Source organism: Miniopterus schreibersii (genome assembly GCF_964146895.1).
Source record: "Miniopterus schreibersii genome assembly, chromosome: 5".
Taxonomy (NCBI): Eukaryota; Metazoa; Chordata; class Mammalia; order Chiroptera; family Miniopteridae; genus Miniopterus; species Miniopterus schreibersii.
Genome location: NC_138106.1, coordinates 39,965,757 through 40,224,273, shown reverse-complemented (window position 1 = coordinate 40,224,273; position 258,517 = coordinate 39,965,757). Strand labels below are relative to the sequence as shown.

General features: G+C 38.1%; 1 protein-coding gene across 7 annotated transcripts; it reads right to left on the bottom strand.

The window, feature by feature from the left end:
• Positions 1 to 49,609: 49,609 nt before the first annotated feature.
• TP63 (tumor protein p63) lies at positions 49,610 to 251,228 on the bottom strand. Of its 7 annotated transcripts, XM_081138590.1 has the most exons (15): positions 251,089 to 251,144; positions 250,791 to 250,865; positions 177,468 to 177,596; positions 176,535 to 176,667; positions 119,875 to 120,129; positions 78,024 to 78,210; positions 75,991 to 76,106; positions 74,904 to 75,013; positions 74,107 to 74,243; positions 72,175 to 72,257; positions 69,092 to 69,228; positions 56,511 to 56,668; positions 54,179 to 54,323; positions 52,751 to 52,844; positions 49,610 to 49,935 (listed from the first exon to the last, which is right to left on the bottom strand). In XM_081138590.1, the coding sequence occupies exons 1-15, from the start codon at positions 251,097 to 251,099 to the stop codon at positions 49,639 to 49,641; spliced, it is 2,067 nt and encodes a 688-aa protein (XP_080994716.1). In that variant the 5' UTR covers positions 251,100 to 251,144; the 3' UTR covers positions 49,610 to 49,638. The 7 variants fall into 7 exon arrangements, with proteins under 7 accessions (XP_080994716.1, XP_080994718.1, XP_080994717.1 ...); XM_081138592.1 differs by lacking the exons at positions 176,535 to 176,667; positions 177,468 to 177,596; positions 250,791 to 250,865; positions 251,089 to 251,144 and adding an exon at positions 138,023 to 138,150 and having other exon boundaries at positions 49,613 to 49,935; positions 74,119 to 74,243; XM_081138591.1 differs by lacking the exons at positions 176,535 to 176,667; positions 177,468 to 177,596; positions 250,791 to 250,865; positions 251,089 to 251,144 and adding an exon at positions 138,023 to 138,204 and having other exon boundaries at positions 49,614 to 49,935.
• Between the last annotated feature and the right edge of the window lie 7,289 nt (positions 251,229 to 258,517).

Sequence of the window (258,517 nt, the reverse complement as noted above, 5' to 3'; positions counted from 1 at the left end):
AAAACAAAACAATAAAAAACAAAACAGATTTTGGAAATATTTACAAATACAACCACATTTGCTTCTACTAACATCTTGAGACTTGTGAATGGGTTCATTGTATGTATATGTGATTTTAAAACTTTAAACCCAATTTTAAGGCTATAAAAGTTTCTGAGCTTTGCAAAGGTAGATTGCTGTTTGTTTGCTGTCTCTGAGAAGTATTTGCTGGCACTCAGATTTGCTGATAAGAAGATCTGGGCAAGGATCTAATTTCTGTTCTCTGGCAACAAGGCACCAACAAAGAAAACAGCCTTTGGCTCTTTGCAGTCCCACTTCCTGGGTGCTGTGAGCGTTCTGGGAGAGGCAGGGGCTTCAGCACTGATTTTGACATCCAGCCCCACAGAAAGTAGGTGAAGGCCTCCATAAATGTCCTTGTGGTAGATCCATATCTCACGCCCTTTGCTGACAGTGGAGGAATTATTCCTGTTTTGTAAGTTACCAGTATTGTTTTACACCTGGGTCATCATGTATGCAGTAAAGCACTTATATTTTTAATCTGCTCCACATCAAACCATACATAATTTCATTCAAATAGTTAGGGCGTGTCATCAGATGACTTAAAAATTGAACTCAAAAATTTTTAAGTTAGAAGAGTCCATTTGAATTTTTGTAGCTTTTAGGAGGCCATAGAAGTCACAGTTCAATTCTATCTTTCCCCCTGGGAGAAAACCAAGGCTCAAGGAGATCAGAAAGATGACTCCAGGGTTACAGAATTGGAGTGATGTGAGGGGGCTTGTGGGCACAGGAATCCTGGCACAGGGCAGCGTCCACACGAGGAAGGGCTGCCTTTCTGTATCTGGTAAAGATGGTGGTTACTCCCCAATCTATGGACCACAGAGCTGTTGTCTGTCTAGAAGGGGTACCTTTTTCTAATTCACTCAACAGTACCATATGGGCTGAGGCAGCCCAGGCTGCCCAATTTTTATGACTTCAAGTCTAGGACTCTTCATTTTTACCTCTTGGGAAACCACCATGTGTGTAAAAAGTTTTACAAAGCTTTGTTTTCACCTGCACGATTGCATTGAATGCTTACGACACACGGCTTGTTCACACACCGGTGGGAACCCCGGGAGGTGTTCTGGGCATGGATAGCGATGCCCATTTTGCAGATGAGGAGGTGGAGAGCAGTCGAGTGAGAACCTGTGATAGGTGAGCTCGGAGTGTCCTAGTCTGAAGCAGAAGACGGTCTTTAAACAGGAGAGGAGCAAAAGCACCAGGATCGTCTGCTCTCTCAGCCATGTTTCCAGACATACCCGATATTAAATAATACAGTAATGTGAAGAGCAAATGGTTGATTTTTTAAAATCTAAACTTTTTCTCTCCTTTATTTTTCTGCTGAATTATGTGTGAAGGCACATGTGCCTTCTCCTCTGAGATGTAGTGACTATGGGGCATCTAATTCAGTGAGATCAGCCCCATTTTTTTTAGCTAAGTCTGTGAGCCAGGCACTGCTGTCATGAAACTCAAAAAAGGGAAAAAGATTTGAGTCAAGCCATTTTCCTCTCCCTCTAAGCAGAAAGAACCTTGAACTTAAATTTCCTCTTGAAAAAACACTGACAGGACAGAGTGATATTCTTGGATGTGTAACATGCTGTCTTCAGAGCCCTGGACGTTAAATTGTTTGACAAGGAAATTTTAGTTGAATGCCGTCTGCGGACATAGCACTTTTTGGCACTTGCTCAGCGGACGGGAAGCCGTGGAATGAGTCAGTACCACTTAATAATACATGGCTATGAATTTTAATTGAAGTACAAATGCTGAATATTTCACATAAGAGCCGCAGCAGCCAACTCCCTCACTGACGTCAAGAGAGGAGGTAATGGGGGCCACCTCACCGGTTCCTTACACCGAAGGATTAAAATGCTATGACAATGGTATGGCCGAGAAGTGGGGGGAAAATTCAACTCTTGCCACATCCAGAACCCTGGGGAAACAGGAGCCATTTGGCAAAATCCCTCAACCGTCACTTAGACTGGGCCCATGGTTATGATCCCCCTCTAGCTTCTGCCAAGAAGCCTGTGATGTGAGGTGACCTCCCCACACAATCCCTCAGCCCACCCACAAATCCTCCAGTCCCAGGTAATTTAATGTTTCCATCGTGAGACATCAGGGCTCGTTCTGTTTTGGACCTGGGTGATTTCTTCAGACACCCTTGAGACAAGTAACCTCAACCACGGCCGGGGAGGCCTCCCGCTGGGCTGGGCTGCAGGCTTTGCTGTCGGAGCCTCCCCCATGCCTCCTCCCCCTGGTAAATCACGGTGTTTTCTGTGGCCGCTGCTGACCTCTGAGGCCAGACGACAGCACATCTGGAACAACCTGATCGTCGATCCTGGCTCGCTCTGCAATGGATGGTGACCTCAGCCGTGTGAGAAGGTGGCTCGGTGAGTCACCTCTTCCTTCAGAGATCTCGTTATAAGGACCCACATGAAAAATAACCAAACAAGACGTTTCTGCCCTCTCCTTTCCCAACACCCATTATTAAGGAGGAAATCTGAATGCCCCATTCAGTCAGCATACAGCACACCTTTTCTGGCTCCTTTATGTGATATGCTGAGGGGGAGGAGGGAGAAAAGGTGAACAGGACAAGCCTAGCCCCCCCTTTCCTTGGTAGGTCACCTCGGAGAAGGTCGAGGGTACAGTAGAGTGGGACAACTTTCCAGTCCCTGCCCTGAGTCTTCTGCTCTGGAAGGACCGATCAGCTGTCTTCATCTGAATCTCCACTTGGAAGTGAATTGGATGTCATCGATCCACCCTGGAACTCTTGCCCTCGGCCCCTCTTGTCAGACGTGATGGCATGGGTCCTGGAAATTCTGCCTACACCCTCCTTGCTCTTCCCGAGCTGATGTCTTTACCTCTGAATCACTATCTGATGGTGGGTGGGGAAAGAAATGTGAACCAGGAAAGAAACATTACCTGCTATGTCTCATCTTTTTCCACTTGTAAATCATACATCCCATTGTTTCAAAGGGCTGTAATCCTGGTTGGCATGTATAAAGCTCTTTTAGGGCCTTGAAACGCTTGGCGATCATATGTAACTGGACAATTATCTCGAGGCCCCTCAGTGTTGTCTTCATTTTGTAAGCAGAGAAATCGACAGTCACCGGGAAGGTGGTAGAGTAGAGCTCTGGTCATTCATGAATTAATTCTTCAGACAGTTTCTGAGTGGCCACTCAGTAGTGATTTTAGGGAGGTAGACAAAAATGAGTAAGACTTTTAACACTTTCTTTATGGAAACTAAAGTGGAAAAAAATAAACATAAATAAGTGAATAATATAAAATGAGGTAAGAGCTGTGATAGAAAACTTGTGACAGAAGCAGGTACACAAAAAGCCATGTTAATTCAAAGAAGGGTGTGACTGGGACAGGGAAGGCTTTACCGAAAAGGTGACCGTTAAGCTGGGTGTTGAGTGCCTGTTCTGCCACCATAAAGCAGAAATGAGCCATGTGGCCTCTCATGTCACCACAGTGTCCTCAACTGAAAAAGTGTTCAATTTGAACTGGATGATTTTTTGTTTGGGTTTTAAAACATGAAGTTTTCTGAAAATTTGGAAGAGTTCGTATTAAAATTGGTTTTTCAGAGGTGGACTGGGATCTTTACTACAGATTGCCTTGGGACAAGCACTTTAATGAATGCTGTGAAAACCCAAGTAAATACCAGTTTAAGATAGTTTTATTTTGTGGCCTTGTGAGGAGGTGTTTTTACGTGGGTGGGGTGTAGCCACCTAGGACCTGCAGATGAGCAGCAGGTGACAGAGAAAGCTGAAGTGAGCCCCTTCATCCAGACTGAAGTCAACGGAGCTCTCCCAGTCGCATTTTCTTCTGCCCATGAGTCCAAAGAGCATTGCCTGCCCTGGAACCAGTCTGCTCACTCAAATCCTTATACATTCATCCCAGAAATGGAAATAATTAAGATATTCCTGACACCTGAACATATTGAGGTGTGTTGTCTGAAAAAACCTAAAGCATTTGGTAAATTCAGTCAAGCTTTTAGTAAAACCAGAAAGCTATGTGATGCTTTAGTTAGGACATGGCTTCCAGTGTCAAATGGAGCAGGGATTCGAAGCTTTGGGAATGCTCGGGAGCCAATCATCTCCAATAGGTGCGAATGGGGTCCCTTTGCCTCATTTAAACCCAGAGAGCTGAATAGTACACCGTGCAGTAAGTGTCCAACACACTCGCTGTGTTTGCTCTCTGTACCTGGTTTTGGCTTGTTAAATTTTGCATCTGTCTTTTAAGGTCTTAGGCAATCCATACTGCTTAGATTTAGAATACATTTTAGAGTTCCCGAGGTTTAGAAGTCAACTTCAGGGCTTCTGGTCACTGGGGTCATATTCTGGGAGTTCATGATATTCTAGTGTGTAGCAGCGTTTACTGAACAGACCCCTGTATTTCTGCTGTACTTGAAGTTCAGAGTTTCAGAACAAGCTTTTCTCACAAGATAATATGAATTAGAACTATACTTCCTTGAAGTAAATTTTGATAATTAAATAAAAGCTGTTTAGTCATTTTCTCACCTCTGTATCCAAGATAAAAGTTTAACAACACTGTTTTAGCAAATTGTATTCTGAGTAGTCAATTTTCAGTTCATTCCACCTTTAGCTACTAGCCCCAAGTGAAGAGTGGGCATGAAGGCATTGACTAGAGATAATCCAGATTCTTAGAAGAATGTTCCACTTTCCTTCCCGGGCCGCCATCGTGCTCACTAAGCATTTCCCAACACCCCAGTAGACTGGCCCATCATCCACATAAAGGGAAAAAGAAGGTCAGACTAGATGAACAATTTGACTTAAGTCAAAGCCATAGTAGATGTGTTTTCTGAGTAAAAAAATAAGTGGTTGTACTCTCTAAGGATATTTTGCTGTTCTGACCATTTTTTATGAAGAGCTAGGAGGCAGGAATTTATTATAAACTTATATGACCACAAACCTCAACACTCCTCCACACCACAGTGGAAATTCAGAAGGAGGCAACTGTCTTCAGCAAGAGGGTTGGCCGCTGCGTGGAGCGTGCCAGGGATGATTACAGCTCTTGCAGCTCTGTTCAAACACGCTCTGGTCTCCTCTTGGGGAGCACTCTGAGCCTTCTCTGAACTTCCAGGCCGCAGGGCTGAGCACAGCGTACAGCTATTTCTTCCAGACGTTTGGCTTCTGAGTAATGTTTTTTGTCTCTAAGGGTAATAAAAGTACATCAGATGTTGCTCCTTGTACCATGAACTTTGCTTTGAAGCACCAGTGAGCCACTTCAAAGGCTCAGCACCACTCAGAGATGCTTGTCCCGGGGACTCTGCCCTATCAAGGTGGGCCCATCAACCTGGGACACATTGCCCACCGAGGCACTTACCAACTAAAGCCTAGATGTCATCAAATGCGACAAAGTGGCATACTGAAGATTTCACACTGCCCTGCTTTCAGAATCAGCATGGATTGTGCATCATTCTTTGGACTCTGTAAGGGGGGGAAATGCAACATTTACATGCAGAATGGTGTAAAAATTAAAGAGAAAAATATTTGAATGGCCTGCTAAGCTCAGCATAGAGTGCTTTTGGGTATTGTGGCTCTGAAGTCAACATTGAACTGTTCAGAGCTGGTTAGACTGGGAAGATCAAGCCTGAGGTGGACCCTCCCGAACAAATCATCTTCACAATAAGGCTTTGTATTTAGAGTTCAGCAATTTACTGCCTCTACGAGGAACAGACTCCAAGGTAGATGGGGCCTTAGAGAGTGTCTGGTCAGACACCGATTACTTAGAGTTGGGGAAACTGAGGCCCAGAAAGGATATTTATTTACTGGACTTTAGTACATGTTACATATAGAATCTGGACTTAAACCCAGGTAGCCTGACTCCTAGTCCAAAGCCCCACCATGAGAGGAGTCAGGGTAGAATAGAGGGAAGAGGACAGGCTTGTGCCCGCCCAGACTTAAGCCCCATTGCTGCCTCTCATTAGCTCAGTAATAATGGACTCATTTCTTACCCTCTTATTTTCACTATCTTCATCTGTAAAGGGCTAGTACTACCTATCTGATGAGTTATCATGAGATTTAGCCCTGACAATAGAACAAAAGTTCCAGACACAGCAGGCCACTATTAAAAGTCAATTGTTATTTTTACTACATATCACAACACCGAACAAGAAGAAAATGAACAGGGCTGAGATTTCTCTAGCAATCCTTTGCCAGCTCTCAGGACATTTTTAAAAAATGCGTTCTCCCATGAAGCATCTTGGAATCTTCAAAGTTAACTTTCACACAATTAGATTTCTAAATCGCCTGTGGCCATAAATCACACTTTTTGCTGGGATAAGGGCACAGGAGAAGAGAAACCTGTTATACAAAATCAAGAGGGTGTTTTAAATCCAAACTGGTTGTTAATCACCAGTCTAGAAAGGAGATGCCCAGCTCTCCAGGAGCCACCTTCTTTGGCTGGCTGACTGCTTGGTCTCCCCTGTACCGGGGTCCTTCAGCAGCTTTTCCCAGTCTCTCTATCCCAGCATGTTGAAAGAACATAGTTTTTACCTATTTCTTTTACTAAGCATCCTCTCACTTGCTTTCCTCTATACAGAAAACAGAATCATTGCTAAGCAGCAGGGGGCACTATCAGCATATTTTGCTTTAAGGGGTAAAAAGAGGTGCCCCTGTGGCCGGTGGAAGTGGGGTCCTTGCAGTGTTACGAGAAAAAGCATTTTCCGGGACCAACAAGGGAGGATGAGGTCTGGTGGTAAGATATATTTGGGTGGATTTCCAATGTTCCATCTCTGCCTGTCCCGCCATGGAAAAGCAGGGCCAGAAACAGGGCCGATGTCCAGAGATCCTGCACCATATGAAAGCTTAGTCCGGTTCAGCCTTTCTCACCATCCGGCTGGCTTAGCTTGTGTCCCGCTGCAACCTGTTGCTCTGCGGGTATCCAGGTTTCGGCCTGGAGCCTGTTTAGAGTCCCTGCGGCTGCCGGCCACAGGGCTGCTTGGGCCACAAGGTTTTGGAGAGGGAACCAGCAAGCACGGGGCGAGCGCAGGTTCCCGAGGGAGAGAGGGAGGGGGAGAGAGAGAAAACGCTTTGTTCCCTGGGATTACGTTATCTCGCACTTGGGAGGGACCAGGAGCTTTTTCAAAATACCCAGTCAACTTCCCAAGCTCTCCGGGGTTTCTGATGGGTCCACCGCGAGGCCAAAGGGACCCTTTCCCAGGTTAGACTGGCAGGCCCCTACGGCCAAGCACTGCCCCCGTGCCATTCTGGCTTCTATTGAGCATGTGCCTACTCCCCCTGCTCCTCAGACCATCGGGAGTGGAAGGGTTTGGGGGGGGTGTTGACCCTTGGCGGGGCAATGTTGTGATCCCCTGGAGTGTGTGAAGCTGTAGCTTTTTGGTGAAGCAAACAGACTCTGTGTCTGATTCGGCTCCCCAGCCCATTAGACTCAATAACGTCCGATTCCCGGTGCTTCCTTCCTTTATTAACGTCTGGCTAACCACCTCCACGACCACCTCCGTTTGTGCATTCATTCATGCATTCATTCATGCATTTGACAAGTCCTGCTTTAACATCTGTCGTATGTTCAGCATTGAGAGGGGTGCTAAACAAAGCTAAGAGGTGGCACTTACAGTCTAGGTGGGAAGACTGCGTGACATGCATGGTGCCTGTGTAAACACAAAGGAAGTATGTTTTGGAGATTTTTGAAGAGAGCAGAGTTCAGGGAAGGCTTAGCAAAGGAAGAGTTTTTGAGGAAGTTGTTCCCTAAATGATGAGTGGGACATGCAACGGCAAAGATGAAAGGAGTGAAGGAAAAACGGACAGCAAAAACAAAGAGTCTTGCATTGCAATGGACATCAGCACTAGAACTGTGACAATTATCATCCCTACCACTTAGAAACATCATCATGGCTCATGTGGGCAGACAGTTTTATTAACATCATCTCATTTGGCCCTTCCTGAAATCCTGTGGCTTCAGTCTACAGGTATATTAATCTAATTTGGCTAATGAGAATATCGAGTTTCTTAGAGGGAAAGTGACTTCTGTAAGGTCATACAAGCAGCTTCCGGTAGTGCTGGATCCAAAACTAACTTCCTCCCAGCTAATGCAGCAGGAAACCACGGCTCTTTTGGCACAGATTCTCACAGCAAACAGGGTCTGGGATACAGAGGAACAGGGTAAGTTTCAGCTGTTGGGCTGGCTTCGGGTTACTGAGGGCTTGACTGAGGGCTAGACTGTGGTATTGGGGCTTGATCTTGTAGACCTCAGAAAAGCTTCTGAGGTTTGAGGAAGCTAGGGACAGATGGTTATTCACTCCAGTCGAGCAGCAAAGTTGGCATTCGAGGGATTGGAAAAAAAGACCAGAAATCAGAAAGACCAATGAAGAAAATATAACAGGATTAGAGGCTGAGGTGGGAGTAAGGGGGAGTTGTCTGCTCCAGAGGGGAGGAGATTTTATTGCCATTGGTGTCTGGAACATAGAAATAATACAAAGCAAACTGACTTTAAGTTGATTGTTCTTAACTTTCCTACAGATAGCACACACCCTTAATGCCCCCACCCAGGGAAGTCTAATCCTCCCACCCCCGCACACAGACCCTTAGCCCACCACCACCAGGCACAAGCGAGGAGCCCCAGCAGGCTCCCAGCGATGGGATGTTCGAGTTAAGAACTAAGGAGAGGCCTTCTGAAGAAAGAATAACTAAGGACTTAGGGGCTGGTAATCGCCAAGGAAAGAATATAAAAATCATGAGCCTGAGATTTTGAGGTTAGTAAAACAATAACACCATTAATACACATAGGGAAATGAAAAAATAAACTGGTTTTCTAGGGATGTGACTTTATTGGACTTGAGGACTTCCAAGTAGCAACTGAACCCTCAGCTGGAATGCAAATTTACTTCCTACTGTTTATTGATTGCTTGCTTTTCAGTTTTCATCTGAAACTTATAAATGACTGGGTTGTTTATAGCTCTGTAGCAATAAGGGCACTGAGGGGAGGGATAAAACTGCCCGGTTATTAGTGTTACAACTCCTTGCTTAAAACTCTTTCCATGGCTTGTTTATTCTTACGGCCCACAGAGCTGTGCACACTGGGGCCCTGTCTACCTCCCCTACATGTTGCATCTCCTCCCAGGTACTCCCAACCCCCAGCCTCACCCTCTCCTGCCTCTCAGATGTTTACAATCTGTTCTCTCCACCCAGGACACCCTCATACCTCCCACCACCTCTCCAGCTTTACCAGGAAACTCTCACAGTCTAGTGGCCAACTGTCTTGGTTTCCGGGGGCTGTGTTAAAACCAGGATCATCTCCAGCAGACCTGGAGAGTTGGTGACCCTATATCTGGTGGCTGCTTTTTTCGTGCATATGTCTTCCTCTAGGGAGCTTCCCCTCCTCTATTCAGCTCCAGGCTAAGTCCCAATTCCCTGCTGAGCCGTCCTGCTCCACCCTTCATTCCCCTTCCATGACCTGTCTCATTCTCCTAATTACTGAGTTTTTATGTCCACAGTAGCTGTCTTTGTGCCACCTCCAGATCATGTCACTCCTCTGCTCAGGATCCTTCCCTAGTTTTCCATCTCACTGGCTAAGGCATTACCTAGGCCCACAAGATCTAGCCAGTTACCCCTCTGCTCTTACCTCGTGCAGACTCCTCTCAGCTCCAGTGGCCCTGGCTCCTTGCTGCTCCTACAGCACACCCGGCATGCTTCTGCCTCGGGGCCTTTCCGTTTACTGTTGTTTACGCCTGAACTATTCTTTCCTAAGGTGTCCACATGGCTCATCTATCATGTCCATCAAGTCAAGATCCAAGCTTACCTTCCTAGGGAGGTCTTCCATGACCTTGCTTCATACCTGAGCTCCTCTCTCTGCCTGTCATTCTCACTCTCCGTTTCTCTTTACTTTTTCATAGCACTTACCACCATTTACCTTCCTATTTATATTTCATCTAGTTTATTTTGTCTATTGTCTGTCCCTCTCTACTCAGAATATAGTTGCTAGGGCAGAAATTCTATTCATTGCTTTATTTCTGGAGTTTAGAATAGTACTTGGCATGGAATAGAAATTCAGCACTATTTGTTGAATGCATGTCTACGTGATTAAATGAGGGCGCGAACAAACACAGTGGAGAGGGCGTTTGACTGAGTCACAAGTTTTAGCTCAGCCACTCAGGATTGGGATGATTTTGATAAAACTACTTTCTCCCTCTAATTCTTATTTTCTCCAGCTGTAAAATGAAGGCATTGGGCTCAATCCCCTTTAAGGATCCACAAGCAGTGGTATTTTCAAAGTTCACCAATTAATGATAGGTAAGAGCTAAGTTCCAAATTTGTCATTAAACAGGGCTCAGAAGCAAGAAAACATTAACAAGGGAAAGAGAAACATTGCGCAACTTCCAACTGAGAAAAAAAATATGTTTAAGAAACATGAAATGCAAAGAAGCAGATGACTGAGCCAAGCTGACTCGACAATTCATTATATAGTTAAGATTGAACTCAACCCAAGGATCCGTTGCCCCAACAGCCTGGAAAATGACACCAAGGGCGGGCGTGTAACCCCCATCTGATTACAGAGCCGTGACTGATACAATTTGTGATTAGAACACTGCTTGGAAATCTTTCCTCGCACCCGCCTAATGGCCCCCAGAGTGGGTGGATTCTCTAATTAGTCATATGAGAACAGAAGCTTCATGGAGCAGAGATTCTAGGAAGTGCTAGGCTGTTACATTTGGAAAAGTATCTTCCCTTCGGAAGAGGAAAGGAATTCAAGATGCGCACCACTTTTTGTCCATTTCATGTTGTTTTGGGTGGGAGAAACATATGTGCAGAGGTACCTGAGAGCTGGTGGAAGGGGCTGAATTAGTCCATTTAAAGGAGACTTTTCAAGCGCTAGAGCTGCCACACCCTGAGTGCCAGGACCAGACCGGTTATTCAACTTCTCCTGTGAAGCTACTGTGTAGATACACACTTGAGCCCAGTAAGGTCAGTGAGTTACTTGCAGTAACCAAATCCCTGGTGTTGCAGTTATTATCAGGCTGATCTTCCCCTGCTGTTGTGGTTGAATGGGATTTGCTGTAGTCTTCTTGTTTGGTAGCACAGCAATAGCAAGTGTTGCAAATGTAATTGTTGCTGTTGAAATGTCCTTTTGGCAATTCCAGGGGTGTGTGTGCGTGTTCCATCCCCCTTAGTCTTTTCAGAAAGGCTCTGGGAATTTCTATTCCACCTCAAGGAAGTAACCATGGATTGGATTTAGAGCCAGGCAGTAGATGTCACACCCCTAGTTCATGGCAGACATTGCATTGAATGCTTTGTTGTGCTCTAACAACTTGGGAGCTGGTGCTATTGGTTCCATTTCACAGATAAAGACACTGAGGCTCAAAGAGTTTAAGTAACCTAGTCAGGGACCTAGTGAGAGCAAGTTGCCAAGCCAGAATTTAAGGATTTTAGGATTTGTTTCCCAATCACAGAAACATTTCTTGAATAAAACCTTAGGAAGAATACCACTGTATAAAACAGGAAACATCAGGGCTGCTTGGGTAGAAGAAGCAGGAGGCAGGACTTTCGAGCCCTGTCCACTTGGCCCTCTTCGTCTGCCTCTGTGGGCTCCCTAGAACTCTGTGGAACATTCAGAAAAGCCAGTGCCCCCCAGCTCTAAAGTGCTATAGATCTATGACTGAGAAGTTCCTACTCATATTAGATGCAGACTGTCAACTCCTCCCTCTGGGTGAGTACTGGAACTAGTCTGGCCTCAGATACAGGAATCCTAATATTTTCATACTTTACAGAATTGTCAAAGGTTAAAGGTGAAAGAGACCTGAGAAATCAAGTCCCCATACTCCATGTTCTTAACACAATGATAATAATTTTAATTTTTATTGACTGAAAGAAGCCCAGAAAAAAAAATGATTTGCTCAGGAAAGTCAGTTCATCAGTTGTCTTCCTTCTACCAGAGAGGTGATATTTACCAAATATAATCACCGGTTGATTCTATCCAATCACAACAAATAAAGCACTAGGGTGGGGTTCAGGGGAGGCCCTTCAGGAAAGCTTTACCCAATCAGTTGCCAGGCTGTGAGGACGTCCCAGGGGTCCTAGAGGAGGGATTGATGTGGCTTGAGCGGCAAGGGTTGGGATGGTCCAGGGACTGAGCTGGGGAAAATGGCTATGTATAAATAGTTTGGGATTATTTAATGGTACACAATCGCAGATTATCAGTTTTAGCCTTTAAATGTTTTATTCAGCAGAATATCCAAAGTTGCAGAGTTTTCTTGTAACTGCTAACACTTTTAAGGTAGCTGGGACTTTATCGCACTGTTAATTCTGCTTCCTTTTCATCAGGGGATAAAAGAGGCAAGAAACAGCAAAATTCCTGCCAGCCAAATGTCACATGAAAGAATTACACCCACATCCACTCAGGCGCGGATACCTGAGGGGCATTGCCGGGAAGATAGTGCTGTCTCTGGTAACTGGGTTGACATCATCCAGCAGTCGCAGAGGATTTGAATCCCTTCCGCGACTCCTGTCACCTCCTGTCTGATAGTGAAAACCTGAGGTTGGAAGCTGGGTGATTATGCAAAAGCAAGTGCAAGGACACGAAAAGTCTCTCTTAAGGGGGGCTTTCTTCTAGGTTCTGGTCCAGATCCTGAAGGAGACGAAAAGGGCCAAGGCCCCAATGCCCTTGAGTGTGTACAAAGAGAGAGCCAGGAATGGTCGGAGGGTCATATGCCCGTGAGATTAGAAGACTTCCTAACAGTCACTTGGTCCAGGCCCCTGGGGAAGGCTAGAATCTTCAAAATGAGCCATCTCCAGCCCCAGCGGGACAGGAAAGGTGCTCTGCTCCTGGATGAGCCTTGGTCTCCCTCACTTTCACATCCCTCCACATGCAGTTTTCTCAGCTTGCACCACCCTTCCCTTTCCCTGCTGCTGCCTGGGCCCATGTCCTACTTGCCTTCCAAGTCTCATTTCAGAAAATATTTAGATAAAGGGCGGCATTAGCATTTCTACAGCCAGTGGAGCTGCACACAGGCAGCATGTTTTCATCTGCTTCCCTCCCTAGGCTCCGAGCTACGTTAGTGGAGAAACTGGCTCCGCTATGCTTACCCAGCAGGCCTAATACAGAGCTTACGCAGGATCTAACCCAACGAATGCAAATGAATGAATGAACGAATTACTACATCTTGACTGCTAATAAAGTTTTTACATTCGTAGTCTCATGTTCTCATTGCGCCATGCTTATGAAGATGGTAAGATTTTTTATGCTCTTAAGAAGAAATATTTTATTTACCATTCTATGGATGAGAAACACAAGCTTGGAAAGAAAGGAAAACCAAAACAACACAGCAAAAAAACCTGACACATGCTTAAGACATATGTGGACCATTCACTGTTTTAGGTACTTTCAAACCTTTCATCATCTTTAGCCTTACAACTGACCTTTGAGAAGTTATTTTAATCCCATTTTTTAAAAAATTTAATTTTTAAATGTACACACCCTTTTCAGTGTACAGTTATAATAGTTTCGACAAATGCACAGAGAGCCCTCTGGTCACCACTGCAGTCATTCCCTCCCAACCTGCCTTTCTGAGCAATCACTGGTTTTGTTCTCCATCCCTATAGTTTATATAAATCACATTTTCAACAAAGAAAACCAAAGCTCAGAAAGTTTAAGCAACTCGCTCAAGGTAAGCAGCCAATGGGTGATTGGATTTTGCCTTTGAACCCAGACTTCTGAGTCTCCGTAAAGTTGGAAAGCAGGTGTGTGGAGCCAAAGAAAACAGCTGCTTCATTCCCTCACCTACCTCCCACCTTCCGCAGAGAGGGCCCTGGCCTCAGTCAGTGTTCTGTGAGAGGCAGGGCAAACACAGCCTCATTACGGAGGCAAAATCTGATAAAGCTGCACCTCTGATCATTCACTAGGTGCTGAGGGAAGACTGTGTTCCTTCCCAGTGGAATCATCTGAAAACCATTATGATCTGCAGGCTGCTTCGCAGACTATGGTGTAAGAGATTGGTCTTTTTCCAGTTCCTTCACTTATCTCCCAAACAAGAGGGTTCTGAGAGGAGGTCACTGCTAAACATTTAGACTCGCAATGTACCAGCTTCCCCATCGAGGCCCCCGGGGCCCTTTTCCAGACATGGGTAAGACAGCAGGTGAGCCTTGCTTGCTCAAGGTGGGTGCCGCTGCTAATTGGGTTGATGTCATTGATTGTCGCGGTTGTTCGCCTGGGAAGCCAGCCATGGTCTCAGCATGAGCGGCCTTGCTGGGCCAGCCTGCGGCAGCGAGCACAGATCTTACTGGGGCTCTGAAAGCAAACAGGTTTAGAGGCAGCTTCAAAAGTGCAGAGCTGGGCTGCCTCTGGGAGAGGGCCATTTCCCTAGGAGGTGCTGGCTTCCAGGGCCAGGAGGGACAGAGAAATCGTTTTATCTTCATCCTGCTTTTCATCAGCATGGCAGGATATTGGTGCCACATTTGTCTAAAGATAATCTCTTGTCTAAATAAAAAAAGAAGTTCTTGTTTGGAGCTGAAGGGAGATAAATGAGCTGTGATCTGCCTGGACAGATACAGGAAATAGCTATCGGTGTCCTGCATCTATCCCAGGCCCCACTGCAGCCTTCTCCCATCAGCCTGAGACCCCACCCATCTGCCTGTCTTCCCTTAGAGGGATACGTTAGGAAATAATTTGCAATACATGAGGGCTGATCCTTCCCTTCAGGTGGCAGCCTTTTCTGCACAATGCCATCCAGCTCTACCACCCAGTGAAGCTGGATCTGCCCGTGAGGGCTCTTGGGATCAATAGCACTGGCATTTTAGAAGCAGGGGTCTCCACAGAACCTAGCCTTTGCATCCTGCATTCTCTGCTCAGGGGCTGCAGCAGTGATCATGGAGATCCAAAGCTCTCGCCAAAAACTGGGGAGAGCAAGTAGTGCTAAGAAGTTCACAGGCTGTGAAAATCCCACTTTCTGGTACAGTTACTAACTAGGTGGGTGATCTTGAAAGAGTTGTTTACCGTCTACACAAATATTATCTTCTCATCTGTGCAATGAAATAAATAATACCTATCTTACAGGGTTGTCAAGACAATAACGCATGCCAAGTGGCATAGAGAACACACTCGATAGTAGTAATTAGGATCTTCCCCATCATCGTTATCACCATTACTCAACACAGTTTAGTTTAAACTATGTTTGGGTATTTTTGTAAATTATATGCCTAAAGAGTTCTTTGCCTTTTGCTGCCAATCCACAGTATGACACATGGAATGCTCCCGCTAATACCTTGTCTTTATTCCTGAATGGAACTCTGCCCTGGCAGCCCCTTGTCCTTCACCTTAAACTTGGTTATGCAACCGAGATCCTGGAGCCCAGGACTAAGCCAGAACTTCAGCTCTGACCCTTTTCTTCCACATCCCACCCTGGTCCCTCTGGTCCCAGAATCAAAGTTCCTTCCTAAATAGAAAGCAACTTCTAGCTAAAATTAAATTATGGTGAAAAAAATCTCAAGAGATTACAGACCAGCAATGCAAAAATCAAAACCCTGAATCTTTTTTCTTTTCTTACCCCAATCACTTTCACAGTCTAATGGTGTAGGTACTGAATGGGTGCCATTCCTCTGACCAAGACTGGGCATTTTATCATCTCCCCCAGGTCTTGCCAATTTCTTTGGAATACCTTTGACATGAAGTCTGGGCATCAGAGGAGAGAGTGTGAGGCCCACAGAATATGTATGTTCAAATAATAAGATGTTAGCTCATTTGAATGCAGAAAACTATCTTTCACACTATACCTTACTACTAGTGTAGGGCTGGTTGATGGCATGGTTCACTCTGAGGCTATTTCCTAAATCAAAATGGTAGCCAATCCTTCGCCTCACTGTCTTTTGAACTAATTTATTCCCTTCCTTTCTTAAACCTCGAAATTTTGGGCCAAATAAAAAAGGCTTTGGATCAGGTAAATAATTAACTCATAAGACAGTCCCTTAATTTATACAAATCCTGGCAGTGTGTCTGAAGTTAAAGGTTAATTTAGTTGGTGTGTTTACCAATTAAATGTGAATGAACTTTTCATCACACTAATACTTGGAATTTAAACATCTGCTTCATCTCAGGGCTTTGAGCTAGTATTGACATTGACTCTGAATTCCCTTACCTGTTTTGGGGGAAGAGGGGAATTATGGATCAGGAGAAATTATAAGATGTAGCCAAGATCATGTAGGAAATGATCAGATGACTGATTCTTCCCATTCCTAAACTATTCTTCCTGGCACCTTACAGTCTCAGCACCTTACAGCCATTGTCCATTAAATGAAGTTCATAATTATTCCTTTCTTAAGGTAGGAGAAACTATGTTTAAAAATATGAAGGAGAAATACCTAAAACCAACAGTAGTTATTTCTAAATGATGGGATTTTAAGTAAACTTATGTTTTTGTTTTTCCCCCCATATTTTCTAATGTTTAACAGAGAACAATTTATTAACTTTATCCTAAACAGATATTTAAATTACATATTTTATAAGGCTGTATATAGTGGAATACAAGTCTTTTAAGTAGTCAAAAAGACATAACACATGTGAGTGTTATCCCCATTCGGTTATTATGCGGTCTCTCCACCCTTCTGTAAATGCTTAGGCCTTGTGTTACACTTTACCTAACACCTCGCTCCCAAAAAGAGCCCCAGTTTCAAAGGGTGCACAATGAAGCACCCTGACCTCTTCTAGTCATTTAAAGACAAAGTCACTGAAGACTGTGCAGTTCCTGCACCAGTGCAGAATGTAGCCAGTCGCTCAGTCACAGAATCACATCACTCTATTTCATGCTCTCGAAGTACAGGCCTAGAAGAATGAAGAGAGCTGATGAGTAAAGAAACCTGGGGTGGAGGAGGGCACTGAGTCATGACATTCTCACCAGATGTTAACTGTAGGACTTCACACCACTCGATAGCCTTAGGCAAAGTCTCTTAGCTACTGTTTCCCCATCCCTGGCCCCCAATGCTGACCAATCATCCCCTCTGGCACCTTATAAGGGAAAGGTAATGAGCAAACTCACCTTGCAAGAATGCTGCAGGGACCTATCACAGGCAGTGAAACCGCAGCACCCAGGGGCACTGTGACTCAGTGGTGGAGCTGACATCCAACACCCATGGCTGATCACTCTTCAGCCAAAAAAAGGGATGACCTACATGACAAGGGCCATGCAATTTCACATGGGGAAAGCCACAAGAATTGCACATGGTAGTGGCAGGTCCTCAAAGAGCTTGAGAAAGTACTAACTGTGCCTGTAGTGTCAGGGAGGGAAGGGAAGAGGCCAACTAATTCATCTACTCGTCTGTTTATTTTACTAGTGTATACAGCCTACACCTATGTGTCAAGAGCTTTGTTATTTGCTATGGGGAAAACAAATATGAATCGGATAGTCCTAGCCCTCAGGTCTAGTTAGAGGGAGAGATAAAGCATAAAATGTTAAATGCCTTATAATTTCTGTAAGTGAAAATATATACAGAAAGCCATGAAATTACAAAGTCAGGAGTAGCTTCAGGCTGAGAGGGAAAGTGAAAGCTTCACATGGAAGTTAGATCTGAGTTGGGTCTTGAAGAATGAGTAGGAGTTTGCCACACAGTACAAAGAATGGCATTTAGAGGGGAAAATGTATATCAGTAAATAAGAACAACTAAGGCAGAGTAAATGATCCAGCTGTTGTGAAAGTTAATTTTATTTTTTAAACATTCCGAGGCCCTCCCTAGCCATGTCACTCTCTAAAATTATCACAAAAGTTTCATCTACTTAAAGCCCACAGGAAGATTGGTGTTCCCACAGTAGTCCAGCAAATCAAAAGAGGGAGGAGATAATGTAGGAGTTGATCAACTTAAGGCATCCTAAAAAAATAAAAAGCCCACGTCTTTTCACTCAAGGCTCCAGGACTCTTTAGCTTCGAGGCAGCCAGAAGCCCAGCCTAAGCTGGCTCTGGGTGATTCTTCCACTCCATCTGTCAACCTCATTATTTGGTCCTAGTTTTACACCAGGATGGCTGGGCTGGGAACCACCCAACAGCCATCTGTGTGTATACATATTTTTTTAATGTTGTTATTACTAGTGTTTTATCTCTTGTTTTGTTTTTGTTTTTCTTATTTCCCAACTTACCCTGGCTGTGGGTGTGTACGGAGGTGTACATTTTCCTGTTTGGCGTCTTTGGGAGACAGTTATGTGCCTCGTTTGTATTGCCTTCGGTCCATCGATGTCCATCATTTCTCGTTCTCTTCTGAGAATAACCATCATGAGCAGAGCTGTGACATCTTCTGCTCATTGTTTTTGCTTCCCTTTCATTATTATTATTATTACTATTTTAGGTTAAAGAAATAAGGAAATAAGGTGTAGGAATAACAGCTGAGATGAAAACAGTAGGTACTTGGGAGACCAGAATGCATTTTCTTTTCCTGTTGTCAGGTATCAGCAAAGAGGTAGAGTGTGACCCAGTGAGCATGGACCCATTGCCCCTTATTACTCAACAGATCATGGGGACATTGAAGCATATTCCTCTCAACCCTTGAGAGAGAGCTTGTGACCCCCATTTTCTCAGGTTAGAAAATAGGATTTGACAGGACTTAAATTACCAATAACAATGTTGAGAATAAACTACAGATCTTCTGACATTAATCAATGCTCTTGTACACTTGTAAGTGTCAATGTAAGAAATGCCCAAACCTGTAGAGAATTTTTAGAGTTTATATGAGCAAAAATGAATGACAATGGCCTGGAAGCAAGATCTCACTTCCTCTGGAGAATGACCGTTTTGCAGTTCCTTTTATGCATTTGAAATGAAGGAGGAAACATTAGAAAAAATTACATGAAGGTGGGAGAAAGCAAGGCAGGGCTTGGATTATAGGATATAATTATGATTATGTGCTCTCTTGAGGGTGGTTACACTTACCGTATTTCAAAGGTATGTTAACCTAGATGCACAAAAGCAATGGACAGAACTTACTTAAGGCAAAGATAAAACCTTTTACTAAAAAAGTTATATGCTTGGGGCATGAGTACCCACATGAATTTATGAACAGAACATCCTGTGAGGTTAGTTTCTGGAGAACTGCCTTTTCATCCACAATTTTCATATTTGGCCATAAATCAATGCGAAGGATGTATTGACGACCAACCTTTTGGTCAGAAAGTGTGGTCTCAAGTGCTTGGAAGTCTCAATATCAACTCCATCTTGTTGAAATGGTGGGCCAATGGGGATGGGGCTATACCATAATCATTGATATGAACTGAGGCCCTATTTTCCCAAATAGGGAAGGTCAGTAAATGGAAATCAATCAAGTCTCATGTCTCTTGGTCTTTATTGCAAAAATTCTTCTGAATCATTTATATTCTGTGAATTACTGTGATCCAAGTTTTGCCATAATTTTTTCTGTATTTTCTATCTACAATCACATTTATATAAGCTATTAAAAGAGTACTAAAAGTTATCTTATACATGTTCAATAAATAGAAGTAGTTTGATTGAAGTAGGAATAAGCCAGGTACAGAAGGTTACCAGGGTCGAGAGCCCTGGGTGCCTGGCAAAGGGCAAAACTATAAGCCTTTGCACAACCACTTCCTTAAGCATTAACCCCTGGAAGATGACATCTTGGCTTCAGCTGTGTTTCAGCCCCAGGCCCAGAGATGCAGCAAAATCAGACTGAGTGATGCAGCAATGCAGCAGGACCAGATGTGATGACTAATGACCCCCCAGGAGCTGACCAATCAGTGGAGACCACTAGGTGCTCACCTGGAAAACTGATGAATATTTTACTGAGATCCTCCCCTGAGACCCTGGATAAAAGCTCTCGGGATGGCGGACCCAGTGCTTGCTTTCTCTCTCTTTTCCGGAGCACGCCCGGGCCTCTCCTCCCTCTTTTGTCCCTCAGGGCCCTTTTCTTTCTTTCTCCCCCTTTCTCCTAAGCACCAAGGGTCCTTCTACTACCTTTGTAACTTTCTAAGTAAACTTTTCCTTATAGTTTGAGCTCTTTGGCTCTGAATTCTTTCAGGCCGAACTTAAGTACCAAGGTTGATGAACCAAGGTCTAGCCTCATTGCTAGCGCCTGGTGCAATTTTCTGTTGCTAACAGGACTGTATAGCAAACACACACACGCGCACACACACACACACACACACACACACATAGACACACAAAGTATAACTATTATTATCACTAATATCATTAGCACACAGACAGAGGCAATCAAACAATTGGTTTCTGAGTTTCACATCAATTCATAGGTATGCAGGCCTTGTTGATGTCTTGGGATAGCTGTCTACCCCTGATGTCAGTGGCCTCTCATCCCTGAGAAGACTTTGATGTCTGTTTTAGGTGCAGGTAAGTGTCACAGACAAATAGATGTGCATTCATAGTTAGGTGCCAGATAAGGTCACTTCCAACAGGGTTGGGAAATGTCTTTTATTTGATGTCTTTTCCAACAAACAAAATCTCTAGGTGGCAATCAGTGATCTTTAAAGTCTTTGTCTCTTGGGAGCTTGCTGTGAAAGAAAGCAGTTACCAATTTGGCATTTTCTTGAAGTGACTTTATCAAACCTCAGCAATAGTGCACGATGTCTTTTTACAATAATGTCAGCGCATAAATTTCTTCATCTAACCCAAGTCCAGCTTAAATGCACTATGATACATGAAAGAATGGAAAAATGGGAAAAAATGAAGTTTGCCAGGGAGCCTGAAAGAACCAAATGGCTGTCTTGGGTTTCCCATAGCCCTGGCTATTTGCTTAATTTGCCACCATTATTTAACCATGTAATATAAGCTAGACTCTTTTCACTACTTATTTCATAATGCTTCCCATACATATCAACATAAAAGACCAGTCTTTTGAGGTGTTCCACAGGCCTTTCTGGGACACCATGATATTCCTAGTTATACAGAAATATTAACCCTTAAAACTTCAATTGTCAATGAAACTTAAGAATCAAGCTATTAGCATTCTCTAACTTAAAAGATTTATGAAGACATTTTATAACCTCTATAAACATAGGCTCTTTTACTGACAAACACATTTCATAATTTGAAAGTAAGTAAATCTATGCTCAGTAATTAATGATTTTTTTTTGTAAACCCAGGTAAAATAAGGACTTGTTTTTACTTAAACCAACAAACATAAACTAGCCTATATTTACTAAGGACTAACCTTAGGTCACATGAACTTGAAAAGCCTTTGAATTGGTTTCTATATTTTTGAGAATTTTAGAATATGCAATCTTTACAAGTGCTTGCCTTTAAATTAATTTTAATATCATCCGGAGGTAGCAAATTATCTCACATTTATAACATATATGGATAGAAATACACAGAGAGACACAAACAGAGACCTTTTAAGTCAAGTGTCAAATGATCTTCCCCCTTTTAAAACAAAGACACCCTTTTTTAATACCTCAAAAAATTGGTTTGATACCTGAATGATGTTATAGATTAGTCCATTTATCTAAATCTTCTTTTTGAAGCTTCAAGAGGCCATTCATTCTGCATAATTTTATTGCTGGCCTTTTCTAATTGTTCATGCAAAAGATGCATTTAGGAGTTTCAAAGGATCCTCACATCTGCCATCTTAGTATTAACGAGAGACTGTCTTGGGGCCTGTCAACCTCAGAGGCACCATTTCCCATGTTCATTTTCGTTTTTCCTTTGAGATCTGTAGAGTCCGAGCAAACTTCTGGGGAAAACCAGCCTTTCCCAGATGCTAATGCTGTGCTTCTATTTGTAGGACCGCTTCACACCTTACAGGAGAACTTTCCTCAGGCAACCTCACAAAGATTCTTCATCATGTGAGAAAACCTGAGCAAGGGACCGCAGGAGCTTCCCAGGCGCCGCAGGACCACAGCACTTCCCAAGTGCAGGCCCCTCTCGGGGCCGACCCATTTCGGAGCCCCCTGCCCTCTCCCTGGGCTCCCGCAGGCTTCTCCGGGGTGGCCGCTTTGCCTCACTGGACACCTCCCTGCATCCACCTTCACCCCCTCCAGATTCTGGATGTGCAACAACTATTGTCGCCAGTTGGCTATTCAGGTTGGGGAAGCAAGTGTCCTCTCTCTTTTGAAGCTAAAGCGAGTTCAGTCTCTCATTTAACAAGCAAAGTTGTTGGGGTTTTATTTGTGTGTGTTTTTCTGACTCTCAGTAAGAAATCCAATTAAAAAGCTGAAATTAAGAGCAGCCATCCATTTCTCTTGTCCTCTCCCTGGATTATCTCAGCCCTTATCCACCTCAAAGATTTCTCTAAGAACTAGTCAAATTAAGTCAGAATCTGCTACTTAAACCCAGGAAATCTGGGATTCTGAGAGAAAAACACCTAAGGACACCCAATACAAGGTGAGGTGCAGTGGCTCTTGCTGGTACCTGGCATCAGGTTCAGGTTCACAGGGTGGTTTGGGGTGGGTTTTTTCGGAACCCTGCCAACTCTGTCACATAAATGCTGATGTAAAAAATGTCCAAACCTGCAGAGAAGTTTTATAAGTTTATTTGAGCTAAAACCGATGACAATTGCTGGGAAGCAAAATCTCAAATGCTCTGGAGAATGGCTGCTTTGCAGTTTCTTTTATGCTTTTAAAATTAAGGGAGAAATGTAAGAAAGATTACGTGGAGGTGAGAGAAAGCAAGGTGGACATTGGATTATAGGATAGTCAACAAGATCAAGTGCTCTCTTGAGGGTGGTTACACTAATTTCAAAGGTATATTAACCTAGATGCACAAGAGCAATGGACAGGGCTTGCTTAAGGCAAAGATAAACCTTTTACTAACAAAGTTATATGCCTGGGGTGTGACTACCCACCATGACCAGCCCAGTTAAGAATGTATGGCCAGATCACCTGCCAGGTGACTTTCCGTAGAACCTCTTTTTAGTCCACAATAGTGTATTACATCACACTACTCTCTCCTTGCTCAAAAGGGGGCTACAGAGCTCCAAAGGCATTTTGTTCCAGACCCTGACACACTGGGACCTCTAGGTTTCTGGGTAATAATAATAATAATCTTACTTGTAACAGTTCTATAATTTAGAAAGTGTCTTCTTCACTGTATTATGACTCTGAAAACTCCCAACACACCACACACACACACACACACACACACACAAAGGAAACTCCCAACACATTAGTGAATCAGAATCACTAGCTCTATTTTACAGAAAAGAAAAATGAGACTCAGAAACAATATGGAAACCACTAACAGTTATATAACTAGATTAAAGCTACTCTCATTCCTGACATAGAATTAAATGTTAAGAAATTATGAACAAGAAAGCTGCCATTTTGTGATGTTGCAATGAGAATTAATGGCAGTGGTAGTGGTGAATTGGGGTTGTTGATGAATCCAAGCTGCCAGGTAGTGAAGGGAATGAATTCTAAGATCGATGCTCTGGTGCAGGTAAATTTGAAGGAGATTGGAGCAATGTTGCAGGTCCAAATGTGTTTGAAGCTATCAAAAGGCCGAGAATGATAAATAATGTCTCTGCCAGGTCATTTTGGTTCAACATGCCCCTCAATCATACTATGATTCTTCTTAATTTCAGGATAGGGTTGGGGATTAGGTGCTGATCTCTATCAGAAACAAGCCATTGCCTCCTTTAAACCTAAATAAATATTTTATGAGGTAAGGGACCTTATCTAGACCGGAGTCTGAATAATTTAATGGTTTTCTGAACTAATTGTACCCAGAGGCACGTACGTTGAATAAATTAATCAAGATAAGCCAACCTTATCCCTGTGTTGGTAACACATAGCTTCTTTCCACCATCTTCTATTGCTGTCATCGTTCTAGAAATGTGACTCAGTCTCACCTGAAGGGAAATGGAACTGAGCAGTTGATGAGGCTGATGACATGTGGTTGGTGACTAAGCATTCCCAGAAATGAAGGGTTGATCTTTTCCCCTGTGGCAAGGTATAGGATGGCAGCTGTTTTCCTGAGACTCCCCGGACTTGGTTGCCAATTTCCTTGATCCGAGTCAGTTAGTACTTAAAGGAGGCTATGTTGAAAGACAGTAAGAAAATAGCCATTTGACAGCTCTGCTCATGCCCATCATAAAACATTGCTGATTTATGGTGAAAGTGGAGTTTATCCCAGAGCATTGAATGAATTGATTTTACAGCAGTGATTAAAAGAAATGCTCGGTAAATTCTAATGAGATTAAACCAGGTAAATTCTAATGAGATTTAAACCATTCAAGATGGTAAAAATGCAAGGATTGGTCTGCTTCACTGTTCTTGAACTTGGCTGGGCATTGAAATCACCCGGAGAGTTTTAAAAAAATTATTGATGCCTGGACAACAGAAATTTTGAAAGATTCCCCAGGTTCTAATATGAAGCAGAGTTTGACAACTAATTTAATACCCTTTTATTTTGGGAATTGGTTTTCAATGATGTCTCCCTTTTATTATCCCATTTCATTGCAGTAACCTTTGTGTGCACTGGTCCAGGTGGATTTTTCTCTTCATGTTATTGAAGGTAACAGGGTCACACAGCTAGTCTGCAGCCAATGTTGGAATTCTAATTCACAACTTTTTCTATTTAATAGTTAACGTTCTCCTTAAAGTGAATGATGGACAACTGTTAGACAGAGTTATTCATGCTTAAAAGAACACAATTGTACAAAAGTTAATCTTTGTGGAGGAATACTTGGACCCGAATCCTTTTAACTGTTTTGTCAAACAGCTTATATTAAAAAAAACATTACAAGGCTGCATACAATTGTTTCTAATGAGTATTTGCATCAAATCCACCTGAAGAATCTTGTTAAAATGCAGATTCTAAACCCAAACTCAAGAGGGCCTGTTAGGGTCAATCAGAAATACTAACCTGCATTTTAAAGCTCTCTAGGGTGGTTCTTAAGTTCCTGAAGCTGGAGAATTGTTTTTTTGCAGTGGTGTCTTCAGAGTGTTGCCCGTTGCCCAACTGTCAGGCTAGTGATTCCTTACTCTGGGATTTAGAATAAGATTTAGCAATCTGTTAAACTCTTTATCCAATTCTGCAAAACAAGAACCTAGAACACTCCTCAAAATCTGGTAGTTGAGGCATTAAAGGTATTCCTCCTAGAATTTCAGTGTGTCTGAGTATCAGACAGGCAAATCTGCTTAAAAAAACAAAACAGAACTGTAGCAACACCATAATGTTGATATACAGGTTCTGGTTAGGTAGAGTCAACAAATGTCCTATGCTTCTTGTATAAAACCATTATTGATGTTTTCTGCTGCAGAACAGTACATGGGAAATCACAAGATGTAGTAAATTCATTGACTGAATGTACTGTCAGAAGAATTGAGTTCTATTACTAGTTATCCATGTGACTTTGGGTAAGTCACTTAACTTCTCTGATCTCCATATTTCACTTTCAAAAATGGATTAATGCCTGCCATGACCCATGTAGTAAGGTTATTATACATTTCAAATGATATGCTCAGTATGAAATAACATTGTTTACTATTTAATTCCATAATTCCATATAATTATAATTTAATAAATTAAAATTTAATCAATTAAATTGTATCAATTACATATAATTATACATACCAATTAAAACTTATTAATTCTACGCAAATGTAATCATTTCAGGAAGACACAGTGGGGACTTTTTTGGTAGCCTTGGAGAATTAGAGATTTGCTTTTCAGTGGGATACTGTTTTGTCTGTTTATTTGCTTTATTTTTTGAGACAGATATGTAAATCTTAAAAGAAAAGTCCTTTGGTAATATTTATCATTATAGTACAATACAATAAATCTGGGGAAAATACTATCTATATTTTTATACTGGGACCAGCATAATATATTTTCTTAAAGTTAGTCCTAATTTGTTTACAGACACATAGTACAAACTCATGTAGTTACTTAAAATCATGTTTCAAAGAATTTTTATAGACATGTTCATGGTGATAAGTGGGGAAAACCAGCATATAAATTGCATATATAGTATTATGCCAATATTATAGCATATATAAAATACAAATTAATTCAACAAATATTTTTGAGCACCTCCTATACATAATGGAGACATTTTCTCAGAGTTTTTGGTCACAAAGGCAACTGTTGGATAAAATTATTCCATTGTATAATTATAACTACAATTTGTTTGACCAGTCTCTCCTTAATGGCAATTTTGATCGCTAGTATTTGTTGTTGTTATTGTAGGATGAAATCACAACAAAAATCCTAACTCATCAGAGGACCCTTTGAGCCTAGACCTTGTATTAAGCAATAAGAAATGCTATAAAATCGGTGTGTGTTTTGTGTTTGTGTGTTATATATATATATATATATATATATATATATATATACACACACACACACATACATATATATGTATGTATATTGGTTGGTATTATAAAATTATAGTTATTTTTAGTTAATAGACAATGCAGCTCTGTAAGCAACCTAAGTTGATGAGGGAAAAAGCCTTAGTTAAAAATGTAAGTCACTCCGTTGAGATGGTGCCTGGCATCTAAAGAGCAGGGTGAATGATTCCAAGAGCATAGAGAGAGAAAGGGACCCAAATCTTAACAGAGAAAAGTCCAACTGGTTAGCTTCTGGTTAACATGTGTCACATCAGTGCTCTACTAAACTGAACTAAAAACTTTGATCAAGTTACTCCAAGATGGGGCAGTTTCATGAAAGATTGTCCTCCTTGAAACACTTTGAGGAGAATAGTTGTTGTTTTTTTAGTCTTTTCTGTTCATCTGACTATGAGCTGTGAGCCTCTCTAGACCAGGCTTGCCACCCATGGGAGTTTCTTTCTTTGTCAGTTTAAAGACTGGGAGCAGAATGGTTGAATGGATGCCTTTTCTTTCTCTTTGTGGGAGGAGGAAAGAACTGAGTTCCTAAATAGTTTTGGAAGTAAATTGCTAGGTCTAAAAGGAAAGTTAAGGAATCTTAATTACCATAGTTTTAAAGTTCAAGTTCAATCTATGGTTCTATGAATACAAACAAATCATTCAGTGAACTTTCTTTTACATAAATATTTACCTATATCTTTGATAAGATTCTCTAGTAGATTCTAGAAAGTGAAAATTCTAGGCCAAAGGCTATGATCATTTTAAAGCTCCTTGAACATGTTGCCCCGTTGATTTCCTGAAAGATTACCCCGGTTTATATTCCCATTGATGTAAATAAAGGACTCACTTGACCTTACCTGAAGTTAATTATTGAAAATTCATAAGCAGGAATCAAAAATAAAGTTTTTTCAAACCTTTTATTACCAATGCAGTTTGTCAGCTTCTCTTTTAACATTAAATATAAAGTTACGTTCTATTTTCATTGGCTGCCCTTCATCAAGTTAAAGAAATTGTCTTCTATTCCTAATTTGAGAAGAATGTTTATCATAAATGGGTGTTGAATTTTGTGTATCTATTTAAAGGATAAGCTTTTCTCATTTATTCTGTTTATGTTATAAAAACCATTGATCAAATGTCTAATTATCAACCAATCTTGAATTTCTGGGAAAAAGCATTTTGTATGATTTGCTATCATTTTTACATATTGCTTGGTTCAAGTTGCTAATACTTTGATAAGAATTTTTGCATCTGTGCTCCTGAAGAATATTGGTCTTTTAGGTTTTTTGTAATGTTTCTTCCTTTTTTGTTGTTAGAGTTAGCCTAGTATATCATTATTTTAACCTGAGTCTTTTATTTAAAATGTTATTTAGTAGACAACATGTGTGGTCTTTGTTTTTGCTCATTCTGATATTCTACCTTTTTAAGTGTATTTAGACCATTCCCATTTAAAGTGATTACTGTATTGATATAGTTGGGCTGAAATCTAACATATTTGTAACTCTTTCCTATTGGTTGCAATTTGATTTTTGTTTCCTTTTGCCCTCTTTTTTCCCTGATTCTCTGGGTAATTTATTATTTTATGTGATTGCATTTATCTACTCTCTTAGCAAATTCATCCTACATATTTTAAATTATCTAATGGTGGTTGTCCTGGTATTTGTAATACTCATTGCAAGTTGATCAAAGCCCACCGTCCAAATAACACGATACCACGTCGCAGGCAATGCAGGTGCCTCATAGCAGAGGACTCTCAGTTCCTCCCTCCTGTTTCTGATGACACTGTTTGTCCATTTCACTTAGCCATGTGCTCTAATTACCCAGTATGTGATCATGTTAAAAACAGTTATCTTTTAGATCAATTAAGAAAAAGAAAAACAAAAGATTTTATTTTAGCTTTATTTGCTCCTTCTATGATGTTCTTCCTTTTAGTAGTGTTTGGGAAATTTTACTTTTGAAGCCATTTGTGCCCACAAAGTGTTTGGTGAGCTGTTTTAAAATGACAACCTCATTCTTTAAAAAACATATTTTTATTGATTTTAGAGAGAGAGGAAGGGAGAGGGAGAGAGAGATAGAAACATCAACAGTGAGAGAGTCATTGATCGACTGCCTCCTGCACACCCGCCTCCAGGGATTGAGGCCTGCAGCCTGGGCATGTGCTCTGACAGGGAATTGAATCCTGATCTCATAGATCATAGGTCGATGCTCAACTGCTGAGCCACGCCCAGCTGGGCTGTTGTCTTCTTTTTAATTGACCTTTCCCCCTTATCTATTAGATTATTAATTATAAATTATTTTTCTTTTTTTTTAGTGCTTACCCTAGGGACCTCAATATGAATCCTTAAATTATCAGTGCCAACTTTTAATCAGCATTTTGACCATTTCTCAGTAAATGTGAGTGCTTGAAGACACTTAAATTCCATATTCCCCTGAATTCAGCCTTTTTTGCTATTATCAGGTATTTTAACTTTATATGTATGTTAAACCCCACATTATACTACCATTATTCTTTTTTTTAATTTTTATTCCTCACCTGAGGATATTTTTTCCATTGCTTTTCAGAGAGAGTGGAAGGGAGACAGACAGAGAGAGAGAGAGAGAGAGGGAGAGACATTGATTGGTTGCCTTAGGCCTTCAACCAAGCCCCGTGCCCTTGGCTGGAATCGAACACTGGACCCTGGCTTACACTCTAACCCCTGAGCCAAACAGGCTAGGGCAGCATTATTCTTTTAAATTATCACTGTTTGTATTTGTATTTTATATATAATTGGTATTTCTACTTACCAACAAAGTTACCCTTATCAGTAATTTTTTTTCCTATTTATATTTGTCTAAAGTAATTTTCTTGCATTTCTGTTTACAATCATTTTCCTCTTCCCCAAAAGACAACCTTTAGTATATCTTTTAGAACATGCTTGCTGCTATTAAATTTTCTCACTATTTATTTAAATATTTTTTATTTTATGTTTATTTTTGAAAGATATTTTCCTTGGTACATAATTTTAGATTGTGAGTTTTATTTCTCAATATTTTTACAATGCCATTTTCTTGTCTTCTGGCTTTCCTAATTTCCTTTGAAGAGATATCTTATCAGTCTGTTACTTCTTTGGAAAAAATATGTCTGACTTTCTGGGTGCTTTTAAATTTTTTTTCCTGCCCCCTTTTTTTTTTTTGGTAGTTTTCCACTGATGTGTCCAAGGATGATTTAGTTTGTGTTTAATCTGCCTGAGATATATAGTCTTGTGAATCAGTGGATTAATTTATTTTGTCAGTTTTGGAAAACACTTTTATTTATTTTTCTGTATGCTTCACCTGTTGGGCCATTTATTTTTTTTCTTCTTCATCATTTGATCTTATTCTTGGCCTAATTAGTAATTTTAGATTGAATTATATATAAAAACTATTACATCTTTGTATTGTTTTTTTCTGGAGGATATTTTATTATTATTTTGGGGGAGTCACAGATAGATTATGGGTAGATCATCTCAATTTTAGAAGACACTGTGATAATTTGAGGCTCAGTTTCAATCCTTGTGAGTACTGGGCTCTTTCCAGTTTCCCCTTTCTCCTAACCAAGTCATGTGACTTATGTAAGCCTTTGTTTCTCTTCTTTTATTGGTTTCCTAGAATAAATGTTAACTTTCATGTTCAATAGAATAAGAAGGGAAAAACAGGGCATTCGAGAGAGGAGTGTGGTGAAGAGAGGGACAAACAGTGTGGAGGATATTGTTGGAGGAGGGAGCTGGGGATGGGTAAGGCCAATTTAGAAACTCATTTCTGAGATCCTTAAGCCAGCGATTCTGTTGCTAGAAATAAGACTAATTGTTATTCTTCAGTGATCTTAAGATTTGTGTTGGTTCTGTAATTACCTCCCAAGAGATGTGTTTACTAAGTAAAAATCAAGAAACAATTGATGCCTCCGGGGCTAAGAGTAACCAAGGAGAGAGAAACACACCTGCCTCTTTGGTCACCAATACTAATATTTTACTTTCTTAAGTTTTGAATAGTAAGCTGAAGCCTGGAGTTAGAAAGGAATGTAGGCCGCTCTAGGGTGATGATTCAGGCTGACTGTTAGACTTGCAAAACTGAATGTGGGTGGTTTTGTTGTGTAATCTTTTGCCTTAATCTTCCTGCCTTTAATGAAGTGCTTTGACTCTCTTTATGCGTATGCCTGTTAGAAGTAGGACATGCATGGAGTTTCTTAATAGAACCTCATCAAATTTAAAGTCATGATTAAAAAATTTGTTTGCCTTAGGTTAAAAAAGCCTTATTTAGTTGTAGAAGAAAATTAAAAAAAGAAAGGAAAGGAAAGAGCAATAATTGAAGCCAGGTAAAGCAGTTGGTATTATTTTATTTGGGAAAGTTAAAGTCCAGAATATAAAATAATTTGGTCAAATTTGCTTTCCATTTTAAGTGAACTTTAGATATGGAATTTAATGTATAGAGCTAGTGTTCACATGCAGTGTTAGAGAAGGAATTCGGATATAAATTGCAAAAAATATCTACTAAACAGTAATTAAATCAAAGATTGAATATTTTGTTAACCATTTTTAAAATCAAACCTTTTCCTAAGCAGAATGTCATCACCTCAACTGATCAACATTCTACAAAAAAACACCTATTGAGCATCTACTATATGCCTGGTTCTCTGCTAGCTTCCAGAGATACTAATGAGCATAAAATTTATATGTACAATTCCTGATCTTTCAGAGATTAGTGTCTAGTGAGGATCGTCAGACAATTGTTAAATAATTATACATAAGAAAAAATCATTCCAAATATTCTGAAAAAAAGTAAAATTCTATGAGAGTCAATAATAAAGGCATTGTAAATGAATACCTCTACTCTTTGAGGGCTTTAGGAGTGGTTGGCACACAGAATTGGTACTATGAGCTGCTTGGTACCGTGGACAGAACAAGAGTGCTAGATTATTGTTGCCAAGACAGTTGCATCCTGTTGTGCAAAGACAAAGATTCCTAAGAGGTTTCTGAAGTTAGGTTTGTATTTGTCCACATCGACTGGCACCTTCACTAGTCCTTTGCTTTCCTCCAATCCATGTCCAGGGTGCTGCCAGAAAGACAGTTCTGAAACTCAGTTCCTACAGTGCCTCACTCTTCCCCAATAGCTTTGGAAGTTCCTCCTTTCCTGGGTTGGGTTTCTTTGCTCCATGGCAGACAGGGACCTCCATGATCTTCCCAGGCTTCAACCAGCCTTACCAGATTTGCCTTGCATCACTCTCCTCCACACCCATGCAGCCCAAGTTCTAGGCTCAGTTAATACTTTATAGCAGAATCACTCTCTTCCCTGAAACAAGCATGTGCTATTTCCTTTTTCTGGGAAGCATTCCCCATCTTCTTTTCCTGGAAACTCCCCACTCATTCTAAAATAACAAGGTCAAATTTGACTTTCTCACCAAAGCTTTCTCTTACCCCATAAGGCAGAGTTAGTTAGTTTTTTCTTGGTGATTCCTCAACACTTTGTACTAGATACACCTCTCATCACATTGTACTGTAACTATTTAGTTTTGTTTTATTTCATAAATTAGATTATGAACTTTCTAAGGGTAGGACTAGGACTAATGGACTTCTATAATGATATTTGAGCTCTTTCCAGGTGGGTACTTAGTACCATGTTTTGCACACATTAATATATGGTTGTGGAAGGAAAATAGAGGCCTAGGGGCCTCTGATGTCTGCCTTTTTCATTTGGAACTAACTGATGATCTTTCGTATATTCCTAAAGCCTGATGGTTATTAAAAGCAAAATTTTGAGGGCCAAATTAGGGAGTTCTTTGATACTTAAGATCAAGAATGGCTGCTAACCCATATGGCAACTGCATAAATTATAAAATAGTGTCACTTCCTCAAGATCTTTACCTCTATCTCTTGGAAAATTGGCATTTATAGGCTGGTTTTGTTAGAAAAAGAACACTACCTCCCCCCCCCCCAGTTCTCTACAATTGTTGTCACAAATATACAAGTATATCATATCTACAGTAAAGGTCACAAGCTTGGATGCAGTGATCAACCTGCATTGACTACGTAAGTGAGTTTTGGAAAGATAATATATTCTCTATTATAAAGAACAACAAATTCCTGCCTTAAGAAAAAAAAAATTACAAGTTGATCTTCAAACAGATACAATGATCATTATCATCATCAACAACAAATGCCTACTAAATATGTAAGCAGTTGTGTGAGCCTTGGGGAAGACAAGAGACTATAAGGTGGAGTGGATTTCTTCTGCATCTGAATGTTTAGAACATATTATCTCTTCTTTCTTACAGTTTATTATCCTCAGCTACTTTGAATTCTTGAATTAGTTTATTCTGTTTTTTTTTTGTGTGTGTGTTTTTAGCAGAATCTTCTGGGGCTCAGTGTTACTATTGGGCCCAATTTTAGGTCAAGTGTTTATTTTTGGTGTTGGTTTCATGCACAACAAACCAATGGAGGTGGGTAAGTGGAAGAGTCTAAATTGACTCCCAAGTTGATGGATTAGTCAGAAGAGGAGAAGTTTATGCTACTTACTAAAACAATTATGATAAGATAACATTATATGCCCATGATCATTTTTTCCTGGCAATTTAGCAATATATTCACATACCTGCCTACTTAAATCAGTAGTTGTTCTAATCTTACTGCCTTAAGAGAGAGAAGTTTTCATGATAGAATTAGAAAATGATTTGCTGGTGTTTTCTTGGATTTTGGTTATAAATTTCTAAAGGTAAATTAGAGAATTTAGACAGAGACAAAAATATTTGAAAGAGAATGAGAGTTGGCTTCCTCTAGCCCAGAGAAGTTTGAAGGTTTTTTTTGGTTTGTTTTCACTTGGAAAGAAAGCCATGATTTGAAAGTGATGAGAATATATGCATTGAACACTGAAGAGAAGATCCTTTTCTAAGAACAGAATCCTCTGAAGGTAGTAAGGCTTCAACATGGACATAGTTTTGTGTGAATCTAGGTGTGCAGATCCTAAACAGTGTCAGAGAGATTTATCATGTTTCTAAGCCTGGCATGGAGAGAGCTGCAGGTCTGGGATGGGCATTCACATGAGAGAAAGAAACCTCTAAGAAAACAAATTATTGATTAAGGATCAGCTTGGATCACAGAATTCTTAGCAGATATCTAAGTGGACTGATGATAGAATAGACCTAAACCCTCCAACACAACTTAGAATAAACATCAGGAAAAGGAAGGAGAAATCCTGAATTGACTGAGATAGTTCCCATATTGACAAAAAGGAGGGCTTGAAATAGAAATGGTCAAGGTTTAATAAAAATTCAAAATAAATTTCTTGCATCTTTAAGTTTGTGGACTAAGATTCATATTATGCTACAAAAGGGAGGAAAAAGAAGTAGGTGTGCTGGGAATGGACAGAGGTGTGAACTTAGTATCATTAAACATTGATGATTTTGATGTAAAAGTCAGTGATATATGCATAGTGCCTAGAATACAAAGACATGTATAATGTGATCCTGACTCCAAGAGGTTCACAGATGCCTATATTGATAAATGTATTCTTTAAAAGATCAGTGATGATCCACAGGATCGTATGCTAAGCGTAAGAACTGCAGAAGAAGTTCAGATGAAGAAATGATCAGGTTTAGTTGTCAGGGAAGGCCCCACAGCAGAGGTGGGACTTGGAACTGGACTTTGAGGGAAATATAGCACTTAGGAAATTAAAAAATAAATAATGACTTGACAGTAAAATTGTGCACAGTGTTTGAGAGCCAGTGAAGACTAGCTGCATTATAGCAGATGATACCATTGTGATAGAACATAGGTAGGACACATTGAGGAGGTCTGCCTGGTCCAGGGAAGAGGAGTTATGGAACACTCTGCTAAGGATTGAACCTCAGTCTGTAGTCAGTGAGGAGTCATCAGAGGTGTGTGAATGGAGGAACTTTTTGTGAAATGGGATACATCCAAAAAATTATTTCCCAACAGTGTGTAATTTTGCTCCTAGCAAACTAGACAGGCTTGCTACATAAGATCATCCTAGAGCAGTTACTTTGGTGAGAGAGACTATACTCCAAAAAGTCAGAAAAACTAAAGATACAAACTGAAAACAAGCAAAGTAGAGGAACTGTAGATTAAAGATACTCTGATGGTTTATCTGCAACCTTATCTTTAAGTTAGAGGTTGCTTATGTAGACTTGCTTTGCAAATGTTAGAGATCATTGCTGCTACTGTCTGAAGAACAACAACAACATGAATGGATGAGTAACCATGTTTACTATTAACATTTAGTTTGCTCATTGAGCTTGGGGGTTGTATGAAATCCAGAGCTGTTTCTCAAAAGTTATTTGCATAGATGTTCCTGTGCCCTTTGGAGCACCTGGGAAAAAGGGTAGTCTTTTCAAAACATAATTCAGATTTGTCACTGTCTGTTCAAAACTTGCCACTGATTTCCTTTCACACTCAGATTAAATAAAAGTCACACTGCTTACCATGGGTTACTTGGCTCTCTGTGATTTGGTCTGGTCCTGGCCACTCTGACTTTATCTTCTAGTACTCAAGGCTCGCTTCACTCCATTGCAGCCCAGTGGTTTCTTCCTCTTTCTGTAACATGTCAAGTATATTCTCATCCAGGGCCTTAGCTCTTACTATGAACTCTTCCAAGAACACTACTCAGATCTTTTCATGGCTCTCCCTCATCCAAAATTCTGCTCAATTGTTCTTCCCAGAGAACACAGATCTCTTGAGTTAAAAGATAAGTTTGGGAAATGAAGCTAATAGAATGCCATTAGGTTAAGATCTAGATACTCTCAGAACAATGTATTTTAGTTAATTGTTTGCATATTAAATAATTTTTTTCTTGCCTGGCTAGGCGTGGCTCAGCAGTTGAGCATCCACCTGGGATCCAGGGGATCAGGGTTCGATTCCCGGTCAGGGCACATGCCCGGGTTGTGGGCTCGATCAATGGCTCTCTCACCATTAATGTTTCTATCTCTCTCTCTCCCTCTCCTTTCCTCTCTCTGAAATCAATAAAGATATATTAAAAAAAAAATTAAATTAAAAAAATAAATAAATAATTTTTTTCTTAAATATGTATCCCTAGCTTTGGCATATTTTACTTCTAATAGCCTGTAATTGTGACTGTGTTTGGAGGACTGCTCCTGGGTTGCAGGAACCCTATATTGGAAAACATGGATAGCTTAGAAGTGCCTGGGAGGTTATTTACTCATGGAGAGCCTTTTACCAATGACTGATAGGTACAAGAATATGAACACTCAAGCCCTTTGGCCTCAGGTTGAGACCTTTATGAGGCAGCTTGATATTTCAGAGTGCACCTTCAAGTTCAAGCTGAAGCTGCTTCCTCAAGGACTTTGTGTGACAATGTACCCTTGCTTGCTCAGCATTCTCTCCTTTTTGTTCCTATTTTACCCACTCTTTCACTGTTTTCCCTTGGAGCATTTTGTCAGTAAATCACTTGTGCCTTCTGAATTTTTGTTTCTGGGTCTGATAGTGGGGAATCTAACCTAAGACAGTGAATCGCCTAGTTCTCTGTTTGTGCAAATGGGAATACATTGGTCACACTTTACTTACCTGTTGATAGGTATCCGTGCCTTTCTTTCCACTTGCATTCTTCCTAGACTTATAAATATGTGATTCTTATTCACTGGAGCCAAGTGCCAGGGAAGACTTACTGTAAAGGAATAGCATTTTGCAGCAAGATCACCTCGGGTGTGTACAGATTCTAGTTCTTTGCTTCATGGGGCTCAACTATAGATTTAACCTAACTCATTTCCTCCTCAGAGTCTTGGCTTGTAGACAAGGACAGGGAGGAAGGAGAAGCTGAGTCACAAAGGCTTAATTCACTTGTCTGTTTCTTGGCCCCTAGAGCTTGCTTTAATTGAAGAAGCTTTCAGTGGGATTAGCTTTGCTGTAAAAAGCATGTTGGGTCTCCTTTCAAGGTAGGCTCTTGGCTGTATTGGAGCAGTATTAATACTTAAGGCCTTTAAAGAATAAAGGTATGCTTCTGGTTTTGATGGAACTGTCTCTCTAACTAGGCCGACAGATGTCACCTTCCCCTGTGTCATCTCTGTCCCTGCAATGTAAATATTTTAAGAACAGTAGTGTATGGATGCAGTGGCACAAGTTACTGCATCAGGTGACTTGAACAGGTCCTCTCCCCTGAGGCCCAGATGGGGTTCCAAACATGCAGGAGGTTTAGGGAAGCACAGACTTGTCTCTTTACCACGTATGACCAAGAGTGAAGGCAGGTTGCAGGCTTCACTTAATATTCTAGGGAGTAATTTTACTGTCAGGATCTTACTAGTGTACTATTGCTTGACTCAAGACCAACTGGGTTATGCTTTGCACAAGAAAATCAAAGAAGCACTTAGGAATATTTTTACTATGGAGTGATAGAAAGAATATTGCAGTGGATCTGAAGAAGACATCTGGAAGTCATGCCAGATTGATCACTGAATAGCTGTGTGGTTTTAGAAGACTTGATTCCAATTACCTGGGCAATAGTGTCCCTGCCTGTAGTATGGGGTGGTCCCTATGGAGTTACCACTTCCAACATTCTACGATTTAGTCATTCTCTCAGTAGTATCCAGGGTTTCTCTGATCATTGGATGTTTCCTCTATGAGCTAGTCTCAGCAAAGAAGACCAAATAACTCCTTGTATGGCTTTTACCCCAAGGCATCAGAGCTTTTCTCCTCTTCCCTCCATATCTTGCAAAGTATAGATAGAAACTGCAAGTTACTTTCAAAGGCAAAAATCCCTAAAGGAGATGTATTGGCCTCTCCTTCCTGGCCTTTAGTCATATACAAATATGATACTGTAGGTTCCCATTCATCTCCCTAGTTTAATTAAGCCACGTATTGCCTGGCTCCATTTGACATTGTCAGACAAATTATGGCTTTTCTTGTGATGTTCATCACACCAAACAGTCCAAATGCTTCTGCTTCTCTGATATTGCCTCAGCTCTCTCTAAACAAAAGCACCTTTTCTTTCTCTAGTCTTTCCCAAGTAGCACATACCACAACCTCACTCTGAAAGCTCTTTTCAATATTTGTCTGTGCTTCTGTACCTTCTACTACCTTCATATCACATCATAGAGCTTAGAGTATTCTTTGTTGACACTAAATCTTTTCTCTGCAAGAGGAAGCATGTCTTTGGTAAGATGATGGTCAATCAAAAACATAGGTAGTTTTCTTTTTTACTCCCAGAGGATAAGGAAAGTGTTGTTTATATTCTACATCACAACAATTAAAATTATTTTTTGCAGTCAGAAACAAAATTAAAATTAAAAATTTTAGCCCAGCTGGTGTGGTTCAGTGATTGAGCGTCAACCTATGAACCAAGATTCCAGTAAGGGCATGTGCCCAAGTTGGGGGCTGGATCCCCAGTAGGGGGCATGCAGGAGGCAGCTGATCAATGTTTCTCTCTCATTGATGTTTCTCTCTCTTTATCCCTCTGCTTTCCTCTCTCTCTAAAATCAATTTAAAAAATACATAAAAAAACAAAATCTGTTAATTTAGAAAATTTTTAAAAATCAAACTGAGTTGTATAGGTCATCTTGACTGTATCATGGAAACAGGAATACAATTGGGTGAAGGCACTGTATTGGCGAGAACAGCATGACAAATGCACAGAAGCATGACAATTCAAGAATTGTTTGTTCATTCCACAAGTAGTCCTTGAGTGACTACTACACTGGGATTCATCAACGAACAACGTAAAGAACCTTGCCTAGTGAACATTACATTCTAGCACAGAATGTACAGCTGAAATTGGTTGGATGACATTAGACTTAAAGAGTAACCAATGACAGGCTGTAGATGGGATTTATCCTGTTGCCAGTGGCCTTTGAAAGAATATCCCTCCAAAAAAGGGGCAGAGAGCATTGGGTATAACCTGGGGCTGACAGATTCTGGAACTGCCCAGCACAGGACTACAGGCTTCTGCTTCCTAAAAGTGTATTGTGCAGCTCCAGGGGAGTGACCCACTGAATAGTTACTTGTTAACTTGGAGATAGTAGTACCATGAAGAAGAGCTCTAAAGTAGAATGCAAAGACTTGGTGTGATCCTTGATTCTACCACTAACTAGCTTTTTTAACAGGGGCATATATGGAAACTTTCAGAGGCTCAGCTCTCTCAACTGTAAACTATAGTGGGTAATATTTGTTCTGCCTATCTTATAGGGTTGTGGAAATCAGAGAAGATAATTTACATAAAATTTCTTAGTAAACTTCAAATCAGTATATATAAAGAATAGAAAAATTTACTACTTATGTATTAAATCAATTTAAGTCATAAGTCCTTTTACCAGATTTTCTTTAGCTTTATTTTTACTGGTAGGTTATTTATTTATTTATTAAGAATAATCAGAAAAGTGCCACTTCTTTTCCTTTGTGTCGACATTGTCTCCTCTGTTTACCAAGAGATTAGACGAGGGTGCCTCAGCTGGGAAAGGTGTGGTATGAAGGGATAATGTCATGGAAAATACCTGTAGCTGTTGCACAAATCTTTGCTTTTATCCCAGGGATTTCCATTAGCACCTCCCACAGCATTCCCCTAAATGGTATTAATTCTAAGGCCTCTTAGCTTTAGCTGTGCAATGTCAGTGTGTAGTCAAGTCCTTATTGTCTTCTTCAAATGGTGGGCCACCTCATGTAGAACTGTATGTTTCCAGAATATTAATGGTGGAGGAGAACTTCTACCCTCTCAGAGATGAGAAAGACTGAGACCTATGGGTCTTGTCCAAGGATTCATATAAATTCATAGCAGAGGGAAGATTAAGGTTCAGGCTCTGGACTTTCTAGTCTGGGTTGCTGCCATGCCTTATAGTCTAGCTGCTCTCCTTTCTATCCCTGCTCTCTCCTCATTATTCTGGATTTGAATTCCCACATGCCTCTGAACATGAGATAGAGAAAGCAAGCCTAATGTCTTCCTTCCAAAGTGTGGAAGGGTCTTTCTTAGATGAAGTTCTTCTGCAAAACTTTGAGACTCAGACTTGGAGCTTTAATCTGGTAAATTCTCAGGATTCACCTATGGCAGAGACATAGAAGTATTCTCTAAATTAAAATAAAATAGACACTTTGAGACTATTGAGTATGCTCTAGGCTTTTAAAAAATGCTTCACAGGTATTAACTCATCTAGTTCTCACAACTAGAGGTACCACAACTATCCCCATTTTACACATGAGGCAAACTAGGCAAAGAGAAGTTAAGTAACTTTTCCAAGGTCACCAGTTGGTGAGTGATGAAGTCTAGGTGAGAATATAAGGGATCAGACTGCAGAGCTTAAGCTCTCGTTCACTCTTTTATTCAATCTATATTCCCTCCACCCACAAAGCAAAACACTGACTTCCTTATAGTGTGGGAGATGTGATATGAAATCATTAGGACCTGGCATTTTCTGGCTCCAGAAGATTGTCCAACTGAGAAGAACACTTGACCCAGTCCCTCTAAAGGTTATTAGGCTTAAAGCAGGAATTATGTCTTTCTTGGGTCAAGGAGCACCTAGGTTTTCCAAAAGGATTTTTCCTAGGCAATGGAAATGACTATATATACATTTTTTTCCCCCTTAAAAAAATCTGTGTAGGCAGAGATGTTGTTAATCCTTAATCCAGGTACCATAATGAACATTTTTTATTTTTATTTTTTGCATTTGAAAAAAATCAAGTGGCGGAGGCAGCAGGCGGTGATCTGTATAGCACCAAAAGCCTAAAAGCCATAATTCATTACAAAACCCCTTGTGTGGATTACAGAGACTACTTCAGGCCAAGAGTATTTGTGGCTGAAAAAAGCAAGGGAGTAAGAAAAGAGTAAAGCAAGTAGAGAGTAAGAGAAAGATCCACTTGTAAGCAGCATCCAAATGTATTTATTGCCAAGTTCCACTGAGAGAGTGACAAGAACCAGAACCAGAACAGGACCTTTGTGTGGCACAGAAAAGAAACCTCTTCTAAGCAGAGGCTTTGTTTTGTTTTACTAAAAGTGGCAAAGGAAGGTCAAGACCAACTGGTTCTTCCTTGCAGAGTTGCATGCAGCTCTGCTGTGAGATGTTGGACAGTCTTATTTCCTACCTAGACTTTACTTCCTACCCCTTTAAATGAGCTTAGACTCTTAAGTTAGTTCCTTTTGATCTAAGATCACAGTGCGGTATCTTTCTCAAACCTGACTTTCCCAGAGTGTCTTGCACAGACCAGAAAGTATCAAGGGAAGGTGAGCAACTCTTTGGATAGGAAGCACAAAGGGAACCCTTATAGCACCAAAGCCCACGTGCCACCTCTCTGTAGACCTCTGTTGAGCTCAGCCTGCCCCAGCAGATTCTCACACCTTGCCAAAGTTTACCACCTCTGGTTTCCTCATCATGAAAGCACCCATCTCATTCAACATGAGGAGGAGAGCCTGGTATTACACAAGAGCACCACAGAAATAATTGGAGTGCAGTTCATAAGAACATAGTCTGTCAGCCAAGAGGCAGGGGAGCTCTTCCTCGGGGAAGGAAAGAATGCATGACAGTCATGGGAGAGGCAGACATTGACCACTGCTGCCACCTTCACCAGGGGAGGTCAAAGTGTTACAGAGGCTGTGGTGATGCGCAGAGACTGTGGTATTGTACCCCAGGACAAGAAGTAATGAGGCTAAGGAGATGAGAGATGGAGGGGAGAGGCAGCCAACCTATGTCTCATGAATAAGGTATTATATGAGGGAAGGAGAAAGGCAATACCGGAGAAGACAGAGCTCCCATTGATTGCCAAGTGCCTATTGAACAAGAGCCAGCCATGGGACAGCACAGAGCCTCTGCTGAGCCTTGGTGAGACGGCACTCAGGCGTGACTCTTTGCTGCGCTGCGTGTGACACTGGAAGGTATCATGGGTTTGAGGTTGAGGGTCACTAAGAATGAGGAGGCAGGCGACTACCTCCAAGAAATGGCTTGAAACTCCTGGCAAAGTGCAAATAACCCTGATGCCCTAGCCACATAGAGGGAATGACCACTTGCCTAGAAACATCAAGTTTGAGTGGAGAATGGACTAGGATGTGGGTGTCTTTGGTAGAGAGGAAGAGAGGGAAACGGGCAGGGAAGTGGGAAGGTTCTAAAGAATATTATCACATAGTTTTGCTGAGAGTCTGTGCTGCTTAGGAGTAAATCAGTCAGGGTGAGACAATTGAGGGTCCCTGACAAAGATCAGGATGTTGAGATGCCCCAGCCCAAAAGTAGTAATAGAAGAAAAAATGCAAATGCGCACACACACATTTCCCAGTGGCCTGAAAATCATTTTGAACACAGGTGTTAGATGTATATCTTTTAGGTCTTCCCTTTCCCAGGGGATGTTCCATAAAGTGAATTTCCTAGAACTTTCTTTCACAATCTCTATGTTGGGTATTTAGGAATACCAGGATTTGTTCTAATATATCAAACTTGTTGGCACCTTGATGTCACTATAATTACAGATTTCTTGAGAACAAATGTTCTGAACATATCCAACATGTACTTGGCAGGAGGCCCGCTGGAATGACACAGCAGAATTTCTATTCATTTTACAGCCCGGAATCTGACAAAGGGTTGATCTTTGTGTTCTTTCTCATTTCACTCTCATTTAAAATCTTGGCTTTTCTGTATCCTAAGTACTATAAATGCTTTCAAGTGCTTTCTCTAACTTTTACTCATTAATGGAGTTGTGCAGTATTAGGAAGGTATTGGTAAGTTGAAGAAAAATTGGACACAGCTGATGCGAATTTAGCTAAAAAATGGTAGGGCAGAATGATCCACTTAGAGGAGGTAGTACCTAGAGTGTAGGAATATAAACTATTATGCCAAGTCATCATAATTTCTTTTTCAGATAAATTATGGTATTCCCAAAATTATAATGCAACTGTCAGATGAGGTAAAGTGCCATAAAATTCTTAATTTACTATCTATTGTTCCCTAAGCTAAACTCTCTTTACTAGAAACTTCTTTCCCTCCCTTGGCCCTGTGTAACTTTTACTTGAATTACAAAATGCTGTTACCTTCAAGATCCTAGGCCTAAAATTCTGATCAGAATCACAAAAGAGAAATTTACCTGCCAGTACTTGCCATCCACTTGGCACATAGATTCAGGATTAGTGTGAGGAGTTACAAATCTCATAAATTTCAAGCACACACCCAACATTGACTCTAAAAGCACCAGTTTAAACTACCAATTTGAACTACTGTTATCTGAAAAAATTATATATATATTTACATATATATATGCATATTTGAGCTTTGAGACTGTAATTTGTCTTAAAACTATAACCTCATATCTGTTTTGGCAGAGCTGTTTTATGCCATCCTTCAGGTCTCTCCTGAAAACTACTGTAATACCAACAAGTTAGGGGTTCACACCCCTCATTTTACAGATGCTAAAACTGAGGTGCAGGGGGTTAAACATCTGGCCCCAGTCATCATGCTTTGTTCAGCCCAGTGTTCTTTCCACTCTGTCTTTCTGTATTTCCATGAAAATTTATATATCTGCATATCCATTTCTGGAATGAGTCCGAAGCTCCAGGTGAAAACACCGTGTCGATCAAGTTTAAAAAAAGGATAGATACAAAGGCTTTTATGGGTGCAAAGAGGATGCTGGGGAATCTATACTCAAGGCCGAAGCATCCTTTGCTCTAGTTTACTTAGTAAGAGAACTGTAAAATATGAAAGAGAAAGAATCATTGAAGGGAGAATGCACACTGCCTCCTGCCAGTCTATGGGTGCCCTGACTCAAGATCATGTGTACCTTCCCTGGGTAAGGGGGGCTCCAATGTGTACTCGCCACTCACCCTACAGCCCTTTATTCCATTATTTTATTTTGCTAGCAGGAATGCCTTGTAAACCACTAGGCATTTGGTTACTTTCCTAAGTAATCCAGAAGGTACAGACAAAAGCAGAAATTTGATCCCCGGATCTCAAAAGTCCTATATAAATTCTAGATAATTCAGGCACATTTAATCATGTTTCGTGTTCTGTAACTGTTAATATTGGGCAAGTTATTCTAATAACTAACAGTGTAACAAGAAAGGTCATTACCCATTGTCATCTGCATCTAATTAATCCTTTAAAAAATACTGTATTAATTTTGTGGATGAAACAGAGAATAAAAAGATAGTGAAAAACAGCATCAGAAATTTTAATAAGAACTTAAGTATAGTAAACCTAAAATTCTGTTCTTTATTCCCATGATTTTAGACATATATGTACGTATATAGACAAAAATGGGAAATATCCTCAGAATTCAATTCACTCCTCATGGACTGTCATGCAATCTCAGATATAACCATCTTGTAAATGTTGATTTCAGATATGTTTCATATTATTACTTCTGAATGTTTATCTTGCATTTGCATTATCAAAATGAAATACTTGAAAAAGTCTTGGATCACTTGATGGCTCATAATTTTGTTGAAAAGATTACCATATTCTTTGCTCCAAAATTAAAAATATTTTTATTTTTACATTTATAAGCACCAATTAGAATGACCACTTCAGTGAGTTAAATTTCTACATAATCTATATACTTCCTATTTCCTTTGATATGCACCTACCTCCAGCATTTGTCCACTTGAGAAGCATATTTCAGCGCACAAGAATCACTAACAAATACTGTCACATTTCTTTTAGAAAAATAGGACGGTCAGGTTCTTGTCACAAAAATTTACATGGCAAAATTCTACTTGTTGAATAATTAACTATTCAACAGACTCACGTATCCTTTTCATTTTGAGAGCTATACTGTGAAACCATTGAGCTTTTTGTTTGAGAAAATTCATCTAGAATATCACATGATGACTCAGTCTGAGACTGAACTAAGACAATCCATTTCACCATCATCATCAGAGTCCAAAATGGCACTGACTTTTTATATTTATTTTCAGATTTAACAATTTTGAATCATTTTTATCAACTTTTATCTCTTTGCCATTATCAGAAGATGAAAAATTCTGAATTTTTATGTAACACTAAAAGCAGGCTATAAAAATAAATGTCTCATATTATTTTATTCTGTCTTATAAGATGATGAAATATTTTGGGGCCATACACTAAGAAAACTGAATAATTATGAATAGTAAATTTATTTCATCACCCTTTTGGCTTTTTATTGCATCATATTTCTAGGCCAGTTGCCCAATAGAACAATATTGAGAGCCACATATATAATTTTAAATTTTCTTCTAGGCACCTAAAATATAAAAAGAACCAAATTAATTTTAATAGATTTTATTTAATCTGTGGTATTATCATTCAACCTGTATTCAACTTAAAATTATCAAAGAGCTATTTTACATTATTTTCATTCTAAGTGTCTGATATCCAATGTGTATTTTGCACTTATAGCACATCTTAATTTGGAACAATCACATTTCAGGTGTGGAGTAGTCACAAACGGTGGCTACCATATTTGACAGAACAGTACCAAATAATTCCACCGTTCTTCCCTTCTCTAAAGCTTGTCTTATTTAGTTTGGCTCATTGGAAATGGTTGATATAAAGTAATTCCAAGACTGGTAAGAAGACAAAAAGTCTCAAGAGTTGGAAAAACAAAATCAGTCTTTCATTCTGTATTTTAGATTTGTACAAGGGTCTAACAGGTCCTATGATAATTACAAAAAATAATCTGTCCTTTTTTTTAAGTAGTTTTGGAACTCTTAAAACAGTAATAAGAGAACAGACAAGCTGATTATAACACAAAGGCCTTGACACCTTACTAAAAAAGATACACAGATTAAAAACAAGTGCATGAAAGGATACTTCACATATGTCATCAGGAAATGCAAATTATGAGATGCCACTACGCACCCATTAGAATGGCCCAAATCCGGACCACAGACATCAAGCTGGTGAGGATGTGGAGCCACAGGAACTCTCATCCATTGGTGATGGGAATACAAAATGGTACAGCCACTTTGGATGAGAGTTGGTCAATTTCTTATAAAACTAAGCATATTCTTACCATAAAATCCAGCAATCATGCTCCTGGGTATTTACCCAAAAGAAGTTGAAAAGTTATATCCACAAAAAAAAACTTGCATACAGATGTTTATAGCAACTTTATTCACAGTTGCCTACATGTGGAAGTTACCAAGATGTCCTTCAGTAGATGAACAGACAAATAAATGGTATGTGGAGAAAATGGAATATTACTTAACCACTAAAAAGAAATGAGCTATTAAGTTGTGAAAAAACTTAATATCACTAAGTGAAAGAAATCCATCTGAATATACTACATTGCTGCATGATTCTAGATATATGATGTTCTGGAAAAGGCAAAACCATGGAGACGGTAAAAGGATTTTCAGAGTAAGTGTGGTTGCCAGGAGTTTTGGGGTGGGAGGGTTGAAGAGATGGAGCACAGTGGATTTTTGGGGCATTGAAACTATTTTGTATGTTACTATAATGGTGGATACATGTCACTTTATTTTTGTCCAAACCCACAGAATGTACAAGAGTGAACTGCAATGTAAACTGCAGACTTTGGGTAATAATGATGTCAGTGTAGGTTCCTCGGTGGTAACAAATGTACCACTTCGGTGGGGATGTTGATGAGCGAGGCTAGGCATGTGTGGAGTCAGAGGCTTCAGGTGAATCTCTGTATTTTCCTCTCAGTTTTGCTATGACCCTAAAACTACTTTTTAAAAAGTCTTAAAATTTCTTAAAAAGTATTTTTGCACTTCAAAAGACCTCTAAGAGAGAATAAAAAATCACAAAGTACTAATCCATACAAATGGTTAGAACTACTCACAAAAAGAAAAAACTACAGTTGAAACTAAAGTGCCTTAAAAGTACACCAAGGATCACCCACTTTCATTGCTGCTTATTTTTCTTTTCATGGCAACATCGTATCAACCATCTCATTTTGGAAGAATCCATCACCTATACTTTAAGGAATGAGAATTGAAATATTTTGGTATCCCTAATTTAAGCTGAATCTGCCTTGCCTATATGAATGCATATATTCATAACATGATGACATTTATAAATAGGAAAGCAAATTGATATCTTTAAATCATGTATATTATATACTATGTTATTCTGTAAAGTTATTTATAAATCTAAGTTGTTAAGTTGCTTTCATGCCATCTAATGTTAGCTCCTAAAAGAATGAGCTTTTTCATTTCTTTACTAAAATAATTAAACCATTTTGAGAGTATTTTATTGACTGAAACAATGTATATAATTGAAGGTGATATTTAAAACTGAATCTATAGGAGAGCATGCCCAGAGACCACCATCTGCAATGCTGTTCCCCCACACAACCAGGGTAATCTGCACCCTAGCCCCAGAGTGCTGAGCTGGTCATCAGGTCATTGCTTAGTGCCTAGAAGGTCGCTAAATTAGACATGAGAAGTATCTGATCTTTGTTCCAAAGCACACTCATTCTGATCTCAAAGTATTAAATCTGTGAGGATATCTTTCTGGTCTTTTCTGCTTCACAGATTGGCTAAAATGAGAAAATAATGATTATATTGTTCTGAGATGAGAAGCCTCAACATTTGAACCTCTTTAATGTTTTCTCAGGATATTTCTCTTCCCCGATGATTAAAAATAAGGTCAAGGGGCAGACAGACAGACAGACACACACATACCATCCACACCATTTCTCAATGCATTTTTATTTATTTTTAAATTTTATTGCATGTCCTGGTAAACACAAGCGGCTTGTAGATTTGCCTCTGGCTCACCAAAAGCCCATAATACAAAATACCAAAAGACAAGCAACTGAAGCTTAAAAAAAAGTATCACATCTATAAGAAAGAATCTTTCAAAAACATTAATAAAGTATATAAAACATTTGACATTTACTAATTTTTGTACAATTATAAAAATAATAAAAAAACAACCCTTAACATTCAACATCCCACATATTGTATGTTGGGGGGATATCAAGAAAACAAATGTAAATGGATTTAATGAAGAAAGTTCTGTTCTCCATTTCTGTTTCCCATCACCTCCAAACAAAAACTTATCCATTTGCCACAAGGCCACCAGGCTTATCCCCTGAACTGTGGGGACATTAAGCCCACTCCCACTTGCGTGCCCTTAATATTCTTTCACCCCATTGTCCTAGCTACTCATACACTCAAAGAGCATAAGTTTCCACCAGGATGTGAGGCCAGTAGTTGCACCTAGACTTGGCTAATGCCAAACCCATGAGATACAGTACAGGAATTTCTGAGTCCCTAGTGCCATCTGAATAGTGCTGAAACAGCTCAGAAGTCCTTAAGTTTACTCAAACACTCAGGACAGTAGAGGAAGCCATTTGTCCTCCTAGCTTTGCCAAGGCACAGCTTTCATTCTTTCCCTTAACAGGTGTCAAAGCTGCCTGCTTGTTCCACAAGTTAACAGTGCTTATTACCACTGAAGCACAATGAAACTTTGAAATCAAGGACTCACTCTCTTTAACATACAAAATAAAAATAATAAAAAACAACAACTTTCCCTTCCCCCCATCTTAGTTATGTCTTTTTTTTTCTTCTTATTTGACCTTTTAGTTTTACTAACTGGTATTTCCATGAAAATATAAAAACAATAATAATAAAATGTTCCCATTGTGGTTCTGAAAAACCCGCTATCCCAAAAAGAAAAAAAAAATTGAAACACAAAATATGTAATTTCATACACAAAACATATATACACTTTTAGATGAAACACATACATTATATTTTAGAGCCACATTAGCCCTTTTTGCACTTTAAAATAAAAATGGAAGCTTATGTGCAATGATAGCCCTTTACCAGAAAGTACAAGGGGATTTTACAGCTCATTAGCATATATACAAAATATTTGTTTTATAGTTTGAAAAAAACATTTGCTACAAAGTGGGTTTCTGAAATATTTAGGGGAATATTGTCATGTTTTCCCAAACTTTGAGGACAATTCTTTGTTTATGTGGTTCTAGCAACAGCTCCCACGGTAGGCTTTTCCCCTGAACTGTGGGGACATTTTTATGTCTATGCACAGTCCAGAAGAGAGATGGGTGGGGAATTGGGTTCTCACAGTTACTTTCCAACAAAGTGAAACTTTCATTGATCAAATAAGAAAAGTGATACAGTGATATAACTGCTGCCACAGAGAAAAACAAATGTCATAATTTTATATTTTCCAAATCACTATTCCTATTTTAAACCCTGAAGAGAGAAAGATAAACAAGCCTGTACATGCAGAATTTCACAGAATAGGAGGGTCTGTAAAAGAAACATTTACCAAATAATATTATGTTTCAAAAGGTCTTCCAAGAATTTCAATTCATGACTCGCTGAGATTCAATATTTCCATATAATATCTGCTTTTCCTGGATAGTCTTAAGACACATTATGATTTCACTGTAAGAACTAGGTAGATGACATTCATTCCAATCAACTCAACCTTAATTGTATCAAGGGCAGCAAATGTGTAATTCAATTAGTCAATCTGGTAGTAAAGTTTAAGGCTTCTATAAAGGCCACACATGTTTCCCAATAAATACTAAGAGATCAGGTGTCTGGTATTAAATTTGAAGGGATTGTTGACATATTCAGATAGGTGATACCAGGTGTTTTTGGATCGGCTGCCATGGACCTTTTAAGAAGTTTAGCCATGACCCATATTCCCCATTCCCAACCAAAAGCAAGAGAGGATATTTCCTTTTTCTAGTGTGTGATAATGTGAATACGAAATTTGCCATGTAACTGGATTAAATAACCCCAAAGTGAATCACCATCACGAGTAGGGGTGTCAGTAACATAAAATACACCAAAATAGAGAATCATGTACATATGTATATAGTCTCACCCACATAATAACTAACGGTCAATACAACTGGATCTACCCAAAGGTCTGATGTGGCATCTGTCTAGCATCAAAACAACTGAAGGGACCTATGCATGACTGTCACTCACATGTATCACAAGCTCTAACTAGGTAATACCATACATGCCATCCCTTGAGAGAAGGGGTATAGATAAGCCATCCAAAACAAGTAAATCAAAAAAAAAAAAAAGTCACTAAGTGCAACTCAATTTCCTTTCCTTTAAATTACATTTTAAACAATACTCAATGCCCCCCACTCAAAAATATATACTGTATATTTATATATTTAAATATATAGTCTTAGACTATAGGAGTGAACATGCTTTATAAAAGTCGATGAGAGAGCTCTGCGGCTGCAGAAGACCCTCCCCGCCCTTTCGCTCCCTTCTACCTCTCAGGGACAGCTTGAGTCTTGCCAATAGAGCTGAGGCTTAAAGCCAGAATCAGAATCAGGAGACACCCGTGGGACCTTAGGTAAAATGTAGCCTTTTGCTTCTCCTTCCCCTCAGAGGCCAGGCGAGGAGGAAGGGGGTCGGGAAGCCGGGAGGGCCGAGTAGCAGGCCCGGTGGGGCGGCGGGCGGGGTGGCGGGGCGGGCTCACTCGCCCTCCTCCTTGATGCGCTGCTGCTTGTTGCGACGCGCGTCCATGTCGAAGTTGAAGTCGTTCCACTCGTCGCGCGGCGGGAAGGAGATGGTCTGGCGGAGGGTGAAGCGCACGGCGTCGATGACGCGCTCCCCGCGGGCCTCGCTGGAGCCCACGCTGACCGTGGAGGTGCCGCTCGGGGCCCGCAGGAGGTGCGGGGGCGAGGAGAAGTCGTGCAGCTGCCGGTGGTCCAGGAGGCCCTTCCAGATGGCGTGTCGGAATTGCTCAGGGATTTTCAGACTTGCCAGATCCTGGGAGATCGAGGGAGAGTTAGGGCACAGGCACGCACGACATTTAGTCTCGGACACTGTGTCGTTCCCCGGCGCCCTGGTTTCACTGATCTGAATTTATCGATTGATCCCTCAAGTGGGCAATAAAGCAGCTCGCCCCTAATCTTTGGCGCTGCATGGAAATAAGCGGAAAGGTACAGCCTTGAGGTGCCCTCTCTGCTTGTGGATTACACTTCCCTCATTCTTTCCTGGTCGCAGTTCCTTCATTAGTAAGACGGGGACAAGAGTTAGATCAGAGGACAAAAGTCCCCAAACGAAAACAGAAGGTAAAGTACCTTTCACCTCTCAGTTCTGCATGGTTCTAGTCACTAGAAGAAGGGTATTAATGCCACCACCACTCAAATGAGGTGAGAAGAAAAGATGACTATCAGTTATGAAAGATTTTCTAGGTGCCAGCCACTGATCCAATTACTTTATACTCATGATCTCATTTAACACTCAGATTAGTGGTAGATTTTATTACACGTATTTTTAGATAGGAAAGCTTAAGATCAAAGAGGTGGACGAGTCTAAATTTGCATAACTGAGTGAATGAATTGGGGACCCAGGACAGGCTCTGAGCCTAAAACTGCCCTAATGGCCAAAAGGTCTCTTAGTGCTTGGATAAATGAGGCACCTCTGTGTCACAATGCAGAGTATGGACCCATGTTCTATGGATGGGAGTAGAAGGCATTACAAATATATTTGATTTTAACTAATGGTGGTGGCATCTCTTACGTTTATCTACAGTAGTGATTCATTAGCTTGTTCAGTGATGGGTCATTTTTAAAAATTATTTTATTATTATTATTTTATTGTTTTTGGAGTCAGAAGACCTTGACAGAGGTTCTTCTGTCACTGACTGGCTCTGGACCTTCAACAAGCAACTTATTCTCTATTGGCCCCATTGGTAGAATGGAATACAATTCCTTTTTAGGTCATTTTGTACTCACATAAATGGGGATATGAAAATATTTTGCAAATTATAAAGCATACTATAGAAATCTTAACCATTTGTAGTATTGTTGTATTATTATTAACCCATCCATGCATCTTAGAGGGGATACTTATGAAACCTCCCAAATCTAATGACATTCCTTTTCCAGGAAGAGATGCTAACTAACTTAGACTGGTATGGAGAGACAAACTGAAAAAGAGGTGTCTATTTCCAGTAATTAGATGGAAGAAGCTAAGGTGAGGGTGCAGAAATTAGACAGCTTCCCAATCTTTCCTGATTTGGATATTTGTGGTATGGGTACTCTAATTTCCTATTCTTGTAGAAGAATACTTTATAGAGAAGGTGATTCATAAATAGATAAGTGAGCAAAATTCTTTATGTTTCTGACACTCCAATAAGTCCAAAACTCTTTATAAACTAGGCTTCATTAACCTGCATGACTCTGGATAGGTTTGAACTCATAACTGACAGGTAAGAAAGCTGTGACCCAGACATTGGCACAAGACCTAGCCAACACCAGCGGAGATGTACTTGTGTAGAACATGTGCAGATCATAATAGGCAAGGGACCACCCACAAACACAGGGCAACTCTGTTGTCTTCAATGGAGGATATCATTGTAAAGTTCTCTAAAACCTGTCAGAACTAACTCTGAAAGCTTTCTCTATACTTTTCATCATCAGGGAGCAGCAGCCAGAGCTGATTTATGGGGTGGAGAGGGGTGGGCACAGGTGCAGCACAGCATATACTGGTCACCACAGGGCTGGGGCATTCTCATGCTGCAAGGGCATCTCTGGCATCGGTGCTCAAGGAGAGGGAAAAAAGAAGTCCCAACTACAGAAGCAGAAGCAGAAGCAGCAGCAGAAGCAGAAGCAGAAGCAGAGGGAATCTTCTTCCACCAGTCCTAAGGGAACTCTGGAAGCTGACAGACAGGATAGTAAACTCCAAAAAGAGCAGCACCAAGGGCAGCCTGGGAGGAAAATCAGATTGCCTTAAGCCAGAAAAATACAAGCTCCCATATGAGCAATAGTTCAAGAAGTGGTATAGGAAGCAAGAATGTCCCCTCCCATCCAGCTTGCTCCAAAATACAAACCAAAGATTTTAAAAGCCAGAAGAGAGTGATTTTGAACCCAATTGGATTAATTGAGGCCCACAGAGGCAAAGTGATAACCATGAGTTTGCATTGCTACTAAAAAGCAGAGCTGGCACTTAAACCCATGACCAGTGATCTTTCCCAATGATCAGGGATGTCTGAGCCCTATTCTGATAGAATTGAAAATGAGTGAACATATGGTTCTCACTGAGAGGAGGAGCTGAATCCCCTCAAGGGCCTACTTTAAGAAAGGCAGAAAAGGCCAGTTAATAGAGTTAAAGACCAGAAATTTATACCTCGGGGTTCTATCCCTGATTCTGTCATCAACTCATCATGGCAAATGACTATACTGTCGTCTCTCCATGTTTTAAAGTGAGAATACCACTGCTTCCTGCTATCCTCCTTGGGATCTTATACCAATTAATGAGAACATCCAAAAAAGTTCTCTAAATTTAGGGATTGTAAATTTCTTGAAGGTGAGAATTAGATTTCTTTCCCACTCTGTATATAGTATGCATGCAATAGATAATCGATGGATCAGACAAGCTGAGGAAGATTGATTGCTAAGCTTCTCCCATGTGGTCTAGGAATCTTTCTAAAATGGTTATGGATTCCATCCAAATGGAGGATTGGAGGGTATGACAAAAACAAACTTTAAAACCAGGGGGATTGACCTACAAGGTGAATGTCACCAGAGGGAGGAAATGAAGAAATAAAACTCAAGAGAAAAGTCTAACAGTTACTTACATCCATGGAGTAATGCTCAATCTGATAGATGGTGGTCAGCCCCTGGGTCGTGAAATAGTCCAGACATGATGAACAGCCCAACCTCGCTAAGAAACTGCAGAGGGAGGAGGGAAGAGGAAGGAGGAAACAGAAAAAGAAAGTTCACCCCAACTGCATTGGCGAGATAAAGGAAAACCCAACATTTTGCCCTGGGATGCCCTACAGAAGAGACTAGGTGTAGATAAAATATACATGGTCCTTGGATTTGAGATTTGGGGTTGACTAGTGACTTGAACTTTAGGTCTATAAAAGTTAAAATCAACTGTAAGGATTCCTGCAGAGCAGCAGTTTTCAAATGGTGATTGAATTCTAAGGGTCTCTATAAAAGTGCCTTAGCAGCCATTGCAGGGGGTGAAAGGAAGGAGTCCAGCAGTCAGGTTCTCAGCCCTCTTGCCTCCTGGCTCTTCCCTTCAAAAAGAGCATCTCTACTTTCACTGTTTCATAGTTGAGGGTTCTGAGAATGGTTCTGAAGATGGAACCTGTCCTTAGGGTAGGTTCATGAGACGGAGATAAATCACAGGTCACTATACTATGAAGTCATTATTGCTTTTTTATTTATGCCCTCCCTCCTTTTTGGTGCCAGTCTCAGATTGACGATGCACTGTCTGTCACATAGCCAGACACTGAGTGGGATAAGCCATGCATTTTGCTATCCTTCTGACTGATGCTGCTAGTTTTATTGCACCAATCACATGGAGATCAACACACATGATTCCAGCGGCCCAATGAAAGAATCCTTCTGCACATGAAGCAGAGGAAGATGATGTGCCCTAGGTGTGAGATTTGGGCACCTACTCTTGCCTCTGTGGGAAACATATCTTTCATCTTCATGCACTTCTCTCTTCATGCTATCTGAACTCCTTTGCCTCGAGTCTTCCCATTTCCCATATAGCAAAGCAGCAGAGGCCATCAGGTTCTTGAAAGTCCCTGTCATTTTTGCTAACATGAAAACTCTTTTTTGGACATGCAACTTCAAAATAATCATCCCATGGTGGCTGAGAGCTATGAGGCCTAGAGAGCAGGAAAGGGAGCAAGATAGCAAGTTTACTGCCCTGTTGGGAACCCCAGCCCCAGGCACCAATTTGAAGGCCACAACTGATAGTGTAAAAATGTCAGGAAGGAGGTAGGGAGCAAGTGAAGATGGGAAAACAGGCATGAAAAATTATGTGCCCATAAACTCACATTTTCACTTTTCCCCATGTTGACTAGGGTGATCTTCTTTGATTAAACACTGTTGACCACTGCTGATCAGAGATAATAGTAGCTGAACTTCAACCATAGGGCTGCTTTCTTTCTTTCCAACTGTGCTATTAACTTTGGACAGTGTCCACCCTCCACCACCCAGAGATGTTTAGGAGAGGCCCCCAGGGGCACAAACTGTGGACTCACCTGACAAGGCTGCAATCTGTGGGGTACGGAGGTGGGGGGGTGCAGTGGGAGGTGGATGGCATGGAGAGTGGGGGAGGGAGGGCCTGGGTGGGGCTGAGTCCATTCATGTCTCCAGCCACTGGCATGTGGGTGCCCATCATAGGAACTGAACAGAAGCAGGAGGAACAGAGAGGGTTACTGCCGTCATCATGTCCCCGCATCCCAGTGGTCCTTCTTGCTTGGTGTAATGTAACTAATCTACTGGGATTCCTTTTTAGTCTTATCTCTCACTATACCCCTTTAAGCACCCTACATCCAATAGATCAGAATAATCATCAAATTAAAAACTAATTACACACCTCTTGACCTTTGTACTATGTCTTAGGACAATCTCTTCCCACTTCTTTCTCTACTTCTAATGCCCAGTCCAATGCTCATTGCTCCTGATGTTAATATTCCCCTTGTTGTGTTTGCCTTCATGAGTTATATTTCTCTCTTCCTCATTAGACTAATCTCCTCAAACATGGAGATTAGACCTTGTATCTGTCTAGATCCCCGCACGTCCTAGCACATACCTGGCACAGGGCAGATGTTCAGTAAACTTAGCTTAAGTGAACAAATTAATAAATCCGTGAATGAGAGAGTGAATATTGATTTGGGAATAGGAGGGCTATTGCAATATTTGTAGAGAACCATAACCCTAATAAGGAAGAATGCAATAAAAAATTGTAGCTCTTTCTTATTCATGATTCATTTCAGGATTGTATTTGGGGAACACCATCCACACACGGATGTTTTTTACTAAACCATAAACTATAAACATTCACTTATAAAGAAAGACTTAATATCAATAATATTTATGAAACAAACTTTGACTTCAGGTCAAAAAAAGAGCAAAAAATATATATCTGCAAAAAGATGAATGTCATTTACTTCTACTTTAGTGAGTAGTAGTGTGCCAAAGGGAAATGACCTCTGCTGCTAACTAGCCAGCTAAAGAGTACAGGACTGTCGTGTCTCATCTGTTTCCCCTCTGATCTGATGACAGCAAAGGAAAAAATGTGAAGTATAAATAAGAAAAAGTGGGCAAATTATATTACACAAGTGTGAAGGATCATTATCATTACTACTATTTTATCATCCCAAGAAAACTTTGAGGACTCTAAGATTTCATAAGAAAGAAAAAACAAAAAGGAAATGGTTATGTTTCCTTTTATTGTCAAGGGGTCAGGTTTTGAGTCTTAGGTTGCATTTATCCCCAGTGAGAGAGCAGTCTGGCTCTAACGTCTTTGATGCTACACCAGGAAAATCATACTACATATATCTCCATCTCATTAAAATCTGAACATGTGCCATCAGACCACTGAGAGTCCAAATTCTATCCACCTTTGACTTAAGAAAAGCCAATCTCTCCAAGGAAACACTGAAAATAGTTTAAAGGCTTAGGAAAAATGATGAAGGATTTCAAAAGACAATATTGAGGCACCATTTTACCAGTGGGGTTACAGGATACATATATTCAGGCTCCTGCATCCCTAAAGATATTACACATCCTTCTGCATTTTTACCATCCTTTTTTTTCTTTTTTTTTTCTTTCAAGTTTGGGTATCCACCTTGCTAGATTTGGTTCTAGTGGACAAGATAAATATATTTACAACAAAGCTATATAGCAATAATCATCCACTTGGAGGCCCAAATCTCACATTGTTTCTTACAGTTACACTTAGTTGTTATGAGGAATCTGTGTGTAAATAAGTGAAAGGGAGACTCCTTTCCCTATGTCAGTCATTAATGATCATGAATGGAATGGAGTAGACAAGTTGAGAAGGCCAAGATTGCAGGGACACAGAATCATAAAATGTTAAATGTGCAGATCAATGATTTCATGAATGGAAAGCTAAGCATTAGAGCAGAGTGGTGTCCTGTCCATAGTTATATAGCTAATATTGCAACAGAGTCCAGACTAAAAGCTATTTCTCTAGATATTAAGTCCACCACACCACACTGCTTCCCACATGTTGGCTGTACTTCCCTTTGACTATCTCAGAGGATGGAGGAGGTGAGTCTTCACTCAAGTTGACAGGAGTTGACTATTCTTTTCACAGAGATCCTTATCTCTACCAAAGGAACAGCCTTCTCATCTCTACCAGTGTACTTTGTAATGAACCACACACCTCAAAGGTGAGAAAATATTTACCATGAAAAACTCAAGCCAATCAATTTGGATGTGTTCTGTCCCACTGTGTCTCTCATTTAGCTTAAGAGCAAGCCTTTCCCGCATCCCAGAGCAGAGTCTTCCTCTAACACTAGCCCTGTGGCTCCTTCAGCTGCTGCTAAAGGGAAATGCTCTTACTGTTGGCTCCCATGCCATCAGGAATAGTGGTGGGAGTGAGGGCGTTGCGCTGCTGAGGGTTGATAAGCTGGCTCACGGAAGGCAGCTTGTTCATGCTGTTCATTTTGTTCAGAGGTGGGGAGCTGTTACCGTATGAAGACTGAGACTGCATCGAGGTCCTAGGAACACAAACATTGGAATGACGGTGAGCATGGGACACTGAAGGATGGGGACTGGTCATTTCCAACAGGTCTCAGATTAAAACATGGCCTTAAACTGTACAGTTGCAAGACTATTCCTCTAGGATCGATGACAAGAAGTTATCTGTGTTTCCATCTGAGAAGTTTTCCTGATAGGGAGGGATCACAATGCTATCATCAAATCAGATTCTTTCTGAGTGTGTAGAATACAAAGATGAATATCTTCCTAAAGCACCTCCTGTGTGGGAGGAAGAATATTACCTCCTCCATTTTTCTTTGTCATTTTCTCTATCCTATGAGAGATATGGAGATGTCAAGCTCAAGTGGCAGGGGAGGCATTTAAGTTGTAGCTTCCTAGGCCATTTGAGACATGCAGAAGATAAGTGCAAAGCTAATCAAACAGGGCCCTTGGCAGCAGACCCTGCTTTCATGCAGAGGCCTCCACATGGAAACATGTATTGTCAGTTAAGATGTTCTTGGGCCATAAAATAACCACTTGGAATGCCAATAGCCTCTGTTTCCTGGAGCCCAAAGAGCTGTTTTGTTGACTTTCCACAAGTCTTCTGGGAGACAAAGGGAAAATAAGTTTTCCATTCAGCATAACTTCATTTTGGAAGTTTACTATAATTGGTTTGTCATATTATGCATTATATTACATATGATATTCCCAATTCAACTATCATTCCTGACTTTTTCTTTGAATATAGAACTAGTGATGTCTGCTAGAATGAGGGCAGGCTATAAAGTCAGAAAATGAAAATTTAAGTCTTCCTCCAGAATATATTAGGAGGTTACAGGTCACTGTGTAGGCCACCAAACATCCCTGCCTTTGTTTTCTCACAGGAAAACTATATAAACTAAATATACTCTTACTGCAGGATTAGATGTTAGAGGTAGGAAAACTAATAAGAGGCGATTGCATCTTTGAGAAATTCATACAGTAGTGGATACACAAGAATAATAACCCAACCTACCTTGTAGGGCTGTAGTGAGAACTGAAAAAGATAAGATGAAAAACTTTATAGACCATGTGGCATTAACAGTGAGTAATTATTGTGACCATAGGATGAAGACTGGACTTTGAGCATGTTTCTAACTTTTGATGGGAAAAGCTCCCCATTTAGACGTCAACAAAATGTATTATTGTGCTCCTGTTTGTCTCCTCCCTGCTGCAGTCATACTGATATTTGAGGAGAGAGAAAACATTTTTCTTTCAGTTTTATTTGCATATATACAAGTGTATGTATGTATGTATACATATACACATGCACAACTATGTATAAAATACAAATTGTGAAAACTCTATAAATGAACCTAGTTTTCAAAAAAACATGATATAATAATATTTGAAAACATAATAAAAAGTGGTTCTAGCACTTGAGTGCTACATTAGTACACTTGGTCTTAGAAGCTGCCACACTGCTCTTCATAATTATACAAAACAGGGGTGGCCCCATTTCATAGCACCGAAGAGCCACTGCTAGGGGAATTCTAACTATATGCTATATACATATTTGCATATATGTGAATGACAATCAATGTACAATTAACAATTCAGCACCCTATTACCATCACTGCCTTTAAGGTAGGAGCACATTGATTTTTCTCTTTAGCCCTTCTCAAGAACTCACAGGTTGTATAAACAGGTGTTTATATAGTAAGTTCTCCCAGTTATAAGATACTTCAGGTTACCAAGCTCTCCTTTATCAAGTTTTGAAAGATTCTCACATCCCTGTAGAGGAGGACATGGTATGACAGAGCAGAGATGGGCAGAAATTATTATGCCTGTTATACATATGGATAAATATAAGTCTTTAAGAAAAAATGTGCCCTCGTCTCACATCTCCAAATGATGAGTAGAGAGGTCTTCTGGCTCCTAGTCCAAGAGGATTTTTTCCCCCCTATTCTTCTGGCACCTTCCCAGAAATAAGATAGTGGTGTGCAATAAGTTACAGAATCAAGAAATTGGTGAAGTCATAAGCGAAATGTGGGAAACTGAAATAGCAGAGGGACCAAGGGATGTAGTAAAAGGGAGCCCCTGGCTATCATCAAATTGACTCCATCATGTGTAAGAGTCAGCACATTTGGAGATACTTAGGAACATCTGTAAGTCCATACCTACGTGCAGGAAAGCACAGGCAAAGTAGCCAAGAGATGTTTTGCCAGGTGCTTCTTCTTCTAGCTTTGCCCACCAAAAATTACCTAAGATGCCTGTTTGCCCAGACTCCAGAAGCAGGCTGGTCTTGTGTGACCTAAAGAGACCTCTATTTATCTCTCCCAGTCCCTCAAATCAGTCAAATGTACAGCAAGAGCTGACAGAAGCATTACTTGAACATTAATGTCCACCATTAGGAAAACCAAAATATATTTAAAAGCTTTGCATTTCCCTCCGACCCTCAGTTATAGTAAATGGCTTCTTCCAAATCCTGTTACAATTCTCTTTTCCCTTTCCCTCCATGGTCTTTTACCATTTATTAACTCATTTATTATAAGCTGCTTAAACTATTTGTGATGAAGGTGGGTCAGAAATCACAGGTGAACATCACCTTCCAGATCGGACACAAATGAATTGACTTTGTTACGTCTCTTGAGCCTCATTTTCTTAATCTGTAGACCAGCCATTACACTCATTCTGGAAGAGTTGCTATGAAGATTAGATTATGTAAGAGCCCTGGACACTGTCCTATAATTTGTAGGTGCTCAAGAAACATAGCTTTCCTTGTTTCCTTTACTCTTCCCCTCGAGCTCCAGATTGTAATACTGCAGTGTTTGGTTACGGAGATAAGAGGTACACATTTAAGAATTAACAGGAGGAAGTGGCGAGGATTCTAAATTGAGCAAATCTAGAAATCAGGGTGAGTGGATGAATGGGAATTAGAGAGTCTGAAAAGGTCAGAAATTCTGAACATCTCTCTTAATGTAGAAATGAGTATTAAAGCCACAAGGTGAAAGGTCAGGGTAGCCTGTTTAATATTAAGTTTGCAGTGTCTGACATACAAAGAATATTCTGATAATCTCTATGTGCTGTGGAAAAGCAAACAAGGCTGAATAAATGTGTGGTCAATTTAAAGCCCTTAAAGCACAACCTTTGAAAAAATTGTTTTTCTTTACAAATATAATGTCTCAGTCCTTGAGTAGACAATCCTAAATGTTGATGGTGAATCTTAAGAGTTAAAAAAATGTATTGAAGGAAAACTGGGCCTGTGCCATTATGATTTTCTTACCCCCAACCCCCACCAAATAAAATTGAAACAAAACAAAACAAAACAAAATAGTAACAGCATATGAACTTGGCTCTTCTCAGAAAAATAACAAGGTGTAAGCCTCAGGCTGTTTTCTCTAAAGGCATACTAGATTTTTCTAGGAATCCAATATAACAACAATATAGGTATGTGTGTTTCATGTATTTCTAGTTTTGTGGGAAATCCTGGTAAAGTTAAGTCCCAGTTCTTAATTCTAACAATTTAGGCTTCTGTAAAATTGCTAACAATAAAATTCAGTATCTCAGGGCTATGAGTGACATTTGGATCACCCAGGATTAGAAAGCATGTTTTCTGATTCGAAGTCTAGTGACTATCTAGGTGGTAGAAAGTCAAAATTCTTGGGAAGACACAAATTCAACGTCATCGTTACCACCTTGCTGGAGATGCCTAGAATTCCAGCAAGGGTTTCTTCTTTTGCCTTAAATCTTCCATTGTCAATTAAAAAGCAGCTCTTTAGTATAATTTGGTGACACTTCAGAGTAAACCTATTTCACCAAACCATTTCTGGAGTACCAACCTGCGAGGGGGAAGGGGTATTGTGAAGTCGAGAAAAATGCCCCTGCTATGAGGAAGGTCATAAAAAGGGAACATATGCACCATCAGAAAAGAACTGTATCTCCTCCTAATTTTGCCCAGTACTGCCCTGCTTGTAACCTTTCTCTCTAGCTGGGTAATCTTGCTTCTAAATACAAAGGGCAGCATTTAATCTCTAGACAGATTAACTGTAATTGTAAAGTATTTTCCATCAGTTCAAATAAGTGCATTTACGTAAAAGTCACTATAAACACATCAAAAACATACATAAAAATATGGTAAAGGAAAAAAAAACTTCTGAAGAAAAAGCAAACGTTAAAGAATTAAACATACTCATTAACCCTTTATGGATTTCTAAATCAAAATTATTAATTAAAAACACTTTGCAAATGTAACAAAATCATCTGATTTCACTAATATACTTTTATCTCAAACATAAAGATGTGTTTTCTTAAGTATTTTTAAGCTACTAAATTAATTATTTTTATTTAGAACAATTTTTTGAAGCTTTTTATTTATTTATTTTGTTAATCCCCACCCGAGGACATTTTTCCCGTTGATTTTTAGAGAGAGTGGAAGGGAGGGGAATGCGGGGGAAGGGAGAGAGAACCCTCGATGTGAGAGAGACACATTGATTGGTTGCCTCCAGCGTGTGTGCTGAAAGGGGCCGGGGATGGAACCTGAAACCCAGGTACATGACCTTGACCAGGAATCGAACCCTGCGATCCTTTGTTGTGCGGCTGACACTCTAACCACTAAACCATATGGACCAGGGCTTTGAAAGCTTTTAAAAATGGTTATTCAAAGATGGTAATGTATTGTTGTTTCTTGGAAAAAAAAAAGGACAACAGCAGGACAACAGCTTCAACTAAAATATCTGGATGAACATTAGCTGATGCCTCTGTCACAGAAGTCAAATAATTTAATAATTTTGGATTTCATTTAAATTTCTTTTGGTAAATTTACCAACGTAAGACGTAACTCAAGACTTCAGAGATGTAAACAAATGATACTATAGTGCATAGTTCCATATGATGAAATTAAACATGCAGCCCTAAAGTACATTTTCAAGTTAGTGTGGGCATTGCAATTTATTTTTAGGATTGATGATCTTGATACAGAATATCTTAAATAAAAACACGAAATATCGACAGAGTGTAAACAGAACCAAAGTAACTCTTCTATTATTCGTTTTCTTTAGACTTACACATGGTAGGTACTTCAGCACTTAAATAAAAATATTCTAGTATTTAAGGAATTTTTTAAAAAGCAAGAGAGACAGAAAAGAAAAAAACTGCAAGATAAACCAAGATGCAAAAGTTTATTGAAAATTAAAATCACAAATCCATAAAGCAACAGCCTCAATAACAAGAAATCACTTTTGTGGTGACACAGAGTCAAGAGCTGGTGATCTGGTGTGGGGAGATGAGGAAGAGAGGAGATTCCTAAAATCTTAATACTATTATTTTAAAACATGTTTTTAAAATGGAAAGAAATAGATTCTCTAAACTCTTTGAGCCAAAAAAAAAAAAAGTAAGCCATCAACTCTTTCTATCTTTAATTTTTAGGCCAAGAGTGTTGGTTTCAAATGCGTCTGCTTGAACATCACATAAACAAAACATAAGGCTCCTGGACAACGGAATTTGAGCAGTGTCAGCGCTATGACGAGTGTTACAGTAGGACAGAGGAATGGGAATGCCAATTAAACACACTGATCATAGATTTGGTGAGAGGACTTTGAACTCCATTTTGGGCATTGATGAAAGATTTGTAACTGCCTAGAACAATATTACTGGGGTGGTTTTACCCTCCTATTAAAATCACAAAATAGGTTTACCTGCCTTGGTGTCTAAACAACAGTTTTGGGGGCTAAGTCTCCAGGGTTCCCGTGAGCAAGGAAGACCATCATAGATGCTGACATACAGTGGCACAGCCCTAATGAACTTTCTACCTACGTATGAGGGGTGGACACTAATAATGCAAGTTCTCAAAAAGAATGAAAGAACATCCCCCATACTGGCTACTTACAATAATTATCAACTCTCTGCCCAGCAGTACACTTTACACCTTAGTTTCCTATTTGCAATATTACTGCATGACCAGCATTAAAAGGGCCCGAATGAGTCTCTCAGTCACCTACAATTTACTTATGCACAGACAATAACAAGTTTTTTTTTTCCTTTTCTTAAAAAGACATCTTAAGTTTGAGACCTGCTCAAAAGCTTCTTTATGAATTTTAGAAACACAACAGAAGGTAACAGAAAAGGGCTCTAATAAACATCTTAATGCCCCTTCCCAACCTGAGCTCCTTCCTCCCTCCCAAGGAACAACACAAAAGCTCACAAACACAGGTATTCCTGACAGATAAATGCGAGATCTAAGGATACAGAATCTGCGGAAAATGTCCTTTCTTGTAAAGTTTTGAGTCCCTTCAAAGATTTTTCTCACTAGTGGCTGTGTGCCATTGAGCAGTTGTGTCTCTGAGCCAGTGTCTTCAAGTCCTGCTTACAAGGGCTGCATACACACACAAACACACAAACACACACGGAAACACAACAAACTCAAAATACACGGAAGGGGCTCTAAGGGTACACTGATCGGTTTGGGGGGTTGGAATGTCTAAAGAAGACGTCAGATTGTTTTGGAGTTTCTCTCCGGGGCTCCACAAGCTCACTCCTGAAGCAGGCTGAAAGGAGACTGCAGAGAGGAACCAGAGAAAACAAAAGATGAAAGCTTAGGACTTCATATACTCAAATCAACTGGATACAGAAACACATCCTCCTACATTCATGATCATAGCACAGCTAGAACAGAACGACCGTGAAGCTATTTTTGCTCCTTCCTCTTTATTCTCTTTTAAAATTACTCAGATAATTTCCCAAGACTTTTACGAAGAAGAAATGAGATAACATGGTGGTAATTAACCAGAAGGATCTGAAGCACCTATAAAATTAAAAAAAAAAAAATGCATTTTACTGGATCCTTTCTGAGACAGGCTGGGCCCAGGCATCTATATTTTTAACAAGCTCTACAAGTGACTCAGGTGAGAACTACTGAGGCAAGGGAGGTCAAGGTGTTTAGCACAATGCTTGGCATGTTGGACTTGATTAATTTAAGGGGAAATTCAAAGACAAGAATTAATCTTTTGAAAAGTGTCATCTGCCCACTTAGGATACCTCATTACTGTTCCCGTCTAGTCTAACTATGAAGTATGAAGAAATATGATCTTATCAGTCCGGGGGCTGCGTCATCACGCATTTGTAAAGGAATCATAATGAGCATTTGTATGTGCCCAGACTGACATGGATAAATATCTTAATCCTTCAGTCACAAACTTGGCCTATAAATGCACATATCAAATACACGAAAGCAACTTTTGCATAATTAAGAAATCAATTATGCCATAAAGATGCCAGGAACAAATCCCTTTATTTTGCTAAAAGTTATGCAATCCCATGAGCTGTTTGGAAATTGTTTCCCAACTGGCTTTTAAGTCACATTTGGTTACTCCTTGCAAAGGAACAAAGCCATTTTTACTTGGTTAGGGCTGGGATTCAGTAAACCATCTCACCAGCAAGAGCTGGAATCATCTTTAAAAATATGCCAGAACACATATTAGTAAGGAAGTAATTTACTGTCAACTAAAGACTGCTTGTTTGTATATTACATTTGGGGCTTCTCATGGAGCCAGGCCTGAATGAAACAACATGCAGAAGTCATGTTTTAGTTGTATGGGTGCATGGACCACCGGGGTTCAAACTTTGAGACCTTGAACAGAGACCATTTCTGCAGTGAGATGTGAGGGCTTAGAAAAGCAATCTAATCTATATGAATTTAATTAATCTAAGTTTTTTTCCTCATTACCAATTCAGAGCTAATGAATATCTGTCCTGACAACTTCCTAACATAGCAGCAAAGTTAAAAAAGTAACACCGTGCAAACTGTAAAAATCTTGTGCAGTTCTATGACCTGTGAGGCTGGACCACATGGAATTGCCAATATTCATCTGTTCTTTAATCTATGAAACTGCAATTTCAAACAAATATTCTGGAAATTTGTAAGATTTCTAAATCAAACTTAGAAATATGATATTCATTATATCTAGCACTAAGATTTATGTCCTCTCCTCTTCTCTACACTGATGATCCTGAAAATATTGCTTGTTTCATCATCAGATATGTGAATCTGAGAAAAAATGATAAATATTACTGAAGAAAATCATAGCCAAATGTAGCCAAATATAGCCACATGAGCCTTAAGAGAGAGGATTTTACACTGAAATCACAAGGTAAGTATACACTGACTGATACAGGGACAGAAAAATGGAAATAGATGCTTGCTTATGCCTTATTATGACTTTCTTAACTAATGAAGCAGACCAGAGCATTGCGAAGAGCTGTATCTTCCAAATAAGATTCTCATCTGAACTTCATTATGAGTTGGCCAGAAAATCACAGGCACAGTTCATTGGGCCTCAGTTGCCCGAGCTATGATATGTAGGCATTAGAACTATGGTCTTGAAGATCCTGCTCTGCTCCAATATTCTCTGACCTGTACCTAAGGAGCTGCAATCATCAAGTGATCATAAAAGAAAAGGAAACACTAAAGGCTGCTCATAGATCACATATTTGTATTAAAATTAAAATGAGTCCATCCTGTAGTAACTAAAAAATAATTTTCCACTGGAAATCAAGTAAAATTTTAACAGTGATGTTGGCCTGAGATCAGGATGGAAGCCAAGGAGAATAAACTACAGAAAAATCTGAAAAAATGGTATTGGTCTAAAGCACACAAAACAAGATTGCTAAAATGTCTCGAGTGGTTTCTGTAGAGCTATCTAGAATTAATGTCCCTTAAAAATATAAAAGTAAGGTGTCTAGTTCAAAAATGGGTCCAATTTCTCCTCCTACTAAATTGTGACCTCTATAAACATAACCCCCATGTTTATTCCAATGTGAGCAAATCAACTGAAATCCTATTTATTTATAAATGGTAAAAAACCTACTTACACCTGTAACAATTTGATTCACAAAAACTCAGTGTAAAACTTATCCTTCATAAAACCTATGATCATGAAGGTAATCAGGAAGGAATTTTTGAAAAAGGAAAACCATGCACAAATGAAAATCAAGCAAAGAGAAAACACATAGTGAGCATCTAATAGAAGTAATTAAATTGAAAATATGTTATTGCTGCATTGTAGAAAGTGTATTCCCTTCCCACTAATTTTCCCTCCACTATAGAGAAAAGCACAAAATTGATTCCTTACCAGCATAAACTTGGTACTATGTTTTTGGAAAGAAAATCACAGGCTATTGTAGGCATTTTCAAGCTGATTTATTCTTTTCAAATGATTGCCAGGGAACTAGATTTCCATTTTTCTCTGTCTAGTTATTCATGCTCTTTCTGGGAGATTTGCATGAAAATAAAAGAGCTGAAAAAACTCAGTTGAAGAATACAGCCACTGGAGAATTTATATAGATGCGTATCAATCATTGGAGAGCCATGTATATATAATGTAACAAAGGCAAAATTAGACCTAATGTGTATATTTTGCAAAGATTTCAGTTTGCAGGCTGTTAGATTTCCATGCACAAGTTATCACATCTGAAGTTAGCTCTTAGAAGACTGTGAGAGAACCACTCAAACACATGCAATGATACTTTAAATGGACACCCCAAGGAATTATGAGTCTACCCATTCCTCACTATGTATCTGTGGCCACACATGCAAAAAAGTGACAGTGGGTCTCTAAAATCTTTGGGGCTTTTAAAATAACACAATTTTAAGATGCACTTTTTTTCTTTGATGAAATAGATTGTTATATAAAACAGGAATTGGAAAATAATTTCTCTTTAAACCACTGCCAGCCAGTCAGACAATAAGCACCAGATAACTGATCGTATGGGGACAGCAGGCAATGCAGTCTCACGTATGCCGTGTAAACAAGCAAATAGCACACGTCTTCAACTGACTGACGCAGATCCTCCTGGCTTATAAAGTCTCCAAAAGTGTGACACCAAGTGATTCCCCTTATTATATGACCTAGAGAAGCTTGATAAATTTCCAGAGCTTTTTTAAAATTCAAAAGGTGTTCTGGTTATGAATTCATCATTAAATTGTAAAGCTATGGGAAGGCAGGAGCCCCATCTCACTCATGTCTATCCTTAATGCTTTCATGCAGCAGATCTTCACTGATAGTTTGTTACATGAATCAAGTCAACTATGCCAGTCTTAACTGATAATGGAGCTGCGTCATTAACCACATTTTGAGTCTGGATGGGTGTGCCTAACCTTCTGGGACAAAGTAAATCTCTGATAAAGGTTGCTGTTTTGTTAGATACTGAAATGTCACCTTAAAAGTCACTTTACAATTTCCTAAAAACTTTTAATACCTCTCTACTTTAGAACACACACATTCACTTCCAAATATTTCTGTGAAAAAATATGAGCCTCAAGAAGCAATGAAGGAAGGGTCACTCGTTTATCTAGAAAAAAGTCTGCAAAATACAGTGGATAGGACAAATCTGGCCCATAGGTACAGAATGGTATTTTACATTTTTAAAACGTGGAAAAATTCAAAGAAGTAGAGTAATTCATGATGTGAAAATTGTATGAACTTCAAGTTTCAGTGGCCCTAAAGTAAAGCTTTGCTATAACAGCCACTCTCATTTGTTTCCCTATTGGCTGTTGGGGCTTTGGTGCTACAAAGGCAGAACTGGGTAGCTGCAAGAGACCATATGGACCAGAGAGACTGCAGTATTTACTATTGGTGCATTATAGAAAAAATGGCCAACTCTGAGCTAGATGGTCAGATCTTTTAAACCACACCATTTAATCGGATTTAATCGGTTCCAATGTGGCCTTTTAACAGTACTTTTCCTGTTAATTAGAAAAAAGACCGAAAAGAGAATCACAGAACAACTAGGTCGGCATAATATGCTACTGTGTCATTCTTCAGAGGTCATTTTGGCTGAGCCAAACATTTCCAGAGTGAATTGGAGGTAATTGGGAGAGTTTCTGAATACCATGATATGTATATCTTGGGGTGGCTCTTATCACCTCTGGGTGTGTAATGATGTTACAGGTCTGTTTCTTTCATCTCTGTTGTATGACTTTATAAGAATTAAATCAGTTTTACCCATGAGTATGTTAACATATATTTCTATCTGATATACTAAAGAGTCAAAAGAATTGGCAATGGGAATTTTGTCTGCAACTTCGAGTTCTAAATTTCCTTTGGAATACTCTGTGTCCCTAAAGAACTTTGTGATTAACCTTTCCACTCAGCCTTGCTTAAAACCTTAGAATTATAATTCCCCAAACTCTCATGCTAAAAGTAAACGGTGAGATCCCTTCTAAGCAAAAGGGTTCTTAAACACCCAAAAGCCTAAAGTCCTTTGAAGAAAGAGTACACCTTTTTTATCCCTCCACTGCCCACTCCAGGCTTGCAGCCCCCAAGGCTTAGAGGATGCCTCCTAACTATGAGAGAAGCTGTCCAACATCCTCAACTTTATTTATTTTTATTAAAAAAAGAATAACAAGCCCTCTTGATTCTACTTTTCATAGCTATCTCTCTAGAGTAGCTAATAATATATCAGAAAAAACACACATGTAATGTTCATTTACATTTCTACTGCAAAAGATAATCTTTGCCTTAGGCAAGACTGTTTTGGTTTCATTTCTTTTTGCCTGAAGAGTAAAGTCAAATGTTTGAATTACTCAAATGGACCCAAAATGAATACATTTTGCATATATCTACAGAGACTCCGGCAATACTTCCCGTATCTTAATTAAGCTAACAGATTATTCTTAACTACAGAAAGCTAAGTATATGCAGAGTCCTGATTCACCAACTTCCCTTCCTTTTATAAGAGCTATTCTATTCTAGTTAGTCATAAAACAATTAACATCATCAAAGATCCAAGAGTAAGGTAAAAATTAACATATAAAAGGTTGTATGCATATATGGTTCCAAAATCTGGCCCAATTTTATGCCAAAATATATTGCTGGAAGACAGCCTGGAACAGGGATGCTAAAGCATGGCAACATGATGCTACTGTGCTCTCCTGCATGCAGACGTTTCCCCAGGGAGCATGCACTGGGTCTCAGGATCCTTCCCAGCACTGCACTCAACCGAGTCACTTATGCTATAACCTATGTGCTGTCCCTGCTATATAATGGTTTCCCCAAATGTGGGTTGTGTGCATCCCAGGAGAGGTACAAGATAACTCATTGGGATGGGGGAAGATTATGTGTTTTTAAATATATACATTATTGCTCAAATATCATGCATACTCAAAATTCCTTATTGATAGATGCATTTGGATTGGGGTAGAGAGAAAACTTACTCTGTCAGTATGAGTCTCTGTAATTCAGTTGAAATAATTTGAATTCCCTTTCAGAATATAGGTTGGACTTGTCAAAGGGAAGGTTATGACGAGCACAGAAGGCTGTTGAAACTGAAAAAGGAGCCCCGCACTAGCTCATCTGAACCTATGCGGGCCTGTTGTCTCACATCATCTTCTGCGTCGCCCCCCAATCGTGTGACTGTGACATTCGCTCTCACTAATGCCTTCTCGGATGACACGTGGGCACACTCACTGTTTCTGAAGTAAATGCTGGTGCTGCTGCTGCTGCTGCTGCCTGTATGTCTCAATCGTGTGCTGCGGGAGGTACTGCATCAGCTCCAGGGATTCTTTGATCTTCAGCAGCATTTCGTACGTCTCACGGCCCCTCACCTACGGAAACAGGCAGAAGGAGGGACGGAAAAATGAAGGCTCTAGAACTACTGGGACTGTCAGTCCTCATTTTTCAGAGAGTCTGCGTCGACGAATTCGCCTACTTGCTAACATTTATTGATAACATGAAAATCAGTACTCCGCAGCTCTTAGTGGTCATTTGCAGACGCGAGCAGAGTGACAGAACCCTTGGGTTGCCCATGCCTGTTCCAGCGAAGGATGAACAAGGCAAGGCTCTACCTTCCTGTTTCAGCGCTCACTCATGCTATGGACAAGTGTCCTTCCCAGGGTCTATTTAGTGCCACATTTTCCACAATTTTTGCTGGTGAATTTGCTGTTTAAATTGGTCCCCGAGTGTAGTACTAAAGTGCTGTCTAGTCTTTTGAGTATAAGAAGGCTGTGATGTGCCTTATAGAGAAAATACAGGTTAGATAAGCTTCGTTTGAGCATGGTTATAGTGCTATTGGCTGTGAGCTCAATGTTAATGAGTCAACAGTATACATTAAATAAGGTGTCTTTAAATAGAAACACGCATAAAACAAGGTTATGTACTGATCAGCTGCTGAAAGTGCTGTGAGCAGAGGCTCACAGAAACCTAGCTCTGTATTTCCCCTAGGAGCAATGGTTCAGTGTTCACAGTGACTTTATAAAGCATAACTATCACAAATAATGAAATTGCTTGTACCTCTGGAAGGACACAAGCTTTCAGCTGGGGTAAAATGTGTTTCTCCTTTTAAAAGAATGTCTTAAAAGCTTTACACAGTATGAGCAGGGCCAGGAGCAGGCCAGTGGGGTACATCAGCCATGGACTCTGGGCACAGCACGTCGGGCACTTAAAGTGCCCTGAGAATGAGTGAGTGAGGGCCTATTTAAATTTTGCACCCTCGGCAGTTCACTTACCTCACCCCAGTCTCCTCCCTGAATATGACAGCCAGAATCTGTCAGAATTCAGAAAGATTTTCTCTACCTTTTGTTGGATTAACTCCTACTCATCCAGCTATGGGATCATCTTCTCTGAGAAGCTTTTCCCTGTCTGAGTCTTTTAGTCCTAGTCTTCTGTCCTTCCTATGTGCGACCACAGTGCCATGCCTAGCTCCACTGAAACAATGATTCCATTACATTATACCTCTTTGTCTCCTCACTAGAAGGCAAGCTCTCTGAAGGTAAGAATTTTATCCTACTGATCCCTAAATGCTTGAGGTCTAGCATATTTGCCATGCAACAAGTACCAAATTCATGTTATATTAAGAGGGTAATTTTTCTTCACACATTTTGGTTTGACTAATTCTTTTTTTAAATTTATTTTTCAATTACAGTTGATATACAATATTATATCAGTTTCAGGTATACAACATAGTGATCAGACATTCATATACCTTATGAAGGCATCCCCCTGGTAAATCTGCTACCCATCTGACACAGTACATAGTTATTACAGTGTTTCATCTGCTGTCCCTTATATCCCTGTGACTATTCTTATAACTGGACATTTGTACTTTGTAATCCCTTTCACCTTTTTCACCCATCTTCCTAACCTCTCCCCTCAATCTGCTGACCATCAATTTGTTTTCTGTATTTATGAATCTATTTCTGTTTTGTTTATTATTTATTTATTTCTCAGATTCCACTTAATATAAGTGAAATCATATGGTTTGACTAATTCTTCATTAAACGTAAGATGTAACTGACTATAGGGTACCTCCACTAGTACATACTGAAATTTCATTTATAAAGAGCTTTCCAAGTGATCCCTATGTTAGCAGCTAAAAACAAACTACGTTTTTGGATCATAGTTGACTGTTGAACAACATGGGTTTGAACTGTGTGAGTCCACTTATAAATGCAGATTTTTTATTTTTCAATAAATATACAGTCAGCCCTCTGTATCCCTGGGTTTCACATCCATGAATTCAACCAACCTCTGATGGAAAACAGTACTTCTGACCTGTGGTTGGGAATCCCTGGATGTGAAGGGCAGACCCTATGAAATGCTCTATGCCATTTTACATAAGGGACTTGAGAATCCGTGGATTTTGGTATCCTTGGTTGAGGGGAGGGACAACTGTATTTAGTGTATCAGGATAATGTTTAGCTTAGCGTTCTCAGGCCAGATTCTATAGGTAGCCTGAGAAACATGACAATGAGAATCTTAGCTGACTCACTGTCTGATTGTTCTACCATCAGTCTATTTCCCTGATGGTCAGGGCCCAAAGAAGGTAGGGAACCGGTAAGGCACACCCAGACCTGTTGAGTTGCTTTAGTTTCAATCCCAGGGTGACAGATCCCAGCCAAACCTGGCCTTGCTTGCCTGTGTCTCATGTCAGGTTAGATGGCATCGAGGGCTATACTGGTTACTAAAACATTGCTGTCACTCTAGATGGCAAAGACCTAAGGGAATAAAATTTCAACACATTGCAACTGCAGACTAACACAGGGCACCTTAGGGATCTTGAGAGAACGAATGTTCCTCATGGAAAGGAGCAGTGATTGGACTGAGCCCTCCAGCCATTCACATACTACTGGGGAGTCTGCCTTGCTTGGCTTTCTTTATACTACTCCTTGAAAGAAATCACAGTTAACTCTCTATGAATGTTGTATGATCGACTTTTTGAACTCCTGACAAAATTTCAGTGCTAAATTGGTGTAGCCATGTTGTCTAGGATAATTTTATCAGTCTTGAATAATGAAGTATAAATTAATTTTAAATATTTGTGTAAGAAAAATTCTATTAGGGGTGTAGCTTTGACTGGGTGAGTAGTAGGGACAGGAGCCCATACTATTCATCTATTCCAAAAATATAGAGGCAAGGGGTTATTTCCTGATTAAAAAAAAAAGTATTTTCTTTGTTTTCTCATTTTCACAGGTAATCAGAATATGACCATAGAGTAAAAGCTCATTCAAGGAAGGTGAAAATGAAGCGATCATGGATACCCAAGGGAGACTCACTGGTAAGTATAAGAGTTCATCATCTGGGGATCTTCGTTTCTTGATGGATGTCATCTGGATGCCATGTGTGTTCTGACGAAAAGCTGGTGGAGAAAAAATGCAAGCTTCATTCTGGGAACATTTCTAAAGCAATAGTACGTTTACTAAACAGAAACAGCTCCAGCAACGCCTGTGAGATCAGAGTTTCTAGATCTTAGCATCCATTTAATTGGTGATGATTGCTTTTACATTAAGTGCAAACCTAACAGTAACGAGGTGGGGGGTAAGTGAAGCAGGACAAGGGAAAGGCAGAGTTTGGGAGATGCTGGAAAATGGCCCAAGGCTTAAATCCCTGTGTTACTGGCCTGTGTCTGTGAACAGCTGTTAAAGAAAGGAAGATGAATTGGTTTTATGTTTTATTTTTCAGGTCATTTATCTTCCAAGGTGGTAAATGCGTGTTGTAGAGGTTGTCTTGACAATGAATTCAGCTTGTGCGCTCATCCCTCTCATGTTAATATATGCATCAGGTAGCTTCTGACAGGCAGTCTCACTTTCCAGGACCTCAGTTTTCTTTTCAGTAAAATGAGTGAATTAAGCTCATAAATTCCTGTGGTTTCCAAAATCAGAAACTACGTTCAGGATTCAGGGTATAAAGATGATCCTCTACCAAAGTTCAGATAATCCATTCTTACTGATATTCATTAATTTGTAAGTAATTGAGGTGCTCAGGAAAGAATAGGAACTAGGCCACCAGTTAGACTCAAGAGAAAAATTAGGGTGAAAATAAATTGTTTTTATGTTATTTATATTATTACATTTAAAAATAACTTACATAATTCATATTATATGTATATGTGTGTGTGTGTGTGTGTATATATATATATATATATATATTCTTCTTTCTGAAGAATAATCAGAAAGAGCTTAACAGGACAGGCAAATCATACTGAACAGTTAGAAGTTAATAGTAACTAGTTGTCATAACTTTCTGTGACTCTCCTGTAAAATACAGTATAATTTCTATTTCTTCTGGACACTAATTAGTAATAAAATTAAAATGTTTTTCATGAAATTAGTTACAGTGTGGCATACTTTAAAATATTTGTTTTGGTGATATCAGACATATGCGAGACACTGTCTAGAATCAAACCTCACAAGTTAGAACACGTGTGGACCCGTGGTTCTCACCCCTGGTTAGCTGGAGGGCTAGGCCTCTGTGGGGTGTGGCTCGGGGTAGTGATGAGCAGACCATGGGGCCCCAGACCCCCCCTAGCTTTGACCCCTTCAACTATAGCCCCTCTGCTTTCATCTATTTTTCAATGTGAGTTTCATTTTTGAAAAAGCTTTTTCTGCTTAACAAAACAACGGAACCAAATCACTAGCCTCACTATTGATAAGGTGATTGAGGCCTCAATGTCAAGACTCAGTGAAACCCAGATCTGTATATTCTCCAGAGGGTGCTTTACAAAATGCGTCCTTAAATCTCACTGTCCTCATAGACTCATGAGGTTGGCAGATGGATTTTCAGCCCTCATGCTCAGTAACAGAAAGATAAACTGATACCAATGGACTAAGATACTGATTCTCAAACTTCTGCCAGCACTGGAGTCACCTGGAGGGCTTACTAAACACACATTGCTGGGCCTCATAACCAGCGTTTATGGGAACTAAAGATGTATACCTCTCCTGTTTCCAGATGCTGCTGATGCTACTGGTCTGGGACTAAGAAATCCTCACAGTGGCGATTTGTCTTTGTCAAGCTATAATGCATACCTCCAGCCCATTTGAACACCTCCAGCAATGTGAGAGCCATTCCCGTCGGCTCTGGGGCCTCAAGTCATCCTCGCCCCTAGAGGCCTCCGGTCCTATTATACAGCTTCTCAAATATCAGCCCCCGCCCCTGTATCTGCATTGGACTGAACCCTACTCCATCCGGCCTCTACAGCTACTTACGGCGCTTCGTACCATCACCGTTCTTTGTGCTGTCTGAGACCTGCTGCTTTCTGATGCTGTCTTCGTCGGCCTTCCTGTCTCTCCCCGGGCAAGCACAGATCCGGGCCTCGAAGCAGCGTCTGCCCAGGACTTGCCCACTACGCATTAGAGAAGAGGGGAGGAAAGAGCCAAATTAAAAGAACTATAAAAGTTCCCTGAAGTCTCCCAGGTCCACTGCTGGTCATCACCAGCCCACTGTCACCATGGCTCAGTCACGGCTGCTTTGAGGGTGCACCCCACAGCGCTCGGCAGAACACAAAAGTGCTTACATGCCACAAGCAATATTAGTAAATAACATTCCATTTGTTCTGCAAAGAACCTCCAAGCCATTAGCCGAACAGCTGTATTTAGCTACATATTTTGAAGGAAGCTTGAATTAAGCCAGTGGATGTCTCCGGATAAAACTCCCTTAGGCAGCCCAGGCTTACTCAAAGGAACTGTTAAATGCCTTGGGGGCCACATGAAAACAAACACTGTCTAATCAGAAACCTTTCCAGTTAAATGTCAAGAATTCAGGTATGAAGCGACTTGCATGCCTTCCCTCTTTTTTTCCCCCTTCTGTGTTTACCCACCCGGTTTTGTCTCCACTTTCTTAGATCTTTTATGTAAGTATTTGCGGCAAGGATTTAAAGCACAGAGGATAAAATCGAGGGCGGCTCTCTGCTGCACATGCAAAAGCAATGATAAAGCAAACACAATTTCACGTTGCCCTCTGCCCATGGTTTCTGCAGAATGACAATTCTGCACATGCCACTTACTCTCTGGTTTCCAGAGTAACAATGATTAAAATTGGACGGCGGTTCATCCCTCCAACACAACTGCTGTTACACATAAAATTGTACAAGACTGTCGTGAATTCAGTGCCAACCTGGACATGGGGAAAAACAGTCTGTGTTAACAATCATCTGATCGAATGGTCTCCCTTCTCAGTTCTTCCCTCCGTTTAAACAACTCCACTTCTGATGAGGTGATAATGCTTTTTTCTAGGAAGACAACCTAAAACCCATTGTCAGTCCTCTTTGCCTTGTCTCTTGGGAAGCTGAACGCTAATGTTTGCAACATCGGACTCTACATGAGGGGAGATAGACCTAAAAAGGAATCATCTTTGACCCGATTCATTTGCAAGCGGATACATATCACCCAATTTAAACAGGGTTCATCCCATATATAATTATTGCTGTAAAGGGAGAGCTGAAAGCATTACCAAAAATAGCAGCAGTGCTCCAGGGATAGTTTCCCTAATGTAGATAAAACAGAATCACATAGATTTGAAGATACACTTCCATAAATAACACTCTGGGGCTTAAAAGGGTCTCAGCATTAAATCATCTAGTCCAAAGTGCTCATTTATGGATGGGGCAGCTGAAGTCCGGAGAGCAGGGGTCACAGTTAAAGGTTCACACGGCAAGCAGCAACCAAGACTCTGGTCTTCCTATGCCAGGGTTCTGCTTTTCTAATTTGCCACCTGTTCACTCAACCTTCAGCTAAGCCATCCCTCTCAGGGTCTCCCAGGTGCAGTGAAGATTCCTGGCATCCAGGATTGGTGCACATTCACTACCACCTCAATTGCCAGGTAAATTCTCTGGATAAGGTCATGGATTAACCCAGTTGCAAATTCAATTATTATCAGCCTTTGAGATGGGAATGTGGGCACAGAGCCATGTTGCCAAGCTAATTTAGTACAAATTTAGGAGTTCTGAAGGAGGTAGAGAAGCAATATGTGGAGAAGAAATAAAAAAGGTTACATATTTGATAACAAGAACTAAGACAGAAATAGATGCCCAAAACACCCTTTATCACTGAAATGAGTCATCCACCAACTCAGCCCAGTCCTTATCTTTTTACCTGGGGTGGCTCGTAAGGTACCAGCACACTCTGTCTGCCTGTGATGGGGTCTTCTACATACTGGGCGTGGCTGTTCCCTTCCACTCGAATCAAATGACTAGGGGGGGCAATCTGTCCTGCAGAGCAGAGAAAGACAAAATTGTTAGTTCTTCACTTTCAAAGAAAACAAAATGAAACAGCATAGAAAGAATGCTGGCAGCCAAAGAAATGGTTTAATAGAGGAAATATGTATCCTTGATAAAAGGAAAAGATCCTGTTGCCAGATATCTAATGCATGAAGGTGTCACAACCTTTATAGCACCAGAAAGGTCTGGAACACTCATATATATTTAGGAGAACAGTCCTATTTCCAGTGCTTAAGGTTAATAACCCAACATTTGAGAGAACTCTATGAATACGTATCTGACTAGATCCATAGAGAAGATTTTGGTAGTTTATGGAAAATAGAAGAAAAAGAAACAAATTAATTAAAAACAAACAAACAAAAAAACACCTTGAGAAATAGTATTAAAAAATTGACCAGAAAAAAACAAACAAATAAAAGGCAACAGATGGCAAGGGCATCCCTTTCTGTTTGCCTATTGTCTTCTCCATCACAAAGTTTCCAACTTTAGACTTTGTTTTAGTCATAAAGATGAGAAACTTAGTGGTTTTATTGTGCTGAAAGAGCCCAAGGATGGGAAATAAGAAAGAAAGACTAGGCAAAGTTTCACAAAATTATGATATTGGACAAAGCTCCAAATGATCCAAGAACTGAGAACCATAAAGCTGCTCTTAACCTTTGACCGCATATTATCACAAAAACTGATATTGAATTACAGTGGAAAGCTAAGTGTGTCAAGATGCCCTCTGAAACAGCATCTATTATGGCAAAAACTAAAAACAGCTATTATGTAAAACACTGAGAAAAAAAATAAACAGTTATGTCATCTTGATGGATCAAGGGCAGGCATAAAAACCTATAATAAAGCTTAGCTGCAAGAAACAATCTCTGTGGCATATTGTTAAGTGAAAAGCAAGATGCGGAGGTATGGATGGACAAGGAGACCGTGTAGGAAAATACGCGAAGTTACTGCGTAAAAATTAGGTGTGTTAAGGTAGGAGGGTTTAAACTTTATTTTCTCATCTGAAATTTCTACCCACTCTTTTTCTTTCTCCAGTAATTTTTTGGTATCATCTCCTATATTCTCTATATTCACACATTCTAGCTACCAACCAATCTTTCCATTATAAATATATGTTCTACATAAAGTGTCTTAACTCCCAACAGTCCTGCACCCTCATCACTCTTTGATGAATCTGTGTACATTCTCCTATCCTTCCTTTCCACTTTTCTGTGTTCTTTACTTAGACTTTTTTCACAAAACCTTAGAATATCAAATGTCAGGGAACCCTTGGAAACAGTGAGATCTTCTGTAAAGCAATTGTGGGATTTATGCCTCAGAACATGGGCATGGACGCAGACCTTAAAGGTGGCCCTGAGATACCTATCCCCCTCCCTGGCTTATGTTGCAGATTTCTATTTACTCCTCTTGCCAATCTTTTGTCTTCTTTCATTTTTCTTCTTTTCCACTTTTCTCTCTGTTTCTTCATATTGCTCACTTTGTATTCTCCTTCCTCTTACCCTTTCAGCTCTCAGTTGGTCAGGCCTGGACAGTCACTCTGGGGAAGGCACTAAAGCCGGGTTCCCTAGCCTGGGCTAAACAGACCAAATGACCAAATGCCACATTGTTCTTCTTACACCCTCTCATTAAAAAAGAAAAAAATAAGCAGCAGGGAGTAGAGAGACAAGTTCAGATTACCCAGTAATTAATAATATTAAATTAAATAGTTCAATCATTGTGAGTCATTGTGAAAGCACAAATATATAGATCATTATTCTCAGGCACTCTATCAACCAAAAAAAAGTAGACTGAGCTACCATCAGATTGCAGAGGTTGTAACCAGGTAAATGGGCTCCAAACGAAAGTCTTCACAGGACCCCTGTTTTCAAGGAGCTTAGCTGAACAGCAACAGAATCCTCTCCTCCTTACCCTCATTGAATTCACGGCTCAGCTCGTGGTTGGGGCACCGTTTCACCACCTCAGTGACATGTTCAGCTTTCTTGTAGACAGGCATGGCACGGATGACAGCGCCCTGAGGAGGTGGGGTCATCACCTTGATCTGGATGGGGCATGTCTTGGCAATTTGGCAGTAGAGCTTCTTCAGTTCCGTGGAATACTGCTTAGAGATGGGCCAATGGTGGAGGAAGGAAAGAACCGACAGAAGATATTGTTACATCCCGAATCAGAGCAAGGAAATTCTGTTCACCTTTTATTGCCTTGATAGCTGCATATTTACCACTGACTACTACATACATGTATATACATGATAGAGTTATATTCATTAATCAAACTAATAATTTTTTTCTACTTTAAATAAAATCCACTGTTTACAAAAGGTTTTACATTTTTCAAAACACGTTTATAGCATTACATCCTGTTTTGGGGATGAAGAAACTGGGTCTCAGAGGGGTTTAAATGACTAATACCATGAGTGGCTTTATAGAGTACTAGAAAATGGAAAAACAATGCTCGTATGAATTGAGTGATTTTAAACAGATTATAATAAATCCTGTCCTTACAATACTCTAGAGAGCCTCACAGGAATTAGGGTTTGGGGATTTTATTTTTTTTTAAGATGAAATGTCTGGCAGAATGTGAGGAGATTTTACCCAAAGTTAACCTGCTATAAATCTACAAAACAAAAGCACCCCCAAACTGCCACACTTATCTCCTAATGGCCTAGAGAATGCAAAATCTGGCCATGGTCATTTGGTTCTATGCTCTTATGGAAAAAAAGGACTGGCCTAATGCAACACAGCGAATCATGACAGCAAAAGGGTCAGGGTGGGGATTTTTCTATTCACAAGTGAGTGAAACCTTTCCTGCCTACACTTCCATCTGCAGGGAGAGGAAGTTCAGTGGTCGGCTGTTAGGCTGATTTAGAATTGGCAAAATAGGATGGAAAAAGCATGAGACCTAGAACCAATTCGGGAAAAAGGGGGGTGGGGAGTCCTATCCTGTGTTGCTTTCTCTTTCTACCTCTGAACCAGTGTAGAAAGTCCCCATTCTAATCCATATACACTATTAAACCTTCGCACCCTGTGCTCTGGGTCAGTCCCCCCTCACTGCATTCCTATTTCTTCTGATGCTGGAGTGTAACCACCCAGGCACTAGAATTGTCAGTGAGGAGTGGAGCACCTAGTAACACTTACCCAAACAAGGGTAAACACACACACAGGTTGCAAGCATAAGTTGGCAGCAACATCCTTCCAGGGAAAAGACACAGGGGACCAGGAAGCAGAGTGGCAGAGAGTCATTATTGATATGTTCCAAACCAACTCTGACTAAAGGCAAATATCCTACCAAAAAGCACATTAAAAAGTAAGTGCTTTATCTCTTCCTTTAAAAATATAATATGTATTTAAATAATCTTTTTTTATATCCCAAGTATTTCAGTCTATAAAATTTTCAGTTAAAATCTTCCTAATATTAATAGTGTATTGCATAATCAGTTCTCCATGCCTGCAGGTCAAGGATTAAATGCAGCAAAAGGGTTTTAGATGGCTTGAAGAAATAGGAAGTATGCCAAAAAATCAATCATGAAAATAAAATTCTGCTTGGGAAACACTGAAATCTAGATGGCTATTTTTCCTCTAGTGTTTTTAACCAATGACTTTAAAAACAAAGACATTGTTAAGAACTCAGTTTTATTGAGAACTCCAAGAAAATAAGATGTATTTTTATTTGTAATCTAACCATGAGTTTCGTAAGATGTACCTTAGGAAAGATGACTGAAAAGTAAGTCTGTCAGCTAACACCTGGAGGCAAATAAGGCATCCATCCAAGTATGTAAAGATTGCAAAAACCAAATGGTAAGTGTTCAGAGGACAGTAAAGAGAAACATTCCATTTCAATAAATGATATACTATAACTCAAACTTGACAGACTAAATACAGAAGTAGTGAGAATAAATTTAGGTCTCAGCCGGTGTTAATCCTTACTCATCCTCAGGGGATGGGGAAGGGAATCTAATTTTTGAACTTAAATAACAATAAATAATAATAGCTTCTCCATTTTCTGAGTTCTGCTGTAAGAAATCGAAACCTCGAATAACCCTATGAGGAAGGTGTTATCGGTATATGATCTTTTATCTAAATACCCTGGGGCCAGATGTTTCAGAATCCAGAACTGTTTTGATTTTAGAAAGAGACTAAAGTTCATAAAGTATATATTATAAACAGCTCCAGCAGGGTTTAGGGCAGTGCCCCATAAGCAAACCTTAACATTTCGGTATAATTCATGAATATGTGCACCACCTGGGAAATGACTATAAAAACCTCAAATTCAGGTTGGACTTCACCACCAAATGAGTTGGGCACAAACTTATGAAATTAAAACAAAACCAACACCGGTTTTTCAGAGCTCTTTGAAATTTCAGAACTGTAGATAACAGATCTCTTACTCCCATTTTATAGATAAAAAATTAAGGCACAGAGAAGACTTTCCCGAGGTCACAGAGAAGAGCTGGTTAGCATCTAGTGTCTAAGAATCTGTTCTCATCTGGTGACAGTCCTTCATTTCTCTGTTCTCTAGGCTCGGGTACAAAGTTTTGTACTTACACATTTTTCTAATTTACAACAACGTGGCTATTTTTTAAAAACCTACTTAAAGGCATACAATCTCCTTTAATATTAAAATGGAACTAAAAAGCGGTCTACTTAACATCAAAGATTCCTCTTTTTATTTCTCAGTATAATAATGTTTGCTCAATTTAATTGCAGGGAGAGGCACCAAGTGATAGAACTGAAAAAACCTGGGAAGTCACCTTGAACCCTAGAACCAGCTGTCTGTTAGGACTTCCATTATGGCCCAGGGGAATTCACCAGTAAGATTCTGCTCTTTCTCATGGTTAATTAAGGCCTTTTGTGTTCTGGCCTCAGCTCTTTCATTTTCCCCCCTCGCCCACAGACCCTCACACTTCCCACCCCATGTTCTACCCATACAAACCTCTGAATGCCTCAAGCACACTATACATCCATCACTCCTGATTCGAGTATGCTATTCCCTATCTGGAACATTCATTCTTTCCCCTCTATTCTTCACATCATCCCAGGCTGGTCAATTAGCTATCAAACCTCAGCTAGGATTAATCTAGCACTGGAAACCATATTTTCCAATTTTAGTGACGAGGGGTTTATACTGACTGCATCTAAATAGCTGACCAGGGACAAGAATCATTCGGATTACTGCTTCTGGTTAAACTACCAGGCTGCCACTCAGTGTCCAGAGGGGCTGACACGGTCTGGCCTGGCCCATTCTTTATAAAGCCAAGCTTCTGCCACTGTACTAGCTTCACTATTTTCTAATTGGTTCTGTGATGATGTTTAATATTTTTCCAGTACTAAATTCAGCCTCCCTGGCCTATCACATATTCATAATTCCTTAGACTTGCCTGCTTCCCTATTCCCTACCAAATGGCCACTATCACCTGCACCAAATTTTCAGGCTTTTGCAAGAAGTGGGAATCTGATATATGCTATGATTTTTAAATACCCTGGTGATTCAAGTCAGCAGAGACTGCAAATTGGAACACCTCTGAATTCTTTTAATGTCTCTCTTTCTCTCTGGGACTTTGAACATTCACCTTTAAAATGCTCCCAACGTTGATCTGAGATTATTTATTTCTAATGCCTAATTTCTTCTTTTGGGTGTGTATGCTTGGTTTAGTTTTAATCAGCTTTACAGTATAACTTACTATAAAGTACATCAATGTTTAAGTATATAAGTTGAGACAATTGTACACACTTGTGTAACCACTACCACAATCAAGATATAGACTATTTCCACCCCCTCCCTTGCCTTCCTCCTCTTTTTCCAAGTTGTTTTCACTATTCTAGATCCTTTGAATTTCCATATAAAATTTACAAGCAACTTGTAAATTCCTACAAAATTGCCTGGGTAGAATTTTGGGTGAGATTGTATCAAATTATAGGTCATCTTGGGCAGAATTGATATCTCAGCAATATTGTGTCTTCTAATCCATTAACATGCTATAGATTTCCATTTAATTATCCCATGTTTAATTATATAATTTTAAGTGGTTGCAAATACAGTATTAAAAAGGAATATACCATTTAATCATGCCTTTCTTATATAGTATAAATCTTACTCCAGTTTTAAAATATTAAATAAAACCCTGCAGGTTATATTGTCACACAAAAATCTTTAGCACATCAATTAGTTTTAGCTGGGTCCCCTGAAACTAGATAGTTGAGCCAACGCACATTTTAGAGTTATAGAGGAGTCTGAAGTAAATTTGAATTTTCTTCCTTTAAATTAAGTAAACTGTTTATTTCTCCCTAGACTCCTGCAGGACTTTGTTTCCTTCATTATTTTGTTTTAAAAAAGTTGAAAATATTCCTAAGTGTATTTTTTTTTTCTTGAAGTTACTTGAAAATTGGTGAGCTCTTTCAATTTACATACTTAAACTCAACTCATTTTTTTTCTGTTATTTATCTTTTTGTTCCTTCTGCTCTTATTAATTTCCAGGAACATGTAAGTATGTCATGGGGGCCAGTGTCACTGGAGAGCAGCGAGCAAAGGCTACAGTGATAAGTAATGAGATCAGAAATCAGACAGGATTCGGGGGCCAGGCCATGTAAGGCAGCATGGGCCAGCGTTAAGGACTTCACCTTCCTTTATGTGAGACAGAAAGCCACTGGAGAGGTTTGAGAAAGTGACATGGCTTAATTGCATTTTAATAAGATTCCAGCTATTATATGAAGAACAAACTTTAAGGCTCGAAGATAGAAGCAGGTAGACCAGTAAAGAAACTACTGCAAATACTCCAAGTAAAAAATGAGAGAGACTTAAACCAGCAGTGGAGTTGGTGAGAAGCAGTTGGTTTCTGGATACCTTTTAAACAGATTTGCTGATGGATTGGTTGGAGATAAGAGAGAAAGAGAAAAGTAAATGTATTCCACTCAAGTAGAGAAGAAAGGCTTCATAGAGGCTGTGATATTTGAACCAGGAGTTAAAAGACAAGTTATTCACCAACTAGATGGTGCACTCAACAATGGGAAGGAGGGAGAGCCAAGAGGCAGAGAGCAGGTTTTCCATAAAGAGAACATCATGAGTATAAGCAAAGAGATGCTGACTATAGTTGAAATATAGATGGGCTGGGAGGAAAGGGGGAGAACAGCAGAAAGCAATGAATCTAAGCTAGGAAGGCAGTTACCGGATTCTGAGGAGCCTTAGATGTTACAAGAGACAGGTAGACACTACCAGCAGGCAAAGAAGAGTCACTGAGGACTGTACAGCGGGGGAAAGACCTAATCAGTTCTATGAATTAATTAAAACAAAGCTGGTAGGAACAAGGCTGCAGCAAAGTAGGAAAAAGAGAGACCTAATTAGGAACAAGGAATGAGGTGGGACTAACCTAGGGTAGCAGAATGAATGAAAAGATGGAGAGATGGCCTGGCCTGTGTGGCTCAGTGGTTGAGCATTGACCTAAAATCCAGGAGATGGTTGGATTCCCTGTCAGGGCACATGCTGGGTTGCAGGCTTGATCCCCAGACGGGGGCGTGCAGGAGGCAGCCAAATCAATGACTCTCATCATTGATATCTCCATCTCTCCTCTCTCTGTCTCTCTCTCTCCCCCTTCCTCTCTTTGAAATCAATAAAGATATATTTTTTAAAAAAAGAAGAAAAAAAAAGGTGGAGCGATAGAAGAAACGTTTTAGATTTACTAAAAGTCAGTCTACTAGTTTTCATCATGAAAGATAGGCAGGGAATCATCAAAACAGACCAAGCACTGTTAGTCATTAGGAGAACAGATGCTTGCACAAATATGTTATTTGCTTATCCCTTTTCTAAAATCGAAGAGGAATGAATGAAAATTAGTTTTAATACAGGACTCCCAACAGTCAATAGCAAAATGAGACCTGGATTAGTTAATGGACTCGTCAACAAACAGAAAAAGAAAGGATAATTAGTTTTAATTCCTGACAAAGAAAATAAAATAACATGAGGTAACACTGGAATTAATAGGCCAATTTTGTTGTGAAAGAGCAAAAGGTTTAGTTCTCAAAGCCAAGAGTATTGGAAAAGGATTCTTACCCAACATCAAGAGCAGTAAGCAACTTTACTGGACTGGGGGTCAAAGAACAAAATTTAAACCTTGCCTGTTCTATTTATTCCCTAGGCTTTTATGCAGTCCCTTCACCTCTGGCAATCCTAAAATAGGAAAGAATTATAATATACATCTCTCAGAATGGAGGGAAAAATGACAGCTATCAGAAGCCTTAGTCAACTGCAAAGCCACGTATTATGGATAATTACTGAAGCCTCATCTTTCTAAGATTCTCCACATAAAATGCTTAATGTATTTAAGTAGTTTGGGGAGTATTGCTAAAACATTACTTCAACTTCATCAGGAAGTGGTTGTTGCCAGATAACAATAGTCCACTGAAGTTTGAATACCAACCATTTCCAATGAATCACACAGTTCATATTGATCTGCTAATCACTAAGTTCTAAACCATGCTAAGTTATTGGATTCATTTGTTAAAAAAAAAAAAAAAAAAAAAAGAATGAATTTGGTTTATCTGCTTCCATACATTTAAAAATACACATGCATATATCTATAATACATGTACTATAATTTTATGTGTCCTTAACATTTATTTAAATTATACTGCTCAAAACTTAATCTTAGTAATCTGCTATTTCCACTTCCTGTGTTTTCAAGATTTATCTATGTTCTTACAGACAGATGTATTTCATTTATTTTAATAGAAAGAGACAAGGGATGAGATAGAATGGAAGGAGATCCTCTGCTTTATCTGTAATCTTCTATCTAAAGAAAATATTTAAAGCAATATGGAATTTTAAAAAATATTTTGGTAGATTCTAAGGAGTCTAAAATTACTATTTTTTGTGTACTTGAAATATTTCCTAATTAAAATTTTTAATGAACAAATTTAACACGAACAGCACCAATTTGTGAAATTGTTGCAGACTTAATGATTTTAGAAAATAGAAAATATAGAAATAAGATGTTAGAACCCAGAAGGAACATTATAGCATGCCTTGTCCAAACCTTCTTATCCCCTCAATTTTCAGATATAACATTTGGGCTTACAGAAGTGAAATTGGTTCATTAATTCAACAAATATTTAGTGAGCACCTTTTTCATGCCAGGCTCCGTCCTGGATCCCAGGGAACTAGCAGTATCCTTACCCTAAGTGAACTGGTTTAAAGTAAACACTGCCAGTAAATAAATCATTTCTAAAATTGTGATATATGTTCTGAAGAAAAAGGAGAGGGAGACACACCTAAATGTGGGACTCTACTTAGTTTGGAGGGTCAGTAGAGTATCTTTGCAAAAAATGATTTTAAATGTTACACAACTAAGTTTAGGCTTTGTGGGGATGAAGTCAGATTTCCTTTCATCTGGAAAGCTAATACTTTTACAACCACATCATACTCTAGTGACTGAGTTTCTACAGAAAACCCAAGTGATATTTTAAACCAAGAACTTGACTTTATGTTTCTATTACTGAGTCACCTGTTTCAAGGCATTTTTAGTTCAAGATAACATTGCTAAGCTTTTCTTAGAAAGTTAGACCAGGAAAAGTTTAGAGATCATTTAGTTCAGCCACTTCAGTTACAGAGGAGAAGTCCAAGCCCCAGAAATGAAACGAGACTTGCTCAAAAACACTCAGCAACAAGGACCATCTTGACACAGAGACCAATGTTCTTTCCCATGTACTATGTAATCTTAACACTCACAGTATTGGGACTGAAGTGGAACTGGCATATTTGCTACCAGAGTGAATTACACAAATACATAATATGATTAGAAACACAAGTATAAAGCCCAGAGGTCATCTAAAAAATAAAAATATCACCAATTTCCTACAGTAGTACAAGGATATTGCATTATGTTCTTTGACTCAGTATCACATCCTTTTTAATTTGTTAAATAACTTTGTCTAGGAATTAAGATTTTCTTTCCTAAACTGCAACTATATTCTCAGAATGGGATCTTGAACATAGGAATAACATGAAATGTCCAATTGTTTAAAGAACCAATTTTACTCCTTCAGGTCCTAGGTTGGATAAGTCAGCAGAGCACCGTACTAACCTTTTTATGTATTTAGGTAAGACAGTACATGAACTTGAGTCTCTTTAAATTAGACAAATCTTAATGTAAAATTAGAAAATGAAATACGGTGATGGGGGGGGAGCACATATGAAAGATTTACTTCCAAAGGTGGAAGCAATTGACCTCTTAAAAGAAGTCACAGATTCCTGACCCTCACTGAGGAAGCCACTCACTGAAGAATTTCAGGTCACTCACGTGATCCCCTGGAACCCTGAGTTAATCATTCAAAGGGAGAAAATAAAAATGAGGAAGCTATATTAGATAATCTATAATCTTTTTTCTATTTTGAATATTGTATGAAATGGTGCAAATTTGGTAGAGGACCCAGTTACCAGGCTCACATTGACAAAGTAGACTCTTTGAAAAGAAGGTGGAAAACAAAGTGTTGATATTCATTCTGATTTATCAGAAATACATAAAAAGTATAGGAATCAATGTAGGTACTCATGTATATGTCTGCATAGTCAATAGAGCATTTATTCCCAGGAAGTACTAGCGTATGAGCCAGAATGAAGAGACAATTTTTTGATGAGCTTTAACCAAATTTCCTCTTACACGGTCTTGAACATTCACATGAACAAAGTATTTCCACAGTAGCATGGAATAGAAATGCCTCAAACCTAACACATAAACTAAACTCTTGCTACTCAATATCCATGACAAAATGGAAAAGCAAGCTTTGCCCAAGTTTTGTTTTATTTTATTTTGTTTTAGTAGGGAGGGAAGGGGGGTGGGAGTTTGGCATATTGAGGAGTGAGATGCTCAAAGCCAAATATCATGTTCAAATAAGGAGTTCCAGGGGATTTTTGAAAACAAGAGTAAATTCGGCTCCTTTACTAATAATATGTTGCAAATAGAAGAGGGGGGCATTCCAGTAACTACAACTTCACCGTCACCACCTGCCTCAGTAGACATACTATATTACATGCTCTTGGCTGCCAGACTGGTAATTCAGTATCACAATGCAGAGAGATGCCAGCTAATATCAGCACACACCTGCATACGTTTTCAACAGCTTTCTTTCCTAAAGGTGCAACAAAGCCCCTCCCTCTCCACTCCATCAAAAAACAAAAAAAACAAAACAAAAAAACCCAAAAAACCCTCCACTCTTTTAATCTCTCCCGGAAGAATAGCCATACTTTATGCAAATCCCAAATCACAAGGCTGATTTGACCCACTGATCTCCAAGGATATGGGTGAAATAAAATTCCATGAAATCAATAAATCAATAATTATATAACTAACCTCACAGCTCAATCCATCGTCAAGGGAAGCAACTACATAGAGCAGTGTCAAAGCCATCCTGATACTGCAATGCCAACTTCCAGATAAACCTGCATCTGACATGCTATCATGCTAAAAGGAAATGTTTTAAATTGTTTTCTAATGTAATGCTATGTACATTATGAACCATTGGCCATTAGCTCACAGAATTAACCTTGGCATATAAAACCAGATGCAGCTGTGGCCCATTAACACTTAGGGGCAAATTACCTACATTGAGGGTGGTTGGGACTTAAGAAAAGAGTAAATCCTAAGCTAAAGCTTAAGTACATCAACAATATTTCTGGCCTTCTGCATGATTTTGGGTTGATTAAAAGAAAAAAAAAAAAATTGGATTTACAAATAATCTAAAAGACAGCCACCATTCATTAATAGAAAATTCTAGGTGCACTTCTAATTTATATTTCTTATTTTCAAACAGTTCAAAGAATCCAAGGGATGAAAGGTGGGGTCTGTACTACCTCAAATAACCTAAAATATTTGACCAAAAAAAAAAGTGGGAGCAAGCAAGCCCAAAAGCTGTCATGACTCAATTCATCTCAGTTTAACAATCAAGTACAAAACCTGTCTTAATTTAGACAGAGCTATCCTAAAACATTCAGTGACTTAATTTTTTTTTTTCTTTTATAAACTGTATTCTTAGGAACTGCCAAGTTAAAAAGGCCCTTTTATAAGGGCAAGAGGGTAATGACATCAGTAATTGGAATTAGTATGAAAAAAAAAAAATCATACAAAGCAGATGGATATTCAGAGAGGCCAAAATAAACTTTTGGCAACTGACTTGGTGGGAGGGAGACTAATGGGAAAAGAAATGAGATACTTGAAAGTAAAAAAATATAAGGGTCAAAATATAATTTTTGACCAAGATGCTCTAGAAAATTAACTATAAATATCCAATTCACTAAAATGCAAAAAGAGTCTTAGCTGGAAAGAACTAGACACAGCTTCAATGTGATCTGCTTGAAATATACTGAATAACCTTATCACATATAATCATATGAGCTGATGATATGCTATATTCCAGACTTGTCCTCTACAAATAAACTCACTTGGAAAACATAAATTTCACTTCTAGGAAGAGAATTAAAAAACAATAATTAAAAAGTAACCACTTCAAAAGTTTATTTAAGCAAATATACTCTAAGCAAACATCAGGTTAGTGCTTGTGACGGCTATGATGGATGGTAGACCCAAAATATCAAAAACAAAAAGGGAGAGTGGATGAGAATATATGGTTTGGGGGTCAAATGGGGGTGTTCTTTGGAGAAGTCAACTTTAGAAGGTTGAGTGGAAAACCAACCAAAACATCATTCAAAAGCTAACTAACGATCCTCCCTGGGACTAGACCACACTTTTATCACCCCCTTTCTATACTGCCTCTGTATAATGGGACCGGAAATATTGCCCAGAGAATCGTGGATGGGAAGTTGAGAGGACAGGACTCTAGTCTTCCCCCTGCCCACTGACTTCCTGCATCATCTTAGGCAAATCCTTTATCTCTTGGGCTCCAACTTCTTTATTCACAATTAAGGCATTCCACTTAGGACTGTGTCTACTTCAAAGTAAGGGGAAATCTGCAAAATGTGCTTGCAAACAAGTCCTGAGCCACCATATCCTATTGGATCTATCATAATGATGGGCAGGAAGAGATCCCCAAATTGGCCCCGTAGTCGTCTGGCAAGGCATTCACTTCTCCTCCCTGTCTCCCTTCCTGCCACAGTTGTCTAGCTGCCAGACATGTACGAATTGTGCTCTTGATAGTTTTACAAAAAATCCTTCCTCCAAGCACTTTTCCTGATGGCCCCAGCCAAAGGGCCGCCTGTTGCCACCTGTCAGTTGTGGGGATTAATTGCCTGAGATGAGGCTGGGAGCGGCACATTCTTCCCGGGCCGCGCCCACAGATGTTGACACCGAGCAGGTGGGCTGTCTGCTGCGCGCTCACCGGGAAGGCCAGGGGGAGCCCACAGGGCCTGGCAGGTGTGTGCACGGGGGACACCTAGGCTGCACCACAAAGCAGCGGAACCTTGGCAGGAAGGAATGTGCCCTGGGACCTCTCTGGGAGGCCACAGGCAGCTCTGCGGCCAGCTCTGGGCACCAGCCCGAGGCAGCTGCCGCCTCTCTGCTGGGGGGCAGCGTGTTATCGCCAACCTTGGGAAGGGTGGGGGGGGAGCGGGCCAGCCTCATTCTAGTTGCCTGAGGGTATGAATTTAGAAAGCCAAGGTAAAAATATTTGACAGACCTGATTGGTAATTTTGAAACTTTATCTCCCCAGGAGAGTAAAATGGCCTTTTACTTAGTGTCTTCTCAGTACCTGCCCAGCCAACCCTGCCTGACCAGTAATACAATTCCCAGTTACCTCCACACAGCAGACACTGGAAAGCATTTGTCAGAGTGGCTGGTATACAGCAGGTGCTCAGTAAGTGTCAGCTTCCCATTGATATTTCCTGAAGTCACAGCAATGAAAAGATTGCTGAGATGGGATGACTTTCCTGTTTTACATGTGCAAAAACTGGGCCTCAAAAGTTTAAAGTGACATTCCAATAAATGGTAGAAATGAGAATGAACGTCAGGGAGTTTGTCTTCTTCTCAGTGCTGATTGAACATCTACAAACAACTGTCCTGACATACATGTGCTCCATGTACCTCAATAAAAATCACTTGAACATTCCCCAGCAATACAGAAAGATACAATTATCCTTGGAGTAAAAATTCTTCTAGTAGGAACCCTGGTGGGCAGAGACCTCTTACCCCTCGTCCCACTAGACATATCTGGCCTAATTCCTCAACGTATAAATGGGAGAACAGACTTACAGGAAAGATCATGCCAGAGGTCAGCAATAAGACAGAATTAGAACCTGCGACTCCTCACTTCCAACCCCATGATCTTTTCAGTATAGAACACTCCTATAGCCCTTCTCTCCAAGGTGTTGTCTTGGGGCAGGTTTGGTGGACACACTGGAGAGCTTCCTGGGCACACATGCTCTAGACAGGAGACTATGCCAACCTTCTGCTTCCCTTTAACCACAGAAGTAACATATCTGAGTGACAGGGCCACCCTCCAGGATTTCAACCATCCTCTGTCCTTAAACTCACTGTTCCCAACACCCTGCAAAGCCATGGGCTTTTACACCTGTCCTTTCTCTCCCCTTGGGGCCCAAACCTGATGCCTCTCCTCTACCCACTGTTTCCTTAGCCCCTACCTTGGCATATCAAGAAGGCAGCCTTTGGACACAGAGGCACCAGTCCTGCCCACCAGGAATACGCACTCTCCAGGACATATGGGCCAGGACAGTGCCTCTCACAATGTGGCTCTCAAACTAGGAAGAGACCCCCTGGTGGCTATCCTTCAACACCCCATCCCAATGCTAGAGCTGAAGTTACTATGTATACTTTTACCCACATTCTTGTGCCCTCTCTTTTTTTTTAATCCTCACCAGGGGATATGTTTTTATTTATTTGAGAGAAAAAGAGGGAGAGAGAGAGACATCAATGTGAGAGAAACATCAATCAGTTGCCTCTTGCGTGTGCCTGGACCAGGGATCTAACTGGAAACCTTTTGGTGTACAGGACAATGCTCCAACCAACTGAGCCACCCTGCCAGGGCCTTGTGCTCTCCTTTAAAATGAATCACAGTGTACAGTTTCTAAACCTCTAGTCCCAGCTGAGGGCTGTGTCTTTTCAGTGAACAGAAACACATACAGAAAGTATTCTTTGCTGGAGACACTTACACCCTTATTGCTATATAATGTGCCACGTGTCCTTGGCAAGACAATACCAGTTGTTTTTCTTCCTTTAAATCCATTGCCTGTTTTGGAGTTTCATGTATACAACAACCCTAAAAGTGAGCTCTCTTTTCCTATCGAGGTGATCTGTTTCAATCTGTGGGATACTTCTTCTATGGGAAGGCTAGGTGGGCCAGTCTTATGACAAGAGATAGGAAACTATGTTTAGACAATAGGGAGGGTAATAGCATCTATTGATTTCCATAAATGACACCATTACTCACCCATCTGGGCAGTTCTTAACAATTTATAGAGCATTTTCATGAACATTATTCATTTCATTCTCAGCTACACAATGAGAAAATCATCTCTATCCCCTTTTTGTCAATGAAGGTTAAGAGGCCCAAGTAGGTAAACTAGTTTGTTAACAAAGTAAGGGTAGAAGATGAGGCCAAGCCTCTAAGCTAGGCTTTAACTTCAAATCCAGGGCGCTGACTGTACATGTATGCACGTCACACCGTGCATGTCAGGATGGCTCCCTGTGCATTTGTGGAGTCCTTGCTGAGCTCAAGTAACTGTATTGCATTAGGACAGACAAGTGGGGACCAAATCAGTACTCTCCAGAAACTTACCACATGGGAAAGATCAATATATACATAGTTATGATGTACAACAGAACATAAAATTAAGACACATAAAAAATGAAACATAAATACCAAAGTGCTTTCTGTCTTCAAACTCCCAGAAGGTATTGAGAGGCCTTGAAAAAATTTTATCACCTCACAAGAATGTAGGCTTATAAAATTGCAGCAAATGCCCTCCAAACACTTGTGTGTTCTTATTGTCCCTCACTTATTTCTCCCTCTCTCTCTCTCTCCCCCTCACACACACACACACAGGCTCTGTTTTAGAAAATCAAGAGTTTAACACTTTTTTCTTTTGAGAAGTAAAAGTAACTCCATTCCCGAAACAACTGTACAGCTTCTACTTTCAGGTTCTAATTAGGAGACTGAATTATGAATAAACACTGACAGTTTTGAGGACCACTGCACAACAAGGAAAAATTTAGGATCTGCACGTTTTCATAAGCCACAGCATCTGCCATGCCTAACGTATGCTCGAATATTCTCAATACCGCAGGCTTGAGTATATACTCTCAATAGCAAGTAGGATCTATGTTGGATGTATATATTTTTTAAAAAGCTAACACTTATTGAACATGATTTAGTCTAGGCACTCTGCTTAGTTCTTTATGTCTTACAATCTTCACAGTAACCTGAGAGTAGATTATCATTACTCTCATTGGCCAGATAAGTGAACTGAGACTCGGAAAGGTTCAGAGTTGCCTAGTCTTTCGCCACCAGGTCCCCCGACGGCGGTGCCCTTGCCTCACCCTGCATGGAAACAGCTCAGGGTGTGAGAGAAGAGGGCAGCCAGACCCACTGTGTGTCTTTGACTGTGTGGTGTAGCCTGCCTGAACCTCAGGACCCTCATCCCCGAGACAGAGATAGCAGCACTACCTGCCATAAACTTATTGTGAGGGCTAAATGGTGGGGAAACCACATGATGTTTGTTTATAGTCCAGTCCCTGAAGCAGATAAACACTAGATGAACAACAGATCTCATCATTGCATCACCATGTTTAGTCTCAGTAATTATTTTCACTGGGGAGCTTAATTGCCAGATCAGTGACCAGCAAAATTATTTTAGTGACACAAAGTATTTCCAATACACACTTCTAAAGATTAATCTTTGACTCAAGTACTGGCTAATATTATTGTATGGGAAGATATGTTCTGAGTTGAATCAGTAAAAACCAACAACAAAAAAAGAGAAAGAAAACAAATCTCAAGGCCAGTTTTACTATAACTGAAATCAATATAACTGGATTCTTCATTCTACTCCTGGCATTCCTCATATGAATCATGTTTTATTATGTTTCTTCTGCGTGGGAGAAGCAGTACTAGGTTCCACTTTGTGCTTCTACCTACAATATTTAAACTGTAAACCTACTGGACTGTCCTTCTGACAGGAACTAAGTCAGATTAGCAAAGAGGTTTAAATCTCTCCGAGAGAGTACCAAAAATAATTGTTGAGAATCATTGTTACTCTGATATTTTATATCCTTCATTCCTTTCACCTCAGAGAAATGGATGCCCAGGTGGAGATACAATAGGATTTAAAAATGAGGGAAATGAGTAGCAAATGGATTTCAAAACATAAACAGAGGCCGTGCATGCCGATCTCCTCTGACTTACAGTATTTTTAGGATACTTAATATACCAGGTGCTTTTCCGAGTGCTGTAATAAATTTGCAAAAAAGTTTAAGGGATGTTAAGTTTCCTTCAACTACAGCTGTCCCTAAGGTCCCAAGTGAACAATGGCAAGAAGAATTTTTTTCAAGGCTACTCCATCTTACAGGCAAATTGCTGAGTTTCTTTATTACAGCTTAGTACAGTAAGTCAACATGCTGAAATGCTGAGACTCTAGCAGTGTTAAGATTCTGCCAAGAAGGAAAGGTGTAACTTAATAAATTAGATCGGATTTGCTTTTTAATACCTTTAAGCCAAGTCTTAAACTTTTGCTCACCTCCCCCCTTCAAAGTAATTCCATAAGAACTAAAATAATTTTGAGATGTCTCTCCACGAATGGTAGTTCGAGACGGTGTGGGCCACTAATATGTGTCTGTGTTTGCTGGGGGAAAGCGCGGCAGGAGGTGGTAGGTGGGGAGGGATTTAAGCAAACCTTTCCTCTACTTGCAACACTTCTTAAAAGCTTATCATAATGGTACTTCCTATTTCTTTACAGTTCATTTGTTTAAGATGGGAACATGCTTCATCTTGCTCCTTTTTAATTCCTTCTTTATAAACTTAATATTCTAATTAGCCCCAATGGGGGAAAGAATGCAACATGCCTGTTTAGTTAGACTGTGGAGTGAGAGTATATCTATTAAAATGTTTTAGCAAAAACAAGAAAACTATTAAAAAAAACCTGTTAAGAGCAGCTGCCCTTGCCAACAAATTTGCAACATTTAGGAGAGGTAAGGAAGGAAGGAAACAGATAAGGCACTTACAAAGGAAAAAGAGAGAAGGAAGGGAGGGAGGGCGAAAAGGGGCAGGAGAGAGGGGAAGGACAGCAGGCAGAAGACAAGACACAGAGGCTGGGGAAGACAGGACTGATAGCTCTGCTTGTACTTAAACTCCTGCAGTCATTTTTGTCGCCTCACTAATGCTGAACTCAATTTGGTGAAAGGAATGAAAAATTCATTTCTGCTTAAAGGGTTGTTGTTTGAGATGGGAATAGAATGGCCAGATAAAAATCCAGCACATTTAGTTAAAATTCAATTTCAGAAAATTAAATTTGTCAAAAAATGTCTCATTTTAAGCATAGTATAGCTCAAATATTGCACAGGGGGTGTACTTATGCTAAAAATGTTTTGTTGGCTATCTGAAATTCATATTTGACTTTAGAGCTTAGATTTTTTTTTTTTCTTCTAAATCTAGCAACCTTAGCTGGGAAGGGTGCATAGAAATTTTTATTATTAAAATTTTCAAATTAATTGAATCCTACATATGGATCACCTATCTTCAACAATTAGTAACATCTTGCCCATATTATTTCAGGATAAAGGGGATTTTGACAGTCAGGAATGAGGGGAGAGAGAGAGGAATATTTTAGAGAGAGGGAATAGCAGAAGACCATGCATGGGGCTGGACAAAAGAAAACCAAAAGCATCTTTTGATGACTGTGAAACATCCCCCGTGGGCGTGGGGCAGAGTTGTATTTGGAATCACCATGAAGAACATAGAGGCAGAAAGTTCACTCCCTTATGCACTGAATTGGTGTGTAATCTCAAAAGTTACGTAACTCCTCATTTGAGAAGTGAGGGTAACACCTGCCAACTTGACAGGTTTGTTATAAGATTAAACGTGACAATATATGTGTGTGTTTTGAAAAATATAAAGCATTTTACAAACAGAAAGGGATTATTGTTATTAGTAGGAGATTGGGCCAAAAAGGAACACTTTGATCAGAGCATGACATGCTTAGAGGTCAGTACTCAGTCACCAACAGTGGTCCATTAACAACCCTTGGTCTGAGCCGTGTGTTAGAAAGATCCCTCTGTGTGACCCTGTAGATGAAGAGTTTAGATGAGCAGGGACGGAGCCAATTGCACCAGCTGAAACAGAGGCCTATGGGCTTGCTATGGAACAGGGATACTTAGAATGGGTAGGAGAGATATTGTCAAAATTGAATCAACATGCCACTGACTCTAAGTTTTGGGGGTGAGTGAGATGAGAGGTAGTAGCCTAATTTGGTTAATTGATGTCATTTCGTCTTCAGGTCACAGGGCAAAACCTTTTTGGTTTGTCCAACCCTAGAAGAGGTATACTTTCCAATTGCTCACTAGCCCCAATCTTAGAAGGTATTTTCTAAACAGTTCCATTTTCCTTAGGTGACATTACTCTGAATAAATGCTGGTGGTTCTCATACACCTTCAACACTTTAGGCATATTTAATATCATATCATATGACAACTCAAATAGGAAAACGCACTTTTTTTTTTATTGATTTGAGAAAGGAAGAAAGAGAGAGAGAAGCACCTATGTGAGAGAGAAACATTGATTGGTTGCCTCTCATACTCAACCCAACTGGGGATACAACCTGCAACCTTGGTATGTGCCCTGACAGGCAATTGAACTAGCCACCTTTTGGTGTACAGATGATGCTCCAACCAACTGAGCCACCCAGCCAGGGCAGAAAATTTACTCTTAAAAGAAGTATTCAACCAAGCTGATGTGGCTCAGTGGGTGAGTGTCAACCCAGGAACCAAGAGGTCACCGGTCAGGGCACATGCCCAGGTTGCAAGCTTGATCTCCAGTAAGGGTGTGTGCAGGGGGCAGCTGATCAATGATGTCTCTCTCTCTCATTGATGTTTCTATCTCTCCAACACTCTCCCTTTCTCTTTCTCTATAAATAAATTTAAAAACACACACATATCTTTAAAGAAGGATTCGTTGACATTCTAATTTGCACATGTAAATTTTATTTATCTCAGAGAAACCAAGTAAAAAATATTTCTTCTTTCAAAATTGCCATTTTCCTGAATGTGGGATGGCATAAAACCAAGAGTGAAATCTCCTGAAATCAGCAAATACTCATGAAAATAACCCACTATCCATTTGGCCAAAGGAATGTTCACCCTTTGCACTTGCTTCAAAGACAGACCTGCGGATAGAAATGTCTGCCTAGTAAGCCAAATCCTTCCTAAGCCATTTCTGTGGAACATTTTACAATGATTTGAACCCAGATTTGCTCTGATTGCTGACAAATGGCTGCTAACAGAACAAGGGCTAAGCAGGAGGTAAGAATGCACTGCAGTGCTTTCATTATATAAGCTCATTATAACTGAAACACCAAGAGGCTGGTACACATATACCATAGTCAATATTTCCACTTGCTTTATTTTACTGGCCACCTGATTCATTTCCAGTTAGGACTTTGACCAAAATAAATTTAAAAAATGCTCAAGGTATTTACAGTTGGAAGACTAAGAGGAGAGAGCTGGTGAAGATCTCTTGTTTCAAAGGCCTTCATGCCTACAATTTGCTCTCCTGCCTGTTAGTTTGTTAGCCTTAGGAGTTAAAGTTTATCAAATTTAACCACCCATCTGTATTTTTTCAGACTATAGAAGTCACCCTAGGTGTTACTTCATAAGCTATACAGAATCGGAGAATATAAAGCTCAAAGAAATTTAATTCTCAACCCTATAACTCTACCTGTGCTGGAGTCCAATCTGGACACAAGAATGGATCCAACCAAGGTCACAGGTGAATCAGGGACATATCAGATTAAGAACTCAGGTTTCCTCTCTCACAGGATTCCTTTCATGAGACCAGACCACCCATCTCTATTTCCAATCAAGATTAAAAGATTTAGAAATGCATGATCCAGTTCTCAGTCCTCAAAGTAGAAAATATGTGTCCTTTAACAGTTCAGGGGGAAAAAAAGGAAGAAAGAAAAATTTATGAAATCAACATCTATTGATTATATTTAAACAAAGTATCAACATAAACATAATCCTCATCCCACCCCCCAAAAAAATGATGCAGCCTAAGCAGAAATTGAGGTGCAGAGATTTGGGAATTGTGTTTCTGATGGAAAAAAGGGTGTGCTTCCTCTGCTTGGTGCACCAAACTCTCTCATCAAACCAGTTGGATTATGGTCTTAATCACCATCATAGATGAAAGCAACCTACAAATTCGGGAACCCACAGCCAAAGCACTAGGAAGAATCTGACCTGTGGGAACATCAGCAGTATAATTAGGAGACATGTGCACAAAAAGTACCAGAATAAATGGACTTGCCTTTTTGTTGGTTTTCAGTAGAAAGCCCTAATGGAAAATTTCTGATTTCGATTTTATGAGGAGGAGGAGCAGTCCCATAATTTGAATGGCACAAAGCCCACTTCCCTGACTTAACAGCAACTCAGTAAGCATAAGAGTCTATGTTTTCCAAATAGATTATTAAATTCCCCCCAAGTCTCTCCTCTCCAAAACTAAAAAAAAAAAAAAAAAATCTGTCAGACTATCAAAGCATTGTCAGTGCCAGTAAAACACATCATTAAGGTGAGTAATTTTCCTGTTTACTTCAAACACTTTTTTTCCCAAACTCAAACCTGGGCAGGTCTGATCAGGTAAGGCTTTGGAACGAGTAAAAGCGTCCCCAATTTCCACATAAACGCTGCAGGCCATGGGGCAGAGGCAAGTCTCAACTGAGCACTCCACAGTAGTCAAGCTTCCCGGCGCCTCTGGTCTTGTCTCTCTCATACCTTACAAGTATCGTCATGTCTCTCAGCCTGCAAGATCTGTTTTATCTGCAACATACATACACACATGCGCACACACATCCCGCTTGTTTCCTCCCTTTTACCTGTAATTAATATATATGTACATTCTGAACGATTCTTCTTAATAACAATTCTTCCCTGTGCTTCTTTCAAAATAAAATGTTTTCCAATATGAATTCATACATAGGTTCTTGATTTGAGTACAAATGGCAGAGTGCAAAAGAAAAATCTTTTCTAATTGTTAAAATGCTCTAGTTTTGAAAGCAGTGGAGCAGAGATCTACCTTTTTATTTATTTTTTAATTTTTTTTTAGGGAAGCAGGTACTATTGCCTTAATAAAACAAATGTTTCAAGATCTACCCTTTATGCAAATATATCTACTAAGTAGTCTGTGTTTACTCTCTTCTTTTTTTTAAAAAGAAAACTAGAGAAAATTGTTCCCTTTGACATAAGATTAATCTTTCAGTGCGGTCTGTTTCTAAGGAAACAGAAAATTAGAGTCAGTGTTTAGTCCTAAATCTATTTTGTCTATGTGGAGAGATCAGTAGATCTCCTTGAGTTGACTTCCCAGTCTATAAAATAGAGCATTAAAAAATATGAAAAAGTCCCTAGATCACAAGGGTATTGTGCTATGAGTTCTACTGTTTGCAAAGCACACTGCATTCTTCGGGTGAGAGGTGCTGGGCTTGTTATTAAGACACTGCACTTACATAATCTTAAACTTGCTCACAAATTGGGAAGGCAGTTTTCAAGCCAACAGCACAACCTTTTTTTACACTGGAGATAAACTTATTTACATACTGGTCTGAAGTACTCACTTGCTCCAATTCATTTGCCCTATTTTCTTCTCGATGGCATCACTATCATCACTACTGTCCCCTCGCCCATACTTACTTTGTCTTAGGTAGGGCTGAGAAATGCAAAGAAAATTAAGTAATGAGTGATATGGAGCTTACACTGAGTGGAAGCTCATTTACCTCTCCACCCCAGGGGCAAAGTAAAGGAACCAGCGTGAGAGAGAGCCGGTGCAAATCTGATCCTATTTACTATATGCCGATTGGGACTAAGGAAAGATCCAGCTCACCTTTGCTCTTGTTATCTTTATCTCATGAGAGGCACTTACATTTGGACAGGCAAAAACCAGAGCTATAAAATAGTAACAGATACAAAGAGCGGAGGTCAAGATACTAGTAAGAAGGGCCCTCCTTCCAAGGGTCATTCATTCCTGAACTTGGAGCACAGCTCTGCTATTTATTGCTGGATGACTTTAGGCCTAGAAACGTAAGTAACTCTGCATCTGTAAATGGTGACTATTAATCACCTCCCTTGAAGAACTGTCGTCTGAACAAGATACCATAATGTGAAGTGCCTTATGGAGTTGTTGGCCTGATTCGCAAGAAATGGTCGTTCCAGTTTTTCCTCCATTATCTAAGTTTTAGAGTTGGTCAACCGTTGCCAACTTCTGACACCTTTATGCCATACAACGGAAAATAAGCATCACGGACTGTACTGACAGAGGGAAACATTTAAGTCAAACATTATATTGTATGAGCGAATGAAGAAAAGGACAAACCGCTTTCCTTTTCACTCTTCTTTCCCATGTCATTAGTGTAACTTGCGGTTTTAGCTGCTAAGCTGACTCTAGCTCCAGCTATTTTACGTAAGTTTTATCAGCGCTACTGTACCTGGCCTTCTCAAGAAAGTTGGCCCTGAGCAACCTCCTTGGATTTGGGACTTTGCCTCTAACAGCTGTCCATCTGCCATTCCTTGGGGTTGACTCTAAGAATAATAGTCAAGACCTATGCAGAGAAGTCTCAGCTAACTTTCACGGTTTCCATTAGCCGGTCACTTAGTGAAACCCAATGAGAAGAAGAAATCTGCGCTCATCGTCTGAAGATTCCTATCTCCTAATGAGAGCATGAGAGCTTTCGTGGCACACCAAGTTCCAGGACAAAAGTGAAAATGCAAGTGCTATATGTTATAAATTAAAACTTGCTACTTATCAGCCAAATGCCCGTTTCTTTAATTATAGTGCTCCATAATAGAGAGCTAGGACTAGAGAGGGGGTGGGGCTCAAATAGTACAGACTGTGGGCAGACTTGCAAAGCTATTGTAGAATGAACCGCTGACCATAAACCAGAGTCCTCACCCCGCCATCTAGAAGCCCAGAGACTCAGCTCCTCACTGCACCCGTGAGCTCCTGCACTCTCATCCCTAATGGGAAGATGAGGGGATCAATACCGGCCTTCGAGTGCTGTGAGGCTCAAATGACAGCGTGGAGATGGAAAGAATCTGTACATTATAAGTAAAAACATTACCTAAAAATAATTTAAGCAATACCCGCAAAGGAAACTGTGAAACTTTCTGCCTACTTACATTATCCTCTTCAATAGATTTATTGTAACTCAATCTGTTGGGTGGGAAATTATTAACAAAGATTAATGAATTCAAGAGGAAATATTCCACAGGCACAGAGAGAATTCAGGAGCCAAGGAACCTCAATCAGCAGATATAAATAACCAACTTCCACATCAAAATCATAGAGATTTTTGTTGTTGTCACTGATACAAGCCTGCTCTCACCTCAGGAGACTCTGAAGCCCCTATCAGTTCCCTTCCCAGGGAGGTCACCAGCACCGGCACTGGACAGAGAACCCATGCAGACAGCAGGCAGCAGTGAGTTAGCACTTCTGGCTCATCTCATTCAGAAAAAGCAGGCACAGGAGCTTTTGCTTTTTCCCATTTCCCTAGTGCTGTAACAGGACAACTGTACGCAGTGCTTTCTACTTTACAGGATTCTACAGGATTTTTTTTTTCCCAACTGCTCCAGACCTTACAAGTGATGTTCATTCCACGTTTACACGTTCATTCCTTTATTCCCACAACAGTTACTGAACGTCCATATACTCTTTACCCCTTCAAAGCCCCAGAGAAATGTACCTTTATTTTTTCTTGTGATACATATTAATTCATCTTTCATTATAATTACAGGTCTCCATTGGTCTTCCCTGCCAAGGGACTATAAACTCCTAGATGGAGACCTTACCTTATCCATTTGTCACTCAAGTGGGAGGCATAATAAAACAAGAATAACAAAACTGCATGCTGTGCATAGGGCAATGACATATAAAACCAGTAAACGCAAAAATATATTTAAGATTAATAACTATATCACTGAGGTCTGTGATACAAACTCATTATTATGAAAAGATGCTGATGTTTTCAACTCCTGTTACTAAAGTTTTTCACGCCGATAAAATTAATGTTGATATCCAGTTTCCAGATGGTTTCAGAATTTTTTTTTTAATTTGGTGAAATGGACTGTGTCTCTAACCCTGGCCATGAAAATGGGAGTTTCAGCAAATCAGACTGAAAGGTAGATGGTTTTTCGTTTTGTTTTTCAAACCCACAGGTTATCAACCCTTTGTATCAGGAACTCTGACAGACTGTTAAAAGGGTAGCTCTTAATTCCAGTTTATAAAGGTCGAGCTTTATTCAGCACCCAGAATCTCTTCATCAGATCTCAGACCTGAACTCCAGATAGACTGAACGGCCTTTGTGTCAACAACAGTTTCGTGCTCTCTCACCAAGCCCCCTCCTGCATCGTATTCTAATCCTGGTAAACGGCCGCTTGCCTTTCTTTCCAGGACGCCAGAAAATGAAGGTTGACAGTATAGCTAATAACTTAAATCAGTATTATAACTCCCAAGTTGTGTAAAGAGATTATTGCCTATCAGATGAGATGTGTCTGTGAAATAAACACAAATTGACCCCAGAAAAATAGTTTATCTCAATTTTAAAAAGTGAAGGTTACATTTTGGGTTGCTAATTAAAGGACTAAAAGGACAAATATTTGAAAATTGTCAGAGCAGTAAAGAAATTGTTGACACTGAAATAGAGACAGCAGTGAAATGAGCTAATTTTCAAGGAAGTTGTTCCAAACATTGTCTAGTTATACCTTTAAAATAATGCAGGCACTCTTCTCTAGCTCTTCCATTCCCACCCTTACTATCTGGGTCCGATAATTAGGTGGAGGAGAGGGGGAAGCGGATTCTCTAAAACCTCACAGTCAGATTCTAACTTGTTTGCATGGATCTAGCTTTCAGAATAACCATTTAAAGCTCTTAACCATATTATATTTAGTATCAAATAGAGCAATCTCTGTAGTGTACTCCTCAGAAACAGCATGTTCCAGGCTCCAAAGCAGGAAGGAAAATATTTAATAGATTTCCTGATTCCTCTTTTCACATGAGTTTCCAGGCAGGTATTTACAAAACCTGTTCTCTTAGTCCAGTTCTATAGATAGATTTAGAAATGCGGTATCTGTCAAGAATTTTAAACCCTTCTTTGGGTACCAGTAAAAATAAAAGAAGCTCATTAACAGTAAACATCCTTTATAATAAATTCACAATGTCTAATGTTCAAAATGGAATAAAAAGCCTTTATAATTGAATTCGCTAACCATTCATTGAGGACCAACCATGGGTGAAGGCACAAATATATTTTTCTAGCTAACTGACTTTATAAAACAGCATTGCTATTGTTTTATTAGTATGTAGAAGAAAAAGTATCCTTTCTCTGACCAACTACTACAGGCATGTAGGTCCTCTCGGAGCAGCAGGAGAAATAGCTAAGACTGGTCCTAAGAGAAGAAAGTAAAGCATAGAACCCCAAGCCCCCAAACACTGGAGGAACACATCATTTGACTTGCTGGTTACTGCAGTGCTGATAAGATGTAGCTCTAAAACAACAACTGTATAGGAACTGGCACTATGTTAGGATGATACAAAACACCCCTAATTATGGGAAGTGGGTTTCTATCTCTGAAATACATCCTGCACATCGACTCCCGACCCCACACTCACCCCCATTTCCCCTCGCCCTCGTCTCTTATCTGAATTACTGCAACAGCCTCCCAATCTACCTTCTTGCCTTTAGTCTTCCCACCTCCACAATGCTTCCCCCAGTAGAGTATGATGTCATCCCCCCTACTCAGAGCCCTTCCACGTCTCCTCAACGCCTGTAAGATTAGAGCCAAACCCCTCAGGATGAGTCAGAGGCCTTCTCAGCCTAGCTCTGGGGACTTCTCTCCAGCCTCATTTCTGCTTCTCTCCCATTCTTCTAAACGTCGCAAGACCCACGTATACCAGACTATTTCCTACTCCCACTCTTACAGAACACGTTCATGTCTCCATGCCTTTACTCTTCCAGATCCTCTCCCTGGAATGCTCTTTCTCTTTTCCCCATTGCACGACCCTGATCATCTTTGGTGAGCCAGCTTCAAGTGTCAAATCCCCTGTGAAGCTAAGGTAAATCAATCTGTTTTCTGTGCTACATCACGCTTTGTTCAGACAAGGAATCTAATTTGAAACATATTAGTTAAGACCCATTCTGTGGGCAGCACTAAGATGCAGAGATGCAAAGGCAAAGCTGCTGCCTCTGATCCACAGGGTAAGGGCCAGACAGGAATGCCGTACACTGTTATTCTGAATATATTAACAAAGTGTAATGAAGGTAAGAAAAGAAACTCCTGAGCAAGTATGTGTGTGTTGGGGGTAGGGGGTGACAAGGGAAGACTTCATCTACAATTAAGGCTTCTAGTGACTTTTAAAGGGTGAGTAGGAGTCTGCCTGGCAGACGAGGAGGGTGGTAGGTAGGGGGACATTCCAGACAGATTATAGCACCTGTCACACTGAATTACAGCTAGGTTTATCAGTCTGCCCCAGTAGACTGTGAGATCTTTGAAGAAGGGCTAACTTACCTTTTAATCTGATTGCTCTACAGCGTCTAGCTCTGATAGTCACTAGCATGATTTATCAAGGGGCTGCCAAGTGGCAGGCACTGGACTACAGGCTTCACACACTGCAGGCTCAACAATTTGCAAGGGTGGCTACATCTGAAAGAGGAGGAATGTGAGTCTCAGAGGGCTCTGGTCACTGGTAGTAAACTGTGGAGTTATGTCTGTTTTCATTCAAAGTGCACCTTCAGGTGCTCAAGAAATGCACTTTGTAGCTAAAGGTGTGACTAAGTGAGTTGTAACAACTGAGCCCTTATGACATGGGTCTTTAACTTAGCTTCAACAACGGTACCTAGGGACATGTGTGCACATGCATATGATACAAAACATATGAAGCGCCAGTTGTAGAAATCCTATGAGAGCCATGATAAGTACACACTGCTTTTTATCCCAGTTTATGTGGGTAATTCTGAAGCTTCTGAGAAAATAAAATTTAAAACATGTCAATAAAAACACTTTAACAAGTCTATTTTTCATGTAATTACTGAGCTCCCCCCATAGCTGGCATTTCTTAACATTACTGATAAAGAGTCCTCTTTATCTTTTTTGGGGGGTATTTCGCTGAGATAATTACTTACGCACTTCATACTGTAGTTCATTAATTTAACTCATACTGTACTTTATTAATATTTCCTCAAATAAAAATTGCATGTATCTTGAAATGTCAAGAAAAGTTAAAAATAGAAAAATGAAAACAGTTAAAACAAAAAATATATATATTCTCACTTCCTGGAGAGACCCCCAGTTAACATTTTGGTGTCTATAAAATCATTTCTAAAATCTGTATGAACAAAAGGGAAATTAAGTTTCTGGAAGTGAACTGTGACTTTTCCAAGAAACAGATCAAATACAACCAACCCAGATTTATTGCAGTGACAAAATGCTCCTGAATTTCCAAGGCAGAAAACAAAGCCTGTTCTTACTGCATACCATACTTACAGATGCCTCAGAAAGTACAAAAAGAGTTGGTTAGTGTAATTCAAGAAAACTTGAATTACACTAACTATCCTTTTAGAAGTCCCAAAGATTCATTTTACTAAAAAGAGCCACTACATTTTAAGTTTGGAAGTTCCCTTACTATTTTTCATTCCCTATTCTTTCCTTGCTTTTCCCCCCTCTTTGCTTCATGTGGCTCATGTTCTGGACAGAACAAAAAAGCAGCAAGAAGGGGAAAGAGGAGGAGAAGACAGGAAGGCTTCTGGGAGTAGTGGGGAACATCAGTCTTTCTTGTGAACTCTGAATGTTTGTTATATATTACAGCACATTCCTAAAGGCATGTCAAGAAATAGATCTGTGCCAAAAAAATCACTACTTTTTAAAGCACATAGATTTAAGAAGGGACATAAGTAATATCTATCAAACAAACAAACAAAAATACCAGTTGGCTGCTCACTGATACATATACATATGATAAAGACAAAGAACAGAGAGGGATAGAGACAATTAAAATTCCTGTTGTTTAATCGACACTGACAGTATTCAAGCTTACCCTGCCTCCCTGACTTCTGTCTCCCCTTCTGTTACTTTCTTTTGGTCAAGTTTTGAGCAACAGTTCTGAGCACTTGAGAGCAAACATCCAGGTACTTGATATTCTTTGCACAAAATCTCTATCAGGATCATTTAAAGCTTTGGAAAGCACAATTTCCTCTTGCGTATCGCTGGATTAATAGGTAGACTCACGAACTATTCCTGACATTCCTAATATTTTGATATCCACTTTATGTTGACAAGCATTTTTTACCACTCGGGTCAGTCGGCATTGCCCACACGCCGAACACAGGAACAAAGCGTAATGAGGGAATATACAGGTTAGCCACCAGGCTATAAATACATACAGTTATTATAGGAAGAAATAACATTTTAAGGAGAATCCTCCAAAACTTTATAAATCTTTCAAAAATCAGACATGTCTGAACAGGCGCTAAAGCACAAGCAAGCCTTGGCCCTGTCTCCTGCAGCAGGGCCTGGGTGCAGATGTTCTCCTGCAAGCTCCATCTTGCCTAGCACAGAACATCAGTCTCTCAAACACAGCATTTCACCTCCTCTGCCTGAAGGAAAACAAAACACACACACAAATCACGGCGTTTGAAAAACGCTATTATTAACTCTTACAAAAAGCCTCTTACGCTCATTCTGCGTCCTCACAGAGGGCCAGAACCAACTGCCCGACTACCAAAATGCTCCTATCTGATGCTGGCCTGGGTGGCCTGCCGCCTGCGCAGGCTGATGACGTCAGGGGGCTCCAACCTGCGTCTTCATTTTTCTCGCCTGCAAAACGGATGCCCGGGCCAGCACTGACTCACGGGCCTGGAGACGTTAGCTCATGGCGGTGACGAAGGCATGAGAATCCTGACCAGGGCCTCTCCCCTCACCGCGCTGCAAGGGGAGATCAGTCCCTGGGAGAGCTGGCTTGTGACCTAGGCACCGGTGTCACTGTGTCTGTGAGTAACCACTGTCAAAAAGGTGCAGTGTTACCTGCGTGATAGCAGCCACTCCAATGATAGAATTACTGTTTCCGTCAGGAGGCACCTACAGCACACTCCAGTTAGATGAGCCCTTATCTCCCATGGTCAGCTGCTCCTATCAGTCCAGAAGAGTGCGAATTCTCTTTCAGAGACTACTTGTGCCCCTCCTGGCGGGGGGGGGGGTGGCATCAGGGTCAAGTGTGTGCGAGCTAGTAGGCTCCCAGCTTTTTTTTTCTTTTACCAGAGGTGAGAGAGAACCTGGAAGAAGTTTTGAAATAGGTTGGATGTGAATCATCTCATTTAACCAGAACCTTCGGCTTGGACCCCAGGTGGAGGAATGTGGATGTAGTTTTACAAGCTAGGAGAGTCCAAGCCTTCCCTGCTGCGTCTGTCTGGAAGCAGCAGTACAGTCGGCTTGCATTTACAGAACATTTCCCCCTCATTATCTCATTTGATCCTCACAACAACCCTGGAGGGTAGGCATCATTATCCATCCCCCTTTTAAAGATGAGAAAACTGAGGCACCAGGGAGGCAGAGTGATTGAAAAAGGTTCCAGCTAGAAGATGACTGCCTACCCTTTACTAACAGATCTACTCTAGTAAGACAGTTAATCACTCCAGCTCCCTCCCTGGCCTCCATTCCGTCTCCCTACCTTTCCATGAGGCCCCTGGACACAGGGACTTCAGCAACTGACACCTGCCCTCTCCCATTTCTGTCCTTTGCATGTTGAGTGCACTGTATAACCAAGTGAGGGTTCAGCCCCACCATCTTGTGTCAGCACTACTGTGGCATCTTCCAAACTGCTTCTCTTACTGCATTCCCTCTCCAACCTCATACACTACTGGATTAATTGACTTTATATACAGATCTGAGGATGGTAATTCCTGTGCTCAAAAAGTCTTCAGTGTCAGCATACAGCCCGTGAGATACAGTCCAGATGCCTTAACCTACATAGGCTGGCCCCATCCTACCTACCTTTGGAACCTTACTTTCTTCAGTTTGCTATACAAGACCACAGACCCAGGCAGGATAGTATAGTCGGTGTCTCAGGAGAGCACAGCAGGCTTGCCTCTATGTTTTTACTTCATCTGCTCCCACTAGCAGTCTGGAAAGTCTACTGTCGTCCCCACATAACCAACTGCCTGGCACAAAGTAGGTCAATCAGCATCCTTCTTTTTCCTTGTAACCACAAAAAATTTCTCTTCTGGATGCATTGAGTTGTTAATTCAAAGGGAACTTCAGAATTCTTTCCCGCATCTAAAACGAGTCAGGGTCTTGCCTGCCCCTATTTTCACACTCTCTGGTAGCTGACTGCTCACTACCACTAGAGGCAGTGCATCCCTAGAGAACCCTGGACGTTCTTCACTCTGAGCTGTCATCTGCCTCCCTCTTTTGTGGTAATTGTGCCCTCTGGAGCTCTCCAGACAAGATTAGAAGTTGGCTAGTTTCAAGGAAGCTGGCAATAAAGAAGGAGCTCGGCACAACTGATTAACAATATCACCGTTTCATAGCATGGGTCCTATCTTTTATGAGCTGTGGCTGTAATCAATAAATACCCACCGTGTTCTCTTCCAGAACACATTCATTTATCTAAAATCGCACTTCTTAAAAAGTTGTTTAAGGTGCCTGTACATCAGAAGTATACATGGCAGTGTGCCTGGGTATAACTCAGAGCCACAGGATAAATATTACTCATCTCCCTGGAACCTCAATTTGAAAGACATTTGTTTTAAATGAGGAGAAGAGACATTTCTATTTAAATAACATATTTACAATAAAATGCAAAATTGAGATAAATGCTACAGGAAAAAACACACACAGAAATCATGTCTTCTATCAAACACTACAGATTTTACCCTCAGGATGCCCTCTGCTCCTAACTGGGATAAAATATTTGAAGTACTAACATGTCAACTCCTCTACATAGTGCAAGGCCAGGCACCAGAAGTTAGAGTTACTCCATAAAGAGTCTACCCTATTACAGTCCCAATGAATATGTGAATGGGGGCAGGTTTAGTCTAAATTCCAATCCTTAAGTTATGACCCATCCTAATAAAAACCACGATCTACCAGGCATGGTCTGAGGAACTTTACATTCATTATATCCCATCCTACCAGTACTACTGTTGCCTAAGATGTATTATCCTATTTAGAAGCTGGCCTGGAGACAGTGTCTTGCCTAAGGCCACTCGGAGAGAGGTGGAATTCTTCCCCGGTCTATCTGACCACAAAACTTAAATTCTTTCCACTCACCACCCTGCCTCCTTAGGCACTTTGGTTTGTCCTTTAGTAACAGAGCCATAGTCCCTACTTTCAGGAATAGGAAAGGACATGCTGGAGAGCCAAGCACTAAGAGAGTCACAACATTTGCAATCTTCATTCCTGCAAGGTAACTGAAAAGATGTACTGCAAGTATCTCTCATATTTTATAGGATTTTGTGCTCTATATTACATCTCATTATAACTTAGCAGTTGAAAGAAAATTTTCATTTTAAATTAGAAATTTATATAAAAAAAGATCCTTCCCAATTCTGCTTAAATGTTTCAAAGTACTAAATTGTCTGTTTCTGAAGTCTAAATTCCAATGTCAAACAAATTAAGTAAGCAATAAATTAGGAGCTAATCTATGCCCCATAACCATATGCCCAAGTAACAACTTCAAAACACACTTCAAACAATTTTAAAAAAGAAAAATCTGTTAGCTTGGAAATGCTTATAAGCAAGTCTTAGAAGGATGTAACCTCTCTCATTGTTCATTTAACAGAGTGAGCAGCACACAGGCAAAATATATCCATTCTAATTCCTCCCCTTCTAATTTACTCTGTCCTGAAGTGTCTGTTCTCCATGTGGTGAGCATGGTTGACCCTCTATTGAGACCAGTGATAAAAGACATCCAAGTAGCTCTGACCATTTCTTTGTAGTATATGTGGAAACTCACTGTATAGGGCAAACAGTGTCAGAGTCAAACCTAAGCTCTGTGAGTTAGGCTGTGTTCTGAGTCAGTGGGAATGAAACTTGGAATCAAAAGTAATTATAATAAAAGAATACTTCTAACAGGTAGAAAAAAACATTTAAATTTTTAAAAATGCTTCCACATGAAAATACTTCTTTAATTAAATTATGGCACTAACTAAAGAGTTAATTCTCACACTTAACAAAAGAAAACTATCACTACTACACACGGATAAAGAACCTTATATTTTAATTGCTTATCTTTATTTCACTAAAATACTGCCAGATAATTACAGAGATCTTCTTTCTTGGAAATGTCAAAGCATTTTAGGAAAGTATATAAAATGATATATTTATTATATTTATTGACTAAGACCACCTAGTATTGGGTTTATTTTGAGAGGAAAACTAAAAGCACAGTTCTCAAAAAAGAACAAGACTTTCTAGACAGAAGAAAGAAGCCCCCTTTCCTCTCCTCTCCTGAAATAGCTCAGTCAATTCACCTATGAGGACAACTGAAGAAAATGAGTATGTTCTTATACTTTGAAACAGAAAACAGCCAGTATCTAAGATGATAATTGCACTTGGGTGGAGGTTGAGAGGAAACTCTTTATAAACTTAACAAAATAAACTGTTCCCAGTTTTTATACCTTTTAACACCTATGTCTGCAATGTTTTTGTGAAGAAAAGCATTATAACTGAAAACGGAGTGCTAGGCAAGAAATTGACCCTGAAATATGAATACGTTATTAAAAAAATGAATACAAATCACTATGTATTTAATTGCTTCTTGAGTAGGTAACTAGACTAGAAGTCTATATTTCCTTCCGGTTCTATTGCTGAGTAGACATTTTCTTCTCTATAGATCTCAAGTTCCCCATCACCTGACATTCTAGTTCTTACACCATAGAAGTGTACAAATGAGCAAATGTTTGTTAAATTATATGATTCCCAGACATAGTTTTTGAAGATAAATATAAAATATAACCCATTACCAGTGAGTTCTATGAAAGAACAATATAAGCCTATGAATGAATTATCCATGGTAAGTAAAGAGCGAGAGAAGGAATATTTTTCCAGACCAAATTATAATTATTGTAAATTAACTCCTTTGTTACTCAACTAGAGTAACATATTTGAATTTATATAAATATGCATATTTATCTTTGCATTTTTAAAAAAGAGAGTAAATTTTCTTCTAATGACCCAGTCAAAATGATCATAATTTCAACTTTGTCCACTGGTTTGCTAAAATGTTACCAATAAAACACTGAGATTCTGAGAAAGAAAAGTAACTGATTAACAGTTACAGGACCCAATTAAACAAGTTTTAACAAAAAATTACTTTATATTAAAATATGTATATATACACACACATATATGATAAATATATTTTTATCTCGTCTCTTGGGATTTATATATCATTATTTTTTTCACTTAATGCCTGCTTATAAATGGAAAAGCTCAGAAAACTGCCTGAATTATAAGATGGATATGCTACAGTATTCATGTAAGTAAATCTAAAAATAAAAATCCAGGTTAAGATAATAACATATTGTGTTTTTGGAGCTTCATCTCCCAGGCTTCCAAAGTACTACATGAACTTTAAGTCTCACAACTCCTGCGAGGTAAATACAGTAAGCCCTCCCTTAACATCATTAACAGGTTCTTGGAACAGCAGCAAAACAAGTTATAATGAAACCAGTTATCAATTACCATAGGCTAACTGATACAACAAGAGTTAAGTTCCTACAGCATCTCACCATAGTTAAAACAAAATGACTTTGAACGAAATAACATTATTTGAGGCCCTGCTATATGATAGCACCCATTTAACAGATGGTCAGAGCCTGAGCACTTGCCCCAGATCACACAGCTTGTTTCACCCAAAAGTTGTCCTTGTGAGTCCTGTGTTCTCCTCACGAGCCACACTCTTCCTAGCCTGTCAGATGACCTCTCAAATTCAAATTAGGATTCTTGTTAAGTAATCATTAGTCTTCCTATTTAATACAGTTGGAAAACCACTCGAAGAAAAAGAGAAGTCTTTTGAAATGGTGCCCTCATCTTATTAGTTATAAGTTTCACAAGATTTAGTGATACAGGTGAAACAGCATAAAAACTAAAGTAACAACAAAAATGAAATGAGCAACCCATGAAGGAACACCTGTTTGATGAACTTGGAAATTCAGTATTAATTCCACGCAAAACAGTTAGAAATTCTGTTCCAATTCTTCAGACCGTTATGATATAATATTATGGTGGCAAATTATAGGGTTTTTTTTCCACTAAGAAATCATGAGCCTTCATTATTAGATTCAAACTAAAATGAGAGGATCATTCTGTTTGTAAAGTGAGACTCCCTCCCTAACTTGCCTCACAGTAAATTAGATCTGGGGTCTCTGGCTACTATAAATTTTCTTTTAAATTTCAGCTGAGAGGAACCTGATGATGCGGCTGTAATCCTTATTAAAAGCCACAGGAGAGACCGCTGCTAAGATCATTACCTGTAGGCCTCTGTCTGACTAATTACAGGACCCCTTGTTCTAAAACCCACTCCAAGTTTACAGGACATCTGCAGGGCTTCAAAGAGTCTAAGAGTTTTCCTTTCTATTTTACAACAAACTCCTCTTTAATCTCAAGGAATTGGAAGCTGTTGGGCAGAGAGCTATGTTATCTCATCTCCTTCCGGTCCCAGTGACCTGAGAAGACATACTAATTGCTGTTGATAGAAAACTATGAGGATTTATTTTATATGCAGTTGCTTTTACTCAGGACATGACAGCTGACTGCTAGATACCTTTCGTGAGAAAAATACATCTGCCCCTTTTCAGCAGAAAGGGTGGGAGCCTCTGCAAAACTCTGTCACATTATGGAAGTGGATAACACTGGGGGAGGCAAACGGAAGAAAGTGCAAAGCTCATAGATGGGAATGCACCAAGAGCAGCAATCCCACAGCAAATGGCATACATCATTCAGGGCTGATTTTAAGGGATCTCTTGTGGAGCTTAATGATATATTGAGTTTTTCTTGAGTCATTAAAAAATTCTTATAACATTATTCTCTGTTTACACCTCAATTTTCAGGTGGTTTTTTTCCTGCACACTCTCAATGTACCAATTAAAAATAAGCCATCAGTTAGTAGGCTGAGAAAATTGATTTGAAGCCCTTGAAATCTCACTGCCCTTTTCCGATTACAGCTCTGGCCAATTTTAGAGTTAAGTTATAGAGACCCATAAATTCTCTAATGATAAAAACAAAAACAAACATAGAAGATCATTTATGCGAAGGATCCAATACTGCACACCATTAGTTTTTATATAAAATAAAATTTATTGTTATTATTTTTTATTCTTCACCCAAGGATATGTTTAGAGAGAGGAAGGGAGAAGAGGAGAGAGAGGGAAAGAGGGAGAGAGATCAATGTAAGAGAAAAACGTGAAGGTAGAAACATCATTTACTGCAAGAAAACAACTTGAGAAAAATCTACTTTGACAGTGTAAGCTTATGTTTTTGTAGGAAGAGATTAATCTATAAAACTTTTGAAAGGCACAGAGGATTATGATTCATGAATGGAATATATTTATCAGTAGCCTTTCTCTTACATTCTTGCTCTAGTTTCCAGTTATTTTATTTAAACTTTGAGTAGTCATTCCTTGTCACCGTTAATATATTGTAAGAATGGGATTCAACCTGCCTATTGTTTTGTTTGGTCTGTAGTGTTTTGCAACTTGAAAAAAAATTACTATCATTTGAAGGTACGGAGATAGTATGTGCAAATCCAGGTTTCTAGCTGTTCTTGAAAATTACTCTTTTAACCCCAAGCCTGCTTTCCCCCATAACAACAGGCCGGGGTTGCAAAGTAGACAGCCCTGTAGACCGGAGATGTAAGCTCATCCTGCCCCACGCCTGTTCTCACCGTCTGGCTCATGTGTGCTCCCTTCCTAACCCCGCTGATGCTTAGGTTCGCCATCCCAGTCACCAAAGCGATGTGTTAGACGAAAAGGGTCTGAGGATCGGATTCCTGTTCTTGATGGAAAGTTCCTTAGTGACTGATTTTTGTTGGGATATTCTCCATATTAATCTACCACTCTGGGAAAACAAAGCTACTGTGAAAAAAACAAGATACGGAGTGGCTGGCAATAGCTACAAAACCAAACTGGCCACTACTAATGCTAACAGTGAGGAAGAAGGAGAGGAGGAGGGGGAGGAGGGATTGGAGGGGGAGGAAGAGGAGAGGAGGAGAGAAGGCAGGCACGGGAAGAGGAGGTGCGAGGGGAAGGACACAGAAAAAGAAAGGCGTTTTGGCTGTTAGGCTTTTTGCAATAGAAAATAAAAAGCCAGCTTCATTTAAATTTGCTATTTATTTCTTTTTAATCAGTAATACATTCTCCTAATATTGGATGAAATAAATCAATATTATTTTTAAAAAAATAGAAACTCTGCAGTACATTCAACATATCGCTCAGTATAGTGTGGGAGGGCCATAAACAATAGATTAGGTGAATTTGGATTATTAGAAATGCATTGATCGACAATGAATTTAAGTAAATTAGGGCAAACATGCCGATTAAGTTATTCTTTTTTTTTTTTTTAATATATTTTTATTGATTTCAGAGAGAGGAAAGGAGAGGGAGAGAGAGAGACAGAAACATCAATGATGAGAGAGTAATTGATTGAGCCCATAGCCTGGGCATGTGCCCTGACCGGGAATCGAACCCCGATCGCCTGGATCCTAGGTTGATGTTCAACCGCTGAGCCACCCCCGGCCGGGCCCAATTAAATTATTCTGCTAGGGACTGGGGACAACGCTTCTACAGCATCTCACAATGGAAATGCATTTGTAAATCCAAAGCCTAGAGTTAAATAAGTAACATGAACCATCACTAAGAGTCTCCAAGTACTTTATTTATAACGTTCTTCCTTAATATTCTGAACTTAGAAATAGCTTAGATAGCGGGTGAATATGCTCAAAATTATTATTTTCTTCATCATGGGAGGGGCACAAAAAGGCACGTCTATATGTATGTTGGGGGATTTACAAGACAGCTCTGTCAAGAAGTGAAAATAACCTTGTTATGATTAATGAATCTATCACTGGCAGGAGCCAAGTCAACTGACTTCTCTCTTGTCCTTCACCAATGACATCTAACAGCTACTCAATTGTAAGATCAGCTCAAGCTCCAATTAAAAGCCCCAACTTTGAGGGAAGCTGATAAATCATATTCACCATGGAGAAGTCTGTCTGTACATCATGTCCTTTGATGAGCAATCCTTAAGAGTCCCGAAATTCCAGAAAGCCACGTAATGGGCTGGCTTGCATTAGGTTTCTGCAGAGCTGGCAGCCTTATTCTGGAAGTCTTACATTACAGGTAACCTGATGACAGGGAGGGTGGGTCACAGGCACGCATCTCACCCTGCCTGTGGAGCCCAGGGAGGCCAGATTGCAAGACCAATATGCTGGGATCAATGAAGCTCTCCAGGGGACTGGCTGTTCCCCTTTGAAATGCCACCTCCCTAAACTCTCCACTTGCTCACGTCAGATTCTTCAAAGATCTGAACACACATGAGGCTGAGAGGATTAGGAGAGGCAAGGGAGAAAGCTCTCTATAAATCATAGATGGAGGCACAGGGGACCAAATTCATGGACAGTTAACAAGATCGGAAATGAGGAACACTCCATGGAACTATAATTGTTTCCTTAACCCATCAGGGACAAATAAAGTTTCTTAATATTTATTAAGGGCCTATCGTATGCTGGAAATTGTGCTGGGCACTAGGTCCAGGTGCCTGCTTTCCAAGATCTTGAGTCTATGAAGGAAGAAAGACACAACAGCAAAAATTGACCATACATCCCAAGGCCAGGCCATTATCTCAACGTGAGTGCAACAGAAAAACACGAACCTAAGGATTTTCAGTGTTTGCACACAGATAATACTGTGCCTCATAGGTTGTGAAAAAAACAGCTCTCAGACTGACAAAGGTCCAATAATCAAGACAGATTGACCTATATTCCCAAATAGGCCTCTTCACTAGCGCAAAGGAAAACACTCTGTCCCCCAGAAGTGGTGTCCTTAGGGATACTTTCTATTCTCAAGTAGGTACCATGGAAAGCTTATCTTTTTCTCACTAGCAATGCAAAAGCATTGCAGATCAGCACTTGAGATTCTTTTAAATGGACATTGAATATCTTGCTATATGGAGATGCCACAATTTACTGAACTAGTTCTTCACTGGTGCGTGCTTAGGCTACCTACAGTACTTTTGACTCTTCAACAAGTATGGTTCACTGTTATCTTTTATTTAACATGGAGAATTAAAAAAAAAAAGGATCCCCATAAATTAAGTGGCAGATTAAAAACGAGAAATAAATGCGGGTCCTTATATCTGGGAAGGACTCATGCTTGAGCTGCCACCGGCTTAGGACAGGAGCACAGCCAGCCTGAAGTCTATCTATGGGAAGCCTGTGATCATCCTGTGTCATCTATTCATATATTTGGATAGTGGATATTATCACAGTCCCTGGGGACTGGAGTATGCATGTCAGTAGCCCAAAAGCACTAAGAAGACATTTTGCTTTGCATTCTTTCACATTACTACTTGTACAAATTAACCCTCAACAAAACTCTAACAAACTCATGAAACACAGGGATTCAAACTCAGACTTGATGAACACTTGTGTGCTCATGACTAACCAGGTGCTGGTAGGTGTCCTTACACGTGTCACGTAATCCTCATGATAAGCAAAGTACTAACATCTCCGTTTGTCAGTGAGGAAAGTGGGGTTTAGATAGATTGAATTCTTTGGGCGGGTCCCAATGTGCTGCTAGTGAATTTCAGGGCTGAAGTCTGCACCTAAGTTCCTTGCCATTTCCAAATTAGCATTCTGTCAACTGTCCTATGACTGATGATTCCTGGCTACAATACTAGGCCAGCACGTCATTAAACTAAATGGTAGACCTTGATAACTAGTGGCAATCACACTGTAGACATAAGAAGGAAGCCTGAAACTAAATCCTAACTTCAGTGTTGGTTTGTGTCTGTGTGTGTGTGTGTGTACGCATGCGTGTGTATGTGAAATGCAGAATATGGAACGCTATCATATTTTATTTAATTGTAAGAAGTTTAAAATAAATACCAGACTTTTATGGAACTGGAAATGTGATCACATTTGTTATTTAAAACACAGAGAAAGCAAATAAAATATGCATATATGCTTTAAATATATTAATTATGTTTTGGCAGTAATCCTAAGTAAACCAGAAAGTAAAAGAGAAAACTCAATACGGAGGGATGACAAGTGATAAAATGATACTAAAAAGATTTTTATTAAAGTATCAGCAGAAAACTATGCAATGAGTGTGGCTTCCTCCTAATGGCAGTTGCTTCTGCTGCTTCCAGGTTGTGGGCAGTTTAAAAATATAGTATTTTATTTTGAAAAATTGCTCTAAAGTGCACAGATGCCTGAGAAATAGGTGTTGTGTAATATGGCATAAAAATGTCCTCCATCAGTTGGGTTTCAGCTCCATATTCCACAGGGTCTACTTGTCCTCTCTGCCTTCTCTTAATGAAGAGGGAAGACAGTCTAGATAGGACAGTGGAGAGACTGGGACTGGGAGTGAGGGGGGCTGGGTTCCTTTCCCTCCTTGGCTGGTTATTAGCCACATAACTGTTGCTTCTTGATGTTTCCTCACTTATAGGGCTGGGGATAACAGCCATGGTTATGAGGCTCAAATAAAATAAATGTATGTAGAAATTACTTTAAAAAGAGTTAGATGCTGCTGGTGTCCAAGGTTAAGAACTTATATCTTTTTAGGTGGTTTCAGTAGCTACTTAGATAAAGGTTAAGGAGCCCTAGATTCAGAAGAAATGCAAGTGGGCCTAAAATTAACTTGATTGTGAACAAGAAATAACTTAATAAAAATATAAACACCATGTGATACATTAGTAGGAAAGAACAGACATCTAATTTAATGACCTTATTCTGTAAAATCTATAGGATAGATTATAGACAACTGAATAGAAACCCAGGGAAGACAAAACCAAGTTCACTCACTGGTGTCAGGCCAAACACCTGATTAGAACCCAAGTCTTTCTAAAAACTGTTTTTGCTGATTATTAATATTATCTCACCTTAAGGAAAGAGAGTAGATTTCACCATATCATTCTTCCTATTTTTAACGAAAAGGAATTTATGGGCCATGTAACCAAGAAGTGAGTTCCCAGCTATTCCAGGCTCACATTTTTTTCTTTCTTTTTAATTGTGGGACAATACATAGAACATTAAATTTATCATTTTAACAAATTTTAACTGCACGCTTTACAGCATAAAGCATATTCACAATACTCATTCTTTTCCTCATCAGAGGCACTGACTGAATTCTAGAAAGATGAAGTGACTTGGCTAAGGTCACTAAGATGATCAAGACAACAATGCTGGTTTTCTAGCTCCCAGCCAGTGCTCTGCTCCCATTACCACACTGCCTACCCCCTCTCTCAGGGTACTGATCTCACTGTTGCCACATGTCAGGGAAGTCTACCAGGGTGCTCTGCAAAATATTTTCTTTTTTTAGGTAGAAATCTCCAATCTTTTTTTGTGAGGCAATTTTACTTCTATGAGAGATGGGCTATGATTAAAGATGATGGAGGATTGTGCTAAATCTGATAAAAAAAAAAAAAAGAAAGTCTTAAGATTTCTGTATGAGGAGGTAGTGAGGAAGGGGAGAGGGAGGAAGACTGATATAATGTAGTACCTCTATCAAACTCCATTTTAAAAGAGAAGCAATTAATCATTTAGTAGCCCAATGTGCCCATCATCTTTTCACAACACAGAGTACTAACAGCTATACGATCACGGCCCCCATCATTTCAGATGTGCCCACTCTTATGCTAGAACGCAGCCTGAGTGTGCCAACGAGGAAACGGTTAGCCTGGAACAACAGTGACTGTAGATGTCCCATTTGGTGACCCTTCTTCTAAACATACCAGTGCTCTATTTATAAAATGGTTATTCACTTGGTTCTTCAGCAAAAGCTCACTTAGATTGATCAACCAATATTTATTTAAGGCCTATGGACTCTAAGTTTACTCACCTTTAGTGCCCATCACCAGGATTATTACTATAAAAGAGACTAAAGATTATGACACAGTTGATAAATAACATGCAGTAGAGATCAAGTTTTAAGTGAATACTTAGACATTATGGTTGAAATATGAACCATGACAGAACCGCTTCTCACACCATGAAAGAAAAGCACTAAAATAAATTTTTAGATGATTCTGGGACATCCTGATGTACAATGGTGAAGAAAGAAAGGACATGATCTGGTGGGGGAGGGTAGAATCAGAAATAGATCCAGCTACACAAAAGCCTCTGTAACTTTAGGGATGTCACCTAACCCCCACATTTCTCAGCTTTCCTCACTAGTAAAATGGGAGTTATCAAATGTGTCCTACCTGGCTCACAAAGAAGTGAGGTCAGAATGAGAACACGTGTGAAATTATGTGGGAACGTAGTGTTATGAATGCAGATGATTTCATAAACTCTGTTCAACTGGATTAAAGCATGTAGTGAGCTGGGTACTTTAGCACAAAAAGAGAATGCTTTCTAAAGAAACTATTTGCCAATGAAGGGGGAGAATACTGTTAAAATAATTCTAAATCGACTTCTCAACAAGATGATGATATTTGGAAGCGTTTCTATAATCCATGCAAACATTAAATTGTTTGACAAACATGCACGCCGCTTTGGTCTTGGGCATTCTTTGATCAGCCAGTTAAAACCAGTCTTCTAGGGCCCTTCCCTTATACTTGAGCTTTATTCATATTATAATCCTTTACAAAATAAACTTTGAACATTCTTGCAGCTTTTGACTTTTTGAAAATATTTTCATGTTTTCTTAGAAAAGTTATAAATTGGAAGGTTTGTTTATTTTCAACATTTTAAAGCAGAATACTTTTGAACTCACTCAGGGCTCCGATATATAGTTTTAGAGGCTTCTTTTTGGGAAACATGTTTCTAAGTAATAAATATATATGTTATCAATAAATTATAATCCATGTTATAGAACCTGTGTGTACAACTAAATATAGCTCTTCCTTAATAAATGAGATTTTAGTTTTTGTTATGGAAGCTGTGTTTGTGATTTTATTAATATTTTTAAAACCACACCTTAATGTTTACTTCTCTGAAATAATGAACCTGGGAGCCATCCTCCATTCTGGGGACTGAAAACACATGTCCTATGATTACGATCATTCTTATGGGCATAATACTTTACATTTTTCAAAACACTCACACAAAGGACCTCCCAACAGCATGAATCGGGCAAGAACACATCAGATTCACTTGACAGGAGCCAGCGGGAACACAGGCCTTTGGTTCCCAGATCAGGGCTTTTCCCACTAAGTGGCAATTTTTCTCTCTCTGGTTCATTATTAAATATTCAAAAACAAAATGTCCTTGGAGGACAGGGAGCCATGTTCCACCATGAACTATGGCTCTCTCAGCTTTGAAGGGGGAGAAGTCCCCGAGGGATGTTGAAGATGACCCTTGTCCTAGGGGTCAGGTTTAACGGCCCATCCATTGGCTCCCAGGGCTCTTACCGTCCAGGTGGCGGACTTGGCGGTGCTGGACTGTTGGAAGGACACGTCGAAGCTGTGTGGGCCCGGGTAGTCGGTGTTGGAGGGGATGGCGGGCGATGGCGAGAGGGCATCGAAGGTGGAGCTGGGCTGCGCGTAGGGCGAGGGCGCCGTGACGCTGTTCTGCGCGTGGTCTGTGTTGTAGGGGCTGGTGGACGAGGAGCCGTTCTGGATCTGCTGGTCCATGCTGTTCAGGAGCCCCAGGTTCGTGTACTGTGGCTGCAAGACACCCAGAAACCTCTGTGTTAGCCGTTTAGGCTGCAGAGTGTTGCTTCAAAAAACACACGATTTGGAGAATGTATTCTCCAGAGTTGAGCCCCAGATCACTAATATTCAAGGTAAAATGTCTGTTGGAATTACACATTTATAAACAAGAGAAGTCTCAGTCGTGGGTGTGTGCGTTGTAATGACCTGTACAGATCACACAGCCTTTGGAGACTGTGGTCTTCTCAAGAGCATTTGAAAGTAGAATATCTGCTTATTCACAAACAGGCAAAAAGTGCCCACTGCTGAGTAGCTGCTTAGGAATTCTTTAAAATACATGAATACCACCTGCTCTTCCTTTCCCTCCTCCCCCGTTCTTCTGCCATGCTGTTCAGAATGAAAAAGACCACCTGGTAGGTGTGTTCTCAAGGGGGTTTAAACATCAAATTATTGGGGGCATATACAGTATATAGTTTTATAATTCTAAATTTGTGCCGGGGTATCCAGGGTCCCCCCTCTTTAGGAAGGGCTAGTTTCATAAAGACTGGAGGGGCATGGGTGCAGGGTTAGAGAACCAACTACATCTTTGAAAAGGTAACATGCCAGTTATATCATCCAAACACAATCTAATTTTTAATCTGTTTTTTCATCTTCTAGCAGTTTATTCTTTTCTAGAGTAGAACATGTGTAAGAGAAGTACCACATAGTTATGACTAAAATTCAACATAATTCCGAAGTACTTTCACTCAATGAAGCTCTTCTGCCAGATGTATTTCTGTGAACAGAGCTGAGCACAGAGGTACTCAGTAAGATGCTTATGGAAAGAATGAATCAATTTCTTCTCATTTAATCGGGAAGACAAGTTTCCTGTATTACTATGAGAGAGGGGAAGCAATTTGCTCAAGCATCAGCTAATAAGCAAAGAATGGGGATTCTGAAACCAAATCTTCTGACTCCGAGTCCGGGGCCCTGCCCACGCCATCACAACTGTCAGCCCAATCAGACGATTCAAGTCACTCCTAAACCTGAGTCAAACTGGACATGTTTCCAGAAGGGCCCTGTCGTGCAGTTTTCCCTCTGTGAGACCTTCTGACACATAGGAATCTCATTGTTTCTACCAGTTAATGAAGGGAAACCAAGCCAAAATCAAAAAGAGAAGGCAGGTCTGTGGCACTGTGGTACCTCTTTCTTAAAGGGAATGACTTGTCTGCCTCTTCAGCTGAAACACAGGGTGGGGCAAAAGTAGCTTTACAATTGTTCATCTGGAAAATACAATAATTAATAAATAATAATTCAAGAATAAACTCTGTTTCCTGTACTCACAACTGTAAACCTACTTTTGCCCCACCCTCTATAACCCTGAGAGGCCCAGGCTCAGTCAAACAATGGGGAACAAACTCAAAAAGAAATAGACGCTTAAAAAACTGAATTAAAGTTTAGTAGAAGTATTTTACTAAACCTTATGTATTTCACTTCACGCGGGGAGGAGAAACGGACTCTGCCATTCCATTCAGTCCAGAGAGCATCTGTCTAAATGTTAACGGTCGCCTGCTCATTCCATTGCATTTATACATTCGCATTCCACTGCCGAATGCCACGTCCCCATTTGCTCTTCAAATAACTATTAATCTCTTTACACTTATCCCCATGCTGACAAGAGCAGCTGTTTGTCTCGCCTTCCCTCCCCTCTGACTTCTCCATCTCCTATTCCTCTCCTCTCCTCCACCTTCGGCTTCCCCAACTGACAGGTGCAGCAAACTGTAGGTAAGACAACCAAGGGGAGAGAAAAAAATACAACCTGAGGCCCATACAAATGTGTCCATGTCCACACCCCTGGCTAAATTAAAGCTGTTCGGTTTCCAGGCCTGTGGCAAGAGCCTGGGAAGGGGACTGAAAAGATATTATTTGCGTTCAAGTGAAGGGTCAGTATACAAAGCACTTCTGAACGTCCTGTGGGAATCAGATAATGCTCCCAGAGGCACGTGCTTCCCTGCAGCGGTACAATTAGGGAGGCAGCCGTCCCCGCCATAAAGGACAAAGGAACTTGGAGGAGCACTTTCTCACAGGCAGCAAAAGGCCTGTCGGGCCACCCCTTCCTCCTCCTGGCTACACAGAATGGAACTTCAGCTAATTGTGGGCTTCCATGAGAACAAAGAAACATGGCCCTTTGAAATGTTTTTTTTCCAACGTGTGCAAAGAAAAAAGTTTTGGGACCCAGCTTTAAAAGCCGATGAGCAAACACTCAATGCTTCTCTTAAGAGAAATGGAAACTGCATTTACCTTGGAGACACAAAGGAGACCCCTGGACTGAACATGTTGGGTGGCACCAAAGCAGCAGAAACTGTGTTCCAAAGTTATTAATAGTATGATTTTGAGGGCCATGATTTTTAATTCCATACAGTTCCAAATGAAATATTTTACTTAACCGCAACAGGATTTGCTTCCAAAGCAAATGCCTCGATTTATAGCTTAAAGCCAGGTGACGCAGGCTTAGGTAAAAAGCTGCTTACTATCCAAGGTGAAAAACACATTTTAATTGAAATTTTTCTCAAATTTTATTTTAAATAAACATAAGCCAGATAGTATACTCAACAATTTAAAAAAATAAAAAAAGCAGAAAATCAAGACTACTAACTTGGAAGTAATTAGACAAAAACATGAACAGCAACAACCCCACCAAAGAAAGAATTGTGTTATAGGAAATCCACTTGGATAGTTTTCACAGCTTTATTAAAAATCTATGTCATAAACCTACCATAGGAAACAGTACTTTAGAAGTTAATTTAGAAAGAATTTAGTTAACGTCAATGAAAGTTTCTTATTCGTTTATTTCTTTGACCTGAAGAGAGAGTGGACATGTTGACGGCATATGATTGGAGGTGACGACAGACCAACACAGCCAAGAAGAACAAGTGTTACCATGGGCAGGACCTGCAAAATAATTTGCAGGGCTCACTGCAAAATGAAAATGCAGGGCCTCTTGTTCATAAATTATGAAGAGTTCCAAAACAGTGACAGCAGAGCATTAAACCAAGCACAGGGCTCTTCGTGGTGGGACTCTGCATGCCCGTGAAGCCAGCTCTGCACAGTGAATGTGCACAATATTTGTCTTTTATTTTCCACCAAAGTGAAGTTTATGGGTGAAAGGAACAGTCCTTGTCCCCCTTCTTTACTATCATTAATTCCATACACACAGAGGGGAGAAACTTACATTATGCTGGGATGCAAACTTAATGCCTATTTACAGTGACAAGTAAAAGAGGCTCAGAAGTTAGAACATGACACCTTCATATCAGTCACGAAAACTGTCCTTGGAAGAACTCTCTGGGGATCCCCTATATCCCATATGTCTCTCATGTAACAAAGCTGTTAGAATATTTGAAATGAAATCGGAAGGACACTGTCCTTTTCTAACCACTAGGTATCTTGATCTCAGAATAACCTTCGTATACTCTATAGTCGATGAATGAATGAGTGATTAAATGAAAAATGGCTTATATCTCTCCCATCACATCTGAAAAAGGTAATAGTCTTCTTTCCAAATAATATAGAAGGTGAAAATAACCACAATTTGTCTGATACGTACTGTAAAACTATCAGTTTCCTCTGAATTCAAATGGATGCTTTATTTCCTAAAAAAATCCACTTTGAAATAGGAGCTGCACTTCCTTGACCTGGGAAAATTAGCAACATCTGGAGCTGGAATATATTTAGGTTCATCACAGACTAGCTCATCTGACCACAGAGAGGGTGAAACTCACCTTGGTCACAGAGACTTAGCGTATTTCAGGTAATTACAGAACAGCCTGGGGGTGTTCTGAAACACAAAGCTGGTGTGATAAGTGTGGGCATACCCAGGGGCTGAATCTCACTGTTTGCTTTCATCATTAAGTAAAAACAAGTATAAATACTATTGGCAAATATAGGAAGAGTATTTTTTTATTTTGTTTTGTTTTTTCTCCCCCAGCCCCATAACCCATTTTACATTCTCATAGCCATCTACTGACTGTGATTTATTTCTTCACTAAAATTCAGTCTGGGTGCTTAGAATTAAAATAACAATATAAAAGATTAGATTTTCCCTGACTGGTCACTGCTTTAAAAGTGTCCTATAAATGCAATCCCTTCCGTTTCATTTTATGTTTCTTTCCTGGATCACACTGTTTAATAATCTTAAATTCTGAATATAGCACAGACCTGACTTTTCTTCTCAGCAACTAAAGAAATAATGTATCAGTATGTATTGCTATAAATAAATGTCAATATTGAATACCTGGCTTTATATTTATTTAAAGTTGACGATGCACTTAACCTCCTATAAAGAGATTTAAAACCAGAAAAGGATTCCAACCAAATCATTGGACCAATACAATGGAAACAGGGACTTAGAAATAATTTGTGTTTCTGAAAATCTTACTCCTCTGACTTATCTGTACAAGAGAAATTTTATAGGTTCTCTTTCCTAGATAGTATATCTGTAACTACTAATTTATGGCCACATGGTGACAATAGCAAACAATACATGGTAAGAGGTTTATAAAAAATGGAAATGAGAGCCAAAGCAGGGATAGGAGAGGTTACCGTTGGGATATCTCATAATTTATTTACTCTAATTCAGATGTTTCCTTGTCACAGGAAGTAATTACTTGCCCCAATTTCATTTGGAAGAAATTATATTTATAAGCATTGACTGACTGTTGTATGAGGCTAGGAAACTGAACATTCTTCAGCACTCCTTACAGCCCTGAGTGGACTCTAGTAATGTAAAATAACTCTGGACTTAGACTTGGTGATGTGAGGTCTGAGTCCCAACACTGCCACTCATGTGCTGTGCAGCCCTGGGAGAGGGACTGGAAGAGCCTGGATCTTAGTGACCTATAGGGAGGTTGATTCTGATGAGCGAATATAAGAATGAGCCAATTCTAACATTCTTCCAGAAATGAGCAAGCTCATCTGCAGAGCTATTTTAAAATGCCAGGAGATGACTGCAAGAAGATAACTTGGTCTTTACACAGACCGGCCCAGCCAAACTGAGAAATTTAAAATGGTTCAGGCGGCCTGTGTAGTTTCCTGTGCTGATATAACCTTTCACCTTCGGCTTCATGGAGGAGCTTTGGTGAACATTCTAAAGCCCCTTCTGGGAAAAGAAAACAGTTTCCTTCATGACACTGGCTTTACAAAACATTCATTCGAGTATGCTCTAGCAGACAGTACTACATTTTCATCCACAAATATCAGCGGGATAGTGACTTTTCAACAAGCACTGCCTTAGGGAGAAATACTTGTCATTTTTTAGTCTTCTACCACCTGCCTCACCTCCAAGAATGATAGTTTGTTTTATGCTAGAATTAAACACAATTGACTTAAAGTGCTCCATTCAAGGTCAAGAAGATATTTGTGTTATAATGTCAAGTTAAAGTACCTTCTCTCCATCTTAAGAATTTATTTAGCATCACATTTTTCTCAAAACCAGAATCTGCTGGATGTAAAATATTTCACTTCTTTTGTAGTTCAAATGATCCTAAAAGAGGGAATACTTGGAGGTAAAACACACTCACACCTTGTAATAAATAACGTGTAAGAGTAGAGCAGTTAACACACATAAACCTACAAAGACAGTAGGCAGATTGTTTACCAGAATTTTTTATGTCCTGACACAAAATGTCAAAATTCCTTTGAGGATCAAGCTGCCATAACCTAGGAGAGAGTTTTCTAACCAACACCAGACAAGGCAGGTCAGACAAATAAAAAAAAAGTTGGCTGGTGAGGTGGCCACATTATCAACAAGCAGCAGACATAGTATTTGAAAAGCCAGGAATTGTGAAATGTATTGAAGTTAAAAGTTGATCCAAATATAGCTGAATTACACTGTCTAGCACTCAATTAAGGAAAAATAAGCTTAATTTCTATGATTTCAGTAAGTACTTTCTTCTGGTAATGAGGAGCAAAATTAAAATCATGAGCATAAATAAAATAAACTTATATCACTTTACAACCAAGGAAGCACTGGGCTTAGCAGAAAACAGAAAGATATAATTTCAATATTCAGTAACTCTTGATCCAGATAATAGACAAAATACAGTTTCAATTTCTTTAAGGTGAACCAGGAGTTATTAAAGTTGGAACAAAAATATGTTTGAGGACATTTTCAATTTATAACAATCACTGCTCTGATAGATTTATTTAGCAGACATGATAACATAAATGAAGTATACAGTCATAAATACTTTCAATGAAGTTTAGGCCATTTATATGGAAAGGATACTTCGGTGACTTTAGAAGCTCATCAATAATGTTTTGTTGGTTTCTAAAGTGAGTCTAGCCCTAGCTGGTTTGGGTCAGTGTTTAGAGCATAGGTTGGGGAGCCTGAGGGAGGCAACCAATCCATGTGTCTCTCCCTTCCATTCTCTCTGAAAAGCAATGGAAAAAATATATATCCTCTGGTAAGGATTAAAAAAAAAATTAAAGTGAGTCTAAAATATTTTTTAAAAATTTTGATAATGTATAGTCCATATCAGAAATTATGACTTAAAACAATGGAGTGATTATATGTGATGAACATTTTATCACAGGGGATAGCTTTGCTCACCATGATGTGAAACTGAAGACATCTCAATTTCAATAAAATAATGGCAACCATCAAGATTACTTAAAAATCTGAAATACTTTTAACATCTATATTCAATCTTCTACATCAAAAGAATATTAGGTATTACTACCACTATTATGAATACTCTGAGTCCTTACTATGTTCCTTATAGTGGTCAAGTGCTTGTATGTATTTACTTAATTAACCCTCATGAACAAGGTGACATTATGATCCCATGTTGTATACATATTTTATAGATGAGGAAACTGAAGCTCCACAGGATTAAGTAACTTGCTCAAGGTAGTGACAGAGCTCAAAGGCTAAACCAGTAAATCTGGTTGGAGAAGCCACTTTCTTAATTGGAGTCACTCAGATTTCGGCCTGGAATTTTTATCTAAAAGTTATACTCAATTCAAGGATTCCTCTTTCATATCTAAAGAAAATATTTTTTATTTATTAAAGAGAATATAAAACTATAACCATTCTTAGGATATGTGTAATTGCCAAGAGCTAGAGTCTGAACTCCTTGGAGCTACCACCTGAAATTCACTGCAAATCTGATCAGGTCACTCCCATGCTTGAAAAACTTGAATGGGTTCCAATTCTCTTAAAAGAAAGGCCCCGATCTTTAACATGGCCTGTGCTGCAACGTTTGAAACTCCCTTTTGCTCTCTAAAGAAAGACCAAAAATAAGGCATTTCTTCAATGTTTCAAAAGCGAAAAACTTCTTCGGTCCTTAAGTCTTTTGCACATGGAAGCTGTTTCCCACTCGCCTTGAAGCTTTTAGCTTCACTGTCATCCCGCAGGAAAAGCCTTAACCAGGTAGGTATTCTCCTTTGTTTCACATTGTCATAACACTCTAACTTTCCCTTCGCGTCATATAATTATAATTAATTATTTGCATTAATAAGTTTTAATGTTGGATCTCTCTCCTAGACCATACATTTATGAGAATAAATTTATCTCACATGGTTAGTGCTGAGTCTCATACCTGGAACAGTATCTGAGACACAGTAGATGCTCAGGAAATATTTAATAAAGGAATAAATGCAAAAACTTTTAAAAATAAAAGCCCCTTTCAGAGAGGCTCTCTTTTATTCTAACACAACGAAGTATTGATTTTTATGCTGAAGTCTGTCTCCAAACTGGATTCACCTCTTCATAAACTACTGCCAGGTGAACGTTATAGTGCATCTCCAGGTAATCTCTGTGACCTCTACTTTGTGTTTTGCTTTGTTTTGGTAGGTGGGAATCGTGCTTTTAGCTCCAGCTTTTATGGGAACTAGTAGCAGAAGAGCCAGACCTGTCACTCACAAGGCAATGAGTAATACTTGGTAGCTCACACCTAGCTGGGAAGTTTATTAATGAGCTTCTACTTCCTTAAAACAAACACATACACATTTTTGTGCCAAGGCAGTGTTTTTTGTTTTTTTGTTTTTACCTAATGGTGTACATTTTGGTTCTAATGCATCTCGGTCAGCAACAAGAACCTGAATCTTTTTGGTCATATAATTAGTCACTTCCTACCGATGGTGCTTGTGGCCAAATGTGCGTTTGCTTAGGAAAGAAACCACTCAGAAAAAAGCTTACAGTAAGACGGTTTCTGGTAGATAGGCCACTAAATCGGTCCCTCCCTCTTTAAAGTCCATGATTTTCTGCCCGGTTAGCCAGAATGCATTTTAGAATAATGCCATAATTAAGGGCGCCTGCAAATGTATGTTTGGAGGAACTAAGATTGCAGTTTATCAGACTTACAGACCATTTCTTGCAAATGGTCTGAATTCATGACTTCATTTCCCAGACTTGGAAGCTCACTCTCAGAGGTTGAAAACACTAGCCATTACTTACAAAGGGGAAACTGAAGCATGAAACAAGGAGTATGTTTCTGTCTTACTATTCTATACAGATTCAAATGAGAAACACTGTTTCGTGAGCTCTAATTTGCTTCTGCTTGTCAAGTTCTTCGCTGATTGATACATTTTTTTCTTATATTTGAGATAATTGAAGTTTTCAGTTATTTACTATGCTTTGTAATTAGACATGGTGACTTATGTAACATTGGACTGTTCCTTTAAGCTGTCACTTTTAACTGCAAAATAAAAGCGAAGTCTCCAGCTAAGCAGAAGACGTGCCTTACTTTGAAAGACACTCATCTATTCATTTCATTCTATTTACCCCATTATGAAAGTAACAATCAATCAATCAGTTTAATAATTACAACAGCTCATTAGTGTCTTATTTGAACAGACAAAAACAACTGGGACACCATTTTTAAGAGAAAAATGGCAAAGATTTCTCAGACATCCTTTAATAATAACACCATAGAAAATAAAAAGGGGAAAGTGTTTGCAAATTGTCAAGCTTATTCATCCAGTGCAAACCACCCCTCATCTCTGGCGATGATGGAGAGACATGCAGGGGACAAAATGAATCAAGGGAACAGTGTGGAAGCAAGTAAACACTTTTTAAAAGGGACTGCAAAGCCAGATAAAAATCTGATTTGTTCAGTTTTTTTTCGTTTTTTTTCTTTTTTTTCTTAAATCAAACGCACTCTCTGTCCTCATGGTTAATCAATTAAGTGAAAGCAGCACCCACTTTACACTGTTTACCTCTGTTAGAGTACAAGTCATTCCTTACCCAGGAAACTGCCCTGTCTTTTAAAAATGTTCTTGCCACTTGAAGCATAATGGAAATAAATACCTACCCGGGCTCATTACACACACACACACACACACACACACACACACACATACACACACACACACACACACAAGACTTGCTAGATGTCAAGGAAAGCCATATGACTCATGGCATACAGGTGGAGTCAGGGTTTGTACAATGTGTGTGAGTGCACAGCTCTTTGCACAGGTCAGTCACAAAGAGCCGTTTCTGTAAGTGCATATAAACGTGCCATGTTGCTCTCTGAAGATACCCCTTCCAGCATACTACACATCCCCTGCCCTCCAAGGGCCTTCAGCCTAGAGATGGGGAGATGGTATCTGGTCCACATGGAGAGTAACGAGGGAGGGACAGAGAAGCACATGACTTCAGAGGAAGAAGGTGGGGGATCTGAGAAATATTTAAGGGTAAAGTAGAACCCCCAGCAGAGCATTAAAAGCTGGAAAGGATTTGTCCTGGAGAGAAATATTTTTTTTTGGGGGGGGGGGGGAGAAGGTGGACTGCAGAAAGAAGTCAGGAAAAATATCTTCTCTGAAATCTCACTGTTCTGATTTTCAGCCTTTCAGGCTCATTGGGATTGTCTATTGAAATAATTTCCCAGGCCTAAGGCTTAGAAAGGGTGTTCCACTCCACCCAGTGTAACCATTCTCTGTGTCTGTCCTGTAGAGTCCTCAGCCTTAGTCTGGTGACAGAGTCTCACATGGTCTATTTAAAAGTAATCAAGCCATTTCCAAAACATCTGATGTTGCCCTTTGAGAGGGTAATGGTTTCCCTTTTAATTCTGACTCCATCAATGGAGTGACACTAATCCAGACTGATTTGAGTAAACAGGGCATATTCCTCATTGTCTCTGTGATCTGAGAAAGAATAAACTTGAGAAAGATCACTGCCTGGATTGGAAATGGCCCCTTTGGGTGTTTTGCGCAAGCTTAAAAGAAAAAAGAAAATGCCTGTCCAGAGTTCTTTCCAAGGCAAGCTGACTTTGGGGGTGGTAATTCTCATAGGGGTATTATACTAAACTGCACCTATTAGTGGCTTTAGCACCAATAAGAAAGTAGAACAATTTCTTTTGTAGTGTTTCCAGAAGTGCTGATGAGAGTGTTTCATAAATTTCCGCCTCTGGCAACACACCATATAGTTTGACTCAAAATTCCCTCTTTCAGCTTTCATGAGGATTTTTTTTTTCCATTTAAGAAACACAGACAAGATGTAATTCGCATCACAAGTTTTGCATGAGATATCAACTTACACTCGACACACATCCACTAACATTCCAAACATGTTTTATTCTTGCCAGTTATCCTCTCACCTAAAACTGACATGGGCTTTATCTGACACCAGTTACTGAATTTTAACCTGACAGATGAATATTACCCTGTGAAGCCATCTTAGCGGGAACCTCCTATAGGACAGTCCTATTTTAGTTTGTCTTTGGAAAAGAGTGTATAAAGTTAGTCATTATCAAACACAAAATAAGGAACTTTCCAATATATGTATTTTGCACCAGATGAAAAGGAATGCTTTTTGAATAATATAGGTATGCTATATTATCAGTCCAAATAAGAAAACCAAATCTGGGGAAGTATAAAGTATTGCTTCTGAAAAGATCTCACAGACACTTCACTGAACTACTTATTTCTGCAAAGGGGATTATACAGCAATGTGTTAGTTTGTGGGAATTCATTGTTTCCCCTAATGTCTTCACAGAATTAAAATCAAGATGATCACCTGCCAATATTGGATAATTTTCTAAATCCGCTTTATGCAAGTAGAGGATTCGGTGGGTGAGGAACAGAAAGGAATGAGTTACAAGCTTGGACATCCCCTCATTTATCCTAGAGCCCAGTTCTTCCCCCTACCTATTTCCTTTGCCTTTAAATCAAGTCACTGAATTTCCTCCCCCCGTGAACATACCCTCGCCTACCCCACTATTATCCCTTTAATTGCCTACATTTTCTTCCTGGGTGGAATGGAAGCAATGAAGGAGGTTGTGGAAGGAGGGGATATTAATGTGGGTAAACGCATGTCTTTGCCCAATATTTCTCTTCAAATCTTAAATGCAAATGTGAATCCTTACATGAAATAAAATTCGAAAAATTTATGACAAAGATTTTTAAATTTGAAATATCAAGATCTTGATTTTTCTTAGTGTTTATTGTTTAATTCCAGGGGTCATTTGTTTCTTAAATGGGACATTCACACTTGCTTCTGCTCTATAATTTCCCAGTTAGAATTGGGAATTCTCACTCTTTGACAAATGTCATACTTGGCATGTTGTCTCTATTTAGCTCCAGGATTACTATTTGCATTTAGAGCAGTGACCAGAGAACAAGATTTGCTTGTCCTGATTCTAGGATGAATATTTGATAAATAAACTTGATCCTAATTAACACAGAAAATCAGTCTGGATTTTGTTCCCAGCTTTGATTAATTTTTTTAAAAAATGTAATTACTAAATCCCTATATGGGTAAGGCATCTTACCTATCTCTATAGAAGTCTAAGGAATGAGAAGAGGAAACTCTCCACTTTACCTGGCCCAAGCAATCCTTTGGGCTATCTCCTCCCTCCCTGCATCAGGCCACTTACCATCCCTGGAGCACACAGACAAAGTTTTGAATCTCGAATTCTGAACACTGCCCATGCTTTCGAAATATGCATGGGGTCTAGCTTCTAGTGAGATAAAAGCCCGTATACCATCTTTTGTTGCTGTTTCTACAAAATCCTGACATACGTAATGAACACAAATCAGTGTTTACATCAACATTCTCTTTCCAAGTCAATGTGCCATGCTCTTTTCTCTGGTCCTATACAGTTCTCCTCGTATTTTTATTCATTTTCTACCCTCGACACAGAATGACCTTCCTCCCTTCCCCCCAGGCTAAGTTCTGATCCTCAAACTATGTGAAATATGACCTTCGTCATGAAGCCATTTCACTGTCTTTGAGAGCTTTTGGTGTCTTACCGCATTCTGTTTTACACTGGAGTCATTTACGAACCCCTTATGTATGCTCTAGGATTGTGAATTCTCAGAGGGCAAGGACTGCAAGTTAGCAACCTCTGCCTTCCTTATGGTGCCTAGCACCGTGACTATACTTAACTAGTTCTGTAAATGCTGGGTTGTAAGGAAATGCTTATGTTTTTGTGGAGGAAATAATCCAAGTAGTTTGTGTGCTGGATATCAAAGTGACTATCTGGTTTACAGCCAAACTTACACTACTTGATCACTTTGGAGGTAGGAGTTGGGTAAATAAGGAAATAAAGAGTGAGGTCTTCGTTTATAGGATGACCATACTCTTCGTCTTCTAACTGAAACACTTTTGAAAGTGTAAGAGGTGCTATTAATAATTATATTTGAATAGAACATAATTACCTAAGGACAAACCATGGCTGACCGTTCCCAACTTACCTACGGCAGGAGCCACAGCTATGAAAGAGAGTTATAGACAGAAATCACGCAAGTCATGTGAGATTTTAGAAACAATCCATTTCTACTCTATCCAAAGGTCCCAAAGAAGTAATGAATATTTTTGCAAAACAGGCAGCTGATGTGCAGTGCCGAGAAAGGAGTTTAATCCTTCTAGGCAGTTCAAGCAAAGCCATTTGTTTTCCCCAAGAGCACCCTAGTGCAGATCCCATTACAGCCCTCGGTTCAAAATCCCTCTGTAGCTTACCACTGTCACTATATTAAATGTGTTACAGCCTCCATGAGCCACTGTAGCTTACATTTCCAACTTCATTTCCTTGGCCTTTCATCCTTTCAATTTCGCCTGAACTATTTGAGATTTCTGAGTACACCAGCATTCACTCCACCTGTGTTCCTTCACCTGAAAGCCTCGTTCCCTCTTATATTTCTAGGGCTTAGAAAGCTCTATGTGTCCTTCCAAGTACAGCTGCATCCTGCACGTACATGTTGACTTCCTCGACCCTCCTTCGAGGCATCTCTTTCTCTGACCTTTATGTTATTTTGCTCACACTTCTCGTATGACACTGAAGATGTGTCCTCTGTTATGTATGTACATATTTACTCCCTCTATACACTGTTAACTGTTCTTGGTGTAGGATCTGTTTCTTACTCATTTTTATAGCCATATACTATCTTATATGTAACTGATGCTCGCTAAATATTTAAGAAGGGTAAGTCTCTCCTTCGAACCTAAGTTTCTCCTCTTCAGTACTAACATTTATGACTACTGCAATTTAACTAAAAGGCATAAGTGAAAAATTATCAAATGTTTAGCAAAGTAGCACATGAATAAGCTACTGCTTCCTATTTTCTTGTGCCTCCAAAATGTGTCCTTAAGAGTAGGTTAGGAATATAATTTATAGTTTAACTTTTGGGTCAACTGTTTTACCCTGATACTGCAATCCATTCTTTTCCAGAACCAAAATTTACTACCCTACCAGATATCCTTCGCAGGCAACCGAGTCCAGTAAATTGGCACTGGGCAATAACGACCTATCAATCTTCTGACTTCCCATCATACATTTGAAAGAAAATCATGAGTCCATCGGACTTGGAAAAATTCTTATTTTCAAAACAGTAAGACTTTTATGGAAATAACCAAGTTATTTTTTACTGAGATGTCTCCTTGGCATCTGTGTTTGCTCTTCCTTATTTATTGACATAAAACAATTAGAAGTTAAAAATGTATTCAACAAGGGAAAAAGTTTAACTTCATAATACTACTGTTAAGGAAGGACTTTTTACCTTTCCCCCTCTATCCCATCAGCTCAGGTCCCACCCAAAGGAATCACACAGCTCCAAGAGAGCTTGAGAATGTTTGTAGTAGTACATTTCTCAACAGTTTGACCCATATGCTTCTTTGATCAACACAAGTCCCATGACTTCAGTCAGATGTATATTCTCTTAATATGAAAAATAAAGGATCTAAATTTTGAATATTCTCATTGTCTAAGAAAATTCCAGCAACTTGGCATTCAGAAAATGTATGTGATATGATGAAAAAAAGCAGCCACTATGTTTTCGGTTGCTCTAGCTAACCCAGGCATTCATTCATGCTTCCTACTGTACTCTCCACACACCCGTTTAGGATCATTGCTCTTCTAAAAAACAAAACAAACCAAACATGCTTTTTTCTTATCTAGGTAAAGGATAAGTGATTTATTACCACCACCCATTTTTCCAGTAGTAGTGAAGGAAGGTATGAGCGATGATCTGTGATCTAAGATCTCTTTCTCCCAGTCCCCTCTGGGCTTGAGGGCAACCAATTGTAAAACAAGAAAGGCAATCTAAGATTGCAGCATGGAGTGGGGAACACAGCCGACTGACACCTGAATTAAACCTGCAGCCTCTGCTTCTTACCAACTGTGCTGTACCTAAGGTGCTCAACATCTCAGGAGCACAACATGGAAAAGTGTAAGATAATACAATTTATCAACTATTAAGAAAAAAATCACTCGCAAGTATAAAATATGATTCAGCCCTTGGAAACGGTATTGGGATAGGAGAGACTATCTCCCTTGACCATGCAGGCCCAGAGGACAATTACGGCAACAACCTGGACTCGGAGAGCCTATGCTCCTGGCCCAGCATTTTCTTATTGCTCTCAGCTAGATTTGCACATCAGCTCTTGATGAAAACTTTTTTGGAGCATCTACTTTTACAACAGTTGTTTTTAGATCGCTCTTTCTCTGGCATTAAAGAAAAAAAGGTTAGGTAAGCAGGCTGCATTTCTACACCTTTAGCTCTCTCCACTACAGAAAGAAAAATTATTAGCCTCAATTTGTAAAGAGAGGTGTTCCAATATATGAGCCTTGAAGTCTGGTTTAGTTCTAGAGTACTGTAACCATTCTCCCAAATGCCATTTCCTTGTCACCTAGGAGCCCAGGTAGGGATTTTATAAAAATAAAAATGTCCTTCTAATGAAGAGTTTGAGAGTCTCTCTCTCACACAAACACAGACACATACACACCCCAGTTTTTGGCAAGAAAGTTGAGCTAAAACTTAATCTGTCAAGAATTTCCTTTCTTTTGAGCCTCTCTCTCCAAGTCTGAGACCAGTCCCAGAGGCTGTGTCATTCCAAGCCTAGCACAATGGCGCGGTGATTGCTTGAGGCCTCTCCATTGTAACCCAAGGGTGGAACCTTAAGCCCTGCCTGTTACACCCTGCCCCGCTCTCTTCCCTTCTGGACCCTTTCCTGTTCACTCACAGCTTCCCAAACTCCAGCTCTACTTGCGGGGAAGGAATGGAAATTTGTGGAAAATGGAGTACAGAAGAAAGAGTGTTCTTATATTATTTTTGAGTTATCAAACCAAAGAAGTTACTAGTATCTAAAATTTTTAAAATATTTGAAGTCTGAGAATGGATTACAGTTTTAAAATAATTTTGACTCTCATGACATTTTATTATCTCCCCCCCCCCCCCCCGACATTAGCTCTGCTTTTATTTCAGCAAGGTAACAGCATCACTTGCCTTTCTAGTCACAGGGGGCTCCATTACTTAGGAGGCCTATTATTTTCTTAAGTTATACCAACCTGCTCCCAGACATTCATCACTGCATCTCTCGGTCCTCCACATTAATGCATGCCTTTTTATTCTTAAGCTGTCCAATTTTTAACAATTCTTCTGTGACAATAGTAGATTGTTCTTTCCGTATTAACAATTACCAATAAACATGACTTTGAGGTGAGTCTCAAAACGTTATAACTTTGTATTAAGTTTCAGGATTCTCAGAGCCATGTGCTCCCAGACATTTCATACACTCAGACATAGAACTGCATTTTTCCTGAGGACTAAACATAACCCTATACAGGAAAGAATAAAATGGAAACCAAGGTGTAGTACACAGCCTGGATATGACATTCATGGTGGCAATATACAAAAATGTGCAGGAAGAGAGAGAAAGTCAGCCATATTTTTTCATAGATTTTTTTTCTGTGTACGTTAGCAGCATTCGAACAGAAAGCAGACAACTGATACCTTTTGAGCACCCTGACCACACATTTACCTCAAGGTTTTAAAAACTCAGACCCATGTAAAGGTATTTTCTTTCATCATAAAGATGCCACACTCTCACATACAACATGACTCTTTGCCTCCATAAAAGGCAATAATTCCTACAGATATCTTCTAATCACAGCTTTTATGTAGTTTTTTCCTTTCATGAGAAATAACAATTTCTTTCCACGTCAACTTTATACTTTTCTTATAGATATCTCTAAACCAACATTTGTCTCTGCCCCATTATGCTCAGACACACACAGCCAAATCCCAGCCTGATATTCATACTTGTCGTGAAATAGCTCACGAACAAACACAGTCAGATATGATATGAATGACAGATTTTTATTTTTTTTTAATGATTAAAACTGGACTGCAATGGATCAAATAGAAACAAGATAATCTTAACTGTTACTTCTATTTTTTTAATTGTTTGGTAACATTTCCAGCTAACTTTCAATATTAAAGTAAAACAAGAAACTCAAGTTTCTCCACTGAGGAGAATGTTTTAAAGGAAAACAGGCACTTCCTTTTCCTTCATTAGATCACTTGATATTTCCCCTGTTATATTTACACAGTTCAGGCATCTAGACAATAGCATGGTCAATATGACAGCGTGGGCTCTGCATTGCTGTCCTTCACCAGTCTTCCCTTTGCCGGTTCACTTCGCCAGATTCTAACTTTTGCCAGAGTTTTCCTGTCTTCCTTTTGCTGTCTGTGCCAGAATGCTATGCATTTTGTTTTGAATTTTAAGGAGCTCAATCTGAGTATACCAGTCTACTTTTCCAAGCATTCACCTGCAAGCATTTTCATCTGAAACACTGAACTTGCTCTCTCCACACCGCGCCCCCCCCAATGTGATTAGTGTCAACACAGCTGCCCTATTCTGAGGAATGTAAACTAATATTGTTGTTAGACCTCCCTCAACCTTAGGAAACTTCCTCAAAGCCTTACAGTCTCTTCAGGAGTTTTTTCTTATACCTTTGCCCAGTGTTTTAAATCCCTGAGACAAACATTGAGGAGAGATGAGAGAGGCAGATCATTAGTTCCTTAAATAAAATCCTATACCCTCTCATACACATTTATATGTCTGCATGCATAAATATTTAATAACACATCGCTCCAAAATAACTTTTGTCATTACACATTGAAAGTCTAAGTCCATCACCAGACAATAGAGACATTGAAATCTCCTCAGGGTTTAGGTGAGTCTCAGGATTGATACAATTCAAAACGAAGGTGGCTTTAAAAATCTCATCGGATTATTTGGAAAAAAGCTTCATTTGCTTTTAGGATGAAGCCTGGAGAGAGAACTGAGAAGTTAACTGAGTTGAGACACAGTCAACTCATATGTCTCACTGGTATGTGAGCACCCAACAGAGGAGTCATTTCAATATAGCCAGCAGAATGTGATCTGCTCTCTCAGTCTGTTCTTATAAAAGTGATTTTATAAACTTCTGAATATTATTTTTTTCAAATACATACCACCACCCAGAAAGAATAAAAATCTTACAGTCACCACAGAAACCATTAACCAAGAAAAGGAGATTCCTATATACAATTTGCAAAAACATTATGTTGAGTAACTGAGAACCACAAATATATATATAAGCTTTTATTTAAAAAATGAAAATGAAAAAGCATCTCCAGATGAAGAGCTAAAATCTAAAATCCTTACCTCACTAAATTGAGTCTGGGCATTGTTTTCCAGGTACAACATGTTAGCTGTAAGATTGATCAATGCCGCTGTCCTCTCTTCTGGCTCCAGGATTTTGCCAACCCCCCCACCCCCTCTGAGACCCTTACAATAGGAATCTACTAAGAAGATAACAGAACTCAAGTCCCTCTCTCTCCTTCTCTCTCTGTACATAATTTTAGGTTCCCTAATATATACCCAACTATAGGCATGAGGAGGCGGGACTCTTCTCTTTACCTGTCCAATCCATCAACTTCCACCTGGACTCCTCCACTCCAATGGAGTGAGGCCTCTCCCATCTCATTAAGTAGTTAGAATTCCTTATCACCAATCTTTAAAGAAAAAGAAAGAAAGAAGAAAAAAAGCCCAGGAGAGACAGACAGGTAAAACTTTCCCCTGTCTCTTTCACAGGAAAGTGCACCCTCTCCTAAAAACAAAACCAAATCTCCCCAAACAAACCACAAAGCGTACCACCAGGACTTACAGAAGGCATTTCAGAAAGTTATTCTACACTTTGCAACTGAAAAGTAAAACTTTAGGGAAAGCTTTGGGAAGGGTTTTTTTGGTTGGTTTGTTTTTAAACCTAGATGTGGAGTTTCAAAAACAATTACACAAAGTTAGAAATGAGTGAAAAATACTCAAATCCATGGTCATATTTCCTCAGTATAAAAATTGAAACTCACGGCCTGATAGCTGAAAAGTTTTAAACTCACTCTCCCCAGAGAAATGCCAGTGGTTTTATACAAAACTATGCCAGCTAAGCCACTTGATTTTTGAGAGCATGGTCCCGTTAACTTGTAAAAACAAACAAGCATCCATATTATATGCAGGAAATAGAAATCCTGGGAAATGTGCCCATTTTTTTTTTTTTTTTTTTAAGCCCTTTAAAAAAAAAACAAAAAACTGTTTCTTTCTATCATTCTTTCTGGAGACATAAAGCAATACAATAGCTTATCTATTTGAATATTTATTTTCTCTATTATTTTAGTTTTTATTAAAATTCAAAGATAACATCTTTTTCTATAAACAGGAAATAAATTACTAATAGAAAGGTTAAATCTTAAAGTGTGAGAGACAAATTAGCTTTTGCCTTAAATATATATTTATATAAATACATAAGAACATTCATATGGAATCTGGTCTTGGTTTACCACGATTTAGTGAGGATGAAATACACCCTGATGGTCATTGTGTGAGTCACTAAAATACTCATTACTGCTGAGTATTCGATGTAATTCGGTTAGATTTATATCTAAACATCATTCCCCACCCCCATAGGGGGAAGCCAATTCCCTCTGTCCTGTTAAAAGTTAAAACTGGCCCAAATATCTATAAGAGAATATTTAGATTTATTCTAAAAATTAGAAGATAAGAAAATTAGAATCCAGAATCAACTGGTATATAAACTTTAGAAATCAAGCTTGCCATGACCTTGGATATGCTGCTTCTTCCCTTCTCCTTTCTTATCAATATAAAGCGTGCACAGAAGGACGTTGTGATCTTTGGGGTGACAGTTATTTTAAAGCCTCTGATTTTCTAGCAAGAATGTTTCTTTTTTTTCTTGCAAAAGAATTCAGTAATATCATTTGATCTCAAGTGTCCAAGAATATGACAACATTCTGTAACACTACAAGTTTATATCAGAGATAATGTTTGTTTTGACACTGAAGTATTGGGACAATGACCTCTTACTACCTGTAATTAACCAAATAAGCACTGACTACAAGGCAAAACTAAAAATAAAAAATTACTTACAAAATGCAGTATAATTATTTGTACCATGTATTTAAATTCTACATCTACTGACAGCTTTAGGGTCAATAGCGGAAAGCAGATGGTTGCTTCCTTAGACCAGTGCTGTACTTCAGTGGTTCAAAAACTTGGGTGACCCTGAGAGTCATCAGGGTGCCTTTTGAAAACGGATTGCTCCAAACCTCCCAGATCAGTCTCTCCAGGAATGTGGCCTCTATGTCTGTGCTTTACATCACCTACTAGGCAATCCTGAATGAGTCAGGCTTGGGAGTCAGTGCTCTAGAGTAAACACCATTAGTTAGCACAACTGCCCAGAAAGTTACTTGATTCTTTTGTACACGAGTGAGATGTTGTCACCATTTGCACCCCTAAATCTAGGGTTCACAGTCTCAACTGTTGGTGCTGTTCTATCAAAATGTAAACAAGTTTCATCTTTCACAAAGTCAAAGGATTTGATGGACTAAAGAGTCAAATTTCATCTGTCTACCACCTCAGCCTTCAGCTTGATTAAGCCTGGCTATGTCTCTACCTAATATCTCTACCAACATTCTAAACAAAATCTAAGACCTTCATATCTTATATGTAAGATATGATATACCTCCCATGGCTGCTTTGGGTATTTGAGGGAATAGAGTTCTGGAGGACTGGGGTTATGGGAGTAACTAGGAGACACAGGCTCTGTTTCCAGCTCTACCTTCATCTAGCTCTGTGGCCTTAGGGCAGGTTACTTAACCACTCTGGATTCAGGTTCCTCACTTGTGAAATGAGGGGCAGACAAAATGATTTCTAAAGAGCATTATTACAAAGATAAGAGTCTCTATCCAGAATTCACGAAGTGATTGAGAGGATTATTTACATTTTTCTTATTTTACTTGAATATTTGTACCTTAATTTGCTCATCTCCCTGAACTGATAATTGAAGCACTGGAGTTAGTTCCACAGATACTAAAATACTTAAATGACATGAAGGAGAAAGTACAATGTGTTGGGGGAAAATTTGTGGTTTTTGCTTTAAGAAATCTTTACAACAACAAAAATTAGCTAATAATGCATTTAAATTTGAAGCTAGCACAAACATTTCCATAAAAGAGCTAATTAAAGTATATCTGATAACATTTAATTTCAGAATTAGTGTGAATACTTGCTGTAAATACCATACATTTACTTAAGCAGGAGGTTATTTACTGCCTTTGCCACAAAACAATGCTTATCCTGGGATCTCAAATGTTTAGTACTGTGTATTAATTTTCCTAACAACCTAGTGACGTAGGTAAGTATTATTATCCTCATTTTGCAAATAAACACACTCAAGACTCTAAGTGGGTTTCCCAAGCCCTTGGGAGTGAGAACAACTCTATTTGGAGAACACAACTTTCCTCAGCCATTTCCCTCAGATTTTTCGAAGCTTCATGGCCTCAGAATTAGGGGTCAGCACTGCCTCCTGGATGAAGATACCCTTGCTATAAATCCAATGTGTTGGCAGAAGTCTTCCAAGATGTAGGGATAACACATATCCTTTCCTGAAAGAATACTGTTAACATTTTCTTGAATACCCTTTTTAAAAGTTATTTATGGAAGAGCTCTTTGTACATTAAAGGTATTAACCCTTTATCATAAGTGCTGCAAGTATTTTGTGTAAGGTTAGGTAAAGAACAACATGTTCCCTCTAGAACTCTGAAAGTAAAAACTGGAAGCATTTTGTGCTTCTGGATCTGTGTCTGCACTCAGTGGTGGCCTGTAGATGTAGAGAGTAGGGAAATCTCAGGTTTCATGAAACCAGGGAATGCAGATAAGTGTGGTAGTGGGCTTTCTCATGAAGATCTTAATTCTATTGAATTAAGAGAAAAGAGAAGTTAGACGAGGGTTGGGTAAATTTGGCAGGATTGGGTAGTCACTTATTAAAGTAAACAAAGGTTGTTTTAGAGCAGCAGTTGAGACACTGAGAAAGAATATGTACCTGGTTCTAAACATGTCAACCCTTCTAAAGGAGTGGATAGGAAAGGAGATATCCAGTACTGCCTCCCTTCCCTGTTAGAGCCCCCTCACCATCACTTTAACTTTCCTAAACAACAACTCTGATCATGTCACTCCTCAGGCTACCTTGATGCCAATGGGACAAAACCAAGTGTTTACACAAGTACTCAAGGCCCTTTCGAGTCTGTTCCCAAGCTATCCTCTCAGCCTCATGTTCCCTGTATGCCACTCTGCTTGCCACATTCTGGTCCCTGATGATCATTTCTGCCCCTCTGCTCACTCTGGTCCCTTAGTTTAAAATGCTTTTATTCCCTTTAACTGATAAATGAAAACATTTTCAGATTTTTTAAATGCCACCTTCATGAGGATTTCTCCAATTCTATAGTTGAAGTTCAATCTTCCCTTGTGTGATTGTATATTTTTAAAAAACAATAAGATACTATCTTACAAGGCAAAAAGTGCTGTACTTCTCTGTCTCCCCCACTAGGCCATGAACTTTTGAGATCAGAGTGCATTCCTATTCATCATATCCCATTTTGTGTCTAAAAGCTTGAAGAATTCAATTGAACAGTTTAATTCTCTAAGAAAGAACTAGGAAGTTGAGCAGTAGACTCCTTACCCAAAGTATTTGTTATGACACAGAAGCCTTTTTATAGGAATCAATGCACAGTATCTAATTGAAGTAGGAGAGGAAAAATTGCTTTCAATCCAGGCATAGTACCTCAAACCCTGAATAATTATTTGTCAAAAAAGAAAATTGTCAGCATGATAAACCTGCCATAGGCAAAAAGATTGGACTTTCATAGAGCATGTGTGAAAGCTAAGAAATGTTGGGACTTTCCATCTGCTGCTGAACTACATCAATTAGATTATTTGAAAGTCAGCTACCATAAAGCTAAAGGATGACCAACAGAACACCTGCAGTAACTTTCAAAGCTCTGATCTTTTCCAAGTTAAGTGATTTCTTTCCCTTCCTGCTTCAAATAGGTGAGAAAATTAGCATTTGTAGAAACTATTGAAGGCCACAGAATTAATTCAACTAGATTAATTTTCTCTTTAGTTCAAGGATATATTCCAAAACAAGGTATAAGATCACATTCATTTTAAGGTCACTAGCTGGGCTCTGAAAAATGCGTAACCCTTGTGGGCGTAGGAGGGGAGATGAGTTTTATCCTAAATCTTATGGTTGTACTCAAGCTATAATTTATTTTTGTAGATCTTCAGGTAAAATGTAAGATGGTGGTCAGGCTTTAGATTCTGTCTCTTTGCATTTTTCATGGGCCAGGTACTCTTCAAAGCACTTTGTATATCAAACTAATTTAATTATCAAAAATATGTGATTTAGGTATTGTTCTTATCCCTGTATCAGATGAAGATAAAGACACTGAGATGCAAATATTAAATTGTGAAATCGATAGAACCTGTACATTTTGGCCCCAAAATGTACTCAAACATTGTGCTGTACAGTTAGATTGTATCTTCATGTACTCTCCCACCAGTAGTTATTCCTCCTTCAAAGTCCTGTCCATGGCAGTGGCACAGCTCATTGACCAGAGATACCATGTTCCATGATTATAATAACAACAGTATTTCTAACCACTTCTCCAGATTTAAATAGTCTGTTGCTTTTGAAGGGCTCCAAAACAGTCTATGTAGAAACAAATGTACAGAGATAATATAATCTCTGCTCACATTTTCTTTCATTCTGCATTTGAAAAATTTTCGATTGCAAAAATGTTATATTTGTAGGCAAAAATAAAAATTAGAAAAAAATGCTGTTTGTTCTCCTGTGTTTATGTATGTATTCTGTAAACAAAATTAGTATCATACTCAACATAATTTTTTTAAGTTATAGTATCAAGAGCATTTAAGCATTCTTACAATTAAAAGTGCTGGGTCAAAGGTTACAACATACTTGTCACTTGTTAGGTAGAGGATTAAGTTACTTTCCAAAAGGACTACATTGAATTGCATTCTTATGAGGTTAAGGGCCACATGTTAAGGATTATCTTTAACAACATTAAATTGAAAAAATATTTTCTTATTTTAATGTGAATCCCCTTGATTGCTAGTGAGATTTGATTTTATGTATTTCAATGTTTATTAGCCCTTTGCATTTCTTTTTAAAAAGATCTATTAATGTCTCCTCCATCCAACCTTACTCCATAAGAGTAGCAGTGTTTTCCTTATTAATAAAGATATTACCCTTTGACATGTTTTCCAAGTTTATTTGCTTTTTAATATTTTACATACATATAAAGAAGAACTCTGATTACTTTATTACATAAAAATAACATTTTAGTGGTCATTTATCTTAGAACCTAGAGGTAAAATTTTGATGTACTGTCCTCCAGAGATACATATTCTGTGCAATTTTGTATGTCTTGCAAACTACATATGATAGTATATATTAAAAATATTTTGTTAAGTGTGTATACATGTGTCTGTATAAATATATACATTTGCCTAATTTAAAAAATTAACCTATTAATATGAGTGCATACTCAGGTAATTACATGGTTTTTTTCTAACACACAATGTTTTAAAAGTGCTACAGTCCTACTGAATAAATTTAGCTATTTTCCATTAATTGGGCTTTCAATTTTCTTCTTTCTTTAACACTATAAACTTAAAGCAAAAAGTACTATACTATCAGAAGCTAAGTTATTTAATTAAAAAATAAAATATTTAAAGCCCAATAGATATTACTACATTGATTTCCAGATATTATAACAGTTTATGCTTAGACCAAGAATGTAAAACAGAGCTCACTCTACCACAACATCATTAGCAGCTCCTATTATTTAAAAGATTTTTGATATTTTTAGAGTAAAACCTCACAAACAAAATTAATTTCCTTCTATTGCTAGTATATATTATTCATTGAAGTTAAACACACTCATCTCCATCACCATTGACTGGGCTACTGCGAAAGAGCAGGTCTCTAAGTCAGACCAACTTGTGTTTGTTTGGAAACTGGCCTGTTTGCTTAGCATCTTAAATTTTTATCTATAAGATCAAAATTTCACCCCCTATTATAACATTTAACTTCCTAACCAAGCACATGGCAGCAAATAGCTTATGATTATTTTTAAATAGATTTTAGTACCCTTTTATCATTTTGTTTATTCATATCTGTAGTTCCGGACATGGCGAACTAAATACCTTCTATAAATTCTTATTTTTTAAAACATAAGATTTTCTAACGTTTCAGTAAATAGTCTGATTAAAACTATATGTAATTGTTTTCCTATCTGCTTACAGTCATACCCTCCAAATGGCTGTGGCCACAGACAGTACAGCCAGTTGTCAGCCTGGAGCAGAGGAAAGAGCCCTGGAACCCACAGCAGAAGCATGAGGTCCAGACTCACCTCCATGGTTTTGAGTTAATTCCTTTGGTTGAATGGATAGATTCATTCAAGCTTTTTGCAGAACATATAACCTTTCCTTCTTGTTCCATACCAGGATATATTGCAATACAAGACCAGCTTTCAAATAATTTACCCTACCAAAAACCATAAGAAAGACAACCTGTCATGCCTGTAGGTATCATGCATTTCCCAAGGGTCATGGATGTTGGGTTAAGTTCTGGCTCTGCACAAACAGTTATATTACCTGAAGAAGGGCATTTCCCCTCCATCTTGTAGTTTTCCAGTCTGTTCATTGCACTTAGTTTTGTTATATATATACATTTTTAATGTTTCTTTATCTTTATTGTTGAGACTATTACAGATGTCCCCCTTTTAAACCCACTGATCCCCTCCACTCCACATCCATCCCACCCCCAAGCCCTCCCCATACCAATGTCTGCGTCCATGGGCTATGCCCATAAACACACAAGTTCCTTGATTAATCTTTCCCTACCCACACTCCCCTCCCCGCCTTCCCTCTGAGATCCCTCAGTTTGTTCCAAGCTTCTATGTTTCTGGATCCACTTTGTTCATCAGTTTATTTTGTTTATTATATTCCACACATAAGTGAGATCATGTGGTACTTGTCTTTCTCTGACTGGCTTATTTCACTTAGCATAATACTCTCTAGTTCCCTCCATACTGTGCCAAATGCCAAAAGGTCCTTCCTCTTCACAACTGCATAGTATTCTATGGTGTGAATGTCCCACAGCTTTTTTATCTACTCATTGATGGACACTTGAGCTGTTTCCAAATCTTAGCTATTGTAATTTGTGCTGCCATGAACATAAGGGTGCATAGATTCTTTGCAACTGGTGTTTGAGGTTCCTTAGGATATATTCTTAGAAGTAGGATCTCTGGGTCAAATGGCAGGTCAATTTTTAATCTTTTGAGGAAACTCCACACTGCTTCCCATAGTAGCTGCACCAGTCTGCATTCTCATAAGCATCTTCTACTACTGTGATCCTGGTCTCCTGGGAGTTCATGTGTGTCTATTTAACCATGGTCTGAATTTCACTATTAACGAAGACAGACAATGTCCCTATCAACTTTCTATCTCATGTCTTTTCCTTGTGTTGTTTTCTTCCTCAAGAGCCTGTGAGGCCGTTGATTTTACAGACCAGTTTATTTCTGTCAAGCTTGCAGCCCTGGAAATTTTAGGCTTCACTTTTACTTCCTCAACTTTTCCCTCCTCAGCACAAATAATAGGTAGGGCTGACGATGCCTTATGCTTCCTAGAGGCTGTATTTTGAGGCAATGCTACTTTTTTCCTTACACAAATCCTCTTTGCCCTTTCTAAGAAAAAAAAAAAATTCCTAGGCAAAATAAAAAGGAGGTGTATTTACTTTGGAGTCCTAGATGAACTCCAGCAGGAAAAAAATCACATTTTGCCTCTTTTAATTCAGATGCTCAGAGAGTTCCAGTGTCTTCTCTCTGTGACAATAGGCCATGGGGTTAAAAAGACCTGTCTCTGGAAACAATTTCTGCTCACTCTAAGGATGGAGTATAGGGGACCTTGGCCCACCAAAACAATACAAACATCACATACCCCTATGTTTATTGCGGTGTTATTTACAAAAGCCAAACTATGGAAGTAGCCCAAGTGCCATCAACAGACGAGTGGCTAAAAAAGCTGTGGTATATATATACAATGGAATGTTACTCAGCCATTTATAAGAAACAAATCTTAATATTTGCAAAAGCATGGATGGACCTACAGGATATTATGCTAACTGAAATAACCCAGAGAAAGAAAATACTATATGATTTCACTTATATGTGGAATTTAAACAAAAATATAAACAAACAAACAAAGTAGAAACAGACTCAGAGATACAGAAAACAGACTGAAGGTTGCCAAAGGGGAAGGAGAATGGGGGGCTGTTCCTAAGAAAAAAAACAATTCCTAGGCAAAATAAAAAGGAGGTATATTTACTTTGGAGTCCTAGATGAACTCCAGGGGAGAAATCACATTTTGGTAAAAAAGATAAAGGGATTGAGAAGTACAGATTGGTAGTTACAAAGCAGTCAAGGGGAGGTAAAGTATGCAGAGGAAATATAGTCAATAATTTTGTAATAACTATGTATGGTACCAGTTGAGTACTGAAAAATATCAGGGGGGACACTTTGTAAAGTATATGATTGTCTAACCAGCATGCTGTACATCTGAAACCAATACAAATAATATTGAATGTGAATAGCAATTTAAAACCAATAAAATAATAAAATAAATATAAAATAATAATAATAATAAAGACATCAAAATAAGTAGCTTCCTCGTGTCATTTTTGTCCTGAGTAGGGAAGAAAGTGAAGCATTCCTGGAATAGAAAGCAGGGCCTACAAAGGAAGGTTTGGAGGTGAAACTTGGGAATTGTTTACCAAGATGGAAAACCAAATCCAACTTCAAGAATACATGCCAATGTAGTGGTAACAACCCCACGAACAATTCTAGCTTTGAAAAATTCTATATTTCTGCTAGGATAGTCTTAATCAAGTATTTCTAAGGAAAAAGTCCTATTACTGGGCAAAGAGAGCTGCAGTAGTTTAGAGCTAATAATAAGAGCATTAGGAAATGTATCATGCATTGCAGCTTAAGAGTACATATATCTTATATTTTATAATTTTGCAGCTTGGTATACCCCAGTTCCTCTATTCTCTCTAAAGGCAAACTCAAATATGCTCTTTAACCCTCATATAACTTGTTACCTCTGTTTTAGTCAACGTTTGAGTGTCTTCTATGTACCCAGCATTGTGTTAGCATCTGTGGATCTGTTTTTGTCTCCCCTAGGCAGCCAGTTGCTTTTGCCTCTAAATTTTTACCCAATTCTGGGGATACCTAAATTATTATAGATCCATCTCATTATTTTTTTATTCTGTTTTCATGAACCTCAGACTAAAAAATGAGATTGGGAGCAAGGGTGATGCCTGATTTAGTTCTGTACACTTCCTGCAGTTTAGGAAGTTTGCAGAATCTGCACTCAGATTCTGTTTGCCAGGTGACTATTCTGATTTGAACCATGAGATCTGCCAGTAAAGCAGGCATGGCCTTATTACCCCCAATTCTCAGATAACAAAATCAGGTGACAACAGAGTTAAATGTCATATTCAAGTTCACACATAAACGGTGCTTAAGGCTGCATGCTCTCCTGTGCCACACAAGTTGCCCTGTCACAGAAGAGATAACCCGCTCTCACGCACGTCCCAACAATGGGGAGGAATTCCATCTGGAGCAAATCAATTTGTTTGCATGCTCTACAGGAGAAATAAGAGATCCTGTGGCCACGAGTGACTCCCAAAGATACTATTTCCCCTTTAGTAGCTTTTTTCTCTTTATGTCGATCTCCTGAGCTTCCTACTGCTACAGTCACAATAAACCGACTTAATTTCAGCTTCCCAAGCCTGATTTGCAACTCGATTAAAAAGTGGTGCAATCAAGTAGGCATGCCTCTGGGACCCGGTGGTTAAGCCAGATCTTCTGGCCTAAGGAGGCCACTGCTTGATTTTGTGAAAAAACATTATCTGCATGGATCTTTACCTGGACTACTATGCAACAGTTATCACAAAGAGATTGTAAAAAAGACTCAAGAGGAGTGCTGCATCTGAAACAACAGGTAATTTTCAGCAGACTGAAATGTGCTTTAGGATTAAAATATATGTTGCTTAAAAGTAAAGCGAAATTAAGTTTTATATCCTCCTAATAACAATAAAGAGATAATTTCTTTGGGTAGAAACAAGTACAGTTGCATTCACATCCCAGAAAGAACGTGTGGCAAATAATCTGAACACATTATAAATACTCTGAACACAAGCATACACACACAGTGGAGTGGCCAGCTCCAACAAAAGGAAAAAATAAACCTGAGAATTATTTGTCAACTCATAAAATAAAACTGAGAAGTTATTTGTTTAAAATTATTTGCTAAGTGAATGGAATGGGTTTACTACTCAAATCTTAATCAACTGTGCAGTCTTCTTTAATCATTCCCTTTCATTCATGAGGTTTTGTAACTCAGACGGTTTCTCTGCAGGGTAAGGTGTTTAAGCTACAGTGTCAAAGCTGAGTCAATGACAGTATGAGTGGTGTGTCTTGAATGTGTGAGTAAGATTATGACCAAACCAGAGCACAGGTGCTTCAGAGTCTGAGCATCTCTTTAAAATACATATTTAGCTTCTTCCCTCTAAACTCATTCTTCCAATGGCCCACATTCCTATAATTTTTATTTGGCAACCATAATAAAATCTTAGTCATAATCAATACCTAGAAGACCAGGTAAACTAAAACTCATGGGCCAGAGCTGAGTCTTTATAATTGAGAAGGGATTTGGAAGAAGAGGAAGAGAAAGAAGACATTCCTAAAATAAAACAACAGCATGGGCCAAAAGACAGAGACATTAAATTATGTATTCAGAACAATAAGATGGAGCTTGGCGAGTGTGGAAGGACATAGGAGATGGAAGACAGACTAGGAAAGATATATTGGAATAAGATTAGACTGTGGTGGAGTTGAATTCTTTTCATTTTTATTTTATTTTTTTATATTTAAGGTAATTAAGCCTTTATAATTTATGACAACTTTCCTGAAGATAAAGGTCTGAGGTAGATCACCTCTTTTCTCCTATGGTTCCATTTTTCTAAGTCCTTGGATTAAACATAGAAAATCTTCATGTGAACTGAAAGAATATAAAAAATACCCTAGAATTCAAAGAACTGTCTTCTGCCATTGCTATCACCAAAGATCAACATCAACTGCTCTTCTCTGTCTCATCTTCTCTGAAGAAGTGTGCCTTCCAAGTCCACCCAACTGTCACAACAGCATTTGCCCTCTGACCTTCAGCAAATAATGCACAGAATGCCTTTGTAAACTGCTGGATGCTATATCCTTGTTTCTTTAAAGACTGACCTGCAAGGTTAATTACAAAGTTCAATGTTCTGTCCACCAGGGCTGACATTTACATTCAGATTCACAGCCTTGGAGAACTCTAACCCGGCAGGGGCTGGCCTCTGTTCTGGGCACAATTTAAAAATTCCAAATACAAGGTCTAATTTCTTTATCATTACACTTCTATGAGACTATGAGTCTAAGTAGTTAGCAACCAATTAAGGGTTGGCTCATAAATACTTTCTCCATTATTTCCTAGGACTGTAAGGGGACACACTCATAACAATAGTCTACTTTCCCTTCTTGTGCCCTAGTAGGAACATCAGGGAAAGGAGAAAGGGCTCTGTCACTTTTATTGAGAAAAAAATGTGGTATTGCAAAGATAAGAGATGGAAGAGAATGCCTGGCTTATAGTGAAGATAATATGAGCAGTAATTCTAAGCACTGGTAAAAGTAGAACTGAAGAATAGTACATCATTAAGAAACTTTAGAAATCATATAACCAAACACTTTCATTTTAGAGACAAGTGATATAAAACCCAAAAGTAGAAAATAAATGTCCTGATGCTTTGCAACTATTTTATGAATGTGAAATGGCTCTCTTCATTCTCTGTACTGCATCCCAATTTAAAAGAATTGCATTACCCACTGCATTTAACTAAGAGAACTACATGTTTACATATGTTGCCATGGCTTGTTTTCCAAGGGTACCAAAACCAGCTCAAGTTCTGCTTTGAAATTTGTTAAGTTTTGGTTTCTAGAACACGTTTTCTAATAAACACATGAAGGTATTAGTAAATGCTGACCTCTATTTCTCTCTGGTGGAAATATTTTCAATTCTAAATTTAGGCATTCTAAAAGGTAAAAAAAAAAAATTAAAAAATGAGTTAAATAAGGGAAAGTTAAATATTAGTAAAAAATGATGACTAGATACTTTAGACATTCAAAGGAGGATAATGGATACACAGGTACATCAAAAGATACCTCACAAAAACCTGGAAGCAAAGCTCACCAAAGCAAAAAGCACAACAAAACTAAGTGGAAACAGAGAGGAAAAAGTGACATTAGGATATAGATAGTTGGGTAGAAGGTAGCTCTTACCTTCACTGAAAGGACAGAACTTGAATCTAGCAAGAGCAGCAGCACCCTCTAGGTTTGGGGTGAAAAAAGGAAATAAGACTGACTTAGAGGAGAATAAGTTTGGAGCTTTAAAAACCTATCTACCTATTAAGTTAAATCAAGTGGACAGTCCATGGCCAATGAGTTATTCATATGTAGTTTTTAACTCAATTTCTTTTCTGTAGGGCATTAACTTGCACCCAAAACAGTCAATTGAGTACCTGGGCCTTGAGGATATATTTGGTGACAGGATTTGCTAATATTTTGTACAGCAGCTTATAATAACAGACTGAGGTGCTGTATCTGATGCTACAGTTGAAAGCACTTTGAACTTAGCTTGAAGAGCAGTGGCTTTGAGTTAAATGGTCTGCCTTAAAAAGTATTGGTTCTGATAGTTAAGTCTGTGGGGTTGGGGAAAACTAAAACTGTGTTTTCACTTTTATTAAATGCAGATACCACCAACTACATCACTTCACTTTCAATGTAACTGAGGATTGTCAAATGAGATAAAGTGCTTTCTAAACTATAAAGAGGAAGGTAAAAGTAGAGGACATTAGAATAACCAATAGTATACTGAGATTGCCAAAACAGTGATACATACAGTATCTGTGTGTTCTACATATCAGATCCCTTCCCCAGAAACATACACAGACACACAATTTCTTTCTTGCATTATCTCAACTAGAGAACCATCAGCTCACAAAAGAATCTGGTCACATTGAAAGATGGCTGCAGAGGCACAATTAAGTATACATTGTTCTCTTTCATCTTCTGCCAAGTATGAAATGTGTTTTAAAGGAAATGCTGTTTGTTAAAAGATATTAAGTTATACTACAAAGCCACCGTAATCAAAACTGCCTGGTACTGGCACAAGAACAGACATATTGATCAGTGGAACCGAACAGAGAACCCAGAAATTGACCCATGACATTATGTTCAATTAATATTTGACAAAGGAGGCAACAACATACAATGGAGTAAAGACAGTCTTTTCAATAAATGGTGTTGGAAAAATTGGACAGATACATGCAAAAAAATGAAACTGGACAACCAACTTACACCATACACAAAAGTAAATTCAAAATGGATAAAAGACTTAAATGTAAGGCGTGAAACGATAAAAATCCTAGAGGAAAACATAGGCAGTAAAGTCTCAGACATCTCTCGTAGCAATATGTTTGCTGATACATCTCCTAGGGCAAGAGAAACTAAGGAGAAAATAAACAAATGGGACTGCATCAAAATAAAAGCTTCTGCACAGCAAAAGAAATCATCAACAAAATGAAAAAGGAGCCCACTGTATGGGAGAACATATTTGCCAATGACACATCAGATAAAGGGTTAATATCCAAAATATGTAAGGAACTTATACAACTTAATAAAAGGAAGACAAACAATCCAATTAAAAAATGGGCAATGGACTAAATAGACACTTCTCCAAAGAGGACATACAAATGGCTAAGAGACATGAAAAAATGCTCAACGTCACTAATCATCAGAGAGGTGCAAATTGAAACCACAATGAGGTATCACTTCACACCTGTCAGAATGGCTGCCATCAACAAGTCAAGGAACTACAAGCGCTGGCGAGGGTGTGGAGAAAGGGGCACCCTAGTACCCTGCTGGTGGGAATGCAGATTGGTGCAGCCACTATGGAAAGCAGTATGGAGTTTCCTCTAAAGATTAAAAATTGACCTGCCATTTGACCCAGAGATCCCACTTCAAGGAATATATCCTAAGGAACCCCAAACACCAATCTCAAAGAACTTATGCATCCCTATGTTCATAGCAGCACAATTCACTATAGCTAAGATTTGGAAACACCCCAAGTGCCCATCAGTAGATGAGCGGATAAAAAAGCTGTGGCACATTTACACCATGGAATACTACACAGCTGTGAAGAGGAAGGACCTTTTGGCCTTTGGCACAGCATGGAGGGAACTAGAGAGTATTATGCTAAGTGAAATGAGCCAATCAGAGAAGGACAAGTACCAAATGATCTCATTTATATGTGGAATGTAATAAACAAAATAAACTGATGAACAAAGTGGATCCAGTAACATAGAAGCTTGGAACAAACTGAGGGATCTCAGAGGAAAGGCAGGGAGAGGTGGGTGGGGAGAGATTGATCAGGGAACTTGTGTCTTTATGGGCATGGCCCATGGACGTGGACATTGGTGTGGGAAGGGCCTGGGGGTGGGATGGAGGTGGGGTGGAGGGGATCAGTAGGGTTAAAAGGGGGACATCTGTAATGGTCTCAACAATTAAGATAAAGTAAAAAAATAAATAAATAAAAAATAAAGCTTGAGTGAAAAAAAAATAAAGGAAATGTTGTTTGTTAAAAGAAAGCAAATTTGTCTTTAGACAAATCATAAGACTTGAATCATCTAGTCATGAATCAGTGGTGTTTTCTTTTTAAGTTTACATATCCAGTGATAACTGTATGCTCTTCAGGGAACACAGATTGGATGAATCTGTGTTCTCTCCCCTCCTAAGGTTATGCCAGTTGCTTACATATTATAATTATGGAATTAAAGGCCAGACTGCTTTGGGTGGTTAGAGCTGATGACCTTTAAGATCTCTCCTAACCATAACATTTCTATAATTAAAAAACACACACCCACAAACCAAAAAAAAGATATGCCCCCAATCCCACACACACAACATAGTTAAAGAAACAACAACAAAAAAGGGCAGAGATGGAGAATATGATTCACCAATATTGTTAATGTCACTTAGTATTTATATTTGGTGGTTTAATGTCTATAACATTATCCTACTCTTTTTAAAACAAGGAACAAAGTTATCCACAAAAACATGTGACAGCCAGTATTGTTCTCTAGATCTCCTAAGAGTTGGCTTCTGAATTTTGAATCATGGTCTGCTAAAAGGAAAGAATTTTGGCTTGGCAACTTAGCTTCTTTGTCTAAATTAACAAGATGTGTACAAAATTAATGAAGGCATACTCAAAGAGATCTCTACCTGAGTCCATCAACCTTATTAAACACAGCTTCACTTCACAATAGTTCCTTGGAATCATAATGGCCTGAAGCTGTCTGAAAGATTTACTATCTGCGGACTTCGACCTCAAATGAGATTTACGAGGGAAATTTTTGAGGAGTAGAATAAACGCACGAATGAGAGTTACTGAGTGAGCCTGAAACGATCTGAAGGGATGTAAAAGTACAGTGAATGCCTTATTGGTACAGTAGGAGTTTCTTTTTATCAGATGCAAATATTATAGGGGAAGTGCATAGAAAGCATTGCATCAAGATAACTTTTAGAGTGATTGCTTCACATCCTGGTAGCTTAGCTTCCCAGAGAAAGGGGGGAAAAAAATCTCTACCACTGGTTTTTCTTCGGGAATCGCTGCACTGATTTATCGATTGTAGAAGAGGCCACTGAGTAAAAGTAGAGACCCCATTGTCTCTTTACATTGGAGAGGCCTTGATATTTGAGGATACAGCTGCCTTCAGATGCTCAGATAAAAGACACTAAGTGAAAAGTAGTAGTATTATCTACTTATTACCCCACTTATCTGCTTATTTCTTCCTTGAAGTCCTACTTCTGTAGCAATATCAATCACTTCTCTGGCAGCTTGTCTCACTACAAAGCGAGGATTTTATCCCCTGGTTAGCTCTTCAGAAGCCGCAGACTTGTGCAAGACTAATTCATTACACCACCAAGGCTGTAGGACAAGATTATCTGGGGGTTAGGGGTGGCCTGCTCTTAGAGCACAATTCTTGAGAATTAAACAGAAATTCAATCTACCTTTCCATCAAACATGATAGTCTAGGCACTAAACTTGGCATTGAGTAAGCACCCAACACATTAGAGGGAAAGTCTTGATACTGTCTCCAAGTAAACAAGAGCTGCACTAGGCAAAATGCAATGTGAAACAACTATTAAACACTAGCCAAAGAAAAGTTTAATAGTCTCAAGTTGGTACATATTAACTGATGAAATACAGAGTTTGTTTCAAGGGATATGATGTATGTACTTAATTTTTTAAAGGAAGCATCATGGTATTGTGGTTACCATCAGGAAACCTGGATTCTAGGCTGGGTCCTTGACCAGCTGGCTGGATAATTTAGGGTTTGTCAATTCACTTCTCTGAGCTTCAGTTTCCATATTAGAAAAAAGAAGAAAAAGAAGAAAGAGAAAGAAAGAAAGAAGAAAGAAAGAAAGAAAGAAAGAAAGAAAGAAAGAAAGAAAGAAAGAAAGAAAGAAAGAAAGAAAGAAAGAAAGAAAGAAAGAACCTTTGATACTAAGTGATTTCTAAAGCCAGGTCCAAGCACTGACATTCTGAGTGAGGGAGTACAGGGTTAGGTTATGACTAAAAAAGCTGGTTTTCCATTAAATTCACACTAGGTGTTCCGCTTGGGAAGAGAGATGTAAAAGTTTGGGCCAGGAACAAAGACACAAATTAGCAGACTGTGTATATATGAGCTCCTAGATTCATTATTAAGGTGTGTTTATTTAACTGTCTTCATTAGTTGCTCTTAGTACATCAAAGGAGTGTTTCCAAACCCTTACAATTAGCCATGTAAACAAAAGGACAATTTATCATTTCGCCATGCTCAACAAACACGGTTTCTAATACACTCACTTTTAATCCTACTGAGGATAATATCCCAGCTAAAACCATTAGGCTGGGCACACAAATACTAAGCAGAGTTTTGTGCAGAAAAAGGTTTCAACATTTTAAGGAGTGAATCAATCAATGAATTTGCTGAATGTTGATGAGAAATGACCTATTGATCAACATTAACGGATGCTGCCCAGACCTTTTCTGCTTTACTTGCATGAGAGCCAAGATCTCACTGTCTGATAACCAATCAACCAAACAAACTTTTATTCAGTCCTAAGTAGTACTGATACTGTTGAGTATGTGCAAATATTCAACTCAGGAGGTCTAAAAATGAGTTTACAATACTATTAAAAAGAAGACAGTCATAAGTAATTGAAGAAAATAAGGGTTTCTTCAAGGCCAGTCAGGTAAGCAATGCTGAAAATACCTTTCACAGTAGCTTTATTAAAAATGTCACCTGTAGGTAGCACAAATTAAAGAACATGTATCTTTGAGACACTATTATTTTAACTCAGAGCTTCAGAACAAGAATCATATTTTCAATTGTTTAACAGTATAAGATACTATGGGAGTCTTTTATTTAGTCATACATACTGACTTGTACACTAATGAAGTTAAATGGCTTTTAATAATATTTAATTACACCAAAAAATCCAGAGTTAATGTACTTAGAATGGCATAAAATATACATTGCATGTGTTTGTGAAGATCAGGGATGATAATGGATGTAAAATAACTTTTTAAACTGCAGAAGGTTATTCAAACATAAGATATTTTATCTATTTGTTTGTTCTTGGTGAATAGGCACCATTCCCTAAACCCTTACTACAATTAACTTTGATTCATTGAAATGAAATCTTCTGACATAAAACATGATTTATACATTGGAAGCGACTGATAAATTTCAAGAGAAAATGGGCAACATTAAATGTTTTGTCCTGCCTAGTACTCTTTAGAGAGTACTTGGATTAGCCTCTTCGAATTTGCATAAACTCAGAGAAAAATGTTCTTCAAAGAAAAAAAGAACAGCCTTCAAGGCAAAATCCTTTTTGATAATTCCCCAAATGCCCAAACTTCTGTTGCTTAATTCTATTGCAAATTGCTTAAGAGATGTCAAAGAAGCATTTCAAGGGAATATTTACACATTCCAGATGGACGGGAAAAATGCAATAGGTAACATAAGAGAAAAGCAAAAACTGCAACAAGGATGGGCAAGATGCTGGTGGAGGGGTTGCATCTAGTTTTCAAAATTTACATCAGGGCAATGGCAAAGTAGCGCTGACCTGATTTTGTTTTTTAAAAATTTAACATTTAACTTTATTTTAGTTTATTCTGAATCATAGACATTAATTTTCAGTCACAGTAGTAATATTTTCTTCTTTTAGGTCATAGTCTTCTGTGTTCTAATTAGGTACCAGCCATGGCATTAGGGAGAAGAACTTGTTAGAGCTCTTTGTGTTTTCTCAGTGGATTGAATGAAGATGGAAGTATTTTTGTTTTTTCTTTTTTTGTTTTTTCCAAAGAAAAATACTGGGGAAAAGATTTCTTAGTCTCCATTACTATTGGACTTATAAATGATTTTTGTCAGCTCTGAAATTTTGAGTCCACACTTTTGACTCTGAAAATAAGCTGATATAAAACTTTCCACCCAAAAGCTTATACAAAATAAAAGTTTATATAATAAACTACAAGTAGTATTAAGTAAAAAATAAAATTATCTTTAAAAATCTGCTAGGTGAAGGAAGAAAAGGAAAGTAATTCCAGGCAGGGAAAACAGTATTAAGAAAAATAATAATAAAAAGCTATGTTAAGGAAATGTTGGCTGGAGTCGAGGGTAGGCTGGAGACAATGTGGGTAGGAGGGGTATAAGGCTGAAAAATAGTTAGTAGCCATATAGCTAAAATGACTTTTTGTTTTTTAATTATAGTTCACAGTAAATACTATATTAGCTTCAACTATGCAGCACAGTGGTTAGACGTTTATATAACTTAAGAAGTGATCCCCCCAATAAGTTGAGCAGCCATTTGGCACCATAGTTATTATATTACTGACTATATTCCCTATACTGTACTTTATATCCATGACTATTTTGAAACTGCCGTTTGTACTTCTTAATCCCTTTACCTTTTTTAGCCAGTCCCGCGCCCCCTTCCCACCTGTCGACCATCAGTTTGTTCTCTATCTCTGATTCTCTTTCAATTTTATCTTTTTTTCTAGATTCCACATATAAGTGAAATCATGTTTTTTGTCTATCTCTGCCTGACTTATTTTACTTAGCGTATACCCTCTAGCTCCATCCATGTTGTTGCATATGGTAAGATTTCATTCTTTTTCATGCCCAAGTAATATTTCATTGTGTAAATGTGCCACATCTTTTGTTTTGTTTTGTTTTGTTTTTAATCTTCATCTGAGGATATTTTTCCCATTGCTTTTCAGAGCAAGTGGAAGGGAGAGAGGAGAGAAAGAGAGAGAAACATCAATGTGAGAGAGACACATCGACTGGTTGCCTCCCTCACGTGCCCCAGCCGGGGATGGGGATCAAGCCTGCAACTGAAGTACATGCCTGTGGCCAGAATCGAACCCTAGACGCTTCAGTCCATGGGCCAATGCTCTAACCACTGAGCAAAATCAGCTAGGGCTGTACCACATCTTCTTTATCTAATGATCTATTGATGGACACTTAGTTTGCTTTCATATCTTTGCTATTATACATAATATTACAATCAACATAGGGATGAATATATCTTTTCAAATTAGTGTTTTGGATTCCTTTGGGTAAATACCCAGAAGTGGAATTGCTGGGTCATAAGTTCTATTTTTAATTTTTTAAGGAACCTCCATACTGCTTCCTACAGTAGCTGCACCAATTTGTAATCCCCCCAACAGTGCATGAGGGTTCCCTTTTCTCCACATCCTCACCAACACTTGTTCGCTGATTTGTTGATGGTAGCCATTCTGAAAAGTGTAAGGTGATATCTCATTGCGGTTTTAATTTGCATCTCTCTGATGATTAATGACATAGAGCATCTTTGTATATGTCTATTGACCATCTGTATGTCTTTGGAGACACATCTATTCAGGTTCTCTGCCCATTTGTAATTGGATTGCTTTTGTTTTTTTGGTGTTAAGTTGTATGGGTTGTTTATATATTTTGGATATTAACCCCTTAACAGAGTATCATTGGTGAATATCTTCACCTATTTGGTAGGTTGTCTTTTTGTTTTGTTGATAGTTTCCTTTGCTGTGCAAAAACATTTTAGTTTGATGTAGAATAATTTGTTTATTTTTTCTTTTGTTTCCCTTGCCCAAGGAGATGTATCCAAAAAAATATTACTAAGAACAATGACAAAGGGTTTAGTTGTCTATGTTTTTTCCTAGGAGTTTTACGGTTTTGAGTCTTACATTTAAGTCTTTAATCCATTTGACTTTATTCACATATATGGTATAAGAAAGTGGTCTAATTTCTTTTTCTTTTCCTTGCATGTGTTTCTCCAATTTTCCAAAAACCATTTATTGAAAAGGTGGTCTTTACCTCATTGTATATTCTCGCCTCCTTTGTCATAGATTAATTGATCATATAGATGTAGGTTTATTTCTGGACTCTCTAGTCTATTCCATTGATCTACATGTTTGTTGTGATATCAGGTAGCATGATATCTCCAACTTTAGAACTGAACTGATTTTATTTTATTTATTTACTTTTTTTTTTTTTTTTAAATATATCTTTATTGATTTCAGAGAGAGGAAAGGAGAGGGAGAGAGAGAGATAGAAACATCAATGATGAGGGAGTCACTGATCGAGCCCGCAACCTGGGCATGTGCCCTGACCGGGAATCGAACCCCAATCACCTGGATCCCAGGTCGATGCTCAACAGCTGAGCCACGCCCAGCTGGGCCTGAACTGATTTTAAATTAGCAGAATATTAAGGACCACTTACTATGTAGTATCCTTTAGGTTCTGTGGGCACTCAGAAGACTCAGATTGCACAAATTCCTTAAGGAGTTAACAATTTAAAGAGATGAGCCCACTGAACCTCCAAGCCATTTCAAATACATTTGCTGAGCACTAACTGACACCAAGCTTTGCAATGAGTTTTACAGAAAAAAAAGTGTGATTCCTGCTTTCATGGAGCTTCAAGTCTGGTGAACAATCTGTTATAATTTACAAATTGGTTTGTGGATCACTGTTGGAATATTGTTTCAATGGTGACAAATTTTCAGTCTTTACAAAATTAACCAAAAATGTATTCAGCATTACCACATTTAGTGTATAAAGTGAGCGATCAAATTGAATGAGACAATTCTAATTTAGAAAAAAATTAGCATTAAAATAAGGACACATTTTCTTATGTTCCCAGCAAGTTTTCATTGAAGATGAGTGACAGGGGGAAGGTAAAGCAACTAAATTGCCGAAGGTGGCCACTTTGAAGCATAGCATGTTTGAATGTCTAAATGGATTTAGTCATTTAAAAATTTTTATTTCTCTTTTGATGCATTTCTGACAGGGTACATAAATCATCTCTAGTGTATACTATTTATTGTAATCACATGTTTAATTAGAGACCATATTATTTTATCTATTTGATTAATTCTAGTCAAAATACTATGCTTCAAATCACTGTCAACTAAGTACAAGGATACCAAGGATCAGACATAGCTCTTCCGTCCACTGGGCATGCACTCTCCGATCCAAATAGCTAACTGATCTGGTTTGTCAGGCATAAATCACAAAACACACACACACAGATAACAAAATTCATAACTCTGTCAAAGAAATAGACTAGACACAACATTTAAGGAAATAAAATTTTACATTCTCTGTACTCACAAATTTCTACTCTGCTATTTAATTTGATCATTGCATAAAATCAAAGTGTTAGAGGCTGATAGAAATGATAGTGCTTTTGAAATTAAACATTTGAAAAATACACATACGAACAAACAGTCAGAAAACAATCGCTAACATTGGTAAAGCACTTCCTAAGTATAGGCGTGATTCTTAGGGCTTTATTTATGTGGTGTGATTAAACACTTGCATTAGCCCATGAGTAAGTTACCATTATGATCTACATTTTTCAAATGAAGGAAGAAACATAGGGAACTGAAGCAACTTGCCTTATGTCACATCACTAAGGAGATGGTAGACATGGGGTTTGAACAGGGCTCCGCAGCCAAATTAACTTGCTTTTGTGCTGACAATGCAATGAAGCTTCTCGGGCCACCTCTGTGCCCATACCAGTGCTTCTTATAAAATGTCATCATTGACCAGGAAGGTGTACATCTGTGCTTTTGTTTTTGTTTTTCCAGGCCTGCACTATTTCTATTATATGCACTTGAATCTATACATGAACCCTGCTACTGGCATCCATACGCCACTGCCCAAGACTTTTCAGTACAAGCTCTTGTAGCAACCTAATGTTGTCAACTATACAACAAGTTGATCCTCACTGCACAGCAGATGTTGTTATATCATAGGTACTTTTAGTGCATATGATAAGTTTGGGATTTTTGGAGTCAGAATTGTTTATTGTTTTATGATAAGAAATAAAAACAATTGTTTGATAGTAGACCTTTAACTTTTTTTTTTTTTTTTAATTTTACTGTTGGTCTTTCTGGATTTCGGAGCAGTTTGATAAACAAACCACCCTTTACACTGTGTTTATTTAAAACAAACCTTTGCTTCATGACTGACTTAATGAAAAGTAATATTTTAAAAAGTCAATACTTATAGAGCTACGTTATTGGGATAATCTCTTTATGTTACTATCTCATTTAGTTTTCAAAATAATCCTAATAATCCCATTTTTAAAGGAAACAAAAACCTAAAGCTTGGAGAGCTTTAGTTATTCATCTACCCACTGTATTAGAACACAGAGCCCCAAGTACTGAGCCCCTGAAATAAATTTCTAATAAAATACTACATGATTTATGTGTTGGCATACTATGTGAGTTTCACGCTTATGCATTGTTCTAGGAAATTCTTGCTACCTAAGTCTAAAATATATATATATCTAGATTTGAATATCAGTTATCTAGATTATTTTGTAAGTGAGGAAACTAAAACTAGTGAGGGTTCGTGACATGTGTTAAGTCACTTGGCTAAATGGTATAGAATTTATTACCAGAAATTAGGTTCCCAAATTTCTAAGCTAGGACCCTCCTCTCTGTACAACTGTCTATTTGTATATAGACTGTACAGCCTATAGGGATATCTGAACCAATACATTTTTTTCTCTTGTAATTCAATCGTAAGTCAATGGCTTGTTTCTATTGCCTATGAGACAATTTAGTTCCCTAGACCTTACATGACAGAAATTAAGATTCATGGCTTTCCAACCAGGTGCTGCTTTTTAGCTGAATGCCTTGATAGATGAGGAAGGTTAGTTTCATCATATTGCTACAGAAGAGGAATCAGACATTAAAACCACACTTCATATTCGCCAAATCTCAAATGATTCCGGGAATTCCCTTGAAAACAAAACCAGCAAAGAAGTGCATATTTTATTCTTTACCATTCAGACTTTCACCAGATGAAGCAAGACATTTAAATTCTACAACACTATGTATCTCATTTCCAATGCACAAATTCAGAGATAGGCTCTTTTACTCTTTTTGTTTTCCCACTGAATTCAAGTCACAGACTATCCCTATTTAGTTAGGAACAGCACCCCTTCAGAATAAAACCTTATGTGCATCATTACCACTCAAGGTTTTTAGTGGGACAAGATGAGCAACCAGGTAAGAAAAGAAAAGAAAGAAACAAGCAAACAAAACTCACAGACACCTCAGTTATTACCCAAGACACTATTAGACCATAAAGAAAAGTTTTGAAGTACTTTACTCCATAATTACTAAATTTCTCTCCTAAATTAAGACCTCTTTATATGTTTGTATGAAGGCAAGGTTTATTATATGACAAGATTTGTGTCCATCTGTAGTTTATATCTTTGGCTTGATATTTTATTATTTGTTAATTTCAAAATACCAGGCAAGACAACATACGCGTAATATTTTCATAAAATCACCCCTAGGCTGTAGGATAAGGGATCAAGGAGGTGTGCCTGTGATAAGCAGGAAAGATTACACCAAGAGAGTTTAATTCCTGTCACCCCAAAGAACAAACGCAATAAAAAAAACAACAAAAAAAAACTCTTTAAAAGGAGCAAGACAACTGTTGTCCTAACTGATTTTTGTTGTTGTTGTTGTTATTTCAAGGTGAGGTGTGTAAGTTTGCTTGTGCATTTTTTTTTTAAACCGAAGAAGAGATTTTGTGTGCAACGTTTAGCAATTTTTTTTAAAGGTGATTTACGCTTTCGGAGAGGTTGATTTTTCACAAGAAATCTGAATGAGACAGTCTGTAGAAAGACATTCCGATGAACTGGTTAGGCAAGTAGTTGTTTGGAAGGAACACTGCCTCCGGGACTTGCTAGGAAGGTAGAGAGGTAGCGCATTAGAGGAGGGAGTGGGAGAGTAACAGGAGTTAGTTACTCCTTTCACTAACTCCAGACAGTTTCATATTTATGACTAATCTTTATGAGTGCAATCCCTCACCGCCCACCTCGCCTCCACAAAAAGCACTGATTGGGAAGCACTCATTTTCTCAGATATAAAAATGTTCCTTTTGTGTTCTAATTTTTGCAAATCTCCCCAGCCTCCTTGCCCTAGAGAACAGAAAGAAAAGAAAGAAAGTCACAGACCCTTTAGATTCCGTGCCACATAGCTATTACTTCGAACCGGTTTTATTATACATTTCAAACAGGACACATGGGTATTCACGGGCTTTCAGGAATGGTCTGGAAAATGGGCGCCTGGCTGATGTTCCCATCAAAGCCACGCTAAGACACAAGAAGAGTCCTGGCAAGACTGAATTCAGAAACAAGGGCTTGGTGACTTATTTATCACAGAGGATGAGAGATCTGACTAATCACCTAGTCCAATGTCATGTTTTTACACATAAAGAAACTATCACCCAGTGTGGGAAATTATTTGTCCATCAACTGAAAGCCAATTAGTGCCAAAAGCATGAGGACTAGAAGCCAAGGCTCCTGACTCTCAGGCCAGTGCTTTTTCACTAAACTTCATGACTGCTGAAGTTTGACTGTCTTCCAAAATGCAACGGATAGTGAAGGTGTAAAATTTAAAAACTTTGAATTTCCTTCCTATGCCAAAGGACTTTCTAAGAGCTTAATTCTATCTGTGATGTGTTAATTCATGAAACTCAAGAAAAAAAGACAATGTACTGGAATACATTTGTTTCCCAGTATCAATTATTCACAAAATAGAGATTTTTTTTTCTTCTTCTCCATACTCTTCTCAGTTTTCCTCTATCCAATCAATTTCAGTAGCTCAGTTGTCTCTTTACAGGCTTCTGATAAAAGACAAATAAAATGCCTTGGTTAAATGTGAAGTGGACTGTATCTATTTAATTCCATAGCAGAGATGGTTTGTGCCGATTCCCTTCATCTAGGGCAGCCAACATCACTAAACCCATGATGCTCCACTAAAGTTCATTTTATAGAAAAATCATCTTGACATCCAACCCGGACATCTAAAAGACAGGGCTATTTTTAAAAACCTTATGTTATAGTCAACTAGTTCTATTTGAAATAAAGGAGGCAGTAAACATCAATCGGAAGAAAGAGTCCTTAATTCCGAGACAAATCATGTATGTGGGTTTTATTTCTAATTTCATTCCTGATTCACTCTTCTGCACCACAGAGGTACACAACTGGGATGTTAAAATACTTGCTCTCTTTCTACCTCTTTAAGAGGGTGTGGTGAGAAATGGCTTGAATAATATCCATTAAGAGCTTTCAACTTCTTGGAAGGATAGTAAGTAAACACAGTGAAGTAAGAACTGTTTTTTTAATCTATAGGTAAATTATATGTCTTTCCTAAACACAAAGAATAACTTTGCTAGACAAAAGAGACCAAAATTAAGCTCACATCACTGCAGACAACCCACTTCTGAGGCACTCCACTCAACTCACATCCACAAAGTGCTAGGCTCATACTGCACAAAGTCACACACACACACACACACACACACACACACTGCATTTTACCTTTTACCAGATCAAGACTCTCATAATCTCTCTAATCAGAAATAATCAACCCAGCTACTGGTTTTATCAGCCTTGTTTTCTATCTACACTTCAGCATTTTATGAACACGGTCCTTGTTGCCTAGTTAGTGAGATTCGCAACTTTATCCCATACTAGGTGGTAAAGTAAAGGGACTCTCATTTTCATCTCTGGTCCTACTCCAAGAACTGGCATGTAGTATATTCTCAATAAATGTTGTAGAAGTAAAAGGAGACAATGAAGAGCTCACTATCTGAAAAGAATAGTCCTTTGCAGAGACTTAGTCATAATCCCAGCACACCACTTCTGGTAGCAATAAGCACATGACATGGAGGAGTTTGAGATCATATGTACTGCAGGCACCAACTCATCCCCAGCTCTCCATCCTCTGGTTACCCACTCCATACCCTATAATCAGCTCAGCAAGGCTGTGTTTTCCTTGATCTGACCCCAACTCAACTATTTGTCCATTCCCATACTCCATCTCTTGCCTGTTGGTTTCCAGCCAAACCAAACTGACCCTCCACCCATTACACAGTTTACCAGATTCATGTCTACACTTAATTCAAGGAGTCCCAATCTGATAGCCACACACACACACATATATATATACACATATACGTACATATGTGTGTGTGTGCATTTATGTATGTGTGTGTGTGTGTGTATTCTGTTGTTCTGTGGGTCTAGGTAATTAAAAAAATAATAATTGCATTACTAGGTGAGGCAAGTATTCTCTAATTTTCTCTAAGCACCACCATTTCTGCTCTCTTTCACTGACTGCCTCACACATTTAATCCTGTTCCAAAACTAAATGAGATATCACCTCACACCTGTCAGAATGACTATCATCAATAAATCAACAAACAACGAGTGCTGGTGAGGATGTGGAGAAAAGGGAACCCTCATGCACTGTTGGTAGGAAGGCAGATTGGTGCAGCCACTGTGGAAGGCAGTACAGAGTTACCTCAAAAAATTAAAAATGAAACTGCCTTATGATCCAGTGATTTCACTTCTGGGAATTTTCTCAAAAAAACCAGAAACGCTAATTCAGAAGAACATATGCACCCCTATGCTCATTGCAGCATTATTTATGATAGCCAAGATTTGGAAGCAGCCCAAGTGTCCATCAGTAGATGAACAGATAAAAAAGCTGTGGGACATTTATACAATGCAACACTACTTGGCCGTAAAAAAGGAAACCTTGCCCTTTGTGACAGCATGGATGGACCTGGAGAGCATTATGCTAAGTTAAATAAGCCAGTCAAAGACAAGTACCATATGATTTCACTCATATGTGGAATCTAATGAACGAAATGAACTAACAAACAAAACAGAAACAAGCTCACAGATAGAGAGGAGACTGATAGCTGTTGGGGGATGGGCTGAAGGGATTGAGCAAAAAAAGAAAAAGAGAAAAAACTCATGGACATGGACAACAGTGTGGTGATTGCCATGGGGAGGGGCTGTGGCAGGATGTGGAAGAGGGTATAGGGGGATAAATGGTGATAAAATAGACTTTACTTGGGGTAGTGACCACACAATACAATGTAAAGATGATGTGTTATGGAATTGTGGACCTGAAACCTATATAATTTTGCTAACCAGTGTCACCCCAATAAATTTAATAAAAAGGGGAAAAAAGACTGTTCCCTAACTCACGTGCATGTTTCTCTCTGCCTAAAATAACTTCTCCCTTTGTCTTCATGCAGCCAATGTATTTCCTGAGCTTTCAAATAGAAATGATCATCAGAATTCCTGCTGAAATTTATCTATACCCTCTTTTGGTTCTTACTACTTTCTATCATGATAAAAGTAGTTGGTATGTGTCTACATACAAACTGGGAGGTCCTTGGAAGCAGAATGTGCTCTTTGTTTATTCATAAATTCTCCCAATTGTCTCAAGTATAGCAAGCATTAAATGCTAGTTAGATGCAAGAGCACTGAGCTTTTTAATGCCTATGAGTTATCATTTCCATAGAGTAAGATGTGAATACTGTCCCTGAAGTTACACAGCCCAGCAGTCATTACTCATGACTGAACTTTGGTCTGTTCATGATGGGTACCCATTTATTGTCTTTTTACTTATGCTTTAAAAGGTAAGCAACAAATATTTTCTTGGTATGATAATTTTGATTATTTATAATCACATTTATTAGCTGTATATCTGTCTCCCTCCACCAACTCTAAGTTATAGGTAATGATTGACTCAGCTATTTTATTAAACTTTGTGCCCCTCATAGAGTATCTTGAACTTAGTAAATCATCAGTAAATACTTGTTCAATTGGCAAGAACATAAATTTGAAATTTAAGTATTTTACCAGGAAAAAGATTCTTATGAATTATCTCTACAATTAAAGAAATACAGATATGAGAACTTCTTTAACATCTTACTGATAAAGACTCATGTAATGAACCATTTAATAAATACATTTCATGATTTCTTCTAAAGTATTATGTTCTAACTTTTTATTTTCTAAATGGCATAACCCAACAGACCACTTCATATGTTTTAAGATGAGTCACAATTATATATATCTATTTTAGAGGCTAGCCAAAAAGTTGCTTCTCTATCATTATGGCTGTGTACCCTTGAGCAAGTCACTCCCCATTTGAAGACTGAGTTTCCCTGCCTATAAAAACATATAAGTTAAGTCACTGGATTGTCCCAGTGATTCTCAAACATCAGAATCGCCTGGAGGCCTCATTGAAAGATTGTTGCCCTCCCTCTCCATTTTTTGATTCAGTAGATCTGGAGTAGAACCCACCCAAAATTATACTTCTTAAAAAGTTATTAAGTGATGTTGATGCTGCTGGCTCTGATACCACGCTGTGAGAACCACTGAATTAAACTCTCCAGGCGTCCATGCCACTCTGACTTTATTATTGTGTTAAGATTCCAACCCAGGAATATCAGTTGTATATTCAATTCTAAAGCTTGTGATCTTAATTATTATACTGGAAAAGGGAAGATTTTATGTTAAAATTACTGAATAATACCTACATAACTAAAATAATATTTAGTAATTGATTTTTTTTCTTTGAGTTCCATCAGACCTAAAAGTCTATCAGCTTTTAAAAGAAGTCAGCTTCAAAAATTGATCTTAGTTTAAAGAAAAACTCAACTTTATCTAGTTTCAAATGGGAAAGGAGAATCTAGTTAGGTTTTACAGCATGCTAGCATATCTTCAAATATTATTACCTTCCTTCTTGGAAATACCAAAATACAAATCTTTACAAATTATATTTTTTCCTGCATCGGTAATTGCTCTAATTGAGATTAATACTGCCATTTTCCAGATCTGTCATGTTCTGATGAGCAACAGCAACATCCATCACCACTGAGAACTGACCACATGCAAGGTACCACGCTAACTGTTTTATATGTCATACCTCAGGTCTCAAAACATCCTTTCTATGCTGTGTCACCCACACCAGTATGGTCATTTTGCAGATGGAGAAACCAAGACTCAGAAACATATCACAATTTAGCCCACACCATCCAAAGAGTGAATGACAAAGCTGGATTCAAATGCAGACAGTCATCAACCTCCAGAGCCTGAACTCTTTACCAGTATCTCAGATAGTAGATGGAAAGGCAGATCGAGAAATTTAGAAAGTTGGATTTAATTCGCTCATCCACAAACTACTGCAAATGTTGAAGTCAAGAGCAGTCAACTTGAATCTCAGTCTTCCCTTCTATTAAAGGAAGGGTGAAAAAGAATTAGATCATGCCTAAAATTCCTGTCTCATATTCTAGATGTTTCTAACTTTTGTAGATTAAAACTATATTAAACATACTGGTTTTCAGAGTAACATGGGCATTACTTCAAACAAACCAGACTCTCTTGAAGTCAGCATGCAAGGATTTCAATCTGATCAGTTTTTAAGAAGATGCAAGGTCAGAATCAGCTCCCCTGTTCTTGCTAAAATCCCTTTCTGTTTATCTGCCCCCTTCAAGTTTGTCATTCTGAATGAATACACACTGAGTACAGTGTCTTGAGTAACACTGTTGAGGTTACACCAAAGACAGGTGATAGGGGAACTATTTCCCTGCGGCTATCATTTTCAACTCTCCCTCCTCAAAAACAGAGGGAGAGGATAGAAGGAAAGGGTTTCTTTTCAAATTAGACACAGAGACTGCAAACACCTTCCCCTAGGCAATAAATTCTCGACCAGTGAGTGCTGCAGTTTACCCAAACACCAAAGCAGAAAGCAAACAGCCCCTTTTGTGAGGGAGGAGCTGTCACCTATCAAGTGATGTTTGTGAATTTCTAGAGAAGAGAAAAAAAGAAAGCCCTTTCCCTTATTTTATTAAGCAGACTGTTTGTTCAAGGCTTGAAATGCATACTTCTGTTTAAGGTAAAGTCCCTGGCTTGGCGCTCTTGAACAAAGTGGTGCCTTCCGATTGGTTACGCTGTACAAAGAATGGAACAGAAAAACAACTTGCTCTTCTGGGGACACCTGAACTCAGTCTAAACTGAATGGGTATTGAGCCACCTAATTAGCTACAAGAGTAACTACCAACCCATTTTCCAAAAATTAGAGGGCTTTTGCTATGTGGAATATGTTTTTTGTTTTGTTTATTTGTTTCATTTGTGTTCATAGAACTAATTCATAACATCTTATTTGGCATAAATTATGGTTGAATGACTATTTTAATGGTTCTTGCCATGGGGTAAAACTAATAGGGAATGCTAAAGGCAAGAGTTAAGATTGCTGGATAGAAAAGGAGGAATGCTATGTCTATTCCCATGTCCCAAACATGCTGTGAGCATAGCTCTGGAAGCCTGAAGAAGACCAAAGTAGAAAGAGGAAAGAAGGAAAATAGCGATGCTGTTCTTGAAATGAGCTCTTGATAATGATATCATACTTACATTTGGGTAGCGCTGTGCATCTCAAGTGCCTGGAGACCAAGACACATAGAAAATAATGTTTGTATGACATATCAGGAATTATATCCTTTCCACTTTTTGAACCAGGAGGAGGCATGTAGGAAGGGAGGTTCAGAATGTTTAAGTGATTCATGCAGCAATGCTGTTACCCAGCCCCCTGCAACCTAACTGAAGCAACTTACTGAAAAATAATTTGCGCACAGACTATGAGCATAATACATATATTTAGAGAATGAAATTTATCAAATGAAGGCTTAAAACACTTGGCATACCCAAAACTACTGTGATACTATTCTATAATATTTGAAAATAGTTATAGGTGTGGTTCAAATTGAGTTATATGTGAGCAAATGTGTATGTGTGTAAAGGCAGGGAAGGTGGAAAAGATAAAAGAGCTATGGAGAGTATGTTTATAAACTTTTAATCAATTAGAAAATCAACGATTTAGTGCTTTGATATGATTCATGATCCTGCCTAGAAAATATAGATATTTATTCATTCTAATAAAAATATGCATGGAATTTTGTATTCTTCCTGATAATATCTAGTGAGAAATGTGACTTTGGTACAAAAGAAGGGCAACGTCAATGATAAATATTCTGTTCAATAAAACAGACTATCCCCTGAGTTCTCTAAAATATATTTGACAGTTGAAAATAACAATTATAACATTGTCTTATGGAGTGTTCAATGTGTATAGATGTAATATACATGACAAGTATAACATCAGGAGGGAGGGCTATAAAACCAATCTTGTGGTAAGGTTTCTACATTCCATTTGAAGTGGTGAAACACTGACTCTCAATAGACTGTGAAAAATTATGAATATTGCAATCCCCAGAGCAACCAGTAAAAATATGCAGAGATATAGCCAAAACCAAAATAGAACAATTAAAATAAAATACTAAAAATAGGCCAAATAATCCATACTGCAGCATAAAATGGAAACAGAAGAGCAATAAATAAATGATTGAAAAAATATCAATAATTACATTAAATGTAAATGATATAAATATATCAATTACTAGGCAGAGATTGCCAAAATGGAAAGAAAACAATCCAACTGTATGTTGTCTAGAAGATACTCACTTCGAATATAATAATAAATATAGGTTAAAAGTAAAAGGATAGAGTAAATATTTACCATGGAAACATTGATCAAAAGAAAGTTAGATTGGTTATACTAATATAAACAACAACAATTAACTTCAGAACAAACTACATTAACAGGGATAAAGAGAAATATTATATAATGATAAAAGGATCAATGGAACAAGAAGAAGGAAGAATCTTAAGTAGTATGATACACCTAAAAACAGAGAACTTCAATGTACATGAAACAAAACTGACAGATTTTTGAAAGAAGAGCCACCTCCATAATTAGAGTTGCCTACTTCAACACTCTTCTCTCAGTAATCAATAGAACTGGTAGACAGAAAATAAGCAAGGGTATAGAAGAATTGCATAATATCATATATTAATTAGATCAAATTGACATTTTAGAACATTTCACCCAACAAAACAGAATACAGTCTTTTCAAGTGTCCATGGAACAGTCAGCAAGATAAACTATATTCTTCCTCATGAAACAAACTTTAGCAGATTTAAAACATTTGAAATCATACAAAGTATGTTTTCAGACCATAAAGGAATTAAACTAGAAGTTAGTAATGGAAAGGTAACTAAAAATATTCAAACACTTGGATACTAAACAACATGCTTCTAAATACATATATGTCAAAGAGAAAGTCTCAAAGGATATTAGAAAATATTTTTAAATGAACAAAAATGAAAATACAACATTTCAAAATTTATGAGATATAGTGAAAGCAGTGTTTAATGGAAAACATAAAAACAAACACTAATATTAGAAGAGAAGAAAGATCTCAACTCAATAATATAAACTCTAATTCAAGAAACTTGAAAAAGAAGAGAAAAATAAACCCAAAGCAGAAGAAAGAAAATAAGACAAGAAATAATGAAGTTGAAAACAGAAAGACAATAGATTAAAAACACTAAAACCAAAAAGTTGAGCTGGTTCTTTGAAGCTAATAAAATTGGTAAATCTCTAGCAAGACTGACAGTGTAAAACAGAGAAGATACAGGTTACTAATGTCAGGAATGAATCAGAGGATATTACAGATCTCAGAGACATTGAAAGAATAATAAGGGAAACTCCAAACAACTCTACTTACATAAATTCCAAAACTTTGATAAAATTAACCAATTACTCAAAAACCACAACTTACAAAAACTTACTCAAGATAAACTAGCTCCTCTTAATAGTCCAATAACTATTAAAGAAACTGAATTTATAATTAAAGGGCTCCCAAAGAGGAAATATCCAGGCCCAAATTTCACTAGCAAATTTTACCAAACATTTAATAAAAAATAATATCAATCACACATAATTTTTCTCTCAGGATAGAAAGGACACCACACACAAAGCATAAATACAGAAGTCACACTAAGGATCACTAACAGGATTTCCAAGATGAAAATGATCACACATCATAACTATCAATATCATCTCACAATGGTATAAAGGTTTAACCCCCATTTGTTTTAAACTGTAGTTTTCTTCTTATCTGAGTCCACAGCTTTTGTCTATAGAATTCCATTTAGTCTGATCAGTTTACTTATTATAAACAATCCTTCAATGAAGCCTTCATTTCAGCATTTATATGTGTGTGTGCATGTGTATCTCTATGCTATGCATGTGTGTGTGCTTGTATGTATACTTTTTTATATTTCTGTGGAAAAGATTTCTAGAAATCTTTTTCTAGAAAGGGTAAGTGCCTTAAAGTTAAATAAATTAGAATGGGCAAATTGCTCTCTAAATATATTATATCAATTTATACTACCACCAGAAGGGAAAAAAATTATTTCCCTGCTATTTCATGAGCACTGATTATTATTAATCATTTGAATCTTTGCTGAACAGATAGCTGATAAATAATGTCATTATTTCAATTCACAAGTATTTTATTAGAGAGGCTGCACATTTTATAGCTGTTAAATGTCTGTGAATTGCCTACACTCTTTGCCAAAGTGGGGAGGGCTTAATCTCACTCATTAACTTTTAAGTATTATATTATTAGGGTTATTAAGCCTTTGTCATGTGTTAAAAATTTTTTTAAATTTGTCTTTTTTAAAATATAAATTTTATCTTAGTTAAAATTTTAAATCTGAGCTTTACATTATGGTTTTAAAATAAATTATTTTCATAACAACTACCCAAACTTGGACTACTTTCTACTGTTTTGATCAATTTGACTCATATTTCACAGTCTGAATAAAAATCACCTCCTCTGTAACATATTAACAGTCTTTCACATGCACAGTAAATTGTTCCTCTTTTATGTACCTTAAAGAATACGTACATCTGTATGACTACTTTTCACAAGTAATTTTATACACCCTTGCCTTTATACTATATTACGGTTTCTGCAAGGCTAGAGGTCATGATTTGTTCACCTGTATCATAAAAAAACAAGCACGTAGTAAATGCCAAAGAAATGCTTTTGGCTAGACCTAGTATGTAAAAATAAAATCTTATATAAATCTTGGGCCATATAAGATGCAGGGCACTGTGTTAGGTGTTGTGGCATAAGCCATTCCAAATACAAATACACTACTGCTCTTTTGGTAAGTAGAGCTGAGGAGTCTTCACATATATCTGGACTGCTACAGTAAGAATTTACAAAAATGGATAGTGTTGGATAATTACCATTCAAATTCCTAGGGAAAAATTTAATTCGATAAAACAGGGCTTCTATCAAAGTATAAAGAATAAACAAATGCAAAATTAATAATTATGTAGCTTCCAGCAATCATTTCAGGAGAGCGCTGAGGTGTCAACATCGTTATCCACCTCTTGACACATGATAGACACGCTTAGACAGTTTACGAATAATGCAAAGCTGAGATATAAAGTCGTATATCAGACATCAGAATCAAGAGCCAACAAGGGCCTTGCTAATCCAAGGCAGCACATTCTTCAGTGACATTAAAGTCATTCCGATGAGGAAGGCATACACTCTCTACAATCCAAATTTCCTTTGTTAATAATCAGAAAAACGCATCGTGATCCCATTTCATGACTAGATGTTAAGGTGAAGGGCATATCAAAAATCAACACAAATGGGGTGACATTCTCAATGTCAAGATTTCTGTCCTTAACATGACTTGTTGTTTCATGTCTACAGATTCATATTTCTTGCATAGTAAAAGAATGTTTGGCTGGGGTCCCAATTTTTTTAATATTATATTCAAGGGGAAAGGAATTTATGTGCAGAGTTTTGGAACTATATAGCTATTAACCTATACACAGGAAAGTGAAAAGTATGCTACCAAGTAATGGAATGAAAGAGCTCCACACCAGTGGCAGCAGCTGTCACTTTAGAAGGATGAGGAATCTCAGAGGATCCCAGCTCTTACTCTCCAAACCAGAATACTAGTTTCTACACCCTGAGCAAGTCCACCATTTGGCCACTCCTGTTGCTTGGAACTATTGTTTTTATCTAGTCTCATCTATGTGGCCTTCACATGTGGACGTATATGAGCATATTGGAATAGTTCTAAGACTAAGTTACACCCAGGAGTCATATAGAACTGTAATCTATTAGCAATGTTTCAGTTCTTTGGAAACAAAAATAAGGCAGCCACGGATAGGCAAAATTTTTTACTTTAATCAAGTTCATTCTTACTCTATTTGTATATTTCTTTCAATACAGTTGTTTCTCACTTTCTATTTTTTACTTCAAAAATTCCTGAGGGCCTATGTGCCAAACATTGTAACAAATACTGGACATGACAAAATATGGTCCCTGTACCTTTTAAAGACAGAGAAATAAACAACTATAATATTGTGTAATAAATAACATGACTAAAAATATACCTAGGTTGCTTCAGAGGAATGGGCTCTAATTCTGACTGGTGGAAAATAGTGATACAAAAAGTTTTCCCAGAGAGGGTAGGATAAACTGGGAGTTGAAGGATGGATAGAAATTGACTGGAGAGGAGAAAAAAAATGGGATGTTCTCAAGGAGAAAATCTCTAATAAAACCAAGAAGCAAGAAATAGCATGGCATGTTAAAAATACTTCATTATGTAAAAATATAATAACAGGGACTGTAAATGAAAAGGCTTGATTCTCAATTTTAAACTTTATATAACTTCTGCTTGATTTTATGAGTCCAAGAGTCAAAACACAAAATCTCTGGAAACAATATGTGAAGATAGGTAGCACCTTCCTGGGCAAACCTATCAATTTAAGAGGCAATATTATTTAGCGAATTGGAGATATTTCTAAGCCACTGTCAAATCAGAATTTATACACATTTATACTCAATAATAATACATTTCAAGGCCTTAAATGTCCTGTCCCTTGAATTTATGTCAGCTTTTTTTCAGTAGCTCAAGGATAACTGAGAACTGTATTCATATTAGAATGGAAGGAGCCAGTGAAGAAGAATATTTTTCCCTTATCAATATAGTGACAAAGCATACGTGTATTTGCAAAGTTACAACTTTCCATTTTTAAAATTTTTCTTTATCGTTGACAGTATTACAGATGTTCCCCCCCTTTCTCCCCCTCCACCCATCCTCCTCCCTGCCCCAGACCTTCCCACACTCTAGTCTGTGTCCATGGGCTATGCTTATATGCATATAAGTTCTTTGGTTAATCTCTGTCCCATTTCCCCACTTCAGCTTCTCCCAATAATAAAATGTACAGTTCATAGCGAAAAGTACACTATGAAAATTCCTGTAAACTCTTGCACTAGACAGGAAAGGCAAGACACACCAAAACATCTACTTAAGTCCTTTCATTTGTACCATTCCTTACTATACAGTAATTTGACACCCCCCCCCCACCCCCAAAAAGGCAAAGTGTTTCTAAATCTCTCTCTTTAATCACATTAGCAGACACTCTAAGACACTCCACCCTCTTTCTAGTTCTTTCCCCCTCCCCATCTTTCTAGAAGTCTTTTTTGTTTGTTTTTTTTTTAATTTTTATAGAAAAAGCAGCAGGACTTCTATGGTAAATACATTTCTTTTAAATGTAGGAAGAAAAAAAAAAGAAAGAAAGGAAGGAAGAAAACTCACCAGCATTATGGACTGCAGAAATACAAGACATTTTATCTAAACATCTCAGAAAAGTATTTTACTCTCATTAACTTATTATACTCCTTAGCTGTCTGGGAGGTAAGTGGCATGTAAGGTCTCACCATTTTATGGATGAGAAACTGAGGCCTAAGGTCATAAGTGACTCAGTGGTAAAGCCAAAAGAAAGCTTGTTACTCATATTTGTTATCTTCTTTCCCCCTGTTCTATTATTAGGGAATGAAATGTGGGTTCTGAGAGAATTTACTTTATCTCCCTTCATTAAAGAAGGGCAGCTCGGTGAGACAGGCAGCCTGCCACAGTGGAAGGTGCTTTGAACAGAATTCAGGTCTAGACTTTGGTTCTGTCTCCACGGCAAAACCTTGGGCTGCTACCATCCTCTCTAAATCAAAATAGAGACAAAGAACAATTCAGATAAAGGATGTAAGAAGTTATTTCCAAGTCCCCACACCCATCAGTGTAAACATGTGCATTATGCAGAGTTGAGGCAGGCCCAGAATCCACAAGCTCCTGAATGTCTCTCTCCTGAGCACATTGGCTCACTTTCCAATGGCCTTGCCCATTCAGAGCCACCTGCCTTTTCATAGCCATGAAAAAGACAGGGGCCACAGAGGTTTGGACAGCATGGCTCACACATTAGAGGAGAGGCACATGCCACTCACCCACATGGGGTCACTCAGGTCCGAGTCTTGCATGCGGATACAATCCATGCTAATCTCAATCTTGTTTGTTGCTCCATTTTCTGATGGTTCATCTACAAAGTTCAGGTCAATGGGCTGAACTGAACATATGGGCCTACCATAAAGAAATAACAAGCAAAAAACAACAACAAAAAAGTTTGTTAGGAGTGGAAAGGGACTTAAAGTGCACTCACCTAGTTGGTAACCCTGAGCTCTTTCTGCCTCAAAGTTAGCAAAGCTCAGTAGTTAGAGTCAGAAACCCTAGTTTTAAATCCTGGCTTAATTGTTTACCAGATATGCAGTTGCAGGCAGTTCAAACCTAAGCCCTATTTGTAAAACATGAATTATAAATCCTGCCCCCATCAAAGAATTACTGGGTGGAACATCGGAAAGAACAAATGTATCAGAGATAGACTATTTTATTACTCTATCCTTTAGGGACCCCAGTGCTCTGATATTCTTTCACCTTCCCTTTAATTTACTCATTTATCCAATTCAAATCTTCAGAAGGGAGATAATAACCCTGCTCCCAGCAAGGCATAAATTTAATGTTTTACTTTCTCAGCAGGGTATTTGCATTTTAAGAATAAATAAGAGCCTTTAAGCCAAAGGGACAGACCTTGAATATCAGGGAGTTGTTGGGGAAGTTATTTAGGGTTGGGCAGGAGATCCCTTCTGATCTTCCAAAACTATACCACATTGGAATAATAATGATCTTTTGGTGTTGGAAAATGAATAAATTTCCACTGCATTTTGAACACAGAGATACTATTGGAGAAATAAATGTTTCCAACAAAATTAACTGATTTTAATTGATTTTAGAAATATGTCTTACTAATGCAATATTGTGTCCATTCACATTTATCTATTTATACTAGTTCAATTACAATATTTTTTGGCTGATTTGATACTTACTGTTCCAGAAAATCCCAGATATGCTGGAAAACCTCTGGACTGAGGAATTCACTTGTCTGTGTGCTCTGGGACATGGTGGATCGATAATAACTTTCTTTCCAAGAGAAATGAGCTGGGGTTTCTACAAACCTTAAAAGGACAAAAGTGAAACTAGGATTATAGTTTCTGTATTTATGAGCACAAAATATTTAAATCAAATCATACTTGATTACAAAGAAAAGTCAACTTTCTTCAAAATTATGTAGGCATATAAAGTAAGTTTTACAAGTTGCACAACTGTGTTTCTTCAGGTAGTGTCACGGATCTCATTTTGCAATAAAATCAGACAATCATGTCTTCTATCGAAGCTCTTCTTTTTATCTAATAATGTTATTACACCTTCCATTTCTACTATCCAACATCTATGTTCTGCATATTTCAAAAAGAAAATAAACATTCCCTCATTAAGTCTGACAGCAAGTCCGACCTATTATTAAACCCATTTTATAAATGTCTTAACTGATTATCTGCTCATTCAGCCTCCAGCAAGTAAAAAGTAGAATTAGAAAACAGAAGCAAGTTCAGAAACTTAAATTTCACCCTCAGCATAATCACCCCTCTCATAACTACCATCTTAGCATCACGCCCAGGGACAATAAACTCAAGTTTCTGAACCTAGACTTTTTTTCTTAATCACTGGTTACCACTTTGATGTGTGTGTGTGGGTGGCTTTTAATTGGAGTGTGGAATTCTAGTTAGACCAAAGAATAAGCAAACAGCAAATATGTTGTAAATGAACCCTATTTCTGTTTGCTCCATTTGGTTGCTGGACCCTCAAGTTTGCCTTTATGTTAAAAAAAAAGAAAATTAACCTTGATCCCTGTATCTGTGAAGGAAAGCATCAGACTTCTCAGGTGATGCTTTTTCCAAATATGCAAGTTATCTGCACAGATCATCTTAGTATGTAGTTCATTGTCATTGTCAGTAGACTAATTTTATCCCAGGATGAAATTAGCTAAGCTGTTAATCATTACTTTTATTGTTACAAAGAATTAAGTAAATAGTATACTAGTATAGTCAATCATTTTAAATTTGCAAATGAATGCTCTGGTCTAGTTTCATAATAGAAGATAACAGCATTGAATTTATTGTTCATGATTTCAAAGCTATATGGAAAAGCACTTTTATTTACTCAAGTCCAACATATATAGAGAGGATCTAATATTTGCCAGGAAGTATAATGGGCACTGGAAATAAAATAAAAAAAGTGAATGAGAGGCTCTCACCCTCTAGAAGATTATGGTGTAGAGGGAAGACAGGAAAACAAACCTCTAATAAATGTAGTAAAAATGTATAAATGCAGTAACGGAACAAAGATGAAATATATCACCTCATCTGAGGGGTTAAGAAAAGATCCTTAAATGATGAAGATAAATTAGCAAGGCCAGGTAAGGACTACTGGTATGAGTGAGCAGTCTATGACCATAGCATAAACAAAATACTGAAATAGAAAATAACTTGATTTAAGTAAGACAATTACATGTAACTAAAGGTTGGTATAGTACAAAAATGTGGGGCAGACAATGCTAGAAGATAAAGTTGAAGAGGGTAGTAAAAACTTGTATGCTACATTAAAATAAAGCTTAAATACTTCAATATTTCTCGTGAGTATTGAAGAATACTTTTGCAAGGTATTTTTAAATAAACTTTTTATTTTGAGATTACTGTAGATTTACATGCAGTTATACTAAATACCCTTTATCCAATTTCCCCAAGGGTAACATCTTGCAAAACTACCATGCAATATCAAAACCAGGATATTTACATTGATACAACCCACTGATCTTATTCAGATATTCTTATTTTATTTTATAGAACTAAATATACACAAATGAGCATGTGTATGTATTTATATGTATTTAGTTATATAAGATTTTTTATCACATATGTAGGTTAGTATATCCACCTCTACAGTATTAAAGGATTTGAAGAGTGGGATTGACACAGTCAGAATATGTTTTATATTGATATATCTGAAAGTTGTGTGAAGGACAGATTTAGAGCGAAGCAGTTTATAGGCAAAACGGTTATGTAGGAGGTTGCTGCACCAGTCCAGGTAAGGCAACAGGATCATAGCAGAAGTGGGGATACAGAAGATGGGGGCAAATTCAATTACTAGTGAAAAGGTTAAATCAAATACTGTTTATGTTACTAATGCAGGGAGAAGGAAGAGTTAAAGATGACTTCAAGTTTCCAGCTTTCTTGGACTGAGTGGTTGATGGCTCCATGAACTAAATTAGTGAATGCAGTTGGAAGATCTGGTTGAAAGAGAAAGGAGAGATGATGAGTTCCACCTTAGCATGCTGAGTTGAGGTACCTACAGGATATATAAAAAGTGAAACAGACAGTTGAATAAACTTAAACTCTAGGAAGGTGAGTAGATCAGAAGTTGAGAAGCAGAAATCTTTATCATAAGGTAAAATGAACCCGTGAGAGTGGATATAATGACCTATGCACAGCAGGGACAATGAGGAGAGGAAGGGCCCTATTTGGAGAATCTAAGGACTAACAAGTTTACGAGAAGGCACTGAGAAGTTCATAGATCTTAGAAGACAAAGGAAAAACATATTTAAAAAGGATCAACACTCTTGAATGTGGCAGAGGCATCCAGGAAGATAAGGCCTGAGAACCATCTACTAAGTTTGATCCAAGCTGGTCATTGGAACCCTTGACACTAACACTTTCCATAGATAATGAATGAAAGCCCAAAGTAAACTTTAGTGGTTTGGGAAGTAAATAGGGGTGAAAGGAAAATGTTATTTTGACACATTTGGATGAGAAGAACTTGAATTATACTTAAAAAGGTAAAACAGAAAGGAAGCAGCCAGTAGGGAGAGAGAGAAGTTTAAGATACTGGAAAGAAAGGGAATGGCCTGGAGGATGGTCCTGAAAGAAGAGAATAGGTTGAGATAATAGTCTTGAACTTAAGCCACTAAGCCCTTCATTCCAGGATGAAATAAAGAAGACAAAATTAAGGGTAGATATAAATGTGTTTACAAATATGGAAGTGAAGACATGAATTAGTCAACCCCCAAAGTGCAAATGAACTCTCTATGAATTGTAATGTACGTGGACACACAAGTACATCCAAAAACCTAAACACTACAATTGGGAGCCTGAAAGCCAGGTGAGCACTAGAATGTCAACACGTTTTCCCTCTAGTTTCTCTCTGACTCCTATAACACCTTTCCTGTACTTTGGATGCCACCACTAACCAGTTGGAAAACCCTGGACAAACCTCCAACTCCAGGAACTTTAGCTTCCTTGATTGTGACCTCTGCTCTGCAGACTCTTAAGAGCTACCCAATCCTCAGAGCTCTCCTCCCACAAAGTATATCCTGGCCCCTTATTTGAAATATAGCCTTTTTTCTTTAAACTGTCTGCATCTTTAGCTACATCTCATCAATGCTAGGTTATCCTATTTTGGTTGTATAACAACTGATGTATTGTAGAGGATTTTAACAAATTTGAGGGCAAAGCTCACGTCTCTCATTTTTACATTTCTTACAGTTTGATAGTTCCTGGAAGTTAGAGTGAAAGGAACATTGGTTTTGGAGTGAGACAGACTTGAGTTCAAATCCTAGCTCTACTACTGACACACTGTGAGGCCATGCCCAGTTACTTATCTTTTTCGTACCTTACTTGTTTTTCAACTATGCTTCCTTTGTACAGCGGTTGAGAGGTTTACTTGAAATAAGGTGCCTAGTAGTCAATATATTGGTCCTATTTGTATCAAGTACTATATAATTTGTATCCAGAGAATACTTGCTAAACTAAGCTCAACTAATGAAATAGAACATCTGAAAGTTCTGGTAAAGATTTAAAAGTGTCACACAAAATAAATTAATTATATTAAATTGGAATTATCCTTCATTTCTCTCCAGTTCAGATCATTCTTCCTCTATCTGTGTCCTTGGATGAAACAAATGACCTCTCACTTTTTTTTTTAGATGAACTTTGTCTCAGGCCTGCTACATTAAGTTGGGCCACTTTCCCTCTCAGGGATTCAAGTTTCAAGGGGGGGGTTATTATAAAAGGTGGAGGTGGAGTTTGGTACAGCTCAATGGTTTTCATATTGTGTTTCACGAAACCCTAGGGTTCCCAATGCCTCTGTGTTCACCAGATGTAAACAAATGGCAATACTGGTAGGACTCCAAACACCCCTCCTTCTTAATACCATGAAGTTTGGCTTTTGCTTGTCTCGGGGTTCTGAGCAAGATTTCATTTGTGAAAGGATTTTGTTAAAAATAAAAAATCAATGGTCTAGGTTAGGGGATCTTCAAAGTCTCTTCTTTGCAAACTCAGCTTGTATTCTCATTTTCTGAATAAATATGTAAAACATTATTGGGAGAAAGGAAGGAAAGAAATCAGCTGATGCCATAGGGCAGGAAGAGTGAGATAAATCCTACCTACCTTCTAAGGCTTTGCCTTTGGGGGAATCTCAGTATCAATTTACCCACAGGACAATCACTCTGTTCACATGGTTTGTCAAACCAGTCATACCCAATATAATAGGAAGCCTGAAGTCAATTTTTTTCAGCTTTTTTTTCCCTAGATTAACTATCCTACAGTTTTTGTACTAACTCAGAAAAAAAAATCCCCAAAACAATAACAACCTTATTCTTTGTAGAAATTACCTGAAAACACAAAGGAGCATCTGCTAACAGTTTCATACCCTCTCGCTTTTCCTGCTCTGCCCTAAAAGTCATCACTCAAGTTTGCCTTACATGTAATTTCTTTCAGCACTCCTGAAATATCTCCAAATCTCTAAAATTTCAGAATTCAAAACAACCTTAGCTTTATAGTTGGATTTTAGAATTAATAGATTTCAGAGATCATTGACTTAGTTTTTCTTATTTAAGAGATAAAGATGCTGAAATCTAAACAGAACTGGTCCACTCTAGCTACACTTTATTCAACATAGGTCTTTATACATAGTCCTATATGAATAGATTTGTGTACCAGACAGTAGTTCTCATTATGAATTATCCAACTTATGGTCTATTGTAGCAGTTTCCAGATTTATCATTTTCTGGATACTTAGAGCCTCCTTACTTCCTTTTAGAACACCCAAACTTATAAAAGTTATAAAACTAGAAATATACTTGATTCTATATAAAACCCCATAATCCATTTAACCAAATAAAACAGTATTTAGCAGTGATGTAGACCAGAAGCTCATTGACTGCTCTTAGATTTCCTTACTCAATGATCCCCTCGACCGGGGCAGTTGTTCTACTAGAGAGAGAATATGCCACCAGGAATCTCCATGTGAGCACACTTGGTGGGGCCCCCTCATCAAGTGTGCTTACAGTTGGGAAGATGGGCTCACACAGGAATCTAAGCTTTTAAAGACCTTATAGAATGTCAAAGTTGGCTGTGCCTTTAGAGACTGTCTAGTCTTGCTCCCTTTATTTCACAGGAAAAAGAGATGCAGACCTAAAGAACTTACCCTAGATCCATTATTGTGCTGAGTATTGGATAATGAAAGCAGATTTCAATTTTTCAAGCCAGTTGTTAAACACAATCATCATTATAATTTGTTATTGTAAAGTATTAAAATCAAATTAAATTATATTAAAAAAAGAAAAGAAATACTTAAAACTGATGGCTTCCTAGTTATTTTTCTATTACCTGTTTTTGAAAGCCATTTTAAAAAAACAGAATAAAATTGCTCAGATTAAAAAAATTAATAAAATTCTTTCTGTAAATTTATTTCAATGAAAGGTCTATGTAAAAAGAATTCAACAATACATATATTGAGTATTTATTAGGTGAAAGGCTATATGGGCAATTTAGTGATGTATGAGACATTGTTTTTTTGAAAGTTTTTCAAGTTTAGTCCTAGGAATAAAGCATTTTCAATGTTTGCCTAATTTTTACCTTTTGTCATAACCTTTTACTTTCCACCTCTTAATTTCCCACTGGACTGTGACCTTCTTAAGGTCAGGAAAGCCAGTGTAGGTCATGCATTTCCATGTGTGCTCTATTTGCCTGGTGAGTGGCAGAAAAGAACTGCCATTGACTGTGACAAGATTTCATTTCACAGGGTCTGCTTTTCCAGTTTACATAGGACAGTCCTTAGGCTCAGAGAATAAGGAAGTTGTTCTATGTCACTCAGCTAGTAAGTGATAGATCTGAGGTTTAAAGTTAAGACTGTATGGCTTCAAAAGTTATGCTTTATTAAATTACACATATGACTTCTAATTTTTATGCATCATAAAAGTTGGGCAATGTGAAGTATTCATAGTTGGGATAACTTTTTTTCCCCCTGTAAAAAGATGGTATATCTTACTAATTCTGTTTTATCACAAGACTTATCCTTTCTCCTCAAAAATAAGCAAGGAAATGGCTTGAGGAAGCTGTTACCACTCATTGAATGATATTACAGAATATCTGACCTTTCAGCATATTCTCAATGTTGCCATAAGTAGCTAACACTCAAATGTGGTGTTAGACAAAACAGCTGAAGTCACTATTGCTCTCCAAGGAGATTACATCAATCAGACACTCTGGGAATGTTCCCAGTTCCCAGATGAAAGTGGTTAAAACTCTGAACATGGCTGCTTCTTCTATCTTTCTTTCCTTCCTTCCTTCCTTCCTTCCTTCCTTCCTTCCTTCCTTCCTTCCTTCCTTCCTTCCTTCCTTCCTTCCTTCCTTCCTTCTCTCAATCCATCACATTATTGCTTAAGCCTGTATTACCAGCCTCTCTGGATCTTCCCCAGAACAAGTCTTCTTGTTGGCCTCAGGCACATTCTAAATCACACAATTCCTTTTATATTTTTATTTCAGAAACATTCCCACACTTTCAGTTTACTCTGCTATTATTATAATCATTGTCATTATTAACTGTCATGCTTAATTTTAAGGATGCCAAAGAGCACCTTGATGCCTTTTAGTAAATTGCCTCCTTATTGCACCCAACAGTGCCCAAGAGCCCTGGAGGAGGAAATTTATTCATATGTTTGAGATAATCCACCCCCCCTCCCCAGAAAGTCACTCATATAATCTAAATCAGGCCCATTAACAACTTTCTTTTGTTGGATGAAATTTTTTTCTTTCCCACTTCATGATGAAAATGACCAGTTTGCTCCTTCGCTCTGTTCACCCCAAAGTCAAACCCATGCTCCAGCTCCTTGGCAAACAAAACTTAAAAGGGTAAAATGCATTTAAAGTATGACTTATGCTTTAAAATTTTCAATTTGCCACAATTTGAACAAAAAAGTTTCTTAATCAAAGAATTATTTTTGTATAATTTTACTGAACTGATAAAATGAATTCTTAAGAAAAATATCTTTCTTTTGTATCTTTCAACATCCATTTCTCTTCCATTCCACCATAGTTAGTTGACATCTCTTTTATTTTCAGAAGCCTTTTCTCTTCTCACTTCCACCTGTCTTAAGACCTAATAGCCCACAGCTTGCTCCTTCCATTACCCTTTACTCTGAAACCCAAACCCAAAGTTCTCTCATCAAAGTTCTGTACATCTAGCAACAACTCATCAGTTGTTAATTCTGAGGAAGTGAACCTTTTCTCTCTCTCAGGTACCAAAACCTCTAAGTCTCATATCATGAGCCCCCCCCTCTATCCTAACCAATTTTGCCTTAGTAAACTTTTTTTTTCCAGAATGAAATCTAACACATGTTAAGCGATAGTATCTAGCAGTGATGTCTTATATTTAATCAATAGAGCATAAGAATGTATTTATTAAGCAACACATTTGTGGACATCATTGTGAAAAAAATCAGGAGAAAAACAGAGAAACCCTTCCACCTCATCTTCTATGCACTCCTTCTATATATTTTTAGATCACTTACTTGATAATATATTGTGTATTTACTTGTCTATTGTCAGTTTCGGACACCAAAATGTAAACTCAATGGGAGCAGATTGTCTTGTTCACTGTTGCATTGTCAGGACCTAGAACATCACCTGGAAGTACTCCATAATGCTTGTGAATAAAGAATGAGGGCATGGGGGAGTTCACTGACTGGAATCCTCCTATGTGTATTTAACAGTATCCCTCTCCTACCCTCCAAAATAATTCCTAGCACTTCAGTGTTAGTTATTGCCTCAGTTCCACTTAAGAGATGCGGAAGAAATTATAGTTATGAATGATTAAGAAACTTCCGCATTATAGCCTCTTGAAGACAAAAATTTATATGACTATATCTTTCCATTCCTATAAATAACAATATTCCTGACATCATAATGGGACATTCAGAAACATTTGTTGAATGAATGACCTTAGTTCACGCAGACTAGCAGGGTTAGCATAATGATACAGGTTACTTTGGTTCCCAAATCTTTATTTTTTCTGATAGATTACAAGGTTTTCTGTGAGGAAGAAAGTGGATACTTTGCAATAACAAAAGAGAAAAATTTCTAAAACCAAGCACAAGAACAAAGAGACAGATATCCCTCAGAAGCTCCTGAGGACCTAGATATGATGACACAACCTAATAAATGAGGTTCTCAATGGTGGTTCCTCAGTCATTAAGACAAGTTTACATGGCACACACTATTTGGCTTAAAAAAAAACCCAGCAGCCCAGCCAGGCATGGCTCAGCGGTTGAGCGTCGACCTAGGATCCAGGCGATCAGGGTTCGATTCCTGGTCAGGGCACATGCCCAGGTTGCATGCTGCCGCCGATCAATGACTCTCTCATCATGGATGTTTCTATCTCTCTCTCTCCCTCTCCTTTCCTCTCTCTGAAATCAGTAAAGATATATTAAAAAAAAAGACAACAAACAAACAAAAAAACCCCAGCAAAGTATGCCTTATTTTCAGAAATATCTACATTTCAATATAAAAATAAAAATACAATGATATTTATAGATTTTATGTGTATGTAGAAAACTCAACTACTCAAAATGACCTATTTCCTAGATTCCTGGTAGATAAGTCTTGTTATTACTAGGTCACAATGGCACTTTTTATTCCTTTCTGGTCAGGATCACTTATAATCTTATAGCATAGTTTCTGATTCATAGTTTCTACTAAAGTGTTTGGTTCTTAGAAATAAGAACTTCATCATTTCAGTTTCTGGCCTTCGTGGCTTCATAGTCCAGCATAGTACCCAGCATCAAGTGGGTGTCAAGTAAGTGCTGGTTGAAGGAAATGTGTGGAGAATAGAGTAGAAATAACAATGCCATTACCTATATATAGCAGAAACAACAGTTAACCTTTCATTGCTTCTGTGAACAAGGTTCTCTGGCACGTGTCTGGTGTGTATTAATTTCCAAAAGCTCCTATGATGTCTGGTATCAACATTATCCCACTTTACAGATAAGAACACTGGAGCCTAGTGGAGATTTACTGCCTCATGATCACATGGCAATGGGCTAGATGGTGAGTCTGGGGTCTTAAGGATTTGGCTTCAGAGTCTCTCTTTCTCTTTTTTTTTTTCCAACTATGAGAGAACACTTATTTATAAAATCACAGAGGTGGAAGAAGTAATTCATGAGAGAAACAGGCTTAGGAAACAAGTTATAGTGGCAAAGGAAGGGCCCTTGAAGCTTGGGAGTGAAGAAGCTAATGGTAACGTGCTTGGGGAGGCGGGTAAGGGAAGGGGAAGGGGAAATGGAAAGGGAAGAGAAAAGGGAAAGGGAAAGGGAAAGGGAAAGGGAAAGGGAAAGGGAAAGGGAAAGGGAAAGGGAAAGGGAAAGGGAAAAGGGAAGGGGGAAGGGGAAGGGGAAGGGGAAGGGGAAGGGGAAGGGGAAGGGGAAGGGGAAGGGGAAGGGGAAGGGGAAGGGGAAGGGGAAAGGTTTGGGCTGGCGTGCTCCAGGAAGGGGTGAGGGAGAGCCCAGGAGCCAGCTTCAGTGTATCTTGTTTATTATTTACAAAGTTAATGACTTCAAGCAAGTTATTCACCCTCTCTAAGTCTTAATTTCCAAATCTGTAATAGAGAAAGAGAGAATAGTACCTATCACAGGCGAAGAGGGAAGAACTTGGATCCTTAACAGAGGTTACTACTTCCTAGCAAGGGACAGGGGGGTTCACACTTTAAAGCTCAACAGAATCACCTGGCCCACATTTGGGAACTACAGTCCCTGCTCCTACCCCCTAAGAGGTTCTGCTTCAGATGGTCTGGAGTGAGCCCCAGGAATTGGCACTTTAAAGAAGCTGCATGTGAAAACACATGGCTTTGGGATTCACCTAAATTTAATACCTTTGGAGTTTTTACCAAAAATAGAGCACCTTGATAAATCTGATTTCACTCCCAAATATCCAGCTTTCAAATAGGCAGGGTATTATCACCATCTTGTTCAGTAACATGTCTTTTTATCACTTGATTAAAACAGTAAAAATGGTGTAACAATTACAGTTAACATTATGTAACACATAGTACATGCTAGGCATTGTTTTAAACACATTATGGATATGAATTCATTTATTCCAACCCAGAACCCATGATAAAGTCAACACAGAGAATGTAAGTAATTCCCACTAAGTGAGGATAGCAAACCCTGCAGGCTGGCTCCAGAGCCTCTGCTCCCATTACACTGAGCGGACTCTCCCAGGGACAGACAGAGTCAGAGCCCTGGTTTATGGGTGATCCTGGGCAAGTCCCTGCCCCTCTCAGATTCAAGTTCATTCATTCTGAAGTGAGGAGACTGACTCCGATGATCTCTAAGGCTCTCCTGTCCAAAGAGTCTACCTCATTTTACAGGAGACTTTTGGCCTTGCTATCTATCGGTGGACTAAAGCCTTAGAATTGCTGGCATAAGACACAAAACCTCTTCTAGAACTGCCCATTATTATTTTTTCGTTACCTGCCAGTTCAAAAAACTTCCCTCTGAGTCATTTGTCCTTTGTCATTTCTTCTTGCTGTAGAAACCAACTGCACTTCAGCCTGGAGACAGATCTTGTCTCCGCAGATTTCCCCTGTGCCCTGCTGTCTGTGTTTAATCAAGCTTCCGGGAGTGCCTCCACCTGAGGCTGCGTGAACCTCGCAACACTCCCCAAAAAGCCCACCAGCCTCTAGGCCCTCCTTTCCCACTCTCCTCTTGAGCAGGGGCACTCTTCTGACCTAATTCATCCTCAGTCACACTTCTCCAAACTGCTCTTCTTACCTCTTCATGTGCCTATTACTGTCCCACCCCAGGCTTGAACTCTCTCGAGCTTCTTGTAGCCTCTTATTTCTCAAACCTGGCCACACATTAGATTACCTGGGATGTTTAACATACAGATGACTAGGCACTTCCTCAAACCAATGAAATCAGATTTGGAAGGGTGAAATCTGGGCAGGAGCGTTATTTAGAAGTTTTGCGAGAGATCTAATGAGTGGCATGGCCAAGAATCCTTGCCTAGCTTTGATTCGCAGGTGGGAAGGATGAGCAGATTGGAATCACCTGGGCAGCTGGGCACCCCTTCCTCGCAGGGCGGGGCACCTGGGCATGGGAAGCGGACAAGGAGATGCCTTCCAGGTGGTTTGGTGAAGCCTCTTTATGAAACCAAGTTCCAGCTGAACTTCGAAAGCAAGATGGGTCACTATACCCTCCTGCCACTCATTAGCAGCACAACCCAAGGCATCCTGCACCAAGTTCTTATTTTGAAAAATGCAGAGCAATGCAGAGGAAAAGCACTTGATAGTAAGATCCATATTCTTTCTCTCTGTCTGAACTAACTGGCTAGGTGACTTTGGGGGAATCCCTCTTCCTCTAAGGCTTCACTTTCCCCTGCGAGTAAAAGGAGGTTATCGGATTACTAGATAATCACTAAGCTTCCTTCCTATTTCATTATTCTACTATTTTAAGGCCTTAAAAGTATTGTTCCTCCACAATTACCCAACCAGGCCCAGTTCTTTCCACATTCAGCTGCCAGCAGACAATGCACCTAGGCAGACCTGCTACTGACCCCTGGTGAAGACTGCCCATTGCAAGCCAGTGCCAGGGCTGCAAAGACTTCTTCAAACTCCCCCACTGTACCAAGGTCTATCGCTGCCCAAACTTCAGTTTAGGCCACTGCATCTGCACAAAGATCTCTGTCAGTGCCTGGGATAGCAACCCTACCTGATAGCAAACACCTGCACCTCTGGGTGTCCCGCATCCTGCAGGGAGGCTGCCTTTCTGAACAGGCTCTGAGGGATGAACCTTGTTTATGGACAGGCCCTCTGCTCTCACCACTCCAGCTGTCCAGCGATGCTCAGGAAGTGGGTACAGTGTGGCCCTAGGGCTCTTTTTTTTTTTTTTTTTTTTTTGCTTGCTTTCTTTGTCTTATTGTGAGATGGCCGAGCATGTTAGCAGGTGTATCGAAGTGCAGTGGTAGCCAGAGCTTCGCCCTTTCCCCTCTAGCCAGCGCCCAGCCCTTTAACTTAGGAGATGCAATATCTAAGGGTTGGAGAGAGGATGATCTCTAAAGCCACTCACAATGATATTCTTTCTAGGGACTGTGTGTAAATGTGTGTGTCAAACATAATTAAAATATACTTAAGCTAATAATAATCATGAAAAAAATAAAGGCAGTATTTGACAGGATAAAAAATTAAAACCAGGAAAGTTCATGAGTTTTGACCTGCCCTCTGCTGACCTAGATTCTCTCTTTTGGCCCTAGTTTTTCAACTTTTGAATCCAAGGACAGAGGAAGGAGAAAAAGGAAAGAACAAAAACAATATTAGCAAGGCTATTTGCATCAATCTACAAAGCCCAGTGCTTTAAGTCAGAGGTGGCAAGGAGAAAGAAAACCTTTGTGGGTTGAATTTGCTGGGGGAGGGGGTTTGGGGCAGGGTTTGGTGGAGGAGAGATCAATAGAGTATAATGTGCCTGAAAACAGGAGGGAAGAGTAAAGTAGGAAAATGTGTTATACAAGATTATGAACTGGGTCTTCTGTAATATCCTTCTCGGGCTCTAAGGTTATTTATGCAGCATTCTCAGTTTTATTTTTCCCTATAAATATTTTATTCCAAAATAAACATAACATCACTCCTATCCCAGGACTCTGTCCCCGTCTTCAGTCCTGGCTCTCTGGTCACTGTAAAGTTGTCCCTGGGAATTCCCTGCAGATGCTTGGTAGTCCATGTTTTTTTTCAATCTGCGTTCCCTGTCCTTCAGAGCCTCCCCTTATGTTGCTACATGTCTTTAACAATTTTTAATTTTAGCTTCCTGGAGCCTGAGCAAGCCAGCAGGTTACATAGCAGGCTTTCTCCTTTGCCACATTAACACATTTCTTAATCTATTCCTTGCATATAATATGTTCCCAATTACTACGAATTCATCGCCTTTCTAAGTTTAGGGTAAAAAGTGACTTTGGGAGGCTGGATTTGATTTCAGGCTGAAATAAAATTTTACAAAGGAAGAAAACTGCTACAAAGGAAGGAGCTTAACCAGCGCAGAACAGATATCCTCAGGAATCGTTCCCAGATTTTACAGAAGCGAGAAACAGTTTAGAGATTGGACAAGTGTGGTTACTTTTATTTAGTGAGACTAACCTCATTTAAACAGGATGTTTGTAACTCTGATTTTGGATAGTCTCTGTGACCTGCAGACCTATGAGGTCATGTTATTAAGCATATTGCACTTAGAAAACTTCAAATTCAGTTTATTTGTATTTAAAATGCTATAGTTATAGCTGTATTAAAAATAGTGTAGCTGTTTCATGAAAGGAAGTATTAGTCCATAAAAGAGAGGTATCTAATACAATAAAAGAACATAAAGGTCCATAAGAGGAGCATTGAGCACTGAGTACGAAGGTCAATTTTGGAATCCTGGTTTTGCCACACCACAGCTCTTTGACCTTGAGCAAGTGACTTAATTAAGCCTTTTAAACCTAGGTTTCCTCATTTAGAGAACAGGCATGCAAATACCTAGTGCATTATGTTTCTGTAAAAGTAAAGCATCTAGTACAGTACCTGGCAGGTACTCAGTAGAAGGTAGGAAATGGTTATAACCATTCTAAACTGTGGTGTAAAGTTAAAACCTCAGACCTCTGGGAATGATGAGGCACAGGAGTTACAATGAGGAGCATGGTTCACTTCCTGGGAGCCCCAGTATTTAAGGAGCCTTAGAGTCAATTCTCAGACAATTGTATGGTCTCTTGATTTTTTTAACAAAAGAAAAACAAACCAAGTCACTGCACAGAAATTTATACAGTGATAAATCTCCACTATTCCACACTAAAATTCATAATGGTTTATATATACTACCCAAATTCTTTGCATGGCTGACTGCTTTAATTTTCAGCATCAGATTTACATACCATGGTGGTTAGACCCCAAACCACCACAGAGATAGTCTCAGAGGCAGTACTTTGACCTTATTAGGGATATAAGTCATTTACCACCAATGGTAATATTAAATTGCAATAATTATTGCTAACATGTACACACCTATTAGGTCTTTATGTTGATCAAGGAATATTCTCTAGAATAATGAAAGTAGCTCATTCACAGAGAGACATAATATATCCTCTCTAATAACTTCTAGTTGACCATATCATGCCCTACCTGGTCCACATTTTAGAGTAAAAGGTAACTGCAGTGGGGGGCGGGGGGGGGGGAAGCACAATCTCAAAACAAATGCCACAGTCAAACTTTATTTCTCACTCACACAAAGTCTTACAAGGATCTTCGCTTTCAGACAGTTCTCCTGAGCAGCTTTTCTACAAGTGGTGACTCAGAGATCTAGAATCCTTCCATCTATTGCTGGGTCTATCCTCTAGGGCTCAAAACTGCCTCTAGGTCCTCTCTATCCAGCCTATAAGCAAAGAGAGGAGGGGATGGAAGGGGAGAGGAAGAGAGGAAGAAAGAAAGAAATGTATGGCAATCTTAGAAGTAGCACACAGCACTCTTGCCTGGAGTGCATTGGTTAAAACCAAGCTATATGGCCATGTCAAACTTAACTGGAAGTTGAAAAATATAGTCAATTGTTCCCACAAGAAAATAAATCACTTTGCTGAACACATATTGAAAATTCCTTTTTGGATTATTTTTATTTTTATTTTTTTACTTTTTCTTGGGTCCTGGCCAGGTAGCTCAGTTGGTTAGACTATTGTCCCGGTATGCCAAGGTTGTGGGTTCAATCCCCAGTCAGGGCACATATAAGAATCAACCAGTGGATGTACAAATAAGAGGAACAACAAATATCGATGTCTGGCTGTCTGGCTGTCTCTTTCTCCCCCCTTCCTCTCTTTCTCTAAAATAAACAAATAAATAAATGCCTTTTATATAAGTGTGTGTGTACACACACAGGTGTATGTGTGTAAAAGTGACTCATCAATCCTGGGAAGCATGCTGCATGAAACCTTTGGCATTTTTTACCCCTTCATACTCCCTCCTAAGAAACCAGAGACCTCCCATTTTCTTTTTTACTTTTTTTTAAATCCTCACCCAAGGATATGTTTCTATTGATTTTTAGAGAGAGAGGAAGGGGGGAGAGGGAGAAAAAAAAAAATTGATGTGAGAAACATCTATCAGTTGCCTCCCTAATGCTCCAACCAACTGAGCCACCAGGCCATGGCCAGAGACCTCTCATTTTTGAGAGTAGAATACTTTGAAATGATGTAAGGATGACCCCCAACCACGGGAAATCTATCCAAGTCTGTGGTAAACACCAACTGGAGAAAAACTCTTGAAAGACAGGTCTTTCAGATCAAGAAGAAGTTACTCGAACTAAAGTGGAAAGGGAACTTTTCAGGATTTCCAGGCACTTGACTATAAATGCACACCTTATCAAACCTCTGGCAAAACAGGAATTTTTCTCTGTACTTATCCTTTGCGTGTTGATATCTTGGCATTTTTCTCCGATAAAATCTGTGGCTTGGGCAATAGTCTGTCCTATCAAAAGGGACCAGAGTTGAAACCTAATCTCTTTGCATATGTCTCTGTAAACTTTGATGACAAGCACCAGGGTTAGGAGAGAACACTGGGAACATGACCACCTTTCAAAATGTCACAGCAGGAAAAAGATGACCCCAGAACTTGAAGGGAGGACACTTAGAAATTTAATAAAGCTTTTCCACATTCCATCTTATGAGGGTCTTTTGCTGTCATATATCACACACATCCACATACAAACACATATACATATACAATTTAATTTACATGGTATCTTTAATTTGCCTACAGGTAACAACTATGCGACTAGTATCAATGAAAAGTCTATGTAAACTAGAGAGTTAGACATCCGACTTTACCCAAATTGCATTTTGGTTTCAGATGTGTTAAGCAAAAATGAGAACTATTAAAAGCATACTTTGAAAAGAATGAAGACCAGGCTTTAACCACAGTGGACAAAAACTTTTCACTTGATCAGATATTTCCTAGATAGTCATTCTAATGTTCTCTTAAAAGACTTAGAAATTGATGTGTACTTATTATATTATTATTGGTTTTTCTATTAATATAATATGCAATTGTAAATGTTATGATATCATCAAATGCAATTATGAAAAGGGATATAAAATTTTTCTAGAAAATATACACCTAATATACTAGAAATTTATTAATTGGCTGAGCCAATTAGTTCTAGATGTGAAATTGAAATTTAGTTGTTCAACTATGGTATTTATAAGAGAGTGTTTTTTTGAAAGAAATTTTTTTTGGTAATCCTTACCTGAGGATATTTTTTCCATTGATTTTTAGAGAGAGTGAAAGAATGAGGGAGGGAGAGAGAAAGAGAGAGACATTGATGTGAGAGAGACACGTTGATTGGTTGCCTCCCGAACATGCCCAGACCAGGGATTGAACCTGCAACCCAGGAATCAAACCCGAGACCCTTTGGGATGGAGGCTGATGCTCTGACCACCGAGCAACACTGACCAGGGCTGATTTTGTTGTTTTATGGCAGCCTTTAGTTTCTGGTTCCTTTTAAGCCAGTCAGAGAGAAACAAGTATATCACATGATCTCACTCATATGTGGAATCTAATGAACAGAATAAACTGATGAAGAAATAGATCCAGAGACACAGAAGCATGGAACAGAGTGACAAGTCTCAGAGGGAAGGTCGGGTTAAGTGGGTGGGTGGGAAAAGATTAACCAAAGAATTTATATGAATATATGCATAACCAGTGGACACAGACAATAGGATGAAGGACTGGGGAGGGGGAGGGGTGGATCTGGGGTAGAAGGGGCCAGTGGGGGAAAAAGGGGGACATCTGTAATACTTTTAACATTAAAGATAACTTTTAAAAAATTTTCTGGTCCCTTTAAAATTCAGAGGACATAAATAAGAGAGATGTGAAGCTTGACCCTGAAGTTGCAGCTGATCAGTCCACTGAGGGTGGAGCATATTTACAACTGCCCCCTACTGGTTGGGATAAGATAAACTCATTACAAATCAAGTAGACTCATCTAAGGAAAATGAGATATTTATCTAGCTACTCAAGGACTAAATGAAATTACCAAAGGCTAGTCTTCTGTTGTGCTCAAAACCAGATGCTCATGTGTGGATTGTTTACTCAAGTGCTGATAACCAAGCTCTTCCCCACTTGTTAAAACAAGTTTGCAGTGTGTTCGTTCAGCAAACATTTCCTGAGTACCTATTAGGTGCAGTGCGTTAACTGCCAGAACTACAGAGAATAAATAAAATGTCACGAGAGCCCAAGGAAGGGGTGGAGATGGAAACGGAGTGGCCTCAAACCCATATTAAGAGCTAGGTTTGTGCATTTCAGTATATATCGGACCCTTAAGCCAAATAATCAGGAACTCCAATCCTGACCTCTATCCCTATGCTATGGTGATCTGAAGAATTCTCTTCCTTAGAGCTATAATATGTGGCAGTAAAGGAGCCCCTGGTGCTTCCAAGTTCATACAAAGACCTGGCTGTCACTTCACATCTCATATCTTCAATGGCTCCCAATCAAGTTCAAAGTACAAACTCAATGATTTGGCTTTGAAGATGTGTGGAGATCAACCTTAATATCACCGCATAATAAAATATAATACATGTCTTAGTCTTAACTTCTAAAATAGTTCTTGCATTTTATGGCCTCTCTGTCATAAAATTGCTACTCTTTCTGTCAATCACATTTGTTCACTAATCAACAACCTAGCTAATCTTTACATCTCACCTCAAATATAATTCTTCAGAAATGTGTCTTACCCATTCTGAGTCAAAATAAATCTGCCTTCATGCTTCAGTGGCAAATGGCTAGCTCTTAATGAATTTTACCTTGTGCAATAGTTTGTGGCTTACATGTCAGTCTGTCTTCATTCTTTGTAACTGGAGAGAGGGGCGATGTATTACTGTATCTCAATATCTACCATTGTGCCCATTATAGAATTTTTGCAAGTATGTGCTCAGTAAGTGCCCACTAACTTGAATTGCTCTGTGTTTTCCATGTCTAGGTTGGGCACTGAAACTCTCCAGAAGACGGAAGACCCAGGCTCTGCCCACAAGCTAGCTGCTTTCTCCTTTGGGGCCCACAGTCTATCTCCACTTTGAGCCTTCACATTCTCGCTCTTTCTCTGTCCATCCACCAACATCCAGACCAACAGCCCCCATTACGGGAGCTCCCTCCATCCACCTGCCCCCTCCTATTCTTTATTTAAGCCTAAGGGTCACAAATTCAAATGTCTGTCTGTGAGGGGCATATCATGTAAACGCAAGGATCCAGATGCTGTAATAAGATGGAGTTGAGCCCAACTGGAGCAATATGCCTTTATGAAGTCAACCAGGTTATTATTTGTTAATTGCCAGACAAGCAATACCGTTTGTATTATAACACAGTTATAATACTACCACTTCAACACAATGCAACATGCCCCTCTGATAATCCACTAAATGCCACTTTCTGTATCTTTGTTTTATTGGTTTTTTTCCACCAGAAGTGCCTCCATTTATCTTCAAGGCCTGGAGCCATTGTTACTTCCCTCTGGAAACTCTTCTAATCCTTGTAGGTGGAATTTGTATTTTTCTCATATTCCTGTTGTACCTTTTCAACAACTTTAGCATACCACTCAGCAGAGCTTACCTTGCACTAGTCCTATTAGCATATATGAAGTAGCCTTTTCTTAGCTATGTTGTCATCCTGTTTCACTCAGCACAGTGTCTTGTGCACATAAATTCCCCTCATATACTGTTGAATGAAAGCCATGTCCCTTTTATTGCTTCCCTGAGCAGTAGCAAATGGGTTCTTGGCCCTAAATTAATTCCACAAGGCAGGTTTCTGAAAAGTACTACACCTGCATTGTGGGTGGGGAAAAGAAATCTATGTTTCAAATGCTTAGCTAATGCTCCCTGACTCAACAAGAAAACTAGTGGCAACATCAAGGTCAAAAGCTTTATCTGCCAAAATAAGGCCACACCATGTTGCCTTAGGCATGGGCACTCTTACCAATGTGTCTACCTGATATTTCAAACTCTTCAATAGAAGAGAGAGGCCCTATGAATTGATTAGTACACTCTTGATATTGAACTTATAGTTTTCGGAGGGGCGGGAGGCAGTTTGGTGAGTGTGCTGTTAAAACTCTAGGAACTTGGCAGCAACCAGCATACAGGAATTCCCCCTGCTCCACATTTTAACACTGCTGTGATTTGTAGACATCACTATTTAATGAAGCACACAGCTGTGCAAGAAGAGCAGGAGGCGGAGTTTGGCAATAAAGGGCCAGCGAGAAATCTGGCAATCCTTGTCATCTGGAATTTCCCTAACTCACAAGCTGCCCCTCCTTCTAATGCCCTTTTCTAGCTCAACCTCCAGTCACTCTCGGAAACAACCATTTTAATTACATAAATAACCGAGCAGAGAAATTGCAGTAGAAGTCCTGCCCTTTAACTCATCTTTAGCAAGTATATTTTTGTAAGTCCAGGAAACAGGGTTGGGCAAACAAGCAAGATAAAATAAGACATAATCCACATCTTCAGCTAAAACTGTAATGGAAACATTGAGGGAAGCTGAAAAAGAAATCCCTTTGGGTAATATAAATTATTTCTTTTAATTAAATTAGCCCTGCCCTTTCCTATTTTAGCTACAAACAGAAGTTTCCAAAGCAGCAATTAGAAAAGCCTTGTGATATCCTATAAAGCTGAGTTTTGCAGTTGGGTTTAAATCTTAGCTCAGTAATTTATCGATTGTGAGACATGGGCAAGTCCTTTGGGCTGTTAGAGTTATATTGTCCTCCTCTACAACACTGGGGTAGTAGGGTACACCCAACGAAGTTGTTAGGAGGGTTACCAGAAAATGCACACTTATAAGAGCTAGCAACTAGGGACATTCAGTTAGTGTATGTTTCCTCTTTTCCTTTCTTCTTCACCTCTTACCCCCAACACAGACACGGAGCTCCATTACTTAACAGTATAGTGTAAGTCTAATGAAAACTGAACTTCTTCTTAAAGCATAATAGATTTAAGCAAGTACTTGATACCTGTACCCCTTACTAATATACATTCTTTTTACTATTCTTCACACAACATATTCTTCTTGCTATTACTAAGTAAATCATATGATAACAGTGTCTTTATTTTAAGAATTCAAAGCATTCATTGATACATATATTTATCTATTTTCAAAATATCCTTCTAAAGTCTATGAGCAGTAATCATAATTTTAAGTACTTCAAAAAATGAAAGTTCTCCTTCCCTTGCATATTCTGTTATTTTCTAGCAATTTAAGCCATGTTAATTATAGGCTAATATTATACTGAATAATGCAAGAATCAAAGAATGATTTTCATTTCTGAGAGCCATGTGGTCTTGGGGATTTAAGCCCCTGGCCAGTCTGCTCTGACTGCTCTTGCCTGTGCTCCCTTTGTAATCTATTCATTTGTAGTCAGCAAGCTCTAAGGGATGACGTTACGTGAGCCACTTTGGCTTAGTAAGCATATGACATTTGACTGAATCCTTGGAGAGTAGATATTTAGTCAGGCCAGAGAAGATATTAAGCAACCAAATGGAATGCAGTTATATTCCATTAGTCAGAGTTTAGATTTTAATACAAAAATGTATAAGCGAGAGAATAAAAAAATCAGATTTTAGCCAACGAACAAAAGAGAAAACAAAAATACATTGTGGTTTCTTTTAGACTTTTGTTCACAAAACAACAAGTTAGTTTCCTTAAGTAAATGTGTTTCCCATGACCACTACCACTGGCAGAGAACTTATTTCCTGAAACTGGTCCCACATTTGAAGCTAAAAAGTGGTACATAGTGTTATTTGAATTCAATGTTCATAAATCATTTTTAAGTTCTAAGTATTGTCAAAGCTGCTTTTAAAGAGTATTTTTCAACCTACTGTTCAAGGTCATGAAACCAATGTTATAGGCTACAGATAGCTTAAGAAAAGAAAGAGAGAGAAAGGGCAATAGAAGACTCTGGAATGGAATGAATGACAATGGGACAAATGGGATATATCAGACCCTATTGCATGCAGTATGGATAAATATTGTTTTATGAAATGTTGTGGTTCAACTTATAGATGTTTCTGTGTCTGTGTGTGTGTGTGTGTGTGTGTGTGCAAGCACTACATAAACAGCATGTTTTTTTATGGCTAGAGATCAAAAATACTTGAAAACTACTTTAAAGAATAGTTAAGATCAATTTTTATCAGTAAGTTTCGACTTATAGAAGTATACTAATTTTTTTTTAATTTAAATATAGGCTTTAAATTAGCCTTACTGAATTTTTAAAATTGTATTACTATTTGATGTTTCTCTATACTGTGAAATCATCACTACAATCCATCCAATTAACATCTGTCACCATACATAGCTGCACAATTGTATTCTTATAATGAGAGCTTTTCAGATTTACTCACTTAACAACTTTCAAATACGCAATATGGCATTATTAAGCAAGTTTCAAAAATATAATGCACTATTATTAACTATAGTTGCTATGCTGTACATTACATCTCCATGCTTTATTTATTTTATAACTGAAAGCTCGTACCTTTTCATTCCCTTTACCGATTTTGCCCCTAACTCATTAAAATGATCACTCTATGGCAAATTCAGAAAAAATGTAGATCTGATACATTTAGGTAGTATAATTTTATCTGTGCTATGATTATAGTTATTTAAATATTATACAAACATCGAGCTAGATATTGAAAGTAAACAGAAAAATAGAAATGCTTGATTCACTGAAGTGATAAAATAGTAGATGCTTTTTAAAAATTTTGTTTTTAGGTAATGTTACCATAAATCTGTGCTATTAAAAATTGTCAGATATTAGTAAGGTTCTAAAATCATTCAGTATTGACAACAATGATCAGCAAAGCTCAAATACTTCGTCTACGTATGTATCACTAAAATCTTAAATTAGTGAGCTAGCAAGAGAGTGCTTTCAAGGAATCACAATGAAACAAAATGAGATGAGACCTGGTACATACTGTTTGTGGATCTTTTTGCAGGTAAAAAAAAAAAAAAATTATGCAAGATGTGGAAGATTGTTCCTCCTGAGTTTGGGAACCCTTTGGGGTTTTCCATTGAAGCAGCAGGGGTCTGGAGTCAGTACTCCTGCTTTAGGCAATGTTTCAAGCCCATTCTCTGGCACTACCTTGTCTGTTAAATAAAGCTGGTGATAACCTGTATTCCTTTGTAATAGGTACCTTTACCTTTCTCCTGGCTGATATATAAGATCTAGTTAATTCTGGCTCTGCTTTATAAGTTTTGGATGTAGGAGAAGTATACCAACATCAGATGTGTAGCTGGATGTCACAAAATGTTGAAAGCCCACAGACAGGAGATACGTAGAGCCTTTAGGGCATAAAACATGATTAAGGACTAAGATCACAATTTGCCTACAGAACATACCCAGAAAGTGACAGAGGAGAGACCATAACCCATTCTGATGCTAAATTCCAAGCTCTTGAGCCTGTGCTATGCTTTTCTCAGATAGCTCAGCACGGAAAAACCTTGGCTGTCAATGACTAAATAAGAATTTTAATGACCACAGGTTATAAAAATATTATACTGATGTGGACAATACTTCTAGGAAGTCATAAAGCTAAGTAAATGTAAATCTAAAAATCATAGAGTTTTACAAACACTTGGGACACTAGATTTCTATGATATTTTTCCTCTCCAAGAGAAAAAGCCACTTTGAGGAATTTTCCTAACTGCCTGGATTTATCAAAATTTATAAAACTCCCATGGAGAAGGGATTTAAGCTTATTTTATTTGTTTTACTCTTTCAAAACTTAAAAAGCATTACTAACTACCAACATTGTAGTAAACTCTAAGAAAACAAAATTCAATGATCGTGCCAGAAGTAAGAAATTTATGTAAAATACAAAGTGGCACACTACTCATTTAATAAGAAATATTTATTGAGTGGTTCTCCTATGCTGAACACTATACCGAGTCCTGAGGAAACAAAGCTCTGAACAAAAGAGACCTGTCCCTTCTTAAACCTAGAGCCTAGTGAGGGAGACAGACATGAATCAGACACAACAATTGCTCTTACAGGATTCTGACAAGTGTGTGGAGAAAAAAATAGAAAAAAGGCACGATGAATGCATGTATTAGGAAATCCTGAGCCTGATCTCAAGGTGTTTCCTTGAAATGGTGACAATTAAACTAAGATCTGAACACTTGGTAGGTTTACCTAAGTGTTGGATTCTCTACAAAGCTGAAGAAACTACTTTATATTCTGTGGTAGCTTCACCAAGGAAGTGAGGAGAATTGGGGTTCTAAAAGTTAATTCAATATTGCCACATAGAAAGACATTAAAAGAATGTTCTGGGGGGAAAAAAGCATGAGCCAATATGAACTTGTAACCTTTTAAGTCAAAGCAGTACAGAAACCACAGACATGCGTCCACACAGGTATCCACACAGGCATCCACACATACACATACACTTCTGCGTGCTGACCACTTTCCTGCCACCCCTGGGGTTCTTCCTTCTTCAAGCGTGTTGCACACGACTAGCCTGAGGTGTAAATAAAATCTGTTTGGTAGGTGGAAAGAGGATATATGTGGCTTGATTTTCCAAATATAAACCCAGAAGTGTTCTCTGGGGCAGGTAGCAACGAAGTGCCTCTAATTCACACCAAAGTGTGATTCTACCAGGTCCTTTCCAGTGAGTACAATTTTGTTAGGAATCATGAGGCCATTTATTTACTGTGATTGCCGCATTAGAAGCCCGGTTGAGACTGCACAAGGCGTGGTAGGTTGGCGTGCTGGAGCCTTGTATTTAGCCTTAGTTCTCCCGACAACTGACTTGTGTGACTTTGGATAAGTCAAGACTCATTTATGACTCTGCTTCCTTCTCTTTTGAGAACAAAAACAATTGGCAGGGCTCTAAGTTCTAGGATCATTGATGAGAGTGTAACCAAAATATGGTGTTGGTGCACTTCCTGGCTCTTTTCTGTCTTAGGATTTAAGGAACTGGATTTTGAAGAATACTTTCATTTGAAGCCATAAACATCCCTGCTCTCTGCCTCTCCTTTCAATCCATCATAGGCAAACCCAACTCAGGCTGGCAGACCTTTTCATGTAGGCAGACATTTGAATTGGGCCCCATGAAACAGCAGCAGAGAAAGGGGTTTATGGATGTGAGAGGCTTTGGAGTCAGCCCTGGTTCTAGTTCTGGCTGCACCACTTGCCAGCTGGCTGGAAGAAAGTTGCCAAGTCTTGTGTTTCTCATCTGAAAAATAGAAATGACAATGGCACCGACTTTATAGCTCGCAAGAAGATGAAATATGAAAATACTGTGGAATATGTAGCACATTGCCTGAGCCAGTGCTCAACACCTATTGTTAATGATGTGATTTATTAATTTTCTATTCTTTATACTGGCATTATATTCCATTATATTCCATATTATCAATAACACTTCAGGAGAGAAAATATTTAGTGCACTTAACAGAAGAGGAAAATAAACATGAGAGTTCATTGTTTCCCAAGATCACATTTCAAACGACAGTTAAGACCCAAATTCAAGTCTGTGCTTTTTGCTCAATCCTGATTCTTTAGTGAAAAACAGTAGCAGACAAGACAGTCGTCCACCCCCACACCCCCCCGCCACCCCCCACCCCTCCCACCCCATACCGCTCAACCTGGGCTTTATCCTTTGGCTCTTTCCCTTTGGCATCTGCCCTGCTCATTACACCCTTGGCATGGCACAGGCTGATGGACTTGGGAGCCAAGCAAAGGAGAAAGCTTTGTGGAATGCATTGTCAGAGTCCTACTTATCTTTGAATGAAGAAAGAATTTAAGGCCTTAGGGAAGAGGTGATTTACCAATCAAATCTTCCCCTCAATAAGTCAAAATACAATGGAGAGATAATCTACGACAGCAAGGAAAAAGCTCTCTAATGCTCCAAAGTCCCAGAGAGGCCCCTGGGGGTTTTAAACCTGAATCATTTTGGCTGAGAAGGAAGTTAGTTTCAAATGAACTTTTGGAAAGTTGAGATTCATTGTCAATAAATCTTCCCTACAGTTTCTGTCTGATGTTTCACATTTAGTTGAAACCTGTAATTCCCCCAGGGAAGCTCCTAAAACAACAGGGGGCCCATTGGAAGCTTAGTAGCCAACACTCTAATGCAGTTCCAGAACCAAGGTACCCCGGAAAGGCCAAGTCAGCAGGATTAATCCTCGAGCACAAGTCCCCACTGCTAATTTAAGGAGTGTGCTTTGGCCAACCCTACACTGTCAGGAATTTCTAAGGCCTTATAAAATAATGCACTCACACTCAGGAATTTCAAACCTGCAGAAAAGTTACTCACTCTCCTTACTAAGGGTATTAACCTATGTGGTGTTGATTCACATGGGGAAACAAGAAGAAAAAGAAAAAAATCTAGCACCGAATCAAAAGCTCAGGTCCAAAGTGCATTCTACTAACATTACCAAAGATGACTGTGTGCCGGGCATTATCCCCCCTCTCATAAAAGGGACAATGTGCATAGAGACAATGAGCCACCCATCCACGGTCACTTGTCTCATAAATAGCAGAAAAGGGATCGGGCTTCATATCGGCAAGTTCAAGTCCAGGCTTCTTTGAATGGACCTTGTGAACTTGGTGATCTTTTTTTCTTTTTCATTTTCATTCTCTATAGAAGGAAATGTTATCCAAATAATTACTGTTTTATATATTCCCTGCTCAACTTAAAAATTATACAGTGTGGAGCAAAAGTAGGTTTACAGTTGTTCTTATGTAAAGTGATACAATAATTAATAAATGATACAAGAATAAACCCCGTGTTTTGTGGACTCACACCTGTAAACCTGCTTTGTCCCACCCTGTATATCCCCTCAGGAGACTGCAAATCACTCTTCCTACACCCTTATCTCGGGTTTTCTGAAAGGTCCAATACTCACTTGGACTTCCCCCTGATACTACTATGTTGGGCATGTTTCACTTAAATTTCTGTTCTACCCCTTTCCTTACAAGTCTCATTCATTCATTTATTGTGATTTTAGAAATACCAAAAGAGGAATTTTCATAGTCTTTACATCCTCACAGAAATAGACAAATTCTTAATTCCCATTCATTACACATTAACTCTTTAGGGGCAGTTACTGGAGTCATCTCCCTTAATACAAAGGCTCTCTTGAAGTGTAATACACAAAATGATTGCAATAGCAATAACAACCAGTGACATGTACTGAGACTTATTCTGTACTAGATTCTAACTACTTTTATATACATTTGCTCATTTAATTTTTACACTAACCATATGAGACAGGTACACTTTATTTTATCCTTTTAACATTCAGAAAAATGAGTGCTGGACAGGTTTAACAACTTGTGCTAAGCAGCTAAAAAACTGGCAACAGGAGTGACCAAGTAGTTTTCAACTAGACTAATCTTTAGAGTCTAGTATTCAATCTCCTTTATTATAAACTATGGAAAGATAATAGCCCTAAACTTCATCTTGCCATTGTATATAACACGGTTCTGATCTCTAGTTTCAAAGTCATCTCTCTTTTCAGAAAACTTGAAAAACCAATCTTAACTACCTTTTAAATTACAAATTACAGCCCGGCCGAGCGTGGCTCAGCGGTTGAGCGTCGACCTGGGATCCAGGCGATCAGGGTTCGATTCCTGGTCAGGGCACATGCCCGGGTTGCGGGCTGCAGCCTATCAGTGACTCTTTCATCATTGATGTTTCTATCTCTCTCTCTCCCTCTCCTTTCCTTTCTCTGAAATAAATAAAGATATATTTTAAATTACAAATTACAGATTTTCTGGTTTGGGTGGACCTTGGTAATCTGCCTAACCACAGTTCATTAACATCACTTTGGTGCTGTATTAACTGTCTAAAAGCTTGGAAAATATTAATATGACAACAGTTGTTTTATTTTATGTTTGTAGAATGGGATATTCTGATTATTAGCATCACCATAACCATTCCTAAAATTATCCCTGGAATATTTAGAGCAAATAAAAGAACTCACTACCTTAAATTCAAAAAGTGGAGAAGTCAGTGCTACTAGACAATCGTTTTTCCAGTTCCTTGTTTCCACTCTTTCATTACAGTGCATCAGGATTAAGATGAAAACGGAAGGCTTACACTGACCACATCAAGGTGCATAAGACATGTAATCGTGTCATAGCTGCCCCTTCAATAACTCCCAAGAATCTCTGATCCTAAATGGCAACGCCTCATTCAAGCGATGATATCTGCCTATCTACCTACCCCAGACTGCAGTTTCTGCATTTGCAACTAGAAAAGTGCCATGATATTTATTGGTCTTCACCATGCAGGACTTTCATTTCTCATCTGTAATTTGTGGATAATTATAATGCTTATGTAGCAGTATCGTGGTGAGAACCAAACAAGGCAGAGTACTGGGGAACACCAAACACTGTTGACCCAGAGTAAAGTATTCGGTAAATGCTCATTGAAACAAATCTGTGAATGATGATACCACTTTTTAATAAAAACTCAATTACTTAGAATGCAAACATATCAGAAAAACCACCCTGCTAGTTTTTTGTTTTTTCCTGCTCACCAAGGTGCTATTTATGTAGTTGCTATTTAACAAACTCAATTAGGAAAATTGAAAGGATCATCTTTGGAGCCTTTGGGCAGGCAGTTAACCTCAAGTTATTGTACAGCCTGTTGAGCCACCATTTTTATTATTTTAATTTTTTAAAAATTTTATTGAATTTCTTGGGGTGACATTGGTTAATCAAATTATATAGGTTTCATATGTACAATTCTATAGTATGTTACTTGTATACTGTATTGTGTGTTCACCACCCCAAATCACATTACCTTCAATCACCATTTATCAGAGCTTGCCAGACACTTCAAATGTCCATGCAGATTAAACTACTAAGACTTAAAAAGGTACAAGGAGATTTATTCACTCAGCACTGCAATCAGACTAGTGTTCACCAAACATCATCAACACAGATAACTGTTCTGTCACTAAAACAAGATTCTTCCAATACTGAGATGACTTAAAAACATTCTTTTAGTACCTAAAATCCAAGTTGGTATACATTTGTGTAAGGTATTATACCTCAAGCGTAATTAACTACTTAACATTAAAATGTAAAATGTAATTTACAATCTCTAGAATTTTTTTACATATGTAATAAATATATCAAACTGATGTTGATGAAGCATAACTATGTCCTACTTTCCTAGTATTTATTTATTGTTAATTTTTACATCAATGCTAAAGGTAAAACAATGGATAACTGGGTGATTAATTGATGGTATTTGCACTCAAACTCTGTGTTTTAGATTCATTGGAATAAAGTCTCCAACTTCTCCTAATCCAACAAAGAGTAGGAAGCATATGTACATACTTTGAATTTGGATTTTATACTGTTAAAATTTCACATGCATAAAGATATTTTCCAGGCATCAAGGTAGCATGTAGAATGTGAAAACCAATGAGTTTGAGTCAGAAGAAGTTAGTGAGCTTAAATTATTTCTTGGTTTTGTGACCTGAGGCAAATCTTAACCATTCCTGCCTTAGTTTCTTCATCATTAAGATATGAGTATGTTTTTTTCATTTAAATTTAATTTATTGGGCTAACATTGATTTAATAACATCATATAAGTTTCAGGTATACAACTTTATAATACCACATCTGTACACTCTACTGTGTGCTCACCACTCAGAATCTAGTGTCTTTCCATCACCATATATTTGACCTCCTTTACCCTCTCCCCTACCATCTGGTAACCATCATTCTGTTTTCTGATTCTATGAGTTTGTTTGTTGGCTTTTGTTTTATATCTCACAAATGAGTAAAACCATGTGGTTCATGTCCTTTTCTATCTGACTTGTTTCACTTAGCATGATATTCTCAAAATCCATCCATGTTGTCACAAATGGCACTATTAAAATTTTAAGGCTGAGTATTAGTCCATTGTATATAGTACAACCTCTTCATCCAGTCAACAGACACTTAGATTGTTTCCATATCTTGGCAATTTTGAATAATGCTGCAATAAACATAGGGGTACATATATCTTTATGGATTAGAGTTTATAAATTTTAGGTAGATACCCAGAGGAGGGATTGCTGGATCATATGGTAGCTCTATTCTTAGTTTCTCAAGATACCTCCATCCTGTTTTCCATAGTGCCTGCATTAATTTACCTTCCCACCAGCAGTGTACAAAGATTCACTTTTTTCTACATCTTCTCCATGGCTTTTTTTTTTTTGTCCTATTGATAATAGCCATTCCAGCAGGTGTGAAGTGATATTTCATTGTGGTTTTGATTTGCATTTTCCTTATAACTTGTGAAGTTGAACATCTTTTAATATATCTGTTGTCCATCTGTATGTCTTCCTTTGAAAAGTGTCTATCCAGGTCCTCTGCCCTTTTTTTGGTTGGATTGTTTGTTTTTGGTTGTTGAGTTGTATGAGTACTTCACATATTTTGGATATTAACCCCTTATAATAAGTATCATTTGCAGATATCTTCTCCCATATGGTTGGTTTTATTTTTCTGTTGTTTATTTTTGTTGTTGTTGCTATGCAGAATGTTTTAGTTTGGTATAGCTTCATTCATTTATTTTTACTTTTACTTCCCTTGCCTTTGGGGTCAAGTTCACGAAACCCTATCTGAGACCAAGGTCCTTAAGTTTAGTACCTATTTTTTCTTCTATGTATTTTATTGTAAAATACCTATGTATCTTATTGTTTCAGGTCTTATAGTCAAGTCTTTAATCCGTTTTGAGTTATTTTGTGTGTATGGTGTCAGATAGCAGTCTAGTTTCATTCTTTTGTATGTGGCTTTCCAGATTTTCCAACACCATTTATTGAAGAGGGTTTCCTTCCTCCATTATATGCATTTTGCTCCTTTTTTCAAAAATTAGTTGCACATAACTTTCTAGACGGAACCATGAAGAACTGGAAAATGTACGTGAACCAATCACTAGTAAAGAAATTGAATCAGTAATTAAAAACCACCCATAAAAAAAAAATCCAGGACCAGATGGCTTCACTGGTGCAGTCTATCAAACATTCAAAGAATACTTAATACCTATCCTTTTCAAACTCTTCCAAAAAACTGAAGAAGAAGAAATATATCCTAACTCATTTTCCAGTGCCAACATTACCCTAATATAAAACCAGTCAAGGACAACACAAAAAAAGATTAGAGGCCAATATCTCTTATGAACATACATGCAAAATTTCTAAACAATATACTAGCAAATTAAATACAACAATGCATTAGAAGGATAATACATCCCAACCAAGTGAGGTTAATTGCAAGGATACAAGAATGGTTCCACATAGGTAATTCAATCAATGTGATATACTGCATTAACAGCATAAGAGAAAAAAATTACATGGTCATGTAAATAGATGAAGAAGAAGCTTTTGACACCCAAGATACAACATCCATTTATAATTAAAATACTCAATACAATGGGTATAGAAATTAAATACCTCAGCATAATAAAGACCATATATGACAAATCCTCAACGAATAGCATACTTACTGGTGAAAACTGAAAGGTTTTCTCTAAAATAAAGAAAACAAAGATGTTCACTCTCACTACTGTTATTCTAGTATTAGAAGTTCTAACCAGAGCAATGGGGCAGGAAAAGGAATAAAAGACATCCAAAATGGAAATAAAAAGTAAAACTTTCACTATTTGCAGATTACATGATTCTATATATAGGAAACCCTAAAGACTCCACCAAAAAGAGTATTTGAAACAATACAGTAAAGCTGCAGGATACAAAATCAATATACAAGAATCCATCGCATTCTTATATACTAACAATGAAATATCAGGGGGAAAATGAAAAAAATCTCATTTATAAATGCAAAAAAAATGATAAAATACCTAGGATTTAACAGAGGAAGTGAAAGGCCTATATACTGAAAATTACAAGACATTGTTGAAAGAATTCGAAGAACACACACCAAAAAATGGGAAGATATTTCACGTTCATGGATTGGAAGAATCAACATTATCTTACTAAAGCAATATAATGCAATGCAGATTTAATGCAATGCCCATCAAAGTCCAAATGAAGTTTTTCACAGAACTGGAACAAATAATCCTAAAAGTTAAATGGAATTCCAAATAGCAAAAGCAATTATGAGAGAGAGGGAAAAAACAAAGCTGGAGGGATTATATGCCCTGACTTCAAACTATACTGCATAGCTACAATAATCAAAACAGTATGATATTGGCATAAAAACACACAGACCAATGAGACAGAATTTAGAGCCCATAAAGATAAGGACATTGAAAGCAAATTCAGAGGGTTGCTGTGGCTGTTAAAATTAAGCAATGAGTGTGGAACTCCTGAGACCAAAGAGGTGCTGTGATTTGTGAAGAAAATAATTTATGAATTTAAAAACAAACAAACAGGAAAATTAGCTTTTCTACTAGACTGTAAGCTCTGCAAAAGCAGAGACCATGTTGGCCATTTCATGGTGTGCTGGAACTTTTACCATGGTCAGCACTTAGTAGGTATTCAATAATAGTTTAATTGGACCTGCTTGTATTAATGTCTTTTGTTCCTATTTATTCCAATAGAATTTCTGTGAGACAAGTATAAGTGATACTATTTTATACACAGTCATTTCTACAATAGTATAGTTCTATATCTAAATAAAACATGATATCAAGTATTCAGATTGTTTACAAAATTACCTTGATCAGTAATCTAAATATAATTTATTGTAAGTAAATGGCCTTTACTTACAATGGGCAAAGTAAGGTGCTAAGCAATGTGAGTGATACAGATACAATAATAATAAAAAAATTGTATAATTTACTATATGCAGATACTGTTCTAAGAACTTTCTATGTATCAATATATTTAATTCTCATAATAAGGCCCATCTTATCATTCACCTATTTTTACAAATAGAGAAAGTAGATATGGCTTTATAGCTAATTAAAAAGTAAAGCTACACTGTGAACTCAGGTATTCTTGTTTTAGAAATGTATCACTACATGCTCTCTCTATCTCCCCTCTATGAAGTATAACCCATAGCTCTTGCCTTAAATGAAGAAATAATTGCCAGCTCTAACTGAGGAGGAAAAAAAATGAGGAAAACAAAATGTAAAGAAGCAGGAAAAAACCTAATTTTTGAAGCTTAGGAAACATTTCAATTTAAACTTAAAAAAAAATTTTGACCATATAAACAGACAAAAGAAGAAAAACCATGTGATTATAATACTTGATGCAGGAAAAAAAATTTGACAGTATCCAATATCAATCTAAGAAATAAGAATAAAGGGGAACTTCTCAAGTTCATCAAGAATATTTATACACTCAAAAAACTTTACTACTTATATCATATGTAATGGCAAAAAAACAGATACTAAGATTGGGAAGAAGTCAAGGATATTTCACATGTGCCTTATTCAAAGTTGTACTGGAAGCCTTAACTGGTAGAATAAGACAAGAATGGCATACAAAATATATGCAAATTAGGAAGAAAGAAATGAAACTGCCTTTATCCATAGATGACATGATTGTCTATGTAGAAAATCCCAAAGAGCTTTCACTGAAGTGAGTCTATAGAAATCTCTTGAAGTAGTATATATAACAAGTTCACAAAATACAAGGTTACTATGTAAAAGTTGATTTCTTATATATATCAGATGTGAACAGTTAGAAATTAAAATTTTAAAAAATTATTATAGTTCCAAAAAGAGAAATATTTATCTATAAATCTAACAAAATTAATACAGGATCTATATGTATAAAACTGATGAAAAATCAAGAAAGATCTGAAAAATTAGAGATATGTTCTGGGTTCATGGACTAGAAAACTCAATATTGTCAGTATGTCAATTTTACCCAACTTGATCTATACATTCAACACAATCCCAATCAAAATCACAGCAAGTTGTTTTTTAAATCTATTTAAATATTTATTTGGGGGAAATAATTCAAAAAATTGACTTCACTTAGAATATTGACTCAAATTGACTAAAAAAAAATTATGATGCCTGTTTTAGCATTTCTCCTATGTGCCTAAAAATGCTGGGGTCTTTGTCCTGGTTAGAGTGCTCAGTTGGTTGGAGCATCATCCCGTTACACAAAAGGTTGAGAGTTCGATTCCCAGTCAGGGCACATGCCTAGGTTATAGGTTTGATCCCTGCTTGGGGTGCATATGGGAAGCAACCAGTCAATGTTTCTCTCTCACATTGATATTTCTCTCTCTGTCCTTCTCTTCCTCTCTCTACCTTCCTCTCTCCCTAAAAATCAATAAAAACATATCCTCCGGTGAGGATTTTTTAAAAAATGTTATGCTGGGGTCTTCAGTTGTAGGCCTTACCTTATAAGGTTTGCCACTGACAAGGGCAGTCAGAGATGACCTGGGAATTTTGCCAGATCTAGTTTTGAGTAACTGATAAACACTGCATTTTGAAAAGCAGCCACAGGGCCAGTGCTCTGTCTAACAGCTTTCGCAATTTCTTCCAAAACTTGTTCCTCAGTTGTAGTTAAACCTTTTCTCAACACAGAGAGGGCTAAAGGGACGTGACCTTTCAAAGGATCTTCCTTGTCAACAGCAGCACAGTAAGCCACAGTGCCTGGGAAAGGATTGACTCTTCAATGACACCTGCAGAAATCTGTGACCAGCAACATTCAGCATGTCATCAACTCAAGACATAACATATAAATATCCCTTTTCATCCATATAACTAGCATGCACGGTGTCATAGTATCTAGAAAAACTTTAAAAGTATAAACTCTTGAACACTTTCTGATTCTTCCAGAGTCTTGAAAAAGCCCCAGGAGGTAATGGCTTTACCACAATATTTCTGAAACACTGAGCCCTCAGTTTTTGCATGTTGTCATCCAAAATCATAACTTTCCATGCCTGGAGATGTCATTGACTTCATAGACTATCTCTTTCTGCCCTTTAAAAATTGTGTCTGTTTATAAATATATCTGCTGGGCTAAACCAAATGATCCATGTTTTCTTAACTAGCCATCATGTAACACATTTTACTGCTCACAGCAAATTATTTTTTTAGATATTGGCAAATTGACTCTAAAGTTTATGTGGAAAGGCAAACAAAATTGGAAGACTCTACCTGATTTCAAGATATGCTGTGAATCTCCGGTAATCAAGAGAGCTCAGTATTGGCAAAATAATATACATATAGATCCATGGAACACATTAGAGGGTTAAGATATAGACTCACAGAAATATCATCAGCTGATAAAGTAAATGAATGGTTGGTGACTGGGAGCCAGGTTTCTCAGGATTTGAGTGGGAGGGTTTAGGAAACAAGCGGAGCAAACTAGTATGATCATGTGGGCTGTACTAGTGCCTTTCTTCTAAAGAGTGTAGTATGGGAAGGGGGGAATGAATAGCTTTACAGTAGAGAAACCTGATAAACAGTTCATCATCCCTGTAACCAATATTAATATCAACAGTGAGCATTCAGGTTAATAGAATGTACTCTTAATGTGATGTGATGAAAATGATAATTTACCTCTGTGGTTTTCTTCCCCAAAACCAATAATGCCAGTTCTATCATGGAAAAAAAAAAATCGGAAAAATTCTAACTAAAAGGTGTTTTATAAAATATTGGACCAGTAGTTCTTAAAAGAGTTCAGTTCATCAAAATTCAAGAAAAATCTGAGAAAATGTCACAGTAAAGAGGAATCTAAAGTGACATGGTGACTAAATATAATGTAGTATTGGGTGGTATCCTGGAACAGAAAAAAAAATTAAATAAAAACTAAAAAAATCTGAATAAAATATATATTTAGTTAAAAATAATGTATCAGTATTGGTTCTTTAGTTGAGGCAAATGAATCACAAAAATGTAAGATGTTAGAAATAGGGAAAACTGGGTATGAGATATATGGGATCTGTCTGTACTATCTTTGCAATTTTTCTGTGAATTTCATACTATTTTTTAAAATTTATCTTTATTGTTGAAAGTATTACAGATGCCCCTTTTCCCCCCATTGAATCTCATACTATTATAAAATAAAATTTTTTGTCCTGGCTAGTGTTGCTCAGTAGCTTATGGATCTCCCCATGCTCTGAAAGGTAATGGGTTCCATTCCTGGTCAAGGGCACATACCTGGGTTGAAGGTTCACTCTCCGCCCCTGGTCAGGGTGCATGGGGGAAGCAACCAATTGATGACTCTCTCCTTCCCTCTCTCCCTTTCACTCTCTCTCTGAAAAAACAATGGGAAAAATATCCTTGGGTAAAGATTAACAAAATTAGGAATACAGTGGATTTTTGTACTTTGATTTTGTATCCTGCAACTTTACTGTCTGCTTATTTTTTCTAATAGCATTTTGGTGCAGTCTTTAAGGTTTTCTTTATATAAAATCATATTATCTGCAAAAAGTGACAATTTTACAGTTTCACTCCCTATTTGGATGCCCTTTATTTCTTTCTCTTGCCTGATTGCTCTGGCTACGACTTCCAGAACAGTGTTTGATAAGAGTGGTGAGAGTACAAATCCTTGTCTTTTTCCTGATTTTAGAGGAAAAGCTTTCAGTTTTTCACTATTGAGTCTGATATTGGCTGAGGCTTTATCACATATGGCCTTTATTATGTTGAGGTACTTTCCTTCTATACCATTTTATTGAGTATTTTAATCATAAATGGATGTTGTATCTTATCAAATGCTTTCTGGTTCAGCGATTTTGTGGTAGCCATGCTTTTTTCTCCCATTATTCAATTGTTCAGAGTCTTTTCCCTCTCAAATTCAGAAAGAATTGCATTTGTATATTATATTTTGTGCTTTTATTATGTTCCATTTAAAAGACTATAGAATTTATTTTTATTTATGGGATGATAAAAGGCTCTTTTTTTTCCGTCCATGACCATTGCTTATTTTTACCCTATTGCATTATAAGTTATGTCACATTCTTATGGAAATGAGGTGTAACCTGTATTTAAAAATGTAAGTATGGAAAGGAAAAAAGGTAGGTAAGAGAAGATATAAATAAAAAGAAAATACAAAAGCAGGCAAAGAAAATTAAAAAGGAAGGAAGAAAAAATAGAGAATAGGAGGAAAAAAAAGAAAGAAAAGAAAAAACAACAACAAAAAAACCCCCAAAGAAAATAAGTTCTAAAAGCAAAGCAAAAAGTATTTCACATGTATTTTATATTTGTTAAAGTCAGTGTCAAGTCCCTAAGGAAACAACTTATAAAAAAACAAGCTCATAGAAACAGAGATCAGATTTGTGGCTTCCATGGGTGGGGGTAGAAATGTATTCCAACTCCAGTTGAAAACATGTATAAGCGATCACACAGAAGAATTAAATACACTTCTAAAAATAGTTTTGTAATTATCAGAAACTGAGTTAATAGAGGGATTGTACAAAAATAAATAATACCTAGGTTGAGTTGATCAGGACAAAAGAAAGGGAAAAAAATACAACAGAACAGTTGAGTACGCCAAAAGCAGGCATAAACTATTATTCTTATTCCCTCTTAATCCAGCCAGGTTTAGGCTCCTTCTTGAGGAACTCAATTCTTGGACTGTGAGATATCACTTAAATCAATCCAGAGAAGTTTTCTCTCAGAAATTCTATGAGGTGCAGCTATGAAGGAACCATGGAATAATAATAATTTCCATAGATCCAATGCGATTTTGTTGACAGCTGGAGAGATCACAGAATGTTAGAGCTAGAAATTTGTTTTAAGTCCCCTAACTTTCAGACAAGGAAACAGAAGTCTTAAACAGAGGAGGAGAAGAAGAATGACTGGTCCAATACGAAATAAGAAATTAACATCAAAGCCAAGATCCTGTTCTTCATTAAACAGAACAGCCTGATCACCATTAAACTGATAGTAGACACATAGGTTAAGTAAAACATACTCTACTCCATACAATCTTCATTGGGTTCAGTATATATGGTTGATTTCACCCATGTAATAGAAAGCATTATATTTCATTTGACTGAAAAGGTTTTTCAGGAGATTGGAAGTCTGAAAAGGCAACTTTTTCAAGGTACAAAGCTAGCGAGTAGCATAGCCTGGACTTAAACCCATGTCATCTCATTCCAAGTTCAAAATATTTAACTCTCTGTGTTATCCTGGGCAGCAGGGGAGTGGAGAGGTAGAGGAAAGGAGTCAAAGATTACCACTACATTAGAGAACAAAAACCCAAGAATTTGCACTGATAAAAATTGGTTGGAGTGTCATCCTGTACACCAAAAGGCTGCCGGTTCGATTCCTGGTCAGGGCACATACCTAGGTTGCGGGTTCAATCCCTGATCCCCAGTCAGGATGTGTATGGGAGGCAACAGATTGATCTTTCTCTCTCACATTGATGTCTCTCTCTCCCCCTTTCCTCTCTCTAAAAATCAGTAAAAACATATACTCAGATGAGGATTAAAATACACAAAGATACAATATATAAAAGTTTTGAAAACTGACTCCCTGTTTTCAACATCCACCCTCCTCTCTTTCTTTAATCACCTGTTCCATAAAGTAGCTAATAATACCCAAAGCAGACAATTTGTATAAATATTACTTTAACAAGTACGTGAACTACTGAGAAGAGTATTCCAATAATTCAAGGCAGAATCTTCTCGTGTGTATGACCTTAAGACATTTTATAAAATCATAAATGCCATGAAGATCAGCTCATCTAAACATACTTATTTTTGGGGGGGGGGGGGCATAAGCCTTTTGAAAATCTAATGAAAGTTATCACAGCTCTCAGAAAAATGCACACATTTTCACACCATTTAGACACACTTCCACACACAAACAATTCATGGAAACCATGGAAGCCCATAGACAGATCTCAAAATTTTAGGTGAAGAAATTTTGTTTTAGAAAAAACTCTGCCATGAAGTAGATGCATGACCTGAAATAAGTTAAATAAACCTCAGTGTCTCAGTTTCACCATCTATAGGAAGGTAGATTTGTATGTTGGCCACTCTGTCCTTCTGTTGCTGATGGATACAGCAGAGAATGGCAGAAAGTATTCCAGGGTTCAGAGAACCCCGTCTGCCTTTGGAGATGTGTGATTCAGGGAGGTTTCTTCCTCTCTCTGGGGCTTCTTTTCTGCAGTTGTAGAGTGAGGAGTTAATACAAGATGGCCTATAAAGTACCTTTTAGCTCTAATGTTTTGAGATACTTAATTCGGGGAAGAGTAATGTGGGACAGGAAACGGCTTCATCTCCCTAATAAGCATGTAGAGCTAGGGTCACCAGCTCTAAACAGAAACCCTGCCATGACCTCTCAAGCTACCACTTACACAGGCAAGATATCTACTTGCTCCTGGCTAGGGGTGACAGGTGAGTAGGAACGCTGCAGCAATAGATAACAGGTTTTGATCAGTTCCCTCGCCAAGCTCTGTGGCCATAAACCCCTGGAGGATTGAATCTTATCAGCAGCCACATCTTCACTTGCTAAGAGCACCGTGATAAAGACTCAGCTGGGTTTTGGGGGAGGATGAGTCAGGAAGCAACTTCAGAACTAAAGGAAACTGAACAGCTGTTTCTTGGATATAGGGGTGTTATGGCCAATACTTTTAGTGTCAGAGTGTGTGTAAACAGCATCCCAAGTGTCGATCTGCAATCAAGATTTCCCCAGGCACAAAAGAACTGGAATAAATCTCTCTTATCTTAGGAAAAAATCACACCCTATGGTTACATTTGCTGATAACATTTCTACATTTTTGAGACCTGGACATCTGGAGACTTGAGTTAAATTATATCCCTTTCTAGGTCATCAATTACTCATTTCTACAGTTGATGGGGGGCAGGGAGAGAAGGAGGAAACTACCTTTAAGGCATTTTACAGTTTCAAGATTTTTAGTGTATTTTTCTCAAAACCAGAAATATTTTTTTAAATGCGATCCTCCAACCCCCAATTCTTTCTAAAAAACAGTTATTTGAATCTTATTTCTGGCCTTTTTGATATAGCCATCGGTTCACTTTGGCTCCAATAAAATTGCAGAGCTATAATAGATTAAGCAAGTTGCAACCTTTCAGACCACAGTAGATTGAAAGTTTCTTTGTAATGAAAAAAAAAAAAAGAAAGAAAAGAGCAATAACACTCTAATCTTGACATGTCCTCCCAAAAAGATTTCCAATTGTTTGCCTCACACTTTATATGTTCACTCAGCTAACAGGCATTTTTGGGACATCTGCTATGTCCCAGAGCTTCGTGAATAAGGCACCATTTTTGTTCTCAATACTCTTACTATAGAGGAGAAGACACTGGGATACTGATAACACAATCTTCACAGTCCCCCCATCACAGAGATTTAAAATTTGAAGGCACCCTAAAGGGCATCTAGTGCAACCTCCTCCACCTGCCCCCATTTGAAGTTGGACCTTTCTTTGCAGTAGCCTTGCCATGTGGTTGTACTGATAATAATTGGTCAGCTCAGATAATTGGGAATCTCACTATTTCTTGTAGCAGCCCACTTCATTTTAATTTCTAATTTCAAATTCCTTTGAAATTATACAAGTGCACAAATTAGGTTCCCAATTTGCAAAGAAGTATAGATGTCAAGGAAGGGCAGAGCTGGGAAGGGGCCATCAGTCATACCACGGGCTGGCGTCAAGGGTAAATGACGCAGAGATGAGGTCCTTCAAAACAGCGAGTACTTTTCCTTTTCTTGTCTTGGTTTTCTCATCTCTAACATGAAAGGGTTAGGTTGTGTAAAAGGAGAACTTTCTATTTACATGAACACCAGCCTAGGAAATATTGAAACAGTTCTGTTTCATCACAACTAAGTAGAATCAAGTGAGCCAATAAGGGACCACGGACTTTGAGTGATCCTGCATCTTCCTCCTCTATTAAACCTAACTGAAGACTCTTTCCTGACCAGTGAATGATGATACCTATTTTGCCCAACTGTCTATAGGCTTATACACTATTTCTTTCTTTTTCAGACTGTGAATTGTCAGCTCAACCATGAACCTATTTCTAGCACTTAAAAACCCTGACTTTTCCCTCACTAAACATGTCAGTGAATTTTTTTTTACTGATGGTATGTCTGTCCCTTTACCTGGAAAGACAGTGAACTTTGCAATTATGCAATTATTTTTTAGCTCTTGGGTTGTTGTTGTTGTTGTAGTTTTTTCGCTTATTTGTTTTGTGTGTGTGTGTGTTATTTTTTAATTTTTTTTTTTTTTTTTTAGTTTATCTTTTTCAGTTAGTTAGACTCTAAAATCTTATCTAGTTTTAGCAGTCCAAGAATTTTTGTTTCTGAAGGAGCCATGGTCAAGGCCACCTGCAAGTCAGTCTTTGAAAGCCAGGATGTGAAGGCCTATGTTCCCGAAGAATCCAGGACATTCTACCATGCCATGTCTCAGTTTCTATGAATGGTGTTCTCGCGCTGCCACTGAGTGAGTCCTGCTCCCAGACTCTCTTGTTTAGATTGCTCACTCTCTTGCATTCCCAGCCTCATAAAAGAAGCAAGTAAGAATTCAGGAGACAAACTTAGAAATTAGTGCCTAGGGTGGATCTGGACCTGGACACTCCCAGGGCCCATTCCTTTCCTCTCCCAGAAGGACTAGTCACGGCTCTGCACCCCTTCTCCCTGTCCTTCTACCAAAAAATTTAGAGACTCTCCAGCCAAGGGAAAAGCTGTGACTCAGAAATGTGAAGTGCAACATTGAAGGCTGCTGAGTTACTCGATGCAAGTCAAGGCTAGAATATAGAGTTCCCAGTTTCTAAAGCTGTGCTCTTCTCACTGCTCCTTTCTCCTCTCTCCTCGTTGCTCATTTGTGTTTTGGTATGATAGTCTGCTGTGTGTGTGTGTGTGTATATGTTTATATTGTCCCAGGTTGTTGCTTGTTTTGAAAGGAGAAATGTATGGCCTCTTGTTTACCCCTTAATCTTTCAAAGGTAAGACCCCTGGAAAGAGACGAATGGATTAAATAAGTATTGTTCTCAAATTTCTAATTTTATCGAAAAAACCACTGAGAGAGGAGGCTCTTTTTTCCCCTTTTGGCCTCTTTCCTGTCCTTTCCTCTTTCTTTCATTGAACACACACTGAAGACCAACCACGAACCAGCCCCAGAAATAGGCCCCAGAGGGGGTTGTTACACAAACATTTATGAAATACACAGAAAACCATGTTCTACAAAAGAGCTTCAACAGAAACACTCCAGGAATCCGGAGACAGAAGCCCTAAGAGTGGCAGGTGGGATCTGAAACGTTTCATCTGACGGGGCCTTAGACAGAGAAGCCGGATAAGAAGAACAAAGGCAGGAGGAGTGGAAAGAAACACGAAAGACAAAGAAAAAAATCGCTGGAAATATTCAAAGCAAAGTGAGGCCAAGGAAGGAGCACAAGCGGGGCACAAAGGCAGGGAGGCCGGTGGGAGGAGAGACAATACCAGCATCTCCAGTCTACTTGGCTCTTGGCCTTTTTATAAACCCTTCAACTCATCCAAGCCCTTAAAAACCCTCTTCACATCCTTTTCTTCCCTCCTGCCACCCCCACGCAATCTCCTCCCCACTCTGGGGTCTAGTAATCTATTCACTGGCCCCTATCTTTGGTTATATTAAAAATAATCTCATATATTTTTAGAAACTGCTTATCATTTTCTTAACATGCTATTTGGCTGTCATTGCTAGTATGCCTGGGCCTGTCATATTTTATGGTCCCTCTTATTCTCTTCTTTTTTTAAAAAAATAGTTTACTCTGTATTCATTTGTTTGTCTTTATTATACACATAATACATTAGTACATTCTCATCACAGAAATTCAAATAATACAGAAGATTATAGAGTAAGACATCAGAGACATCCATTTCCCCACACTCTGCTCGCAGTTAGCATTATTAACAAATACGGCTCTATTTTTACCTCTACATCCATATTTCTTTATACTCCCATCCCCTGAGAGTAAGCAGTTGTGTAATAGCCTAACGATGCATAGATTAAGTCTATGACCCTTAATGTCACCCACGGGGCGACCCATTTTATCTGCCCTAACCTACTCCCACTTTTTACCATCAGCCTCAGAAACACTAAACTACCTATAATTCTCAAAACACAGCTCCATTCAGACTTTTGTGCCTACTTACATGTAGTTCCCACTTTCTGAAACTCCCTTTCTGACCATTTTTGACTTCCTGTGGTGGACTTGGTCACTCCGTCTGTATTATCATCTTCAGAGCTCCCCGTCTCGCTGTCCACCACAGCATTTAGAATGTGTATGGCAATTGTTTGATTAACTGCTATCTCTCTTCCCTATAGAATGCTAGCTTTTTGAAGACAAAGAAGATATCTTGCTCAGCTTTGTATTCCTGGAACCTAGCAAAGTACCTGGCACACCATAGCTACCAAATAAATGTTGAAGTGCTGAGTAGAAAAATTAAAAATGAAAGGAAAGCATTTCTTTGGGGCAACATGTTCCTATAGCAGTGATTTGAAACTGGTGTGTTGCAAGAATTTTTAAAACATGTAGTAGTTGACTATTTAGTCAGAGGCACTGACCTCTTTTTCCTTAGATTGTCAAATAAAAAAATGACAACAGCCCTGACCTGTGTTGCTTAGTGGTTAGAGAGTCTGCCCTCTCACCAAAGGGTCATGGGTTCAATTCTCAGTCAAGAGCATGCACCTGGCTTGCAGGTTCCATACCCAGCTTCTGTAGGGGCATGTGTGGGAGGCAACCAATCAATGTGTCTCTCCCAAATTGATATTTCTCTCTTTCTCTCCCTCTCCCTCCCTCTCTCTCCCTTTTTCTCTCCCTCCCTCCCTCCCTCCCTCCCTCCCTCCCTCCCTCCCTCCCTCCCTCCCTCCCTCCCTCCCTCCCTTCCACTCTCCACTCTCTTTAAAAATCAATAGAAAAAATACCCTGAGGATTAACCAAAAAAAATGACAACAGCCAACACAATAGCCATCCAACAATAGCTCTCCAATGTGAATGCCCTGTTTTAAACTATAAATATATAGGTCATATCATAGAGTTGCACCTTATTGATCATGTTGCATAATAAAGTTGTCTGATTGGTTAATTCTTGGTATCAGAAATCCTCATATACAAGTACAGGCACCTGATTTTTTGAAAAGTCACTTTGGAGCAAAAAGAGTGGGTAATTACAGTTATCATTTTTTTGTAAATCAATCAAAATTATACCTATTTTTTTGTCAGATAGTAAAAAAATATATATTTTGGTATGGTGCAGAATTTTAGCAATTAGTTTATGTGTGCCATGAGATGAAAAAGTTGAAAATCACTGTGCTGAAGTCATGAGGCGTTGTCACAGTTGTAGAGGAAGACCACATCACACTATGAGTTCTCTTTCACCCACTCACACCAGGGTATTTACAGTCATAATAATATTTCACCAACTGCTTTCCTGCAGTTGTTGAAACTGCAGATGTCTAGGGTGTAATCAAATCTTGTTAGTCTCCAAAACTTTGAATATAAAACCTTACTGATCCTAGGTGACATGTCTGAATATTGCAGATTTCCTTCTGGTGAGAACATTGGGCTCTTTAACACTTTGAGAGCAGGTGCTGAGATATTATTCCTGGTCATGCAAGGCAGAGATTCTAGAAATTCAGAAGACATGAGCAGGGGTGCGACTGGCAGGCTACTGCGATGACATCATGTTCAAGTATAAAGAGGAGAGCGTGTTCCCAATGAAGCAACAGAGGGTGAAGTCATCTTCTGGGTTGTGTTTGGGAACTGAGGTTGTCCAACTATATGGTGAGATATTCAATCTGCTGCATATGATAGGGGAAAGAACTGATTCACCGAAGGCTGAGGAAGAAATAGAGCCCTTCGTGTTTTAGAAATGGCATCTTTCCTGCTTCCTACTGTGTCTGCTGCTCTGGCATGTTGTATTTCAGCAACTGAGTTTTCAAAGAAAGGTTTGTCTCTAAACAAACCAAGCAAGTTTAGCATGTGTTATGAATTATCAAAGCATTACACAGATGGTAGGGGCTTCCCAAGGCAGCCAAGGGTAATGGATGTGGCTTCATTCTAGCTCTGCTCCTCACTAGCGTAAGGCCTTGGGCATCTTTCATAATTGTTCTGTCACTATATTCTCATGTATAAAATGGAGGTGATAATAGTATCTATCTCATGGAGTTGTTAAGTTTAAAGGAATAGATACATTTAACCTTAATAACATAAAGCACTTAATACAATGCCTGGGACATGGCTGTCTAATATGAGTTAAATATCACTGTGTGTTTTTGGAATTTATAATAATTAAGAGTTTGAGCCTTAGAATAAAATAACCCTAGGCTTATATCTCAGCTTCACTGCTAAGCCTAAGTTATTTTTTACCTTTACAATGGGAATGATAAAAGCATGTAAAACGTAATAATTTTGTGAGCATTAAATGAAATATCACGTGGAAAGTGCCTAGCATGCTTTGTGATGTATTTAAGTATTCATCAGTAGCATTTGTAATACTCTGTGTCATTCTATAACTATGGCTCTGGAGATCCAAAGATCTGTCTTCTCTAAGAATCTCAGTCTAGTGTAGGAAGTGAAAGGATGGTTTTGGTGCAGTGGGGTCAGGGGAACCCTGGACATATGTAGAGAGAACTCTAAAGTCACAGGCAGGAATGATGCCTGTGTTACTTGTGAGTAGGGATTTTCAGAGCAGTACAAGGGTGAAAGGCTTCTGAGGCAAACTCAATTTGTTGAAAGCCATAGAGAACATTTTATTATTGATTTTCTTTGGGTAGGTTTCTTGCTATTACAAATATTACTTCAATGAAACACTTTGTACACAGTCTACAACTATTTTTCTTAGGGTCAATTCCCAGAAATGAAACTGCTAGATCAAATGATGAAGGTCCTGAAGGCTTTTGCAAAATATTGTCCTGTTTTCATCCAGGGTGGCATAACAATTTTAAACTGGCAGTATAAGAAGGTACCCACTTTCTAGAAACCTCTACAACAATGGGTATTAAATATAAGACAGAAAATAAAAGTGCCAATTTATTCAGCAGAAAATGGCAGCTTATTCTTAGACTGCCATTTTTATTTTTTTTTAGTTTCTGGCAAAGTTGAAAATTTTCTATGCATTGGTCATTTGCACATTTGCAGTCTTTGAGCCAAATAGCACTGGCAATCTTGACTTTAGGAGAATATGAGGTTAGAATTTAGTTCTGATCTCTAAATTCCTTTGTATTACTTATATTTTTATAAACTTTTAAAAAATGACCTCTAGGCATAGCTTTTTTTTTATATATATAGGATAACATTAAATATTTTAATTTAATAATTGCCCTTCGATGGAAATCTTTCCAGAATATACTATCTACTTCCCAGAATTATTAAACAAAATCTAACCTGTGTTTTCAAATTTGTGTCACAGATTGGTTCTTCAACTTAAGGTCATTATCACCTCAGCTCATCTCTGATTTCAGCCCCATCTACACATGGCAGTTCCATGCCAGTTCTGATCCATCACACATTGACGGAGTCTCATCTCAAACTCTATGTGTCTACCTACATTCTGCTTCAAGGCTTTCTCTAATGCTACAAGAATCTGCTCAGTCTAGTGCAAGCACAGCCTGGATAAACAAAGAGTGTTAGAGGACTTCATGCTCCCCAAAGTAATCTTTAATTAATGAGCCTGGGGATAAGTGCTATAGCCTTCATTCTGTAAGTAGAAGATTCTTGGACATATTCTGTATACTTCTCAGGAGGAGATCCTGGTGGACACAAGCCCCCAATATCCACAGCAATAACCTTAATAAATCCCTTTATATCGACTCTATCTTATTTCCTGTGTTCTTTTGTTCTTGCTTCCTGGAATTATCACCCAAGTAAACTACCAACAATCCAGTCCTTGTCCCAGTCTCTGCCTTTGAGAGAACCTGAATTAAGACACTCGAGATTCTCATTCCAAACAACAATGGCAATTATAATTTTTGGAGTTAAGTGAATTTAGATGGATGGTCCAAGATCCAATGGGCCCTGATTAGAAGACCTGGGTCATGCTACTTAGTTTTCTTAGGAAAATAATCTTTCATATTGAAATACTCTTGGGTCATTTGCCATTTCTGTAGAGATCTGGGATAAAATAGATACACTAGTGTATTTACTATCTATACATTGTTTACCACTTCTTATATTCAGAATTTATTGGTAAATGCAGGGCTAAAGAAGCCTGGTTTCCTCACCATTATAAAAATTAATCTTCATTTAAGATATCAATTATATTTTGTTGATTTTATTCAAAGCCTTGCCTACGATTTCTTTGTTACTAAAATAATAAGCACAAGTATCTCTATTTGTATCTTATTATTCATAATTACAATAACAAAATTATTTCCATTTGCTGAGCTGTCACCCACAGGCTCTATGCCAATTACATATTATATTTCTAATTCTATTAACAACACATTTGCAAAGTGAATTCTAGTAATGAAACAGTTTAAGCTAAGTAAACTGCAGAAGTAAAGAGCTATAGATGATGGAATTGTGAGTTTTTTGTTTTAACCCCAGAATGTGGGACACGAAAACACATAAATTTCTCTTATAACTAAATTTCAATATAGTAGTATCTCTTGTTAAATTTACTCCTAAGTATTTTGTGATTTTATTTTTATACTAGTGTAAATAATATTGTTCATTTTTCAATTGTTTATTATGGATAATGGAAAGAAAATGGATTTTGTGTGTGTGTGTGTGTGACCCTGCTGAACTTACTTATTCTAATAAGCTGTTCCTGTAAATTCCTTAGGAATTTCTTTGGTTTACTTTATATGTTTCCAATCATTATGATTTATTTCATGGATTTGTTTGTTTGTTATGATTTATTGTCCTGACTAGAGCCTCTAGAAAGATGTTGAATATAATTGGCAAGACCAAACTTTCCTTTTTCCCCACTTAAGGAGAAATAATTCAATGTTTCATTAAGTGGGGTGTTAGCTGAAGGTTTTTTGTAGATGACCTTTGCCATACCAGGGGAATCTCTTCCTACCTAAACTTATCTCAAAAGGATATTAAATTCTGTCAAATATGTTTTCTGCATCTGTTTAGACGATGATAAGATTTTTCCTTTTAATCTGATAATATGGTAAATTGAATTGATTGATTTTCAAATTTTAAACAAACATTGAATTTCTGGGATAACACAACTTAGTCATTGCCCTAGCTGGTGTGGCTCAGTTGGTTGAGTGTCAATCTATACACCAAAGGGTCACCAGTTCAATTCCTGGTTGGGGCACATGCCCAGGTTTCAGGTTTAATACGTGGTCAGGGTTCCTGAGGGAGGCAGCTGATAGATGTTTATCTCTCATATTGATGTTTCTCTTTCTCTCTCCCTCTTCCTTCCTCTCTCTCTAAAAATCAATAAAAAAACATTAAAAATTTTAAAAAAATAAAAAGACTACTTAGTTATTAAATGTTGTTAGTTTATATAACACTAGATTTGATATGCTAGTATTTTTTTGTTGCTAGGATGTTGCCTTTATGTTCATGAGAGATATTGTATGAAATTTTCTTTCTTTTTTTTTTGTAATGTTTTTACCACATTTTGGCATCAGGAATATGCTGGTTTCACACAATCCTTTGGGGAGAGTCCTTTTCTCCTCTATATTCTGAAAGAATTTATATAAGATTGGTATTATTTTTTGCTTAACTCTGTGATTAGATTCATCAGTGAAACTATCCTGGCCTAGAATTTTCTCCATGGGAATATTTTTGATAACATATTCAACTTATTTAATAAATTTAGAGCAGTTTGAAATTTTTTATTTCTCAATGAGTCAATTATAGTATATTATATTTTTTAAAAATATGTCAATTTTATCTAAGTTATTGAATTTATTGGCATAAAGGTGTTCATAACATTCCCATATTATCTTTTTTCTGTCTTTAGGGTCTCTTGTGATATCCCTTCTTTTACTCTTGATATTGGCTTTTGTGATCTTTTTTCTTTTTTTCTTGATTAGTCTTGCTGCAGATTATGTATGTTTGATTAATGCTATACAAAAAGCCAACTGTTGTCTTTCCTGAAGGTCTCTAATGTTGATTTCTGCTTGTATCTTAATTTCTCTTTCTTTTCATTTTCTCAGGCTGCAATTTGGTCTACTTTTTCTATCATCTTAATGCAGAAACATATTATTTACTTTAAATATTTTCTCTAATATAGATATAGAAAACTATAAATATTCCCCTATACTACTTTGACTGCATGACAATTATTTATCATCTGTGGTGCTCTTAATTATTTCCTACATATATGAGCTCCTATCTGGTATAATTACCTTTTAGCTTAAATAATTTCTTTTAACATTTTTGTTGTTAGTACAAGCTTGCTAACAACGAATCCTCCATATTTTTCCCCCTGAAAATGTCTTTATATCATAATTGTTTTTCAAAGATATTTTCACTTAATATAGAATCCTGGATTTAACAGGATTTATTTTTGTTTTGTTTCATTTTTAATTAATTTTGTTTTTTCTTTTGCTCTTTAAAAGTTGCTATTACATGGTCTTAAGGCTCCCATTTTTCTAATTCAAAATCAGCCATAAAAAGGTCTTCCCCTTTCTCTAGTGTCTTTTAAGGTTTTCATTTATTTGGGGCTTTTATTAATGTATTTATGATACCTAAGTGTGGTTTTCTTTGTATTTTTCTTCTTGGCATTTTCTGGGTTTCTTAAGGATTTGTAAGTATATGTTTTCCATAAAATTTGGGAAAAATTTAGCCATTACTTATTTGAATACTTTTCTCACCCATTCTCACTTTCTTTTCCTTCTAGAATTTTAATTAAACATTTATAATGTCCTTTGATATTGCCTAATATGCCCTGAGGTACTGTTCATTTCTCTTCAATCTTTTTTTTCTTTCCTATTTGATAATCTTCATTAATCTGCTTCAAATCCATTGATACTTCCTTCTCCCATCTTCAGTCTTCTGTAAAGCTCATATGATGGATTTTTAAAATTTCAATTATTTCACATTTTAATTTTAGATTTTGTTTCCTTTTACATTTTTTATTTCTCTGCTTAGATTCACTTATATGTCTATCATTAAGTCAATATTTTCTTTTTATCCCTTGATACTACTCATTATAGCTCCCCAATTTTCTTGTTTGTTTGCTAAATCAAACTTCAGGGCTATCTCAAAGTCTGTTGATATTGACTTTTTTTTCTTATCTTATAATTATATGCTGTAATTTTATACTGGGTGTTTGGGGTGATAGGATTTAGATACACTGGACTTTTTTATTTTTCTCTGGAGATTGTAAGTTTTTGTACAAATAAGCAGTTCAATACTGAATATTTATCTTGAACTTTGTATTAACTTAGTTTGATGCTTTGTTAGGAAATATCTATATAGCACTTAAAGTATTTCTCAAGCTTCTTTAACTCAATGAGACTCAACCTATAAACTCTGCATCTTCTGTGAATATTATTAATGCTCCGTTTTAGGCTTTAAAAAGTAGGTATAGCCCTGCCACGTGTGGCTCAGCAGTTGAGCATTGACCTAGTATCCAAGCTATCGGGGTTCGATTCCATCAGGACACATGCCCCGGTTGTGGGCTCGATCCCCAGTTGGGGGTGTGCAGAAGGCAGCCAGTCAATGACTCTCTCATCACTGATGTTTCTATCTCTCTCTCTCCCTCTTCTTCTCTCTCTCTGAAATCAATAAAGATATATTTAAATAAAAAATAAAAATAAATAAATAAAAAAGTAGGTATAGAGCAGACCTTACTCTAGCACAGGAGTCAACAAACCATGGCCTGTGGGTCAAGCCTAGCCAACACTAGGTTATTTTGTAATTAGTTTTATTTGGAACACAGTCACACCCATTCATTTATATATTGTCTATAGAAGCTTTCATACCACAGAAAAAGAGTTGAGTTGTTATAAGCAAAGACCATATGGACCAAAGACCTTAAAAATTACTCTCTGGCCCTTTACAGAAAGTGTGCTTATCCCTGCTCTAGGACATGACCCATCTTCTAAAGGCATGAACTTTCTGATATCTCAGCTGAATGCTCAGATATTAACAAGAAAGATCTCTCCACTCTGTTTAGTTTTGGAGCATCAGTGTCTTCCAAAAGTACACAGCCTGGAGTCTCTCTGTTCTGCTCTCATTTATGGAACACTTGCTTGCTTTTAAATTTCACAAAGTCTCAACCTGAGCTTGGTAAGCTGGGCCCTTAGCCAGAGACTTGACAGAAGCACCTGTGCAATTTTTGGAATCCCCATTTCAGTAAAATTTCCTCCTCCCTGGTGCCTTCTCCTACAGATTCCAGCTGCTGCAAGGCCTCTTCATTCTGCTCTGCACTCTAACTTCAGTGGGACCTCTGTGCTCTGCTTATGGTTCAGCTTCCTCTGTCACAGTTTAGGAAATTGTTCCCAGGCAGAGAGCCAGAACAATCAAGGAACACACTTCAAGAGTTTTCTTCTTTCAAGTATTGCAGTCTTGCACCATTTGTTGACTAATACCTGAAAACAGTTTTCTCATATGTTTTGTCCAATTTTAGTGTTTACATATGGTCACAAACATAAGTTCTACTATTGTCACTTTAAAATACCAAATACATTTTTTTGTCAATATATACAACTGAGTAAACACACAAAAACACTTATCTTTTAATAAACATTGAGCCAATGATAGGATTACACTAAAATTCTGTTACTAGAATACCATTTGTATAAAATAAGCTTAAATTTAGGATAATGCATCATTTTATTCTACTCATAAGCTATAAAGAATTTTTTTCAACTGCCTTCTAGATCCCTGACATCTCAAAAGATAAAAAAGCAAAAGATTAAACAATATTGTATTATCTATTACTATTTTACTATTTACCTATCCAAATCACTTATTCATATTCATTATTTCTCTCTCTTCTCTATTTCTTTCACTAGCATATTGGAATTCAGATTGAAGTTTGCCTTTGAACACTTCCAATTTTGTTGTTTTTGTTAAAATATGTAACATTATGCTTACCATAGGAATCTATTTTACTATTCTCTGTTTCTCTCTTGCATAGAAGAAATGATTACCCCCTTCCCCATAATCATTCTTTTTGCCCTAGTTGATATTTTTGTGTGACACTTTTTAATGGGTTTTTGAGTTAATGTAGAGTGTGTATGTACTTCTTCCTTCTTCAAACAAAATGGAGTTTCTCGCTAAAAGGTCATATTTTTAATGGTATAAAACCAGATCAGTACGTGTTATTTCTATAACTATTAGGAATTAGAAGAATGATGTTTAATTAAATGCTACTCATCAGTTTATAATTGGATGCATACTTACTGATAACATATTTGATAAGTTTGTTATGACTATAAATGGCCTCCAAAAATAAGAAAGGCCTAGAAAATATTTAAATAACTGGATTCTCATGTCACTTACTTTGCTAAAGAAAATTATATTTATTTTAGGTTAGACATCAGATATTCTTAATGGCCATTAGTACTTAAAATTATGTGAATATATATTTGGAGTTTCATACTTTTTAAAAAGTTTCTTTCTGGGTATGTTTCACATGAAGAACTTAGGTTCCAATAACACTTTCAAATACTGGAGGCTATAATTAAGTCAAAGTTGTACTTAAAATAAAAAATAAAAAAGACAAGGCTTTAAAATAGAACTGCTAATAAGACCTTAAGTGAACTTTCCTGTCCTGGCTGTAGAAATTAGCTGACTTTTAGCTATAAAAAGGGTAATTGGTATATATATTAGTTAGATTACTCTCTGTTGCAATTAATAGACATCCCAATTAAAAGTAGCTTTACAATAATGTATTTTTCATATATCAAGATGTCTGAAGTGTGATTCCAAAATTAATTAATTCAGTGGTTCAAGAACATCATGAAGGACTGAAGTTCTCTTCTTCCTTCTCTGTCATCCTGAACATGTTGGCTTCAGCCCTTGGACATGTCCCCTCATGGTTTCAAGCAAATTGTAATGGCTGCAAGTATCACATTTACCTCATGTGCAAGGTGCTTAGACTGAAATCTTTTTGGAATTTTTACACAGAACATACCAAACTGGGATATGATCTTGTACAAAAGCATTTTAACATAATCACAAGATTATAATATCAAATAAGGCTTGATTTTATGGCTGGAAGGGATTGATTAATATTTGTAAAATTCTTCTATTCCCAGAGGTATGCTGATACATGTTTAACAACTGCATCTCTTGGGGGAAAAATCTCTGAATTGTGGTATATGTCAATTTCCGTAGTGTAACTACTACAACCATGGGCAATTTTAAGCTGTAAAAATAGTGCCATTGAATGTAGAATTGAGAAGAGATGGGTAGTAGCACTCACTTATAAGGAGGAGTTTTACCTCAAAAATGCAATTAGTGTAAAATTGAAGACCATAAGTAGCAGTAAAATAATTAAACTGATTAATTTGATTATTTTTGGCTTCATTTGTAATATTATTTATTTAGTTATAAGTTTATATACTTTATTTTTTAATATTGGTTTTGTTTAACAATTGGTTTGCAATTTTTTGAAAATTTAATAACCAGCTGTTCTGAGCAGGTATGAGCTAGCTCCAGCACACCAGTCCCACCAGCCATTTCCCATCTGCCTTTAATAAAATTATAGCCTTACACCATGTGCACACATAAAAAGTTAAAGGTTTTATTAAACATCATACAGAAAGAAATGTTACTATTGCATTCATTATAAAAGTAGGTATAACTTTATTGTATTTAATAACCAAGGCAGAAAATTTAGCACTAGCCTGAGATCACTAAAATACTTTATAAACTCAAACAGAACAAAAATGTATATATAATAAAGACTTATTATATCATTTTGCTGATATTTCATCAAGAGAAAACTTAAAACATAGCATCTTGAATAAACCTCGGGGCCAGAAGTTTGAATTCTGAGTCAATGTTTCTTAACCTAGGTCTGGTTCTTATGTGATCCAGGTCAAGGCATATTGCATCACTGGACATTATTTTTTCTCAGATAATAGGGAAGCAATACGAGATAACCTTGACGGTCCACTCTAGCTTTAGAGTTTGTCATTTTGATTGCTTAAAAACTTTGACTTTGAGTATAACTCTTTTAACCTTTGTATTTCCAATTTATAAAAAGGATGTGAGTAATGACATGGGCCCTCAGTAAATGATTTATTGAATTCATATTGACTAACATTGCTGGGTATTTTGTTATTGTTTTTGTTATTGCTGTTGTATCTACTATTGCTTTATATGTCTACTTTCCCTGCAAAACTCCAAATCCTTTAAGGGCAGAGCTTATAGGGAGGAGGTAAAGGAGGTGAAAGAATATAGTCTTGGGGGACGGTCAGACCTGAGTTTAAAGTCCAAATATATGGCTTCCTATCTGTATAGGCTTGGACAAGTAATGTAAACTCTCTGAGTCTCCATATTGTTAGGTCTTTAAAATGTTTTGAGAATTAAATGAGCTAAAGCACTTCACATGTATTCAATAAATGAACCTAAATTGACACATCATTATCACCCGAAGTTCATAGTTTACATTAGTGTAAATATTAGTGTTGGTGTTGTACAGTCTATGGGTTTGAACAAATATATAATAGCATTTATCTACCATTACAATACAATACAGAGTAGTTTCATTGCCCTAAAAATCCTCTTTGCTCTTCCTACTTATCCCTTCATCTCTAAAACCCCAACCACCTCGGAGCCCTTTACTATTTCCGCAGTTTTGCCTTTTCCAGAATGTCATATAATTGCAATCATACATTATAAAGCCTTTTCAACTTTGCTTCTTTCACTTAGTAATATGAATTTAAGGTTTCTTCAATTTTTATGTCTTGGTAGCTCATTTTTTTTTAAAACACTGAGTAATATTCTGTCATCTGGATGTACCAGTTTATCAATTCACCTACTAAAGTACATTTTGGTTGTTTTCAGCTTTTGACAATTATGAATAAAGCTGTTATAAATATTCATGTGCAGATTTTTCTGTGGACATAAGTTTTCAACTCATTTGGGAAAAAACAAAGGAGCACAAATTTGCCGGATCATGTTGTAAAATTATGTTTAGTTTTTGTAAAAAACTGCCAAACTTTCTTCTAATGTGGCTGTATCATTTTGCATTCCCATAAGCCATGAATGAGAGTTCATGCTGCTCCATATCCTTGCCAGCATTTTGTGTTGTCAGTGTTTTGGATTTTAGCCATTCTAATAGTTTTAAAGTGGTATTTCATAGGTTTAATTTGCAATTCCATAATGACATATAATGTTGAGCATCTTTTCTTTAGTTTATTCACTGTCCATAATCTTCCTTGTTGAAAAGTCTGTTCAGGTTTTTTGCCCCCTTTTTAATTGGGTTGTTTAATTTCCTTTAAGAGTTGTTTGTATATTTTGAATAACAGTCCTTTATCAGATGTGTCATTTTGCAAATACCAGTCTGTGGTTTGTTTAGTCATTTTTTTTCACATTGTCTTTTACACAGTGGAAGTCTTTTAATTTTAATGAAATACAGCTTATCAATGATTTCTTTCCTGGATGGTGGCTATGGTGTTACAGCTGAACCATTATTGCCATACCCAATGTCATCTACATTTTCTCCTGTTATCTTCTAGGAGTTTTATAATTTTGAGTTTTATATTTACATCTATGATAAATTTTGAGGGTTTTTTTTTTTATGTAGAGTGTAAGGTCTGTGTCTAGATGATGATGATGATAATTGTTATTATTATTATCACATGTGGTGTCCACTTTTTCCAGCACCATTTGTTGAAAAAAAAATCTTTGTTCCTTAGTCAGAAATCAATTGACTTTATTTATGTGGATCCATTTATGGCCTCTTTATTCTGTTCCATTGATTTATCTGTTTTCTCACTAACACCACACTGTCTTGATTACTGTAGCTTTATGTTAAGTCTTGAGGTTGGGTAGTGTGAGTCCTCCAACTTTGTTCTTCGTCTTTAATAATGTGTTTACTATTCTGGGTCTTTTTCCTTTCCATCTAAACTTTAGAATCATTTTGTCCACATCAACAAAATAACTTCTTGGAATTTTGATATGGGATTATGTTGAATGTATAGATCAGGTTGTGAAGAAATGACATCTTCACAATATTAAATCTTCCATCTATTTAGTTATTCTTTGGTTTATTTCATCAGTATATTACAGTTTTCCTCATATAGATCTTGGTATATGTTTTGTTAGACTTAAAAGTATTTCATTTTATGTGTTCTAATGTAAGTAGTATGTTCTTCATTTCAAATTCCACTTGTTCACTGCTAGTATGAAGAAAATCAATTGACTTTTGTATATTAAACTTATATCTTGCAACCTGGCTTATAATTGCTTATCAGTTCCAGGAGATTTTTTGCTTGATTCTTTCAGATTTCCTATAGACAATCATGTCACCAAAAGGGATTTCTTTCTTTCTTTCCAATTTGTATTCTATTTATTTCACTTTCTTGTTTTATTTTACTAGTTAGGATTTCAAATATGATATTAAAAGCAGCGGTGAGAGGGAACATCTGTGCCTATTTTTGACCTTTTTAGGAAAGCTTCTAATTTTTCACCTTTAAGTATGACATTAGCTGTAGGTTGTAGTGTTTTTTTCTTAATCAACTGAAGGAAGTTTCATTTATTCCTAGTTTTCTGAGAGTTTTTTTTTTTATCATTAATGAGTTTTGACTTTTGTCAAATAATTTTTTGCATTTATTGATATAATCATGTGATTTTCTTGTTTAGCCTATTGATGTGATTGATTACATGAATTGATTTTTGAATGCTGAACCAGCCTTACAACTGGGATAAGTCCTACTTGGTGGTGGTGTTATAATATTTTTTATTCCTACATTTCCTTTTGATTCTTTCTTAAAATTTTCATTTCTCATTTTATATTATTTATCTATTCTTGCATGTCTCCTATTTGATAATTCTACCACCTATGTCATATCTGAGATGGATTATCTTGATTATGTTCATTTTGTAACTTTTCTGCCTTTTATATGATTTGGAATTCTGTACTGAAATCTAAGCATGTAATAGTGTAATTGGAACTGAAGTTGACCTTTACTGTGATGATTTATGTTAATATAGCTAGAATTCAGGCTATGAATAAAGTTTGCTGAACATATAGATATCAGAAGCTTCAAATACCTCCATAGTCCTTATTGTTATCTTACTTGTCTTTGAGTTTTCCTTTGTGAGAGTCTGCCTTGCACCTCTTTCAGCTATAACCTACTGCAATTATACTGCAGTCCAGATGATACAGTGGTAAGTATTGGGAAGGGGAAAGATTCTAAAATATTCTAATTAAATCTCAGTCTTTCAGTGGGTCTGTATCATAGGGTTGTTACTTTCACAAGGGTTTCTCTAATAGTATAGTTTTATTACTTCTGAAACTTACTCCCTTTTCTGACTGCAATATTCCCAATCTATTTCCTTGAAATCCTGACCCCTTTCAACTATTTATTTTCCCTAAAACATTAAGCCTGAATGTGGTCTCAGTGGGAAGATTCCCAACTGAAGAGCTTCTGGCAAAGTCTTTTCCTGTCAATAATATACCTGTAGTGGTAGTTGAAGAAAAAAATCTCTGTATATTTCATAGTGATTCCTCTTTCCCTCCTCTTCAATGAAGGATCTTATTGAGTTCCTCATATTGAGAATCTGGCAGGGTTCCTACTAGAAGCCCTCGAAAATGTGCCCCCTGCCCCCAACTGTAGTTGCAAGGAGTTTCTCAGCTAGCTGATAAGACTTCAAGTAATTAATAAACATCAATTAATGGCTTTGTGGCTTCTGCTTCAGCTAAGCAGATCTCTACTATATCTCTCTGTATGAAGCCCTCTCTTCAGATTTTATGATGACCATTTGTCCTGCACCCTCTCTTTTCTGACAAATATAAAACAAGTTATTGATATTTCAGTTTGTCCAGCTTTTCTTTGATTTAAGAGAGTTACAAACTTCTGAGCACTTCACATGTTAGAGTTAAACCAGAAGTTTCCTTAAAATATTTTTAAAGATTTTATAGAAGCAGATGTCTCAATTTCCATTTATTTGTGTTCCAATAGATGAAAAGTAGCTTTAAAAAATCACTAATGTTTCTTTCTTTCCCTCAAATTCTGTGAGCCCATGAACAGGTTAGCCATGGCATTTTTTCCTAACTGATAACCAAGGCTTGACATCACTACAAAATTCATTGCAGGGTGCTATAGTTCAAGAGCTATCCCATGATCTTCCCACCCAGGTGTTCTCAGCGGAATGCAAATGCTAAAATTTGGCTTCTTTCCAGTAACCCAATTAAGATAACTTCCAGCTCATCAAACTGAACAAAAATTATAATGGACATGTGACAATGGAAAATAGGAGGACATGGCATGAAAGAGGTAGGCCAGGAAATTTTATGTTGAAATCTGAGGGTTAGGCATCTTTGTACATAAAATATTTCTAAATAATTAGGTCATTAATATATAAAAATATAAAAGGACTTTGTCATTTCTAGATTTTCAACTTATTTATTATATTGATTATTTCTTTTAGGCTTTTATTTAGATATTTTTGTAAAAGCATTACAACATTGGCATATTTAAGAACCTCGGTGTCTTTCAAGGAAAACATTGGTAATATCAAAGATTCAGCTGAAAAATACTTCTAAAATTAGTTTATACAAAAATAAAAATATATACACCAAAAATGTGTGCACTTTTTGCCCCTTAGTAAATTTCCTAAATATTAACTTTCATTTCATATACACTTCACTTTAATAATTTATGTTTTTATTTTGTCATAAATTATCTCTGTCATTTGTGTCTTTGGAATGTTTAATTTTTTTTTTAATGAAAAGCTTGGTGTTAACATTCTTTTACTCAAATAAATATTTATTTCATATGTTTAGTGAGATACTTCAACTGGTTTTGTATTTAAGACATCTTGCTGGCAAAGGGATCTTATGCTTTTCCAGCTTTAGTTAATAAGTACAAAGTTGTCTCACAAATAAATGGGAGATTAAGTCTATAGCATTTACTATGAATAACATAAACACACATAAAGAGAGAATTTAATGATTATTTGAGTCTTTAATCTCTTCAGTCTTAGTTGAGGGTGGGCTGAAATTCAACCATTTCTCCCCCAAGCACAAAGGACCACATGAAAGACTTGAGATCCTTCTTCCTAACACACTCTTTTGGTGCTAAAATAACAAAGACTAAGAATAAGTTTAGATTTAATCCCTTAAAAAATATAAAGGTTATAGAAAACTAGACAAGCATCTTATTATAAATTAAACATATTTTAAAGCCAAAGCTTTAAGAAAATTAAACACTCAAGGAATTTTTGCTTAACAATTATAGCTTATGAAAGCTTGCCTGCCATACATCCAAAAAGGTCTAGTTTTAGGTGGATTGAACTGGGACATCTGGAAAATTAGGTTGAGTTATTATGATAAAATGACAAATACTACTACAACAAAAATGTCCATTGGGCACAGTGATTTAAAAAGAAAACTGTATTTGAGTTGATTCAATAAGTCTAAATTTAGTAGATAACTCTATTGAGCAGAGTTTTAGGAGAATTAGATAGTTTATAACAGTGACATATAATTGGGACAATTCAGAAACAGAAATAAAATTGATTGCCTTGTGTAAATAAAACAAAACTATAGTGGATCTCTTTGGCAAGGGCACCAAAGAAATAAAATGGTCTCTGCCAAAATTAGAGTGAAACTGATCAAATATATTAATACATTTGAAGGAAGAATGTGCTAGTGGAGAGTGGGGAGAATTTGTTGGTCACTGGTCAGGGCTGAGGAATAAGAGAGAGGTACATTCTGGCCGCTGTGTCTCAGCTGTGTCTCAGCACATGCATATTCTGGCCCAAGATGAGTCTCTATATGATGCTTTCAGTGGGTATATTTTTATGGAGTTAGCTATAAGAAGATGAATGCATCAGGCTATCAAGTTATCCATCTATCTCCTATTTTTCTGCTATGCTATATTTACCTAACAACATGGTAAATCTTATTTGGCATCCTCCAACAATAAGCCTATAGAAAAAAAATATGCATACCAGAAGCTTATCCAAGATAGTTGTACTTCTCATTAGAAGAGGTAGTACATTGTCTTTCAAATTTTCATGTATTGATCTCTGAGTGTTTGGTTAACCAAGAAATTGATCTTGTGCTGGCACATTAGTCTTCTAAGTTTTCAAGTTTGAGAGCAGCTCAGGTAATGCCATGCTGTGGGGAAACGGTGCCCTTCTACAGATGACACAAAAGCCCCAAATAAGGCCCATCTCTATAAGGAGCAACACTTTTACTGATCATCTTTTGAAACATATCCTTGGCACTACCACCCTTTTCCACCTTAGTACAAAGCGCCATCAACTCTTATCTAGAACAACAGCCCCTAGACTTGGTCACTACAGTCTTTTCCCCACACAGCACACAACCAAAGTGATCATTTAAAATATGAAAAAAGAAAATCATTATGAGAGAAAAGAAAAAAATTCTTCTTTACAGCCTACTCCTTAACAATCAGTCTCATCCCCTATCTTCCTGTTCTTGCTCATTTGTTCCAGCCTCTCTGATCTCCCTGCATTCCCTGCCTGAAAATATCTTTCTCTTCCAAATTCCTTTCTTATTCTTTTCAGATCTCTACTCAAAGGTCACCTCACCTAAGAGGCCTTAGAAGATGACTGTCCCATTTAATATAGCATTCCTTCCAACCCTGTCATTCTCTCTATATAGAACTTACCTTGCCTCATTTTTATGCAGAAACTTTCCACCACTCAACAAGTTATATGCTTATAGATGAATTGAAGATATTAGGTCCATGATAGTAGAGATACATTTTTGCTCACTAGTGCCTGGAATAAATCATAGATGGCACTCAGTATACTTTTTAAATGAATAGTTGCAAGAGAGAAATAGTATGTAATAACAAAAAGCTTATTTGATTAGATTCCAGGAATCTAATCCTTCTTTTGTCTTGTGACTCACATTCAGCCGGTTACTAGTTCTCTACCTTTATTGTTGTTTTTTATTTCTAAAATCAAATAATAATATCTCTATGTCTCAAATGCTATATGTGAAAAGGTTTTACAAGAGAGATTTGAACTAACAAGATGTGCAGGCTTACAAACAGGATAGGTGAGAAGTTTAGTGAGAAGAACACTGAATTCTGAATGTGAAATGCTGACTGTACGTCCTGGTTCTCCAAATGGCTATCTCCGTGACTTTGATTCAGTTACCCAACCCTTTTAAGCCTTATTTCTCTGATAAAAACAAACAAACAAAAAACACCACACATCTTTCTCAATAAAAATGTTTCACTCTTTTTAAAGAAATTATTTCTTGGTCATCAAGAAAAGCAATATAAGCAGCTAAGGATTTTTTTTTAATGAACTGTTTCTTCATAATTCATTCAGTCAGCAGTTATTTACTGAGCACCCACATGTGCCAAGCTCTGTTCTACATGTTTGGAATAAGTCAGGGCACAAAGTGGGCAAATATCCTGCCTTTATGTTGCTTACTTTCTAGTGTGGAATAAAAAATAAACAATAAATAAGTGAATGAAATAGTATTTTGGAAGGTAGTGTATGTTATATAAACAAAATGGCATAGTAGGAAAGTGGGGCTTGAAAATATGTGCTATTTACAGGGAGTATCAAAATAAACAAGACCCTCCTTCCTCTTTGACAGTTGTATAGGCAGGTCCTCCAATGTCAGTGAGCATCTGAGTCTCTGAAGAATGTGTTACTATAAAACAGTGTGCTGGGCCACAGCTCCAGGTTTTCCTTTTCTTTTTTTTAAATCCTCACCCAAGGATATTTTTTCCATTGCTTTTCAGAAAGAGTAGAAGAGACAGAGACAGAGAGAGAAAGAGAGGAACATTGATGTGAGAGAGACACATCAATTGGTTGCTTCTTGCACGAGCACTGACCGGGGCCGGGGATCAAACCTGCAACCGAGGTACGTGCCCGGAGACCCTTGAGTCTGACCACTGAGCAAACCAGCTGGGGCACAACTCTAGGTTTTCTGATTCAGTAGGGCTTATATGGGGCTTGACAATTTGCATTTCTATTGCTGTGCTCTCAGGACCACACCTGGAGAACTACTAGGTTAGAACAATGCTTTCAAATTTAATATATTCATAAAGCCCCTTGAATTCTTGTTAAAATACAAGTTCTCATTAGGGGGACTTATGTGGGTCCCCAGATTCTGTATTTTTCTATACACTTCAATTGAGTAGTGAGGGTCTAGTCAGTGAAAAGAAACTACAAGTAAACATGCACAAAAGACATTACGAAATAAGTAGAAATATAGAAAACCCTTGAGGAAGGGATTGCATTTTCTTGAGGGGACATTGTGAGGGTGAGCAGAAGGAGCAGACTCAGTGCAGACTGGGCTGTGAGAGGTGAGGGGCCAAAAATAGATTGTCACCAGAAAGGGAAGTAAAGATAGTATGATTTAGGACAGGAATAACTTCAGGTAGTGATGAAGTCTAGGCCATGGTTGTGTGGGTTGATAACTGGAATGGAGTGGAAACTGGAGCTCCGTAAATTGAGATAGTCTAGAAACTGTGAGAATATATTGTAGACAGGTCATCAAAGGAGTAGTGGAATTTCCGAAGCATTGGCAGAAGTAAAGATGAAAATGAAGACAAATTACAAAGAAAATCTAAAGGTCAGTACATTGTCATGAACTTCAGTAAATCACTTTGATGGAAGAGATTTAGAAGACATGAGATTGTTGACTGATAGTAGGTAAACAATGATTTGAAAACAACAGTGTTGTGAAAGGACTATGTTGGTTTCTTTTCTTGGCCCTTTGAATGAAAAGGAGAATGTGTAGAAAGCTTTGCTTATACTGAGACCAATGGGCAAATGTGTTTTTTCAGAGAAAGAACAGTTAAGACAATTCAGCAAAGAGTAAAAGGAAAAAAGTCAAATATGAAGGGAAAGTTTGTTCAAAAGATGATGGTAAGTCAAAATACCACAATGGGGGAAAAAATCATATTAGTGGAGTGGAAATGGGAAAAAAGTAACAGAAATTAGTGAATGAGGGCCTTATGAGTTATCAACAACAAGGGAGTAGCAAAAAGAGTGAAAGAAAAAGAGATTATTAAAGGTAGAAAAAGCAATGAGGGGGAAAAAAGATAATTAGAGGAGAGTTTTTGAAGAAAGTGGTCCCAAATTTCCAAATTGGCCAACTCAAGCTTGTGAAGTTAAAACCTTGTGTATAAGGTCCTAGTTATGCTGAATGAAAGTTATTGACTGTACTCTCCAGGTTGTATTAATGGTAAAACTGATACCTGGTAACGTTTTTCCTCTTCAGATTCAGACTATTTTCCTAAATAACTAGTTTTAAGGGTCTCTTTTATAAGGCTTATTTATGCTTAAAAACCATTCTTACATAGAATTTATTGACAGTAAAAAAAGAAAAATCACATTGTAGAAATAATCCTACTCAACTCCACTATTGTCGAGTTGTTTTACCCTGGGTAGGTTACACAGCCTCTCTGAGCCTCAATTTCTTCATCTATAGACTAATGATAATTAGGGCTACTACCTACATACATGCTGACCCCATGCCAGGGGCTGTCTTCGGCCAGTTATACAATTGACTCATTTCTCAAAGCAAACCAGTAAGTAAGGTACTACTATTATCATGCTCATTTACACATGAGAAATCAGACACAAAGAGATTAAGTTAGCAGATCTAACAATTGGCAGAGAGAATTGATCAAGGCACACTGGCTCCCAAATACAGTTTCTTGAGCACTGTACTGCTATCCCTTGGTTAGCAATAGGTAATACTAGCAAATACCTCTTAAAGTGGTCTGAAGATTAATGAGTAAAATTAAATACGTCAAGTGCTTAAAACAGTTTCTGGCACATAGTAAGAATTCCATAAATAGGAGATATTCAGCTTGTTTATGCTCATTCTAAAAATGCAGGATCAAAAGTTGAGATCTTTTAAAATTAGTAATTGTAGTTTCTGTAATTATAATTGTAATTGTAGCTAATAAAAAAGTGCTAATTAAAACCACATGTCATTTTACATCTATTAAATTAGCAAAACTTAAAAATAAGAATATCCAAAGCTGGAATCTGGCAAAATATACCAGCACGCACTTTTAAATAATCATGTTTCCCAGAAACTTAAAAAAAGTATATATCCTTTTATTTTCCACCCTCTCACTTCTTAGGGGGCAGCAGCAAAATCTTTATATAAGATAGTCCTTGTTTCAAATTCTCACTCAGGTGAGAGTGAAAATACAATAAAGTCCTTCCACTTACTTGTTAAGCCACCCTGGTTAAATTGGTTATCTCTCTGAGCATCATTTTCCTTATCTGCACACGGGGGCTATTACTTAGCTTAAAAAAAAAGTATTTTATGACATAATGAATGTAAATACATGGCAGTTTGAATGGATTGAATATGTATTATTTTGCCTTCTTTCAATATTTGTCCCCTGGAACAATCCCGAGGATATAACACAAAGAAGGTGGCTATATGATATTTTAAATTTATAACAAAAATTACAACCAATCTAAATACTCAATAAAGAAAGGATAAATGTGCTGAGTTGTGTTGATATGAGATCATTATGCAGTTACTTATATGATAAATGCAAAAAATACATGACACATGGAAATTCCGATGTCATTTATATAACGGATAAAACATTGAAATTATTGTATAATTATAATTTCTATATATAAAAAATTATCGACCTGGTTGCTGGTCTGATCCCTGCCCAATCCATGTGCCTCTGTCACATTGATGTTTTTCTCTTTCTCTTTCTTCTTTCTCTCTCTCCCTCCCCTCTCTCTTCCACTTTCTCTAAAATTAATGGAAAAATATCCTCAATCCCTGGGTGAATATCTAAAAAAAAGAAAAAAGTATTATTGACCTAGAAAATGACATGGAAAACACAGTTTTAACTAGATTTTTCTTTGACGGCTTTCATTATTGTTGAGGACATGTCATTTGTTTAATAAATAACTTTTGATATCATTAATATCAAGTCACAAGTACTCTTACCTGAACATGTTTCATCTGAGATACCTAAAGTGCTCTGACATTTATGTGTTTGCTTGAGCTTAAAAGATCTTCCTTTATCTTTCACTTAAGTCAGATGATTCTAGGTCCAGATTTTCTACAGTAAAAACAAATACTTATAAACTTTGAATTTTTAAATTGATCATATATCCAGTATAAATATTAGTAAATGTTTACTGAACATATTGGATGGTTTTGCAGTTTACAATGAGGTTGAACTATTTCAGACATTATCATTTCCCTTTTTCTACTGCTCCTTGTCACCCCAAACAACATTATTTTTTTAAATATACTTAAATAGTACTTAATTAACAAAACTCCTTTAAAATGTGCTTAGCAACTCAGGTAAACTAATACTTAAAAACAATTTTCCTATAAAATCCAAAAGTCCTATATTTTGCCACTTTTATATTTTTATTTTTGAGATGTTGTCACAATTTTTGACTTTTGCTGACAAAAATGCCCTAATTTTCCTTTGGCAGGGCAAAGCATGGGCTGGTTAAAGAAATGCTTTGTGATATTTACAGAGTTTTCAGGTACATTCTGTCTTCTCAAGAAGCAAAGAAATACAGAGCCTCTATGAAAGAGAGAAAAACTAAAAGAAAGGAAGAGAAGAGAAGTAGAGGGAAAATTGAGCTTTCCATTGTATAGCTTTGAAGGGGTCAAAGATGAAGAGGTAAAATTATATTTAAATTTTATGTAGAACAATAAGGTTGGGCCTCAAGTGCCAGGTAGAAAGGCCAGCAGGGGATTCATAGGGTAATAATCAAAGTTTTTGCTCAGTGAGAAGACATGGTTTTACATGAGACTCTGCATGTAAGTGAGTCAGCACAAATGTAAAATCTAAGAGGGCCTATATTTACACCAGCACTAACTTGAACATAAGCCATTCATTCATATTTCAAGTGTTAGTGAAGAAATCTCAATGAAAGCCACATCAGCCTTGCACAGCCAGCGTGGCTCAGTGGCTGAGCATCAACCTAGGATCCAGGAGATTGTGGTTCGATTCCCGGTCAGGGCACATGCCCAGGTTGCAGGCTCGATCCCCTGTCGAGGGCGTGGAGGAGGCAGCCGATCAATGACTCTCTCATCGTTGATGTTTCTATCTCTCTCTTTCCCTCTCCCTTCCTCTCTCTGAAATCAAGAAAGATATATTTATAAAAAAAAGAAGCCACATAAGCCCTTATAGGATACTAAAAAATTAGCTTTGGGATAATTTAAATGCAAAGATTTATCCTATTGTACAGCATCAATTGAGATGCTGAAAAAATATCATTTTGACTAGAAGTTTTTTGATTGCTCATAACTTAGTTTGAAAATCCTGTCAAGCAGAAAGTTTTCATTCATTGACTGAGATAACAGAAGTGTTAAAAATAATAAAATGAAACATACATCTTATTAGCACTTTCTATTTAGAAGAGTTTATGATATCATGGAAAAGTTGGAAGAAGGTGAGTTTTCTCATTGAGTAAATAATTCAATAAGTATACTATAATTATTTATGTAATTAAGAAGTAAAAGGCACAGAATTTTTTTAAATCCTCACCTGAGGATATTTTCCCCACTGCTTTTCAGAGAGAATGGAAGGGAGAGAGAGAAACATCGGTGTGAGAGGAACACATTGATTGGTTGCCTCCCACACCAACCCGGACCCTTCAGTCCTTGGACTGATGCTCTAACCACTAAGCAAAACTGGCTAGGTCAAAAGGCACTATTAAATTCAGTTTGATATATATCAAATATAAAATGGATGTTTCACAGAACCAGAAAAAAAACAACTAATGATGAATTTCAAATAAAATATTTAAAGCTTGGTATTTTTAAGGAAGCTCTTGAGGAAATGTCAGAATATCATGGGTGGATATGTTAAATGCAATCAACAATCTTAAGGCATAAGATACCTAACTTTGAAAGCAAAAGTCTCTGTTGCAGTATTACCCATCATGAATTTGTGTGTAATATATTATTTATTTTAATCTACACCACATCTTTAATAAAGGTTACATTAAAAATCTATTCTAAGTAACCATGTAGCTTGTTTAATTATCACAACATCTTTCAATTTTGTACTTCTTGCCTTAAAATGCTTTCTCAGTCTTAACATTATTATGATGCTGGTTTTGCCCTTAATTATGAAAGAGCTGCCTGGGTTAATGGAAAGTGAAAATGGGTGGTGACTGTTCAAGTTGGCAAATTAAGTTCGCTCATTTGAAACAAAAGAAAAGGGTACTGAAAATCTGAAAGCGGTAAGGGGATTTTGAGCCCTTACATTTCTCTTAAACTTATTGATCTTCTTTTGAACTTCTAAGAGTCTAATTCATAATAAAAGGGCAGTCCGGAATAAGTGGAGAATGGAAGGCAAACAATAAGAAGAGAATGGGCAATTAATTCTCTCCATCTAAATTATCCACAAATATTATGGCTTAAGGTAAAACAGAAATGTTAATAACTGTCATTACCAAAACCTTGACTAACCAATAAGTACACATCACCCCATGTCCACTTCTATCCGATTTTAAATGGAACAAAGTGACTTTCAGAGGTTGAGAAGTGCATAATTATATAGGCCAGAGTCTTTAGGCTTTGATCATAATTATAGTGCTTCATCCACCCATCACTTGCTGCTTGAGGACTAGTCTTTGCTGGGTTCTTTAAAGAAGATAGAAACCCTGTCAGGACAAATTTGAGCTGCAAAACAGCTGATCAGAAACTTGGCTCTCTTGAAACAGATTGAAAATTGCCACTTTAATCTCACAGTCCACTTGGCTTTTAAGTAAGGTGAGTACACAAAGTCTCTCTTTGGGAAGGCATGTGTCTGTTGTTCATACCGCTGGATACTGTTTTATGAGCTTCTATTGGGATATTAGGTTCAAGTTTGCTCGCTGCAGGTAGCAGTTCTCAAAATTGGGTCTGCAAACAAACAAATCATCTGGAGTGCTGGACAAAAATGTTAATTTTGCATTCCTTCTGCTGCTTATTGTCTGTTTTTCAAATGGAGGCATCAATGTAATTGTAAACCTAGAAATAACTGGGAACCTTACAGCGCCAGAAGGCCTGAAGTTGTTTTTCCAAGAGTGGTCCGAAAACTACATGAGTGAAAATTTTTGTTTTTGTTTACAATGCAATTCCAAAGCTTCACCTAGATTTATCAAATCATAGACTCAGGGTGTTGATGTCACATCTCTCTGAATTCCTGGCATCGGAAGTGAACAAGTATATTACTGTTTTCCTGAATCTGAATTTGGGCCTCACACTTTCAGCTACTAACTAAGAGTCAAATGTATCTCCATGTAAAGCATTCTGAGAAACTTTAACTGATGCTGTCAACAAAAATCACCCTTCCAATTTGCTGCCTCCAAGAAGGGTGCTTTTATAGTCTCCAGACAGCATGCCTGGGTATTTCTGTCCTTCCTCATACCTCATTGGGTTATTTCCATGCAGATTGCTCTACTTTGGATTTCCTGAGGTCTAGAACTGTATCTGACTCATAGCTTCTACCTTCCACACTCAGCACCAAATAAATAAATAAGTTCAGGGACTACCTTAAACAAACAAACAAACAAATAAACAAACAAATCAAGACAAAAAAATTAGTTTTAGTTTCCATAGCCACAATTTGGAGATTAAAAATCCTCTATTGGGTGAATTAGTTTCCTAATGCAACTATAACAAGTTACCACAAATTTACTGCTTAAACCAATACAAATGTACTATTTTACAATTCTGTAGGTCAGACCTTCTCAGGCTTTTGGAGTCTGCCAGCCTTCCTGGGTTCACAATCTCCTTCCATTGTCAAAATCTGTGGAGTCTTTTCTCATTACATCATTCTGACTCTTTTCTGCTTCCTACTTCCATGTTTAAGGACTCTGGTGATTACAGTGGGTCCACAGGGATAATCCAAGATCATCTACCTATTTTAAGGCTAGCTGATTAGCAGTGTTAATTCCATCAGCAATCTTAATTCCCCTTTGTTGTGTAATCTAGCATATTTGCACGTTCTGGGATTAGGAAATGGCTATCGTTGGAGGCTTTTATTCTGCCAACCACACCTACCCACCTCCTAGGTGGATCAGAAACTTAATGTTTTGGAAAATACTTTCTTAACCATGAAGTCCTATGCAGATCTAATAGAATGTTATGTACTCTGGTAGAAATAGCATTGAACTGGGAGTCAAGAGACTTGAATTCCAGTCCTTGTTCTGCTACTATTTTGCTGTGTGATTTTGAGCAAATCACTTAACCCCTCTAGGATTTAGGTTTCTCAACTCTAAAGTATAAGAATTGAGGGAGACAAGACAAGATCATGCCAAAACCCATAATGACCTTTGTCCTTAATTTAAAGATGATATAAAGCAAAATGGAATGTAAGGTATGCCTACATGAAGACACAATTGTTGCTGGCAAAGAATCCCCATTCTGCTGGTATGCCATCCACACAATAGTAGGACTGAGCAAATAGACTAAGGAAATGAATTTCACAGTTTACGTGGGTTTATATTTAATTCTCAAAGTCTAATTTCTGGTAGTACATCAGAGTTTCTTATCGCTACATACTTTATGAGAAATCTTTGATTTAGTGATTTCATGAAGGTCACATAATTAGTTGAAACCATTATCCAGATCTTTTGACAAGTCCTATGCACACAGAGCTAACACACTTCCCTGCCTCTCTGCCATTTGAATACACTCACAGCTCAGGAGCAGTAGACAGAATTGTAACACGGAATCTTTTTAGCTAGCTACAAGTTGCCATAAAGGTCTTTAAAAACTTATTCTTGTAAAAATTGTAAGGATTTAAAGCAGCTCTTTCTTGGTCACAGCTGGTGGTTACATTAGTTGCTGTTGATAAATTATACCTTCATATTTCTTTATGAAATAATTATTCCTGCCCTCTGCCTTGCCTCGTTTCAAGTATAAACAACATACACAAACTGCAGCATGTAGACTCATTCAGATAGAGAAACTTAGTGATTATGGAGATGGCTAGAGTTAAAAAATCGGCCTTACTATAAACTGGTTTGCTTATTGCAATGGGTAGATATATCCTTTATCTCACATCAGAAATTACATTGTGTTATTATTTGTTATATCCATTTTAGAAGTCTTCTTTTGCACACAACACTATGGGCATATATTTATTTTTGGATTTGCCATGGTTCTGGCAGAAAAAAAGAGCACTTGAACAAAGAGTAAATGAAATGACTATTTATCAAGGGATAAGAGATTTGATAGGCCTTTTTGGAGCTAACAGTGGCTAGGAATGGTTACCACCCCTAAGCTTGAAGGAGAGGGAAAGTAGGGGGCAGTTACTTGAACTGAAGACACCTGGACCTGTGGCAAAGGCCTCTCACAGGACTTACAGCCTTTAGTAGAAAATCCAGCAGGGAGGGGGCCAGGGAAACATATATCCCAACTTCACTCTCCTTGTATCCTTCAATCTCCTGCTAGAGGTTCCCAGTGGTTAAACACAAGAGAAACTGAAGGGGAAAGGAACTGTCAATGGGATATTTAGAAGTTCACTTTCTGGGGTACAGAACCAGAAGGAGAAGAATGGGAGGCAGATGTAAAGAGGCATGAGGAGGACACCCGACCCAGAACCACATATGCCTGTACGTGATTTTAAGGTAATGATCTTCTGCTCTAGGTTCACTGTCATTACCCTTCCTTTTGGGATACATTTAGAAAGAACAGTTGATAAAGTTGACCTTTAAGCAAAAATAAAAAGTATAAAATTCACAATCAATATGTAATTGGCACAGGAAATACTTCTTACTCATCCACACAGTACTTTAACAGTTTCAGCTTCTTTTGAAAGAATTTAATCTTTTAATATTAGTTGGTTAAAAAACCTATTTTGAAAACTGGATGGTGATTCTAAAAACTAATGGGATTCAAGGGCACCCAAATTATAACCCCAAAAATATATCAACAAGGTTTAGCTTCTAAAATGATAAATTTTTAGTACTTGCCTAATAAGAAAGAAACAAATAGAACTTATTTTATAAAGTTTTTATTATAAGGAAATAGTAATTTACTCATTGGCTCTTCTTTATTGATCTTGCATAATTTCATCTATGCTTTGATATTTTTGTTAGAATTAAGTGAGCAATAAAATGACAAGATGTAATTTTGTCACCTCTTCTTTGAAATGGTCAATGTCATCAAAGGGGAAATCTAAGCTTTGTAGTCGAAGGACTTTTTTGATTTTCAGAGAAGTTTTTGCAAAGACTGAAGTAAATTAGCATCAACATCAGAGAAAAACAAAATGCACAGTATGTCAATATATTCAGACAGAAAAAAACAGGGAGTTAAATCTCAATTTTAACTATGATAATGATTATCATTTCATACTTTAAATGTATGAAATACTTTAAAATTGGCTTTTGGGGAATGGCATTAATATTCAGTAATAGATGATAATAGCATCTCTCATTTATTCTGTTTTGTTACAAAAGTAAATTCATGCATTAAGGTAGCTTGGAGTTAAAAATAACAAGGTATTCTTTCTGTTTTTGAAAATTCTTTCTTGTGACTTCTCTCTAAAGACAAGGTCAGGAAAAAGACAAATTTAACTATGTAGATGATTATGATTATAGAATGATTAAATTTGGTCTATCTTAAAATAGGTTTTGTAAAATGAGAACTACAAGAGTTGTCTGTTTAGAAAAACCAACTCAAACCCATTCACTCATTAGGCATCAAAGGAAATACAGTGTGATATTTGCTTTGACAATGTATGGTATCATAGATTACTTACAGTAATCTATTTTTCACTTATTCATTCATTCACTTACTCACTAAGTAATAAAAGGAAAATAGTAATAATTCAGTCCCTAAAATATGTGACAAGACAGTTAAAATATTTGAGAAAAATATGTTATGAAATATATAAGTACTGTAGAGTTAAATAAACATTGCAGCTACATTTTATTCATTTTTATATTTCCAGTGTCTTGCACAGAGTAGATGCTCAGCCAACAAATATTTTTCTGCCCTTTAACTTATTTGCCAGTTAAGTATCATTACAAATGGGAAGTACATAATCTTGCCTAAAGCAATTTATTAAGCAAACATTCCCTGACCACTCTGCACTGCAATCTCAAAGCTCCCCAACACACCTCCCTCCTTTCCCCAAAGTGGCACTCACCATGATCAAAGCTCAGGCCAAATTTAAACTTATTTAAAAATGCTATTATTATTTTGAATTTCACAATCTGTCAAAAACAGATAATTGCCCAATGAACTAACAGTTTGTTGGAACAGCATGAAAAGCAATTTCCTCATTTATTTATATTTACAAGCTTCTCTCATCAATAACTAGAAATGTCTCTAGACCAGCCATTTTCAACCTTGTTCATCTCATGACACACATAAACTAATTAGTAAAATTCTGTGGCACACCAAAAATATATTGTTTGCAGATATGACCAAAAAATAGGCATCATTTTGATGCATTCTCATCTGATGATCATTGTGTTGGCTCCGGTCATTTTTTTTATTTGACAATGTAATGGAAAAGAGGTCAATGCCCCTGACTAAATAGTCAGGTATAGCACATTTTAAAATTCTTGCGGCACACCAGTGTGCCTGCTACAGAGGCGTTCAGGAATATTAACCTGTGGACTGCTAATCAATAGAGAAAGTTTCTTCTAGAGCTTAGGTAGATTCAAGTACCTACTTTAAAAAAGATGCCCTCCAGGAAAGCATTGTACAACTAGTGTTTCACTAGCATATGCTCTTAGAAATATTATTTCAAAGATTTTTAGTGAATAGAAACTTTTGAGACTAAAAATAATTTTGAGATGTAAAAAATCTTTGGTGTTTTGCACTTTATCAACCCAATCTCCAACTCCAGCTAAATCTAATTTTCAAGTTATCCAAGAACATAAACTCCTGAGAGAGCAAGACAGGCACCAAACACCATCCACATTTCACATTTTTCCCTCTCCTTCCTTGTTTCCCTTTCCCCTTTCTTTTCTTTCCTCTCTCCACCATTCCATTTACCTTTCTGCCTTACTTTTCCTCTTCTGCTTTTTCACACAGCCTACCAGAAACCTCAAAACAAGAGAAGCAAAGCCTAGATAGTCCACATTACTGTTCCACATGGTGACAAATCATATTAATGAAAAAAGATCACACATCTTCCATAATTGCCCGGGCAATGCGACAGTAGCTGAACTCTGCCCAGAGAGCCTGCTTACTTCTGGTCTGAGGCTCCAATAGGCAAGGATAGTGAATGACATGTTAACCCCTTGGTAACCCTACCGTTTTCAACACTCAGAGGTTCTCTCTTATTAGTCTTATAAAATAAAGTACAAAATTCCAACATCAAATCTCATGCTGTTGAATGAACATCACACTGCTACATACGGCTTAAATATCTCCCATAACTTTATGACTGGAAAAACACTGTTCAGATTTCATTTACCAGTTTAAAAATAGCAAACTCTAATTTGAAACACACACACACACATCGTGCATGCTCACTAATATTCCTTCTTAGTGCTAGGCAAATGTTTCTTTCTATAAACATAAATAAAATTCAGTATAATCATAAGTTTTACAAGTCAGATTTGTCAAAAGGTGATGTTTGTTATGAAACAAATTAAGAAGGAAATATTCCTTAGAGCCAAAATGACAAGTCATAATCTCCTTGATATAATAACAATGGCTTATTTATCTGTTTTTAATAAATCAAAAGTATTCTGTGTTTATTTTGACTTGGAGATCATCCATGGATGATCCCTATCCAATGAAATGTCTTCTTCTTGGGTGGGTGAGTGCTGAGTAAGACAAATAACAGATTTTAAGCATCTTAAAATCATGTGATATTTCTTTTAAGAAACCGTGGGAAATTGTCTTCAGACTTAGACACTTTGTCCATTCAGACAGAAACCAAAAAAGAAAATTTTAAAAAAAGATGCCCACAGACCACTTTAAGTCCACAGAAAATCCAAAATAATATCCCTGTGCTCATAAACAAGGAGGGGCTGCTCTTTGAACAGGGCAGAAACACTCCAAATATACAAGTCACTCCAGTTAAGTTCTGATAGAAGTTCTGTCACGTTTAAACTCACCGCTGGATGTAAGGGTCGGGACAGTACTGTAGGGTGGCACACCGTGAAGTTTCAAAATTCATTTCCTCCAATGCCCTTTGGTATCAACAAATGGAGAAGAATTATATAACATATACACATACACCTGTGTATAGAGACGGAAAGCCCGGAGGCTAAAAGCAAGAGGGTCAACTCCTATCAGACATAGAAGTTTAGACACTTTCCCCCTTCACACATTTGCAAAGAGGCGGAGCATTTCTTGATTTTAGCCAATGAGATTCATCAAGTAACTAAAACATCAGAAACAGTCAAATCTTACCAGCTGGGCATCCTCTCTAAAGATGTTCTTCCCCCTCTACCAGGCTTTAGAGTCCTTGACGTATAGTGGCCACTCTTGTTGGCAACTCGAAGGCATCTCTGAACTTCTGGTCTCTCTGGTGATTGGATGCTGGCATGAATGGCATCAGAGTTTAATTTCAGCAGCCTGGGCTTTTATAACAGAACCGAGCTGATGAGTGTCCACCCTGCTCCAGCTAATTAACATTTCCTTGTATCTGCATACTGATTTGATTTGAGGACTTCTGTAGCTGCTCTGGAGCTAAATATTTTACAGAGCTGCTTAGGAAGGGTTTTTGTTTTTTTTTTATCTCCACCTCCCCCCAACCCCCACCCTTCTTCATTCTCCCTTTCAGCCAACCGCCTGTTGTGGTCACAATCTCAAATAGCAAAGACAGGGAAATTCCTTGATTATATTTAACCTAGAACTCACTCTTCCTCTCAACTAAGAGAGAGATATCCATTCCCCTTAGAAGTTTCGCCTGCCCCAAATAAAAGAAAATAACCTTTGTTGAGTTTTTAAAATATCCTACCTCAAACACACACACACACACACACAAATACACACAATGCTTAACGTGACACTAAAATAAAAATATTATTTTAGACTATCTTGAGTTTACAAAATCATTTCAAATCACCTGTTAGTGAAAACATTGTAGTTAATTTTAGTCTCTATCAGTCTGTCTCAATCTCTTATTTATGTCTTGCTGTTTATGCTGGTTTTGGTTTTGCTTTGGCTGGACCTACTGGGGAGTAAAACCAATAAATTGGTCAGAGATCCGAAAGTTTATATAATACTAGAAAAGTCTACCTATGGAATAATTTACTACCTTTCCAGATACAGGCTGTAAACCTATCCTGGTGTTGTGGATTTGGAATTGAATGAAATATGATTCAGAAGCTAAATTAAAATAGACTCCAACAGGAAAAAAAAAAAAAAAAGAAACAACAGTGTGTGCCCAAGTGTCACTAACATGACAAGTTCACATCTTCTGTTCACCCTCTAATCGAGGGTTACCTGTAAACTGGTGACATCAGTAGCTGTCAAAGTTGTGAGACAACCCAAAGTTCTTTTCAGAGAATTTGACATTTCTTTAGAAGAAACTCAAATTCAAAATGTACTTTGTAACAAATATTTTACTTGTTGCTTCAGCCAGGATAGAAGGGAGAAGCTATTTAAAACTTGACATTCTCTCCCTTTACTTAGCCGGAGAGTGTGTAACATCTGTGAATTGTGAAATTCACAGACATGCCGGCCTGAGCCTCAGCCAAATCAAACAGCTTGTTCTACAAAATGTGAAACTCGAAGGGAAGATCATTTTACCAATTAATTATAGATTTGTTAATTGGAGTTCAAGTGTTTGACTTTATTCCTTGCTATTGGCAAATACAGATAACCATAACATACATAGTTTAAACTGAAAATACTCAACATCCCTTGACCGTGGCCAGATTGTTCCATCACTCAAGGCCTTGCCTCTCTCATTTGTAAAACTAACTAAAAGAATGATATCTAATGCCCTGCTATTCAAATGTTAACGCACCTACAAGTGATCTGGAGATCTGGCTACTGCAGATTCTGATTCAGCAGGTCTGGGGTGGGGCTCGAGATTCTGCATTTCTAAGGAGCTCCCAGGCGAGGCTGGCGCTGCTGGTGTTTGTATCACACTTTGTGCTCTTCTGGGGCCTGATGTTTATTTACTTCCAGGACATAAGCAGAACTGTTCTAAACGTCTTAAATTACCAGCAGAAACTCCAGACTCCCAAGTAAATTATCAATTGGTAAATATTTCTAACATGTCTTTAATTTCAAAAGGTTTGTAGCCTAATTTATATTTAAAAAACAACAACATTTAAAATGTATGTCCTGACATGAATAGTTGTTATAAAAAAAATCCTAAATTTACTTAGCTAATAAGGACAGATACTAAATGGCAAACAATTTTATATAAGTAAAAATGGAAGATATTGTTCCTATTGGGTTGTGAAAATAAATGCAGAGTTACCTAGACCAAGAACAAAAAGGCAAACTCTCTAGGATTCGACAGCACACCTATAGCACACAACCATCCACAACCTGGGAAAATAAGTAACAATTATACCATAATTATCATAATTGCCACTTATATGTATATTTCATCTCTCTTCCCCCAGGGAACTCAGGTTACCAATGCATAAATTACTTTTTAGTATGCAAGTTAGATATTTTTTCCAACAAAGTAAGTCTTTTAGGCAAGAGATCGTAATAGAATAAGGTATACAGAAACCTAGGAGAAGGCAATTAATTGCCTTTCTGACTATGACCTACCTGTGTGACTGATGTTGTTTGTGAAGACTTTTGATTTGTATGAAGAGGAGAAAGCGAAGGGCTCCGGGAAATCGCAGCATTAGTGCCTGAACTCGGGACATAATATCAGGGAAAGCCGCAGTGTCTCCCTCCCGCTCCTCACAGGGGACAATGTACCCTCTGCCACACACGGGTATCAGGACACAGCCCGGCTCGCTTAGACCCTGTGAATTACTTCGCACCTGCTAAGTTGCACACTCTCCTGCCTTGGATCATATTTCCCCCCATCCAGAATGTTTTTAAACCCCATCAGTATATACCTGCATCTTACAGATCCTTAAACAAAACAGGAAGCCTTTCTCATGGCTCTGGGTGAGAGGAAGCTCCCCTGGCGCCGAGGCCCTGATCATCCTACCTGCTCTCCCGCAAGGGCAGCTGCTACTTTCTTCCTGGATTTGAGCTCTTTTTGCATAAGCCCCATCTCCTGGGCAGGACAGGAACGACTGGAAGGTGGCTTTGCTACCCAATTCGTCTGTGTCTCCAGGGACTAGCAAAATACGGTCAGATGAATGACATGATTCTATCTTTGCAAAAAGCTACTAATAATAAATATTATATGTGATTAAAACAAAATGTCCATCAAACACCTGACCTTTTAGAATCAACTTTATTGAGGTATAATTTACATACAATGAAATTTACCAATTCTAGGTGTTGGGTTTGGAATCTTGACACATGATATGCCATGTAGCCTTCACCAAAACCAACATAAAGAATACTCCATTACCCCAAAAGTTACCTCATACCTCTTGGCAATTAATCTTCCCTCACTGCTGACCCTAGACAATTGCCCTCTTACTTTTATCATTATGTATTAGATGTATATATTCTAGAACAGCATTATCCAATAGAACTTTCTTTGATGAAGGAAATATTCTATATTTGCACTCTCAGTGACCAATGCAACTGAGGAAATACATTTTTATTTTTATTTCATTTTAATCAACTTAACTTTAAATAGCCACATGTGGCTAGTGGCTACTATGTTGGATGACACAACGCTGGAATATTACATAAATGGAGGCATATAGTATACATTCTTTTGTGTCTAGTTTCTTTCACTCAACATATTATTTTTGAGATATATCCTTGTTGTTACTTATATCAGTAACTTAATAACTGGTTCTTTTTTCATGGCTGTTGAACATAGGGATTATTTCTTTTTTTTATTATTAAGAAAAAATTCTGTTGTCAGATACTCATTTATGGGCAGAAGCATAAGTCCAATAGACTTTTTAGAACTCAATAATTACACATCCTACTGGGTCCCTCGGCAATGAGGCGTAACTCATTCCTTCCAAGACCACTGCAGCTCTCGATGGGACAACAGATGTAGTATAAAGAAACTGGCTAACCTGGGGTTAGTCTGGATTCTTGCCCCAAAATACTTAAGACCTTAAGCAAGTAGCCTAAAGATAAAAATAAAAAAATAGAAGTTCTAATAACCAAGAAAGAACATAGGAATAGGGCAATTCATAACAACGGATGCCACCATAAAGTGGATGATCTTGTACATTCCTTAGAGCTCTGGCTGTCTTGGCTTTGTGACTGGAGAAGCTGAATTTCTCTCTTTCAGGGTACCTGCACCTCCGGCCTTGTTTTCTCTAAATTATGCTGACATGCCCCTTGTTAATCATATGGGGATCATGAGAGAGCCTTTTTGCTTTGGAGGTGATGGAATAGATTCATCAAGTGTAACTCACATTGGCGGGACTGAGAAGTTTGGTGATTTTTAGTTTTAAGACATTTTTTCTGTACATAACTTTAGTTCAACTCCACAATCTCTGTTTATAGAAGTGGAAACCAAGTTCTGTTTGGAGGGAATTCTACTAACCTTTCCAATGTTTTGCTCTATAGATCTACTATTTGCTGAAGTCAGGCATCTAATGGGAGTACAGCTGGGCCTAGAATTTAAGCGTGCTGGATTATGATCAAATGCCTTTTTTTTTTTTTTTTGCATCAATGAAATAACAAATGCATTGCAAGCTTAGCCACATGCTTCTTCTGATTTGACCTCTACCTCCTTACACATCAATGGAATTCCTCAAATAGGAAAAAAATGTATAGTTGAGCTAACATCTCAGAGTCTACTGAGAAGAAAGAAGATGCTTCAGGGTAGTGTCTGAGGAAAGGGACACTCTTCTATTCAGAGGGCATGCAAGGAAACACAGAGACCAATTGGAGAGGGAGGAGGTTGGCAGTTTCCCCAACAGACAAACCTGATACCCTCCAAGTCACACCCAGTGTCCGAAAGCAATGTGGGTGGGCTTCTTTTCCAGACATCCCTGAACAGCTGTGTGTGGGCCGCTGCTCACTCCCACCCCTCCTTTGCTCAATGCCCACGTGAGTGAGATAAATAAGGAGACACAGGAAGTCCTTATTTGGCACTTTCCAGATTTTTTTTTCAGAACCATTTGTCAGTTGTGGATATGATACACCTTTACTCTACATGTTTTGGTGTGTATTTCCTAAAGAGAGGAAATTTCTTACATAATCACAGTTCAATAACCAAAATGAAGAAATAAACATCATAAGGCATTATCTTCACAGTTTTTTTCAGGTTTTGCCAATTGTCCCAATAATATTCTTTATAGCAAGAGAAAATCCTAGATTGTACATTCCATTTAGGTGTCCTGTTTCTTTAGTCTCTTTTAATCAGAACAGTTTCTCAGTCTTTGTGATTCGCAACAGAGATGTTTTAGAAGAGTGCAAGACAGTCATTTTGTAGAATGTACCTCAGTTTAGGTTTGACTGATTGATCCTCATAATTAGACTTAGTCATATACTTTCAGCAGAAGCATCACCAAAGTGATACTGTGTCCATCTCAGTGCATCATATCAGGAACTGCTCAGCTTTTAAAGCCCACCAGAGGTGTTTTCCCCAGGCCTCGCCTCAAAAGCAGATTTACTGTAAATGTTATAATATCAAGACCACTCACTTTCCTGTTCTCTTTTGAAGTTGTGGGAACTAGCTTAGCAGTATGTTTACATGGTCATTATGTTTCTGTAAAATATACTAATATGAGATATTTTAACTACAATCTTCTAGCATTATAATCCCTTTCTGCTCCAATTTCCCCTTCAATGCCTTTCATGTGACATCCAGTGGTGATAGAGTGACCGTGGGTTTTTTAAGATCTGTCAAGGGCACAACAAATAGGGTATACTTTTAGTTTAGGCTTGGGGAAGATGCATTTATCTGGTTTATAGTTACATTTGTGTAGAGTTAAATTACTGCTACTCATCCTGGTGTAGGAATGGCTTCCAAGAATACTCCTCCTGCCTTTGGAGTTGACTCACTGGGCATGGTGTCACTGAGACTCAGGCTGGAGGTCACATGGCAACACGGATATCCCTCACAGTAACTGCCATGGGAAAAGTGTGAATGGTGGAGGAGACACAGAGTTTGAAATACACAGGGCCAGAATCTAACCTGTGGAAACATTTTCCTCCCTTTATCAGGCATGCAAAATTGTAAGCAGAGGGCTTACTATCATCAGTATTTAATCACCTAACTTCTATCCTATTACTGAGCATATGTAGTAAATAAATGTACCATGCATTATTTAGTCATTTATGATGGGAGGTACATTAAATGAAGTTTATCCTTTACATGTTTGTAGGAACACAAATGGGTGGCAGTGGTGCAACCACAAGTGAGTCTGCCAAACCTCAGAATGGGGGTTGCTGAAGACAGGGCTGCATATGTATTAAAATTTTGTCCAACCCTAAGGGTCCACGATTCTATGACTGTAAATTCAGAGGCTACACTTAGGTATGATCCATCTATCGACCTATTGACATGAAATCACTTTGTTCCAGAATGATTTGAGGTAGCTTATAAAATATCTATACTTATAAGAAAATTCAACACTACATATGCAGGGTCATCAGGAAGTGAGAGAAGGAGAAATGTGGAGTATTGTTTTAAAGCATATAGAATTTCAGTATTGCAAGATGAAAAAGTCAGGAGATTTATTGCACAACAATGTGAATATACCTAACTTTACCACCTGTACACTTAACAAATGATTATGATGATAGATTTTATGTTATGTGTTTTTTCCACAATTAAAAGGTTTTCAAAAAATTTAAAAACTGTACATAGATGAATGAGGAAATCAATAACCAGAAGAAACATAACGGGTAAGAAAAATAGAAGGAAACAAAGAGCAATATTGGTTCACAAAATGTATTACCTGAAATTCTACACTTGTGCTGAGTCCATGAGTTATTCTGTTACCATCTAAGCAGCCAGAGTAAGAAGGACTTATATGCAAACTTTTTAAAAATTCGCAATAATAGTTTAGACTCTTGTTATGCATAGCACATTTTAGGCACAGAATATGTACCTGAAAGAATAGTAGGAAAAGATAAACATACACTGAGTTTTCCCAATAAATTGACCTCTAGCTTCCAGTCTCTGAATCTAATGCATTTGTTTGATTGAAATAGCAATGAATTGACATTGTGTTGAGACCTGAATTTTTGGTGGTTTCCAGTATAGAAATTCTCTCTCAAGACTCTACGGTACTCATTGATTTGATATTTGACTAATTGATTCAACAGGCATATTGCTGAGGGCTTCTACTGTGTGTCCACCAGCATGTTGGGTACTGTGAGTAGCAAGGGAATCAGCAAGATCTAGCCCCTGTGCTCGGGCAGCCCCCAAGGAGGCTTGAAAATGATGTTCTTTTCCTTTTTGCATCCTCGGCTTCATAGACAAAAAAATGACGAAGGCATAGCTATGTCCTTAAGTTACTGATGACCAATTTGTCTGCTGGGCTTTTGGTTTGGGTTATCTAAAGCCTGGTTAATACTGATGAGATAAGAATATGCTCACTAGAATTAATGACACTGTGGAGGTGGGAAAGAATAGAATGGAACATTCATGTTTACTTTCCTGTGGTTTGAGCCCAAGAGAGACAGCTGTGGCTGAATCTCTCAGACGCACATTTGCAGATGTGTGTCTTATTGTTTCAGTTGATCATCAGGAAGTCACAACAGCCATCTTTTGCTGAAGGAAAGGAGGAAGGTGTGAGCCAAGGAAGCAAGGCCCTAT

Bases quoted from the DNA above. Each gene is read 5' to 3' on its own strand.
- TP63 (XM_081138590.1), bottom strand. The intron at 74,244-74,903 runs GTAAGTGGCATG...TCTAATGCGTAG, and splicing joins GTTACTCTGGAAACCAGAGA to TGGGCAAGTCCTGGGCAGAC. The intron at 69,229-72,174 runs GTGAGTCTCCCT...CTGTTTCCGTAG, and splicing joins ATGAACTCTTATACTTACCA to GTGAGGGGCCGTGAGACGTA.